At 52.6% G+C, this 244,857-nt stretch overlaps 5 protein-coding genes and 1 non-coding gene across 10 annotated transcripts; 2 read left to right on the top strand and 4 right to left on the bottom strand.

Moving 5' to 3' along the window:
- Positions 1-14,040: 14,040 nt before the first annotated feature.
- KIF26A (kinesin family member 26A) lies at positions 14,041-52,187 on the bottom strand. Its single transcript, XM_076003645.1, has 15 exons — positions 52,146-52,187; positions 51,592-51,837; positions 39,318-39,752; positions 33,431-33,621; positions 26,414-26,603; positions 22,614-22,826; positions 21,856-21,949; positions 21,255-21,517; positions 20,987-21,170; positions 20,663-20,825; positions 20,091-20,253; positions 16,795-19,603; positions 15,390-15,595; positions 14,747-14,897; positions 14,041-14,517 (listed from the first exon to the last, which is right to left on the bottom strand). The coding sequence occupies exons 1-15, from the start codon at positions 52,185-52,187 to the stop codon at positions 14,336-14,338; spliced, it is 5,532 nt and encodes a 1,843-aa protein (XP_075859760.1). The 3' UTR covers positions 14,041-14,335.
- Positions 52,188-74,126: 21,939 nt separating this feature from the next.
- On the bottom strand, positions 74,127-98,360 carry ASPG (asparaginase). 4 transcript variants are annotated; one of them, XM_012746509.3, is made up of 16 exons: positions 98,218-98,359; positions 93,115-93,223; positions 92,255-92,366; positions 89,675-89,800; positions 87,893-87,976; positions 86,999-87,125; positions 83,019-83,131; positions 82,130-82,312; positions 81,877-81,990; positions 81,187-81,309; positions 79,819-79,914; positions 79,377-79,540; positions 77,139-77,225; positions 75,167-75,266; positions 74,809-74,926; positions 74,291-74,395 (listed from the first exon to the last, which is right to left on the bottom strand). In XM_012746509.3, the coding sequence occupies exons 1-15, from the start codon at positions 98,297-98,299 to the stop codon at positions 74,843-74,845; spliced, it is 1,704 nt and encodes a 567-aa protein (XP_012601963.2). In that variant the 5' UTR covers positions 98,300-98,359; the 3' UTR covers positions 74,291-74,395; positions 74,809-74,842. The 4 variants fall into 4 exon arrangements, with proteins under 4 accessions (XP_075859776.1, XP_012601963.2, XP_012601961.2 ...); XM_012746507.3 differs by lacking the exon at positions 74,291-74,395 and adding an exon at positions 74,528-74,640; XM_076003661.1 differs by lacking the exon at positions 75,167-75,266 and having other exon boundaries at positions 74,127-74,391; positions 74,871-74,926; positions 98,218-98,360.
- Positions 98,361-105,849: 7,489 nt separating this feature from the next.
- On the bottom strand, positions 105,850-216,621 carry TDRD9 (tudor domain containing 9). The gene is made up of 36 exons (XM_012746467.3): positions 216,328-216,621; positions 197,144-197,250; positions 191,566-191,663; positions 189,388-189,609; positions 188,489-188,611; positions 184,700-184,780; positions 181,655-181,819; positions 173,090-173,193; positions 166,051-166,115; positions 163,833-163,887; positions 163,603-163,687; positions 162,672-162,729; positions 158,959-159,063; positions 150,369-150,466; positions 149,343-149,474; positions 148,340-148,505; positions 148,188-148,251; positions 148,050-148,113; positions 147,710-147,754; positions 146,676-146,729; positions 140,404-140,520; positions 139,202-139,309; positions 137,070-137,170; positions 133,611-133,784; positions 132,013-132,124; positions 130,910-131,122; positions 130,549-130,638; positions 129,831-130,091; positions 126,440-126,595; positions 125,303-125,373; positions 122,475-122,584; positions 121,857-121,953; positions 115,549-115,687; positions 113,452-113,570; positions 108,040-108,112; positions 105,850-106,588 (listed from the first exon to the last, which is right to left on the bottom strand). The coding sequence occupies exons 1-36, from the start codon at positions 216,540-216,542 to the stop codon at positions 106,487-106,489; spliced, it is 4,149 nt and encodes a 1,382-aa protein (XP_012601921.1). The 5' UTR covers positions 216,543-216,621; the 3' UTR covers positions 105,850-106,486.
- On the top strand, positions 205,100-207,330 carry RD3L (RD3 like). Its single transcript, XM_012746468.2, has 3 exons — positions 205,100-205,536; positions 205,967-206,272; positions 206,635-207,330. Exons 2-3 carry the CDS (start codon positions 205,974-205,976, stop codon positions 206,930-206,932), a joined length of 597 nt encoding a protein of 198 aa, XP_012601922.1. The 5' UTR covers positions 205,100-205,536; positions 205,967-205,973; the 3' UTR covers positions 206,933-207,330.
- A 2,610-nt stretch (positions 216,622-219,231) lies between the features above and the next one.
- On the bottom strand, positions 219,232-219,368 carry LOC142871709 (U8 small nucleolar RNA). Its single transcript, XR_012919923.1, has one exon. It is a non-coding gene; the product is annotated as a U8 small nucleolar RNA (small nucleolar RNA).
- Positions 219,369-222,834: 3,466 nt separating this feature from the next.
- Positions 222,835-226,982, top strand: ATP5MJ (ATP synthase membrane subunit j). 2 transcript variants are annotated; one of them, XM_020285644.2, is made up of 4 exons: positions 222,835-223,061; positions 224,966-225,089; positions 225,827-225,850; positions 226,568-226,982. In XM_020285644.2, exons 2-4 carry the CDS (start codon positions 224,966-224,968, stop codon positions 226,594-226,596), a joined length of 177 nt encoding a protein of 58 aa, XP_020141233.1. In that variant the 5' UTR covers positions 222,835-223,061; the 3' UTR covers positions 226,597-226,982. The 2 variants fall into 2 exon arrangements, with proteins under 2 accessions (XP_020141233.1, XP_020141234.1); XM_020285645.2 differs by lacking the exon at positions 222,835-223,061 and adding an exon at positions 223,062-223,127.
- The last annotated feature ends 17,875 nt before the right edge of the window (positions 226,983-244,857 follow it).

Here is a 244,857-nt window from a genome sequence, read left to right on the forward strand (position 1 = left end):
GGACACTGAGGCACAGAGAGGGGAAGTGGCTTGCCCCAGGCCTCACAGTGCGTCTGAGCAGGGCTGGAGCAAGCCAGGCCCCCACCTCCCTGCCAGGCCCCCGGCCCTGCCTCTCGGGCCTCCATGGCTGCAGCAAGCTCCAGGGGCCACCGAGGCAGTGAGCCGTCACCCACCCTCTCAGCATCCGGGTCCCCGGCTCCAGGCAGGCGAGGTCTGTCCAGTGTGGGAAGAACCTTGGCATGACGCCCCCCACATCCGTGTTCCAGCCCCACGGCAGCACTCAGGCCACACGCACCCCGGGACAGGTGCACGGCAGGGACACCTATCTACACGGGGACAGGCAGAGTCAGGACGAGGGACACAGACTGAAATGGCCTGAGGAAAGGGTTGGAACGCGCTTGGAGAGTGAGGAAAGGAAACGGAATCCCCGACCACGGTGGCCCACAGCCCAGGGCCTCCTGCACCCCCCAGGCATGACCAGAGCCGCCTCCACCCCCACGCCTTGTCCTGGCCCCTCCCTGGCAAGCTCTGTCCCTAATTTAGCCACCACCCTCCCCGTCCTTGCCTCCCTCTGCACCCGGACGCATCCCAGACGCCCTCTGACCCCACCACGTGCCACACGCCTGCGACGCTCCGGCTCTCTGAGAAAGCAGCATGTTCCCACACGCACACACGAGTCTCCCGTGACTGTCAGTGCCACGAGAGAGACGCACACACGACACACAGAGCAAGAACGCGCCGGCACCCTGCGCGGCGGCCCCGCCCAGCCTGACTCCCGCGGAAGCCGCCACCACCAGCCCAGGCTGCGTCCCTGTGACCTGACCATGAAGCCAGGTCTTCCCAACACGCTCATCGGCGTCATGTCTGACATGGGCCCCTGCATCCGCGATCTCTCGCCCTCGCGCAGATTTCATTCATTAGCAGAAGCCGCCGGCACGGCGGGCTGCAATTGGTGCAGGGACTGGCCACGACTGGGTTCTACGTTCTTTTTTTTTTTTTTTTTTTCTCTTTTTGACAGTCTCACTCTGTTGCCTGGGCTAGAGTGCCGTGGCGTCAGCCTAGCTCACAGCAACCTCAAACTCCTGGGCTCAAGCGATCCTCCTGCCTCAGCCTCCCGAGTAGCTGGACTACAGGCATGCGCCACCATGCCCGGCTAATTTTTTCTATATATATATATTAGTTGGCCAATTAATTTCTTTCTATTTATAGTAGAGACGGGGTCTCGCTCTTGCTCAGGCTGGTCCTGAACTCCTGAGCTCAAATGATCCGCCCGCCTCGGCCTCCCAGAGTGCTAGGATGACAGGCGTGAGCCACCGCGCCCGGCCTGGATTCTACGTTCTTTAATGGCAGACATGTTCGGCGAGTGGCTCGCACACGCCCTGGAGACGCAGAGCCGCTCGTGCCCGCCGGGCGGCTCCCGGCAGCGAGGGCCTGCGCACCTCCCCGGCGCTGATGAGCGCGAATGGGTGAGCTGTCTGGGGCGGCCTGCGGACACTCGGACCCTGGGAAGCTCTCAGACGAGACAGAGACAGGTGCCCCGGCCCCGAGCCCACCCGCCGGCTACGCCAGAGCTGGCTCTGCCACGCCTGACTCCCCCAGCCGCCTTCCCCTACACGCCCAGCCCGCGCTCGCACTCCCTCCCCTCTGCCCGGCTTCGCTCTGCCGTCTGGCAGGCGGTGGCTTCCGCTCCTTTCCATTCGTTTACGCATTCGTTCCTTCCGTGACTGCGCCTTCCTGAGGTCAGCTGGCCCCGAGAGTAGCTCTCTTTGCAGCCCGTCCCACCCACCCCAGAGCGAGCCGGGCGTCTGCTGTTTGTCTGGGTGGGAGCAGCCTGGCCGCCCGGGGCTGGCGCACTCAGGCACCGGGACGCCAGCCTCTTCTGGATTCAGGAGCCCGGCCGGGCACGGGGAACTGTCCCCGGGTGCAGGGCCTCAGCCCGCCCGGTCCCTCCCGACCCCACACCCCCAGGAGTCTCTGGTGCCGGGAACGGGAAATGGGGGAGGTGGGCCGGGGGCCCTGCAGGAGGGGTTTCCAAAATGTAAGGGACCCACCTGCAGGGCTGGGACACCAATGGCTCCTGCCTGAGCGGGGGAGACGCCCGCCAGGCAGGCTGCGATGGCCCTTGTGTCCTGGGCTGCATGCGGGAACGCTGCACGCTAATTCCGTGCTGGGTCCGTGTCCTCCCTGCTGGCCTGGCCACCGGCAGGAGAGTCCACATGTCCACTGCGTTGGCGGTGCCAGCGATGGGCACGGCCCCCGGGTGCCCATGGGAGCCGACACACCACCCATCCCTCGGCCCCACACGCGGCCCGGCAGGCCCTCCCCCCTGCGAGGCCCAGCTGCGCACACCTGTCCCCGCAGCCGACACCTTCTGTCCCTTTGCCCAGGCCGTCCCTCCGCCAGGAGGACCCTCACCCCTGCGTCTCTGCTTCTCTCTACCTTCCAGATCCCCTGAGTGCCTCCTCCTCCAGGAAGTCTCCCTTAGCCACCCGTGGCCCAGGTGGAAGGACTTCCCTTCCTCTGAGTCCCCCCACACTTCCTCTGCCCTCTCTCCTGGCCTAGGTCACCTGCCAGACCCTGGGTCACCCACCCGCCGGATGGCACACTGCCCGCTAGACCACGCTGCTGTTGAGAGCAAACTGCATGTCGGATCCTCCCTCGGCTCAGCCGGGACACACGGAGCGTGCCATACAGAGCGTGCCACACGGCTTGGCTCGGGTTGCGGGAATCACAGAAAAGCTGGAAAATCCCGGCCGATGCTGAGGACGCTTAGAGCCACCACACACACCGCCCGCCTCACCCTCCGAGAGGCAGGGACTTGCTGCCCACTTTACAGAAGAGGAAGCAGCAGCCCCGTGAGGACGAGAACCGAGCGGAGGGCCCCGCCCAGCCTCTCCGATCCAGAGCCCGGGGCTCCCAGCCAGGACACGCTCAGCAGCACCTGCTCCAGGACAGCGCAGCTCCCTACTGGAGCCATGGGGAGGGCCGGCCGAGTCTCTGCAGGGGCCCTTCCTCCACCCCCCACCATGCTGGCCTCGGCCCCACGGCTCAGAGCCGAACTGGGCAGTGGAGAGCCCTGCGCGAACGTCTGTCTCCTTACAGCAGAAGAAGACCTGGTGCCTCCAAGAGGGACTTAACCAGACCGGCCGTGACACCCCCAGGGTTCCGGGGCGGCCCGTGCCGGGCAGCAGCAAACGGCAACTTCCACGACAGACTCCCGCGAGCAGGAGCCGACTGCACGGCCAACAGACGCGCTTTGTCTGTGTGAGAGAAACGCTGCAGTGTCAGCCACGGGCCCTTTGGCCTGAGTGTGTCACTGGGAGATGCTCCCTGCCCCCGCCCACCGCCGCTGCACCCCTCCCCCAGCCCCCTTCCAGACCTGCCTGAGAGCCCGAGGGCCCGACCTCACCCTGGTGGGGGAGGGGAGCCCAAGTTCATGCCAGGTTGTGGGAAGAGGAGGGGCCGTGCCCCTGGGAGTGGGGTGCACAGGTGGAGGCAGGTCTGAGGTTTTCGGGGGGCTGAGGGACATAGGGGAAGATGCCCGGGGGGCTTGGGCAGAGGGGCCCAGAGGGGCTGTGAAGCCACAGGGCAGGGCAGGTGGCCTGGGGAGAGGGTGCAGGGGCTGAGGGTGCAGGGGCTGAGGGCCACCAAAGGGAAAGACCCCAGGGCTGACAGCAGGCAGAGGAGGGGAGGGGAGGAGAAGCGGAAGCCAGGTGCCAAGAGGAAGGGGCGTGGGGGCTGCTGCGGGCGCTGCTGAGAGATCTCCTCCGTCAGAGACCTCCGAGTTGGGGAGGGGAGGGCCGGGCAGCCGTGTGCACCGGACCCCTCGGTATCCCCAGCAGTGGACTGGGGTGACACCCCTGGGCGCAGGGCAGGGTCTCACACTAGGCCTCGTGGGGGCTGTGAGCTCATTTGCAAGTCTAATCGCCCCGCTCAGCTCTGGCTTCACACCCCATATATTGGCACGGAAGCAGCGATGCTGCCTGGGTGAGCTGCCATCGATGAGCTCATGAGTGTCGGGGGACCCCTCTCCTCCCCTGACTTACAGCAGAGGGCCTGGGAGGGAGGGCGGCTACCAGCCAGTCCCGCACAGGGCTTTCCAGCTGAGGCCTTCGGGAGACAGAACCGGGCAGCCCCTGGGGACTGGGCCGGACGGTGGGGGCAGAGGGCCCAGGCCCGGCTAGGCTGTGGCCAGGGCCCGTGCAAAACAGAGAGGCTGGAGCCCTGGCCCGGCGTCACTAGGAATTTCAGGGTGACATCTGGGCATTAACACCGTGCAGGGCCGGTGTTAACATCTGACTTGGGCCCCCTTGACTGCCCGGTCTCCACCATACCCCCATCCTGGCAACCCCACCCCATCCCACCCCTGGCTGCGCCACCCGTGAGCTCCAGGGTGCTGCCTCCGTGGGCCCGTGGGAGAGAGGCTGTCTGGGCATCAGGGCCAGTCTGCCGAGCCCTCCAGCCTGGGAGTCCCCAAGTGCAGCTGGCCGCAGGCCCGGAGGCCACCGTCCCTGTGCACGGACCGGCTGGTGCCAGCCCAGGAGACAATGGTGGCCCAGTAGGACTTTGCGGGAACAAATACTTGCACCTACTCTAGGCTCCTTCAAGGGGACTCCAAAGCATCCCAGGGCCCTGAGCGAGACCCTTCGATCTACAGACCACCAGGTTCCCAGATTCCTCCCCAGATGCTCAGACCCCGAGGCTCCCAGACCCCAAGCCCCCAGGCCTCAGGGTCCAGAGCCAGCTCCCTCCTCCTGACTCAGGAGACCCCAGGTGTCCGGCCGTGGCCAGTGTGGGACACACAGCCTGCCCAGCCTTTGCTCCCGTGCACACGCTTCCCGCACAGAAAGTGCACCAGCACCAGGGGGGGAGGAAGGAGGCCAAGAGCAGGCCGGCCTGCACCCAGCACGCCAGGGCAGCGTGCCAGAGGGACTCAGCGCTCCCTTCCGGCCCTCCCTTGGGCGAGGCTGGCCCTGGTGGACCCCTCTGTGTGGTGTGGCCCCCTCCCGTCCGGGCACCGGGCTCAGGGGCAGATTGCTCTGTGCCCCCAAGTCTGGGGAAACCAAGGCCAGGGTCCTCTCCTCTCCACAGACTCGCCAGGGAGACCTGAGGGGAGAGAGGCCCCACGCCAGAGTTTCCAGGACATAGACATGACAAGCACAGAGCACCAGGGCCCACAACCCCCACGTGTGCCTGGGCATGTGTGCACTTGTGCCTGTGTGTGCATGTATGTGTGTGCCCCTGTGCCTGTGTGTACATGCATGTGTGTATGTGTGTCTATGTGTGCATGTGTGTGTGCACATGCACCCATGTGCACATGCACCCATGTGTGCATGCATGTGTGTGCACATCTGTGCCCGTGTGTATGCATGTGTGCACATGTGCCTGTGTGTGCATGTATGTGTGTGTTCCTGTGCCTCTGTGTACATGCATGTGTGTGCATGTGCCATGTGTGCACGTGTGTGTGCACATGTGCCCGTGTGTGCATGCATGTGTGTGCACACACCAAGTGATAATCTGGCCACCTGGGGGAGGCATTTTTTTCTCCTCTGCAGCTTATTAATAAATCACATGGCCTGACATGCAACACCCAAGCTGAGTCTACCAGGTCAGTGTGAATCAGTGTAAGGGGAAGAAAGTGGAGGCTGCAGGAGCCGCCTCCCACGGACCCCGCGTCCCAGCCCCACCACAGGACTGGCTGGGCCTGGGCTCCCACCCACCAGGGCTCAGAGCAGCTGCGCCTCCAGCCCTTAGATCCCTGCATGGCCGTGGAGGGCCTGCAACCCCTGGGATTGCCCCCCGAACGGTGGCTGTCCTCACACAGCTGCCGGCCACCCGCTGGGGCTGTTTCTGAGGACGCGGTGCGCGCCCCTCGCTGGGGAGCCCAGGCAGAGACTGCTGTGGGTGGCGCCGTTGCCCTCGGGCCAGGACCCTTCTGCTGGTCCCAGGGCGTGTCTCCCTCTGCCGGCCCCCCAGGTCCTAGGTCCCAGGTCTGTCTGACAGTGGGGTTGGGGGCTTCTCCCCAAGGCCAGGGGCAAGCCAGCGAGCAGGGTGGCCCAGCCCAGCCACCCCGGGCCACTGGGGAGATGGGGACACTGTGCTGCTGCCAACACCTGAGACTGAGAAGGCTCTGCCTGCCCAGCACCTAGCTGCTCTGCTGCCCAGAGGCGCCAATGGCAGAGTCCAGGGACAGGGCCAATTCTGGGGCCTAGAAGGTCAGGAGCGGCCAACGGGCCTAGGGGCAGAGTGGGCCTGGTCAGGGGGTCTCAAAGCGTGGCCCAGTGGCCACACTGGGAACCGGGGAGGCTGCCGTTCCCGTGGGGCTGGGAGCCCCAGGAGACTCTGGGCACCACGTCTACTCCAAACGTGGCTGCCAGGTGGGTCATGCATCACAGTGAGCCCGAGGGACACAGTGCCAGAGAGGGCCCCGGGGCTAGCTGCCCATCTCCGAGGCCCAGCCCAGCACTGCCGGCCCCACGGGAGGCTTGTCCTCTGCCCCAAGGGCCTTGCACAAGGTGGTCCTCTTGAGGGACTACCGGCACCACCGGCCCTAGCACCCTCGAGGGGAGCGCAGGCCCCTCGGCCCCCTCCCTCCTCCACAGCTCAGAACTCACACCCAGACCAACTCCTTCTGGCAGAGCTTGGAGCTCGGTACTTCCTTCAGTTTGCACCCACATCTGGGGCAACCAAACCCCCGGGAGACAGCCCACCAGAAACCCAAGGCGGCAGTTCGCAGCTGGGAAGGAAGCAGCAGGTCTCCCCGGAGTGGGCACCCCCAAAGCCCACGCTGGGAGCCTCGCTCTGGGGGCCGCACTCACAGGGCAGGAGCAGGAGGAAGCCGGGGCTATGGCAACACAGGCCTCTGCTCCCATGATGCAAGATGCTCATGGGCGTGTGATTCTTGTAATCCTCGCTCCAGCCCCATCTGCCCATTTCACAGCCAGGGAAGCTGAGGCCGGGGCCAATGGAAGTGGCAGCCCAGGGGGCAGGCGGCAGAGCTGGGGCTGCACGGAGCCCGGGCAACTGGTGCCAACGCCCTGCGGCCGCTTCCGCACAGCACAGAACGCCCGTCTGGGTGGAAAGGCGTTATCTCCCGGCCAACAGGAGCCTGAGTCCCCTTCAGGCAGCACCTGGGTGTCCCTCCTCTGTGCCCCTCAGCCCAGCCCAGCCCAGAGCCAGGCCCTGGCACCCAGGCAGTCCCCACTGGGTGCCGGGTCCTGGGAAGCTCCTACCTGAGGACAGGTTTCAGGGCTCCCTGGGCAAGTAGCAAAGCGAGGCCATCCCCTCCCGCCCGCAGCCCAATCCCAGACCTCAGTGGAACTGGCCAGGCAGGGGGACACGGGCGTGCGCTGCGGGCGGCCGGCGGCGGGGGGCGGCTCAGGCTGTGCATCACGCACCCGGTCCTGGGTTCTCAGCCCTGGCTCACCCGGCCTCATAAAGATGCCTGAGCGCCTGTGCAGCGCGGCGCAGCCTGGCCCACAAATCAGCGCCGGCGCGGGATTTAGAGCGTGTCCCCCCTGCCAGGCGGGTCGGCTGCCTGCACAGCCGCTGAGGCCTGAGAAATACAGCCAGTCGCCCCGGCTGCCGGAGAGACAAGAGAGATTTACTCCCAACCACAGAGACCTGCCTCTGTCAGCTGGAGCCAGTGTAGGCGCAGCCGGGCAGCTGCTCCTGCCCGGGAAGGGAAACTGAGGCACGGGCAGGGGGTGCAGTGCAGGGCAGTGGCCATCTCGGGCCCACCCCTACGTGCCCCTAGAGCTATGCAGGGCCCTTCGGATGCCCATGTCACCAACAGCCCCTCCTGGGGTCTCCTCTATGGCCACACGGGCTCCCCACGCCAGGGCCGCAGGGCCGGCCACTAACCCAGACCACGTGTTCTCCCCACTGGCCCAGAAAACCAGGCGCCCGCAGAGGGGACAGCTGCCTCCCTCCTGGTTGGGGTCAGAACAAATGCCAGCCTCGATGTCCCTGGAGAATAGCCGGGAGGCGGGCTCGGCCCACCAGTCCCGGGAGGCCCAGGGAACAGCCTGGCGACGGGAGGCCTGGCACCGGGGGCAGTGCGTCGTCTGCCCTCACGCTCCCGGGTGGCAGTGACGACAGCGTGGAGCAGCTCTGGGGGGACGTCAGCCTTGGAGCCACCCCTGGACTCTCAGGGCTGTCGGGGCCCCAGGGCAGGGCGGGGCTGCCCAGGCCACACAAGCCATCAGCCGCATCACCCTGCCCCAGGACGGCGGTCAGCCTGCCCATGCGCTGGCTCACTCTGCGCCCCGAGTCCCCCCAGGGCCTGGCCCCAGCCTTGGCCTCCGAGGGCCGCACCTCCGCGGGCCGCACCTCTGCTCAAAGTCCCTGGGTGAGGGGCCTGGGCGGGGCCGGCATCGTCCTCACGCCGGGAGCTCCCTGCGCCCACGCCTCCTGCACGCTGGGACCTCAGCCCTCACGTCCCCCACGCCTGTCACCCTCATGTCCCCCACGCCTGTCGCGTCAGAGGGTTGCCGGTCCCAGTGCCACGACCAGGACCTGTGGGCTCAGGGAGCGCCCAGGGCAGCCTGCAGAGGACGGTGAGCCACTGCTGCAGAGCATCGTCAACGCAGGGCAGGGCCAGGACACTTGGGCCACATGGGGGTGGGCGGGCGGGCCAGCAGGGCCGGGGGCCAGGCAGCTGCGCCCTCCTTTGGGAGGCCGGTGGGGCTCGCAGCGGTCGCTGGCCGGCAGGACGGGCTCCCCAAGCAACTGCGAGGTGCGGGACCACAGCTGGAAGGCGGAGCAAACAGCCTCCCGTCTGGTCCCCGCTGGAGCAACCAGTAATGGGACCGTGCACAAGCAGGAGGGGAGAGGCCAATCTCCCGGGCGAGAGGGCTCCAGGCGGTGAGCCTGGCGGCTCTGGCGCAGGGCAGGGCTGCATCCCCGCGTGGTGCCTGGTGGGGTCCCGGGACAGGAAAAGCACACGGGGAAACTGAGGGCACGTGAACGGCGGCCGGCCTCAGTTGATGGCACCTGTCGACGGCGGCTGGCCACCCTAACAAGCGCCCTGCTAGCGTGGGACAGGGGACTCCGCGCTGTCTCCACGGCTCCCCCGCACGCCTAGAGTAAGTCCAGAATTTGAAAAGATGATTCTGGAACAAATCGATACAGTGTAGCAAAAAGGCGAGGGTTTGGTGCGGGCCGGGGCATGGAGCGTGGGTGGGAGGTGGAGGGAGGAGACTCGCCTTCATGAAAGCCTCAGTCAGAGGGCATATGGGGTCCGCACAGTGGCTCACGCCTGTAATCCTGGCAATGTGGGAGGCCGAGGCAGGAGGATCACTTGAGCTCAGGAGTTCGAGACCAGCCTGAGCAAGAGCGAGACCCCGTCTCACCAAAAAAAAAAAAAAAAAAAAAATTACCCGGGCGTGGTGGTGTGCACCTGCAGTCCCAGCCACTCGGGAGGCTGAGTCTCGAGGATCGCTTGAGCCCAGGAGTTGGAGGCTGCGGTGAGCTGTGATGACACCACAGCACTCTAGCCCATGTGACAGAGCAAGACTCAAAAGGAAGGCATTTTGGGGGGACCCTCTGGCTACCCAGGCCCTGGCTTGGAGGGGAGTATGTTTGGAGGACCTTGGACACACTCTTGGCTCCCACCCTCTTGGAACCCCCTCCCCTGAAATCACAAACGTCCTCCTGTGCCAGCCACACCGGCTTCTGCAGACAGACCCTGTGCCTCAGTGTCCCCATGACAACCTGAGCCTACACCTCTGCCCCACCCCCACACTTCTACCCCACCCCCACACCTCTATCCCACACACCTCTACCACACACCCCACATTTCCACCCCCACTCCCACCCCCCACTGCCCGCCCAACCTCCAGGAAGCCCGAACTTCTTGGCCTGCCCAGGGAATTCCTTCCCGGCCCCTCCCAGCCCCCGGGTTTCCTGTGTGGAAGCGGGGCCTGGATCCAAACACAATGGCGGGAGGAGAAGTCACCCTGGGCTTCCTGTTTGCTGGGAGCAGATCCCAGCCCGGCCCTGCCTCGGAGCTCCCCGGCTCTGTGGGGAGCAGAGCAGGCGTGGGGTCCCCCTCCCAGGGCACAGAGGGGCACTGGGGGTGCAGTCACAGAGCAGGGGCTCCTCCAGGTCCAGGGTGGGGGCACTGAGGCCCTGGCCCCTTCCAGAGAGCCCAGAGCACCTGCCCCCTAAGCAGCAGGGCTGGCCCTGAGGGACAGGCAGCAAGCGGTGACCACATGTAAACTGTGACCAGCGCAGAGGAAGAAACTGAGGCTCAGACACAGATGGGGGCTGGCAGAGCCTCCCCTCCCTTTCCTGACTCCACCCCCCAGCAGAAAGTGCAGGGGAAATCACTGCAGAAATCGCTGTTTCTTGAGGCGTCCCGTGGGGGGTCCCCAGCCGCAGGCCTTGGGGCCCAGCAAGAGCCCCACAGAAGCTGCCGGTGGGACCTGGCGCCATCTCGCAGGGACCCGGCTTCCAGCTGGCCTCTGGGGCCAGAGCCGGGGCAGGGCCCGGCTCACAGGAGGGAGGGGAGAAGGGCTGGGGTTTGGGTCCAGCACGCAGAGCACTGCCACCCCCACGGTCACCTCCCACGCCTCGGCCGTGGGTCACCTTTGCCGCCTCTGCCATGGGGACCACACGGGCGGTGCACAGGGCCCTCTGGGAGCCAAGCGCTCGCTCTGGACGCTCCAGGCCGCTCCCGGGGAGCTGAGACCCAGCGGGGTGACGTCGCCTCTCTGCCCAGACAGGGCGGGGGCTCTGCTCCCTTCCTCCCCCACTGGCCCAGCCCTTGGCAAAGGGAGGCCCCGCACCCCCAGAGTGGGCTCATGGGGGCAGCAGGCCTGGCCGGCACCAGGGACCCAGACCTCGACCCCCGACCTCTCCCCTCCCCGTGAGAACTGGGCGGGGCCTGCAGGCAGCTCGGCCTCCGCCCTCCCTGCACACGCCACATCCCCCTCCTTCTACGAGGAAGAACATGGAGTGCGGGCGTGAGCAGCCCTGTCCTCTTTGCGCCTCAGTTTCCCCAAATGTTCTAAGCAGGATGCACAGGCCCCGCGCAGGTGGCATCAGACGGGGCTGCCTGGGCTTTGGGTCCAGTCAGACGGCAGGGTCCCGGGCTGCTGCAGCTTTCTCATCCATAAAATGGGCGCACTCACACTCCAGCGGCTCCCGGCCAGGTTCCCAGCGGTAATGACAGGGCTGAGGGCTTTGATGTCCCAGATGAAAGGCCTCCAGCCCCCAGGCTGCCCCAGGACAGCGGATCCCAGTGCAGCAGAGCCTGGCTGGGGCAGGGGGAAGGAGGCGCCACCCGGCTGCACCAAAGCACCCCCCACCCCCCCACCCCCCCACCCAAGCCTGGCCCACAGGGCCCCGGCCAGCACGCGGCTGATGCAAGGCGAGGGTCAGGGCCAGAGGTGGCTCCTGGTAACAAGCAGGTTCTGGACCCCTCAGGTGACTGAGGGACGGGGAGGAAGCAGGGTGCTCTGTGCGTAAGGTGGGGACCCAGCCTGTCCTCACTGGGGGGTGGCCAGTGCAGTCCCTGCTCAGAGGAAGCCCCATCCCCCTATCCCTCACCGTGGCCAGGCTCTGGGCCGCCCCCGGCCTCCCTACTGCTCCACCGGGGCCAGCTCTGTCCCTGGCCCTGCAGCAGGGCGCCTGGCTGGTGCCTCTGTGCAGAAGGTCAGGGGTCACAGCCGACCGCAGCGAGTCCACAGGACCGTGGCCCAAGTGGGCAGCGTCCCAGCCTCTACCCTGAGAGCAGGGTCCTGGGAGGGGCTGCCTGTCCCACCCCAGGCTCCACCACCGCTGCCCTGCCTTGACCGGCGCTGAGTCCTCAGATCAGTGGAGAAGCCGCAGCCTGGTGTCCCTGGCTGGTCAGGGCTCCTGCTGGGGTCCTGCTCAGGCCTCAGAAAAGGAGGCAGCCGGGGGTTGGGCCCAAGCTGCCTCTCGCCTGGCCAGTTGCAGGAGCAGGTGGCCCAAGTGCCATCGGGGGGCCTGGGTGGGGACAGCGCTGTGGCCTGACCCACGGGGGCCACGCGGCCACGCGAAGGGCCGGATCCGGCACGCTGAGAAGGCGTCTATGCTGCGCCTGCTGAGCCCCGGCCGCAGCCCTCCTAGGACACGAATCACCCGTCTCTTCATTCGTTCCTTCCTCAGCCTTGCGCCCTGCAGGCTCAGGTGCTGGCTTGGCCTGCCCCACCCGAGGGCCCCACCGAGGCTGGGAAACACGGGGAGACCACACAGGTGTGCCGTGGGGGAGGGCCCGTGCGCGCCGCCTGCAGCCGGGGTGGAGGGAGGGGCAGGCCGCTCCGGCTGCGGAGGCCCGGCCTCTGGGTGGGGCCGAGGCTCCTGCTGGAGCCGGGAGGTGGCTGTGGCACAGTGGGGGCTCGGGGCCAGGACCCAGGTCTGAGTGTGGGGGGCCGCCTGAGGCCTGCCGAGGGGGTGACGCCCAGGCAGCCTCCACAGCCTGGCAGGTGGGGCCTGGCACAGGGACAGAGAAACAGGTTTGGGGGGAAGACGACTGGCTCAGCTGGGGAGGCGCCAAGTGTGAGGCCCACAGGAACCCCAGAGAGCGGGAGGCCACCAGAGCCACGGCACAAGGTGGCCCCGAGGGAGTGTGCAGGTCAGGTGGGACAGCACACTCAGAGCACCCGACGGGCAGGCCTCCTGAAGGGTCTAGGTCATCAGTCCCCACCTTTTTGACACCAGGGACCGGTGTCATGGAAGACAATTTTTCCATGGGCCAAGGGTGGGGGTGGGGTGATTTGGAGCTCAGGCCTGTTCCCCAGCGGACCAGCATTGGGCTGCAGCCCGAGGGTTGGGGACCACAGGTCTAGGGAGTGGGACCACGGGAGAGGCTAGCAAACTGAAGCCAGGACACAGCCAGGCCCAAGGCCGCCAGGGACTAGCCCCCATCTGCCCCCATGGGAGGGACTGGCCGTGCCGGGTGGGGGTCCTGAACCCGGTCTGTCGCCAGAAACGCAGACGGCGACAAGGTTCCCAGTGGGGGTGGGGGCTGCCACCACCCCTGCCTCAATTTCCCGATAGCATAACCCAGTGGAAAGGCAGCCGGGAGCCCACCAGCAAAGGCTGTCCCCACCAGCTCAGCCCCGCGCGGGCTGCCCACCCCAGCCTGGGCCGGAGCTGGGCAGAGCCAAGAAGAGGGGCCAGGGGCGGGGAGGAAACGTAGGCATGAGTCCCGATCTGCTTGACACCCTCCCTGAAGGCCGTGCCCAGAATCCCTCCCACAGGCCCCCAGAGGGCAGGAGGGGTCCAGAGAAGCCCAGTGAACTCGGCAACTGTGTGAACAATCGATGCATCTTTTATTCACAAATAAAAGCTGTAGCAAGATGTTATCTACACATTTGTACAAACACATGGATGCCCCCAAAAATGCACGACAGTCAGAAAGCAGGAACCTGTCGTGTGGGGGCGTCAGGAGCACTGGCAGGCTCACCCCTCGTCTGCATTTGGCGAGAAGCGCCTCCCAAGGAGCCCCGCCCAGCCCCCCAGGGCGCCCCCCCAGGGAGAGCCTGCCTGCTGCAGCTGGGGGAGCCCCACCCCAGGGGCAGCTTCCGTAGAAAACCATACAAACATAGATCATTTGTCTGCAAATTCCCACGGCAAATTCCGCACTTATAGACAAAATGATACAAAAATAGGAAACCTTACAGAACCTTTAGAAAACCCTCACCCCCGTCTTTGCTGGTGGTGGTGGTTGGTTTTGTTTTTTGCTTGTGGTTTTGGTAAAAATTCCTGCCGTGGAAGAGGCAGCGTGTGCCTGAGGCCCGGCCCATGTCAGCTGCCTCGACTCGGCACAGGGCCCTAGGGAAGGGAGGGAGCCGAGGTCCCCATGCCACCGCAAGGCCCCTGGCTGGGATCGGCACCGGGAACCGACAGACCCCAGACCCCAACCCGCGCTCCGCCCCAGGAAACTGCGGCAGAGGAAAGTCGCCCTGCGCCCCAAGAGCCCTGGTGGCGCAGGGCTGTCCTGCCACTCAGCTGCCCGGCCGCGAGGCAGGTGAGACCGGCAGACACGGCCCGGCCCGCGCCGGGCACACGGGCTGCTGGTGTCTCGAGTCCGTAGCACCAAATGCAAAAAGGAGAAAAGTCAAATCAAGGTCAAAGGCACTTGCGTTGCTGCTGGGTGGCAACAGTCTTCCGGTCTCCCGCACACGCGCTCTGTCCGCCAGGCCGGCCCTGCGCCCTGCTCGCCTCCTCTCGCGGCTCCGTCCGTCCGTCCGTCCGTCCGGCGTCCCGCGCAGCCCCATCCTCCCCCGCCACCGCGACACATCCGCGCTCCATCCCACGTCCTGCCCTCACACCCGCACGCCCCCTCCCGTGCCCGCTGCCGGCCTCAGACGTCCACCTCCTGCGGCCCCAGGACAGCCGCGGAGGCCGCGATGCTGATGTCGAAGCAGGTGACCATCATGACGTGCGCCTTGCACAGGTTCACGCACTGCTCCAGGGCCCCTGTGGCTCGCTCCAGGGCCACCAGGTACTCGGCCGACTCGGGGTCCAGCTCCGGGTCCACCTCGACTGGGCAGGGAGGACAGCGGGCACCGGGTCAGGCGCGGGGCCGGGCGGGAACGGCGTCCGGGCCCAGCCGACTCCACCCACCCGGCCCCTCCCACGGGACACGTGAGCGCGACCCCAGGGTCAGAGGGCAGAGGGCTGCCCCGGGGCACTCGGGAGTCAGGAGGGCCAGGGTGGGGCGCGGGCCGGGTCCCACAGGCCTGAACCCCCCGGGGCCAGGGGCGACACTCACACTGCTCCCGCCAGCGGCCGGGCTCCACCATCAGCCGGCCCTGGGTCTCGGCCAGCTCGGCACACAGGCGCGCATGCTTGGCCCGCACCTCCTGCAGCCGCTGCTGCCTGCGCTCCGCCTGCCGCAGTCTGGCGCCCACGCACACCGGGCCCTGCGCGGGGCGGTGGAGGGGCTCAGGCCGGAGCATGGGACCTGGCCTCAGGGACTCACAGCGCCCCGGCATGGCGCCCACTCCCTCCACCTGCCGGCCAGGCAGGACACAGCAGGGCCTCACGGTGGGCTGGGGTGGGGCTCCGGGCGCCCACAGGGAGGGCCCTGTGTGTATCGGTACGCGGTGCCCCTGAGGCAGCCTGCCGGTGCCCGCGGGATCCTAGCACAGCTCCAGACCCGAGCAGGCAGAACACCAGGGGACAGCAACGGTGGCCCCAGGACCCCTCCGGCCACCCACCCGCTGCCCACGGGGACACCGCAGGCTGGGCAGGGCTGGCTCCTACCTTCGTGTCCTGGAAGGGCTGTGGACGAGAGAAGGTGGGGTTGGTTAGGGACTGCCTGGCCACACCCCAGGGGCCTGGCGAGCCGTCACATGGCCACCCAGCCTCCCGCCAGGGCTCGGTCCACACCCCCAGCCCGCCCCGCGCCTGACCTCGGCCGGGTCCTCCCGCGGGGCCAGGCGCGGCCGCTGCAGCCGCTCCACGTCGTCGATTTCATACACCTTGATCTCGAAGGGCTCCTTGAGGGAGCTGGCCAGGGGCGGCGGCAGGTCCACCCACTGCCCGGGGAGGCCGGGCTTGCGGCCCAGGGCGGCGGCGTCTGGCAGCGGGGCCGGGATCAGCCGTCGCCTCTGCAGACCTGAAACAGAGCCGGGCGCCAGGCTGAGGAACCGGGCCGGGCCCGACTGGGGGCTCCAGGGCCCCAGCCCAGAACTTGGCCATGCTGGCCCGCCGGGTGGAACAGGCCGGAGGAGCACAGGGACACGGGGACGCCTCTCCCGGCCGGACAGCAGCCCCAGCTCGGACACTGCTCTCCTGTCCCCCAGGACTCTCGGTCCCCAGAGCCGTGCCAGGCCCTCCTCCCTGGACAGTGGCACCAGCAGCCCCCACAGCAGCGCCCCGAGGTCAGCCCCGTGGAGAGGGACCCCGGACAATCCCTAACTCACAGCACTGCCGGGATGGGGAGGGGCGACCCCGGGGCCAGACCCACAGGCTGCCTGGCTCCCCCGGCCCGCCTCTCCACTGCCCGCTGGGCGACCTCATGGGGCTGCCCGGGCATGCCTGCACACGGCAGAGGCCTGAGCCGCCCCACGCTGGGCAGCCGCACCCGGGCAGAGACCTGTGCCCCGGGCCCTGCGACGGTCGTGCCCGCCTGCCAAGCACCCCCCAGCCCTGCAAACCGTAGAGGGCTGTGCACACCGCAGGACTGGGACTGTGCACACTGCGGGGCTGGGACTGTGCACACCACGGGGACGGGACTGTGCACACCGCGGGGCCGGGACTGCATACCGCGGGGACGGGACTGTGCACACCACGGGGCCGGGACTGCACACCGCGGGGCCGGGACTGCACACCGCGGGGACGGAACTGTGCACACCGCGGGGCCGGGACTGCACACCGCGGGGACGGGACTGCACACCGCGGGGCTGGGACTGTGCGCACCACGGGGACGGGACTGTGCGCACCGCGGGGCTGGGACTGCACACCACAGGGACGGGACTGCACACCACAGGGACGGGACTGTGCACACCGCGGGGCCGGGACTGTGCGCACCACGAGGACGGGACTGTGCGCACCGCGGGGCTGGGACTGCACACCACAGGGACGGGACTGTGCACACCGCGGGGCCGGGACTGCACACCGCGGGGACGGGACTGCACACCGCGGGGACGGGACTGCACACCGCGGGGCCGGGACTGCACACCGCGGGGACGGCACTGCACACCGCGGGGATGGCACTGCACACCGCGGGGCCGGGACAGTGCACACCACGGGGCCGGGACAGTGCACACCACGGGGCCGGGACAGTGCGCACCACGGGGCTGGCGCTCCACCCACCTGTGGCCCTCTTCTTAGGAGACTTGAGGCTGCGGCAGCGGGCGCCTGGGGAGGCGGCCCCGCTCTCGCTCATGGAGTCGGGGGCGGAGGACGCGCTGCCGGTGGCCTCGCTGTCGCGCATCATGCTCTCGTAGCCGCTGCTGCCGCCGCTGTGGTAGAACAGGGCCGTGCGGCCCATGGCGGGCGGCAGCTCCCCGCTCAGCACGCTGCTGTTGTCGCTGCCGTGGCCGCTGCTGTAGCGCTGGGGCCTCCGCGGCGCCGTCACCTTGCTGTAGGGGGAGGGCAGCGCCGGGCCCCGGGGCGGCCGCTCCTCGCCCGCGTTGGCGCCGCTGTCGTTGCCGCTGTCCGAGTCGGCCGCGCCCCACGAGGGGCCGCCCCTGCCGGGGGCCCCGCTGGCCGCCAGCTCGTTCACGCGGGTGTGGGCAGCCCGGAGCGCCTGCTTGGTGCCCATGATGGTGCCACGGCCGGGCTTTGCCCCGACACCAGGCCCGGCCTTCGGGGACACCCTGGCTCCTGCCGCAGGGCCGCCGGGGGTCCTGCCCGCCACCGAGGCCAGAGGCTTCACCGGAGCACCCAGCCCCCGTGACCCGCCGGCCACTGGGCTGCGGCCCTTGGCCCCGCCGGGAGGGGGCCTAGGGGCCCCCACAGCTCTGGCCAGGCTGCTTCTGCAGGCAGCGGCCGGGGCCGGGCTCGGCGTGGGGCTGGCGGGCGGCACACCCAACCTGGGCACGGCCCGGGGCGGCCGCCCAGGGCCTTCCCTGACCTTGCCGCCGTGGGCCAGGCCCTCGTACCGCTCCAGAGACCCGTGGCCAGCGGGGCGGTGTCCGGCCTCCACCTTGCCGGCCCGGGCCCTCAGGCTGGACGTGGCCCTGGGGACCGAGTGGTCAGTCCGGCCGCCGGGCCGGGCCTCCTCCTCCCCTCGGAAAACAGTGGCAGCCCCGACGCGAGTCAGACCCACGGCCTGGGTGGGCGCCAGGGCCGCGCCGCTCCTGTGCTCCAAGCTGGACTTCCGCACGGGCGGGGCAGGGGGAGCCGCCCCACTGGGCCTCGGGAGGAAGCCCCCCTTGGGGGCCAGGCTCTTCTTGCCGGTGGGGGAGGCCTTCAGGCTGCCGGAGCAGGCCGCCACCTCGGCCGGGGCGTCCCCCCAGGACACAGCAGGCGTGGTCACGCCCAGCGTGGTGGCGCCCCTGCGCAGCGGCGGGATCCGAGCCACGGCTTCCGGCCTGCGGGCCGCCCTGGCCACCACCTCACACCCGTCCACCACCCTGTGTGCACAGGCCGGCGTTGCCTGGGCCTCGGGCAGCGGGGGGGAGCCGGGGGTGGGGCTGGGGGCTCTGCCGGCAGAGGCCGCGGGGAGCCCGTCACAGTCACCAGCCCGGAGCAGCCACGGGTCCTCGAACAGGCCTCGGCCAGGCGGGCCCTGGCCCGGGTGCACACAGCCCGCACGGCCGGACGCCGGGGTAGTCCTGGGCTTCCTGGGGAGGCTGGAGTGGATGGTCTGTGCCGCGGCCGCCCCCCGAGGGGACGCAGCCTGGGGCTCCCTGCCCAGTCGGGCTGTGGCTGCCGCGGCCGCCTCCCCAGCGTGGGGACTCCGGGCCCGGCCAGGCATGTCGGCCCCGTCCTGCTGCAGGGGGAAGCCGCGGCTGCTGCCCTCCAGCGGCCCGTGGGGCGCCGGGGTGTCGGGCCCCTCGGGCGAGTCGGGCTCGAGTGGGGGCTGGGCCGGGGGGCCGCCGGGGCCCTCGGGGGCGGGCGAGGTGTAGGCGTCGAACTCGTCGTTGATGCTGCTGATGATGCTGACAGGCCGCGAGCCCGAGGCCAGCGCCTGCAGCGAGCAGCTGCTGCCCAGGCTGGCCAGGCTGGGGGGCCGCGCCGCGCCCGCGAGCCCGCCCAGGGACAGCTCCTCCACCACCGTGAACACCAGCTCGTCCTCGCCGTTGAGCTCCACGGGCTGCTGCAGGGTCACGGTGGCGGTCAGCAGGCCCCGCTCCAGACGGCGGCCGCGAGCAGCCGGGCCGGGCAAGGCCGCGTCCGGCGCCAGGGGGGGCCCACTCGTGCCCACGGGGGGCGTCCGCACCACGCCGTCCGCGTCCCCTCCCCCGGGCTCCTCCGGGGCTCCGTGAGCTTCTGGCTGCAGGGGTGGAGGGGCTGGGCTGGGCAGCGGCCTCCGGCCTCCTCCCCCCGGGGCCTTGTCCGGGGCGGGCAACCCAGGCCGGGCGCTGCCGTCCTCCCTCTGGTCACCCCAGGCACCGGCCCTGGAGGCCTCAGGGGCAGCCCGGTGGGTGTCCGGGCCGGGGCTGCCTTGAGGGGTGCCGGCCGCCACCGGGGAGCCCGTGGCCTTCCTGGGGGCGGCGGCCTCAGGTGCCAGGGGCTTCCTGCCCCCTCGGGCAGGGCTGGCCCAGGCCCCGTCCCCGCAGCCGCCCAGGGTGCCCGGGGGCGCCTCGCTGCCGTCGATGCACTCCAGCCGCTCCTGCAGCTCGGCGAAGGTGCTGCAGCGGAAGTGGTCGGCGTCCCGGGGGCCGGCGGACGGCCAGCGGCGGCTCAGCGCGGGGATGATGGGCACCACGTCGGGCGGGCCCTCCTCGTCCGTGAGCTCCCGGTCCGACAGCGCCGCCCCGCCCGGCCCCACGTAGATGACGGTGTCGCAGGACTGCTCGCTGCTGGACGAGTAATCGGGGTCCCTGGGCGGCCCAGGGCCCGGGCGGTCGGGGTCCAGCGCCGCGGCGCGCGGGTGGAAGGGCCGCAGGTGCGGCGGGCGGCGGGCGCGGCCCTCCTCGCAGGAGCTCTCCCCGCCCGACGAGCTGGAGGCGTACTGGGCGGCAGAGGACGCCGGGTGAGCCCGGCCGCCCCTGCACCCTCTTCCCGGGACCCCCCACGACACCACGCCGAGGCCCCTGTGACGAGAGCCGTGGCAGCGGCCACCGAGCAAGTCCTGCCGGAGGCTGGAACCGCGCTAAAAGTCGTAGGCGAGACCCTACGTGACTCTCGGCAGCCACTTTGCGAGGAAAAGGGCGCCAACCAGCGTTCCCGGGAAGGACGGAAGCTCAGAAAGGCCAGGTGCCTGCTCACACCGCACGGCCCAGCGGGGACCCAGTACCGGGGCCCAGGGCCTCCGCGCCCCCGTGGGGGTGCCTGGGAAGCCCGGCGAGCCGGCCACGCAGCAATGCCGAGCGCCCCGGGCCCGGTGTGGGCGGCAGGCTGGGGAGGGGCCAGCCCCCGCCAGGGACGCACGGCAGGCCCACCCGCCCCTCCCCCACCGTGCCCGGCCTAGGACGGGGGTGGGCGGCAGACGGACCCACCTTGGCCTTCTTCCTGCGCAGGCGGTGGATGCGGGCGGCGAGCTGCACGGTGCTGAGCGTCTCGGCGTGGTGGGCCGGCGCGTCCGAGACGTGGGCGATCATGGTGGCGTGGCAGCCGGCGGTGGCCAGGGACTCCCGCAGCAGCATGGTGAGTCTGTGGTCCCTGGGGGCCGAGGGGGCTCAGGCCTCAGCGTGGGAGGCTGGGGAGGGGGACCCGGGGTCTGGTCTGGCCTCCACTCTGTCCTGCACCCTGGGAGCATGGTGAGTCTGTGGTCCCTGGGGGCCGAGGGGGCTCAGGCCTCAGCGTGGGAGGCTGGGGAGGGGGACCCGGGGTCTGGTCTGGCCTCCACTCTGCCCTGCACCCTGGGCTCCAGCACCTGCCACCCGCCCCGTGCCGGCCCGAGGCAGCCCCCGGCCAGCCAGGCCCCTCAGGCGGGGGACGAGCCAAGAACCCGGGAGCCTGAGGCCCCAGGAGTGTGGGCGCTCCAGACACGGGGGGCCTGGCCTCCCTCCGCCCGCTGCCCCGGCCCCCGACCGCGCCCACCCTGCAGCTGCCGCGGCGCCACACTCACCGGTAGGGCACGTGCTTGGCTCCGTTGACCAGGGCCAAGATGACGCTGCCCAGGGCCGACAGGGACAGACACAGGGGCCCCCCGGCAGCCTCCCCAGCCCTGCCAGGCGCCGCCTCACAGCTGCCCAGGTCGATGAGATGCAGGCGGCTTCGGCCTCCAGACACTGAAACCACAGGGCAGGCGAGTGACGGCGCGGCCCAGGGCCCCCGCCCGAGCAGGAGTCTTCAGGGGACGCCCCAGGGGGACAGAGGACGCCAGGGACCCGGGGCCCGGTCTCGGCCGGTGTGCACATCCCGTGTGCACACACGCTGGCTCGGCACCTACTTGCCCCCCGGCCGCACTTCTCCACGCGGTACTGGTAGACGTGCAGCGTGAACAGCAGGTGCGAGCTGCGCCGCGCACCCTCCCCGCAGCCCGCGCGGCTGGTGCTGCGGGCCGCCAGCGCCGCGTCCAGGTAGAAAGCCGCCTTCTCCGCCGTGGGCGCCCGCAGCTCGCTCTGGTTCAGGAGCTGCAGGAAGGGCAGGGGCAGCGGCAGCTTCAGCGGCCGGGCTGAGCGCAGCCCCCGCCCCGTGCCCCCCCCCACGGGACGCACCTGCGCCCCGCACACGGGGTCCTCCCTCAGGCACGCTCCTGGAGACTGGGCGTCCTGGAGGCTGCCGGGGGCCACCTCGGCCAGCAGATCCCGCAGGGTCTGGTCCCGGCCGCACACCTCCACGGCCGAGACGCGGACGGAGAAGTGGGCGCCCGTCCGCTCCTTGCGCTCCGCGACCAGCTTGAAGAGCCAGGAGATGGCGCAGGGCATGACGCCCAGGCTGCGGGGCGAGCTGTCCTTCCCAATCATGGTGTAGGACTTCCCTGCGGACAGCGCAGGCACGTCGGCCCCCACACGCCGCACGCAAGCCCTCGAGGCTGGGCCAGGCCCCCGCCAGCTCCCCGGCCCTGACACGGGTCCTCAGGGCCAACCTGGGGCCACTGAGACCTCGGGGGCCTCTTCCGACCCATCCCGAGGCCCCTGCCTTCCAGCGCCGCAGGGCTTCCGCTCCCTCTCCACGACCCCTGACCCCACTGCCCTCCCACTGCCCAGCTGGGGAGCCACCCTCCCTCCCCGCCCGAAGCGGAGCCGGCGACCGCAGCAGCGAAGACGGGCGTGGGGCCCGTTGGCGGCACCCACCCGGGCAGAACAGCGCACTCACCGAGGCTCACGTGGCCGAAGGAGAAGATGCAGCCGTCGGCGCCACTGACCACAGACTGCAGCACGTCAGCCACCGTCCCCGCGCAGACTTCCGCCTGGGGGGGCACAGGCGATCGGGGGGGGCACAGGCGATCGGGCGGGGCCAGGCCGGGGCCCGCAGCCACCTGCCCTCCACCACGCCTGCGCACCCGAACCCTGTCTGTCCCTGTGGCACACAGCCCATCAGCCCGCGAGGGGGCTCCTCTGCACACGCAGGACCACAGACACGTCTGCCACGTGCACAGGGGAAGCACGGAACACACATGAACAGGACACAGACTATACACAGCGAACACAGGATGCACCAGCCACACACGTGTGCACATGCAGACACACACCCCATGCAACACAGACGTTCTGCGGCCAACGCACACATGGCTGGGATGATCACGACACACGGTCTCACTGCACATGGCACACGCAGAGAGCCTTGGGTGCCCCTGTGCTCAGGGCAGAACACACCACTGCTCAGAAAGCTTCCAAGCAGGGTGGGCTCCGGAAAGCCGGGCGTTTCCCTAGCGACTGGGCCTGCACCAGCGGCAGGGACTGGGTGGAGCCCCCAAGGGCAGACTCAGTGGGCACAGGGCCAGCTGGGCCCTGCTCCCCGCCTTCCCCCTCACCCCACGCGGAGGGCCCAGCACAGATCTGTCCCTGGTCCTGAGCCAGCCTCTGCCCCTAGGCCCCCGGCTGGATGCCCACCCAGGGTGCCTGCCGCCGTACCTGCTCGGAGTCCTGGGGGAAGACGGCATCGAAGGCAAACAACCTGGGCACTGCAGCGGTGGCGGCCCGCCGGGGGCCCGCGCTGCCCGGGGGACCGGCGGCCGGATCGTAGAGGGTCACCTGCTTCTTCCGAGGGTCCACCTTCAGGAAGGACGTGGACTCGGCCGAGTGCTGGGCCCCCTGAGCCGGCCAGACCCGCAGCACGACCTTCACCTGGGGGAGGAGGCGGCACACCTGAGCTGATTACAGGGCAGAGGAGCCGTGAGTCGGGGGAGCCAACCAGGCCCGGCACTGGCGCCCGTGCAGCAGGGGTGCGGGAGTTCGCGGGGCAGGGAGAGGACGAGCCCAGGCCACGGGGGGTGGCCTGTGCACAGCCCAGGGGCCCAGGCCGGGGCACAGAGAGCAGGGGCCGCAGGCTGCAGACCCCTCAGTGCGCAGAGCGGCGCTCAGTGCTGCAAAGCAGCTCGCCCCAGGCCTGGGCGGGATGGAGCAGGACACCCCTTGCCCAGCCCCCCGAAGCTTCTCCCGTCCAGAGACCCTTGGGCCCCAGACCAAAGTCCTCCAGGAGCCCTTGTGGGCTGGGGGAACGGTGCCCACAGCAGGGTGAGGCCCTGGAGGCCTGGGGAGACTGTCGGGCGGCTGCCGCTCTGACCACGGCCGCTGGGAAAGCCAAACCCAACACCTCGCAAACCGCCAGGGCTCGGGTGAGCAGAAGCGGGAGAACGTCCTATGAGAACACCAAACCCGGAGGCAAAAGAAAAGGAGGACCCTTCCCCAGGAGCGACGTGACTTCTGCAGCCCTCGGCCTGGCGAGCCCTCCGTGCGGGCCGGCCACTGAGGCCGGGCAGTGCAGGGTGCACGGGTCGGGGGTCGGCGGCAGGAGGGTGGGCTGGGCGTCCGGCCTGAGCCCCCGAGGCAGGTGACGGGCAGCTCTGGCTCGGGCAGCGTCAACGGTGTCTCCAACGCACAGAAACAGACCCCAGCCCAGGCCAGTCTCGGGAGGCCCTGGACCACTGGCCCTGCACCCTCGGGGCATGCAGACGCTCGGCAGGAGCTACACAGCCAACGCCCCAGACCCGCGTGGAGATCGGTCACCCCAGAGGTGCATCGTGTGCGTAGGGACCGGGGGACGGGGGCAGGGCTCCGACTGCACACCTGCGAGCCACCCTGAGTCAGGGGTGCTCCCCGAGGACACCGCGGTCCACCCTGCGATGAAGTCTCCGATTTCTCCACTACAGCGTAAATCAAATTACCCGAGACTCATTTCAGAGCCAATATTTTTCACAGATTTAATTGTAAGTGACAGATACATAACGCCGGCAAAATTGGTTTACCGTGGGTAGTGCGGCGCTAGGCGCCATCGGCTCCCCTTGGGCGCGCGCAGATTGATATGCAAACCTGCTCGCTCTCCGGGGAGGAGCCGCGAGACGCTGTCTATTGTGCCACTCAGAGCCCAGCTCCATTAGGTGAGAATCGATTCTTTTATTCCCCGACGACACGACACGAACAAACCTATTTCACTTCCAAACGCTGCTGCGAAGCAGACGAAAACGTGCACTTCCCGGCAATTTTTGGCAATTTTTTGCAGCGTGAACTCCTCACCGCTTCGAGAGCACGTTTGAGAGAATTCCCGGTGGGCGGGGAGGCCCGGAGAAGCCTTCAGCCTGGCCCTGACACCTCCTCTTGGCCACCCGCCCGCTCGGTGGTGGCGGGATTACTCCCAGAGCCCGGCCTCCCGGGGAGGGGGGCTGAGCACAGCGGGGCACGGCCCGCCAGCCTGCCCCGGGCTGCCCTGTGCCAGCGCCAGGCCATTGTGTACGACAGAGAACCCTGTCATTACCGCGGGAAATGACAGGGTCTTTGCTGGAGACCGGCTTGTCAAGGCTCTCCCTAAATGTTCAGATATTACAAAGCCCTGGCTGAATAGCTGCTTGGTAGGGGGAAAAAAACACATTTTGCATAAAAAAAAAAAGGGCTTCTAGCTCCCAAGAGGTGGCCCAGGCAGGCGAGGGGGGAGGGGCGCTTCTCGGCACCCACCCAGAAAGGGATGTCTTTTTTAATACCACCATGTGATGAATTATCTTAAGTAGCACATTAATGTCAGAAATTGAGCGTAATCTCACTTCTTTTCAGCGACAATATTAAACGCCTTTCAGGCGGCATTTCTGACCATGTGACATTAGCGCTAATAACACCCAGGGAGCTGGGGAGGGGCCCGGTGGGGGGCTCAGAAGGCTGGTGGCCAAGGGCTCCTTGTCTCTGGGGAAGGGCTGAGCAGCGGGGGAGGGGAGTGGGGGCGGTTCTGCCACGGAGAGAGGGAGACGCCCCCCAGGGGTCCTTGTGTGGGGCGGAGGGGTAGCAGTTCTGTGCTGCGATGTGCAGAGGGGGGGCGGGAACCCCTCAACCTCCACCCCTCACCCCTGCTTGCAGATGGAGGGGCCCAGAGGGACGACAGGCTCAGTGGCCAGGCCAAGGTCAAAGCTGGGAGTCCAGTGCCCGGCGAGAAGCCCACACTTTGCCCGCCTTCCCTGGGGCCCCGACCTCACCGTCCCTCCCCGGTCTCGGCACACTCTCACCCCACCTGGCCAGCGGGACCCACCTGCCCTGTCCACGGGGCTGTCCGGAGGGGAGAGGACGCCGGGTGCACGTGTCGGCCACGCCTGGCCCAACCTCTCTCCTGGGCCGGAACACGGGGCTGACACCCCCGCCTCGCTCCCCAGGGCGGCCGTGGGAGAAACGGCCCCACGCAGGGCACGGGACACAGGGTGGGACCCTCTCTGTGCCCCGGGCCACTGGCAGTGCTGGGCACGGGGAGGTCCCAAGGCGCAGGGGACCTCTCCAGGCAGGCCCCACCCCTGGGCCGGGCAGAGCGGTGACAGTCGGCGGCGCCAGGACACAGAGCTCGCTGACTTCGGGTCGCCGACTCAGAACGTGCACGCCAGGGGGACGCAGAGGCGGCCCAGCCGGCACCCCCACACAGACGAGCAGGGCCGGGACAAAGGAGATTTATCCAGTTCCGGAAGGTGGGGGGACCCAGAGCTGGGGAGTTCTGGGGCACACCCCACAGATACATGCACAGCTCCACATGCTGCCAACAGCCACGGCCACGGCCACAAGGCAGCAAGAACTGCCAGGTCACCCCTCGGGCGCCCTGCCCACCGGCCACCCAGGGCCACCTGTGCCCTCAGGCCAACTCCTGGAGTCAGCCCTTCCTAGGGACCCCCCAGTGCGGGCACCACAACCAGCACTAGTGCAGGCCTGAGGAAGCCCTGGGGTGGGGGAGCCCACAGGAGACATGGGGGCTCCACGCTGGCAGGTGTTGCTACCTCCCCAGGCCTCTGGGGTGCAGCCAGGACAGCAACCCCAGCACTGGGGGACAGAGCTCTCCGAGGAGCCCAGACTGGCCAGCCTGACCCTCACCAGGCAAGGCCCTTGTCCCCTCCGGGCCTCAGTTTCCCCAGCTGCAGCGAGGCAGCCTAAATCAACCCATCACACATCCCACTTCCCTTGGCCGTGACCGGGACCTGCCGGATGTGGAGAGCTAAGGGTCCCAACCTGACCCTGGCCCAGGACTGGCAGTGTCCCACAGAGACCAGCACCTGGCCCTGGAACCCCTGTGGACGCACTACTCCTCACCCCAGCTCCCTGGGCCTCAGTCTCCCCATCTGCGCCCCATCAGCCATCCTTGGCCCGTCTGGGAGGAGAAAGAGGGAGTCACCCCATCTCCCGCAGCCCCACCCCGCAGCTCCTCAGACACCCTGGCCTCCCCTGCCCGGGCCCCAAACTCGGGGTGAGCCCACCTTTCCCACGCTGCCGCAGCTGTCCTTGGCCTTGGAGGTGGCCCTGAGTAGGCAGGGGGGTGCCGGGGGCGGCCACAGCTGCAGGACCCCGCTGAAGTCGGTGGGGTAGACGGAGGCGCCTCGGGCGGGCGGAGCCGGCGGCGGGTGGGTCTTCTTGCGCTTGGAGGCCAGACTGAGCTTCTGGGCGGCCCTGGGGAGGAGAGGCGCGGGGCACTCAGTTGGAGCCAGCAGCTGTCCCTGTCACCATCCCACACGAGGCACCAGGCAGTCCCACCCTCAGAACCCCACCAGCCACCACCAGGAGACACGTCCCAGGAGACACGGCCAGAACGGGGCGGGAGGCTGCTGTGCCACGCAGAAGGCGTCGCCCTCCCCCCTCCCCCCGCGCCTCGCCACCCGGCAGCCTCGGCGGCACAGGACAGCGACAGCTGCGCCGGCCACTGCCCAGGCTGTGACCCGGACCTGTCGACCCCGTCTCTCTGTGCCTCGGTTTCCCCTGCTTTAAAGTAGGATGGCGTGACCACTGGAGGCTTCTGTGTGGCCCTGGTGAGCCGATGCACTCAGGGCACCCGGCACAGTGCCGCATACAAAAGGAGCTCCATTAGCGCTGCTGCCATCATGACTACCCAGTCCCCCTCGACCCTCTGCATGCACCAAGGCCCTGGATCTGTCCTGGAGACGCTGCCTGGGCCCCGGGCCCGGCCACCCTGCCAGGAAGGGCTCTGGCTGCCACCCGCCCACTCCGCAGTCTCAGCAGACCCCAGTCCCCCCAAGGCCCTCTGGGGGTGAGGCTGACACCAGGGCTCTAACACCCTCAAGCGGGTGATGGGCGCATTTGGTAGCCACTGGTGTGGACTCCCAGGGGACCCCAACACATATATATATATATACACACACACACACAGAGAGACACACAAACTCACATGGGATGTGCACACACACAGAGACACACAGAGACACTCAGAGACACACAGAGACACTCACCCCTACGCTGCACCCTGTGGCCTTGCCCATGACAACCATGCTGCCAGGGACGCACCCCAGTGGGCTCACTGTGCCACCCCCTTTGTTCCCTGGGCGACGTCTCTACACCCACTGGCCCATCCATGGAGCCGCCACCAGCCTCCCCACACTCCCTGCGGCGTCCGCCCCAGGCCCCCGAGGCCAGCTGTGGGCCCCAGAGCACGGCGACAGCAGGCCACACAGATGTGAAGGGACTCCTCCCGAGCTGGAGGGCAGGAGCTGGGCTCGGCCAGGGCCGAGGGTTGGAAGGCTGCAGCCTCGAGCCTCCCGGCTCCCCCTGCTTCGGCACCCCCAGTGCCACCTGCCCCCCAAAGCACCCCGCCTCTCCAGTCCACTGTGTCCCAGCACGGAGGGGGCTGCACTGGGGGCCAGGGCCAGCCGCCCACCGCCTCCCGCCGCGGCGAGACCTACCGTCAGCGCTTTGGTTAACTCCTCTGTCTTTAATCAGAGCTGTCTTTTAAGAGACCCCGGGGACGGCTTTCCTCCTAGCGAGGTGTCATCGCAGAAAATAAAAGTAATCTACGACGCATGGAGGAGTCCTTAATGGAGCAGTGGTGGCAGCGCCGCGCCCACCCAGGCAGGGCCAGGGCGGGGTGCAGAGGGAGGGTCCCAGGGCTGCCCAGGAGGGGCCCACGCAGCTCTGGGCATGGGGAGGCCTCGGGGAGGGGGTCCTTTGGCCACAGCTGGCGGTGGCAATGCCACCTGCATCGGGGCGTTGCAGCCTGGTGTGTCCGAGACCCGCAGGCCTGACGCAGCCGCGCCAGCATCTGCCCGGTACCTCGCCCGGGTCACGCACGCGAGGGCCAGCAACAGCCTGCAAGTTGGCGCACCCATCCCCCACCGCCCAGAGACCACGCGGCAGAGTAGGGGCAGGACGGAGGCCAGCGCTGTCACCTGGGGCCTGACTGCATCTGTCCACAGGGAGGAGTCCGGCAAGACAGGCAGGGCAAAGCCACAGACCAGCCTGTGGAGGAGCCACCGTGCCGGGAGGCCACCAGGCTATGTCTGTCCGTTTGGATTTTGTCAGAGCTGTAGTCCACGGGGCTCTTCCTGCCCAGCCCCACCCCTCCACCCTGGGCCACGCCGTGGCTTCCCGCCAGGGCCCCCTTGGAAGAAGCTGCAGCCCCACCTGGGGAAACGTCAGCGTCTAGTAGGCAAGAGCTGGGCGGGGCAGCCCCTCCCCACCTGCCTGGCACTGCCCCAGGGCTGGGACCCACCAGGGAGGGCTGGGAGGGAGGGCGGGGCTCTGCAGGTGCAGGTGGGACCCCCCTCCACCGCCTACCTGGGTGGGGCAGGGCTGGGAAAGGAGGGTGCAGCCCAGGGACCCCTATAAAGGAGAAGGAGGCTCCCTGGACTCATGTCCTTGTGTCACCGGGGGCAGTGACACCTGGGTATGGCTCCTGCCAAGGCAGCCCCCACCCCAGCAGGCTCCGTGGCCCTCACTTGCTCCCCGCAGCCACGTCCTGCCCCAGGCCCCTTCCCAGGCTGGGCAGGCTCAGGGCTCCAGCAGCTCCCACGCAAGGCAGTGGGGACAGGGCATCCTGCACCCCCACACAGCCTGAAGGGGACACAGGCCAGGGGAGGACCTGTGACCAACTGGTGAAGGCTGGAGGAGATGGAGGCCGGTGTGGTCAGCAGAGGCCACATCGAGGAGGCCACGGAAGTCTCTGCCCCTCCGGTGCCTTCTCAGGAGGCAGTGCCTGCGGCACAGACGTCAGCGCACCTGGACCACAGCAGGTGCATCCCGGCCTGGGGACACCTGGACAGAGGCTGGGCCTGACCCCCTCTGAGGATCCGCCAGCCCCAGGGTCTGGAAGGTCACTGGCCATGTCTCCAGCCCAGGATGTGACCAACTCAGGACAGCCCCTCCTCCCTCTGCCCATCGCTGGCCCCGAGGGGCTGGGAGCCAGCAGGCCGCGCCCGCACGCCCGGCCCGGCCCCAGGCAGCCTGCTCTGCGGGCTCACCTCGCGGGTGTGGGCACAGGGCTGCGTTAACAGGCCCCAGGACGGCACTTCCTCCTCTGACGAAACTTAGGCCCCCTGAACCTGGGACACACTCCCGCCTGACGGGTCCACCCCAACCTGGCCACTGCACCTCTGTTCACACGGGCCTCGGGGGCCTGGGGGGCCAGGCCTGCCCCCAAGGGTTTCTGAGCAGTGGGGGTGCAGGTAGCAGGGCAGGGCCACACTGGGCCTCACCCAGGCCAGGAGAAGACAAGGCGCCTCGCTCAGGACCAGGAACACCCACTGCGTCGCCAGGCGGGGCAGGGTGCAGCGTGCAGGTCTCGGTGGGTCAGCTCTAAAGGGAAGACTCAGAGAAGCAGGAACGTCACCTACACACACAGCCCACCCCATCCTTGGACGACACCTCCTCCAGGCAGCCTGCCCTGATGCACCAAGCTGAGCCCCGCAGCCCGTGCCTCCTGCTGCTAAAGGAACCCTGAGATGCCAGTTTATACAGCTGTGTCCCCCAGCTGGGGGCCCGGGGACAGACATTCACTAAGCCAAGCCTAGCTCACAGGGAAGCTCAGAACGAGCCTGTAAGTGAATGAGTGAGTGAGTGAGTGAGTGAGTGAAGGAATAAGTGAATGAATGAGTGAGTGAGCGAGTGAGTGACAGAATGAGTGAATGAATGAGTGAGGGAGCGAGCGAGTGAATGAATCAATGAGTGAGTGAGCCAGTGAGTGAGCGAGTGAGTGAATGAGTAAATGAATAAATGAGTGAGTGAATGAGTAAGTGAATGAATGAGTGAGTGAGTGAATGAATGAGTGAATGAATGAGCAAGTGAGTGAGCAGGACCCGGAATGAGCCGACAGACTCGCTGTCTATCCTGAGCTCACTGGCCCTAGTCACGGATCCAAGTAAACAGAAATAGAAAAAGAAAGGGAAATATTTTGCCTTTTCACAAAAAAATCACCTGTTCCAGACAGGAAGGGAATTTCACAGCAGCTGGCGTCAACAGCGGACCCTAACTGCCCCGAGGAGACACGGGCGGGGACTTGTCGTGGCCAACGCAGGGCACCCGCTGGGCCGTGAGGAGGCCCAGCCCCACCCGGGGACCGGCCACCGCAGGGTCTGCTCCGCCAGGGACCCAGGGCAGGCACCGCCCGGCCCCACTGGGTCCTGCAGAGCTGTTAGGGAGCCTGGGCCCCGGCCGGGGGAAGCTGGGGCCTGAGGCCAGCACCCCACTCCGGGCCCTGCTGGGGCTGGCACTTTCCATGTCACCTGGGATTTTCACCTGGAGGCCAAGAGGCAGGTGAGGGACTCCCTGGCCCAGTCCCCGGCTAGAGCCTCTGGGAGCCTCCGGGCGGTGCCAGCCTGTCCTGCCCCTCTGGCGGGCGCCAGCCTGACCGTCCGGGGACCTGGGCACGGGCTCCGCGGAGGCTGCAATGGGGGGTCTCAGGGACTGCGAGTGCCGCCCTTTGCCCGAACCCGGCAGGGAGACTCCCCTCCCAGTGGCTCTTCACAAGACATCCAGACGCAGGGGTCTGGGAGGCGAACCCCGCAAGGGCAGAAGGGCGGGCTGGGGGGAGGAGCTGACGGAGGCCTCTCGGGGGAGGGGAGAGGCCAGAGAGGTGGGGTGGGGAGGAAGCAGGGGGCCCGGAAGCAGGGCATTGAGGTCACCAGAGCCTTTGGAGGAAATGCACTCGGAGGGCCTCTGGCCCACGCGGCCTCCTCAGACCCCACTGGGGTCAGCACGCCAAGCTCCATCACGGCGGTGGCATGGGCAGCCACCCAGGCCCAGCTGGGGGAGGGGCAGGGCGCCAGGCTCAGCCCTGCAGGCGACACCCCAGAGCACAGATGACTCCCTAGCGCCCGGGCCAGGGGCGTGCTCAGGAGCAGTGGCAGAGCCAAGACCCCCAGGACTACAGGATTGGAGAGCCCTAACTCCTGACCCCACATCCTGTCTCTGCTTGACAAATACCTACCAAACTCCTACTCAGCCCTCAAAGCCCACGCCCGTGGCCCACAGCACCACAGGGCCCTCTGCTGTAGCCCCTTCCTGGATCCCCGCTGCCACCAAAGGCCTCCACAGACCTGCCCCCCACCCCACACCCTGGAAACCTCCCGAGGGCAGGGTATGGGCTGGGGGCAGCTCTGCCTTCCAGGCCTCTCGTGGGCGGGGGTGGGAACGCAGAACACATGCCGGGCACCTGCCCCAGGCCCCCCGGGAAGGGGCCTGAAGTGCCATCGTCTCCCTCTGGGCGCTGAGCCTCACCCCCGACAGAGCCGGGCAGGGGACAGTCCTGGGCACCCTCTGAGCGCCCTGACGGCCAAGGGCAGGTCCCCCCTCCGACCGACCGGGCCCTAGCCAGCACCCCCCACTGGGACTCGGAGGTCCGACAGGGGGAGGTAACGGCAGCAGGCAGCAAGCGGCCCCCCCCTCCCCCCCCCCGCGTCCCGCCCCGGCGGCGTCTCTATGGAAACTGCCCAAGGTCAGCAGCACGGCCAGCTCCCAGACAAAAGGCTCTGCTGGGCTCTGTTGCTAAGGAGCCAGCCCGGGGCTGACCGGGCCCGCACTTCCCAGGGACAGGGTCCCTCCGCAGGCGCCAGAGGCCCCGGGGACACCGCCCCGGGAGCTGTCCTTTCTTTTCAGAAAGTCTCAGCCCTTCACCTCCTCCGCCAAGCGTGCCCGAGGAGGGTGGCCGCCGGGAATGCCCGGCGGCAGAGGCCTTTCAAAGCAGGACTGGGTGAGGACGTTTGTCCCGTTGGTCCCCTGCCCGGGCGCCGCCCTGACTGCCAGCTGGCACTCGGGAGACCCCCGCCCCCACCCGGAGGGTCCCAGCCGGGCTCTGGGCGCCTAATTGGGGTGGCGGCGAGGCCGGCTGAGGCCACATCAGTCACGCGCAGCGCCACTGTGCTCCGACAGGGGCCTGCTCATCAGCCGCGCTCCACAATGCCACAATCGCATGCGCCGTCACTCCCCAATCAGGCCGCAGGTCCCCCCGGACCGCGCTGATAAGGCGCCCTCCCCGCTGCGCCCGCCCGGGTGGTTGGTCCACAGGCTTATCAGCGCCCGAGGGGCTGCTAATGGGACAGTGACCCACGGCTGGTTCTGCCATTACCGCTCATTACCGAGATTACATCCTGTAATCCCGTCCCTCACCCGGCAGGAGGAGAGCAGGAGGGGCTGGGGGCTCCGGGGGAAGGCCTGGGCGCGCCCAGCCCCCACCCACCCCCTTCCCCAGCCCTCTGCGCGGCTCCCACTGCCTCCCCCTGCCCCGCCACATCCCAGGGCCCAGGGAGGCCTGCACAGGCCCCAGGCACCCCAGGCCCCCCGAGACATCACACACGGCCACCCCGACACAGGATGCTCCTGGCTCCTGGCGGGGCTGGAGCCACCAACGGTGAGCTCAGGGGGCCTGGTGCAGCCCGCCCTCCAGGACGCCCGCCCTCGCTCCCTCCGACCTCCCCCATCACTCAGGGACACCCCTCAAGCCCCTGCTGCACCCCCCCCGTGCTCCCCGACTTGGGGGCTGCCCCGCAGGCCGGCCTGGTGGCCTCTGCAGCCCCTCGTGCCCACGGCCGAGCCTCCCACTCCGGGCCAGCCCTGCTCTTGGCATCTCAGACACCAGCTGGCTGCAGCCCACAGTGACCCTACGAGGAAGAGCCCCAGGTGTCGGGGGAGGAAACTGAGGCACGCAGAGGGTAAAGGACTTGCCCACGATGGCACAGCCCAGCAGTGACAGTGACTGAGCTGGCGGGCCCTGGCCCTGGCCACCCAGCCCCTCCGCGGCAGCGACCCCCAGGCTGAGAAGCCCCCACTGGACATTTCCGTCAACACCCACGGGACCAGCGCCATCCTTGCAGGTGTCCTGGGAGGCCGGCCAGGCCTGCAGCTGACAGCTGCCCAGCGCCGCGGTCCCCCAACTCCCGCCGGCTCGGCTCCGTGGCAGGCAAGGCCGCGGGTCGCCCAGACAGCTGATTGGCCACAGGGGCGGGAGCCGAGGGCCCCTCCCCCCACCGTTCTCCCCCAGAAGCCCCGGGACCTACCGTATGAAGAAGGAGGCCGCGGCTGACGGGCCCGTGGAGCCCCCCGCCGAGGTGCCCAGCGCCGGGGTGACCAGGGCCGACGTGCAGGGCCCCCCACGGCCCCACGCCTTCCACACGCCATCGGGCCTCGCCCCGGGAAGGCCGTCCCGGACCGTGTCTGCCACCGCCACCGCAGCCACCGCCGCCTCGGCCTGGAGGGAAGGAGACAGTCGAGTGAGGGCGGACGGCGAGCACCCCGAGCCCAGCACACGCCCCGGGCCCCACACTCCCAGGACCCAGCTGCTGTTGCTGGGAAGACCCCAGAAACCGGGCTGGACACAGGGCCAGCGGGGGAGGGCCTCGCCTGGCCCCACGTCCCCCGCGGTGAGGCTGCTCCCCCCGGCGGGAAGTGGGGGCAGAGGCGGACGCAGATGGCACACAGGGGCCACTCTCCAGCCCCTCCCCCACCAGGCCCCCCTGGCGACCACGGTGCTGGGGACACATGGACACGGCCCCCCACACCCCCCACTCGGGGCCACGTGGGAGCCCCAGAGACACAGAGCCCACGGCAAGCCCTGGCGGGGTGCCAACTGCCCGCGCGGATGAGGGATGGCACCCCAGCGTCTGAAACACCACCCTGGCATTTCCGACTAATTAGCTAAAATAAATTCCGAAAAGGAAGACAGCCTCACAACGAAGCACACACGTGACTGAGTGCTCCTGGGACACGCCCCTTGCACTTCAGGTGTGGATTCTGCATGTTACGTTTCCGAGCACACGTCGGGCCCCGGACCCCAGACCGGCCCTGGCCCTGGGCGGCGTGGGAGTCGCAGCACCCGCAGGGCAGGGACGGGCAGCCCGCCTCAGCCCGGCCTCCGCCGGCCCCAGCCCCCTTCCCCAAGGGCCCACCGCTCCCAGCCTTGTAGGGACCCCGGGGCCCCCCAGCCTGGTCACTGGGGTGCAAAGCTGCGCACAGCCCCGAGTGTTCAGTCGGCAACCACTGCCCCAGGTGTCCATGCCCAGGCTGGGAAAGCCTCGGCCCCCACAATGAGACCCTGGTGACCCTGGGGTTAGGGAGCCCAGGGCGGCAGCCTTGCTATGGACAGCCCATGTCCTTAGGGTCCCCCAGGTGACATGGGCCAGAGGCCAAGCATTGCACTTCAGCAGGACAAGCCACCCTGGGCCGTAGGAGGAACATTCCAGAACCAGGCCCTGCCACCCCAAGGCAGCTTCCCTGCTCACCACAGTAGAGAGTCTCAGCCTGCCCAACCCCTTGGCCAGTGCCAGTTTCCAAACCCCTCTTGGGACACGGAACAGAACCATGTCTGCAAAAGGAGGTTCACAGAGAGCCCCAAGCCTGAGGCTGGATGGAAGCCCAGCGCCCTCCTGGCCCCTGGGGCACCGGCCACTCCTCCAGAGCTGCAGGAAGAACAGGTCGGCATCAGAAAAGTGCAAACCTGGGACCTGGAACACAAGGGTGAACCTGGAACTGCTCACCAGGCATTGTGCCAGCACGCCACACCCCACCACCTGCCTATAGGGTTAAGAACTCCTGCACAACCCTCAGAACCCAGCCTGGCCAGCCCTCTCCTTCTCCAAGCCCCTCCCTCACCTTGAATGTGTGTCCTTTCTTTTACCCCTGAGCACGCGTGTTTCCTGTGAAAGATCTAAACCCCCTCCCCGAGCAGGGTGGCGTAGGAAAGAACTAATTTGAAGTTACGGTGTTGACCACAGGGCCTGGGCTCCCCAGAGCAGAGCCGGCACCCGCTGGGCGTGACAGCCAGCAGCCGGGCCAGGGGCTCCTGGGGAGGCCAGGGCAGGGCGCACCCTCCACCGCCTGCCTGGCACCCACACCGTGGGGCCCACGACACCTGCCGCCCACCAGACGTGGGGCGGAGGCCGGAGGGGTCGCAGCAGGGACAGAGCTGCTGCACCCCGGCCCCCCACCCTCTCCCCGAGGGCCCCCAGCCACCCCGCCATCCCGTGCCAGCTCTGCGCCGCCGGCTGCCATGCTCCGGCCCCGGCAAGGCGCGCGCCTGCGGCCGGCCAGGCCCGCCCGCACTGACCTGTCTCGCGAGTCCTGCTCGTGCCTCGGCTCCGCCGTCCCGCGAGCTGCGGCGGCAGCTCCGTCCGCCGGGACGGCCTCGGCCAGCTCCTGCCGGAAGCAGAGCCCGGGCATGCCAAAAGAAGCCGTCTGGCAAAGCGAGAGCCGGAGGGGCGGGAAGAGGGGGTGGCAGGAGGGAAGACCACAACACGGGGAGAGAAGAAAGGGGGCGCAGGGAGGGGCGGGCGGCCAAACAGAAAATGCGATGGAGGCGCCACAGCAGCAACGAAAGGAAAAGCATGAAGAGAGCAGCACGTGAGCGGCGGCGCACCCCGGCGAGGGCCCCGACTGTCTGTCTCCACCCAGGGGCGTGGGGGGGTGTCTCCCACGGCGGCAGCAGACGCCTGCAAGGAGCACCTGCCAGCCCCAGGAACACCAGGGTTCCGCGGAACTCAGTTTAGGAAGCACCAAACTAGCCCATCTTAGGAGCCTCCAGGCCTGGGCTCTACATCTGTGAGGTCCAGCCCAGACACTCGCCCTGCCCCTTAGTGCTGAAAGGTGGGGAGACAGCGCGGGAGGGGCGTGCCCCTCTTCGGAGCTTCAGCGGGGCGGCTAGTCCCCTCCAAGCCCCAGGTGCATCCCTCGCAGGGCTCCAGGGCGCAGCCGCAAGCTGGGAAAGTTCTACCCCACGAGGGCCCGTCCCGCCCCAGGCCACAGACGCAGCTTGCTGCAGCCACGCGGGCAGCAGGCACTGTCCCATCCACCCCCCACCAGGCGGGCAGCCAGCGCGTCCTCAGAGAGCCAGTCCGGGGCCAGCCAGGGCTCCCTGCAGCCCCAGCCACGGCCCCGCGGATGCGGGCGCCCACCAAAGCCCCTCAGCCTGGCACAGGGCGGCAGGAGCCGCTAGGCCGAAGCCACTCAACTGCCATGGACAAGGCAGCCCCAGCTGCCACCCCAAATGTCAGAGCCACGGCAGCGCCGCCTCCACGAAGCCCGCCATCCTCCCCAGCGGCCCTGAGGCCACCCAGGAGCCCCAGGGCCACCAAGGCCCAGCCCGTGTCCAGGGACACAGGAAGGCAGTTTGCACAGCCCCTCCTGTCCCCAGCCTGCTCTCTGCTGCCCCTCCTGCCCCGCCCCGCCCCGCCCCGCCCTCTCTGCTGCCCCTCCTGTGCCGCCTGTGTCCCCCTCGCCACCCTCTGGGCTGCCATGTGTGGGTGTCCACTGCACCGCCTCTAGCTACCGTGGGGACAGCAGGTGGGAGTGAAGAGAGCCACTGCTCAGTGCTCCCGGCCCCGGTGGCCGAGGGGCAGCAGGCCGGGGCGGGGGAGCAGAAGTGGCCCCTGCAGCCACTGCCCGGTGCTCTGAGGGGAGGCAGGGTGGGACAGGCCAGAGCCCCCTCCCGCGGGTGGCCCCCCACCCCACAGTGGCAGAGTCGCCTCTGCCTGGTGGTCTGCAGCGAGCCCCCCCCTCGGGCAGCTCCCACAGCCCGGAAGCGTCTCTAAGGGACACTCAGGATGCGGGAAGACCCAGGAAGCGCGGCTCTGCGCTCCTGGACCCTGAAGTGGCTGTGGCTCGGTGACAGCCGTGGCCGGCCAGCGCTGCTCCGCCCAGACACAGGCCTCTCCAGGACAGCTGTGCCCAGGGCAAGACCCCGCAGGGACAGGCTCCTGGCCTCAGTATCCAGAATGTCCCAAGGCCCTGCCTATGGCTTCAGGGGTCCCTGGGAGCCCTGGGTCACCCGCGCCCCCCTCCAAGGACCAGCCTTCTGGCCAGGCCCAGCCACCCTTCTCCGGCCTCCCTGCCAGGCCTCGGCCGAGACGACAGTGCCCTCTGGGACCATCCGAGTCCCCTCCTCTGCACACCCTGGGACAGAGGGGGCCGCAGCAGCCCCCTCCCCTCCCACCCTCCAGCCTGGAACAGTCTCGCCCGGCCCGGGGTGGCAGAGACGCAGGGTGCGATCCCCCCAGAAGTATTTAATTCTAGAGTCTAACAGGCAACATCAACATTCTGGGGCCATCTCTGATGATCGATGCCCTGGTTCCGGGGAAATTACCTCGTCTGAGTCCTAAAGTTCTATTTATGGTTCTAATAATCTCCCTATTGACTGCCGGGGCTGTCGTCTAATTAGAAATCCATTCCCGCCACCCCGGACACGATCAATGCCCACGGAAAACTGGGAGAGGTGCCACATCTTATAGTGCGCCGGCCGCAGGCTGCGGACAGGCTAGTGGGGGCTGGGCAGGGGGAGGGGCCCCCCTGCCCTGCCACCTGGGTCTCGGCTGCCACCTCACCTTCCCTCCAGGTTCAGCTCAATGCCACCTCCTCCAGGAAGCCGCCCAGCTCACCTGCTGCCCTCCCTCAGGGCTGCCCCCGGCCCGCCCTCCCAGGGCACCCTGCTCTCAGGCCAGGAGGCACCAAGGGACACATGACAGCCCCCTCTTGGCCTCACCAGCACGTTAATAAACGGAAGGGTGCGGTGCCAAGCCACACAGGGCAGTCGTCACACCTGGGCAAGGCCAGGCAGGGTCCAGAAGCTCTTCCCGGGAGTCCCCGTGCACCCCGCCCCCAAGGACGAGTGGCCTCAGAAGGACGGGCCCGCAGCAGCCGGTCACAGGGACCAGCCCAGGTGGGGCAGGATGCTCAGCCTCGGCCACACTGGAGGAGGTGATGTGGGGACAGCACCATCCCCCCAGCCTCGGGGGCGGGGGGGGGCAAGCCTGGACGGTGGGGGGAGAGGTCCGCCCTGCGTCGAGATGTGCACACGACTCTGTCTCGGTGACCGTGGGGTCCTCCCTGCACCTCTGTCCACCCCGGAAACACCTCCAGGCACGGGGACCGAGGGAGGCCCCGACACTGGGAAGCTCTCGCAGGGTCCGAGGGACTGCAAAGTGTCCCTTTGTGTCCCGAGCGGAAGCACGGTTGCTCACAGGCTCTGGGGCGGGGGCGGGGTGATGCAGAGTCCCCTGGGTGACGGCCCTGCCCACCCCCAGCCCCCCGGCCTCAAAGGCCTCCAGGCCTCCAGTGGGCTGTCCCCCCTGCTGGGAGGGGGCTTTCTTGAGCCGGGAGACCGGGACCCGGTGCCAATGCGTGGCGGGGCCCTGTGCCCTCGGCCTCGGTCTCAACCCACTCGTGGGCTGCGAGGGTCACCGTGCCCCCGGGAGGAGGTGAGCCCGAACCAGGCAGGGCAGCCGGCTGTGCCCTTCTGGGGAGGGTCCCCAGAGCCCCACACAGTGAGCCCCACATGCCTCACACCCAGCCCACCCGGTCCTGGGCCCCATGCTGGGCCCCCCTCTCCCAGATGGAAGCGGGGCACAGAGGGTACTGGGCAGAGACAGCCCCGCCAGTGAAGCCCAGAGCCCCCGGAAAAGCGGCCCCGGCACTGGCCCCTGCCCAGGCCGCAGAGCGACACCAGCCCAGACCCAGACCCACCAAGAACCGGCGCCCAGAGCCGGCCCAGGGAGGCGGCGCCCATGCTGGGGAAAAATCGAGGACACACGTCGGCGGTCTGGGGGGCCCGTGGGGAGGGGAGGCTGGGGGGCTCCAATCAGTCAACTAAACAGAGGCGGCTCCTGGTCCACGCCCACGCCGGGCCTGGACGCCTGCCACCGCCAGTCCGCTTGGCAGGTCTGTCACCCGCGCCGTGGCCCTGGGGAGGCCTGGCCGGCAGGCTCCCGCGGGAGGTGCGCCCTGTGCCCAGGCCGGCACCCGCCAGCCGCCGCGTCACCACCGTCTCAGAGGCAAGGCTGGCCAGCACGGTCCCCGCCAGTGGCACCTGCCACCCAGCACCATCGGGGGCGGATCTGGTCCTCAGGAGAGTCGGGGACCCCGTCCCCCGTCCGACAGCCGCCCAGCCCCGGCACTCACCAGGCACGCGGGCGGGAGGAAGCTGTTGACCCTGGAGACGCTCCACATGCCCTCCAGGCACTGCTGGGCCTGGATGGTGACCGTGCTCAGGGCCCCCCCGAGGCCCGCAGGCGCCACCGACACCTGCACGCTGGGCCCCGGCGGCCAGGCCGGCGCCTTCGTCCTGTCGGGCCCTGCTCGCCCGGGCGGCTTCCCCGTGGGGCCCGTCGGTCCCGGAGCGTCCCTCGGGCCGGTCATGGTGCTGGGGCCGGCAGGTGGGGGGGCGTCGGGGCCCTCGTGGCTGGCGGGGGGCTGCAGCAGGCGCAGGGCCTCCCGAGCGAGCTGCTGCAGGTGCGTGGCGCAGACGTCACAGCGGCTCTCGGCCTCGGGGCGGCACGCCGGCAGGGCCCCAGGCGCTGGGAGCTTGTCAAGGAGCAGGGCAGAGAGGCAGGGCTCCTGGGGACAAAAGGGACAGAGGACAGTCAGCACCGGGACCCACCGCCACGCCCTGCGCTGCGAGCTCCCGCGAGGCCGCCGTGCCATCCATAACTGATTAATAAGCCCGAACAGTGTCGGCCCTGCGAGCCCAGCGGGAAAATAATTATCGGGGCTTAACGGTGAGGCTGGCGGGGCCCTTGATCACTGCCCACCGCCCGCCGTCAGGGACCGCCCTGCCGCCGCTAACAAGGCGGGTTTGCAACTCCCAGCGAAGGCCGCTGGGTCACGGGCGGGAGGCTGGGGAAGCCGGCCGTCAGTAGCAACACCGCCCCAGAGCAGGGCTGCCCTGCTGCGCACGTGCTCAGGCGGGCCGGGCGTGAGACCCCCGCCCTGCGACTCTGGGGGCTCCAGCCCGGCTGGGGCAGGAGGAAAATGAAATTTGCTACTACTGCAAATGCAAATGCACCAACAGAAGCCAGGCCTCGAGATGAGACCCCTCCCTCGGCCCCCGAGAAGAGCAAGCGCTCCAGGTGCGGGCACGGGCTCCCCAGGGCCTGAGCTGCACCGGGGCTGCCCCCTGCTACTCGGGGCCCCCTCCCCTGAAACACATGGGTCTTTGTAGGCATGAGACCGGTGTCCAGACACGGCTAAGAATGGGAGCTAGGCAAGCCCCAAGGATGACCCTTCCCCAGCCTCGAAGTCAGGGAGGACTTCCTGGAGGAAGCAATGCCTTCTAGAAGGAGAGGAGGAAGGAGCAGATCTGCAGACCGCCAAGAGGCTTGTTCCCACGGCCCATCCCCAGGACAACTCTACAGAGGTCGGGGTCGGAGCCAGGAGCAGCGTCTGTCCTGCCCTTGGAGGAGTGGGCCGGACGCTTGGCATCGCTCCCCTTCCCCAGGGGCGAGCCCCAGTCGCAGGGCCCTGGCCTGGGCAGCCCTCTGGACAGCACCAGCCTAGCCCTGCCTTGCTCCTGCCCCAGCCCAGGCAGGTCCCTGACTGCTGGCCAGACCACTCAAAGGGACTCCAGGCAAAGCCTGCCTCCAACTGGGCCACCCTGTTGTCCAAAAAAGGCACCATGGCCTCCTTGAGCACGCCCACGCCTCAGACGGGGAGCTGAGGCCATCACAGCAGGGGTGTCTCATGCACCCCTCGTGCCCTGGGCCTGCCCCGCAGCCGCCGCACCTGTGCACAGGGGCCCAGGAGGCTCGCCATGGTGACAGCTGTGGCCCAGGGTGGCCAGCGCTATAAGGGTCACGGCCCGCCCAGTGTGAGCAGGCGGTCCCCTCGCCTTGTCCCCAGGACCTTAGCACTCGCCCTGACTAGGTGGCACTGCCCCACCCACAGCCCCAGGCAGGCCAGGTCACGTGAACCAGTGACCCCGGCCGGCCCAGCTGCCTGCGCAGTGCGCCACTCCGGAAGGCCTGGATTTTCTCCAGCCTGGTCCCGGTTAGCCGAGGCCCCTCCCTGCCGCAGCCCTGCGGAAGCCAGAGGCCAGTCCGAGGGGCCCTGCAGAGGGGGAGGAAGGCACACCAGGGACCAGCACGCAGGAACACACTCCGCTCCCCTGGAGGCCAGACTCCCTCTCGGGGCCGCGGCCTCCCATCTGGGGCCAGCCTCAGCCCCCAGCCCCAGGCCGAGGGCAGACGGGCCTGTTCTCCAGTCCAGCTCTAACCACGCTGATTCTCCACGCAGCAGGAGGTGGCTGGGAAGGTGCAGGAAGTCCTCCCTGCTAGAGCCATTAACCCCACCTGGAAGGCAGCCCAGCCCCCAGCTCTAGCCCCCGTTCCAGAGCCTCTGGACAGGCCGGGCGGTCTCTGCCCGTCTCCTGGACCTCAGGCCTCTTGGGGGAGCCCACCCTGCCCCCCACACCCGCACAGCAGGGGGCAGGGGAGAAGCAGAGGGCAGAGCAAGGGAAGGGAGGAGAGGGGAGGAGAGGAGAGGGGAGGGGAGGGGAGGGGAGGGGAGGGGAGGGGAGGGGAGGGGAGGGGAGGGGAGGGAGCCCTAAGTGACCTGAGCACACATGGTCCCTGCCTGTGGCCAGGCAGAGGGCAGGAGGGCTGGGTGGCTGGGCTGTGCATCCCCTCCCCTCCCCCCACAGAGGAGCAAGGCCTGGGGTCTGGGCCCTCCGAGCTGCCTACCCCTGGGGTGGGAATGGTCCCAGGGTCCTGGCAGGCAGACCAGGGAGGGTCCGGGCCTTTCATGAGGGGCCCGACCGGGTGGGAGGGGCGCTGAGGTGGGACCGCCAGTTTCCAGGCTGGAAAATTGAGGCCCCTGCTCCTCGCCCCAACCCCCGCCTGGCTGGGCAACACAGGGGACAGTCCAGCCCAGTGCCCTGCCTGGCCCTGTGCAGCCGGGACATCAGGAAGGAGGGAAGCCACTGCCAGGGTGGCCCCTGCCCTATCCAGGCACCAGGCACCAGCATCGAAGCCCCAGGGGGAGCTCTGGGTGTCTGCACCGGGGAGGAGCCCAGCAAGCTCAGGCCCCCGCTGGGGAGACGGCCCAAGGCTGCCCATGAGCCCTCGTTGGGCCAAGCTTCCCTCCCAAGGACGGACACCAGGCCCACTCTGCTGGCCGGCTCCATGGGGGGTGCTGAGAGGCCCAGGACCCAGGCCCTCTGCCCCAGGACCAGCCCAGCACCGCGCAGGGCTGTCCCTCCAGCCAGGTCACACGCTCAGGACAGGCAGAGGCCAGCCCGGAGGAGACACCTGCCTGGGGCAACGCAGCAGCAACCTGAGTGGGCGAGACCCCATCCCCGGCCCTGGGCCTCTCACTCGGCCTGGCTGGGCTCAGCTGCTCGGGCAGAAACAGAACCGCTGAGAAGCCGGGACCACCTGTCTGCCAGACTGGCCTGGGGGGCCCAGCATGTTGCGGGGCTGAAACCGGAGGACAGCCCAGTGCCCCCACCCAGCCCTGGCCCAGCCCTTGTCCCCGAGGGCTGGTACCGGCCACTCCCAGGGAAGGCGAGGGCCAGGGTCTTCCAGACCACCAGACGCTCCCTGGGCTGCAGAGAGACAAAGCCACCAGCCTGCTGCCCTGCCCCCCACGCAGCGCCCTGCCCCCCACAGGACAGGACAACAGCCCCCTCCCACTTCCTGCGCCTGGGGAGGGGGAGGGGGGGCCTCGCCACCACCTCTCAGGGCTCTGGGCCCCACTTTCAGAAACCTGAAGCCCTGAAGGCCTCCGCCCCCAGGCCTGCCCGTTGTCACCCACCCCTCCGCAGCCCAGGGCCTTCAGGAAGACGGTAATTACCCCACTGCGAAATATGACTTTTAATTTCCTCTTTATGGTCTAATTAAACAGATATTTTACTTGCATTTGGAAAATATTTTTCTTCATTTGATTCAATTTAGCCGCACGCACAGCCCACCCATCACATGCCTGGGTTTTCCGGGACCTCCCCCCTACTTGAAAACGATGACTTCACGTTTTATTTTGTTTCTGGTGTCTCCGAGTTGCCGTAAGTGATCCTTGCATTTTCTTACCGGGACGACCGCTCCATCGTCACCGCCAGGAAAGAAGACTGGCAGCTCCAGAGCCAGCCAAGCCACCACCCCTGGGACAGAACCACAGTGCCCAGGCCACCCCCTGCTGGGGCCGCTGGGGGAGGGGCGAGGGGAGGGGTCCTGGCCCCAGTCCAGAGGAGCCACAGGCTCAGGCGCCCAGCCCCCAGCCGTGTGCGCCCCTCTCGAGCCCCAGCACCCACTCCTGGCCTCTGGGAGGGCAGACGAGGCCGGGGTCCCTACCTATCCCTCCACACGGTCAGGCACGAGCATGAGGCAGCCCCGCAGTGGGGACCCCGCCGGCCACAGCCCCATACCCACCCGCCCTTTCCTTCCCAACAAAGCGTGCTGGGCTGTGACCCCTGCAGCCACCGTTTCCGGAGTTGACAACAGGTCCAGGAAGGGACCCCAGCTGCTGGGCCAGGCGGCTACCCTCGCGGGCCCTGCTGTCGAGGACTGTCCCCTGTGTTGCACAGCCAGGCAGGGGTGGGGGCGAGGAGCAGGGGCCTCAATTTTCCAGCCTGGAAACCGGCGGCCCCACCTCAGCGCCCCTCCCACCCGTCCGGGCCCCTCTCGAAAGGCACGGAGTCTCCCTGGTCTGCCTGCCAGGACTCTGGGACCATTCCCACCCCAGGGGTCAGCAGCTCGGAGGGCCCAGCCCCCAGGCCTTGCTCCTCTGTGGGGGGAGGGGAGGGGATGCACAGCCCGGCCACCCAGCGCTGGCCAGCACGCCGTGCCCGGGCCTGTGCCAGGTACCAGCCCAGCTGGACGGCTCGGGCACAGACCAGCCCATTGAGACCCTGCTCCCCTCAATGGCCTCCCCTGTCCTCCACCCGACGCCACGGCCAGGGTGCTGAGGCCCCAGGGAGGTCAGGCCAGGGGGCCAAGGGTGACCCCAGCTCGGGGCGCAGGGGGCAGGCTCACTGGACCCCCACAGCTCACAGGAGGGTTCGGTGTGCTTGGGGTCACCCGGACGCTCAATCCAAATCTGGGTGCGGGATGTGGCCACTGGGCGAGGCACGGAGCCCCGTGGACCTCAGTTTCCCCATCTGAGCAACGGGGCAGCAGGCACCCTCCACGGCTGCAGCAGAGTCTCACTGCCAAGGTGAGGTGCACAGGCCCCGAATGCTGAGCCGCAGGGGGGCATGGTAGGGCCCTGAGCCCCAGGGGGCTGGACGCCGCCCTGGAGGCCGGGCTGCAAAGGGCAAGTGCAGATGGGATCAGGCCCCTCCCCCAGCTGGTCCCAGGTGCCCCTGGTGGAAGCCTGGAAACCTCGGCACACAGGGGTCACGGGGCTGTCCGGACCACCTGCCCCTCTGGCACAGAGGCCGAGAGCGCCCAGGGCCAGGGCGCAGGCGAGACCCTGGCCCGTGGCCCTTTCAGCAAAGGACCCCCGGGAGCAGCCTGGGCCCAGCCCCTGCTCCACTCCAAACCCACCCTCCAGCGCCCCTCCCCACGCCGACCCCTCGTCTCCACCCTGCTCCCCGACTGTCACCACGTGAGCTCCAGGCTGTCCAGCTTGGAGCTGCCGATGCTCCCACCCCTTGGAGACCCTGGCCCCGTCTCATCTCCGTGGGTTTAATTCTAAGGAAGATCAAATGCCGCCACCTCCAGGAGGCCCTCCTGGATGTCCCCTCGGCACCTTTCCAGAGCCCACTGGGCCAGGCCATGGCGCTCTGCTCAGGGCACGCGCTCTGGAGGAGGAGACGCCAGGCTGGGCCTGGCTCTGCAGCGCAGGACAAGCCACTCGCACCTGGTGCCCGCCGTCCTCCTGACACATGGCCACGGCCGAACGCAGTTCGCGGAGGGTCTGCCGACTGGCCGCCGGCCCCACGGCACCAAACCCGGGCCAGACGCTGGGGGCGGGAGGACCAGGCCAGCTCGCTCCCCATCTCCCATTGGAGGACAGAGCCAGGCAGGGGGGCCCCGCACCGCCCCAGGGCCCACTCCCCCTGCCAGGCGCCCAGGCCTCCCTGCAGAGCCCCAGGGCCACCCACCCCGCAGGTGGCCGCCTGCTCGCTGGCTACCACGAGAACGTCGCCTTTAACAGACTGCGGCTCAGAGAAGCTGAGACACTTGCTCAGGCCACACAGCTGGGGCAGCAGAGCTGGGGTTTGAAACTGGCCCAGTGACTCCAGGGTCCCCAAGCCTCACCCTTTGCCACCTCCTGGCTGGCCACCCTTTTAGGGAGCCCCACCCTCTGGAGAAGAAGGTGGAAGACAAGTCCTCCAGGATAAGAAAGCTTAGAGCCCGGTTGCCGACACTTCCCCAGCTGGAGGCAAGCGCGGGGCACAGGAGAGGGCCAGGGACCGGAGCAGGAGGGGCCTCGTGGCTGGGCGGGGGGCAGCCCCCAAGGCGGCCCAGCCGGGATGGCTTTGGGACCAGCCCTCAGGGCTTGCACAGGCCGGTAGGTGGCAGGTGTGGGAGTCCAGGGGCCACTGGGAGGCAGCGCTGGGCCGAGGCCCTGGGCCATGCTGCCAGGCGGTGAGGAAGGACAGGGACAGGACTGTTAGGGAGGGTCCCGGCGCAGGGCGCTGGGCCAGGGCCAGCACCACAAGCTCCACCCGGAAACAGAGGCCACGGCTCAGGCCAGCATCTGTCACGCGGGGTCAGAGGCTAACGCAGGAGGGGTGTAATGACAGCCACCCGAGGGCGGACACAGATAGCGCCGGCCGGGCATGACCACACGCCGCCAGCCCCGTCCACCGACAGCTGCAGCGTGGGGTGCCGCCGGAGGGCCAGGACCAGGGAGCCCTGCGGGCTGAAAGACACGCCCTGGAGGGCAGCTGAGGACAGAGCCTGCCCATCTACGAAACCATGGCAACGTGACGCGGAAGCGAAAGTAACAACCTTAACCCCGGGAGGGGCAAGAGTGGCAACCCGGCCCAATGGACGCTGTCCACAGGTGGGGAAACTGAGGCCCACAAAGGAGTGACCCGGCCATAGGAGGTGGTGGTGGCCTCTGGCTCCTGCCCAGGACAGGTGTGTCAGGCACAGCATTCACCCCAGTGGGAAGGGAGGACCCAGACCCAGTGGCCGACAAGGGAGTAGCCATTCCTCGGCCCCGGGCCTCCCGGAGACTAGATGGCCCCGCCTGGCCGCCACCAGGAACCCACAGGGGACAGCCCAACCTCAATGGCCACGTGAGCAGACTAAGGCCAGACAGGCTACGGCCACAATTAGTCCATTTTTATTCTACTTATTTACTCATAGCCAGCACTGACTTGCACAAAGATTGTGTGGTGGCTTCTAGGAACTACACATTATAAATGAAAAACAAAACCATGCAACCAGAGACAGTCACAACTAAAACAAAAAGGAATGATTAGTTCCCATAAGAGACATAAGAAAAGTCCCATGTGGTTGTCCAGAGCTGAACAGATTTTCTGTGAGCTTCCTAGCAGGCAAAGGAAAATGGGAACCAGACTTTCCTTGTTATTGGAGAAAAGAACCCATTCCTCTGACTCCCAGCTATGAGATCCTCCCAGGACACTCGAGGGACCCACTGCCTTAACCCACCCCAAATCACCACAAGCCCCTCAGCATGACTCTGAGCAGCTCGAGGTTTGGGGGTGACCTGTGGTCCCCTCCTTCCCTGTCCTCCACCTCTCAGCAGAGAGGAAGTGAGTCCCCCACAACTCCCGTCCCTGCCCAGCCCCAAGTCTGCCCACAGCCAGACTCCCCGGAGCGAGCCTGTCCCCTAAGACACAAAGCCTGTGCCCGGGACCGCTGCACCTGCACCCCTGCCGGTGGCCCGTGCTCCCTCTCTGCTCCTGTCGGGGGGGTCCAGGGCGGTGGTTCCCCTTGAGCTCAAATCCCACCCCCCGATCCTTGAAGCCCCAGACCAGCAAAAAGAGATGACACAGGCACAAGGACAGGGTCCCGTCACACGCTGAGACCGGGAGACCCTGGACACCACCGTTCACCCAGGGAGGGGGAGCCAGCACAGGTCTCAGGGCGGGACAGTGACGCTGGGCCTCACTGGGCCTCCTCCCCCCTGCCCAGGCTCTGTCCCCCAGAGCGACCTGGGGGCCCACGGACTCCAGCCGCAGAGCAGACCCCTTCCTGGCCGAGTCATGCTGTGCCCTGCCAGCTGGGAGCCTGCCCAGCCGCCCCTTGCAAAACTCCCCTGGCTGCCACCGAAGCCTGCTGCCACCTGCTCACCTGTCCCGTGGACGCCAGGCAGGTGCCACAGCCTACACAGCCCCAAGACAGACACCGCAGCCCTGGCATGGAAGTGGCCCCAGCCTTGGTAGAACCCAGGCCAGGCTCTGAAGACACTGTCGGGGTGGTGGCAGCCATGACCCTGAGGGTCTGACACTCTGACCCCAGGTGGCAAACTTCCACCATCAGACAAGTCGGGCCCAGCCCCTACCCTCCCACGACCACAGTCGATGTGGACCCAGGACCCCCAAATCACAGTGTGATCAGAGCTGGGGGCCGTGGGGACAGAGCACGCCCCCACCCATCCAGGGGGCTGAACCCCCCACCCACACTCCCGGTCAAGCGAGAGAGGAACACAGACACACCCGTGAGCAACAGGCACTCGCGGGCCACGGGGTCAATTCAGCCCCACTATTGACATTTCGGACGTCACGGGATCTCCGGAGGAGTCACCACTTCCAGTAACGCGTCTGGGCGGACGCGGCTGGAATGGACCCCCAGGCAGGATTGTGTCCCCGCTTGAAGTAGGGAAGGGTCCTTGGGGGGGTGTCTCCCCCCTTGGGGGCTGTCACTTTGGGGGGCAGAGAGCCGGAATCCAGGCCCAGCAGCCCTCGGTGACCACAGCGAGTGGGGTGTGAAGGAAAGCCCAGCCAGTCACCCTCAGCAAACATTTCCAGGGGACCCGGACCCCACGGCTGACCTGGCAGCACAGTCGCCAGGCAGTGGCACCCCAGGCTGGGGTGGGGACACAGGTCCACGGCACTGTGACCAGTCCATCACAGTGGGAGGACATGGGGCACGGAGGGACGTGGAGCCTCAGGTGTGGCAGAAAGAGGGAGGACCCAACTTTGGCGTCTTGGGCTGTGAGCCCTGCAGGGACGTCTCAAAGACGGGGGGGGGGGGGGGGGGGGGGGCAGCGGGGGGGGGGGGCTGGGAAGGGGGCAGGGCCAGAGCAGGGAAACCACAGGGCCTCCTGCCTGGGGGCCAGGCTGTGGGGACAAGGGCGTGGCTCCAGGCCACATAGAGTCCTGAAGGAGTCACCGGGAGACAAGGTCTGGAGACTTGGCGAGAGCAGAGAAGAGGGCACAGAGTAGGGCAAGGGGGCACGGCCCAGAGGCCCTAGCCTTGGGGTTCCTGTCCACACCCAGGGCTGACCGAATACCTAGGGCTAGAATTAAGGTTAGGGCTAGAGTTAGGGCTAGGGTTAGGGTTAGGTTAGGGCTAGAGTTAGTGCTAGAGTTAGAGTAGGGTTAGGGTTAGGTTAGGTCTAGAGTTAGTGATAGGATTAGGGCTAGAGTTAGGGCTAGGGTTAGAGTTATAGCTATGGTTTGGGTTCTTTCCAAGATCAGGAAGACAATCTCGCAGGGCTCCATCCTGGGTGGGAAGAGAACATTTCCTCCCCTAACCCCCTAGACAGGGCACTGTGGCCCAGGTGGGGTGGAGAGAACAGTCCTTTCCCCTCCACGGGGCCGGGCTCAGGGTCTCACCCTCACTGCCAGCACAAGCAACCAAAGCAGGTTCATGGTGATGCACACTGATGGCCAAAGCAAAAGCGGGCCGCAAACTGGGGCAGCTGGTGGTCAGTGGGGCTCCCTCTTCCTCATCCAACACCCTGACCAGGGCACTGTGTGACTCCCAAGCCCAGCTCAGCAAACAGCCAAAGCCGTAGCGGAGGTGACCCAGTGCCACCATCCCAGGTTGTGCTCCAGGAACCTGTGACATGGGTAGCCAAATAATCCCGTGTCACAGTGGAGGAATCCTGCCCAGGGTCTCACAGTGGAGAGCTGTCTGCTGGCCTTAGAGGGTGTAGGACCAGCTGGGAACGAGCCTTGGCAGGGATCCTGGGGCCAGAGTGATCATGGACTGGCTTAAGAAGCAACAAGTTCAAGGTGACCCCACCAGGCTGGCCCTTGGCCTTCCCAGCTGAGACAGGCAGGGAGCCCCGCGGCCAGGGCCCCTAATGGCCAGCAGGGCCGGCTCTGTCCCAGGCCCGGCCTCAGGAGCCCAGCAAGCGCCGCCCTTCTCTGAGCCTCTAAGGATCCAAGCATGAGCCAGGGAGATGCAGGTAGTTCTTTGTAAACTGTAAAGTGCTATCCTCCAGAAAGCTCGTCTCTCCATGATAAAAATTAAGGAACTAAGACCAACTGTAAAATCCCAGTGTCACACTGGCCTCGGAGAGCAGAGCCCAGAGCCCTTGGCCAGTGGGCAAGAGTCCCAGGATCCCCCGCGGGGACCCGCCTATAGCCGGTCACGCGCGAGGCCCCTCGGCCACCCCACAGAGATCTCCTGCCCAGCCAGGAGCAGAAACCCCCATGTCAGCCCCTCTCGACTGCCGCCCCCTCTCTGCCCTGAAAGAAGTTCCCGACAGGCCAGCTAGGGCTGCAGGCCACGCAGGTGACGGGACGATGGTGCCCAGCAAGGCCCCCAGGCCTCAGGGGCAGCGCCCGTGTCCTGTGGCTTTCCCTCCTCTCTGCAGAAACAGCGGACCCCGGGGCCTCCCCGCCCTCAGGCACAGCACCCCAGAACCTCCACAGCACCCCAGAACCAGCACAGCACCCCAGAACTGGCACAGCACCCCCAGAACTGGCACAGCACCCCAGAACTGGCACAGCACCCCCAGAACCAGTACAGTACCCGCAGAACCAGCACAGCACCCCAGAACCGGCACAGCACCCCCAGAACAGCCACCCCCATCTGACAAGGCAGGAGACGGGGCACCAGAGCAGAACTGAGCCCTGGCCCGCACCCCACACCCCAGACTGCTGCTCCCCAGGGCCGGCCAGGGAAGGGGTGAGCCCCACCTGGCACTGACGGAAGCACCTGGTGTCAAAGGTCAAACTCAGGGAGGCCAGATATGGGTGGTCAGGGACTTCCCTGATGAGCCATCTGCAGGAAGGGACAACTGAGTCCCCTAAATAAGGAACCCCGAATCGACCAGGGACTATGTGACCCGCAGCTCTCTCCACTGGGATCCCCGGCCCCCTGCCACCAGCCAGCCCCCTGCCCTCAGCCAGCCCAGCCCAGCACTGTGGCCTGGAGGCTGGCAGCGTCACCTGGCAAGGCCCCCCAGGACGGGCAGACCAACTCAGTCACAAACACTCCTCCTGGCTCTGGCCTGTTCCCGTTAGTGGGGCAGCAAGACGGCCCTCAGATCCGGCCCGAATCACCCTGTCTCGGGGGCCCGCACGGGTCCTCTGCCACCTTTTAAACTAGATACAGGCCGTCCGGGCACAGCGAGGCCAAGGCTGCAGCCCCAGCCCAGGACAGGCCACCGCGGGAGGCTGCAGCACCTCCACCCCTAGGGGAGGCCACCCAGGGCCGGGACAGGGGCCTGAGACAGAGACCAGACCCACCCCGCCCACCCTGCCAGCCGGGACAGGGAGCCCAGGGTCGCACCCCAACCCCCAGCCCTCACAGCCCTCCCTGGAGAACTATATTTAGATTCAATGGGATTATGTGGACTTCCCAGGAACTCTTTCAAAAAGACTGAAGGTCAGGCAGGCGGGCTTCCTCTGGGGACCCCCACCTCCCAGCCTTTGCGAACTTCCACGGCGCATTGTTCCCTGGAACAATGGTCCCTGCTCCTTCCAAGACTGGGGCAAGCCCATTGGCTCGGAAACCCAGTAGAGGCCTCTCCTTGGCAAGCACCTGCCGGCTGGGCTGGGCCGGGGGGCCTGGGGGCCCAGCAGCCCAGTTCCCAGATGTGCGGCCACTGCCCATGGTGGCCCCAGGACGTGCGGGACAATAGTTTTCACCCCTGACGCTGGCAGAGGGGAAGCTTCTGGGGGGCAGCCCAGACACCTGGCTGGGGCCCAGGTGCCCCAAGGGGGACACACACAACACACCAAGTAACCTCTTGCTGCTGGCAGGGCGCAAGCTGCCCCACCCTGGGTGGAGTCCCTGCCATCCCGCTCTCCCCCTCCCCCTCCCAAACGCAGATGTGCGGCTCCAGCTGCGGGACATCTGGGCTGGGGAGAAACGCCAGCCCAACCAGCCCCTTCAGATGAGCTGCCCGACTCTCACACACCCTGTTACAGACCGGGAAACTGAGGTCCACAGAGGGGAAGGGCCTGATTGAAAACAGGGGAACAGGCAGCAGGCAAGAGCGGAGCCCTGCCTCCCTCTCCGCCCCAGGTCTACCAAGTTCCAGCGTGGCCCTGCCGGAGGGGCCAGCCTGAGAAAGTGTCACTTACCCGGGTCGGCGTCCCGGGCCCGCTGACCAGCTTCCACGCCTGCCGCTTGAGCTCCACGAGCTTCGTGTGGCAGTGGCGGCACCAGCCGCCTCCACCGGCCGAGTGGCCCTGCTCCGCGCTGGCCCCCGCGCCCTCGGGCGTGGGGCGGCTGCCACATGGGTCCTGGTCCGGCCCGGCGGGCAACCTCTTGCGGGGGGGCACCTCCAGCAGAGGCAGCGGATCGCGGGCCAGGCCGCCCTCGGCCACCTGCGGGGAGTCGGGGCGGAAGGAAAGAGTGAGCCCGGGCCGCCTGGAGACTTCAGACCTCAGCGCACCTGGCCCCCAAGTGACGCTCTCACCAAAGTTAGGAGCGCTGGGCGCGAACCTGACTAGCACCCCTCCTCCGCCCCGGAGGTCCCGGGTGTGAGTCCCCCGCCACCAGAAGGCCCGGAGCCGCGTGAAGCTCTGCCCAAGGCCAGCGCACCGCGCGAGCATCTTCGCGTCCCGGGATCTGTCCCGGGAGTGCCCGCGGGCCCCCGCCGCCCACCTCCCTCTCCAGGCCGGGCCGCGCGTACCGCGGGCTGCGCTGCGCACAGGGGGGCGCCGCGGCCGCCCATGGCCCGGGCGCAGAGAGGGCCAGCCGGGCGCTCCAGGGTTACGCTGGCGCTCCCGGGGAGCCGCGGCTACGTGATTCGGCCCGGGGGCGCTCCATGGCCCGGCCCGCCGCTCGGAAGTTGCCAGCGCCCGCGAGTGGCGGACCGCGCGGTGGCCGCGGCGGGCGCGCTCTGGAGGCTGGGCGGGGCCGGGGCGGGGCCCGGGCGGGCGGGGGGCGGGGCCGGGAAGGCCGCCCCTGCCTGGCCCGGTGCCCGGCGCCGAGTGGAGCCAGGGGGCCCTGCTTCCCCGCGCGGCCCCTCTCACTCCAAGGACCCCAACCTGTTAGGTGAGTCCCTGCCTGGAGGAGGGGCTGGGGGCCGCGTGGAGACTCAAGTTAGCGCGCGCATGCGCCTCTGGCTCCGCTCCGGGACACCGGGTCTGCGCCTCTTGAGGGAGGACCAACTCCTCTTGTCACTTTACAGGCGGGAAGACCGAGGCCGCAGAGGGGAAGGTCTTGCCTAGTCCCACAGAGAGGTGGGACCAGGAGGCTGACCCCAGTCTCCAGGAGCTTTTGCCAGCTAATCCAGAGCACTCTGCGTGTCTCTGGCCACTCTTGGGTCTACCTGTCGCGCGTGGGTGAGTGTCGCTGCGGCCTGCGCCTCGGGACGCGCAGTGCTGCGCCGCGTCTGTGTCTTGGCGCGCGTGCCCCGAAGTGGGAAAGCGGGCACGCGGCGCGCCGCCGGGAGCGGGAGGCCCTGCGGGCGCGCGGGACCTGTTGTCGGCAGGCCTGGCAGATGGGGACTCAGCTCCGGAATTAATTGCCTGTTTGTCTCCGGCTGGGAGGTCGCCCCCCTTCCCCGGCGACCAGTTGCTCCCGCTCCAGCCGGGCCCCAAATGTCGCCGCCACACGGGGCCGCAGGCGGCTAGAGGGTCGGGCTCCTGCCCGAAACCCGAAGTCGAGCTCGCAGGGCGCGGGCCTGGGCTCCCCGCGACGCCAGCGCCCCCTGCGGGCCGCGCATACGGCTCGGAGGCTGCGGAGTCGCGGCGCCGCGCGTCCTAACCCGGACGCGCACCCGAGGTCTGGTGGCGCCAGCCAGAGCAGGGACCCACGGGCTCCCCGCGCGCGCGTGAGACCTCGGCGCAGACGAGAGTGCCTCGTCGCCTCCCGTGAGCCGTCGAAACGACCCTTAACGTTTTGCCCACCCCCGTTTCCCTTGGAGAGCCCCCCCCGCCCACGCACACTCCCCAAGAAAGTGGGGCGCACGGTCCCCTCCTGGCTCTCCGGATCTTTTATGACCTGAGGGGCTCGAAAACGTGGGTGGTAAGAAAGTCAGCAAGGGCCCCCCATTCTCACCCTGCTAACCCAAAGCCTCCAGCCCCTTTCTACCCGCCTGTGAGCCCAGAAGCTCTTCCCCCGCCTATCTCATCGCAGCCTGGTGAAAGCAAACACATCCGGATGTGGACATCCCCAAACGCCACTCCAAAGCCCCACCGTCCCCCCACTGCCACCCGCATTGCCCGCAGACAGCACCGGCCTTCGCCGCTCAACTGCTCTAGGACACACACCTCGGGCCGGGAAGCGCGGCTCCAACACCCTAAGTCCCCACACGCACACTCCCCACACGCACCCCCAGAAACACACGGCCGCCAGAGCCCTGGTCCTGCGCCCAGGGCCAGCCACGCCCGCAACTTCAGCTCTCCAGCTGCTTGGCGATCCGGGAAGCGCCAGCTCGCGCCCTGCACCCGGGTTCCCGGAGGGGCCGAGTCACACCCGGCACAGCCCAGAGGTGCACCAGGGGCCAGAGTCACCGCAGGGGCTCAGGATCAGCCAGGGGTCCCCTGAACCCGTCCTCGCCCTCGCCCAGCGTAGCAAGGCTCAAGGCGCGACCCGGAGTCCCAGCGCTGCGCTCTCCGCCCTGGCAGAGCGCCTTGGTCCGGATCGGTGCGGCCAGGTCGCAGGCTGAAGGGACAGTGAGATGGGGCAGCGCGAATGGGGGAAAGTGAGGCAGCGAGTGCCCGGCCTGGGCTGCGGGACTCGGCTCAGGACCTGCTGCCGCCTTCCCGGCGCCGCACCCCGAGCCGCGAGAGCCGCGCCGCAAAGTCGCGGGACAGCGCCTCCGCCGCCAGCGGGCCGCCGGCCCTCACCTTGCCTCGCCGCCGCAGGAGGTGGCTGGTGAAGCCCAGGATGATCTCCGAGTCTAGGCAGAGCGCCCCCATCTCCAGCAGGCTGGGAGCTTTGCGGGGCGCGCCGCGGGGCGGCTCGGGCGGCCCGGGCAGCGCCATGGAGGAGCGGAGCGCGGGGACCGGCCCCGAGCGCCTCCCGCCGCCGCCGCCGCCGCCGCCGCCGCCGCCCCGCCCGCGCGCTCACCGCCCGCGCGCCCGCCGCCGTCGCCGCCGCGCCCCGCACCGCGCAGGGCCGCCCACCAGGCCCCCAGTCCTCGGCGGCCCGCGCCCCCGGGCCCTGCGCCCGCGCCGCGCGCCCCCGCGCCCCGGCCCCGCCCGCCCGCGCCCACAGCGCCCCTCCGCCGGCGCAGCGAGCCAGAAGCCCAGACACGCGGACTCGAGGCGGGGGCGCGGCCCCGTGCGCCGTGGGGCGGAGGATGGGGGACTAGAATCGCTCCCCGTCCGTCCGCACGCACCTGCCTCGCGCGTCCCCGGACGTCGGCGCCTCCTGCGGGGTATCCTGGCAGAGAAGCGCGCGGAGGGGCGGCGGGGCTCCTTGAAACCCCTGCAGACAGGGACATAATCGCAGCCCCCTCCCCCTCCAGTCTGTCCTGGGAACCCCAACTTTGGAGTCCCGTTGCCGTGGAGACGCTGAGGGAGCCCAGTGACCTGTGCTCCCCAGCCCGCCCAAGCTCCAGGGCCGCTCCCTATCCCGGGCGGCTCTTCGGAAGCCCCCCATCAAATGCCCCAACCTTGGCCTACGGACCCCCACGGGACCCGCTCCTCTCGGGTCCCACAGCACGCAGCGAGACCTGCAGCCTCTGCGCCTCCGCTCCACGACCCCAATTCGGCCTTCCCCATCCCTAACCCCTACCCCTGGGCAGCTCCCGGACTCCCGCAGGCTGGAAGGTTCCGGCCGGCTTCTGGGCAGGACCACTTTACGTTCAGGGGGCAGGAGGGGGGCAGCGCTCTGCCAGGACAGACTCAAGCCTCGCGTGCCGCGGTGGGACGCCTGGCTTGGGGACGGGGCAAAGCTGGGAGAGGGTCGCCTAAATCACAGAGGCCCACGGGGAGGCCTTGGGGAGTTAAGGGGTGTTAGGGACACTGCCCGGGGAACCGGTGCGCACCTGACGGCCCGGGGCCGGGCCAGACGGTCCCGCTCTCTGACCCTGCGCCCCTCTGGCCTCGGAGAGGGACCCCAGACTCTCCTAGCCCCACGCCGCCGCGTGCCAGTTCCCTCCTCTGACTCCCCCCAGTGGCAGCGAGGAACCTTGTCGCAGCCGGACTCTAGCCGGGCCGTTGGTCTCCTGCAGACTCATCAACACGTTATTTTCGACCGCACGGCGCAATTACCACCTGCCCAGCCCCCACCCAGGCGTCCGGTCGGGAGAGAGGCCGCGGGGGCGGTCCCGTCTCTGGCCCCCGGCCACCCTGGCCAGGGATGAGGGCGGGATACAAAGGGGAGCAGAGTCTCCCTGCTTCTCCTTGTCCCCCCTCCCGCTCGCACTGGCAGGGGACTGGGGGGGAGCGTCCTGCCCCCTTCTGCCCCCATCCTGTCTCCTCCAGGCCCCTGAGCCCTGGGGGAGGGGACGCTCCCTCCCGCGGACCAAGGGCTTCTGGGAGGAGGCCGCCCGCCATCTCAGTGGATTGATTAAAGTCATTGTGGGTATTTTTTTAACATTTAATTTACCAGGCACGCAGCGGCCGGTCAGAGCTGTCCCAGGGGAAATCTAGACCAAGGGAGCAACACAGAAAACCTCCTGCCATTGAGCGGAGCTCCGCTGATGGGATTAATTGCTGGGCTCCGCTTCCAGCAGAGCCGCACGTGGCAATCTGTCAGGGAGGCAGCAGGACGGGGATGGAGGGGTCAGATCCCTGCTGTGTGCCTGCAGCCCTGGGCACTCCGTCCCGCCATCCCGCCCCCGCCTGCAGGTGGCGCTGAGGAGACCCCAGAGTGGAAGGCCCCTCTCCCTCCACACAAAGCAGACGTGCCCTCCTAAACCCAGGCCCGCCGCCTCCAGCCCACGCTGTCCCCACCCGCCTTCATAACAGGGGCCACGTCCCCTCAGCCAGGCACGCTACGCGGCGCACACAGGGGCGTGGCCACCTGCCAGGGACAGCTGTGGTGGTGGGGAGCTGGATTGGTAGGGAAATGGCCCATCCTGACACTTCATCCTTGGCGACAGGGGATGGGGCAGGTGGAAACGCCAGGGAGTGGGCAGGGGTGATGGTGGCTCAGGAGGGCAGCCAGGGGTGACAGTCCACAAGGGACGCCACCTGGGATCCGGGCAGGGCCCCCTGGCCAGGCGGGACCCTCCTCTTCCACAGCACTGAGGCAGGCTTCAGGGAGGTCATTGCGCCAGTTCTCCGGGGAACCCTGAGTGCCCCGGGGGGAGGGTGGCACATCTGCAGGGTCCAGCAAACACTGGCCTATCGGCCGGCCCGTTTGACCCAGTCGTCACCGGCTGACTCCGCACAGCAGTGCTAGGAGAGGGTGTTGTTAGGGCCCCCGCTTTACAGAGGAGCAAGCTGGCACAGAGTGGCGGGGTGACCTGCCAGAACTCGTCCCAGGTGGTCTGGATGGGGAGGCTGTGTCCCAAGCCCCGTGCCTTCCTGCACCCTCGCCCCTTCCACCCCCAGGGCCTGGCCTCAGGAGGGCAGCCGTGGAGGGGGAGGCCGGCCCCGGCCCAGGAGCTGCCCGCAGGTGGCAGAAGCAGGAGTGGAGGCAGGTCAGCTCCCGGTGGGCTGTGGGAGCCCAGGGCCATCCTGCAGCGGACACCATGCTCAGGGTTTGTCGGGCAGAGAGGGTTCGTCGTGCACGGTCAGGCCGCTGGCCGTGTAGAATGGGGACACTCGCCGGTCCCTGGGCCAGCCCCTTCACCCCATCCTCTGCTGGCCCCAACCCAGCGCCAGGACAGCACAGGCACCCGGGCTTCAGCCAGCGCCCGGACCAGGGCGAGGGCTGGAGGGGCAGGTGGGGACGGGCTGGTGAAGGGGACTGATGAGGACGTCTCCCCGGGTGTCACATTTTCCATCACTCAGCTGCTCATTCATTCTCTGGGTTCCATCGCCCTGGAGTCGTCCTTGACACCCGGCCGCTGTCACCACCTCCACGTCCCATCCACCAGACCCTCCTGGCCGCTGCGCCCCCTTCAGCCAGCCTGAGCCCGGCAGCCAGGGCGAGCCTGCGCAGGCAAGTCTGGCTGTCCCCTGCCGGCTGAACCCCACGCCCTGCAAGGCCCACGGACCCCTCTCCTCTCGCTCCAGCCCCCACGCTGGCTCCAGCCCCAGGCGCCTTCTCGCTGTCCCCACCGCCTGGGGGGCTCTTCCCCCGACATTCACGTGCCCCCCTTTCTCCAGGTCTTTTCTGGAACGTCCCCTTCCCAGCAAAGCCTTCCCTACGCTCCTGATCTACAGCGCCGTCCCCTCCGCGCCTTTGCGTTCCTGCTTAGCACGCACCTCCAGCTGCCGTGAATTTCTCTTGCCCTATTTGTTGTCTGTTGCCCCCATAGGAACATGAGCTCCATGAGGGCAGGAAATTCTGTGATTTCCGCAGTACCTGGCACAAAGCGTATTTGTTGAAGACATAGAGGGACGCATGAGTCCCAGGCTGCTCTCGGTGCTGTCCACCCTGCCAAGGGCCTCCTGCCCTCCCCTCCCGTCCCGCCCCAGCCTGGATCTCTGCTCTGGCCCCCTCGCCGGGCCCTGACTGGCTTCTCCTCCCACCCACCCAAGGCTGCAGTGCCGGACCCCGAGCTCGGGCTGCCTTTCCCAGGCCCAGGTGAGCCGGGTTGACCCCATCTGACTGGAAAGCCAGTGTGTGGCACCTGGCTGTCCCCATCTGAGGACACTTCCCTGGCCCAGGTGGAAACATTCCTGATCCACCTGCACCTTCCCAGTTCCTGGGAGGAAATGTGCGCAGCAGCGAGTGGCCCCCAAACCTCCCATCGGGTCCCCCCACTGCCTGCAAGGCCCTGGCCTGGGTCTCCTCCTCTCTGCCCTGCCCCCCCCCACCTCCTGGAGGGTCTGGCTGCCCGAACTTCTCTCCATGTCCCCAGTACCAAGCCCCAGCCAGGTCTGGAATGAGGACACTGCCACCTGTGGCCAGCAGATGGCACATCTTGGCCACAGTCAGAGGCAGACTGCTTAAGACATCGCTTGGCCCAGTTTCCCTGTTACTCAGATAGGGAAACTGAGGCCCTGAGAGGGGAGGGGCTTGCCCTAGACCCCTGAGAAAGTGAAGGGTGCACCAGGGCATGAAGCCTACCTGCCTCCATGGCCCAGGAGGCCACGCCAGCCTTGTGACCTCACCAGTGTCCCTTCCATGCACCTCCCTTTGTCCCCCCCACCACACCTAACAGGCCTTGGCTCACCCCACCCTACGCCTGACTTCCTTCTCCCCTCCCGTTCCTGCTACCTCTCCTCCCAACCCTTGCAGGCTGGGCCGGGCCTCCTGCTTGAGGACAGGCAGTGACCAAGACAGGCAGGAGTCCCGAGGGTGCAATCTGTAGAACTAGGGACACCCCTCAGCGCAGACCCATGACCTGGACAGCCCTGCCCCCACGCCACAAACGGCTCTGCTGCTTCCGGAAGGGCCTTCTGGGTGAGTCTCACATACAGCCCCTCCCCCTGCCTCCCCTACCTCGCACGTAGCTTCTCCAGCGCAAGGGTAGAGTCCAGCTGGGCGCTGGGTGCCCGGGGAACAGGGCTGAGCATGGAGGTGGCCTCGTGCGCACAGACTGTGCATGTGTGTGTCATGCGGCTTGCCAGTGTGCACGGCACTGAGAGAATGCAGCATGCAGAGAACTAGGACAGCACAGGGATGTACTGAGTGAAGACGGGCGGCCGAGGGAGCTGCTGTCCCCGTGAGCCCACGAGATACGGCATCTCCACAGCTGGTCCTGGGCACCGCTGTAGAGCTCCTCAGAGAATGAAGACATTCAGTAAGTGCAGATGCAATTGAGAGAGGAAAAAAGCACTTGGAGAAGAAATACATGACAGCAGAGATAAAATTCAAGAGAAGGATGGAAAGATAAAGTCAAAGGAATCTCCCAGGGAGTAAAGCAAAATGAAAAAGAGTTGGAAAATAAGAAGGGAGAAGAAAAAAATTACAGGATTCGAGTAGGAAGTTAGATGTCTAAATAATAGACAGGAAAAGGGAACATAAAAAATATGAGTGAAAGAATAACGCAAACAAGTTTTCCCGGAACCAAGGGCTACACATGAAATCTTCAATGCCCAGCTCAATAAAAGGTGGAGGGGGGGAGACCAACATCTTCAAGAAATTTCAAACACCTACAGGGAAGAAACAAGATACTGAAAGCCTCTGGGGGGAAGAGGAGAGGGAGGGAGGAGCTCACGTGTGAAGGATCGGAAGCAGATTGGCGTTGGACTTCTCAGCAACAGTGGAAGCTGACCAGTGACGGACGATTCCCCAGCTGGAATTCTATACCCAGCTAAACCATCTCTAAACCAGCATAAAAAGACGAAAAGCTTGGCTTTTGTCTCGTCCCTTTCTTGAAGCTCTTGAAAGATGGGCTCCCCCAAACAAGGAAGTAAACCAAGGAAAAGAGCACATAGATTCCAGGTGATGGGATCTAACCCAAGAAAGCGACAAAGGCATTTCAGGCTGGTGGCCTGCAGGGGTCAAGGGTGTCAGCGGAGTGGCGGTTCCCAGAGGTCTGTATCGGAGCAGCACTGAGAGCGCTCTGCAGGGAGGCCCGAAGGAAAACGGAAAGAAGGAAGGAAGGGAAGTGCTTGATGTATTTGAACACATCGAGAAGAGATTCAAACTTCTATCAAAGAGTGTGGGAATTATTTACAATACGTTAAAAAAAAAAACTATGTAAATTTTTAAACGAGACGATTATTATTTTTTTAAGCTATACCAGCAAAGAACTGTGGTCCTAGTATGCCGAGAGGCTCAGCTGTGAATTATCTTCACATAGCTCACAGCTAGTGTAAACTGTGAGTGCTGATCAAATAAAAAATGTGACCAAGTATAGGAAGGGTAGGAGTGGAGTCAGGAGGGAAAATGGTCAGAGAAAGAGAAAATCCTCAGCCTCCATAGCAGATCCCCGGGGAGCACATAAAACAGAAAAATAAAAATTGCAAGAAAAGCAGGTTCTCTGGAATAGCGAGGCACGCGGGAAGATTGGGAAGAGAGGTTGCCCTCGAGGACCGGGTGGGAGCATGTAGCTCGGGGAGCTTCTGTTTCTCCTTACAAGGCTTATGGGTTTAAATTTCATTTGTAAAGCAATAGTTTGACTTTTTAATTATGTATGTGTTTAAATTTCATTTTAAAGGAATGATTTGTTTAGTTTAAATGTGTCGATAAAAGTTAAAAAAGTAAGTCCTGGGAGAAATCCAACAGAAATTACAAAGAAAGCAAGTGAATGCTACAAATCACCATGTGTGATCTGAGAGTAAAGTGGTTCTCATAGGAAAATTAAACCCTTATGTGTGTATAGATTATAAAACAAGAAAGAGTGAAAACTAAATAAACCTCACTTTGCGAAAGGTGCTAGCACCGCTGCCTTAGCCTCGGGCGCGGGCGTGGCGGTAGCCTGTGTACCGGGGTGTCCTCCCAGGACAGTAGTTGGTGGGGGGTGGGGGTGGGGGTGGGTGAGAACTGGCCTCGAACCAAAGGAAGGTTGGTGGGGGAAGTGGGGAGGGGGGATGCCCAGAGAGTCCCCTTGGAAGAGACCGAGCTGGCTCTGCCACTCAGACACCACCAAGGAGCCACTTTTAGAGGCAGCCTCCCCTGCATGGCCCTTCTGCGGGCCGCAAGCCTGCAGGGAAGTGCTGTGTATGTGTGAAATGCCACACACACTCTCAGCTTGGCCACGGCGGGGAGAGCGTGTCCCGCCTCTGAGCCAGTCAGTACACCTGAGCCCCCGGGACAATCCGACATGAGGTCTGACCCCCAGTGAAGGCATGTCAGAGGGCATGACAGGGACCACCAGGGTGTACCTGTAACCACACTGGCCTGCCTTGGGGACAGCCAGCATGTCTCGGGAAAGGGCATGAGGTAGCAGAATGGTGGCAGTCTGCAGGTGGAAGCATGGCCAGTGGGAACAAGGAGAAGGGTGAGGGCTTTCACTTAGGGCCAAAGGACCGGGCTTATACTCCCACCAGAGTCGCTTAAAGACTGGACAAATTGCACGAGACAGCAGTTTGCAGACATCGGCTCTCGGGCAGGACCGGTGAGGCGAGCGCTGTGCCTGCCCCAGCCTCCTGCCTAGAGAGAGGTGACGGGCCTCAGCCCGGGCCCGGGGACCCAGGGGCGTTTGCAACGATCGCTAGCAGAGGAGACGCAGTTGGGGGTCTGCGCAGGCCGAGGCGGCAGGGACCCAGAGCAGAACTTCAGAAAAAAGGAAAACGCACGGAGACAGAGCCCTGGAGACCCGAGGAGGGTCCCCCTCGAGTCTTCAGCTGAGCGGGGATCAACGCATGATGGTGCGGAAACCGCCCAAGGCTCGGGGCGGAGCCACGTGGCGGGAGCTGGGGGAAAGCTGCCCACGTGTCCCACCAGGCTGGGAACTGAGACGCAGGCATCTGCACACGCGTGCTCACGGCAGCATCACTCACGGTAGCCAAAAGGTGGAAGCCGCCGAGTGTCCACTGAGAGATGGGTGGGTAAACAGTATGTGGTAGATACATGCGGTGGAATAGTACGCAGCCTTCAAAAGGAAGGAAACTCTGCCACAGGCTGCAACATGGATGGACTGTGAAGTTGTGATGCCACGTGAAATAAATGCCAGTCACAAAAAGACAAATATTGCACGATTCCGCTTATATGAGGCACCTGGAGTAGTCAAATGCACAAAAACAGAAAATAGAATGGTGGTTGCCAAGGGCTGGAGGGAAGGGGAAATGGGGAGTGTTGTTTAATAGGTAGAAAGTTTCAATCTGGGCAGATGAGAAAGTTCTGGAGACAGATGGCGGTGATGGTCACACAACAGGGGAAGGTACTTAACGCTACTGAGCTTTTATACTGAGAGACGGCCGAATGGTACATTTTATGTTATTTATTTCTCCATAATTTTTAAAAAAGTAGTGTTTTCTTAATTAAACCAAAAAAACATGCTTGGAAGGGTTCGTGCTCCCACCAACCAGAAGAAAAAGCCTTGTGGTTCGTGTGGCGTGGGGTACAGCACTCCAGAGGGCGTTGTTGGGGGGAAAATCGGTCCCACAGTGAAAGCTGAGCTGGTCCCACCTAACAAAGCTAACAGCAATCCTCAGAAGACTTGAACCATTTACACAGAACAGAGTTCACACATATTTATAGGAAACGAAACTATCCAACAGATAAACACATGATGAGAAGAAAACTCAACCGACAGAACCCAGAAATGAAGCAGATGATAAAATTCATAGACAAGAACATTAAATGTGTCTCTACGACTATATCTCAATATGTTCAAGAAGATACGGAAACTATAAAACAGACCCAGTCAAACCTCCATAGGTAGAAAATATAATGTCCAGGAAGAAAAATGACACTGAATGGAATGAATAACAGACTGGACACCACAGAAGCGACTATTTAGGTTAAAATAGGCACTATCGAGGATGAAGGGAAGACAACAAGAGGCTATAAAGTATCAACAGAGCTTCAGGTATCTATGGGACGACTTCAAGGCAGGAGGGGGAGGTATTAAATACAGAGGGACAAAGGGAAGTATGATGGCAGACTTCTTTGTGTTTGTTTGTTTTTTTGTTTTTTGGAGACAGGGTCTCACGCCGTCACCCAGGCTGGAGTGCGGTGGCATCCTCATAGCTCCCTGCAGCCTCGAACTCCCGGCCTCCTGCGAGCCCCACAGCAGACTTCTTATCAGAAATAATGCAAACCAGAAGACAATGGAACAGTAACTGTAATCAACCTAGAATTCTACAGCCAGTGAAAATACGCTTCAACTTGCACATGCCAAATAAAGCCTTTGTTGGATATTTAAAAGCTGAATAAATTTATCGCCAGCAGACCTGCACCACAGGAAACGTTAGCGAAGTCCTCCAGGCAAAAAGGAACTCATACCGAATGGAAATCTGGATCTACATAAAGGAATGAAGAGCACCAGGAAGGGTAAACATGTTGGTAAATATAAGGGCTTTTTTCTCTTATTGGTACAGGTCTTTAAAAGATAATTGACTAAAGCAAAAAAAAAAAAAAACCACTATATTGTGGGGTTTACAACATATGCAGAAATAAAATAAAAGATAACAGTAACACGCAGCCCGGGAGAGAGCAAGTGGAACTCTACTGTTGTGCACATAAGGCTATGAGGTTCTTAAACTGTGTTATACATAAGCTCTTCCACTGTACATAAATTGGTATGATGTTACCTGAAAATAGAATGTGGCAAATGAAAGATATATACTATAAATCCTAAAGCTACCAATGAAAAAGCACACTAAAAAGTTTTGGCTAATCAGACAACAAAGGAAATAAAACAGAATCATAAAATATTCAATCAGTCTGAAAGAATGCATAAAAAGGAAAAAAGGAAAGAGAGAACAAAGAATAGATGGGATAAAAAGAAAACAAAGAGGAAGATGAAGCTAGACACAGTGGCTCACGCCTGTAATCCCAGCACTCTGGGAGGCAGAGGCGGGAGGATTGCTTGAGCTCAGGAGTTTGAGACCAGCCTGAGCAAGAGCAAGACCCCGTCTCTACTAAAATTAGAAAAAATTATCCCTGAGTGGTGGCCTGCACCTGTAGTCCTAGATACTCGGGAGGCTGAGGCAGGAGGATGGCTTGAGGCCAGGAGTTCGAGCTTGCATTGAGTGATGATTGGACCATTGCACTCCAGCCTGGGAAACAGAGCAAGACTGTCTTTAAGAAAATAAAAATATCGACTTGCTGTTGGTAGTAAAAAAAAAAAAAAAAAAAAAAAAAGAAAAATAAAATATGTATATACACACATATACGTGCACACACACAATATGATTTCTGACAATGATGGAATTAAGTTAGAAATCAATATCAGAAAGATATTAAGAAAAGTTCCAAATATTTTTGAAACTAAATTATACACTTCTAGATAACCCAAATGTCAAAGAAAAATGCAAAGTGAAATTAGCAATTATTTTAAATAAAAACAAAGTGAAGCACACTATATCTAAACTTGTATAATGAAGCTAAAGGAGTGCTTAGAGGGAAATTTATAGCACTAAAATGCCTGTATTAGAAAAGATGAAAAGCCATATATCAATGACCTCAGCCCCACCTTAGAAAACTAGGAAGGGAAGTTGGGGAGATGTTGGGCAAAGGATTCGAAATTTCAGTTAAGGAGGAATAAGTTCAAGAGATCTATTATACAATATGGTGAGTATAGTTAATAACGATGTATTCTTGAAAATTGCTAAGAAAGTAGATTTTTAAGTGTTCTCACCACGAAAAAATGGTAGGTATGTAAAATAAAGCATATGTTAATTAGCTTGACATAGGCTTTCCATAATGTATACATATTGCCAAACATGTTGTATATAATAAACATACATAATTTTTTTCAATCATTTAAAACATTTTATTATAAGATAATTATAGATTTACAGGAATTTGCAAAACAGTGCAGAGGAGGTCCTGCTTCCTTTCATCCAGTTTCCACCAGGTAACCGTCTTGCAAAACCAGATACAATATCAAAACCTGCACATTGGCATTGATACAATCCACAGAGTTTATTTGGATTTCATCGGTTACAATTTTTATTTTTCAAATAAATAAATAAATGTTTAAAAAAAGAGAAACTAGAAAAACAGAGCAAATAAAACCCACAGTCAAGAGAAGAAAGGGAATAATAAAAATGATAGTGGAAATCACTGAAACAAAAAACAACAGAAAAAATGATAGAGAAAAATCAATAAAACCAAAAGCTGGTTCTTTAAGAAAATCAATAAAAATGATAAACCTCTAGCTAGACTGGTCAGGAAAAAAAAGAGGAAAAGCACAGGTCTTCAATATTAAGAAGGACAAGTGAGGCATCACCACAGACTCTACAGATACTAAATAATAGAACATTGGCCGGGCGAGGTGGCTCACGCCTATAATCCTAGCACTCTGGGAGGCCAAGGCGGGTGGATTGCTCAAGGTCAGGAGTTCAAAACCAGCCTGAGCAAGAGTGAGACCTCATCTCTACTAAAAATAGAAATAAATTAATTGGCCAACTAATATATATAGAAAAAATTAGCCAGGCATGGTGGTGCATGCCTGTCATCCCAGCTACTCGAGAGGCTGAGGCAGGAGGATCACTTGAGCCCAGGAGTTTAGGGTTGCTGTGAGCTAGGCTGATGCCATAGCACTCTAGCCTGGGCAACAAAGTGAGACTCTGTTTCAAAAAAAAAAAAAGAACATTATGCACATATTTATACCAATAAATTTGGTGCCTTAGATCAAAGAAATAAATCTCTTGAAAGATACAAACTACTAAAACTCACTCAAGAAGAAATAGGCACCCTGAATAGTCCTATATCCAGGAAATACACTGAATTTGCAGCTAAAATCTTTCCAACAAAGAAAACTCCGGGGGTGCAGGAGCCAGGGAAGGGAGGGGTCACAGAGAGCCAGGGGGAGCCCTCGGGGGCGTCACGGTGCATCTGCTCCTGACCCTGGCCGTGGCAATGCTTTCACGGTGTTCACATACATGTCAAAAGACATCAAATTGCACGCTGGAACCATGTGCACTCCACTGTGTGTCAATTGCAATTCAATAAACTGGAAAAATATAGAAAGGAGTGAACCCCCCAAGGCTGGAGGGCCCCAGGCAAGTCCGTGTGACCTCCCCACTCATCCCCGGCCCCGCAGCCCCAGCCCCACAAGCAGACTCCCGGAAAGCCGGTGCCAGCTGGCCCGGAGCCCTGCCAGCGTGGGCAGATCTGCCTTCCCGCGAGGGCCCGAGTCACCCAGGCTGCAGAGGAGGACAGAAACCGAATCCGCCCTCCTCTCCACGCAGCTCTTAACCGCAGATGCGTTGCTATGGCCGGGACGTTTGTGTCCCTCCAAAACTCAAGTGGAACGTCCTCCCCGCTGTGACAGAATCCAGAGGTGGGGCCTTTAGGAGGTTTGGGCCGCCAGGGCTCCAGCCTCATGGGTGGGGTCAGTGCCTGCTCACAGGGCCTGGGGGCGAGGCTGGCCCTCCCACCCTGCCTGCGTCCCTCTCGGCCACGCGAGGACGGCCGAGATTTTAGCTGCCTCCAGAGGACGCGGCAACAGGGCACTGTCTCGGGAGCAAAGAACGAGTCCTCACCAGACGGTGAACCTGCCAGCACCTTGATCTTGGCCTTGCAGCCTCCAGACTGTGAGAAATAAACCTCTGCTCTTCACGACTTACCCGGTCTCGGGTACTCTGTTACAGCAGCGCGCATGGGCTCATACGCATCCAGAATTGGACCCGCTGTGAGCCTGCGCAGGCCCTCTCCCATACCCGGCCTCAGTCTGGGTCCCTGGGCAGTGGGGGCTGGGGTCCCTGCCGCACTATGGGGCAGAGGGGCCGAGCGGCAGCTTCTGCTCTGGGCTCCCACCCCCCTGGGGACCAGAGGCCTGAACCACTCCCAAGGCCCCAGGTCGGGGGCCTGTCCCCCTCCTCTTCCCACCCTTTTGTCTTCCTGAGGCCGTGTCTTCCTGACCTAAGTGTCTTCCTGACCACCTAGGACAGTGGTTCCCAGCCTTGGCATTTGTCACCTGGGAGCTTGGGGAAGACACAGAGTCCCAGCCGCTCCTATTTCGCGGAGCCTGGGCCTCTGTGTCCCCCTCCCCGTGACTCAGAACCACGCACTGAGCATACTGGTTTAGCTACTTTAATAGAGAACGCAGTAACCACGACTTTAAAAACACAGGTTAATCTCTCTTATGGAAAAGACACGCTGCTAAGTGGCCCAAGTGGCCAGCGCAGCATGGCCCACCGGCTGGTCCAGGACAGGGTGACCGACTCTCCCAGAACACGAGACTGTCAGTGCTCAGCCCGGACAATCCCAGGCAGACCTGGCCCAGCTGGTCAGTGGCGCTGTGCCCGGCGTGGCCCTCCCTCTGCCCCGCCACCGCAAGTCGGCACCGTGGGGTCCAGGTTCCACCAGACAGGGAGAGGAAGTAGGCTCTGGACAGGCTCCAAGGGCAACCCAGAACGTGCACCCCCACCCGGGCGGAATCCAGCCATGCGCCCACACCAGCAGCCCAGGGAGGGGCTGGCAAGTGGCCTCTGGCAGAGGGGCTGTGCCCGGCTTCCTCTCGGAGGGGAACGGACACTGGGGACCCTTGGCATTCTCTGCCTGAGGGAGGGGGCAGACAGGAGGGGCTGGGGGTGCAGGGAAGCACAGGTAGGTCTGGTCTCTGCAAAGTAGGAGCCGTGGTGGCCCCAGGGACAGACGGGGCCTGTTGCAAGACCACACCCCATCGCCACCTGGGGCTGTCTGCCGATCCTCCAAGGCCCCTCCAGGGAGCCCCCTACAGACCCCCGACCATGAGGTACGACCAGTCCCTGTGGTGGCTCCAGCTTTGCCCCAGATGACACCCAGAGAGTTTGCTGCATCTTCTCTGAGGACCCCCAGCAAGCCCACTTCCTCTTGCAAGAGAAGACATAGGCGCTCGGAGAGGGTAAGGGACTTGCCAAGGTCACTTGCTTACAGGTGGCAGAGCCGACTCTCAGTCTCCCATGCCTGGGGCAGAGGGGAAGGGTGGGGGAAGGGTCCTCTGTCGCCTCCACCCCTCAGCCCTCCCGCCTTGCCCACTCCCATGGCCAGTCCCCACAGCAGGGCCCCACCCTTGCACCCGCTGGCTCCTGGGGAGCCGCCAGAGCCCCCCCACCCACACAAGCCGAGATCAAAGTGCCAGACGCAGGGGTGAGGCTGGGAGAGGGGCAGGGTGAGGACCGGGCCACCCCCTCTCCAACCATCCTCCTTTCCGCTTCTCCAGGGTCAGAAGGAAAAGCTGGTGTGTTTGGGAGGGAGAAACCACGCGAGGCTTCAGGGGACAGCGAGCCGCAAGGACACGGCACTGCTTGGAACAGGTTTATTGTACCAGTCCCTAACGCACATCTGCACCACCCAGATGATGCAGAGCTCTGAACAGAAACATCCCGCCACCTCTCCAACCCCGGCCCCAGCCCCTCTCAGAGCCGCTGAGGGCCCTGCCCACGGCACAGGGAGGACACGCTGTGAAACGGCATTGCCCCCACGTGGCCGTGGCCGTGGCTGTCAGTGGCAGCAGGGCGGTGTCACGGACGGACAAGAGCCTTGGGCCCCACAGACCTGGTGTGGCGCTGCCGATCCTGCTGGAGACCCCAAGCCCTCATGCCAGAGCCTGAAAGGTGGCCACAGTGGCGTCTGCTTAGCAGCAGGAGAAGGTGACGGCCAGGGGTGGACACTCCTGGGAACACCACTCCCTCCGCGTGGGTGGCAGGGAGCTGCCGTCCGGTGGCCGCCCCCCTCCCGGTACAGCCCCAGCTACCTCTTGCATCCTCATAGCAACGCCACCGCGTGTGCAGGCGGGGCTCAGAGAGGGCAGGTGACTGGTCCAAGGCCACCCTGCCAGGAAACGCCCGAGGAGGCCTCAACCTCAAGCCTCAAGCCCCACCCAGGATGCCCGGCAGCTCCCTGAACACTGGGCCAAGGAGGTGGGGACTGGAGGGGACCCTAGCATCCAGAGGGTGCGTCAGAGAGCGGCCGGGCAGGCTCCCAGCAGGGCCGCCCGTCTCCAGGCAGCCCAGGAGCAGAAGCCACCCAGGGAAGGGCCCTTTGCTGAGCCCCCCCAAGGCCACCTGGAGCCTGCCATGGACTCCCGCCCGGACCTCCCCAGCGGATGCTGCCAAGGCCCACTTGAGAGAGGAGGCTGAGGCCGCAAGAGGGAGGCTCTGGCCCAGGGTGGCAGACCCATCCGCCCACATCTGGGCCTGTCTCTACTACCTGGGGTGTGGTCTCCAGCCTTCCTGCCAACACCAGTCTGTTTCTCAGAGTCCTTCATTCATTCCAGATGCGCTCGCTGCCCCCCCCCACCACCCAGCTCCCCACAGGCCCAGGGAGCGGAGAGCAGGTACAACTCCCAGCTCTCCTGGGAAGGTGCGGCTGCCGTCACCAGCCCAGGGCAAGGAGGGCTGGTGAGCCCTGCGGGGCCTAGCGCCAGTCCTGGGTGGGAACTGGGCAGAGTTTTGAGAAGGGTGACGGCCCTGGGGCCTAGAGGGTGGCGTCTCCAGGCCGGCAAAGCGCCAGGAGCAGAGTGTGGGCGACCCAGCACGCCCCCACCCCGGCAGTTCCCAGAGCTCGGCCCAGCCCCGCCCCGCCACCTCCCTGCTGCTCTGAGTTCCCGGGCCGCGCCCAGGGCCAGGGTCGCCCCTTGCGGCAGACGGGGCCAGCCCTGAACCCCAGGGTGTGCTGGGCGCCGCGCCTGGGGCTCCAGCCCCGCTGGGGTGCGCAGAGCCAGGTCGGTGGGCTCCTCTCAGTTGGCCCCCGCGCACCCCTGCCCCTGACTCCGACCCTGACTCCCGACCCCGCGTGGGGCGTTCCGTTGCTGTCACCGCCGCCAGGCCCGCCGGGTCTAGTGGTCCTAAACATTTCACAATTGCGCTACAGAACTGTTGAACTGTTAAGAACCACTGGACCCAGCGCGCGAGTCCGCGACACCGTCGGCTCGCCCTGCTGCGGAGAGAAAAGCCCCCAGCGCCCTCGGGACCGCCGCGTCGCCCTGCGCCCCGTCGCCGTGCGGCCGCGCCCGCCGCCCAGCCGCAGCCCTCCGCGCTGTCCCCGACGCCCCGGCGGGCGCAGGGAGCGCGCAGCGCCCGGCCCGGCCCAGCCCCGCCGCGCGGCGTCCCCTCGTCCCGCGGGCCCGCGTGCCGGGCGGGCTGCGCTCCGTGCGGCGGCGGCCAGCGCGGCGGCGCCTTTTAAGCCGCGGGGCCGCCCTCCCCCGGCGCCGGAATGCGCCCGCGCCGCGCTGGCCCGACCGGTTCTTCCGGGCAGGGCGGCTCGGGCCGCGGGTCGCGCGGCGGGTCGGCCACGGCCCTGGGACCTGCTCGGCGCGCCCGCGCGGGGGTGGCCCTGACTCACCGCCGCCCGCCCCGCCCGGCGCCCCGCCTCCAGCGCCCAGCCTGGGCGCACCTGGCCACGCCCGAGCCGTCTCGCCTGGGACCCGGGGCGCCGGCCCACTAAGCGGGGCGGGGGTCCACGCTGGCCGAGCCGGCGCCCAGGCGGGCCGGGTAGGGAGGACCAGGGCCAGACGGGAGCCCAGGACCGGGTTCCCTGCCCCGGGGGAAGCCGGCCTGGCCTTGGGGCACACCCATCCCGCCCCTCTCACTTCAAAGGACTCTGTGGGAGGGGCAGGGAGGAGGGCAGAAAGGGAAAGTGAAACTGGAGGGGGGACCGTGCCTGGCCGGTTCTGGTTCTCAGACCCCTGCCTCTCTCAGCAGGTGGCGAGGGCCGGGCTGCCCCTTGTCCCCACACAGGCACACGGTGAGGTCCGCGCCCCACCCCGCCCAAGGCAGGAGCCTGAACTTTGCCCCCACCCGTCAACCCACGGGAGCCCCAGTGCTCTGGTGCGGCCCTGCCCACTTAGTCACCTGGAGGTGTCCGGGCCTGACCAACGCTGCCTCCCAGGGACTCAGCTGTGCTGCCCATGGGGGGGGCGGCACGCGAGCTAGTGGGGAGGGCTCCGGCTTTAGGAAGTAGAGTTCCGGAGGAGGTGACACCCTAAGGTCTTTGCCCCAGTCTTGAGCCACTGGTGTGACAGCACGGGGCTGGGCAGCAGGGGTGGCCAACATTCACTCCGGAGCAGAGTGGCCGCACGTGGCCACCAGCCGGCCTGAAGAGCCGGTGCTCAGTGCTCAGGAGTCACAGTTGGCCCTGGGCCAGGACGCAGCTTCCAAACTGTGACTGGCCCCTAGACGTTTTCACACGTGCTGTGTGTGCTGTGTGTCGTACACCCTAAAGGTTTTAGTATTTCCATTTGCAGTTGGGGAGACCGAGGCTCGGGGAAGCGTGTGCCTTCACAGAGGTTGCACGGTCCTGCTGGGGAAGGGACTGCACGCCTATGGGTCTCTGCTCAGTCCGGGGGGGTGAAGCAGAATGGGGGACACGAAGGCTTGTGACCCGCAAGAGGAGCTTGAGAGTTTGCCCCACCACACTCCACCACTGCGTGGGCTGAACCTCTCCTGTTCTCAGCTCGAAGCCATCCAGCCCAGCCCGGAGCGACCCCTCCCAACACCCCCGGCCTGGGTGGGCTCCCCCTCACCCAGCAAGCCAGCTCTTCATCTCCAGCATCAGGGGGACTGATGACAGGGGAGAAGGCGGTGACAAGCACCTGTGCCTCCCACTTGCAGCAGGAAATATTGAGGTGTGACCAGAAGGGGAACTTCCTGGCATGCAAGCCAGGTCAGGTTATCTTTACCCGGGGGGCACTCGACTGGGGAGTCTGATCTCAGGGTAGAAGACGCTGGGAAACAGATGGTGGCTGCGATGAGGGGGAGGAGGGGAGATGTTTCCCAGAGATAACCGTGCTGTGGGGCGATTCTGGATGGGCTGTGGGAGCTGAGGCCGCCCCCCGTGGGAAATTGCCAGGTGTGAGCCTGGTTGCTCCAGAACCGGCCTGGCCGTGCCGTGTTCCTGTGTCTCTCCAGCCTCCCGCTGTGGCAAGGGACAAGGGGCTGGCCCTGGTGCGAGGCAGGTTTATAGCCCAGCTCTGCTGGCACCAGGGCAACCCTGGGCACAGGACTGGACCATTTCGTGCCTTAGTTTCTTCAGCTGTAAAATGGGAGGGATGATGCCCCCGTGCCCTCCTCGGGGGCAGAGTGAGGATAAAAAGAGCCAACATGTGCAGAATGTGAGTGTCCAAAACTGTCATCTGTCCTGGCCGTACCCATCTCACACTAAAGAGTGGGAGGCCCAGGGAGGCAGGTCTCCCGGCCCGGTGCCGAGGGGGCCAGGGCTGCTTCTGGGACTCTCGGAGGAGCCCACTTCCCCAGGGCCAGGCTGGCCCCGGCCGGAGGGGCACAGAATGGCCCCAGAGGAGTTTCCAGAGCCGTGCCTGCGACTTTTCACAGCTGTCTGAGACGCTGGCCTAGGCCAGGAGCTGTCCTGGCGCTCTGCACCCCACAGGTGTGCGGAGGGGCCTGAGGATGGGGCCGGCGCCCCGCCTTGTGGGGAGCTGCCCTCTGCCCACCGCCAGGCGCTCCCGGCCCCCGTCGCCCGGGCTGGCTCCACCAGGCTCCATCAGTGACCCACTTGGGCGAGAGCCAGCTTGGCAAGTGCTCCCCATGGGACACTCGGGATCAGTAGGCGTTTCTACGCTGGCAGGTTGGCACCTGCTGGGGGAGGGTGCTGCCGTGTGGGGTGACGAGAGCCACACGCAGCTTTCACAATCTGGGGCTCCCAGGGCCTGAGAGAAGTGCTGAGTGTGTCGTGGCCGTGGGCAGTGGCTCTGCCCCGTCCCTCGGGAGTGCAGTGAGGGTGGGCACTTCCGAGAGCTGCTGAGTGTGAGAGCAGCCAGGACGTCGGGGCGGGGGGTGGCACGTCTGTGCCATCCCGGAGGTGGCCTCACCCCCGTGCCTCCAGCAGGCCCTCTGAGGGTGCCAGCCTGCCCGTGACAGTGGGGCTCCTGGCTCCCAGGCCCCGTGTGCCCCTCATGGGCCTTGGTCAGGGTGAAGCAAAGGCTTCCCGGGGCCGCCGTGCTCATGTGGTGCCGCCTGGTCGTGCGAGGCCTGGGCACGCCAGGTCTGGGCGAGGACGGGAGGCTGTGGCGGCAGTGCCGGCCGTGCCAGCCGGGCCTGGGAACAGGCTGAGGAGCCCAGCTGCACCCAGGGCCAGGGGCCAGCTCTGGGGTCACCCTTTTGCCCAGTGTCCACGGAGCACATGTGCTCAGGCTGGGCCGGTCCCCCCGAACCCCCACCCAGGAGCCCGAGAGACGGGCGACAGGCAGAAGTTCTCACGCGGGCAGTTAGGGAGGCACTGAGGCCAGGGGCTCCCAGAGGGAGGCCGCTGCCATGGATCCTCACGCCCAGCAAGGCGGTCAGGGCGGGGGCGGCGGGAGGGAGGCCCTGCGCACCCGGCCGTGCTCAGGAGCTGGGGCCTGGGCCTGGGCGTGCTGCCCTGCGGGAGTGCTTAAAGTTCAGGCCGGGAACCGGCTGGGGGTGCAGACACCTCATTTCAGCCCCAGCTGGGCCTCTAACCAGGCACAGAGCTGCCCACCGGCCTTGGAGAGCCACCCCACCAGCCCAGGCCTGCCCTGCCCATGGGCACACCTGCCCGCCGCAGGGCCCGCCCATACGCCCACTCACCAGGCTGGCACCCCGGGGTGGCGTGGGTCGCGCCCCCCTGCCTGGGCGGCCTGGCTCACGGCGGCGGGCGGTGGGGCAGGGACCATGGACGGGGAGCTCGAAGGGCCGTGCGAAGGGCTCACTGCCAGGAAGAGCATGGAGAGAGGGGACACTAAGGTGACGGAAAACCAGACAGCAACCAGGAAGAGCCGTGAGGACACAGTCATGCTGGAGCAGGTGCCACCCGGGGCAGAGGGCTGCCTGGAGGAGGTGAAGTGAGGAGAGCAGGACGAGGAGGGCAGAGGGCGTCTGGCGGAGGGAGCAGCCTGGGCAAATGCAGGGATGCCATCGGGGCAGTGGGAAAGGAAGGACAGCTTGTCCCGTGTCACCTCCCCACGCCACCACACCCTGCCCGGCCCACCCACACTCACACTGGGCTGTCTGAAGGACTGGCCAAGTGTCTCTCTCACCCCAGGGTGCTGAAGACAGGGCCCTCTGCCCCAGCCGGGGGCCCAGCACCCCCACGTTCCACAGTCCCGCGACCCAGACAGACCCTCTCAGAGCTGGGCTTGGGGGACCTGGGGAGCCAGCGGTCCCCAGAACGACTTTATTGCCACGCTGCCCAACAGAGACCTTTAGGTTTTGTCATGAGAACAGGTGGGAGCAGCCCCAGCAGTGGGGGCGCCTCTCAGTCCAAGAGCCAGCGGGGCAGGTGCCTGGCGTCCCCTGGCAGGTCACAACAGGAAGGAGAGGAATGGCTTGTGCTGCAGCAGGACGGCTTCAAGTTAGACGCCAGGCAGCACTTCCCGAAAATGTGAGGTCTCCCGAGACCTCCTTCCTGAGAACACGTGAGGTGCAGGTGGTGTATGAAGGCCGGGCAGACAGGAAAGCCCAGTGCCAGCCCGGAGACTGTGGGAGGGGTGTGGGTGCCCGCCGGGGCCGGCCTGGGAGCCCAGCCTGGGAGCAGGTGGAGGCACCCAACCCCGGGCCCCCTGGGGCGGTGGGCGGGGCGAGCCGTGGAAGCGTCTGGAGCGAGGCTGGGGCCCTCGGTGCTCAGGTCTGGTCCGTCATGGGGCAGCCTCTCTGGACAGGACGCCGGAGGTCTGAGGCCGGCCCATCCCCCAGGAAGCCCTGCACCCTGACACTGTGTTCTGCCCAGAGGCCCACAGAGGGGCTCCGCAGACCCGGGACAGACTTGGCCCCTCCCAGCCCCCTCGGACTGTCCCCAGGATCCGGCCACTGGGAACTCACTGGGGCAGGGTGGTGCCAGCCCCGCCCAGGTCCCTCACTGGACCTGGGGCCTCAGCGGTGACGCCCCTGCAAGGCTCTGTAGAAAGGCCACCACTTCCAGGTTCCCAGCTGCTTCTGCCTGTGGGGTGCACGTGGGGAGGGGCTGCCGAGGGCTGGTCGGGCACTGACCAGCCCCGGCCCCGCCGCCCCGCCCACCTGGGCGCCCCCCTCCCCTGCCCAGGCCAGGAGAGCTAGGCAGCTCCCGCTCCCCAGTCGGGCTTTGGGGAGGAGCAGAGGCAGGGGAGCTGGAGGGCCAGTCAGGGTGGCCTTCCTGGAGGTGGCAGCCTTCATCAGAGGCGCAGGGAGTGGGGGCACTCACCACACACAGGGCGCTGCGCCCATCATAGCCCGGCTGCCGCAGGTCGGCCCCTGCCTGCCACCATGCCCGCAGGCCGTCGCCGTCTGCCCGGGATGCCAGCCTGGGGAGGGCAGGGAGCTGCCAGGGCCTGCCGGGCACCCGTCCGCCGGCCCACCCTCGCCCCGGGCGCCCTGATGAAGCCAGCCCCAACGACTGACCCGGCGGTGGCCAGGCCCCGGGGCAGGAGTCGCTGGGGCCCACGGCAGCCTGGAGTCTGGTTTCACCCAGTGAGTGTGACCGTGACACAGGTCAAGGGCACCAGCTCACAGCACACACGCACACGTGAGCACACGCACACGTGAGCACACGCACACCCCCACTGCGAGTGCCCTCGCCAGTTTCACATTTCACAACAGCGCTCTCCCCGGGCGGGCCGGCAGCGGCAGCAGGAAAGTCTGAGCAGCCGGGTGGCTCAGAGACAGGGTTCACGGGAGGCGCCCAGGGCGGGGGTGCGCCTGGCCCCAGCAGGCGTGCGTGCGGGAGTCCATGCAGGGAGCGGTCCTGCCCACTGCCCCGGAGAAGGCCGCCTGGTCCTCCTGGGCCCGGGACACCTGCCGGGAAGCACCTGCTCCCTCCCTGGCTGGGTGGGGGGGCAGCCAGGGCGGGGCCGCACCTGCGTGGGCTGGGGGCTGGGGAGGGCAAGCCCCCCCAGAAGGCCCCAGTGGCTCCTCATCAGAAAACAGCGTGGCGCCCCCACAACGGCAGGGTGATTTCTGGGTGAATCCCGTAGGATAGCCCTACCCCACCCCGACCCGCCCTGAGCCCCTGCACAGCCTCGTGGGGGAGGGGGAGGCCAAGTTCCCACACGCTGGCCGAGGGCCCCCTCCCACACCTCGTCCAGCTGAGCCGCTCAGGCTGGCCAAGCCCACACCCAAGACACTCGCATGGAACCTGGCTACCGCCTCAGTTTCCTCCTCTGTCAGGACCAAGTCACCCCAGAAGTCCCTTCGAAGTCAAGACAAGTGGTTGTGCAGGTCCCAGAGGGTCAGCCCAAGCCCCTCCCTCTGGTCACCGCATCCCCTCGTCGCTGAGAAGGCAGGGCAGAGCTGGCCATGTTTGCCCCCGGGGACACCGAAGACCAGGGCAGGAGGGCTGAGCCCCGTGTCTAGGCAAGGTGGGCACGGGCCAGGGCTGGGGTCCTCTTCCCGCTGCGCGGGCAGCCCAGCCGCCCCCCAGCCAGTCCGCCTGGGTCCCCATCACCACCACTGCCCAGGCCCGACTCTCCTCCGACCTGCAGGGTCACGGAGCCCAGCCACCGGCAGCACCCCCACCCTGGCACCACCTGCTGCCACCTGCACCTGGCCCAGGTCTCCTTCCTCGGCCTCTCCCCTGCTTCCCTTCGCATCCCACCCGTGGGCAGCCCGGCTGGGCATGGAGGCCATGCCAGGCCCCAGGCTCTGGGGTGGAGGGAGGGGGAGGAGGGGGAGCCTAGTGTCTGTGTGGGGAGGGGTCCAGGCTCTGCAGCCCAGGCCTGGCGTCTGCCCAGGCCTGCCACCAACACCACGCTGGGCCCTCCCTGTTCCTCAGTCTCCCCAGCCTGCCTCAGGTCACTCAGGGCAGCAGGAGGTCAGAGGCACATTGGCAACTGGCTGCCGTGAGTCCAGGCAGGAGGGTCTCTGGTCAGTGTATCTCAGGACAGGCCCAGGCCCCGCCACCCTTAGGCCCAGCCCCTCTGCCCCCCACCTCCCCCACCTCCCCAAATGCAGCCCAGCCTCCGCCCACCCCTCCTCACGCCCAACACGGGTACACCCCGCTGTCCCGCTGTGGGACTGCTCTCAGCTGGGCGCAACCCCCACGTTGTGCCCAGGACAGAGAGACTCTTCCCTCCAGCCAGGCTGGTGCCACGTGCTGAGGGGCGCTCCCTCCTCTGAAGCCCCCCACCCACGTCCCTTCCTCAAGTCCTGTCCCCACGTCCCCGGAGCTGTGCTCTCACCTGCACAGCTCCGTCCCCGAGTCCTCCAGCTCCTGGGTGGACAGGCAGGCCCCGGCCACCCGCAGCAGGCCAATGACACCCTGGTGCCTGTCACGAGAAAAGCGCAGGGACCGTCTGCCCTGGCCAGGCCCAGGCCCAGCCCCCACCTCGCCCAGACACTGGCAAAGCCTGTGTCCTGTGGACAGGGACGAGGACCTGCCCGCCCAGGACCCCGCAGCCCTGGGCCCAGACGTGGCCGAGCCCCGACCCTGTGGCCAGGCCCAGGCGTGCGGTTCGCGCAGAGCCCCTTCCCAGGACAGCTCGGGCCTGCAGGGGGCTCCTCCTTCACCCCGGGTGCCCCCAGCGTAGTCTCCTGGCCCGTCCTCAGGGGACAGTCGCCCTAGAGGACAGTCCCAGGCCGCTATGCACCCCGAACACTGATCGCACATCATGGGGACCTGCCCAGCCAGGCCCAGGCTGGCTGTGGGGACCCTGGATCCAGGAGGCCCAACTCTGCCCTTGGGGGCAGGGCAGGATGTGGCCCAGGCAGACAACCCGACAGGTGTCAGCGGGCCCGGGGGCCAGGGCTGGGGCCAAGGTGCTTTCCAGAGGCCACTTCACCTGAGCCAGGCCTGGGCTGAGCTGTGTGTGGGGTGGGGACTTGGGTGGGGGGGGGGCTCCAGCAAAGCCAGGAACAGAAGGCTCGGGGTCCAGGCTGCCCCCCACAGTGCAGTGGGAGTGACGTGGTCATTGCACCCCAATCACAAACTATGCCCTGCAAAGTACCACAAATGATGGGGGCACCCCATTTTCAGGGAGTGTGAGGTGATGGGATGGGGGTCCCCAGGCCTCCGCCACCCCGGCAGACGCGTCAGTAGTGGACTGGCCCTCCATGCCACCCAGGCCTCAGCAGGGCCAGGCAGGCGACCTCAGGGAGCCTGCCAGGGGAGTGCAGCCCCAGACGGTATCGCGAGCAGGGAGGGGCGAGGGGCGGGCCCCTGTGAGCTCATCTCCGAGATACCTACCCACACCGAGGGTGCACAGTCCAGAATCCCGGCCCAGACCAGCCCAGCCTGGGCGCCGGGCTCCCACACATGGCCCCTCACCCCCTTGCTCTCCCACCCCCCGCCAGGCCCGTTCTAGAACTCCCTCAGTGCTCGAGCCTGGAAAGAACCTTCTACAAGCCCCGGCCCAGACTCTCAGCTGGGGAAGAGCACCCAGGATGGACACGCCAGTCTGGAGACTCCAGGCCCAGACACCCTGGGGCTCTCTCCAGGGACCCAGGAGAGAGCCCGGGTCCCGCAGGCCGAGCGCCCCTGGGCAGAAATCCCCGGGAGCAGCTGTTGGGTTCGGGCTGGGCTCAGGCAGGCAGGTCCCTCTGGCTCCTTCGGGGCTCTGAGCGGAGGCTGCAGTCGGGCACCAGGGACGCGGGGCAGCCCAAAGGCTGACCGGCCCCCGCCCTCGAGCACACTCACATGTTCCCTCAGCATGTGGCACTGTGTCGGGGTATGGATGGGGCAATGGAGAGGGACCCGCAGGGGCTGCGAGGGGAGCCCCACCCCACCCTCGAAGGCCCTGAGGACGTGAGTTCGGGGACGGGCCCTGCCAAGCCCTGCCCGCCTCGCCCCCACCTGCTCTGAGTTGACTGCCAGTCAGCAGCCGCCCGGCCCACGTGGAGGGACGCGGGGAGTGGCCCTGGGACAGCCCCGTGACCAGGCAGGGCCTCGCCAGTGAACAGAGATGGCCCCACCAGAGGACCTTCGGGCTGAGCACCTGCCGCTCTGGCCATGTGCTGGCGACGCGGCCCAGGGAGCGGGGTCGGGGCTGGGCTGGGAGGGGAAGACAAGGCCTCCCGGCCCCGGTCCGGTCTCCGCCCTGGGCGGGGAGCCCCGCTTGCGAGTGCTCTCCTTCACCATGGACCTCACTGCCGCCCCGCTCGGGGAGCCCCCACCCCGACACACACTCGAGCACACGCTACAGGCGGGGAAACCGAGGCTCAGGGTGGGGAAGCCCTCACAGAGGCCTCCGTGACCCCGGCTCTGCCCCACTGCAGGGCAGGGCAGCCCGACTACCAGTGTCCTGTGCCCCCGAAGTGCCTGCCAGGCAGGCATGGCTCTGGGAAGCAGGCGTCCTTGGCCTCACCCAGCTCTGCCCGGGGAAGCTGTGTGTCCCAGGCAGTCCGGCAGGCTCTCTGCGCCCCATCTGCGCCTGCTTGCCTGGGTGGCTCTGTCCAGCCCCTGCCCCGTACCTGCCCCGTACCTGCCCCGCACGGCCAGCAGCAGTGGGCTGAAGCCATCCTCGTCACGGGCATTCACGTCCACACCTCTCTGCAACAACATGCTGACCACCCTGGCATGGCCCCCCCGGGCGGCCGCATGCAGCGGGGTTTGGCCGCGGAAGTCTTCCAGGCTCAGGTCACTGCCCTGGGATGAAAACAAGGCCACGTGGCCCCTGAGGGAGGGCCGGGCAGAGCCAGGCAGGCCACGGAGGGTGGGGTGCACTCCCAAGGGGGCTCGGCTCAGCTACTGTGCCACCCCTCCGCTGCAGAGAGGCCCGACCTGCTGGCTGGACAGCACCACTGCCCCACCTGGCAGTCGCTTAGTGGGGTTGGTAGCCCAGGTGAGAGGCCGTTCTGTCCACAGGGGCCCGCGCCCCTCACCCCAGGCCCGCATGGCTGGGGCGGCCCCAGAGTGAGGCTCACCATCTCCTCGAGCACCTGCAGAGCCTCCAGGTCGCCGGCGTGGGCCGCGGCACAGGCCAGGCTGGGCGCCAGGGCATCGCGCACAGCATCTGCCTCCTGGTGGGGGAAGGTGGCACCTGGGACCCACGCCTCCCTCTGGGTCCTCGGCCCCCCAGGGGAAAAGGTGGCCAGAGCCAGCAGTCCCCGGTACTGTGTGTGCCTGCCACCCCCAGACGGTGAGTCCCCCAGCACGAAAGAGAAAGTGCCTGAAATGCCACATCCACAGGCCTGGGGCTGGAACCTCACCCCCTACCCAGAGGCCCACTAGGGCCCTGCCCGGGAGCAGAGGCCAGGACACCAGGACACTGTCCGGCCCCAGTGGTGTGACCAGGGCTGCCCTCCAAGGTTCATTTGTTCCTCTGTCTCCACCACTGTCGGGGATAGAATAAGTCACTAGCTGGGGGCACGCAGGAGGGGCGCCAGCCACCTGGAGAGCAGGGTCCTGCTCCGTGTTCCTGGAAGGGGTACCCATCTTAGCACCCCATCATCCAGGAGCTCCCCAACACGCCAGGAGGCCACTGCACCCAGCAGGCACGGCCTGGCCTGACCACAAGGCTGCTGCCACTGGCCTGCGTCCCAAGGGGCCCTGGGGCCCTAGGCAGCCACCCTAATGACAGGCCACACAAGCCAGGCCCCTTCACCCGACCGCTGCCCACGCCCAGCAAGTGGCAGTTAACACCACCACAGCTCACCAGGGCAGGGCCATTCCTGCAGGGGAGAAAGGCTCAGGAGGCCTGCGGCGGGCCCGGCAGCTCGGAGAAGCCCTGCTCCCTTCCATTCTGCCAGTGTCCCATGCCAGGCCCAGTGCTCCGCCCAGGTGGGGGGGCACGGTGCAGGGTGCAGGGGAGGCCCCAGTCACCCCTGCAGACCCCACCCTCCCAGGTCTGCACAGGGGTGGTGATGGGAGTGCTCAAGGCTGCCATGTCCCCGGGTGCAGGTGTGGGGCCTGGCCACCTCCCCCCTGCTCAGGCAGATTCCTGCAGCCCCTGCACCCAGGGCCAGCGCTGGTGGTCAGAGGGCAGCAGCCCAGCCAGGCAGCGGCCCCCAGCCACCCCACTGTGCGCCCCCGTCTACATGCTGGGAAGGCTCTGCTACGTGGCCTGGTCCCTTCCCGCTGCTGTCCGTGGATCCCCACAAATCCCCGCTGTGGACCCTAAACCCTCCTCCTGGGCCCTCGAACCAGGCCGTGCCTGGCTGGTTCCAGCTCACAGCTGGAATGACCGTGGTGGCTCATGCCTGGCAGGTCCCACAGGGACCGGGGGTGCAAGGGCCCATCCTGGCGCTCAGACACGCCCCCCACCCGTGCTGCCCCCACCCCGTCGGCAGTACCTGGCTGCCACTCAGACTGAGGAGCCAGGCGGCCCCTCTGCCCAACGTACTGCCCAGCAGCGGGGGCTGGCGCTCGTCAGCCGTGGGCACCGTCATCTCCCCGCGGAGGTCCTTGGCCAGCAGCTGGGGGAGAGAGCACAGGGCTGGGCAGACCCTGCCAGGGCCAGACACGCAGCCCAGACAGCCTGGAGGGCCAGGCTCCCCCGCTGGCCGAGGGCCTGCGCTGGGCCTGGAACTCGGCTGGGGTGTGATCCCCGCCAGGTTCCCGCACCAGCCAGCCCCACCTGCCAGCCGCTCCAGTTCAGGGTCTCTGAGGCCCCCACGGCCTCTCCCATCCCCAGGGGCTGCAGCCCAAGAGCCTGGGGCTGGCTGTGTCTAGCCTCCCCCAGGAAAGGGTGCAGCAGGGAGGGAGGCCATGCCAGGACCTGCTGCCCCCCAGAGCAGGTACAAGGCAGGCAGTGCCTGAGCTCGCAGTCGGGTAAGGGCTGGGGCCGGCCTGGGGCCCAGAGCTCCCCTTCCCCACCACGGAGCCCACCTGCTCCCCCACCCACGCACCCACCCAGGCACACGTGCCCGGACTGGACCCCCACTCTCTTCCTGCGGCCCCCCCGGCACACCCTCGGGAGCCAGCCAACACGTGTGCACACACGAGTGTGGCCCAGCCCGCACCCACAGCCCGAGTGGACGCACCTCCTTCCTGTCGTCCAGGCTCAGCCCCGGCTGGCCCAGCACATACGACAGCTTGGCCAGGGCGGCCTCCGATGTCATGTCGAGGCCTGAGATGATGCCAGCTCCTGCCATGGCCTGTGGGCGGGGGCTCGTGGCAGGGCTGCCCGCTCCCTCCCCAGCCTCCCAGACGTGTGCCCCAGCTGGAGGTCTGCGGATCAGAGCTGGGCCCACAGGCCAGCCCTTCCTCCTCCGGCCTCGGTTTCCCTGCCCCTACCATGCCAGTTGCGTAGTCCGAGGTCACTGCCCCCTGAAGGCAGTGGGTGCAGTTGACAATGACCAGGCCGCGCTCAGCCGCCGCCCTCAGCTCCCACAGCAGGTCCGGCTTGGTGGGCCCGTTCCCTGAGCCAAAGGTCTCCATGACCAGGCCCTTCATGGGGGGCTGCAGGAAGGCTCGAACCTGTAGGGTGGCAGGGCCAGGGCCGAGGTGAGGGCCTCCGCCTCCTGCCCCAGTGACTGGGCCAACACGCCTGCCCCACATAGGCCGCCCTGGCCATCCGAGGAGAGGGCCCCAGACCAGAAGCAGCCGGCCGCCTCCCGAGCTCCCGGGACAGCTGGGCTCGAGCAGGTGTGCACGGCTGTGGCACCTGGAGAGCCACCGGGGCTGCCCCCCGCCAGGCTCTCCCACGGGACACCTGTCTGCAGCGTCTAAGGCCTGGTGTAGCAGGACGCAGCACCACGCAACACGGCAGAGGACAGTGCGAGGGGGCTCACCAGAGACCCCAGCGCAGCTCTGCCTTGACTGAGACACGCCGAGGGCCCCTGGAGCTGCACCGGCCCCCCCACGCCCGAGAGGCCCGCAAGCTCCAGGGAGGGGCCCGGCCGTCAGCCTCTCAGCGGAGCAGGACAGAGGCGGGCGCTGCAGGGGCTCAGGGGCCGACGGCATTCCGTGGAGGACCAGGGAAAGGCAGCGACAAGAGAGCCATCAGCGTCCACGAGCACCCACACGGGTGGGCCCCAAAGCCTCAGCACATCCTGGCGACGCTCACGCAGGCCGGGGTGCCGGGAGCGGGCGCAGCAGGGCTGCAGCACAGAGGCCGAGTTCCCGGCACCCCGGGAGCTGCGAGGGTGCAGGGGCAGGGTGGGGGGTGGGGGGACGGCCCTACCAGGGCGGCAGGGATGCCGGGGTAGAGGCGCAGCAGGCCCACGTCCCGCTCCATGCTGTCGTGCACCACCAGCCGCGCCTTCCTGCCGACTTTCCGCACCAGCTCCCTGTTGACTGTGGGGACAGGGAAGGGCCCGGTGTGGGGCCTGCAGCCACCTGCCAGCCAAGACCCCAGCCCGCCTGGCCCTCCTGCCCCGTCCCCCTCCCCGGGGCAAATCCACCTGGGCCTCAGCTGGCCCAGGGCCAGGCTCCAAGGTGCGCTCGGGGCCCAGGGAGAAGGTGCTCTCAGTCCAGAGACCGATGGCCAAGCAAGGGGGACACGTGACCAGGGGGACGGGCCCCAGGAGGAATCTCGGCTGACCGGGCAAGGCGGCACGGAGGACCCCGCAGAGACAGAGGCCTGGCCGAGTCGTGCAGGCTGCCTGGGGGTACGCAGGGAGGCAGAGGTGGCCCAGCGGGGCAGCCCAGGAGCGGTCAGGCCAGCATTCTCCGGCCAGCCCTGCCCCTGGCCACTGCTGTGGGGTCGACGGGAGCATGAGTCTTGTGGGCCCCCCCCTCTGGGGAAAGAACGCCTCCATCCAACTCACCCCAAAATCCTAGAGTCCTAACACATGCCCATCGCCCGCTCCCCACACCCAGGGTGGGTGATGGTGGAGTCCCAGGCCCCAGGGAAAGGGGAAGGGGCAGATAATTGGGGTCAGCACCCTGAGAACCCGGCTGGGCGGAGGCGAGGCCAAGAGAGCCGCCCTGAGCTGCTGCGGTCCCCCAGCCTCCCGCCCGCAAACCCTCAGAGGCCCCATTCCCACGGCCCTGGGCACTTGGTGGCCTCCAGCAGAGCAGAGCTGGACACTGGTGGCCCCACTCACTGAGGGACGTGAGAGCCTGTCTGGGCAGCAGGGACCTGGGGACCCTCTGGTCCAGCCCTGGGAGTCTGAGGCCCAGAGTGGGAAGGGCCTGGACTAGGGCCCCAGAGAGTCAGGCAGAGTGAGGACTGGAATGGGGCAACAGGACCCCACCCCACTCCTCCCACCCCACAGGGGATGTCAGCCCTGGGCCTCCTGCTGTTTCTGCCACAGCAATTCACATGTGGCAATAAACAGAAGAATATTCAAGACACAAGACACTAGTCAGAGGGGGTGTGAGACGCAGGGGTGCTGGGGGTGGGGAATAGGGGCTCCTTCACAGGGAGGTCCCACCCCACGGGGCAGCAGTCAACCCCACCCCATGGCAGCACAAGAAGTCCTTTAATTCAGGGACGTGAGTCTCAGCTGGACAAGCAGATAAGGCATCAGCCAGGGGGCCGGGGGTGCCACCACCGGAGCTACAGCTGCAGAGGGGGTGCACACGGGGACAGCCTGCAGCCAGCCCATTGCCTCCTGAGGGCCTGCAGAAGCCACCCCTTGGGATCCCCAACACCTTCCCACCCAGGGCCTGCTGAAGGCCAGGGGTGTGGCTGTCACCACGCCTGGGGCAGAGAGAGGAGGGTCGTGGCCGGTGACCAGGCGAGTCCCAGCACCCAGTCCCAAACAGCCCCTGCGGAGGGACTATATTCTGGGAGCCAAAGGGTTGGGGAGTTCATGCCAGCAGGGCAGGGTGAGAATGTGGGTCTCCTGGAGACCCGGCCTGGACAGCACGTGTCCCAGACATACGGAAGACCCAGGCCGGCATGACCCAGCCTCTACGCGCCTGCCTTAGCGCCGGGCAGACTGTGGCCGGGTGCCTACTGAGCACCAAGCCCCGTCTGTGGCCCTGGGGTGGCTGGTGCAGCCCCTCTCGCCCCACAGGGAAAGTCCAAGGATGAGCCCGAGACAGGGAGCCCGAGTGGCAGTGCACCCGCCGGCTCCAGGAGAGAGGGGGCACACACTCTGCAGCTGGCTCTGCCCCGCGGCCCCCTCCCCAGGGCCCCAGCAGCCACACCCTGGGCAGAGGCTGGGGTTTCTCAACACCGGGTGCCAGAACCGGCCTGGCAGCCTGACATCAGGCGGCGGGGCGGGGCCGCGGGTTCCCACACCTGCCCAGGTGGAAAACCGGCCGGACCATGGCCCGGGGGTGGGGCAGCCTCCCGCTCGAGGCTGGCCTCGGCGCCGGCTGGGAAGCTGTGCTGCAGCCCTGCGCCCAAGGCCCACGCGGGCTTGGCACACGGTGCCAGCAGAGCCCCGGAACCCACAGCGAAGCCCTCCGCACTCGGCTGGGGCGGGGTTCCCACAGGCAGAAGCTCCACTCCTGAGCCCCAGATAAGGCATGACTCAGCCCCCGAGGGAGCCGGGCCTGCAGGGCAGCCGCCCACACCTCCACGCCGCCCCTCCTTCCTGGGCTGCAGGGGCCAAGTGCCACCACCCAGCACAGACAAGCCAGTCCAGCACCCGCTCCGGCATGGGCCGCCTCCTCCAAGAAGCCGCCACACTGCCTGGGCCCTCAGCGGGCACACAGCCCAGCCTGGCTCCTGGGGCTGGGGTGCCGCGCACACACGGACGCACTGACGCGTTCTGGGCCTCCACTCCCTGGAAGGTGCCCGAGTGAGTGTCAGGGCTTGGCAGGTCCAGGACGAGAGCCCCAGAAGAGGAGCCAGGGCTCAGGGGTGACCCAGCACCTCCCTGTGTGGCCCTGCCCCTCGCTGCCTCAGTTTCCCACCCGCAGAACCAGGCACTGGGGCTGTGACTTCTGTGGTTTCCTCCCATGCAGTCCTGCTGAAGGGGTCATGGGGCAACCAGCAAGTCCCACCTTCAGAGCCACCTGCTGTCATCTGTTTCCACGGACAGTGCTGCCAGCCAGATGTGCCCAGAACCCCTCCTCCCCTCCTCATGCCAGGCCCCAGAACTCCTCGGGGTCCCTGCCTGCATCTGGGGAATCTTCCGGGAAGCCGCAGGCCCTGGGAGGTCGAGGCCTGGCTGCCCGGCCTTCTCTGGGAGGGTCTGCTCCTCCCCGGAGCGGGGCAGGACAGCGCCTGCCGCACCAGGAGGCTCCCCAGGAGCTGCCTCTCCTGTGCCCGACCCACGGCCCCGCCGAGGCCCAGGCCCGAACAGCAGCACGCACGGGCGCGGCACTCCACCCGCCAGCGGGCTGGGACGCTGCACAGCCACCCAGTCAAACGGGAACAGCCGCGTCACTTCTGGACAAGCCACCGCACCCCATCATGCGCACGGTGAGCCCAGCGCCAGGCAAGCCGGCAAAAGGCCCCCAAAGGAACGCCAGCTCTGCAGGCCCTGGAGCCTCCGGGACGGGACCCCTGAGCCAGCGGGGTGAGGACAGAGGCCCCAGTGTCCTGGGCCCACACCTCAGTCAGGAAGCACGAGACACGGGGCAGGGTTGGAGCAGCCGCAGAAGCACCAGGGCCCAGGCAGGCCACTCTGAGAGCCTCCTGTCACAGGAGGAGAGACAGGCCTGGGGGCGGGGGCGGAGCTGGCCCAGAGCCCAGGAAGGCAGAGGCTCCCCAGGAGGGCTGGGAGCCTGGCCCTGAGTCTCGGGGGAGGCCTGGCCAGGGTACTGGTCTCTGACAGCAAGTTCTGAGGCCGCCCCTACGCCCAGGGCCTGCCCCACCCAGGGAAGCCTTAGCACACAGGACCAGCTGGGACACCACCGGCCCACAGGGACAGCTGGGCTGCCTGCCAGGCCCAGAGCACAGAACGACTCCCCTGAAATGCCCAGGGCCGAGGGTGCAGGGCAGGAGCACATGTCCCAGGAGGACAGGGGTGTGGCAGAGCCACAGACGGTCTGGCAGGAGCTCCCAGGCGTGCAGCCATGTGGCTGGGGCAGGACACAGGAGGGACGGGCCCCGGAACCTCCTCTCCAGGCCCCACCGCTGGGCCTGTGGCAACCTGCTGAGGCCCCAGCTGTGCAGCCACATGTGGCCCCCTCTCCACAGCCCAGGGCAGAACCAAGTGCTGGGCCCTGTCCCACTCAGGGGAACCCCCAAATCCCAGGCACGGTGTCCCTGCAGCAGCCCATGCACACATCTGGGGCCCTGCTTTTGGCGGGGCTTACTGGTGACATCGGCGCCCACAGTGGCCAGAGGGGGCAGGTTGGGGGAGCAGAAGGCCGCAAACCTCCGGGCGTCCACCTTGGTGGTCCGGTTGCCCCGAAACAGCTGATTCTGGAAGAACACGCAGACCTGCGGGAGGGGAGGGGCGGGGCTGGGGCTGAGCTGGCCTGCCCTGGACCCCTGTGTCCTCCCTGCCATCCACAGGGACACCCAGGCCCCGGCAGAGGGTGGCCTGTCACCCCACCCACCCTGAGCAGGGCCCCTCCTAGGAGGAGGCACTCGGACGGCCACTCAGCACAGGCCCCTTGTAGCCCCAGTCCCCCCATGGGCAAGCCAGAGCCTGCAGGGGCCTGGGGACACAGGGCCCTGGGTGGGCAGGTGGCTGGGGGGGGACCATGCTCCCCTCCAAGCAGAGACTCCACAGACGCCCCCCTGTGGTGGACGTGAGTTCCTGCAGGTGCCGCTTGGGAGCTGAGGACTCTTCCTGGCACTGAGCTGTGCGGGGGCTGTTCCCCAGGAGGGACCAGGCTGCGCCCTCCGCCCTCCTGCCCGGGGGCAGGGAGGGAAGCGCTAAAGATAAGAATGGGCTCCTGGTCCCTCCACTCAGGCATGGGGACGTCTCCCCGTGATGCCACAGGAACAGGAAAGATGCCGCAGCGGGTGCAGCCTGTTTCCGTGGAAACTCGCACACAAATCCACAATATAAGTATAAATGTCTACAACAACAAATGTGGGAGAAAATGCACTCTCTGGGGAGCGAGGTTTAGGGGCGACTCTGTTCCCTTCTGCTCTCACTTTCCTGAGGTTTGGGACAGTGACTGCATCGCTGACTAGGTGACAGACGAATCTTTAAAATCCGCGGAGCCCCCCACCCCCCACGCAGCCCCGGGCCGCACCTCGGGGATCACGTACTGGCCGGCCATGAGCAGCGCGCCCAGCAGGTTCTCACGGCCATCGCTCCACAGGGCATGGATGGGTACCTGGTGGGGAGACCAGAGAGGGGCTGAGGTGGGGCAGCATGGGAGGGTGCGGTCAGCGCGCCAGGCAAACCCTCAGCCAGCCGAGGAGCCTCCAGGCCGGGGCTGGGGGACAGGAGGGCCAGGGCAGGCCTGGGATGGTTGGTGGGGAGTGCAGAGGGAACAGGGCCACCCGGCAGGGGACAGTCAGCCCATTTTCAAGGCTGCCAACCACGGCTGATGCTGGGGCAATGCCAGCCTCTGTCTGGTGCCTCCCTCTGCTCCCTGGGGGTCCCGCGCCCAGGGCTAGCAGGAGGGGCCAGCCAGTCCCCACACTGGGAGCAATGCGTCATGGCCCTCCTGCCCAGGACCACCTGGCTATCCAGCCTGGCCACACCCCCCACCAAGGGCGCCACAGCTCGCCCTCACCCCCAGTGGAACTGTGGGCTGAGCCCGGGGTGGGGCCAATGGAAGGGGCCTCCACCGGAAGCCAGCACAGTCCAGCTCTGTCCCCCGCTGCCTGGTCTGCCACAGGGTGTGCAGACGCCAGGGAGGAGCTGGCCAGGGAGCGGTCAGTGTAGGGTCTTGGGAGAGAACGAGCCCTGGCCTCGGGGTGGCACTCTTTGGTGCACGGCTGGGGATGAGCCCCTGGCCTGTGAGCCTCAGTTTCCCCCTGGTGTAACAGGGATAAGGATGCTTCGTCACAAGCTGGGGTGAGGGTTAGAAGGACACTCGTGTGAACACTCCCGGGGCCCACAGTCGCCCTGGAGAAGCCTCATGGAGCTCTCCTCCCCAGGGCTTGGGAGGGTCTGGGAGGAGGAGAGTCGACCTGAGCCCCAGCCACCCCACAGGAGCTCCAGGATGGGCTGCGGGTGTGGACAGGAGGCAGCAAGAGCAGGAGGGGCTCCGCAGCCAAAGTGAGTGCAGTGGGCCTGGCCTGTCACCAGAGGGACCACCTCCAGACCCCTGGAGGACAAGGGGGGCCCAGCAGGCATGGCTGAACCAGGATGGTGCCGGCAGACCTGGCAAAAGGGCTTCCCTGGAGCTTTCCGGGGCTGCCAGCAGGTTCTGCTCAAAGGGACACAGGCCTCTGCCCTGTGGGGAAGGGTCCCCAAGGGCTCAGGTGGTAATGGCCCCTATGGCACTAGGGTTTGCTCTTGTGAAATCACCTGCAGGCAACAGGGACCCCAAGTCACTCTCTAGCAGGTACTAATGAGGGTCCAGATCTCCCCTGCTGCCTTCCCTAAAAATCTAGCAGTTTTCTGGAACATTCCACCAGCCCTGGCTTTGCAGAGTTGGGCTGGGTTAGGGCAAAAGAGGGAGGGCATCAGGTGCCAGGGTTCCCTGAGGATGGCCTTGGTGGGAAGCGCAGTGGGAAGAGGGAAGAGAGGGACAAAGGTAGCAGAGATGACCAGGACCTCCCCAGCCACTGTGCGAATGTCAGGTAGTCACAGGGGCAGCAGGAAACAGTCCGTTACTGGGGAGAGCAAAGGCTGCCTGGTGCCAGCAGGGCTGAGTGCAGGCGGGGCTCTGGGTGCTGGCAAGGCCACCAGCAGGCCATGACCCCCACCCCCAGGGGCAGCAGGACAGAGCCATGAGCCCTGGCCAGCACTCCGGGAGCTGCCAAACTGAGAAGCCCGGGTCCCGCCTCAGCCCCCAGCAGCACTGACTTGCCCTGTGGCCTCAGGATGCCCCAACCCCAGGCTCGGGCCCCTGGGGTACCTGGGCCCCGGTGAGGACCACGGTCTTCTGAAGGTTCTCCAGCAGGAAGGACAGCGCCGAGGCAGCGAAGGCCATGGTGTCTGTGCCGTGGATGACCACGAAACCATGGTACTGCTCGTAGTGTCTCTGTGGGAGGCCAGCGCTCAGGGCAGCAGGACAGCCCTTTCCCCACCGTCCCTCCCCCTGGGACAAGCACAGCGGGGCAGCAGGGCGGGGACCTGGATGCAGAGGGAGGGAGGCGGGGGCGGCGCGGGTGGGACCCTGTCCACTGCGACCTAGAAGACTCTCTGGAAGGCCAGCCCTGCCTGGAGTCCTGGACCATCTCTCCAGGCCTGGTGCCGGGGTCAGAGCACGCGGGGTGCGTGTGAGGGCCCCTGGACATCCCCAAGGGCAGGCATGGCACCCAAACTGCCCGCCAGTGTCTCCCCGGGGCCTCAGAACGGCGACCTGGCAGGGCCTGTCAGCCCCGGGGCTGCCCCGTGCTGGGCTCGGCGCTCGTGGAGGGCCTCGAGGAGGGTGCACCGCCTCCAGGCAGCGCGTGGGAGCCCAGGCGTCCACTCAGGTGCTGGGCACAGGGCCAAGGCCACAGGTGCTTGGGAGGCTGCTTGGGACACAGGGCAGTGCTGGGGCAGGGCCGTGCTGGGGCGGGGCTGTGACAGGGGAAGGGCTGTGACAGGGGAAGGGCCGTGCTGGGGCTGGGCTGTGACAGGGGAAGGGCCGTGCTGGGGCGGGGCTGTGACAGGGGAAGGGCCGTGCTGGGGCGGGGCTGTGACAGGGGAAGGGCCGTGCTGGGGCGGGGCTGTGATAGGGGAAGGGCCGTGCTGGTGCGGGGCTGTGACAGGGGAAGCGCTGTGCTGGTGCGGGGCTGTGACAGGGGAAGGGCCGTGCTGGGGCGGGGCTGTGATAGGGGAAGGGCTGTGCTGGGGCGGGGCTGTGACAGGGGAAGGGCTGTGACAGGGGAAGGGCTGTGACAGGGGAAGGGCTGTGATAGGGGAAGGGCCGTGCTGGGGCGGGGCTGTGATAGGGGAAGGGCCGTGCTGGGGGGGGGCTGTGACAGGGGAAGGGCTGTGACAGGGGAAGGGCTGTGACAGGGGAAGGGCTGTGACAGGGGAAGGGCTGTGACAGGGGAAGGGCTGTGACAGGGGAAGGGCCGTGCTGGGGCGGGGCTGTGACAGGGGAAGGGCCGTGCTGGGGCGGGGCTGTGACAGGGGAAGGGCTGTGCTGGGGCGGGGCTGTGACAGGGGAAGGGCTGTGACAGGGGAAGGGCTGTGACAGGGGAAGGGCCGTGCTGGGGCGGGGCTGTGACAGGGGAAGGGCCGTGCTGGGGCGGGGCTGTGACAGGGGAAGGGCCGTGCTGGGGCGGGGCTGTGACAGGGGAAGGGCCGTGCTGGGGCGGGGCTGTGACAGGGGAAGGGCCGTGCTGGGGCGGGGCTGTGACAGGGGAAGGGCCGTGCTGGGGCGGGGCTGTGACAGGGGAAGGGCTGTGCTGGGCGGGGCTGTGACAGGGGAAGGGCTTTGCTGGGGCGGGGCTGTGACAGGGGAAGGGCTGTGCTGGGGCGGGGCTGTGACAGGGGAAGGGCTGTGCTGGTGCGGGGCTGTGACAGGGGAAGGGCCGTGCTGGGCGGGGCTGTGACAGGGGAAGGGCTTTGCTGGGGCGGGGCTGTGACAGGGGAAGGGCTGTGCTGGGGCGGGGCTGTGACAGGGGAAGGGCCGTGCTGGGCGGGGCTGTGACAGGGGAAGGGCTTTGCTGGGGCGGGGCTGTGACAGGGGAAGGGCTGTGCTGGGGCGGGGCTGTGATAGGGGAAGGGCCGTGCTGGGGCGGGGCTGTGACAGGGGAAGGGCCGTGCTGGGCCGGGCTGTGACAGGGGAAGGGCCGTGCTGGGCGGGGCTGTGACAGGGGAAGGGCCGTGCTGGGGCTGGGCTGTGACAGGGGAAGGGCTGTGCTGGGGCGGGGCTGTGACAGGGGAAGGGCTGTGCTGGGGCGGGTTCGCCTCATCGAGCACACCAGACACCCTGTGGCCCTAAGTTCACTGAGACTCAACTGCCGAAGGTGAAGGTTATGGTTGGGTTGGGTGAGGGTGAACGTTAGGTTTAGGGTTACAGTTGGGTTAGGACTGGGTGAGGGCAAGGGTTAGCAGACCAGGGTCGGGCACGCGCAGCCTGTGTGCGTTCGAAGGTGCTTGCACAGTGCGCCCGGCACTCCTGGGACCGGAGAGCCACCCAACGTGCCTGGCGCTTCCGTTCCGCAATGGCAAACATGGCCCCCGCTGTCCACCCCCGCTTGCATCGGGCAAGGGGCTCAGAGACTCGGCCAGCAGCGGTGACCCGGGGACCTGGCCCGCCCTGAAGCTGCACTGCTCCATGACCCAGCTCTCAGGCGGGGCAGGCCTACGCACCTCCCGAGGACCCAGGGCTGCGTCCGCCCCGCCCCCACAAACAGCAGAGCCCCACCCACCGGCCACAGCCCTCCTTTACAGCCCGGCTCCACAGCCCCAGGCCCGCCCATGTCCCACAGCCCCGCCAGAACCCCGCCCAGCCCCATAGCCCCGCCCCAGCCCCACCCACGCCGCACAATCCCACCTCTATGGTCTGGGCAATCTGAACCCACTCGCTGATGGTCATGTCGCTGGAGTCGAAGAGGGGCTGGCACTCCAGCACGGTGTAGAAGACCCTCTGGTCTGGGCTGGCGCAGCTGCAGGAGATAGAGGGTGGGCTCCCACTCTGCCTTCCTGCTCGGAAGCCCCTGACCACTGCTCCCCCCTGGCCCAGCGGAGGACCCTGCACCTGCTAAGGTGCGCCAGTGGCTGCACATGGGCTATTTCCCAGAATTCTGAGCGCAGAGCCTAGCCTCCTTTCCACCTGGAGTCCCCAAGGCCAGGGGCTGTGGTCCCCAAGAGCGTGGAGGATGTGGGCCAGAAGGGGCTGTTCCTGAGCAGCGTTCCTGTCACCACCAGCTCTGAGAGGGAGGCTGGGACAGCCAGAGATGAGCCAGCAGAAGATGCTGGAAGGGCGCTGGCTTGCAGGGAGCGCAGCCTCCATCCGCGAGGGGCAGCGGGGAACTGGCCTAGAGCTGAGAAGTGGAGGGACCTCTACGCTGGAGGGGGACACCTGGGCCAGCCCAGCTGCTCCTGATGGGCACAGTCCCTAGACGGGGGCCCCTCATCGTGCTGAAGCAGCTTAGGGGGGCACGGGAGGAGGCACAGTTGCAGCTGCAGGCCCTGCCTTCCTCCGAGGCTCAGGCTCCAGTGGAAGACGCTGCCGGCCAGCCCTAAAGCCCGGCGGAGGTGAGAGGACGTTAGGGACAGGCTCCTGCCAGTGGCTCGAGGGAGCACTGGGAAATCGGAGCCTGGAGGCAGCTGCATGGCCCAGCTGGGACTGTGCAGCTCAGGATCTGTTCCCACCCCCGACTGCCCAGGGCCCCCAGAGGAGCCCACACTCACGGCAGCACCAAGGTGTCCTCGGAGAGGCCGCAGGCCCAGGCGTGCTCCTCGTCATGGAACATGGGCAGCGTCCTCAGGACAGCAGCCAGACCCCTCCCAGGGACGAGCACTGCAGGCAGAGTCCAGGGGAGTGTGTGGTCAGGGGCAGTCACTGGCAGCCAGGCCCTGCATAGGGGCGGGGGCCGAGGGGGGGCTCTGCCCCTTATGAAAGTCAGAGGCCAGGATTAGGGATGCAGCTACCACTGTGCCCGAGAGGTTGGGCAGCTGGGCCACACTTGGAAGCCACGGCAGCCACGGCTTCCTGCCTTAGAGCCGAGACTGAGTCCTCGTTTCATGCCCGGAGAGCCCCGGGAGCTCAGCCCGGTGTCTGGCCCTCCACCCCGGTCCTGCCTCTGCTTACACCCTGTCTCCAAATGAGCCCACACTCCCAACCAAGGCTCACAGGCCCTGCCCTCTCCCGCCTTGTCTCACAACCCGGCCATGTGCCCCCACTCTTCTACCTCCACCTCCCACTATGCCCACAGATGAGTCGCTGGCTCTGCCTGAAAGTCCTTCTGCCCCACCCCACTTCTCACCCAGCAGGTGCTTCAAGGCCCAGCTCAGGACACCACCTCCAGGAAGCCTTCCCAGATGCCTAGACCACAGTGCCATTCCTACATGCACCATTTGCTGACCCTTCAGCTCCTGGAGGGCATGGACTGTGTGTGACTCCACCAGGGCCCCTCGGCCCTAGACCCCCGAACCAGAGGGCCCAGCACACAGCAAGTGCCCAACCCCCACCAGCTCTGCCACCTGCCTGCAGCTCCGCATCTCAGAAGCCCCATGTGCCCATGCCCTGGTGTTCTCTCGTCCTTTGTAAAATGCTGTAACTCGCAACAGGGAAAGCAGCCGGCCAGCCAAGGGAGCACACACGAGCTGTGGGTCCACGCCTGGCCCATTCCCCTGGAGAAGCTTTGGAGCGTGCTGGCCTCCCCCACAAGGATGCATGAGCCAGGCTTGCTGGCCCCAGGTCTGCCTCCATCTGTCTCCCTGCCGCCATCAGAGTGGGACCCACACTAGGCCAGGGGCCGGTTCTCTGCCCACAGATCTGACCACACCACTCATTTCCTTGAGGTCAGCCGCTCAGCCCCGACCCCTAGCCCGCCACTCCAGAGCCCCCAGCCAGCCCCAAAGCCCTCCTGGGCCATCCTCCCCCACCCTCAGCAGCAACACCCCACCCAGGCCTGCTGTGCCCTTTTCCCACTGCCATATAACAAATTAGCCACACATGGCCAATTAAAACAGCGCTGCTCTGCTGTCCCACCCGCCATGCCTGCCAGGCCGTTCTCCGCATCCCTGCCCCAACACGACCCTGGCTCCAAACCCCTTCCCACCCTCCCCAGCCTTGTAGGACGCCCGACATTGCGGACTGTGGACATTTGCAGGAGGATTGGGTGATGCAGGCTGGCCGAGTGCCACCACACGACAGAGCTCTGTCAGCAGATGGGGACATGGGAGCCCATGCGTGCCTGTCGGCCTGTGCCCTCCCCAGATGCCCACAGCGTGGCCAGGACACAGGCCTGCACAGAGGTCTGCGTTTGCCAGCCTGTGAGCAGCGACCACCAAACTTCAGACCCTGGGCATTCAGGAGCCTCAGTGGCCACCCAGTGTTGGTGGCCGAGCGTCCCAGCCCCAAAAGATGTCCATGTCCTAATCCCCAGGGCCTGTGGGTGTCACCTTACATGACAAGGTCTTTGCAAATGTGGTATGTTAAGGATCTTGAGATGGAGGGGTCCTGGATTTGCAGCCGGGCCCGTGGCGCCATCTCATGTGTCCTTGCGAGAGGGGGTTGGACGGGGGTGACGGGACACAGAGGAGAGGGCGTGTGGGGACGGGGAGGAGACACTGGGAGAGACACTCGGGGGTGGGAGAGGGAAAGGCGTCTCCCCAGGGCCTCCGGAGGGAGCACAGCCTGCGACACTTGGTGCAGCCCCTGGAACGGACCCCATCGGACTGTGGCCTCCAGAGCTGGCCTCCAGAATAAATGCCTGTGCTTTTGAGCCTCCTGGTTTGTGGCAGTGGTTACGACGGTCACACCGACCCGGCCGCTCTCGGGCTCCTCCACGGCAGGTGAAGCCGGGGGGCCTGTGGAAACTTGAGGATCCACTTAGGGGGAGGGGAAGTGGGGTCCGCTGGGTCTGGGTTTCGTGGGACATGCTCACGTCCTGCAAGGCCACCTCTGCCCACAGCCATGCTGCTGCTCTCTGGCCCCTTGGGGCAATGGCTCCCAGGGACGGCCACGAGGCAGCGTGGCAGGAAGGGCATGGTGGAGGACGTGGATCCTGGTGTCCCTGCCCAGGACGTGTGTGGGCAGCACAGGGAAGCCAGCCACAGAAACGACTAAGCCTCCTGGTACCCTGTTCTCCGTGCAAAGTGTGGCAAACCCATCGTCACGTGGCAAGAACGCGGCAACTGTGCAGCTGAACCACGGGGACACAGGCCACGAAGGAGGATCAGGACCATTAACTCACAACTGTTTTTCTACATTTCATTCTATTCTTGGCTTTTTAGAAAGTTGTGATATCCTTTACCGTTCTAAATAAATATCAGCTTTCACACCTGACTCTGATTTTGTAAACTGTATTACTTTCCTTAATGAGGGTCCCCCAAAAACTCCAGGTCCTGCAAAACCTGAGCCCTCCACCCTGTCCGGGCCCCTTCCCTGGCCCAGACAGGCAGGGGATGAGTTGCTGGTGCCGGAACTTCTCAGCTCCCACCGAACACACCCACCTGGGGGGGAGAGTTTGCTCCCCCAAAACCACCGAAGCCAAACTTTAGACACGCAGGCTCGTGAAGGCACAGAGGGCTGCCCAGGCCGGGGCACCGTCGCCGCGCCGCAGGGAGCAGAAGCCATGGGCAGCGGCAACTGAATGGCTGGGGATGCTGCCCGGCCCACGGCTCTGCCCTCCTGCTGGCCTGCAAGGAACAGGGCTCACGAGGGACTTTGGGCAGCGTGGCAAGCAGGTGGGGGGCCCCAGTTTGACCCCACAAAGGGACCCAAAGGCTGAGAGGCCTTTGGGCCCCTCAGCAGCCTGGAACACGGCCATGGACACCAGCTTGGGCTCGGCCTTGGGGTTATCTGCCGTTTTTGGATACACGAAGCCCCTAGGCCTGTAATATCTTTGCTGAACTCGGAGAAGGGACAGGTCAAAGTGTGTCCCTGCTGCCATCACCCCTGCCCTCCCGAACTTTGGCAGGGCGTGTTCTGCCCGGCAGGCCACTGTTTACCAGCAGGTGCAGAAACTGTCCCAACAGCGACAATCCAAACAGCTTTGCTGCCCACGAAGCCATACTCCCCTCTGCAGGCCGCTGGGGGCCAGAGCCCACGTCAGCAGAGCCGTTAATCATTGATGCCCGTGTCTGCCTGGGCTCCGGGGCGGGGGCCTGCAGGGGGGCCCAGAGGGCTGGGGCTTGGGGCCTGTAGGCTGGGGCCTTGGCCGGAGAGCTGCCCTTGCTCCTGGAAGCCTTTTCAGCTCACACACATTTTTAGGCAAAAAAGCCAAGGTGCCGGGTCACAATCTGCATGTCCCTGAAGGACAGCTGACCGCCAGTCACAGAGGAGAGCAGCCTGAGGACCCCCGGCCTCTTGTGGCCCTGGCACCCGGTCCCTCGCGGCTCTGTATGTGCTGTCCACTCTTCTAGGGGACGGCAGTTACCACATCTTATGTCTTTCCCTCTTCGCCCTCTGGCCCCCACGCCCCACAAGCCTTGCCACAGGGGAGAGGGTGGGTAGCACCACTGTGATGCCGTGGCGTCTTTTGCGGGCCTGGGCTCAAGGAGCTGCTCCCCCCACCCAGCCCCGGCCACGCCTCCAGACAGGTCCTCGCAGAGAGACAGGCTGGCTGCCCTTTGCGATGCAAGGAAGGGGCACGGCCGCTGCCTGTGCCCTCCGTCCCTCGGGAGCCTGGAGACTCCAGCACCTGGAGCACAGCCCCTGCCCCTAGGGGTCTTCGAAGGCTTTTTTGCGTCTCAAAATCCACCCCCCAGCCCGACTTTCTAGCGTTAAAGTCTCTTTTCACCTTCCGGACACGTGACTGTGTCCCTTTCAGACACGCAGTGCGCAAGTGCGAGGGAGCCCACAGCGCCCTGCCACAAGCATGGAGCAGGCGGCACGATGCCCCTGCAGCAAGACCGTGGCCAGAGGCCACTTGCCAGAGGCCACAGTGCATCTGGGACCACTAGGAGCTGTGTGCGAGCTCCAGGGAATTGCAGCCGGACACATACCAAGCCCAGAGGGGCAGCATTGGAGAGTCAGACAGAGACCCCGGGCTGGTCCCAGCTCAGGGGAAGCTCTCAAAGACCCCTCTTCTTGGCCCCAGCCCCACCAGGCTCCCTCCTCCTCGCCCTTGCCCTTCACACTGCTGCTCCTGGCCAGGCCCACTCTCCCGCTAGCTTCATGTCCTCTGAGAAGCCCTCCGGGAGAGCCCCGACACCATGTGACATTCGTACACTGGGCCTCTGAGGACCAGCTCCTTGGCAGGTGCCATCACCTTCCACACCACCCTCCCCAGGCCTGTGGGGCCGAGCAGAGGGACCATGTCCTGCGTCCTGTCCCCAAAAGTGCAGGAAGTAGACGCTCTACTGCTGGGCCAGGCGGAGGTGACATCCACTCTCTGGGGGTCCCCAGGGAGGAGTCCTCACAGCCTCCCAACACCTTCCCACCAGCTTGTCTGTCCAGGGAACGGGTCAGACACATGCTCTGGGGGCTCTCCCCACCCCGAGGGTGCAGTTACTGCACGGGACAGGCTGCACCCAGAGTCCCCTGTGTGCTGACCATGGGGCAGCAGACAGGTGAAGTCCACAGCCTCTCCTCCTCTCCCCAGGTGTGGGCAAGCAGGCTCCGTGGGGGGCGCGGTAGCCTCAGAAGGGCAGAGACAGTGAGAGAACGACTCCCCACCCCTGCCCGGCAGGCAGCTGAGCCACTTCCAGACCCGCTTCTCACTGAGCCCTGCAGCGAGCCTCATCCGAGCAGGAGGGGACCTGCCTTTCAGGTGCGGCGCCCATGGCTCCCTGAGTCCGAGTCCAAGTCTGAGGCCAGCCCCGCCTGGGGCAGTCCCCACTCACCGCCGCGCTCGCTCTGCATGCCGATGGTGCCGCCTGTGTAAATGGCCAGCAGCCGCCGCTCAGGCTCCACTGCGCGCGCCATGCCCAGACTACAGAGACAGGGGGACTCCGGGGCTGCTGGTGCACGAGGGCGGCCCAGGAGGGCGGGGGCGGGTCCGCGGGGTTGGTTGGGGGGAGGCCAAGGCGGGGCCTGCAGGGTGGAGAGGGGCTGGGCAGGACCTGGGCGCAGGGGGCAGGACCTTGCAGGGGGGGAGCACCTGCCTGGGGCAGGGGGTGGGGAGGGCTGTCCTGGGTCTTGGGGCAGTGGGAAGGGCAGGGCCAGGGCAACAGGTCTCAGCAGCCCTGGGCGACTTGCCCTCCCTACTGCCAGTATGTTTGAGTAGCTGTGACTTGTGGTGCAAACACCACGTGCCTGGCAGAGCACAGGGAAAGAGGAACTGGGAGAGCAGAGCACAGGGTGGGGGCCGCCCTGCCACCAAGCCCTGGTGCCCCAGTGCAGCCAGTGCAGTTGGCCATGCTCCCACCTGACCTGCACATTCCTCCACCATCAGGGACAAGAGCCTGCGAGGACTCCCCAGGGCTGGAGCCCACCTCGCTTCACCCCCTTGAGAGCCCAGGGTGGCAGGGCCCCAGATGGCGCGACCCAGGGCGGCACACCCCGAGGTGCCGTGGAAAACTGCACAGTCCCTGCAAAGAGACTTTCCCTTGGCTCGATTCTGACTCCATGAGAACTCCTGATGATGGTGCACACGTGATCTCGTCTGGGGAGGAGCAAGTGAATTCTGTCTGTGCGGTCTGCATCAGCTTGCTGGGCAGCAGCAACACAACACCAGACGGGGCAATCTGTAATGGGCAGAAATTCATTCCCCGCAGTTCCAGAGGCTGGAAGTCTAAGACCCAGGCGTCGGCAGGGCCAGTGTTTCCGGAGGCCTGTCCCTTGGTACGCAGATGTGCCTTCCTGCTGCGTCCTCAGTGTCCCTCCTCTGTGCAGCCACCAGTGCCTGGCATCGCTCCAGGCACCCAAATTTCCTCTTAGGAAGACACCAGTCAGACTGGATTAGAGCCTCATTTTTAACTTAATCACCTCTTTAAAGACTCTACCTCCAATTGGAGTCACATTCTGAGGGGCTATGGGTTTAGGGGTTCAACCTATGAATTTGTGGGGACACAATTCAGCCCACAGCATGATAACCCACTTTGCCCCCACTGCCCATTCAACACTCCCAATTACACGTGTGCCTGTCCTTGTACGTCTCCTTCGAGCTGGTCCTGACACCTTCCCCGGCCCCCACTGTGGGCTAAAGAGGCTCCTTAACACAAACTCTGACAGCAGGGGTCGCGGGATGGCCACAGTGCCCTCCAGTGGGACCTTTGTCCTCTCTGCTGCAGCGACCTGGGGTCAGGTCACCGACACCTCCATCTTGCTCAAGCTCAGTCACCTGTCAACACGCCAAATCACTTCCTGCCTCTCCTCACTTCCTGGCCTCTAAGCCAGGGCCATGTCTCTGTGCTTACACTCCTAGGTGACCTCATTGTTCACATGACTTTAAATGTCACCTCCATGTTACCAACTCCAGAACACACAGCTGTGGTCTCCTCTGGGTGGTCCAGGTGCCACCTCACACACGACATATCCAGCACACCTTGCGTACCTCCTGCGCCCCAAACCCGATTCCCCCAAGTCCTCTCGACTCAGTAACCACACCCGTGCAGCATGCTGCTCCAGCCAGAGGCCTAGAGAGTCAGCCCCACCCACCCTTCCCCTTGCTCGTACCCCAGGCTCAGCATGTTTTCCCAAAATGCCCACCTCGCACCACCTCTTTGGCCAGCCCCAACCCTGCCCTGCCCACAATGGCCTCCCGTGACCTCCTCATCCCACTCCTGTGCCTGTCTCCTGAGCCAGAGGCTGCAACAACCCAGCCCGCCCCTCTGGGGGTTACTGAATCCAAAGTCCTCAGCAGCTCCAGGCCCTTAGCCTGCGTCCCCCCTCCCTCCCGTGCTCTCGCCCCGCTGACCCCCTGGGCCCTGTGCGGACTCGGCATGCCCGCTCGTGCCATGCCCTGGGCACCTGCCTGGCTCTGCCTGGATGGCAGCCCTTCAAAGACCCGCCCTGGCCACCCCATTGGAGACAGCGCATATGTCCCTGTGTGTTCCTTATTGCTCCTCACAGCACTGTCACTGTCACACCATCACGGCTTGTCTCCTCGGCCCTTAGAAGGTAAACCCAGGAGGACAGGTGCCTGGAGAAGCACCTGGCCCAGAGCAGACACTCGAACATACTTGGCACAAACAGCAGGGCACAGGATGGACGTAGGGAGAGTCGAGCAAAAACACAGAGTGGAACAGCTGAGCCGTCTAAAGACCAGCTGGCATCGTAGACAAAGCTGTCAGGTCAGCTCGTTCTTGCATAGTTTTGACAGCGGAAACTTGATGTGGCTCACACACCTGGGAGAAAGGCTACTCCAGGTCGGATGATCACCATGAAAGCCTGCCCTGGCCCCAGACATGGTTGCCCAGGATTTATGGTGGCCAGTGGTGATTCTCTTAGAAACACCAGATGACTGTGTGTTCATAGACGCTTTATTCATAACAGGTAAAAAGTGAAAACAGTCCAAATACTCATCAGTAGGAGAATAAGGAAATTGGTATATTTACATGATGGATAATGAAAACAAATTATTGACTTAGGGTGTTTTATTCCATTTTGTGCTGCTCTAACATCACAACCTCAAAAACATTATGTTGAGCAAAAGCAGCCTGAAACAAAAGAATATATACTACAGGATTCCATTTATATGAACTTCTACAACAACCACACTGCCTATTATGAAAACGACGAGAAGCTGTGTATGTGGGAACTTTCTGTGGTGCTAGAAATACTCTCTTTTCCTAATAGTTGCATGGGTGCATGAACTCCTCAGCATCACCTCACTACTTCAGACCTGTACGTTTCCCTGTAAATCATGCCTCAATTTCAAAGGGGATAAAAGAACTTCTGATTTACAACTGTATGAAAAAAGGAGGGAACATAGAAAGTCTATCAATGCCGAAGTTCTCATTCTTACCTTGGTGGTATCTTTTAGTTTCAAGCCCTCCAAAATCAAAAGTTATATTACAATGAGCCTAAACAAACAACATAACTCCAATAGCTCTCCAAATTCTTTATAAACATGCTCCGTGAAGCTGGAAGAAGTTGTTCTTTTGTAACTTGCCATTACTTCCCATAAATGTTTCCAATTGTTGGTTTTTTCCCCTATTCTGAGGTGTTCACTACTATTAACAGTTCACAGAGGCTGGGCACAGTGGCTCATGCTGGTAATCCTAGCACTCTGGGAGGCTGAGGCAGGTGGATTGTTTGAGCCCAGCCTGAGCAAGAGTGAGACCCCGTCTCTACCAAAAATAGCAAGAAGTTTAATTGGACAGCTAAAAATATATACAAAAAATTAGCCGGGCATGGTGGTGCACCTGTAGTCCCAGCTACTCGGGAGGCTGAGGCAGGAGTATTGCTTGAGCCCAGGAGTTTGAGGTTGCTGTGAGCTAGGCTGATGCCACAGCACTCTAGCCCGGGCAACAGAGTGAGACTCTGTCTCAAAAAAGAAAAAAAAAAAACAGTTCGCAGGCCAGTATTAGAAAAGCTTTTTCACATTTTGCCTGCACAGACTGACAGCTGCTGAGGCAAAGCCTGCAGTTCTAGGAGAAAAGGGCTAGGTGGCAGCACCATCCTCTCCCGCTGACACCTCTCGGTGAGTGGAGGGGGGCTGGGGGGGACGCTGCTCCAGGGTCTTGACTGGTTCACTGAGACCTCTGCTCTTCCTAGAACGCGGTTTCAGCAGAAAATACTATGTTACGAGATGATACGCCACTTTCTAAATACAGGTTTTCAAAGGCAGTCTAATTTAAAGATTCCCATAAAGTTCTGCCTGTGGGATTTCAACATTACTCTACAGTCGTGTGCCATATGACGACATTTCCGTCAATGACAGACCACACACGCAACAGCGCTTCCACACAACTAGAGCACCACATTTTTCTTGCCTTTTCTACGTTCAGGTGCACACATACTTACAGCTGTGCTCCCGCTGCCGACAGTGATCAGCACAGTGACACGCCGTGCAGGTGTGTCACCAGCCGTCCCATCCAGGTTTGTTTAACTCTATGGTGTTGGTGCGATGACAAACTCACCTGACACATTTCTCAGCATGTAGCCCATCAAGTGACACACTGTCATTCCGAGGTTATGATGGCATCTTTTGTTTAAAAATAGCCTTTTCAAGGTAATGCACTAGGATAACTGTGAGAGTACAGAAAAGAATCCAGGGCCTCACCCAAAACGCCTAGAAGCTGCGCTGCGTGCCCGCCGCGGTGGTCATCCCGAGTCTCGCTGCGGGCTCCGGCTCTGGTATCAACCTGCCGTCAGGGACTGAGCCACACACAGCTTCGCATTCCTCAGGGTGGCTACTCTACGGTGCAGAGAGGAAGCTCAATAACGGCTTGCTTGCTTGAATTCTGATGACTTGGATATTATCTGTACCTCTAAAAGTAAGTCAGCCTGGACTTTTCAGCGTAGTGAGTAGGTTTGGGTCAGAGCTACTTTGCATTTCAGCAAGTCTAAGAAACAGCCTGGAAGCAAATGTCCATGACCCACATCATCTAGGACATGCAGCCATTCGCTCTGGCCTCTGACTCTGACTTTTGATACTCCTCTGCAGCTTGGCAGTTTGTTGACTGAATGTGTATTCTTTTAATTTCTTGGGTTTTATTGTTTTTAGTATATACTGTATCAAACAGGAATTATGTCTGGCTGCTTGCAACACAGTCCAAGCATAACAGTGGCTTTACAAAGTAACTTCTTTCTCACATAAAAGCAGCCTCCAGGTTGGCAGTCCAGGACTGGTAGGATGGCTCCATAGTTGACAGGAACTAAGATTCTGCCTTCATTTGTGGGTGGCTTCCATTCTCAAGGTCCTCTCAACATTGAAGATGGCTGCTGAAGCTCCAGCCATCAGGTCAGCATTCCAGGAAGGAAGCAGGAAAAAAATCTAAAAAAACACCTGTCTGTCTCTCTCTTAAGCAGCTTTCCCAGAAGCTTTATTTAACAACTTCCCACTCTCCTCCCATGGACCAGAGCTGGTCACATGGCTGTATCTAGCTGCAAGAGACCCAGGGACACGTAATCTCTTAGCGAGGCACACTGCTGCCTCCTCAATAAAACCAGGCTCCGTTACTAAAGAAGAGAGGAAGAAATGCAGGATGGATTCTGCAACAGGTAAAGACTCAGGAATTTCAGTTCGTGTGACGGGTCGGTGTGGTCAGACGTGTGTGGCACTGGGAGCATCTCTCGCCCCATCTACCCAGCTCCCACTCTCCCGCCACTCAGTCCGACCTTCGCCCGTAGGATGACAGAGGACACTGTCTGTGACGTCCTCCACGCGCTGCTCTGCACTCTCAACCCAGACACACGCGTGGGGCTTCTGGTGACTGATTTTGTCCTGAGCTATGATGCACACTTCTGCATATTTCTTTTCTCATGGTGTCTTGTAGAAATCTCTCCAGGTTAACAGCTGTAGCTCTCAACCCGTTCTTCGTGTGGCTGCACAGCACTCCTTGGCGTGGACGCTGCGACTGGCTTGACGTTCCCTCCCAAGGGGCCATCACCGTCCCCGTATTGGGCCTGTCGCACGCACAGGTGTCCCCACATACCTGAGTCGAGGGCAGCTCTGCTTTCAACTCTCACGGCTGCTGCCAGATTGATTTCCAAAAGCAGCTAAAACGCTTCATATATTTACCAGCAGTAGATAAGTATTTTTCCCAACAGTTCCCCGTCAATAAGCCACATACTGGGGGAAAATACTTGCAAAACACATATCTAACAAAAGACATCCAAAATATACAAAACACTCTTAAAATTCAACAATAACAACCTAATTAAAAACGGGCAAAAGATCTGAACAGACACCTCACCGACGAAAACACACAGATGGCGAATAATCACGTGAAAGACGCTCCCCGGCGTATGTCACCAGGGAACTGCAAATGACAACAATGGAACTCCACTGCGCACGTGGGAGAACCGCAAACACCCAGCTGCCGACAACACTGAATGCTGACGAGGACGCAGAGCAATAGGCACTCCCATGCACTGTAGGCCGGGAAGCAAAATGCCACAGCCACTTTGGAAGAGCTAAACGTACTCTGACCATGTGATACAGCGATCAGATCCCCTGGTATTTTCCCAAATGAGCTGAAAACTCATATCCACACAAAAACTTGCACACAAAGGTTTGCAGCAGATTTACTCAAACTGCCAAAAACTGGAAGTAGCCAAGATGTCCCTCAATAGGTGAATGGGAAATGAGTTATGGTACACCCATACAAGGGAATATTATCTGGCAATAAAAATTAGTTAGCAAGCCTTGAAAAGACACAGAAGAACCTTAAACACATATTGCTTAGTTAAAGCAGCCAGTCTGAAAAGGTTACCTACTGTATGATTCTAAATATATGTCATTCTGGAAAAGGCAAAACTATGGAGACAGTAAAAAGATGGGGTGGTGGCCAGTGGGAAGAGGGAATTTATTACTGGCTTAAGGGCTGTGACTCTGAGAAGGACAGTGACACAGTGATAGGCGAGTGCTGCCTGTCCACTGCAGCTGCCTCAGCTCTCTTCCCTCTTGGCATCCAGCTGCCCCCAAGCCCCAGTACAGCTGCCTGGCACCAGGCTGGGCCCCCAGTTCTGCAGATGCTCCCCCAGAGTGATGGTTTCTGAGACCTCTACACAAGCTCCTGCATTTGATCCCGCTTTGATGCCCAAATACATGTGCTTCTCATATTTCCCCACATTCTTCCAATTGTCCCCCTGGTATAAATAGGCTTCAGCTGAGCACTTCTCTGATCCTTCAACTCACCCACTCACATTGGTGCACGAGCTCAGTCATGCACTGAATCTTCCACTGCCCATTGGTGCACAAGCTCAGTCATGCACTGAATCTTCCACTGCCCATTGGTGCACGAGCTCAGTCATGCACTGAATCTTCCACTGCCCATTGGTGCACAAGCTCAGTCATGCACTGAATCTTCCACTCACATTCATGCACGAGCTCAGTCATGCACTGAATCTTCCACTGCCCATTGGTGCACGAGCTCAGTCATGCACTGAATCTTCCACTGCCCATTGGTGCACGAGCTCAGTCATGCACTGAATCTTCCACTGCCCATTGGTGCACGAGCTCAGTCATGCACTGAATCTTCCACTGCCCATTGGTGCACGAGTTCAGTCATGCACTGAATCTTCCACTGCCCATTGGTGCACGAGCTCAGTCATGCACTGAATCTTCCACTCACATTCATGCACGAGCTCAGTCATGCACTGAATCTTCCACTCACATTCATGCACGAGCTCAGTCATGCACTGAATCTTCTACTCACATTCATGCACGAGCTCACAGTCATGCACTGAATCTTCCACTGCTGTATTTATAAGGGCTCTGCTTCCAGACCAACCTTGACTGATATAAGAGGTGACTTTTTAGAAGAGGCCTATATTCTTGTTTTATAAATTCAGTTTTATAAATTCAGGTATGCTGGAACAAAATACATTTTAATCTCTGACTAAAAACCATCAGAAACAGCAGCTTTGTTTAATGCTTTTATTGTTTTAACACAGATATACTATTGCCAGGTAATCTCTCTGATTTCCAAAACATGGACCAAGAACTGCAACTTCACTAAAAATCTTAAATATACAAAACTGAAGTTTTATCAAAATTAGATATTCTCCCTCATGGAAAAAAGAAAATCAGAAACCACCACATGGTTTTAAGGAAACCACAGTTTTCCCTTGTGGTAAACTGGAAGTCCGGTTTTTCCCGTACTCTGGGTCTAAATCTCTGTGACAGGATAGAATATACAAAAGGACATTTTGCAAACTTACATGTGGGATTAGCTACTTATATTTACCTTAACAAATTTAAGCAAAATGCAGCTCTTTTTCCAAATAAAGTCTTGTCAGAAAAAGTTTTCCCAAAATATTTAATATAGTGATTTTCTGTTTCTGGAAAAGACTAGAATTCCCAATCCTTCCCACCTGAGCAGAAACACCGCTCTCCAATAATCACCCAAAGCAAACAGGAACCTGGATGGAGAAGACCTTCTGGACGCTGTGGCATCATGGACTGCAGTGTTCCAACGCAGGCAGCAGCAGTCTGTGATGGAGCCTTCGATCCGCTTCCCGTGGCTCCTTCAGGCGGCCAGGACGCACCTGCCGGCACACTCAGGCGCTGAGCACGACCAGCTTGTGAAGCTGGTAGAGGAAGGTGTTCTTCCCTCTGCTGCCCTCCCGGTCAGCCTGCTCCATGACCAGCTTTGGGTCAACCTAATCGGGCAGAGAGAAGGCCCAATAAGGATCTGCGACATGGCTCTTCTAGACATTAAATAAAATCTCTCTCTCTCTCACACACACAAAGATAGCAGAAAGTACTTAAAGTTTTCCAAAAATATTTACAGAACACTTCTCTAGTCTCACATTTTATACTATGTATTTTTAAAGTCATGTTTAATAATACAGCAACCTTTACTAAGACACTCCCATATGTTCCCTATACAAATGTGAACAGTAACATCATTATACTTAAAACATGTAAGTTTCTAAAATATATCAACCTGGAAATGAAATTCTGCTTTCAAACTAAGTCCTGCTATTATACCAACTTCAAAGGCCCCTGACGGATTTGACAGTCACTGTGGCTGGTGCCACCTCTCTCTGGGTGCACAACGGAGCTGGCTCTAGTGGACCAGCCCTGAGGGCGCCATAAAGGGAACCCAGTGTAGGGGGGCAGGGGAATGCCACTCGACTGGCAGTGGAGGAGGACTTTAGATGCAGGAAGGAAAAACAATATCCAGAACAGAAGCATAATCTCACTTAAATTACCAAAGCAATGAGGAACTACTGCCCCAGCTGGCTTGCTTGTAAAGACGTGCCTGGCTCTAGAATTAAAGCTTCGAATTCCTCCCCGATTTCCTTTCCCTAAGGTCACATTTTATTCAATTTTCAGAGCCTTACAGATAAGAAATGTCAAGGAGCCTAACATGGCCCTGCTCTGTTTCACAACTGGTCTGCGTTCCCTGTAAGTCCCTATGGTGAGTCCCTAACCCCCCATGTGGTGGCATTTGGAGGTGGGGGGCGTGATTACCTCATTGGGAGGTGATTAGGAATAGATGAGGTCACCAGAGAGGGATGGGATTAGTGCCTTTGCAAGAACAGACACCAGAGAGCTTGGGCTCTCCCTGTGCCATGTGAGGACACACAAAAGGTGGCCGTTTACAAGCCCTCACCAAAACCAACCATGCTGGCTGCCACCCTGCTCCAGGACTTCAAGCTTCCATAACTGGGAGAGACCAAAGTCCGTTGTTTGTAAGCCACCCACTCACTCATCCACTGTGGCACTTTGTTCCAGCAGCCTGAGCAGACCAAGACAACAAGCAATGCCACCTAAAAGTGGATAAGCCAGGCAAGTGACAGGAATGGCCAAAGAGTGCTTCACATAGACCCCTACATGCTCAAGGGTCCAACGCAGACACTCCTACCCACCATTTTCTGCCAACTCACAGGGCAATCAGCCTGGTTTCTCACTTCTGCTAAGGCATTATTACGTAGAAGAAAATGCCCAGAAACAGCCCCTCTGGTGTGTGGCATCCACCGTTCGTTCACCACCAGAACCACCCACCTTACTCCTGTCTCTGCTCTCTCCCGCCCTCGGCCCACCCAGGGCCTGTGCCCTTCCCCACGTGGCCGGCTGTTCCCAGGGCGACCTGCTTCCTGCTTACCTGATTCCACTCGTAGGGCTTTTCATGCCACTTAGGAACAACCTTCTCTCTTGGTTTCGACTGACAAAACAAACTAAAAAATTTTTGAAAAAAATTAAATTATCTTAATTATACATTAGTAATTGAAAACACTGCTGTGAGTTTTTAAAAAAATCTTTAAACTCTATTTTTCTCAGAATTAGAACTATGATAATTTTTTAAAAGGTCAAAACGTACATAGTTATCATCAGAAAATCATTTTAATCTATTGCACATTCAAACACAAAAAGCAATGGAACGCGGCAGGTAAGGCCAACCCTGTCCTCTGTTCCCTTAGCAAACCAGTCGAGGTTGCTCCATGACCACAGATCACTGAGTCAAGTTTCTGTGAAATGTAACAGGACACTTCACATCCTCGCTCTTAAGCAGCCACAGGTTGGAAATATCAACAGCTTAGAAGGTAAAGAGATAGGGAATTCTAGCAATGAAGAGTAAAGAGCTCTGCAAATCCTCCCTCCCAAAAACAAAACAATATTATAAAACAAAAAAACAAACAAAAAACCACAACCATTTGAAGGCTCTGGAAATTAACCAAAGGCAAACTACAAGCTGAGAAGCATTCATTCAAGAAAAACTGCCAAACTCCAGGTGGGAACAGAGGAGCCTGCGGAGTCCTTGCCCAGAGCTGCTCCCACGCACCAAGCACCTGCCAGCTAATTCTGGTGCCATTGTGCTGCCAGGGCCAGGCTCGCCTTGAAAACCAGCACCTCTGCTGCCAGAGGAGCTTACTTTGATTTGGAGCAGAGGGTTGAAAGGCCTCATGCCTCAAGCATGTCAGTAAAAACAAGCAACTACAGGAAGTGAATGGAGAAAGCCGGTGGCTGGGCCAGCCCTAGGTCACAAGGCCACCTGGGGCCAGCAGCACAGCAACAAACTGTCCCGACACTGAAGAAACGAGAGTGCCACAGAGAGCCAGTGGGCTGGCTCTCTCCACATGTCCCTGGCCAACCAGGAGGGTGCACACATGCAGGAGAAAGACCTGAAGCCCTGGGAAAATACAAGCCAGGGAAAAGTTACAAAGTGCCTAAACTCTGAATGCACTCGCCAGCCCACACACAGATCTACTGGGGAGGGCAGACGCCTTCGGAGCTTAGGTTTTTAAGCACAACTTCTGGCTAGCACTGAGCGCTAAGCAGTACAGACACAAGCTAGGCTGAAAAATAAAAATGAGAATAAAACCAAAATAAAACCAAAAAATAGAACCCAGGTATCAGTGACCTCACAAATAGGTGGAGGGCAGACTTACAGATTAAATCTGGGCAAGTTTCTAAAGTCAAACAAAACTAATAACAAAAATCAAAGGCTCATTTTCAACAAAAACAGTTAGGAGACATGCAAAGACACAGGAATCTGTGACCCACACTCAGGAGAAAAAGGGCAGCCAACAGAAGCAGACTGAGTAGGCCCACGTGTGGGGTCAGCACACACAGACCTCAATGCAGCCACTGTGAAGATGTTCAAAGAAATAAAGCAAACCATGTTCAAAGAATTAAGGGAAAACATGATCATAATAACTCAAAGATAATCTCAATAAAAATTAAAAACTATACAAAAAAACAAATAGAAATTCTAGAGTTGAAAAGAGTACAGTAACTGAAGTAGAAAATTTCCTGTAGCAGATCAACATCTGCAAGGGTCTGAGATCACAAAGTAAAGAATCAACAAACTTACAGACAGATCAACAGAAATTAACTGATCTGAAGAAAAAAGAGGAAATAGACTTAAAAATGACCAGAGCCTCAGAGACCAGTGGGACAACATGCATTAGTGACACATTTAATGTTCGTATACTAATGTATATAATATATGCACCTGTGGTCTATGCACACTAATACATATGCAATGTATGCATACTAACATATGTGTAATGCAGTGTTTTCCAAAAGGAGAGGAGAGCAGGCATAGGGCAGAAAAAATACTTGATAAAGTTCAAAAATGCAAATAGGTCGTAAGTAAAAGGAAAGAAAAAGATGCTATGCCAATGGTAACTAAAGAAAGCTGGAGTGACTATATTAGTATCACACAAACCCTAAAACAAGAAATACTATCAGAGATAAAGAATGATATTTCATAATAATGGTAATGACCCTTGTATGCAGGAAATCCTAAACAATCTACAGAAAACTAGAACCAGCTTACAGGTTTGACAAGGTCACAGCATGAAAGACCAACACATATTAATAAAAAGTAATTGTTCATTTCTAGAAATAAGTAACTCAAATTTAAGAAAATAATTTCATTCGCAATATCATTAAAAGGATTAACATATTTAGAAATAATCTGACAAAAGCACAAGACGACACCAGCACACTGAGACCTACAAGGTGTTAAGAGAAATTAAAGAATGTCCAAGTAAGCACCATGCACGAGACGACACAATGTTGTTACGATGGCCATCCTCCCCAAGTTCAGCTATAGATTAAGGCAATTCCCATCACAATTCCAGCAAGGCTCTTAGTACAAATTGACAAGCGGATCCTCAAAGGTATATATGAAAGGAAAAGGATATAGAATAGTAAAAACAATTTTGAAAAAGAACAAAACAGGACAACTAACACTACCTAATTTCAAGACTGACTATAAAGCTGTAGCAGTCAAGACAGTATATAATTGGTGAAACTGCCCCAAAGGGTTAAATAAACTGGTGACTAACAGGAATTCTTGAGCTGGTCTTAGAGGATGGCAGATAAGGAAAACACAGCTTGTTGAAATTCTCTCTGCTTACAAGGTAACAAAACTGGTTGAAATTATTTGGAAACAATGTGGCCAAGAGTCTGCACAGAGCAACTTTGCTGATGTCACAGCCCAAATTTCTACCACGTTTCACACTGACTCCTCCTGAACTTGCACATGCAACCCACGCAGCAGCATGAAAAGACAACCGCACATACTCAGAGGACTTTCCAAACCTCCCCTGCCCTCTGTGACAGACTCCAAAACTCTTCCCCCCAAATCTCTCCCGTAAAGACACTGCCTTAAGGCTGGTCCAGGGAAACAGACTGGAGTGTCTCCTGTCTCCTTGCTTGGGCTGCTCAGCAATAAATATACCCCTCCCCCCTCCCTCTCTTTCTCTCCCCACTCCCCAAAAGTACTTGGCTCTCCGTTGCCCCTGGGCAAACGAACCTGGTTTGGTTCAGTAACACTGGTATAAAGAGAGACATATACCAACAGAACAAAACAGAAAGGCCAGAATGGATAAACCACATGCATAAACGTGGTATATGCAAACAGTGGACTATTGTTTAGGAAAAAGGAAACACATTAAAACATGGATAAACCTCAAAAATGCTAAGTGAAAGAAGCCAGATGAAAAGAAAACATCATTTTATGTATATAAAAATCTCAGAGAAGCCAAATCCTATAGAGACAAAAAGCAGATCAGTGGTTGCCTGGGGCTGGAGGTGGGAACAGGAATTATGTGCAAACGGACAGGAAGAACTTAGGTTTTTGGCCGGGCGGGGTGGCTCACGCCTGTAATCCTAGCTCTCTGGGAGGCTGAGGCGGGCAGATTGCTCGAGGTCAGGAGTTCGAAACCAGCCTGAGCAAGAGCGAGACCCTGTCTCTACTATAAATAGAAAGAAATTAATTGGCCAACTAATATATATAGAAAAAATTAGCCGGGCATGGTGGCGCATGCCTGTAGTCCCAGCTACTCGGGAGGCTGAGGCAGAAGGATCGCTTGAGCCCAGGAGTTTGAGGTTGCTGTGAGCTAGGCTAACGCCAGGGCACTCACTCTAGCCTAGGCAACAAAGCGAGACTCTGTCTCAAAAAAAAAAAAAAAAAAAAAAGAACTTAGGTTTTTAAAGACAGCTTTATTGAGGTATAACTTACCATAAAATTCATCAATTTTAAGTACACAATTTAACGGTTTTAGTAAATTCATGGAGTTGTACAAACACCACTGCCATCTTGTCTTAAAATATTTGTTGGGCAAGTGGCATCTGTTGGCTGTTATTAGGAGAAGTCTGAGTGCCTCTGCCCGTTGCATCCTGGTATCAGAGTTGACAAGAACACGCACAGTTGAGCACTGTGCGTGAGGCTTTGCTCACACAGAGAAGGGACAGAGCAAGACCAGCTTCCATGGTGGGCACTGGTCCCTGTGGCCAGTGGGTCCCTCCCCAACCAAGGCAGGCAGCAGGAGGACCCTGTCCCCTCCCCTGCAGTAGTGAGGTTGGCCAGGAGTCCTGTGACGTACATGCTTAAGCAAGACAAAGGAGGACACGCTGAGTCTGAACAGGGACTAGCCTTCCCACACATGGCAACACGCCCCACTCTGGCTATGCGACCCTTTATCTCACGGGAAGGAAGTATTCCAGGCCCACATCCATTCTTAGATAGCAAAAGGGGATTGACAGACTGCAGGCATGAGACTGTCTTTCTCTACAATATTTACAAGTGAACTTTTGGGGATGATAGAAATGGTTTTGCTGATGGATTGTACAACTATAAATTCACTAAAATCACTGAATTGTTTAAAAAAATCCTATTTATAGCATAACAAGTCAGGATATCGTTACTCTTGTTTGGAGGGTAGGGGAACACAGTGGCTACAAGCAGACACAAAGGAGAATGTTTCTGACCTGGGTGCTGGCCACATGCGCGTACACCTGTGTACTGCACGTAGGATAAACTTCAATACAAACTTTACGTTAAGATATTTTTATGTAAAAGAAAGAGAGAAAACTAAAGTTGGCCTTTCCTATAATTTCTAAGGCAGCTTTATATATTGAATACCTTTTTTAAAGTGCTTATTAACCTAAAAGAAATCCGCCCAAAATATGCGGGAAGGAAATTTACTCTGACAGCAGATGCCACCCGCTCTCACGACACAGCTCCAGATCACGCCAGCCCAGGACGGTCAGGCAAGGCGGGGTGGGCAGGGCGCCTCACTTCTCCCACATGACCCCAACCCGCCATCCTTGGCCTTCCCTGGCCTCGTGCTGACGTGGGCTCATGGGCCACCCTAACATTTGGGTGTGGCCCACAGAGAGTGCAGCAAGAGGTGACAGGCATAGGTGGGGAGGAGAGTGAGGTCAGCATGCTCCTTCCCTGCAGAGAGAGGGCCCGCTGCCCACTCAGCTCGCAGGTCCTGCTCCCTGGTCGCCGTGGGCACCGCCCTGCACACTGTGGGCTCCCCACGTCCTGCCCACACTGCCTGGAATAAGCCCTTCACCGCATCCTCTCCCAGGTGCCCGATTTCCACAGGACGTGGGTGCTGGCATCCTGACACCTCCCACAGGCTGCCTCTGGCACTGGCATTCCACTCCAGATGATCAATCTGCCACATCTACTGAACAGCTCAAAACGTCCACAATCGAGGCAGCTAAGAAAGTTAACTGGGAAGGAGAGAGCTCACATCATCACACGACTTACCCTAAGAGTTTCTGACGAGCATTATCCTGTAACTGTGCGATTCTTTCTGGCCCGAGATACTTAGATCCATTTGGCCCATCACATACTAGCTTGTTAACAGCAGCCCTGAGAATATTAATCTATAAATAAATGGCAAAAATAAGCACTCCTATGGCTCCACTATAATTGAATTTTATTAAATAATTCATAGCATTCAGAGTTAGTATTCTATAACTATCATTATTATGGCTTCTGGGGAAATTATTAAAACAACAGAAATAACATTAATAACCACAATAATAATTTAAGAAGTAGTACCAAAAGAAAAAAAATTAAAAACAAGCAAGAAAATTTCAGACCTTTCAGTATAAACACACTTTTAAAACTTTCTACATTAAAATTTAACACAGTTTAACCCGTAGGGTTACACAGCTATAACTCACAACATCTACATCCCTTTGACTTTGACAGTGTACGTATGAGAAGTATCCTGCCCTCAAAGGTACCACGTGCTATGTTTTGTAGCCAGTATTTGTCATAGTTTTAAAATAAACTTTATGATTTTGAGTAATTTTAGATGTATTTAAGAGTTGCAAAGCTAGGACAGATGCCGTACACCTGATCCAGTGCCCTCCTGCCAACATCTTACATTTGTACAACTGAGAAGCCAGCTCTGGGGCATTGCTATTAACTAAACTCCAGGCTGCATTTGGATTCAACCAATTTTTCCATTCATGTCCTATTTCTGCTCCAGGGTCCAACTCAGGGCACCGGATTCTACCTGTCCCATCTCCTCTGGTACAGGACAGTTTCTCAAGACCCTGATGGTTTTGAGGAGGTCTGGTCAAGTATTTGGTAAACAGTCCCCGATTTGGGTTTGTCCAATGTTTTTCTCATGATCAGACAGGGGAGAGGTGCCCTTCTCAAGCTGTCTGACATACCACGTGACGGTCACTCTGGCCACTCAGCAGAGGCCGGGTCTGCCGGGCTGTCCCCCTCCCTTTCTCCCTGGGTGGAAGCAGTCACAAAGTCCAGCCCGCCCTCCAGAAAAGGGGTGCCCACACGCTGCACTGGGAATTCTGAGCAGACTCGTCTCCTGTCCTCCACTCAGTTACTCATTTATTTACATCCATACGTACACACGGATGTTTTGCACTTGGGGATATAGTCCAACACTGTTATTTATTTTGTTGCTCCCGCTGTTCCAGCCTCAGTGGGAGCTCTCTGGGGGGAAGGGGGCGTGTCCCTTTGGCTTGCCCCCATCCCCTTGTTTTTAGAGAACATCCTCACTTTCTGGCACTACAAGAAGCTCCAGGCTTGGCTCATCTTGTATTTTCCCTGCCCTACCCTAGGATCAGCCATTTCTCCACTGAGCCCTGGCTCCTTTTAATGGAGAATCAATCCTATCAGAAATCATAACCTGGGTGTTTGTTCATTGCTACTGGGCTGTCACTGCTTCTAGGCCCTCACAGAGCTAGATGATCCAGGTATGCACATGAGCTCACGTGGACACACATACTTGTCACTGTTTCTGTATCTATCCATCAGTACATACTCAGCTGACCACTGATGTCTCCGACTCTAATCCAGGACCATGGGTTCATTCTCGCCTTCCTCTCCTGCTTATCTGTTAACTCGCCTCCCCAATATTACAAAAACCCGGCCCTTGCACCTACCGACTCATTTGTTCAACCCTGGTGACGTGTGAAGCGGTTTTGGAATTGTTAACTCGCACACCCGTGAGAACGGGCTGCATGAGAGCACGGTGAGCACACCAGCTCCTCAGTCTGCAGCCTTACTGTTTCCAGTCAAAATGCCATTTCCAACACTCCCTTTTCCTCACCCCTTCGGTGTGGGTGAGTCTGCATTTGTCACTGTGAGACTCCTCTGTCACTGTCTGCATTCCAACCCTGAAAGGGCACGGGGTGTGTTTTTAAATCCATAGATTACAGTTCCACTCTTTCACAGCGTGCAGTCTCGCATCGCCCGCCCAGGGCCACACAGACAGCGCCTGCACTCCCAAGCTCCCCTGAGTGTCGGACACCGCGCTGTCAATGGGCGTATGAGCAAAGCAGGAGAGGAATAACTACGATGCGGTCACAGGTACGCCGCCCTTACCTCCACAACGTCCTCCACGTTGAAACGAACATCAAACGCCAGCTCCATGTCATGCTCCGGCAGTATGGGCGCCCCTGTAGCTGGATTCCAGCCCAAGCCACAGAGGACTCCAGTATAGCATTTGCCATCTCGATCAACCCTAAGTCGAATGTTTGAAGAAGAGTTAATCATTTCAAAACTGTTAAACCACTGTATTAATGTTAAAAATTTGTATTAATGTTAAAAATTTGACCAATAAAATCATCCTAAATTTTGCCAGCCGTAGTAAAAATCTGTGCATTTTTTTCTTCCAGTTTTTATACTAGAAATATAGACATATAGGCAGAAGGACAGTAAGTTAAGTATTTCTACTAAGCGAAAATTAAGTTTCTAATTCTCACTTTGGCAGATAGACAATGAAAAGAATACTTTACCACAGAAAGGTTTTCTGCCCCCTACTGTTGAATTCTTTCTATGGGTTAAATTCTTATTAGGATGACTTCTGAGAAAAGGTTATGACTTTTTATGACATTTATGACTGTGAAACAAGTCTAGCACTTAGCAAAAGCCTAGAAAGTGTCTGTTCCACTTCCCCATCCTGCAACAACGTGTACACACACTTACGATACAAAGCTTCATATCCCAGTTTTACCAAAACTCGCCATTCCCCTGGACCACTGGCACATCCCGCCCGACCACAGCCTCCCTGTGCCCACCGCCCTCTCTAGAGCTGCTGCCCCGCCAGCCTGAGGCTCATGTGATGCCCTGCTGACCAGTTTCCCCTCACTCCTGCCTCTCCCAATCTTCCTTCCACGTAGCAAATAGCCGCAGCTTTTCAAAACAAATCCTGGGCTACCACTGCCTTGCCCAAAGGCTTTCAGCACTTCCCCACTGGAGCACAGTGGGGACCAACAAACCAGTCCCTGCTCAGGCCTCCACCTCATCTCAGTATCCCCAACTCCCTTCAGCCTTGGCCGTGCCAGATCCCCCACCCCGCCTCTGGCCTCCCCACGGCCTCTGTCCAGCCCAGAGGTGCAGCCCTGCCAGCCTCCCCCTGGGGCCTCCCTCCCGCACCGCCTCCCCTCACCATGCTGCCCAGAGACATCAACACCGAATGCCTTGTAAAACAGTTTGCTCACTTTCACACAATTCAGACTTTTTTCCATCATCTAGATCAGTTAGTTGTCTTCCAGCTCTGATGTATAACCGACAAAAATTATACATATTTAAAGCACATATATTTTTATATATGTATATATTGTGAAGTAATTCCCACATCCAAGTTAACCAGCACCTCCACCACCTCACAGCTGTGGTCTGTGTGTGGTGAGAACACTTGAGCCCTGCTCTCCCAGCAGAGACCGAGCACACGACGCAGCACTGTTAGCTACAGTCACCACGCTGCACAGAAGGGCCCAGAGCCTTTGCATCTCGTAACTGAGAGCTGCAGAACCAGTAAGTTCTGATGACAAAATCTAGGCAAAACAGTTTTCTCTGTAATGCAAAAATGTGTTAGTCCCAAATACAATCCTAAATATATATACAGACACAGACACACCCTCTTATCCCTCTCTTTCACTCTTTTCAGTTTATTGAAAAGGAAAGTGAATCCAACTTCAAGTAACTTCAAATAGAGAACCAGAATTCAAACTTACAAATTAGGTATCAAGTATTTGCTCTAAAAAACAGTCACAAAATGTTTCTTTAAATAGTATGTTCTTCTACAGTGTTTCAAAAACAGCCAGGGGTCATGGAATCAATTTTAATATAACACCCAGCACCACCACCTCCCTGCAGCTGCCATGAGACGAGGCTGGCTGCTCTCCTGCGGCAACACCTGTGCGGCGACACCTGTGCTCCTACGAAGGTGCTCTGTGGGATGCAGCCGCCACCTGGCCCGCCCAGGCTGCTAATTCTTTGCTCCTTAGCTCTAAATCCTAAGAGAGCAAAGGTAACTTAAGCACTGGGTTTACATCTCTTCTAGGAATCCTAAATATTTATGTAAACTTAAGAAACATCAATTAAGACCATAGAAATATGTTTAGTTCACTCATAATACATAGTTTAGACTAAAACTGAAAATTGCAAAACTCAGGAGAGAAACGAAAGCAGCAATCCATTTGGAGTACAGTAAGGTCACACTGTGGACATAACTCACTCTGAAGCGGCCTATGTAAAGGAGGTAAAGTCTGTACAAGCTGCCTGCTGCTATGTTTTAGAAGGCTCATTTCTCTAGACAATTATGTTTAAAATAAATGTAACAGAAGAGGAACTTCTATTGCAAGCTAATATCCTGGGACTCCCTACATGAGCCAAATAAAGGAAACATATTCCTCAAAAGTTAAATGTGAGTCAACCTCAAACACTGTATAAAAAAAGCTCTGTTAAATATTCTGTATTGTGCATTGTATTAATCTGCAAAGTGTTAATTAAATAGCAACATTTGTTAAAAGTCAAGCACATGTCCAAATCCCTGGGATGCACTTGACTTTGCCATGTCACCACCTGACCCCTCGGGGAGGGAGCTCCCTGCAGGGCCCACGCTGAACACACACATCTCATTCAATACTCTCAGAAGTCCCAAGACTGAAGACAGCCTCAGAGGCTGGAGGTCCTGCCTAAACTCAGCTGCCATATGGCAAGGCCAGGGTCCCCGCCCAGGCCTGTTTGCCATCATGGCTTCCCAAGAGACTTGAGGGTGTCCGGTTCTCAATATACCTTCTTATCACCTCTCACGTCCAATACTTAAAAGGCACCTTTGCGTTGTTCTTAAATTTTCTAAGGCTTTTTAAAAATATGGGGTGTAGATCAAGATTTTTTTGAATTACAAAACAGTACGGGAACACACTGTGAACGAGTCAAACAGGTTAGAAGACAGAGTGTGGACACCACACCACCCAGAGATGGCGCACCCCAGCTCCCGCCCACCTGCTGCTCCTACGGCGGAAAGCGCAGGGTTCTCAGTGACAAGTGAGGTCCCTGATCCTGCACCGTGAGCCTGGCTGGGACAGTGACCATGGCAAAGCTCATATTGTGTGACTTCCATGGCTCTTACAGGGTGACACATCTGCCACCTGTCTCTCGGGACACTGACCCTTGGCCCCAGCCACCATGCTGAGGAAGCCCAAGTTAGCCCCAACAGAGACACCCGGGGAGGCCCTCGCGGAGATGAACTGAAGCCTCCAGGCAGCATCGACCACCAGCCCGAACCTCGACATGATCCCCACCCATCAGCTTTTGAGTCTTCTGCAGCAGACCGACACCGCTGAGCACAGACAACTGTGCTCAGCTGTCCCACGTGTGTCCTCCCTCAACTCCTCACCCACAATAAAAAAAGGCTGCTCTACCCCACCAAGTTTCGGGGTTGTTCCCTGGCGTAGTGACTAGAACATCCAGTTAAACACTGACAGTCCCCTTTCAATCCACTCTCATTTAATGTTAAGTTTTAATTGATAGGACGTTTTGCTGTTCTTTTGAAAGAGGCGCCCTCCCTGCAGAACACGACTCGTCCTCTAAACCATGATCAGCACTTGGTGCCTTCTCAATAGCAAAATCTGGCTCCAAAAGCCAAGGGAAGGAAGTGAGCGAGGTGTTCTTGCCACGGCACTTGTTCTCAGATTTTTGCTTTCCGCCCTGGACACCCCAGGCTCCGGTACACGGCACACTGCGCGTGTGAGGACAGGAACGCCTCCCTTAGGCTCCCAGTAACGATCCCACTGAACCGAGGCTGACACCAACTACTCCAATTAATTATAAAAGCCTCTTCAAACAGGGCAGCAAGAGAAGTGACGCCCTCCTGGGTAGACACGCAGGGAAGAGGACGGGAAATCAGCACCTTCTTTACAGGCAGAGCTCAGTCAGCCTGACCCACTGAGGGGCCAGCTGGCAAGCAAAGGTCACATGGCAGGACACGCAGAGCAGGAGAGTCTGCCACAGTCAGGGCAGTCCCAGCCAGGTGCAGGAAGGGATAACACGTATCTCCCTTCCCTTCTTAAATTGAAACAAAAGGTAAAAATTAAGTTCATTTATCTTCCTTTCTTCCCACTATGGCACAAAGAATATGTTGTAGGCAGCAAAAAGTTACCATTTAGCCTTCAAGCTGCAATCAACTGTGACAGGACAGTGACAGACCTGGAGGAGGCACAGACTCCACCCAGACACCGCAGGCTGTTTCTAACAAGTGGCACCGTGACAGCTTCTAGCACAGCAGCCAGATGCCACACAGGAGACGAGTTCCGGTGCAGGGGGACGTGATACAGGTGGGCTCAGGCGGAAAGAAGGGCATGGGAGGACGGCACCGTAGCACTCTCGGGAGCTGTGGCTCACCAAGACGCCCCTCTGGGAGCGCACCCCAGCCACAGGGACAGGTGCCCAGACCAGTCTGCACTGATCCCAGCAGCTGCAGGAGACTAAACATTTGGGGTCAAAGGAACATGACAGATGTTTGATTTGGGATGAGCATTTTCCAAAGTTTCTCAAAAATGGTTGCTCTTGACTCAACAGATTGAAAAAAAAAATCATGTAACTATAATAATTAGAGGTAGAGATGGGACAAAAAATCCATCAGGCCCAATAATCACCTAGTTAGGCCTACAGATTCAAAGACAACCAGTCTTATTCATACTGTCACATAAACGGCCCTGACTCTGGCTCATTTAGGTTAAATTCAACAAAATGAACATGAACCACCAGCTATGTGTAAAGCACTGTGTACTGTTTATATATAACTTTTTCCTATTAAGCTTATTTTTTTCTAGAAAGATGGTGTTTCAAACACCAATTATTTCAATATTTCTTGAATATCTACAACATAACCACTTGTACTCTGAAGATTGAAACATAATACAATGGATTATTCAAATCCTCAAAAAGCTAATGTTTAAGAGAAGAGTTGAAGCAGGAGACAGACAAGAAGGGCACCGGAAGCAACTGAAGAGGAGTTTGTGTTCTTACTAATCACTCCCCTACCTGTACATGGCATGATCCTGTCTTAATAATCACACTGTAACACATTATTTTTACATGTCAATCCCCTACGAGGACTCGGAAGAAACCTTAATTCGCAGGATACTTATCGGATCGTTACTGAAGATCAGAGACGAGCCAAATCCCAGCGTTACAGGCACATCAGATCCTTCCCGCACAAGGGCAGGTCAGAAGCGACCGCGCACATGCACAGGGGACGTCTGCACGAGCCACCGCCCGCCCCCTTGTTGGCATATGCCGCAATTATCAAAATGGAGATTTGCAAAAATATCATAATACAAAAATGCCTACAATATTTGTGAAAAAGGATACAGTATGACAAAAATCTAAAATAAAAATATAATACACAAATTTAAAATACATTAACTATATTTAAATTGAAAAATATAAATAGATTTTAAAACAATTGTGTTCATTTTTTCCCATTCAGCTTTTTCTAAGTAGCATATATTTTAATGGGGAGAAAAAGAACATACACAATTATGTTTACAACTGAAAAAGAGCACTAAACATTCTGAGGCACTGGATTCTGAACAGGCACAAGGGCAGAGAGGACTGAGTAAATGGCGGGGCCTTTTCACCCACCCTGGCTGCGTGGTCTGTGACCATCCCCAGTGGCCCCAGCTGACCAGAAGAGGAGGGCGGCACCAGGCCTGTGTCAGTCCTGCCATGGCCATCTCTGTCCTGCCCCCAGAATGTGGCTCCTAAGGGCCTGATGTTGCCCCTCTTCTAGCCACCTTCCTCCACTAAGGCCTGGGCTAGTGCCTCCCCCAGAAACAATGCTCTGAGAAGCCCTGGCATTCAAACAAAACCAAAGTCGGCCCCAACTGCGAGGACGCTTTCAAGAGCTCTGCTCGCACCATCACACACTTTCTTTACTAAAAGAAATCCCTTCTCTCCACAGAAATCCTGTGTGATCTCGGCACCAAGAGGAGCTGTCGTCTGCAGAACAGTCTGTCTTCTGACCTCACGGATGCCACACAGTCACAGGGACTGACGAGGGATCCCGCTGACAGCGGGGCTCCAGGGAACTCAGAATCACACTCACAGCCCCCGTCGGCAGGATGCCGTCACCCAGCAGGCATCTGAGCCCCAAGCCCAGCTCCAGGCTTTGCTGCCCTTGCTCAGCTTTTAACTCCAGCTCCCATGGGATACTGTGTGTGCCTTTGTAAGCTCTGTAGCTTCTTTCAAAAATACGTCCAATCATAAATGTATCAAAATAATGAAGGCTCATCACAAGCAGCCAGAGGGGTGGCGGCTGGGTTTTCTGCACAGGCTCTCTCCCAAGGGGCGTGGGGAGGCACCATCCCCCCGACCCGGGTTCTCGGCTCACCAACGCCTACCTTAACTCCATGACAGGCGCGAAGAGCATGCTGAGCAGGGCAGGGAGGCCGGGGATGGGCGGCATCAGAGAGGTCTCTCTCAGCAGCATGGTGGAGCCTGTGGGCAGGCGAGGCAAGTCACGCGCAGGGTGGCGCTCCCTCCCGCCCACTCCACACATCTCAGGCAGCCCCTCTCCAGGTGAGTCTGCCCCCCGCAGGCCCACCCCAACAGCAACGAACTCCCCGTTCTGTTTCCACAGCACCCCACAGACAGATGCCCCGCTGTAACGCTTGCACGTCTATCCCACGTGGGGTTAGCTCCTGGTGACTCTTTTCTTCTTTCTCATTAGACTAGCAGGTTTTTCTCAGGGCCAAGAACTTGGGTTTATTCTCCTTTGCAGCCAACCATGGTGGAATAAATGAGTGAACAAGGAGTCCAGTGATTTCCACACCCTTGTATAAAAGGGACAGGGACAACGCCCCAGTTCTCGACCCTGCAGCAGCCAAAGCACTCAGAAGACAGCCTCAAAGCACCGCTCGTGGGCATGAGTTTGGTTCCTGGCAGAGGGTGGGCCTTCTAGTTACTGACGTCCAGGAAATGAAGAAAGGAGGGGGGAGCCAACAGACCCCTCAAGTTACCTGTTGCGTTGACTGACAGAGAAGCTGCAACCAGCATCCTCTGGTGCAGGTCTTCGGGGGCGTCACTGATGATGACAGAGTTGATGCTCTCCTTCTCGATCCAAACGCACCTAAAGGAAGGGGGTGCAGAGAAGGGGGTACTGACCCACCAAACAGGCAGTATGGCACGCCCGACCCACAACCAATACATTTTAAAATACAGTCAGACATGAAAATGCGGCGCTAGACAGGTGGAAACATATTTGACTTCCAAACCTCCTGCATGCCTCCTCTTACTAGAGGAGTCCTCCAGTTAGTCCTCCACCTTCTTCTCTTCTCCCTCCCTCCTGCAGGATCCTGACCACTCCTAAGCGGAAGTACCAGAAGTACCACATGCCGAGGACGAGGATGCCCAAACCTCCACCTCTACCTGAGACTCTCTGTGCTGCACTCCCAACCCGAGGCGGCCACACCTGCATGCCAGCAGAGGGAACTGAGTGTGGCCCACCCAAACCTCCGTCACCTCTCAGCACAATCTTGCAGCAGCCCTGGCAAAACATCCTTGTCCTTTCTTCCCTCTTCCCTGACTCCAATCAAACACCAGCCTGCCGGTTCCACCCTCGAAGGCGCTTGTAAAACTCTGTTTCTGCACCTCCTGCCACGGACTCAGTCCCCACTCTTCCCGCCCTGGACGGTACTACGGCCTCAGAAGTGCACTGCTGCCGGAGATGCCCCGGCTCTGAGGTCCAAAGCATTCTTCACACCACGGCTCCTCGAACTTCAGTGTGCATGCAGCACACGGGGGCCTTGTGAAAATGCAGACTCCCACACGGGCCTGAGCCTCTGCATTCCTGACAAGCTCCCAGGGGACACTGTGCTGCTGGTCCCCACAGGTATTTTGAGAAGCCAGGGCTTACCCAGTGATCATTTTAAAATACATGTAGTATCACTTCCCACTGTTTCAGGATGAGTCTGCAGAGCCTGCTCTCATCTGCCATGAGCTGCACAGTCCTCCACCCTCCTGCCCAATTCTCCAGACACACTAAATATGCTGACTCCTCACGAGGGCAAACTCTCAAAGTCAGGCCTGTGCACCCGACACCAGCCCCAGCCCCAGCCCCATCCACTTGCCCTTCCTTCCCCCAACACCTGCACCTCAGAATCTCCTTTTCTGGAAAACCCCCGTGCCCTCTGAGTGTGGCCTGGGCCCCAGATGCTCTCACAGTGTCCTGTAACCCCATCAAGACCTGCTCACCCTACGTTGTAATCACCAGTTTTTTCTCCCACATCCCCCCCTCCCCCGCCCCAGAAAAATTGAAGCCTCTGATTAAAGATATGCAAAAATATCTGACACAGAATGGTAACAGGCTTTGGGTGCTTGGCCCCTCCAAATCTCAGGGTGAAATCTGATCCGCAGTGTTGGAGGTGGGCCTGGTGGGAGGTGTTTTGGTCACAGGGGCAGATCCTTCATGGCTTGGTGCCCTCCCACAGTAGTGAGAACACTCTCAACTTCGTTAGTTCACCCAGCAGCTGGCTGTTAGCAAGAGCTGGGCACCCTCCTCTCTTGCGCCTTCTCTTACCACATGACACGCCTGCTGCCTTTCACCTTCTGTCAACCAGCTCCCTGAAGCCCTCAGCAGAAGCAGATATAGGTGCCATGCTCCCTGTACTGCCTGCAGAACTGAGCCAAAGAAACCTCTTTTCTTTATAAATTTCCCGCCTCAGGCATTCCTTTATAGCAACACAAAACTAAGACAGAAAACTGGTATCAAGGAGTCGGGTGCTGCTATAAAGATACCTGAAAACGTGGAAGTGGCTTTGGAATTGGCTAAGAGGCAGATGCACTCAGCAGACCCACAGGGGCTGGGCTGCCCAAGGCTCTGGGGACCACCCCTCCACCAGCTCCCATAATGCAGTACGTGGGGTCAAGTGAGAACATTTTGGAGCTTTAGGGTTTAATGTCTGCCCTGCTGGGTTTCAGCAGACTTGTGTGGAGCCTTCTGCCCCTTGCTCTCTGTGGATTTTTCCCTTTTGGAATGGGAGTGTCTGCCCGATGCCTGTACAACACTGTATCTAGGAAGTAAATAACTTGTTTTTGATTTTATAGGCTCACAGCTGTGAGGAACTTGCCCTGAGTCTCAGATGAAACTTTGGACTTTTGATGCTGAGATGAATTATGCCTTTTGGGGACTACTGGGAAGGAGTGACTATATTTTGCAAGTGTGATAGGAACACGAGATTTGGGCGCCAGGGGCAGAATGATATGGCATGGATATCTGTCCCCTTCAAATCTCATGCTGAAATTTGATTCTCAGTGTGGGAGGTAGGGTTGAGTGGGAGGTGTTTGGGACATGGCCACAGATCCCTCTCGAATGATGGTGCCCTCCCAGAGATGATGAGCAAGTTCTCACTTTGTCAGTTCATACGAGAGCTGGCTGTTAGAGAGAGCCTGGCATCCCCTCCTCTCTCTTGCTCCATTCTCTCACCATGTGACACACCTGTCCCCCTTTCACCTTCAGTCATGAGTGGAAGCTCCCTGAAGCCCTCACCAGAAGCAGATGCTGGTGGCAGGCTTCTTGTACCATCTGCAGAACTAAGAACCAAAGAAACCTCTTTTCTTTATAAATTACCCAGCCTCAGGTATTCCTTTATAGCAGCACAGAACTAAGGCAAGTGGCTTTCATGTAAGAGAGAAAGAGTACCTTAAATCTGGGGCTGAGAAATCAGAAGGAGTTAGAAAAGATAACACATTCCAACAGTTTAGATATAAAGAAAGATTAATTTCCAATAGGGGTCTATAAACAGAGAAGCAAAGAAAAAAATTCATGGGAAACTTAAATTAATCATACCTGAACTTGGATATTCTGGTCAAACTATGACACTTCAGTTCATAAGGGTTGAAAGGCCCATGGAGTATTGCCTATATGCACAAAATATAGGAAGTATTACCAATAATCAAGTTATCACTTAACATGAATTTTAAAAATCCCAAAGTCAGCTCATAATTTTTAAAAAGGCTATATCTCAAATCATAACACCTTCAAGATTCAGTGAGAAAAAGGTACCTTAAAGACGGTATTTTTCTGAGATGCAACGAAATCCCTTCAATGATTTCAACAGCATTTCTCAATATATACGTTTTAACACATTAACTGCCCTGTAAGTTGTATTTAACTCACGATAGTTTTGAGCCTAGGGCCTTGTGAAGCATATGCAACTCACATCTCTTCACCTTGGGAGCCCAGCGAACTATTTTTCAAGTCTCATATAACTCACGCACAGAAAGTAAAAATCAACTTGCATATAACTCATGCACAGGAAACAATACAAAGTAACAAATTTTTCATTACATTAGAAAGGACTGTTTTGTTTTCAAAAGTTTTTATTCTATTTTTGTAATAAAACACTGTGGCCCCAAGGAAAAACTTTTTTTTTCTAGTGGGGCAGGCAAAGTGTTAAAGTCTTTGGCAAAAAAGGGAAATATTTCCAAATAATTTAGTAAAAATATTATTCTTTCAATTGTAGTAGATGGACCCAGTTGAACAGGTGGGCCTGAGCTCACACAGGAAAAGGCTAGGGTAATAGAAGCAGAATCCCTGACAGGGAGGGACATGCCAGCCAACCCTCTTGTCCAAATAGGCAATACCTACTCCAATGGCCAGCCAGGGAAATCAAAGTCAACACCAGTTCTCAAAAGCCCACATGCCGTGTTTCTATCAATCTGATAAACAAGCACATGTGGCCTTTGAAAAGAAAGGTTAAAAAAAAAACAAAACTAGTCAAAGTTTATCTCATCTCTAAAACCCACTGAATATTAAAACCCAGGTATTTTTCTTATTAATAAAGGATCCACTGTGAGAAAAGTAACAGCATTAAAAACCAGGAAAGAAAAAACCACCATGACTACCAGCTACAATTTTTAGCATATAAACGTAGAATGATATTAAGCTTTTAAATTATGTTTGAAAACAACAACTACACATCACCTTACAATTTGGAGTACCCAGTTTATTGGAAGAAAAGCTCTCTAACAAAATCCGTATCAGATACTTCTCATCATCCTTCACGGAGGATGGCACAGACCCATCTGTCGTGTTTTCTACTGATTTGGAAAAGAGACCCTTGAGAACTTCATGGCTTTGCTGAACAAAACACAAAAAGTTTGTTTTGTTAAAAATATATATTAAAAGCACTTTATTCCAACCTAATGATAATATTTTATAGGCATAATCTTATTCTGATCTCTACGTCATTAAGGTATAGGGAAATACTTTTATCAAGTTCATTTTAAAATTCAAACAAAATAAATATGACAGTCTTTATTTACTACATTTCAGCCATCAGTGAACTTAGAAGAAAGAAACATTTTTAAAAGCTTTTTTATACACAAAATGTTGGTCTTACACTGGGAATACTAACATAATTCCCTGAAGAGTTTTTACATATGAACTACAGAACTGAATGAGTCCCTGCCAACATTTTGCTAGTTTGTCTGCCCTCTCCTGATCCCCAGCAGAAATTACACAAACAAAGACCTTCAATACCAGCCCCAAAAGTGGCATCTCAACAGATGCAGAAAAAGCATTTAATAAAGTTCAACATACCTGCATAATAGAAACTCTCAACAAACTACTGTGAGATTTCATATGCCACAATAGCTAAGACAAGAAATCACCTAAGCATAGAAGGAATATACCTCAACATATTAAATGCCATATATGACACACCCACAGCCAACATCATACTGAATGGGGAAAAGCTGAAAGCCTTTCCTCTAAGAACTGGAACAGGGCAAAGACATACACTCTCACCACTCCTATCCAACATAGTACTGGTCCTTGCCAGAGCAATCAGGCAAAACAAAGAAATAAAAGGTATCCAAATTGGAAAAGAAGAAGTCAAACTGTCCCTCTTTGCATACAACATAATCTTATATATAGAAAATCCTGAAGACTCCACCAAAATACTCCTAGAATTAATAAATGAATTCAGTAAAGTTACTGGATAAACAAATCAACATATGAAAATCAGTATTGTTTCCATATACCAATAACAAACTAGCTAAGAAAGAAATTAAGAAGCAATCCCATTTAAAATTTAAAATGCCCATTACAAAAAACCTAGGAATAATAATAACCAAGCATGTGAAAGATCTCTACAAGGAAAACTAAAAAATACTAATGAAAAAACTGGAGAGAACACACACAAATGAAAAGACATCCCATGTTCATGAATTGGAAGAATTTATATTGTTAAAATGGCCACACTACCCAAAGTAATCTACAGATTCAATGCAATTCCAATCAAAACACAAATGACATTATTCATGGAATAGAAAAAAATCCCTGAAATTCATATGGAACCACAAAAGACCCCAAATAACCAAAGCAATCCTATGCAAAAAGAAGAAAGTGGGAAGAAACACACTACCGGATTTCAAGATTTACTACAAAGTCATAGTAAACAAAACAGAATGGTATTAGCATAAAAACAGACACAAACACCAATAAAACAGAATAGAGAACATGAAAATAAATCCACATTTTTATAGTCAACTAATTTTCAACAAAGGTACCAAGAACATACATTGAGGAAAGGACATTATCTTCAATAAATGGTACTGGGAAAGGTGGATAACCACATGCATAAGAATAAAACTAGACCCCTATCTCTCATCATAAATAAAAATCAACTCAAAATGGATTAAAGACTTAAATGTAAGACCTTAAACTATAAAACTACTGGAATAAAACATAAGTAAAATGCTTCAGAAGATTGGTCTGGGCAAAGATTTTAATGGCTAAGACTTCAAAAGCATAGTCAACAAAAACAGACAAAGGGGACTATATTAAGCTAAAAATATTCACAGCAAAGGAAACAATCAACAGAGTGAACAGACAACCTGTAAAATGGAAGAAAATACTTGCAAACCATTAATCCAACAGAGGACTAATATCCAAAACATACAAGGAATTCCAACAGCAAAAAAATAAAAAGCAAACAATCCAATTAAAAAGTGAACAAATGATCTGAACAGACATTTCTCAACAGACGATATACAAATGGCGAATGTATGAAAAAATGCTCAACATCACTAATTATTAGGAAAATGCAAATCAAAACCACAATGAATTACCATCACAATTAGGAAAAGAAATAAAAAACCACAATGAACCTCACCCCAGTTAGAATGGCTACTATCAAAAAGACTAAAAATAAATGCTGGTTAGGATGCTGAGGAAAGGAAACTCTTATACTCTGTTGGTGGCAATATCAGTACAGCCTTTACGTCAAGTAATGTGAAGGTTTCTATAAAAACTGAAAATAGGACTACCGTATGATCCAACCATCCCAATACTGGGTACTTATCCAAAGGGAAGGAAATCAGAGTATCAAAGGGATATATGCACTATTCACAATAGCTGGGACATGCAATCAACCTTAATGTCCATCAACAGATGACTGGATAAAGAAAATGTGATATATACACAATGGAATACCATTCAGCCATAAAAAAGGAAATTCTGCCATTCTTGGCAACACAGATGAGCCTGGAAGATATCATGTTAAAGGAAAAAGACAGGCACAGAAAGATAAACACTGCATGTTCTCACTCATGTGGGAACTAAAAAAATTTGAATTTATGTAAGTAGAGAGTAGAGTTGTGGGTATTAAAGGCTGGGAAGGATGGGGAAAGGGAGAAGAGGAATAAGTTATATACCTTATATACTTAAGGGTGAATATGGTTAATTACAATTTAATGAATATTTTCAAAAAACTAGAAGTGAGGATTTTGAACGTTTGCAACACAAAATGATAAATGTTTGAGGTGATGGATTTGCTAATTATCCTGATTTGATCATTACAAATTGTATACACATATCAAAATGTCACTCTGTATCCCATAAATATGTACAACTCTTATGTATCAACTAAAAATAAAAGGAAAAAATAGTTCCCTCTCTAAAACCTTTAGGCCAAGAAAAATAACTTTAAATTGATTCTGCAATAGCTGAAATAAATTTTAAAATGCTTGAAATACTTGAAAGAAATATTAACTGCTTCCATTAAGGGAGATAAATCTTAGAATTCACTTTTAAAGCTCCCCAAATAGAGAAGATTTTCAAATCTAATTTTCATTGTAAGAAAGAAAAAGATGAATAAACAACAGCAATAAATATCCAGCCACCATAATTTAGTCTTGGAAAAATCTAGAAGACATTCAAAATGGCACCACAGGTCTTCACACAAGTACGGTACACCGAATGACAAAGAGAAACTCTGTCTATTCACCCCTCAATATGCTCGCAGAGGAAGAAAAGCCCCCGCACCGCCCCGTCCACCCCACACCCCAGCACCAAGAACAGAAGCACATACTTTCGACTCATAGGACTCTTCCATGAGCTCAGCATAGCCCTCCTCAATTAGGACGTCCCTTATGTTGATGGCGTCCTGGACTCTTGAGTAGCGATACACGTCCACATGCAGGACACTGTGCACGACAGAGAAGACCTTCACCAGGAGAGCGCAGCCGCTCACTAGGGAGGCAAACCGCCGGCTGGCCGAGCCACTCCAGTGCTCGCCACACACAAGAGATTTTGCTGATGGTCTCATTTTGCAAATCTTAAATTCCAAAGCCTACAGGACAGAAGGGCATGGCTGAAACAGTCTTATAAATGAGTTTTATAGAAACAGTTTTATAAACATTCATCCCAAATGCCACTGAAAAGTGGCCTTGTTCATGTGTCTTTATCAGTGTTCTCATAAAAACGTTACAAAAAGTAATTTTGGGGTAGTGAGCATTTTCTAGTTAAAGAAACTTGATTTTAATTTTTTAACAGAAAAAGAGTTTAGAATAATTTTTAGATTGTTTTCATACTGATGAAAAGGCTGTATGTGAACATGTCTCCAGCCCAACTAAGTTCTGTCTGGTTTCAACATAACCAGAAACCTTATAACCAGTATTAGAAAATACTACTGAATTAAAACTTTTTTTTTTTTTTTGCAAAGTTTGAAGCTGGGGTGGGGAGGGAATATGACCTCCAGAATCAGATCTAGTGTTCAACATTATTCCATGTAATCTTCTCTACCTTACCTGAAATGGAAGTTCAAGAAATTGACAGGGAATCTCCATTAAAAGATCCAGATCTACGTGAGACCTATTACCATAATCTACAAAGAACACCTGGAAAATAATGCAGGCATACACTTTAATACAGAGTTAAAAACAACATCCTGCCTGAGCACTAGCAATGCAATGGTCCCCTCTAATCCTGTAATTATGGAATTCTTAGAGTGACCTGAGCTTAAATCCACATATTAATGAGGGAAATAATTAAGACTACTTTTCTAATTATTTCAAATTTAATTTCCACTGATAATTACAAAAGATGTTCTGTAAACTGCTGTAAGTTTGTCTCATTTCTCTTTGAATGATTTGTTACAGTAAAACATACCTCAGCAGAATTTCCAGAAACATAAAGAATTTGAGCTCTGAAGTAGCTTTCTTTGTCAAAATCAACAAAAGGTGCCAGACAGACCAAGTCTGGATGTGGGTGAGTGGGCAAGGGTACCAATTTCAGCTGGTTTATTTCAGCAGTAAGATTTTTCAGAATCTCTGCATTTTTTTCATCAATCCTATATCCCCAAAAGTGTCCCACTTCAACCACCTGAAAAGGAAGAGGAAGAGCAGCAGAGATGAAACCTAGAAAGGATTACGTGGTATGACCACAAGCTTGAGCCCCCAGGGGGCTGGCACACCATACCACACAGCATTTCACAAGCTGCACTCCTTGGAACGCAGGCATTCTACAGGTTTTTAAACAGGTTCTTGAAGAAAAAAAGAGGGACTCACTGGTCAACACAAGTAAGGAAATGTGTGTTACACATCATTTTCTTGGCGGGACAAGACTCATTAGCATACAAGAGTGCAAAAGCTTCTGAGAGGCCACAAAGAAAAGAATCACTTCATTTGTGCTGAGCCCCAAGATGAAAGCCATTACCACAGGGTGGGCAGGTGCCCTCCAGGGTGGCACGGGCCGGCACAGCCCACTAGACAAGTGGTGCCAAGTGGGAGGAACGGGAGGGAGGACGTTCCATCCAAAAGGACACTGCTGAGCAGCTTCTGCCCTCTGCTGTCCCACAACCTTGAGGGCCAGCCCACAGTCACCAGAGTGTTCCAATCTGACTGGAATCCAGACTCTACAAGAAATTTCCCAATGAGTAGCTACAGATTTTCCAGAAAGCATACAATTATACAGGCATATATTATTATTTTAATTAGTATTTTTAACATGTATCTTGCTAAATTCGATTATTTTAGCATTGTAAATGCATCTGACATTTTAAAAATTAACTTTGATTCTAAAATTAGTATTTTTTTAGTTTTCCATTTTAGTTATTAGCCACATTTCAATTTAACAAGTACAGTAACTCAAACTCACCCACAATTACTAGATTATTAAGGTACACAGGTTGTGTGTGTGTGTACTTATTTCATGTATATAACATGACAATTTTGGATTAAGAAGAAGGAAAAGCTCACTCATATCATTCTTACCTCTGTGACATCAATCGTTAGAAGGAGATCTGTAACCGTCCGGGACCTGTCTGATGTGTTAAATGAGACTTGCATAGGATCTACTGTCTGCTTCTGGAAGTCCACATTCACCCTATATGATTTTTTTTTAAAAGACAGTAAAAATCAAGTGTAACAAAGAAAATATGTTTGCAAATGTGAAGTATTCACTTGAACTATTCTAATATTTATACAATTAAATAACATTTTAACAAAATAGCTAAAGCCAAAGATGACAAACTTGATTTCAATTCAAACATGAATTTCTGGTGGTTTCCTGAACTGTCCTGGAAGAGGTACACACCCCACTAGTGATACACTACCTCTCCAGGAATACACCCTAAAAGCCAAGACTCTTAAAGAAGATCCACGTTCACTTTGAAGGGTATAAATTCTAGATCTAGGACCTGCAATGTTCCCCAACTTGTGATTTCAGAAGTGAGTGGCTTTGACTTTTAGCAGTCTAACTGGCTCAGTGCTATGTTAGAAAACACACACATGATTGTCTAATAAGCCCAAGAAATATAATTCATTTCTTAAATAAGAGAGTAAATGCTGAAGTCCTAGGATACAAAAGACAAATTTGATAAAAATGAATTTTCCTTTCCTAATACTTTTATTCCAAAATGAAGGGAAAGAATTATAAGAGAGATCTTGGTCCAACTCTTTCCCCAATCTTCAGACCCATTTATTAATGAGCGTCTCAGGCAAAGGTACCCAGCCTGCAGGTGCAAATGCAAATCAGGTCCGGTTTTAACAAAGCAGGACAGGGCTGCTCTATGTGGAGGACTGAACCCACCACACTCCCAAATATACAGAAGCTAAAACATAGCACACTTGGTAAAACTAGATGGAACCTATTTCCCTTCTTTCACCAATTCTTCAGATTCCTGTCAAGTTCCTCCTGGCATTAAAAGGACTACAAATAACAAATGATATGGCCAAAAAGGCAAAGCAATTTGCCAGAAATACCAAAGGGTGATTTAATATGGTCCAAGAGAAAAAGAGCCATGAGCTCAATGGCAGGTGCCACTAACTCCTGGGCCAACCAGCCCCATACAGGTGGTCCTAGCCCTACCCGACCCAACCAGGCGGAGGGAGAAACACCACCAGGCAAGGGCAGTGCACTCTGGCAAGCAACTAGGTGCTCCCAACTGCAGCTCCATTTTGCCCCACTGTCTGCTCTGCTACAAACAAAGAACACTCCACTGTGCTTAATAAGAGAATTCTCAAAAGGAAATGGGTAACTGTAAGGAGGAAGAAAGGAAATTAACATTAGATTTCATACCTACTATTTACACTAAAAATTACATTAGTGATTTAACTCAATCCTTTCAACAACCTTGCACAATAGGTGTCACATCTATTAAACAGGTGAAAAAACCTGAGGTTCAGAGAGGTTAAGTAATGTGCTCAAGTACACACAGTGAGGACTTGATGAAAGCAGGACTCAAAGGCAGCGCCACCTGGCTATAAAGCTTTTAAAGTGAGCTAAAGCAAAGTCAGATCAACAGTCACTTTAAAATATTTGAAAACATGAAAGCAGGTGGAAAAAGTCTGCCCCTCCCTTCGGCAAATACCTCGTGCTCCTGAGCTTGGACACGCTCCCTCCTTGTACCTTCCCTTCAATCTCCTCTGCAGAGTGAACACTGAGCTCCAGCGAGACTTTCAGCTGCGACATCTTAATTGCCATATACACTGCAGGAAGCGTTTTAAATCTCTCCGTTGGATTACGCGAAAACTCCACAAAAGCTCTGTCCCACAAATGTAAATTAAAAGATAAACTTATCAGGCATCTGATAAAAAAGAACTGCATAGTCATTTCTCTTAAGATCAGACAGAAATTCTCACTGTCACATCTCTCCTCAAAATGCCAGTAACTCTTTAATCTATAATTACTCAATAACAAGTATTTATTGATTTCTTTAAAGGAAAATTATTCACTAAGAGAAATAAAAGTTACAATGGCATGCATTAAACTAAAACCAAATATATCCATTGTACAGCACAATGTAGAACAAACACTAAAGTCACATGAAATTTCCAGCTAAGAAATCTTAATTTTCATAATTATAACAGAATGACAGGTTTGCTTTTTTACTACTATAAAAGGCACAAGGAGACCCCCGAGTTTCCCTTGTCTGTGTGCAGGTGTCCTAACGTGCCTGGTCAAGACTTTAACCACAGCCACACAGACTTGTGACCCCTTGCGCTATTACAAAGCCACCTGGAAATGAGCTCTCTTGAGGAAACATGTCCTCCTGAGGAAACATGTCCTTTTGAGTGACGTGAAGGATGCCGAGCCCAGGAGCGTCAGGCGGGTGTGTCCTGAGCCGTCCTCTGCCCGCCGCTCCCCTGTGGCCCTCCTTTTCAGATGGCTCTTCCTCACTACCACAGGCAGGCATGTCTCCCACCCGCTGCCTGACTCACACACTTCCGTCTGAGGCTCGCTCTTGAGGAGGGCTCCTAAGTCTCTCCTTAGAAGTAATTTCTTTTAAACTCCAGACCTCAGCCCTCAGCACATGCCCCTTGCAGCCCTGTGCTCCTCAGCATCCAGGCCAGAAGACCTGACCCTCCTGGGCACCTCTCTCCTTTGTCCTCCACATGCAATCATCAGCCAGACCTAAGAGATCGTCCTTCCTGCCTGCTGCCTCCTTTCCACTTCAAATACTTCCAGGCTGGTCCACATTCTCGCTGCCTCTGCTGTGCCTGCTGCGAAGACTCCAGGCCTGGCCTCTTAGTCTCTTGTCTTGATCTAGTTCCACTTAACCCTGATTAAGGTCCAGGAAACCCAGTTCAGATCAGAACACTCGGGGCCTCCAAGTACCCACCTATTTCCATTCACACTCGTCAGTCTGCCACAGAAGACCACCCAAGAGACAGAGACTGGCCCTCCACAAAACAGGCTCCATCTGACACAAAGCAGCTCCCGCCCAGACACTGCCACATGCCCTGCATGGTCCTGCACTTTCCAGGTCCAGATCAGCTCACGCCCTCCTCTTGCCGGAGCACCAGCCCGACCCTGCTCCACCTGCCCTCCACCGCCAAGGCCTCGCATCCGACGTCCACCCCACAAGTCCAGAGTGGACATTACTGCACCCACACTGGGCCTCAGAGAGAACATCTTCTTGACTTTCTGGGTCTCTCTTTTGACCCTTCACAACAGGCAAATGTCTATGGAACCAATTTTATACTCTCCACCCCACCACTGAGCTGAAGCTTCTTATGGGATAAAACAGTGTGCTCAGGTCCCGCCTGTGCCCATGGGCCCAAAAGCCCTTTGCACCTCACACAAGTTCTGCATAAAGTAGGCCCGGCTGTATCCAAACCAGAATACAGTTCTTGTTCTTTAAATTACTCTTTTATATCTTTCTTTGCCTTTAAATACGTGAATACCAAGAACAGAATACCAGACAGAATACTATTACTTCCAAAAACATTGGCATGACATTTGTAATGTGACTAAAAAGCTGGAAACATGAGGAATGCAATAAAATACAAGTAAGTACCTATTAAGAGGTCCCAGACGGGAAGAATATGAAACAAATACAGAATCCAGGCCAGTAGCAAAGACAAGTGAACAAAGACATTGCAACCTTAGTGAGCACCCAGACCTCTGACCACTCAGTTAGTCAAAGGAACATCCACACACAACCGGAAACTCAACCAGGGTAAGTGGACTTTCAATATTCAAGAACTGTTCAGCTGTGATTCCAGGGTTTTTTCGTTTTTTGAGACAGAGTCTCACCCTGTTGCCTGGGCTAGAGTGCCGTGGCATCAGTCTAGCTCACAGCAACCTTAAACTCCTGAGCTCAAGCAATTCTTCTGCCTCAGCCTCCCGAGTAGCTGGGACTACAGGCATGCGCCACCATGCCCGGCTAATTTTTTCTATATATTTTTTGTTGTCCAGTCAATTTCTTTCTATTTTTAGTAGAGACAGGGTCTCGCTCTTGCTTAGGCTGGTCTTGAACTCCTGAGCTCAAACAATCCTCCTGCCTCGGCCTCCCAGAGTGCTAGGATTACAAGCGTGAGCCACCTCGCCTGGCCTGTGATTCCAGCTTTAAATATGTGATTTTTATACATGACTAAGAATATGACTGCTTATAATTTACATTAAAATATTTAAGAAAACTTCAGACATTATAAATTTAATTCATTAAATCTATAAGAGTGTTTGTAAGTATTTAGAAACGTTTTTCTTGTTAGGGTTATGAATCTGCTTTACGAGGGATGTATAGGCCTACAAAGAAAATGAATATAATTAATCATAGAAATTGGAACTTAAAATATTAGAGAGAATTAATACGAGCTGAAAATGAATTTGATGTGTTCCGTTTCAGTTAACTGGACATTAATCAAAGACAAAGTGAAAATATTCTTATTTACTAGACTGACAAAGCTTTTGTCAAGTTAAATAAAAATTTATAAAACATTTCTGTAACACTGGGAAACAATTTCTACCTTTAAAAATTAAAAATCAATTTTAAAACTATAAATAGTCTTTTTTGTGCATAAACATTTCTTGTTCAAAATAAAAATTTACATTGACACTCCAAAACATACCATTTGTTCCTTACCTGAAATTAAAACGGGGCCAAATGTAATTGAGTTTTTACAGTGTTTGTCTTCCAAACATATTTAGAACATATATGTTTTAATAATTATACACAGATACACTATTTGGGGGCATCCTCCTGGCCTACAACATAATGATTACTAGTGACTCACAAAGAAAATCCTGGGGACAAGTGTGTTGAAGCAAAGAGCACTTTCAGAGAATCAACCCCAGCACCACACTGACCACCCTGGCCACTGCCCACATAGCTCAGTTCCCCCCTTAGGAGCTCACTTAGTTGAAAGAAAAGATAAATTGCTACTAACAATAAGATAAACCAATGCTACATTTTAAGAGCTTCCTGCAGCAGCCTATGTGAAGACCCATTTACACATGCGTCCAGTTTTGAGAATTGCACCTGTAAACATTTAAAACTTTATGCCTCTTTCATAATTGCAGCTGATTACAAAAACATACTACTTACTTTGCACCATCAAATACAATGGATCTGACTTGCCCACATGGTCTAAAGAGAGACTGTAGCTGTTTGTGGTAGAGAAACCCGTAGGGAGGAATGTGCTTCAGCTGTCAAACATAACACAGCAACAATTACAGTGGGTGACAGGGAGCCAGCAAGGCAGTTATGACATTCATAAGTTCAAAGTGGCTGCACATTACTGTAGTTTACAAAAACTACAGTGGTTTTTGCAAACATAGTTTACAATCTTTAACCATAACATAGATACTCTATAGATCAGTGTCTTTAATGGCTTAATGACTTTTAAATTATAACTAAGGTTTAATAATAAAGGTTAAATAAACGCTAATTCTTACCCCATTAAAATAGTCTAGTAGTCTAATACAGCAAAATTAAGATTTCTGTTTTACTTTACCTTATAATAATCAAGCTGACTAAATATGTTTTAAAAATATAATATTTCCATATAAAGCACAATGAGAAAGTAAACTCTGAAGGACAAGGTACAGCTGAGCAGAGGAGTATTTCCTCACCACCAGAGCCAGAAGCAGCTCTCACCCTTGCAGCACGCGGGGCTGCTCACGCCTCCCAGCACATCCTGCTTCCTCCTGGACCAGAGTGACCTCTGTACTAGCTGCAGCTCTGCGTGGGGCCCCTGCCCAGTGAGCAGACCTGTCTGTCTCAGGGCCTGTGACAGTAGGTGAGGGCAGACATGGCTGGGACTCAGGTCCAAGCTCAAATCTTGTACTCCCTAAAGCTGTATGTCTCCTTAGCCAGGTTATGGAAGTGCTTTAAGACTCAACTGCCACATCATGAAATAAGGATGACAACGATAAATTCCCAATTCAAAGGGTTAGCGTGAGGCTCAGAAAAGAATAAGAAGTGCTTAACACACAGCCTCTCAAATAAGTGATGAACAGAGCCAGCTCTCATGTAGCTTCCATGACGCACAGGGTAGATAACTTCTGGCCCTGGGTGCACGGTGACTGGGCTTCATGTCACCAGGGTGAGTACAGCTCCATGTCTGAGGACGAGCCCCACAGGACCCTTCCCCTGTGCACGGCTAAAGGAAGAACATCACAAAGGGACCAAGGGATCAGAGAGGCGGCCAACGAAGGAGCTTAGTCCACCCTGAGGGCCAATAAGAATACCTGTCCCAGGCCAGCGAGCCGCAGCAGCTGTACAAAGCCAAAGACAGCCTTTTAAATTAAATCCCTTCCACAAGCATAAATTACATCTCAGCTGCCACTCTGGCCTCCAGTGTGAGCACCTGCCCCTCTCAGAGCTCATCAGAAAGCTCTGACTGGAACGCTCTGGTCACCTGTGACCCCCCCCCTTGTGAACTCATATTTCTTCAGTGACAGCAGTGGTGGTGGCATAAGCGGACGCCCGAGCGCTCTGATACTCCAGGCACTAACTTCAAGTGCTTTTCATATCCTTTGGTGGGTACAGGCAAGTACCACAACCAGACAGTTTGGGAACAGCCCGGTTCAGCTCCTGAAAGCTTTACTCCAGCTGTGAATCTCACTGCTGCCAATCACACGGCCTGCAGATGCTGGTCCAATGGTCAGTGCCTGAGGCTGGCCATGAGATTCAGTCAAGGCATTTACATGCTGATTTCCAGGCCATACCTCCTAGCTCAGATCTTGTGGGGCCCTCAAGTCTGAATGTATAAATCAGTAAATTAAATAAACACTCCCTTGGTGGTTCTGCTGGGCACCCAGGTTGGGGAAATCACTGGCTTAAACTAAGACCTAAGCTGCTGACAATAACATTTTATTTTGTGTAAAATGAAGTTGTCAAGCAACAAAATGTTTTTAAACTTATGGAGAAGTGCCTTAAATCCTTCAAAATGGCACACAATCAAATCAGCATTAGGCATGAACACAAATCCTCAAGGCTGTCCTCTAAGGCCAGGTCTGTAAAAAGGAAGCAAAAGACTGAGGGACAAGCGGGTGCATCTGAAAAGGCCAAACAAGCCCAACTTTCATTCCAGGGCAAGAGCCACCTGCCTTCGCAGAAATAGAGACAATCAGAGAAACGGAATATTCTGCACTTTCCACACTAAATTGAAGCTCCATGTGGAGACCACGGCTCAGCTACCACCCCAAGGAGGGCTGCCCACCCTTGGCACCTACCACGACAGTTGTCTTTGGGTCTTTGCCAGCCAGTTCCCGCACGGCCATCTCCTCATCAGGTTGTCCAAAAGTGAAGTAATTTGGATAAAAAGCACCTGCCAACACAACCTGGAAAAGAAGTTTATTTTCATGAAGTAACAGCATTATTTTATCAGTTATTCTCACCAACATCCTAACCTCATCCCAGCATGATATAACATCTATAAATGCAAGGGACAGGCATCTAGACCTTTCACTGACTAAGCAGAAAGTCACATTTCTGGTTATTTCGCCATAACAGAAACTCTTTATTCGCAGTCTTTCTTCAAAATAGCTTGAGTACTTCTCAGAATGAGGTTTAGGAAACAGCAGTAAGTTCAATGATGATACAAAGCCGCACGGGTTGGGCAAGTCTCTCCACCTTGTCTCTGGCACGCGTCTGCAGGTCTGGTACTCTAACGGATGTTCAAATAAAACTCCAACTGGGTAACTTAGACCCAGGGAAGCAGGCTGGCACCCAACATTCACCTCTGAAAAGCACTCTGCAAAGAGTCCCTTCTTCAATAAAAACATATCCTGTTTGAAACATACACCCATAGAAGACCCTCTCGCAGCCTTAGGCAATTGTATTGTACATCCAGAAAAACTCTCGTGTTCCAAGCACAGCCAGTTTACAAGCACCCACATTCACATGCAGTTCTGCACGTGTCAGCCAGCCCTCCTCCAAATCCTATAGCAGAAGCATCCTCCACCTGCCAGGACACATTTCCTTCCTCAAAACTCCTAAGCTTCCATCTAACTGCTAATGATCAGAATCCACGGCCTCCAAAGTTAAAATAATATATTCAGCGTAAAGAGATAGCTACATAAACTGAACAATATTAAGAGCATTTTCACTTTCTTAAAAGCTAAAACAGAATCTGAGCAATGATAACAGCTAGTGCTCTATACAAACACTCCCCTGGAAATCAGAAATGGGTCTGAATCCATCAAATAAATAAATAATAAACACTCTCTAAGTGGTTAATAAATAAAACAAACACTCTTTAGGTAGATCATCAACTTAATGACACAGAGAACAAAGGCAAGAATTTTTCTTGGTTCCCAAATACAGCGTAACACTGTGGATCTAAAATCAGAATGCAGGAGAAAGCACTTCCTCAACCATGAGACATGGGAAGCAGAAAGAATCAGTAAAGAAAAGCCAGGCGACTCCAGCACACCTGCAGGATGAATCGCTGCTTATATATGTACTCTTGGTCCATGACAGGTCGCCGCGAATCCACATACATGTTGAACTGTGAGACTCTATTCTTCAGTTCTTCATACAATTCAGCCACCTGAGAAAACATGTCAAAATCTGATATCTCAAAGCACATGTGTTATCAGAATAGTGAAAACTCTAGCAAGTAAGTGCACAATGGGGAAAGCATTAACACATTTATGGGATGAAATACTGCTATTAGAGCCATCTTATTAAAAATTAATAAGGAATGGAAAAGAATCAATATAATACTAACAGAAAATACCAAACACAAAGTCATGTATGTTTCATGATGCCAATTTACAAACACACCTCCCGCTGGACGCAGTGCCAAGGCGTAGCTGCAGTCCTCTGGGGGGCAGGACAGCGGATAACCGCTTCCCAGCTCTCTGCCGGGAACAGGCAATGCTTCTGTGATTGAAAACTGGGTAAGTGACCAATGGCAACAAAATAGTCCTTCCAAATGGAAAAGAATCAACATCCAGTTGTGATAAAGACTGTTTCATACAAACTGCCTAACTTTAAATGTACACACATCAAAATACATACCTGCAAATACCTCTGAGCTGATCATCAATTAAGTTACCACAAAATTATCTCAATATATTGCAAAAAGTGAAAAATGTGTAATCACAAGTATGAACATAAGTTGGGAGAAAACCACTAGAAAGAACTGAAAGGACAGAACTTAACAGCCATCATCTCCAAGGAAGGGAGAAGGCCTGGAGACTGGGAAGGCAGGGAGCACACTCAGATGCTTGCCTATGTACGCCTACATCACGGAATCTCCCATGAGACTGGGACCACAAGTAACTGTCCTAATTAAAAATCAAGCTACTAGCCAGGCGTGGTGGCTCACGCCTATAATCCTAGCTCTCTGGGAGGCCGAGGCGGGCGGATTGCTCGAGGTCATGAGTTCAAAACCAGCCTGAGCAAGACCCCGTCTCTACTATAAATAGAAAGAAATTCATTGGCCAACTGATATATCTATAAAAAATTAGCCAGGCATGGTGGCACATGCCTGTAGTCCCAGCTACTCGGGAGGCTGAGGCAGTAGGATCGCTTGAGCCTAGGAGTTTGAGGTTGCTGTGAGCTAGGCTGACGCCACGGCACTCACTCTAGCCTGGACAACAAAGTGAGACTCTGTCTCAAAAAAAAAAAAAATCAAGCTAAAGTTATGCCACTTTCTCTAAAATGCAAAAAAAAAATCAGAAATTAAAAATAAAAAGATTTAAAAACATTTCTTTCTACCTAGAAACTATCAAAACTCTTTTTAAAAACCCTTGAATGAAAGAGGAAACCATCACTAAAAGAATTACAGACAGGAACAAGATCCATACTTGTCGAAAATCAATGGGATGTGGACAAAACTGCTCACAATGAAATTCATAGCTTTAAATGCTTTTAATTAGAAAGACTAAAAATCTTAATGCATTAAATATTCATTTCAGGAAGACTGAAAAAGTAAACCAAGAGACAAAAGAAAACTAAATTAAAAGAAAAAGCAATCAATTATAACCCTCTATCCCTCCTATCCCCAAAAATCTACACAGTAAAACTGACAAAATCAAAAGTACATTGTCTGGGCCGGGCGCTGTGGCTCACGCCTGTAATCCTAGCTCTTGGGAGGCCGAGGCGGGCGGATTGCTCGAGGTCAGGAGTTCAAAACCAGCCTGAGCGAGACCCCGTCTCTACTATAAATAGAAAGAAATTAATTGGCCAACTGATATATATATATAAAAAAAAAATTAGCCGGGCATGGTGGCGCATGCCTGTAGTCCCAGCTACCCGGGAGGCTGAGGCAGGAGGATCACTCGAGCCCAGGAGTTTGAGGTTGCTGTGAGCTAGGCTGACGCCACGGCACTCACTCTAGCCTGGGCAACAAAGTGAGACTCTGTCTCAAAAAAAAAAAAAAAAAAAAAAAAAAAAAGTACATTGTCTGAAACTATAGTAAAACAGACTGAACATCTTGCAAACTGCACAGTGAAGTATTAATTCAGCAGGTCCAGGATGTCCAGTTCTAGCACATTCCAAAGACAGGTTTGGCCCTGGCCTAGCTCTTGAAAGGTAACAGCTAAGCCCTTGGAAATTACCCTGCCCAGTAAGAGTATCTTTGCCTACCTGTGCCTATCTTGTGTCTCACCAGATAGTTTATGCTAGAATGTGATTTATGAGATATCAGTTTAACCCCTGGAGGGGCTCAAGACTGAATAACTAAGGTCAGCCACACAGGCATTCCTGGCCTACAGGATCCTCAATAAAAACCCTGGACACCAAGCCACAGGTGAGCTTCCCTGGTTGGCAATACTTTACACTTGTTGTCACACATTGCTGGGAGAATTAATTGCTGTCCTTAAGACTCCAACAGGAGAGGACACTTAGAACCTGCACCTGGTCTCTCCCGGCTTCTCCCTAAGGGCCTTTCACCTTTGCTTAGTATAACAGCTTTTCTGAGTTCTGTAAGTCCTTCTAGAAAATCACTGAACCTGAAGGTGGCCTTGGGGACCCCTGAACACAAAAATATAATCAAGAAACAATGAGAGTACACAAATACCTGATATTCAGAAGGAGAAAGATGTTACTTGTTACCACTTGACTTGTTATGTGGTTGACATAACACTTGACTTGTTATGTCAAGTGGTAACTTGACATAGATCTGAATTAAATAAGAAATACTTAGAACTATACATCAATAAACTTAAAGATCTAGATAAAATGGATACTTGAATGAGAAATGTAACCCAACAAGAATGAAGCAAGAAGAGTTACAAACCAAAATGGATCAATGCTATGAGGGAAATTGAAAAAATTGTTTTTAAAAAATCTACCCCTCAAAAGTCACTGGTCTAGCCGGGCACGGTGGCTCACGTAATCCTAGCACTCTGGGAGGCCGAGGCAGGCCTCAAGGTCAGGAGTTCGAAACCAGCCTGAGCAAGAGCGAGACCCCGTCTCTACTATAAATAGAAAGAAATTAATTGGCCAACTAATATATAGAGGAAAAAATTAGCCAGGCATTGTGGTGCATGCCTGTAGTCCTAGTTACTTGGGAGGCTGAGGCAGGGGGATTGCTTGAGCCCAGGAGTTTGAGGTTGCTGTGAGCTAGGCTGACGCCATGGCACTCACTCTAGCCTGGGCAACAAAGTGAGACTCTGTCTCAAAAAAAAAAAAAAAAAAGTCACTGGTCCCAAATACTTTATGAATGGGTACTACAAAACATGTAAGAAACATATTTCCAGGCCGGGCGTGGTGGCTCACGCCTGTAATCCTAGCTCTCTGGGAGGCCGAGGCGGGCGGATTGCTCGAGGTCAGGAGTTCGAAACCAGCCTGAGCAAGAGCGAGACCCCGTCTCTACTATAAACAGAAACAAATTAATCAGCCAACTAATATATATAGAAAAAATTAGCCGGGCATGGTGGTGCATGCCTGTAGTCCCAGCTACTCGGGAGGCTGAGGCAGCAGAATCGCTTGAGCCCAGGAGTTTGAGGTTGCTGTGAGCTAGGCTGACGACGCCACGGCACTCACTCTAGCCTGGGTAACAAAGTGAGACTCTGTCTCAAAAAAAAAAAAAAAAAAAAAAGGAAACATATTTCCAGTTATTAAAATGCTAATTAAAAATATTCCTGGGCATAGAAAGAGGCTCACCCAAGGGTGGCATAAAGCTGACACTGAAATCTGATCGTGCTGTACATGCATGAGAGTGCACGCACACACACACACACACACACACACACATACACACACACAAACTGCAGGCCAATCTCACCTATGAATACAGAGGCAAAAATTCTAGAGAAAATATCGGTAATTAGAATCCAGCAATGTTTTGAGAGAAAATATTATAATCAAGCAGTTTACTCTAAGACACAGCTTGAATCAAAAGTAGGAAACCCACACTGCAGTTATTCATACAGTCATGCACCACACAGCTCAGTCAATGATAGACCACATAAGACTGGTGGTCCTGTAAGATTACAAGAAGCTGAAAAATCCCATTGCCAAGGTTGTTAGCAGTCACCACACAACATGTTACTCACATGTTTGTGATGATGCCAGTGTAAATAAACCTGCTGTGCTGCCAGTCATATAAAATTCCAACACGCAGGCCGGGCGCGGTGGCTCACGCCTGTAATCCTAGCTCTCTGGGAGGCCCAGGAGGGCGGATTGCTCAAGGTCAGGAGTTCGAAACCAGCCTGAGCAAGAGCGAGACCCCGTCTCTACTATAAATAGAAAGAAATTAATTGGCCAACTAATATATACAAAAAATTAGCCGGGCATGGTGGCGAATGCCTGTAGTCCCAGCTACTTGGGAGGCTGAGGCAGGAGGATTGCTTGAGCCAGGAGTTTGAGGTTGCTGTGAGCTAGGCTGACGCCACGGCACTCACTCTAGCCTGGGCAACAAAGCGAGACTCTGTCTCAAAAAAAAAAAAAAATTCCAACAAACAATATGCACAGTACATAATACAGTTGATCCTTTGAACTTCACAGGTCCACTTACACATGGAATTTTTCTAAGCAAACTCAGATAAAAAATACAGCATTCATGGGATGTGAAACCCAAGTATATGGAAGGTCTAATTTTTGTATACATGGGTTCCACAGGGCCAATGTGGGCCTTGAGCATGCATGCATTTTGTTATATTTAGGGGTCTTGGCACCAATCCCCCAAGTATACTAGGGCATGACTATACTTGATGATAATAAACAACTGTGTTACTGGTTTATATGTTTACTATACTATACTTATATCATTATTTTAGACTCTATTCCTTCTATTTATTGAAAAAAAAAATGCAGCTGGGAGCAGTGGCACATGTCTATAATCCCAGTACTTTGGGAAGCCAAGGCGGGAGTATCACTTGAGGCCAGGAGTTTGACACCAGCCTGAGCAACATAGTGAGATCCTGTCTGTACAAAAAATACAAAAATTAGTTGGGCATGGTGGTGCTCACCTGTATTCTTAGCTATTTGGGAGGTTGAGGCAGGAGGATTGCATGAGCCCAGGCATTTGAGGTTGTAGTAAGCTGTGATGGCACCACTGCACTCTAGCCCAGGTGACAAAGTGAGATCCTGACTCAAAAAAAAGGTAACTGTGAAACAGCCTCAGGCAGGTCCTTGGGGGGCATCCCTGTAACTGCCCCTGAAGACCTCCCAGCAGGACAAGACACAGAGGCAGAAGATAGGGATTTTGATGACCTTGACCCTAGGCTAGTATATGTGTTTGTGTCTTAGTTTTTTAACAAAAAAGTTTCAAAATTAAAAAATAAATTTAAAAATTTTTAAATAGAGAAAAACTTATGGAATAAGGATATAAAGAAAGAAAATATTTTTATATAACTATACAATGCATTTGTGTTTTAAGCTAAGTGTTATTATAAAATAGTCAACAAGTTAAAAACAATTTAAAAGTTTGTAACATAAAAGTTACAGTAAGCTAAGGTTAATTTGTTATTGAAGAAAAAATTTTTATCCATTCAGTGTAGGCTAAGTGTACAGTGTTTATAAAGTCTACAGTGGTATACAGTAATGTCCCAGGCCTTCATACTCACTTACCACCACTCACTGACACCCAGAGCAAACTCCAGTCCTGCAAGCTCCAGTCATCATAAGGGCCCTACATGGGTGTACCATTTTTTATCTTTTATATCATATTTCTGTTGTACCTTCTCCAGTTCAGATACACAAATACTGATCCTTGAGTTATGGTTGTCGACAGCAGTCAGCGCAGCAACACGCCGTACAGGTGCACAGCACGGGAGCAGCCGCACACAGCCCAGGTGTGTAGCAGGCTGCACTGCCTAGGTTTGCATTCAGGACACTCTGTGGTGTTTGCACAACAACAAAATCACCTAATGACTCGCTCCTCAGAATGTATCCTCATCAGTAAGTGATGAATGACTGTATTAATAGGTTAAAAATAAAAAGAACCTATATTTTTCTTGATATATAATGAAAAGACATGTAATGAGATTACACATCCATTCCTCATCAAACCATACATGGGGGGAAAAATTCCTTAACTCGAAAAAGAGTATCTATTAGAAACTCAAGTAATTACCATATTTAAAGATGAAAACACCACAGGCACTCCTACTAAAACACTGGAAGCAATCAGGAAATGTACTCTTACATTTATGTACTCTTTACAAGGCTCTTACTGCCCTGTATTATTGGTACTTAATAAACATTTGATAATTCAACTTCATTTGCATTCAGTCAAAATATTCAACTTACCTCTCTAATTCTCTTGATTTGAATGTAATTTAACCGTCCCCAGTCAAGCTCATCCTTTAAATACAGAAAAGCGTAATATTCAACATTAAGGTAGCAAATTGGAGTTTAATTTGGCTACTGTAATACATGTTTCATCTAAAACTTTAATGATGAATTTAAAGCACTGAGATGTTCAACAGTGTATTCAAGTTGACCACAGTAGTCTTTGTCCAGGTGTATCCAATTCTGCACTGACAGCATAAATGGAAGACCTCAACCATAAATGTTACACAGGAACTCTTCTTATGAGTTTTACTGTCTCAAAAATTACACACACCTTGATTATCTTGGGAACAGACTGCATACCAACAAGAAAAATAATACAGCTGAGTCTTTACTAGGCAGCTTTAAAGGGTAACTAACTCGTACACTTACTGGTAGAGACGTATCTAGGCACGGCAAATCTAAACACACAGACCTACAGTCATTTCAATCTAGTCATTTAGTAGAACAGAAGCTGACCCAAAAGAGAATAAAACAGAGGCTAACAGGGCAAGTTTCTTTGAAGCCCATTATGTAAAACTAAGCTGAAAACAGTAAAAGCAAAGTTTACAAGGCTCTTAATTTTGAACCAACATACCCCGCCCAATACCCACAGGCAGCCATCCCCAGCCTTTTTGGCAGCAGGGACTGGTTTCATGGAAGACAATTTTTCCACAGACCTTGGTAGGGTGGGGGCAGAGTGGCACAGCAGAGCTTTGCGGCCAGGGGTTGGGGACTGCAGCCCCCAGGTATGGAATACACATAGCCAGAGAAGCTACCAACACCACACAAAGATGTGAAGCAAGCAGCACCGCTTGCCCCCCAAGCCTGGAGCTGCCCCCTCCCTGCCCAGGGGTGACAGACACCAAAGGACCAGGCCACTGAGATCACCACCTGCCACCCTATGGACAGCCTCTGGCGCTGGGTGGTCACGTTCACATGCAGAAATCAAGCCGAGACAGTCCTCTGTCACGCACAGTCATCTACAAAGGAACCGGGAATCGGCGACCAACCTTTGGATGCCGCAGCTCTCCTCTCTGTCTGCAAGCCTGCCATGTCTGGAATACAGGATCCAGAGTCTCAAAATAACATATTAGCAAAGTCCACTTCCAACACATTGTGACCACAGAAAACTTAAAATTTAATTCTTTCAATCAACTTCATAAAACTGGACTCCCACCACAACCCACTTCCTCCAGCAGTTTGTTTATTTAATGTTGGACACCAACAACCCTAACAACACTTTCATGAGAGAAAGCACATTCTCTTTCTACCTCACAGGTTATGGTATGAAAATGTTACACTAACAACCTGTGGTAGCTGCTTTCGTAAGTGACACGACAGAAAACTTACTTTAAATGCCTCAACCAGTGCGATACAGTCACTCTTACTATTGCCAGAGAAATTCACTTTGCTCCTAAAACAGATAACAAAAAGTGTCATCCAATGCCACTGAAACAAAGCAGCACTTCAAATATGAATGTTAAATACCTATATCCATCAAGATGCTGCCGGAAAGGCATTGCAAAAAAATTCTTCAAAGAAAGAGCTGCCGCTAACAACAGAAAAAACATAGAGAATGTAAGATTATTAGAGTGGCATTATATAAACTTTCATTAGCATTTATTCACTCTCACACTTACCTATAATAAGACATTCATCTAGACATCCAAATACATGTCCAAGGACTATGAGTTTACCAAGGTGCTGGTTAACAGGAAGCTGGGCCAAAACTCTTCCTAAGAAGGTCAATTCACCGTCATGGGGGTTCTCCTCTTCTCTCTGCCCGCTGACCGCAAGTGCACCAACCTTTATAAAATACATGAGTGCCATAAGCAAGCAGTGACTCAGTCATACTTTTTCCTTAAGGCAAAGAGTCCAAAACAAGAAATAAAGACCAAATTTTGGTAAATAAGGTTCTAAAAGACATCTAAAATCAACTTATGAAAGGGTGATGCTACCAAAATAATTGTTTTTAATTTGCTCTTGAAACTTAAAACACATTTCACTATTTTTGAAAAAAGATACTTCCACAAAAATCTACTTAACTCACAATTTAACAAATATGGCATGCACAGTATTAAATGAAGAATCCCAACAACCATATCATGGTGGCCACTCATAACAAAAACTTACTACACTATGTATGGAAAAAAAAATTCCTTAATTTGACACAGTATATTTCATAGAAACCCAAGTAGGTATCATATATTCCCAGAGGAATATGAGATAATATATGATAACGCCAGAGGCGTCCTCAACTCCAAGGGTCAGAAGCGGAATGTCCACAGCTTCTGTCCACAGAAAACACTATTTGTATGTAGACCGAGATACATCCAGTGCCAGGGCCATGGCTGCAGTCTCAAGAGCAGAGTGAGAGTCAGGTGTGGTAGGAAGAGCAGGCTCTCCCAGCTCCAGAGGTGGGTGGGAGGGGAGGAGAGGAAAGAGCAGAGGTGGTGAGTTCCACCAAGATGGCTGACAAACCGGCTCTAACAGCACGGCACGCACAGAACCTACAGTCAACCACCACTTAGCACACACTTTTTCAAGCATATGCGGATCATTTACAACAGTTGAAATACCTTACAGACAAGCACATTATGAAACTCATGTTTTTCCAGCACTAACACAGTTTGGCAGTCCTACCTCCTTCAGCAGAAGTATCGTGCGCTCGATGTCACTCAGACGAGGAGGAGAAAGGGCAGTTGCCAGCAAAGCTCTTGGTTCACCCATGTCTAGTAATTTCACTTTCAAGATTGTGCTTCCCAATGGACAGCGCTGGAAAGAACAAAACAAACTTAGAAATAATAAAATAACTAAATCAATTAGTCTATTCACATGACTAGTGTGAGAGAGAAAGAGGAGAGAAAAAGAGAAGAAAAATAGGATCAAGAAAAAGAGGAGGCCGGGTGCTGTGGCTCACGCCTGTAATCCTAGCTCTTGGGAGGCCGAGGCGGGAGGATTGCTCAAGGTCAGGAGTTTGAAACCAGCCTGAGCAAGAGCGAGACCCCGTCTCTACTATAAATAGAAAGAAATTAATTGGCCAACTGATATATATATAAAAAATTAGCCGGGCATGGTGGCGCATGCCTGTAGTCCCAGCTACCCGGGAGGCTGAGGCAGAAGGATCACTCGAGCCCAGGAGTTTGAGGTTGCTGTGAGCTAGGCTGACGCCAGGGCACTCACTCTAGCCTGGGCAACAAAGCGAGACTCTGTCTCAAAAAAAAAAAAAAAAAAAAAAAGAAAAAAAAGAAAAAGAGGAGACAGGAGAGAGAAAAAAGAGGAGGAGAAAAAGGAAAAAGAGACAATGATGGGAGAGAAAGAGAAGAAAAAAGGAAGCAAAAAAGGGCAACAAAGTATAAAAAAAAGTAGATCCCATAATTAAGTATAAAAGGAAACAGAAAACAACAACATTTAAGGACAATCCTATTACAGAACCGGACACCAGGAAGCATTCCTGTCGTCAGTCAAGAAAGTAAAACTCGAGTGAAGGCCCCAGTCAGCAGCCTGAGGCTCGCTCACTGGTAAGAAGCTGGTGCTGTGACTGGATAGTATGGTCTAACAATGACTTCCTGGAATCAAAACTGTACAACACTCAGAATTATGTTACTTACACTGTTCAATAAAACTTTATATAAAAAATCAACTTCAACAATGATCGAAGTGAATTACCAGCATCTCTGGAACAACATGATCAGGGATGGAGTTGTCCCAGAAATCCTTGTGGATCAGTCTGTAACAGTATCCTCTAGACACTCGTCCGGCACGGCCTTCAGGGAGAGACGTGCAAACACCACTGGGCATTAATTACTTTAACATCAGCATGAAGATGTGTGTAAGAACAGCCATTAAATATTAATTAAGAAAAACCTTAATTATCTTCTATCAGACCTGGTCAGGTAAAACTTTAGAATAAGCTGGTGAATTCTTAAGTTATTCTTATTCTAAACAAGTTATTCTAAATAAGAATAGCTATGGCAAAAAGTTAGAATAAAGCTAGAGAAGACGAAGTACAGACTTCTCAGTGACTCCTATTATTGAATCCAACTCATACTTCTGAAGAAAACCACCTTGGCCCACATGCTGCAGAAACCAAACATTTCAAATAACACGCATTTCCTGCAAACGCACAGTCCATACTAGAAGGTCACAAGGGTGGCGACAGGCCCCGCTAGGAGATGCAGGAGGCCGTCAGGCAGCTGGGGCTTGCCTACTTCCACACCTGCTGTCCCAGCACTGCTGCAAAGCTCTCTCCAGCTGCAGGTGCTTCCCGTTAAACCACTGAGAGTGAGGATGCAAACCGTGAGTCTGTCACGTGTGGAGTAGCAACTCTTCCATCCTAACACAAAACGAAGTCAACTAAGGAGAGAGAGTGGAGGGAGGGCAGGAGATATCCTTAATATTAATAAATTCTCAGATTTAAAAGAAAAGGAGGCATCCAAGGAGCTTTCCTCCCCTGCCTCCAGGGTCAGGAAAGATTGAGGGGGAGTCTAGACTTCTGGCCCTGCCCCCCACCTGCCTTCTCCTGGTAGCCCCCCCTCACTGCCAGGAGACTGTGGGGGCCTGGACCTCCTCCTCCTCCACAACCACCTCCACACACCTTATTTGCAAATGACAGGATGGTCTAAGAAAATCCCAAAGAAATCACAAAAACAAACCGAAACAATCCTCCCACAACTAATTGGTGAATTCAGCTGGATACATTCATTGGTGAATTCAGTTGGATACCATGCAGGATACAAAATTAACACAAAAAGCAATCACGTTTCTAGATACTATTAGGTTGTTAAGTATGGAATGTCTGATTTCTTTAAGTACTAAGTTTGACAGTTATATCTCTGACATTTCACTTTTGACGCTTGTTTTTTGTTTTTTGGGTTTTTTTTAATTTCGGCATATTATGGGGGTACAAATTTTAAGGTTTCAAAAAAGTGCCCCTCCCTTCCTCCCCCCACAAGTCTGAGCTTCCAGCGTGACCATCTTCCTGACGGTGCACACCTCACTCATTATGTATGTATATACCTGCCCCACTCCCCACTCCCACCTCCTCGATACCCAATTACTGTAGTTCCTATGTGTCCATTTAGGTGCTGCTCAGTTAATACCAGTTTGCTGGTGAGTATATGTGGTGTTTGTTTTTCCATTCTTGGGATACTTCACTTAGTAGTATAGGTTCCAGCTCTAACCAGGAAAATATAAGATGTGCTATATCATCGTTGTTTCTTAGAGCTGAATAGTACTCCATGGTATACATATACCACATTTTATTAATCCATTGTTGGATTGATGGGCATTTGGGCTGTTTCCACAGCCTTGCAATTATGAATTGTGCTGCTATAAATATTCGGGTGCAGGTGTCTTTTTTGTAGAGTGTCATTGGGTCTTTTGGGTAGATGCCCAGTAATGGGATTGCTGGATCAAACAGTAGATTCACTTGTATCGCTTTAAGGTATCTCCATATTGATTTCCACAGAGGTTGAACTAGTTTGCAGTCCCACCAGCAGTGTAGCAGTGTTCCTCTCTCTCCGCATCCACGCCAGCATTTATTGTTTGGAGACTTTTTTATAAAGGCCATCTCACTGGAGTTAAGTGATATCTCATTGTGGTTTTGATTTGCATTTCTCTGATGATTAGAGATGTTGAGCATTTTTTCATATGTTTGTTGGCCATTCTTCTGTCTTCTTTAGAAAAGTTTCTGTTCAAGTCTTTTGCCCACTTTTCAATAGGGTTATTTGATTTTTTTCTTGCTGATTTTCATGAGTTCTAAGTAGATTCTAGTTATCAGCCCCTTATCAGATGCGTAGGATGCAAAAATTTTCTCCCATTCTGTAGGTTGTCTGTTTACTTTCACAACTATTTCTTTGGCTGTGCAGAAGCTTTTAGTTTGATCATGTCCCATTTATTTATTTTTGTTGCTGCTGTGATTGCCTTTGGGGACTTCTTCATAAACTCTTTGCCTAGGCCAATGTCTAGGAGAGTGTTTCCAACATTTTCCTCTAGAGTTCTAATAGTTTCATACCTTAGGTTTAAGTCTGTTATCCAGCGTGAGTTGATTTTTGTGAGAGGCGAAAGGTGTGGGTCCTGCTTCAGCTGGAAGTCCCGGCTACAGCAATCAGACAGGAAAGTGGAATTAAAGGTATCCAAATAGGGGCAGAAGAGATCAAACTTTCACTGTTTGCTGATGATATGATATTGTATCTAGAAAACCCCAAGGATTCAACCAAGAAACTCCTGGAACTGATAAATGAATTTAGTAAAGTCTCAGGATACAAAATCAACACACAGAAATCAGAGGCATTCATATACGCCAACAACAATCAAATTGAGAACCAAATCAAAGACTCAATTCCCTTCACCATAGCAACAAAGAAATTAAAGTACTTAGGAATATACTTGACCAAGGAGGTAAAAGACCTCTACAGGGAGAACTATGAAACACTGAGGAAGGAAATAGCAGAGGATGTAAACAGATGGAGATCCATACCATGCTCGTGGGTCAGCAGGCTCAACATCATTAAAATGTTTTTTGTTTTTTAATTGTGAAGATATATCCTCATTCTTTCAAATTCATGTTTTGACTTGTGATTACCTTTCAAAAAATTTTTAGAGTAATTTTTGTGAAACCATGGATAAGTCAAAAATTAGTGTTATTTTCTAATATGAGATCCATCATGGAACCAATGCAGTGTGGACAGCTCAAAATAGCAACGAAATGTATGGGAAGGGTGTGGCTGATGAACACACAGTATGTCGATGGTTTGAGAAGTTTCATTCTGGTGATTTTAATCTCAAAAATAAGCCATGTGTGTGACCTGAGACCAAGGTGGATAATGATGAGTTGAAAGCTGTAGTGGAAGTGAATCCATCTCAACCTACATGTGAATTAGCAGCAAGGTTTTACATCACTATTTCAACAATACTGGACTGTCTGAAACAAATATGCAAGGTAAAGAAGCTGGATAGATGGGTTCCACATGAATTAAACCAGCATCAGAAGAGAAATCATGGCCGGGCGCGGTGGCTCACGCCTGTAATCCTAGCTCTCTGGGAGGCCGAGGCGGGCGGATTGCTCAAGGTCAGGAGTTCAAAACCAGCCTGAGCGAGACCCCGTCTCTACTATAAATAGAAAGAAATTAATTGGCCAACTGATATATATATAAAAAATTAGCCGGGCATGGTGGCACATGCCTGTAGTCCCAGCTACTCGGGAGGCTGAGGCAGAAGGATCGCTGGAGCCCAGGAGTTTGAGGTTGCTGTGAGCTAGGCTGACGCCACGGCACTCACTCTAGCCTGGGCAACAAAGCGAGACTCTGTCTCAAAAAAAAAAAAAAAAAAAAAAAAAAAAAAAAAAAGAAGAGAAATCATCTAGAAGCTTGCCTTTCTTTGCTGTCACAACATAAAGGCAAACCATTTCTACACTGTATTGTTACATGTGATGAAAAATGGATTCTTTTTCACAATTGCAAGCATTTGGCATAGTGGTTGGATAATGATGAAGTGCCAAAACACAGTCCAAAACTGAATATTCATTAAAAAAAAAAAAAAACTACTGGTATCTATTAGGTGGTCCAGCGCTGGTATTATCCACTACAGTTTTCTGAACCCTGGTCATTTGATTACAGCTGATGTCTACTCAACCAACTGGACAAAATAATGAGGATGCTTGCAATTAAGGAGCCATGATTGGTCCACAGAGATAGGACAATCCTCGTACAAAACCACATGTCACACAAACAATGCTGCTCAAACTACAGAGGCTAGACTTGGAAACTCTCTGTCATCCACCATATTCACCAGACCTTGCACCACTGATTACTACTTCTTCCAGGCTTTGGACCACTTCTTGCAAGGAAAAATATCCAATTCTCAACAAGCTGTGGAAAACACCCTTTACAATTTCATCACCACTCACTCTCCAGGCTTCCTCACTGCTGGCATAAGCAATCTACCATTAAGATGGCAAAACTGTGTCAAGAGTTTAGGCACATACTTTAACTGTACTGCTTCTTGTTTGAGATAAACTACACGTTTGATTCCAATAGGATGTTTCATATTTAATGACCTAATAGTAATGAATGCATGGAAACTAAAACTTAAAATACAATGTTATTTACAATCACTCCAAATCAAATGAAATACTTAGGTGTAAATCTATAATAACACAGTATGTACAGGATCTGAACACTGAAAATTACACAATGTTGATGAAAGAAACCAAAGATGGACTGAAGAAACAGAAACACATGCCGTGTCCAGGGACTGGAAGACCCAATACAGGAAATATGTCGATTTTCCACAAATTGATCTATAAGTCCTATCAAAACTATAAGAAATTTTGAGAGACAGACAAGCTTATTCTAGGATCTAGAATAAGCAAAGGACTTAGAATAGTTAAAATATTTTCTTTGAAAATGAAGAATAAAGTAGGAGGAATCGCTTTATTTGATGCTACGACTGTTTCACACAGTAATCAGCAGGGTGTGGCGCTGGCGGAGGGAAAGGCACATATCAACAGAACAAAATCAAGAACCCAGAAGTAGACCCACACAAGTACACTCAATTCATTCTCACAAAAGCACAAATGCAATTTATATTGTAATTTTTAAAATTTTTTCTGTATAGTATGATGCTTTGTTATCTTTAAAACCCTTTCTGGCGGGGTGAGACTGCCCCTCCCAGGGCTAGCCAATTCTTAGAGTAAAGGGCCCAGCCAGGAGCATGACCGTGAGACGAAAACTATTAATAACTGATGTAGAGCCACAACTCCTCCATCTGGACTGTGCACCGGGTGGCAACCTTCCTCCGCCTGGACCATCTCAGGGCCAGGTGCCAGGCACTAGGGATCATCCCGATAGTCCACAGTCCACCAAAGTTATTCAAACTAGACAATCCTGAACTATTCACCTTGCCCTGCCTTGGAAACCAATAAAGGCTGTGGCCTAAGCCCTCCCTTGCCTTCTGCCTCCTGCCCACAATGGCATCTTCCCCATGCAGCCCTGCATGGTGGTTTGTGCCTCCTGTCTCTACCTGTAGGACAAACTTTGTTTTCCTGAGTCTCTCCTGGGTCTTCTTTTATGGATGCACATGACTGACCATCTCCTAAGAGAACACAAAGCAGAAGGCAACAAAAGGAGGATTCAGTGGTGCTGGAGCCATAAGGTATCCACAGGCAAAGAAACGAGCTGCAACCTAAACCTCACACCTTATACAAAAACTGATTCAAAATAGAAACTAATTCAAAATGGATCATGCATATAAATGTAAAACCATGAAACTTTCAGAAGAAAACACAAGAGCAAGGCTAGGTATGGTGGCTCAAACTTGTAATCTCAGCACTTTGGGAGGCTGAGGCAGGAGGATCACTCGAGCCCAAGAGTCCGAGGCTGCAGTGAGCTATGATCCCACCACTGCACTCAGCCTGGACAGCAGAGCAAGACCCTGTCAGAGGGGAGGGGAGGGACAGGCAGAGGGGAGGAAATTAGGAGGGGAAGGGGAAAAGAAGAAAGAAAAGAAGGAGAAAGGGAAAGGGAAAGGGAAAGGGAAAGGGAAAGGGAAAGGGAAAGGGAAAGGGAAAGGGAAAGGGAAAGGGAAAGGGAAAGGGAAAGGGAAAGGAAAGGAAAGGAAAGGAAAGGAAAGGAAAGGAAAGGAAAGGAAAGGAAGAAGAGAAAGAGAAAAAGAAAAGAAACCACAAGAGTAAAATCAATCTTTGGGCCTAGGGCTACATACAGAGTTCTTGTACATGACACCAAAAGCATGAACCATAAAAGGAAAAAAAACAGTAAAATTAGATCTCATCAAAATTTAAAGCTCTTCCTCTACAAAAGTTCCTGGTAGGAGGATGAAAAAACAAACTACAGACTGGGAGAAAATATTTTCAACCAGAAGTCTAACAAAGGACTGGTATCAGTTATATCAGGAACTCTCAAAACTCAACAGTAAAAATACAAACTCCTCAATTAACCGAACTAACATAAACAGACATTTCAATCAAAAGATACAGATGGCAAATAAACACAGAAAAAGATATTTAACCTCATCTGCCACTAACAAAATGCAAATTAAAATCACATCTGTTAGAATGGCTAAAATAAAAAACAGTAGTCATAATAAATGCTGCCAAGGATGTGGGAAAAATGGCTCTCATACACTGCTGGTGGGAATGTAAAATGGTGCAGCCACCACGCAAACAGTTTGGACAGCTCCTTATAAAACTAGGTATATTGTGGGGGGAGGAGGGGAAAGGGCATTTATTGAAACCTTAAAATCTGTACCCCCATAATATGCCGAAATAAAAAAAAATAATAAAAAAAAATAAAACTAGGCATATTCACCATGTGACCTGGCAATTGCAATCCTGGGCATTTATCCCTGAGAAATGAAAACTTATGGCCACACAAAAACCTGTACATGAATATTCACAGCTGCTTTATTCTTAATAACCAAGAACTAGAAAAATGTCAAATGTCCGTCAACAGGTGAATGTACAATGGAATGCTACTCAGTTAAAAACAAAACAAAGGAATGAACTACTGATACAAGAGCAACATGGATGACTCCTAAAGACATTATGATGAGTAAAAAAAAAAAAAAGCTAATCTCAAAAGGCTACACACTGCATGACTCCATTTAAGCAACACCGGAAATGATGCTACAGGGACAGGAGCAGGTTCGGTGGTGGCAGGGAGAGTGGCAGGGCAGGCACAGTTTAGAGAGGGCAGCCCCTGCACAACAGTGGGACACTTCTGTGTTCCAATCACAGTGGTGGTTGCACAAACCTACACATGGGATCAAACTGCGGAGAGCCCCCCACCCCCACCCCCGCCACACACACACACAGAGTAAGTGTAAAACTGTGAAACTAAACAAGGCATATGACTGAACAGTGTTGCACAATGTCAATTTCCTAGTGTTGATACTGTGCTGCACTTAGATGTCCCCACCAGGGGAAGCTGGGAGAAGGATTCACAGGATTCAATGTACTTATATTTTTGCAACTTCCTGTAGGGGAAAAATTTTGTAATAAACTTTTAAGTACAGAAGTTGTGAACATACAAAAAGGGAGACAAAGGATAAAACACCTATAATCCCAAAGTGCTGAGATTAAAGGCATGAGCCACCATGCCCAGTCTATGACCCTATTTTAATGGCTACTCAGTCATGCTCTCATAACCCCTCTCCAGGAAGTCATTTCAGAAGAGGTCCTACAGCAAAGTGGGTAGGAATGTAGACTGAAGCCACATTTCTGGGTTCAAGTCTCAGCACCACCACTTCATCATATGACCCTGAGCAAGTTGCTATCTCTCTGCATCTTAGTTGCTTCGTTAAGAGATGGGAATAACTGGCGCATGCCTGCAGTCCCAGCACTTTGGGAGGCTGAGGCAGGAGGATCCCTTGAGACCAGGAGTTCCAGGCTGCAGTGAGTTATGATGGCGTCACTGCACTCCAGCCTGGGCAACAGAGTGAGACCATGTCTCACAAAAAAGAGATGTGAATATTAATAAATACACTATGTACTTACCTCACAGGGTTGTTCTGAGGGTTACATGAACACATAAAATTCTTAGAATAGTGTCTGGCATGTGGTAAACATTCAGTAAGTGCTGCCTTTATTATTTTTTTGATTCAGTGGTTTTATTACCCAATGGGTATTCTTGGAAGGGCTTTCCAACCCTCCCAAGAAGGTTCTCTAATAAAAAAACAAGCCACTTCTCAGTCCACACCAAGTATGCTATCCCCTGAGCTAGTTCCCACCACAGGTGATCTTAACTTGCCCCAGGTGTACCATGAAAACACGTCCACTGTGGCCAAAGCAGCCCAGACCCCACAACCTGACTGCACACCTTCGTCTCTGCACAGTGACAAGTGTGGAAGACAGCAGACTCTGAACCCTCTGTGGAACCAATTTCAGAAAAATAACTCTGGAAAGATCAAAATTGGAGATGAATCACATGAAGTTTATCAAAAACTAACAAGTGATCCACTTGGCTTCCATGATTACTCACCAAAAATTTTTAAGTTTCACTGTGAAAAAATGACAGTGTTGAGATAATGGGGGCTTACCCACCATGTACAAAGACCTACGGCACTGAAGAGAGGAAAAGCGTGGTTAAGTGGAGACTCTGACAGTAGGAGATGCTATTGCTTAAACAACAGAGGAAGTATCTGAGTAAAGGGAAAAAGCAAAACACAGAGTTTACAAAGACGCCTGATTGTGCCACTGTATCACCCCATGCACCACTGTGCTTGGACACAAATGTCTTACCTTTTCTCTGGTTACAACTGGTTTTAGAGGCCCAACTCAATCGCAGACTCTGATAATTTGTGTCTTCATCACAAACCAGTGTTCTAGTCAAACAAAAATCTATAACTGCCATTTGAAAAAAAGGAATGTAAACACCATGCTAACAAGACATCAGCATATAATAAATGACAATGCATAAGGATAAAACAACATGAAGCAAACAGCCTTAAGAATTAGTGGACACGAAGAAACACTAGCAATGTGCTGACCACTCCTCACTGCTCAGGACAGGAAATCACCGTCACATGCTTTCCCACTAAGGACCCAGGCGTTAAGAATGCATAACCTGTGAGACCTAACGTGTCATAAAGAGGGCCTGCCTGGACTGCACCCTACATTACATTACAATAGCAGTTCAGAAGAACAGCTAGTGCACTGCACTGCCAGGATTCAAACCCTGTGTCTGTGTCTTTGTGTGTACCTACCTGTGTAACTGCATGCCTTTGTGTGTACCTATCTGTGTGTCTGTGTGTCCCTGTGTCCAGGTGGGTGGGAAGCGCGCAGCTGGACACATTGCTGAGTCTCCCTCAGTGTCCTCAACTGTGTCCTCCCTACACATCAGTGTCCTCACCTCATCAGTGTCCTCACACAGGTGACAGAGCCCTGCAGCTCTTCCAGTGAGTCTACAGGAAGGAGCTGTACCCCCACCCTCCCATGCTGAGTCTGAAGGGACAGCAGATGTCCTGTGTCCTCACTGTGACTTCCCTCCTCAGGCTGTACCCCTAATCCCCCCCCCACCCCAGTCCCTGGTCCCCCCAGTTCTCTCGCACTCTCCAATACCACCCTCACCATAGTTTGGGTGATTTCAATACCCTCTAAAACAATGCTGGCCACATCCAGCCTCTAGCTCTTGAACCCCTCCCCTCCAACAATCTTGTCTCCACCCTAATTTAGCGACTGCTTCCCACTGTGTATCCTTGGCTCTGTCACTCTGCAATGCAACTGCTCCTAGATCACAATCTGAAACATCTGTCTCTGGAACCTGAACTCCTGCCTTCCCTCGCCCTGCTCTCGGAAGCCTAGCCCAGCAACCCTCATCCCACAGGGGACCTGCACCCGTCCATCTCATGCCTGCTGCCCCATGGCCTACCTGCCTGCCTGACACCTGACCTCAAGTCCATTAGCCACCAGCACGGTCACCCCTGTGTAGCCCTGGGATCTCTGCCGCCTCCTCATTCTGTTCTACTGTCTAATTCAATCACAGCCCTGGCTAAGTACAACACTGCACCTACACTATGCAGCTAACACGCTGGGGAGGGAAGAGCGAAGGCAGGCCAGCGCTCAGGTGACCTCCTTAATTCCTGGTCACCACACACTTCTCATGCTTTCCCCCTAGGTGGCCAAAGAGGCAGCGGCAAGGAGCAGGACCTCCTCCAGCTCCCAGCCCACACTCCTTGCGTGCCAGCCTCATCCTCAGACACTCAGCCTTCTCTGTAATGGCAGGGGTGCCAATCACCCTCCCCTGCACCCTTCCCCTCACCCAGTGAGATCGCTGGCAGGTCTCCCACCGCCCCACCCCTCCCCACTGCCCTTTGCCTCCTGCTGTCCCCTCTGTTCCCGCACAGGGAATGCCTCCGGAGCATCGCGTGACCCCACTGGTGCTTGGTTCACCTCCTATGGTTCTTTCTCCAGCCCATCCCAAGCAGATTTTTGCCTCCACAAAATCTGCTCTTATCATGGTCACTGATGATGACCACGTTGCTAATTCCCACGGCCAGTCTTCAGTCTGGCTCTTAACTTGACCTGTCATCAGCATTTGACGTGCTCATCCTCTCCCTCTGCCTCAAAACCCTTCCCCCCCTCTTGGTTTCTGGCTTCCACACCCACTCATTTTCTTCCCGCTTCCCTGACTACCTGACTGCCTGACTTCCTGACTTCCCTGACTGCCCCTCTGCAGCACCTCTCCTGTCTCCACCTCTAAACCCTGGGGCTGCTTTCCCTCTGTGCACCTTCTAGAGAGCTCGGCCCGGCTCCTGGCCTCAAACACCGTCATCACTGACCACCCAGCGGCTCCTCTGCCCTGTCCCCAGGCTCACACAGCTGACTGCTTCTGTGACATCTACCTGAGCATCTAGCAGGTATCCCAGACCAAACCGGGGCTCTTCACCTACCCAGCCCACCCCTTCTAGCCTTTGCCCTCTTGGGGGAGACTCTATTCTCTTAGCTCCTCAGGCCACACGTCTTGAGAGTCACCCTGATATGCCCTCACAATCCTTGTGTGAAATCCACCAGCAAAGCCCCACAAGCTCTGCCTTCAGAATCCACCCAGAGTCTGCCCACTGCTGCCTTCCTAGTCTAACGACCATCGAATCTCACCCAGATTATCACGACATCCTCCTAATTCACCTCCTTTTCTCACCTTTGTCACCTTTTAGTCTGTGCCCAGGGTGATCTGCAAAATGAACTTTAGGTATGTTATTCCTAGTCCCAAAGCTCAACAACAGTTCTCCACTTCACTCAGGAAAGCCAAGACCTTGCCCTGCCCTGTTAGGTCACACACAACCCGGGACCCCAACTGCCCCAAGGCCTCTCCTCCAACTCCTCTCTCCTTTACTCTCACTGGTCCAGCTCTCCAGACCTCCCTGCTGTTTCATGACTGCGCCAGGCATGTTCCTGCCTCCTCTTCCTCCCCCCAGAACACTCTTCCTGGATGCCCAGGTGGCCCACCCTAACCTCCTCCAGGACAGGACTTCAATGCCACCCTCTGGGAGCGGCTTCCCTGCCACTCCACCTTCCCCAATACTCCCTACCCCGCACTCCTCTACCTTTTCTTCTTATACTCACCATCATTTAACTTACTACACATTTTTATTTACCTTGTTTATTGTTTACCTTTCTGATACCCACCCCAAATGTGTCAAGGGAACAAAGACTTTTGTCTGTTTTGCTTACTGTTACCTCCCTGGCATGGACACAAAACACCTGCCAACAATCTTCTGCCCTGGTTTATCCGTTCCAGCCACACTGGCCTTCCTGTGGCTCTTCAATCCTGTTCCCTGCACCTGAGCCACATTTTTGCATGGCTTGATCCTCATTAACCTGGGGTTTTTGCTCAAATGTCACTTCCTCAAGGAGGTATCCCCACATTACTCTTTCCAAAAAATCATTTTCCAATAACCGTAAATCCTTTCCCTGACTTCTTCTCCTATGTAATATTTCTCTCCACCTGAAATTATAAATACGTTTTTACCTGCTAATCCCTGGTCTCTCCTACCAGAGCAGTCACATGAGGACTTAGGCTGTGTCTTATTCACCACTATACTCCTAGCAACTGGATTTTCAAATATGAGTGAATGGATTCAGAACACTCGCTAGTGATGCCCACGTGGCTTGCTCCGGAGCTGGCATGGCATCCTTCTGCACTACCTTCAGGAACAGAAACTACCCCAGCTCCTCCCCCAGTCACAGAACTCTACCTGGGCAGCCCAAAGCTCTGTGTCCCACAGGCCCCTTGAAAAGCCCCCAAACACTTCCTGAGAGCAACCTTGTCTCAAAGCATGAAATGGCATGCTGAATTGAAAGGGTGGGAGACTGCGTGAAACTACTTTTCTAAATTCTCTCTTCCAAAATGGGAAGAGACGGGGAAGAAGAGGAGGAGTGATTCCTGAGGGGGCAGAGAAGCCTAAAATACAGCATTACAGCTCATGTCGGGAGGCAAAACAGAAGCATCTTACCATACTTGACATCTGGCACTGTGACGGAACTCTCTGCAATGTTGGTGGACAGAATGATCTGTCAAACGTCAAAGAAATGAGGATGATATTCTTACCATATTCTGGACATCATTAAGCAAAGTTTAAAGGAAAACAACTCTTAAGCTCAAAAGTTATTTAAGAGATTCTTAATGTAAATTCTGAACTCAAAGTTTAAAATTAGCTATTTTTCTATTTTATACAGGTCACAATTGATCAAGCCACCCCTGATGTATGGAAATCCAGCCACACACAACACAGTAGTACTTAAAAGCAAGCAGGCAAGACACAGGGCAAAGAGCCGCTTCTGATCCCCGACATGGGGGCTTTGGAGGGTGTCCCAGAATTGTCCAGGGGGCAAAACAGCAGAACCAGGTAAAAATTCAGAAGAAGGCCTACTAATGGCCCTGGAATACCATCCAAGGTCTAGGCTGCCCTAGAGATCCAAACATTCCACGGAAATCAAGGGAGCTGTCAAGTTCAGGGTCCCCTGTCATCTCAAGCAACTCTAGAAGGGTCATGTGAGAACAATTCCATCATTCACACATAACCTGAAATTACAGAAACCCTCCTAAAGCAAGACTAAGAATACAGCTTATTAACAAAGTCACCAAAGTGATAGCATAGACACCAGAACAGTTCCAAAGTTTAAGAAATGGCAAAAAATAATTCAAAAGCATCAAAATCTCTGAACTGAGGAAATAAAAAATATTAGCTTTTGAGCAAACTGATTTATAAAATAACACAAAAAATAAATAACATATCTGGCTCATCAGGCAAGTGTCTAAATGACAACTCACCAGCTATAGAACATACCACAGAAACAAGCTGATATGTTAACACTTTTCATTAGCATAGTCTCTAAGGAAAATTTACCTATAGTGCTTAGAATTTGTCTTCCAAGCTTTCTTACCTTTCTGTACCCAGGGACAGGACTTAAAAATACATTATTCTGTTCTTCTAAAGTCACACTTGAATGGAGTGGATAGACCTGTAATCTAAGAAATTACTAAAATATAATATCCACAAAGAATAGGTATACATGCGATACAAAAACAACTATGCATTGAGACAAAATTATTTGAGGCAGAAACAATGCAATGGTTTAAAAGTAAAAATACAGCTGTATCATTTTAAACATACCTTCTGTGAACCATATTTGTGAGAAGTTCATGCATATAGTTTATTTCACCCAGACCTAGGGAAGAAAAAAAGTGGAGGGGTAAACAGATTTGTATTTACTGCTAAAAACCAACCATTAAATTAAAGTCACTACATCTTTTTCAAAGAAGGCCCTACTAATTCATTTTATTTGATTTTTTTATTCTCTTCACCTAAGCATATAAGAATCACAAGTAAAAATGCTCAATGACATTAATGAGTAGTAACTCAGAAATACGGTGAAAAATACTCTTCCATTTTCCTTTCCACAGCAGTGACTCACTATAGTTGCTGGCTGAATAAAAATTTTATATCCCCCCTCAGGTTTTTCAAATTTCCTACAACAATCATGCAAAACCTTTACAATCAAAACATAGTATGTTTAAAGTCTTGGTCACAAAAATGCGCTAACTTTTTAAATTAGGCTTAAATAATGTTTGCTAACATATAAGGCCTGCATGGGCTTTTGCCTCAGCCTGAACTATCAGTGTTTAAGTCTGCTGTGGGTTGAATCCTGTCCCCCCAAAAGATAAGCTGAAGTCCTAACTAACCCCAGTAACTAAGAATGGGACCTTATTTGGAAATAGAGTTATTACAGATGTACTAAGATGATGTCATACTACAGGAGGGCAGGCCCTTAATCCAAAATGACTGGTGTCCTTCCCAGAAGAAGGGGAGAGACACAGGCAGACACAGAGAATGCCACATGACAAGAGAGACAGAGCAGTAACACGGCCATAAGTCAAGTAATGCCAAGGACTGATGGTCACCCCCAGAAGCTAGGAAGAGCCCAGGAAGGGTTCTAACCAGAATCTCAAAGAGAGCATGGCCCTGGGGACACCTTGATTCTGGACAATGAGAGAATAAACTACTGTTTTTTTAAGCCACCCAGTCTGTGGCACTTTGTTACAGCAGCCCCAGAAAACCAACACAGAACTGTTCACAAAACATCATTTAATATAATACATAAATACATACCAAACTTGGATTCACATAAACATTTTTGTTTTCATTTTCTTATTTTTTTCCAACAAAGCCTCCAGATACACACAAACATTTTTTTAAAAAAGACAATAAGCCTAAATGTAAAATACCCCTTAAGTATCTCATTTTGGTATTCTTTTTTTTTTTTAATTTTATTTCAGAATATTACTGGGGTACAAATATTCTGGTTACATAAATTGTTTTTATATCATTTGAGTCAGTTATAATGTGCCCATCACCCAGACAGTGTGCACTGTGCCCATTAAGTGTGAATTTACCCAGTCCTTCCCTCCCCACCGACCTGCTTGATTTTTTGATGAGTGTTATTTCCATGTGTGCACGTAAGTGTTGATCGATTAGTTCCACCATTTTGGTATTCTTAAGCTAGGATCAACATGCCTCTGCTTTGGTGATTTTTTGCCTCAATATTATACACACTGTAGTTATCTGATAAATATTTATTAGGCAAATGTAACACCACCCAACCATCACCTAATGGTTGTTTCCTGTATATAAAATGAATCCACACCAGTCTAAGCAAAAGTAACAGAAGTCTTAAACTTATATGTTGCTTTCCAAAATTAAATAAGCCACTTTCATTGCATGTTTTTGTTCTCCACTACTATAAGCACAAATACTTTTATGCTCTATATATTACCTTCCAAGAGAAAATATTTGAACTTTTGTTATAATGTTTCATCAAGCTATAGTACTTGTTAAAATTAATTAAATCATTTCAAAAAAGTACAATTTTACACAAATCCATCTTATCAGAAAGGTATTTTAAGAGCCTATTTTCTTAATACTGAGAAAGGAACTGAAAGACTTCCCTGATGATTCTCATGGTATTATAATATTAGCAATATGTTTTATTATCATATTAAATAAGCTTTCAATGCAGACTGAGGACAATTACCTCACATTTATAACCATATACATGAAATGCAAATTTAACAAAGCCAAATATTTTATTGGAAATTTTGAAGGTGGCAAGACTGTCTTCAAAAAGTAGAACTCTTCATTATCAGTAAGAAATCCTTTAGCAATACAAGGGTTATAAGAAGTCAAATCAAAAGCCACATTTGTCCACATTCTCAATGTTTATAAAGAATAAGCACATGTGGTGAATACCATTTTGCATAATATGTGCTAGGCACAAACTTAGCCTCTATCCAGAGTACTATAATTCCAGGTCACAAAATGATGACATTCACACCTGGTAAAAACACCAACACACTGCTTCGCTCCGATACAAACTGGGCACCTGACCAAGTCTTGTTCCTGTTAAAAACATGATGTGCACAAATATTTAATCAAGGCTATGATAGCTATTCTTTTCTAGAATCCTAATATTATAGGCTTTTGATCTTGGAAGACTCTTACAGATCATTGGTGTAATGTTCTTTATTTTATAAAGAAAACACAGGCCTGGCCGGGCACAATGGTTAACACCTATAATCCTCACACTTTGGGAGGCCACAGTAGGAAAAGTGCTTCAGGCCAGGACTTCAAGACCAACCTGAACAATTATAGCAAGATCTCATCTCTACAAAAAAATTACAAAAATTAGCTAGCTGTGATGGCACACACCTGCGGTCCCAGCTAAGGCAGGAGGATCGCCTGAGCCCAAGAGTTCTGCAGTGAACTACAAGGCTGCAGTGAACTACAAGCCATTCCACTCTAGCCTGGGTGACAGATCCAGACCCTGACGGAGGGAGGGATGGAGGGAGGGACAGAGGGAAGAAGGAAGGAAGGAAGAGTGGAGAGGGAAGGGGGAGGAGGGAGAGAGAAAACACAGAGGCCCCAAGATATGCAAAAGCAACCAAGGCTTCATGATCCTTAAGGGGACCCGCAGCCTCATTTTTTTTTATTTTAGCATATTATGGGGGTACAAATCCCCAGCCTCTTGATTGCCACTATTTTCTCCTTCAAAATCTCACTTCTGCAGAAGATTTCCTTGAAATTTAGTTATTGTAATCCAGAAATTCAAAATACAAAACGTTTAAAATAACTACAAGGAAAATTTAAACGTTAAGGAGTTCAATTAGAGAGGATTTTTAGAGACCAAGACCTTAAATCCTCCACTCACTATCCCACAACTGTCAATACATTTAACTTTTGTGTGAAACAGAACATTCATTCCTCCACAAACTTAGGAGCCCTTCTCTGTGCCAGGCCCTCCTCTGTGCAGTCAGGGTGTGACACAGACAAGATCCCTGCTTTCCTGGGCTTACATTCTAGCTGGGGAGACAGACAAGAAACAGATGACAAGCAAGGCACCTTCAGTTCACCAGTAAGACCGTGAAAGAAACAAACAAGGCAACATGATCTGGCGGAAGGGGCACCATACGGAGTGCTCATAGGAGGCTTGGGAAGGTCTCTCCAAGGAGGTAATGGGGGCTAAGGAGGCAGCCACTGGAAAAGCCAAGAAACAACTTGGGTACTCGACCAGGTTGTCCCCAGGATATGCCTGGCTATGTTAATGACAAAGGAGAGAGGCTATGAACCAGTAACTATAACACGGGTGGCCCAGTTCCCCGGTGACTGCCCTGCTGCTTAGTCACCTCTCTCTGAGCCACACCTATGGCCTGAGGCAGTGGCCACTGCGATAAAAAGCACAGACCTGGTTTGTAGATGGGCTTGCATGGGCTGGCAATGGCCAGGAGTGGACATTCCCTGCACTACGGCCCATCAGCAGAGGTTATTACAGACAGTGGGGACGGGAAATCCTCCCAGTGAGCAGAGGTCAGGCAGCAAAACTAGTGGTCCACCTTGTGTGGAAAGAGACATGGCCATAAGGTTGGGTTCACCCCAATCAACAGGCAGAAGCTAATAGTTTTTCCAGTTATTTAGGGACTTGGTAGTAACAAGACTGGAATTCTGATGATTAGGAGACCTGATGAAGAGACACCTGGGTGAGCCTCTTAGAGTGGGTGCCAAGAAAATACCCACCACAAGGCAGCCACAGTGGAGCAGACTTTCCATGACCAGATGGGCAGGAGGCCCTGCCTGTGGGTGTCTGTCAGCCTCTTCTCCAATCCCCCAGAGCTTGGTCAATGCACAAAGTGGCCACTGGAGCAAAGAGGAATGCTTATGTGCAGACTCAATAACATGCACGTTCCTTAACCAAGGCTGATCTGGCTACAGCCACTGCTGAGTACTAACCTGCCAGCAGCATGGGCCAATGCCAGGATTCCCTAGGAACCAGCGCAGCCAACTGATGGTAGATCGCTTCCACTGTGAAGGGGATAGTGATTTATCCTCACAGAAATAGATACATATCCTATTCTGGATCCAGATTTGCCTTCATGCATCTAAAGCTCTATCATACACTATCCATGGACCTACAGATGCCCTTCCCACTTCTGCAGTTTTCTACACAGCACAGCCTCTATCTAAAGAGCTCAGGCTGGTGGCCAATGGGCTCATGAAATCCACTGGTCTTACCATGTGTCCAAAGGCAGCTGGCTTAAAAGAGTGATAATAATGCCTACAGCTCACTTATTGTGTCAGTCCTACAGGAGGTGGTAAATGCTGTAAATAATGAAAGTCAGGCTGGGCGCAGTGATCCACACCTACAATCCCAACATTCTGGGAGTCCAAGGCAGGAGAATAGCTTGAGGCCAGGAATTTGCCTAGGCAACATAGTGAAACCCTGTCTCTACCAAAACAAACAAACAAAAAAATTAGCCAGGCATGATGGCACAATCCCTGGAGTCCTAGCTATTTGAGAGGCTGAGGCACAATTGCTTGAAGCCAAGAGTTTGCTGTGAGCTATGATTGTGCCACTGTACTCTAGAGCCTGGGCAACAGAGTAAAACTCCATCTCAAAAAAAACAAAAAGTAAAAATATCAGTAATGAAAGTAAAATACTATATTACAAAATATTTACTGAATGCAAAAGAAAGCCATCAAAGAGAAACAGAGGAAGAAAAAAGCCATAAGACATACAAAAAGCAAAAAGCAAGATGACCAACATAAGTTCATATTATCCATGATAAAAGTAAACATAAATGGATTAAGCAATCCAATCAAAAGACAGATTATTAGACTAATTTTAAAAATATGATCCCATTTATAATATGCTATATATGGGAGATACACTTTAGATTCAAAGATAAATAGATCGAAAGTAAAAGAATGGAAAATTTTGATCTGTTATGCAAATAGCAATCACAGGAAAGTAGAATGGCTAAGATCATACAAAATTGACTGTAAAATTAAAAGTGTTACTTTGAGATAAAGAGGGACATTTTAGGCAGGGCTCACATCTATAATCCTAGTATTCTGGGAGGCCAAGACAGGAGGATAGTTTTAGGCTAGGAGTTTGAGACTAGCCTACGCAAGAGACCCCATCTCTACGACAACAACAAAAAGAAATAGAAAAATTAGCCGGGCACGGTGGCGCACATCTACAGTCCCAGCTACTCAGGAAGCTGAGGCAGGAGGATCACCTGAGCTTAGGAGCTGGAGGTTGCAGTGAGCTATGACGACCACCAATGCACTCTGGCCCAGGCAAAAGAGCAAGACCCTATCTCAAAAAAAAAAAGGGTGGGGGGATTTTATAATGATAAACAGGTCAATAAATCAAGAAGATATAACAATTGTAAACATACATGTACCTAACAAAAGAGCACCAAAATACATGAAACAAAAGCTGACAGAACTGGAGAAATATGCATTTCGATAATATTATAGCTGAGAACTTCAATAGCTCACTTTCATTCACATATTGAATAAGCAGGCAGAAGATCAACAAGGAAATAGAAGACCTGACCAATGCCGTAAGCCAACTAGACCTATGAGACATCCACAGAACACTCCACCCAACAACAGAATATACATTCTTCTGAAGTGCACATGTAACTTTCTCCAGGATGGACAACATGCTAGGCCATAAAACAAACCTCAGTAAATTCAAAGGACTAGAAATAATTAAAAAATAGGTTCTCCAACCACAATGGAATAAAATCTGAAATCAGAAACAGAGAAAATTAGGGGAAATTCACAAATATGTTCAAATAAAACAACACACTCCTAAAAAACAAATGAGCCAAAGAAAAAAATCAAAAGGAAAGTCAGAAAATACTTGGAGATGAATGAAAACAAAGACACGATATACCCAAACTCAAAGTACACAGCTAAAACAGACTTAGGAGGAAACTCACTAGATAAATGGATAAATGAACTCTGGTAGATTCAGACAATGGACTATTACTCAGCACTAAAAAGAAATGAACTATCAATCCATGAAAAGACAGAGAGGAGAGCTGAATGCATATTATTAAGTAGAAGAAGCAAACTGGAAAGGTTACATACCGTATGATTCCAACCATAGTACATTTTGGAAAAGGCAAAACTATAGAAACAGTAAAAAGATTGGTGGTTTCCAGGGGTTGGGAAGACAGAAGGATGAATAGGTGGCACAGAGGAAACTATTCTGTATGATACTGCAGTAATGGGTAAATGTTGTTACACATTTATCAAAATCCACAGAATGTACAAAACCAAGAGTGAACCCCACTATAAACTACAGACTTTGTTGAGATCTGAGAGCTACAGTGGAAAAAAATAATAAAACTATATACTTTTGGTGATGATGTATCCACTGTAACAAATGCACCAGGCTAGTGAAGGATGTTTAGCGGTCTGGGGCTCTTCGTGTGTGCTAAGAGAAGGTATATAACTCTGTACTTACCTTCTGCTCAATCTTTGCTACCTAAAACTGCTCTAAAAAGTAAGTCTATTTAAAACAGAAAAATATCCATGAGTTCATTGTGATATTAAAAAAGAAAAAAGGGAGAAAAGAAGCAAAGTAATAAAAGAAAAATTTCTTTCTCTCCAGGACAATCTCAGAGAATGAATACAGAACAAAGGGTAAAATTAAAACATTACTAATGTAATAATGGGCTCAGGCAAGATCATCAGTGGGTACTAAAGCTATTAGATGAAATGTTGTTGAACAGCATCAAACATGCCAATGTTTAGGATGCAGTAAACCCACTAAATCACAAGCAAGAGAAATAAAAAAAATTCACACCTACTCATAGCAGTGAAAGGGTTGAACATGAAAGACAAAGAAAGCCAGAGCAAAAGGACAGATTTACCTACAAGGAACAATTAGATCAAAAGGTGACTTCTCACTGTAATAACAGAAGCCAGGCTGGACGCAATGGTCCATGCCTACAATCCTAGAACTTTGGGAGGCCAAAATGGGAGATCATTTGAGGCCAGGAGTTGGAGACCAGCCTGGGAAACACAACTAGGCCCCCATCTCTCCAAAATGTTTTTATTTTTTTTTTTTAGAGACGAGGTCTCGCTATGTTGCCCAGGCTGGAGTGCAGTGGCTATTCACAGGCGCGATCCCACTACTGATCAGCACGAGAGTTTTGACCTGCTCCGTTTCCGACCTGGGCCGGTTCACCCCTCCTTAGGCAACCTGGTGGTCCCCCGCTCCCGGGAGGTCACCATATTGATGCCGAACTTAGTGCGGACACCCGATCGGCATAGCGCACTACAGCCCAGAACTCCTGGGCTCAAACGATCCTCCCATCTCAGCCTCCCGAGTAGCTGGGACTACAGGCGCGCGCCACCGCGTCCGGCCCAAAATGTTTTTAAAAAAAATTAGCCAGGCATGGTGGCACGTGCTCATAATCCCAGCTACTTGAGAGGCTGAAGTAGGAGGATCATTTGAGTCCAGAAATTCAAGGTTACAGTGAGTTATGATTGCATCACTGTACTCCAGCCTGGTGACAGGGTGAAATGCTGTTTCTAAAAAAATAAAATAAAAATAACAGAAGCCAGAAGGTTATGGAAAAATATCATCAAAATATAGAAAGAACCAAAATAGGTACATTCTATTATATATAAATTATATGTCAACCAAGTTATTTAAATTAAAAAATTAGAAAAGGGAGAAGTAAAAAAAGAAGTACATAGCAAACTGGAAATTTTATACCTAACAAAACCCTATTTCAAGAATGAGAACATTTACAAACAGATTCTTAATAAAGATGCTTTTGAAGAACATACTTTAGAAAGAATGAAATGATCCAAAAACAAGTCTAAGATTCAAAATAGAATGATTAATAAATAAAATTATATATATTTGGGTAAATCTAAACACACTAACATAAAAAAAATCAAATTTGTGGGAGCTAAAAACAACATAGCTAAAACAGTGTACAATTTTGTCTGCACATATGCTGGAAGATGGACAGGACTAGAATATAGTTACCTCGCTCTAAGATATTGTTCAGCAGAAAATTAAGACAATTAGTAACTTTAGCCTTTACATATACTTAAATTTCACAACTAACAATCAACAGAGGGGAAATACAGTATGTGTCAGGGTGGGAAGCATCTAAGGTCTAGAAGAGAAAAGCTGCCCCAGTTCTCTAGACCAGGCTGCTATGAGGAGGTGGAATCCACATGCTCACTGTTTGCTGTTCCATAATATAAATGGTACATATGAGTGTAGTAAAATTAGCACAGTAACACTAGAGGTTCAATAATATGGTATAGAATGATATTTTTTAAATTACAGACTCCAGCCATCACTTATAACCTAGAACTGTTCCTAAGGAAAAACATGTTCCAATTTTCAAAGAACCAGCTAAATGAATGAATGTCTGGATTACAATAAGAGACTGCTTAGAGTCTGGAATATATTTTTAGACTAAGTGAAAACAAAGGCAAAGAAACGCTTTCAACAGTTTCTACTAATGAAGTAAAGTTTTACCTCAAGATTGTAAGTGATATGACTTCTGCATGTCTGGAAAAACTATTCTATGTTCAGGTTGTAAATCCTAGCTTTTAAAACTATAAGTCCTAAAACTGCACTTGGCATGGCTTTAACTATTTTAAAGTGGAAATTTCCAGTAAAAAAATTTCAACATACTAACTTGCTTTTAAAGGACATACATTGAATAAGCAATCAAAGCTAAGAAGTGCTGCCCAGATTCAAACCCAGAACAAAAACTCATTACACCCTTGTTCTAAATAACAAAATAAAAACTGAATACAACTCAAATGTTTATCAACAGTAGAATGGATTAATAAACCATGGTGCAATACCACAATGGAATACTATATAGCAATAAAAGTGAACAAGAAAAAATAAAATACATACAGTAACTACTGAAAAAGAACCTATAGCTATATCTTAATATTGTCAAAACACTAAAGTTTCCAAATTTTACATTTTTTAAATCACATATACACTAAAGTATATGACCAACCGGAGAGTCTCTTACCCACTCTCTTTCATGTCCAAGTCATCAAACATCTGAATCAGAGAGACAGCAACTTCATATATTTCCTTAGTGATCACCGGTTCCTCCAGGAGATGAGGAGAAAGCTAAACACAGTAAGAGAAAGGAGTCACAATGGCAAAAGGGGACTGCAGAGGAAATCCTGGGGTTGCATGAGTGGTTCTCTCCTTTAGAACATCACTGTAACAAATCTCCCAAATGAAAATATGAAAATTTTTACTTGCAGCCAATATTTGAGCACTTGCTGTGTGTCAAGCTGCGTGGGACACTTGACACATACAGTACCATGTTCATTAATCCCCTCACTGGAACAAGGATAGAATCAGGGAGCCAAAACAACACAAAGGCGAAATGTTAGGCAGGAAATCTATTTAATACTTTGCAGACATAGATTAAGCTGTACCACACATCTATAGAACCCAGAAGGAGTTTCTGATCTCAAAGCCAGGGCTCTTTCCTTGTGTAAACCCGCACCTCAAAGAGCCCCAAGATTTCAACATCATCACACATGGGAAGCAGCCCTGAAGATTAAAAGCACCAGGAAAAGGTGACATGACATCTATATCCGCAGTATTAATATACACGATAGACATCTGTCTACCAAGGTTTAGAGAGTTACTAGACTACCTTTAATTGTCTATTAAAACAAAGTCAAACTGAGTCCAAGCACTTAAAATTGTCCTTCAGGTGCCACTACAGGACACTGGAGCACCAACCACAAGCAGCAACTCCCCAGGTCAGGTTAGGATGACTGCTCTGCATGCACAGCTTCCATAAAGCTGAGGCCACAGCTATATAAGCATCTCTCTGTAACATCTCCCAGAGCAGCTCTATCATAATTGCCACAGAATCGGTTTTATAGACATACTGGGCTTTTTTCACCAAGAGTAAAAAGGTCTTTATATTAACAATTTTGCTTATCAATTCAATTACTATATGTAAGACACTGCATTTCATTTTGTGAAGGACACATCAAAAATCTCCAGGTGATCCCAATTCAGTCATAATTGCCAATTATTTTTTCCAATTTTTACTTAGAGTAAATTAAATCAGCTAGTAACTTATTTCTCATTATTATTACAATTCTAGTGATGTAAGTGTAAGTTAACTTTTATTAATAATTTTGAAGGATGGGTGCAGTGGCTCACTTGTAACCCCAGCACTTTGGGAGACCAAGGCAGGAGAATTACTTGTAGACAGGAGTTTGAGAACAGCCTGGGTAACATAGCAAGACCTCACCTCTACAAAAAATTTTAAAAAAATTAGCCAGGCATGGTGGCATTTGCCGGTTATCCCAGCTACTCAGGAGGCTGAGGTAGGAGTATGGCTTAAGCCCAGGAGTTTGAGCTTATAGTGAATTGTGACTATGACCTGCACTCCACCCTGGGTGGCAGAGCAAGACTGTGTCTCAAAAATTATAATTTTGAAGAAGTACGTCTAGTAAATCCATTCCTGATAGTCAACCTTTTCCTTCCTGATAGTCAACCTTTTCCTTAATAATCTTCTACTTTATCTAAATAATAACCAGTATTTGTCATTATACAATTGTACAAAAAAGAAATAGGAAAAAAGTGTATTTTTCACAAACTCCAACAGTGGCATCCAAATGTACCCAAAAGTCTTTTCCTACAAACAAATCAAGTCATTTTTCACAAGTAATTTCACTGAGTTCGAGAATCCAAGCCCAATGAATGTTTTTGTGTGTGTGTGATATAATGCCAACTTTATTGTTAAATTTAATATTCTAAATATTTCAATATGCTTGCAAACAATATGGAGGTTTAATTTGCTCACTTTATTAGAATTCCCAGGTAAGTAGGATCACTGCTGAATAATCACAACCCAATCATATGTTATATAAGATACTTATAGTAAACATGCATAAATAAAATTATTTTAAAATTTTCAAATATTTTATAATAAAATATCATATCCAATGGGAGTACATTTTACTATGTCTGACATGACATGGAGAGGTCCCTATGACAGTCTTAAAGTAGCCTTTTGGGACTCACTTCATTTTCAATCCCTGACAAACTACCCAGCAAGCTGCCTACTTAATTCCCTGTGCACAGTAGTCATACCGAATGAGGCAAAGGAGAAGGCATATACTTGTCTTACTTATGAGTTTCATAAGTAACCTATTTTTTTCCTATACTTTTTTCATTTAATTATATATCTTAGAGATCTTTGTATATCAGTACATGATCATTTTATGTTTCTTTTTTTTAAAGATGAATTAATTTTTAAAACATGAAATACATTCACATGATTCAAAAGAGAACTGAAAAGTATGCTATGAGAGGTCTCCACTACCTCTGTCTCTATCTATTCATATACCCTTACTCTTTTTTGTTTGTTTTTGTTTCTCTTGGACTTTATTTCATTAATACAGTCTAAGAAATATGGTGACTTTTTTAATTTCAGCATATTATAGGGGTACTAATGTTTAGGTTATTTGTGTTGCCTTTCCCCCCTCCACTACCCCCCCCCAGTCAGAGCTTCAAGCATGTCCATCCCCCAGATGGTGCACATTGCACTCATTATGTATGTATAAACCCATCCCCTCCTCCCCCTCCCATCTGCCCAATGCCCAATAAATGTTATTCCTATATGTTCACTTAGGTGTTGATCAGTTAATACCAATTTGCTAGTGAATACATGTGGTGCTTATTTTTCCATTCTTGGGATACTTCAATTAGTAGAATGGGTTCCAGCTCTATCCAGGAAAATATAACAGGTGCTATATCACCATTGTTTCTTATAGCTGAGTAGTACTTCATGGTATACATATACCACATTTTATTAATCCACTCATGTATTGATGGGCACTTGGGTTGTTTCCACATCTTTGCAATTGTGAATTGTGCTGTTATAAACATTTGAGTGCAGGTGTCTTTTTTATAGAGTGTCTTTTCTTCTTTTGGGTAGATGGCCATTAATGGGATTGCTGGATCAAATTGCAGATTTACTTGTATCGCTTTAAGGTATCTCCATATTGCTTTCCACAGAGGTTGAACTAGTTAGCAGTCCCACCAGCAGTGTAGGAGTGTTCCTATCTCTCCACATCCACACCAACATTTATTGTTTTGGGACTTTTTAATAAAGGCCATTCTCACTGGAGGTAAGTGATATCTCACTGTGGTTTTGATTTGTATTTCCTTGACGATTAGAGATTTTTTTCATATGTTTGTTTGGCCATTATTCTGTCTTCTTTTGGAGAGTTTTTGTTCATGTCCTTTGCCCACTATTTGATAGGGTTTTTAAAATTTTTTTCTTGCTGATTTTCCTGAGTTCTAAATAGATTCTAGTTATCAGCCCTTTATTGGATGTGTAGCTTGTAAAAATTTTTTCCCATTTTCAATGAATACTTTTTAAACACACTGATAAGATACCAAATATATGCATGCTTTCTCTAAACCAGGGGTGATACAGACAACAGAAACACACCATATAAGCTCACTGATCACTTGTTGAACTCACTGGTTGAACTCATCCCTTCTGTGTGCCCAGATCAGGAAGACACACAACAGATAACACCTCTGCATTCCTAGACCATATGGCATGGTCAAAGCAACAGGAAAGGAAGTCAAGGTCCATTAGGTCAGACACAATGCTCTGACAAAGTGAAGTAGAGGGAGAGGGACAGGAACACAGAGGAAGCACTGTTGTTTACACAGGCAGAGTAAGGGAAGGACTCTGAGTTCCTCTCCCTAAAGTGCTTGGCCAGTGGGACTCTGTCCACAGGACAAGACAAAGTAATATTGTTTCTGTCCTGAGATCTTACAGGCTAGGAGAGAATGGGGTGATATATTCAAAGTACTGAAAGAAGAAAAACTGCCAGCCAAAAATACTATATCCAGCAAAAGCTATCCTTCAGAAATGAAGACGAAATAAAGTCTTTCCCAGAGAAGCAAAAACTGAGGAATTCACTACTAGACGAGCCTTACAAGATATGCTTAAAAGAGTCTCACATTTGGAAGACGACAATAACTATCACCATGAAAACATGGAAAAGTATAAAATTTACTAGTAAAGCGGATACACAAATGAGAAAGAGAAAAGAAATCCTATCACTACAAAACACCACCACACCATAAAGATAAATAACAAGAGAGGAAGAACAAAGGATATACCAAACAACTAGAAAACAACTGACAAAATGGCAGGAGTAAGTCATCACTTATCAAAAATAACCTTAAATATAACAAATTTAATTTCCCAATTAAAAGATACAGACTGGCTAAATGGAGAGAAATAACAAGACCCAAAGTGTATGTTGCCTACAGGAAACTCACTCCATCTGTAAAGACACAGAGTCTGAAAGTGATGGGATGGAAAAACAATCTGCACAAATGGAAACCAAAAGCAAACAGGAGTAGCTACACCTAGACAAAACTGACTTTGAGTCAAAACTGTAAAAAGAGATCCAAAAAGGGTCACTGTGTAATGACATAGGGATCAATTCAGCAAATGAATATAACAATTGAAAATACACACGCACCTAACACCAGAGAACTCGGGTATATAAAGAAATTAGATCTAAAAGGAGAGGTAAATTCCAATACAGGGAGAGTTGGGGACATCAACACCCCACTCTCACCACTCAGCAGATCATCTAGACAAAAAAATCAAAGAAACATCACATTTAAACTGCACTATAGACCAAATGGACCTAACAGACATTTACAGAGCACTTAATCCAACAGCTACAGGACACACATTCATTAGAACATGAACATTTTCCAGGATTGACCATATTTTAAGCCATAAAACAAGTCTCAACAAATTTTTAAAAGCTGAAATTATATCAAGAGTCTTTTCTGACAGCAATGAAATAAAACTAAAAATCAATAACAAGGAAATTTCAAAACTGTACAAATACATGGGAAATAAAGAACATGTTCCTGAACAACCAATGGGTCAAGAAATTAAGAAGGAAACTTTAAAACTTCTTGAAACAAATGAAAACAGAAACACAACATACCAAAACCTATGGGATCCAACAAAAGCAGTATTAAGAGGGAAGTTAATAGCAATAAACACCTACATTAGAAAAGTAGAAATATTTTAAATAAATAACAGTGCACCTCAAGGAACTAGGAAAGAACCAACCAAACCCAAAATTAGTAGAAGAAATAATAAAGGTCTGAGATGAAATAAACAAAATTGAGATTAAAAAGCAATACAAAAGATTAACAAAAGTTGGATTTTTTTAAAAAAGATAAACAAAATCAACAAATCTTTAGCTATAGTAAGAAAAAAAGGAAAGGCCCAAAGAGAAAAAAATCAGAAACAAAAAAAGGAATCATTACAACTGATACCACAGAAATATAAATAGAGACTATTATGAACAACTACATATCAACAAATTGAAAAATCTACAGGAAACAAATTTCTGGATACATAAAATTTACCAAGAATGAATCAAGAAGAAAAGCTCAAAAGACCCTTAACACGTAACGAAACTGTATCAGTCATAGCTTCATAACGTAATTCTATTGAAATTTTAAAAGATTAATACCAATTCCTCTCAAGCTATACCAAAAAAATTTAAGGGAAGGTTCTTCTTCCAAACTCATTCAGTGAGGCCAGTATTACTGTGATACCGAAACCAAAGATACAACAAAAAAGAAAGCTGAGGCTAATATCCCTAATGGACACAGATGCAAAAAATCCTCAACAAAATACTAGCAAACCAAATCCCACAGCATATCAAAAAGATTATATAGGCTGGGCGTGGTGGCTCATGCCTGTAATCCTAGCACTCTGGAAGGCCAAGGCGGGCGGATTGCTCAAGGTCAGGAGCTCGAAACCAGCCTGAGCAAGAGCGAGATCCCCGTCTCTACTATAAATAGAAAGAAACTAATTGGCCAACTAATATATATAGAAAAAATTAGCCGGGCAGGGTAGCGCATGCCTGTAGTCCCAGCTACTCGGGAGGCTGAGGCAGCAGGATTGCTTGTGTCCAGGAGTTTGAGGTTGCCGTGAGCTAGGCTGATGCCACGGCACTCACTCTAGCCTGAGCAACAAAGCGAGATTCTGTCTCAAAAAAAAAAAAAAAAAGAAAGAAAGAAAGAAAGAAAAAGATTATATACCATGATCAAGTGGGATTTATCCCAGGGATGCAAAGATGGTTCAACATAGGTAAATCAATAAACATGATACATCACATCAACACAATGAATACCAAAACCATATGATCATCTCAGTAGACACAAAAAAAAAACATATGATAAAATTCAACATAGCTTCATAGAAAAAAACAACAACGACAACAAATTAGGCACAGAAGGAATACAGCCCAACATAATAAGGCCATATCTTAATGGCTTTAAATACCTTAAAATATCAATAACATTTTTCACAGAAATAGAAAAAAAACAACCCTAAATTTTTTATGAAATCACAAAAGACCCCAAATAGCCAAAGCAATCCTGAGCAAAAAGAACAAAGCAGGAAGCATCATACCACCTGACTTCAAATTTTACTACAAAGCTATAGTAATCAAAACAGCATGGTACTAGCATAAAAATAGACCCAAACCAGGGGAACAAAATTTTAAAATCCAGAAATAAATCCACATATTTATATCCAATTGATTTTCAACAAAGGCACCAAGAACATTCATTAGGGACAGGACAGTCTCTTCAATAAACGATGCTGGGAAAACCTTAAATCCATACGCAAAGAATGAAATTAGACACCTATCTCTCACAAAAATCAACTCAAAATGAATCAAAGACCTAAATATAAGACCTGACACTATAAAACTGCTAGAAGAAAACAGGAGGAATGCTTCGGGACATTGGTCTGGGCAAAGATTTCACAGATAAGACCTCAAAAGCACAGGCAACAAAAGCAAAAACAGACGAATTATATCAAACTATTAAATAAAAGCTTCACAGCAAAGGAGACAATCAACAGAGAGAAGAGACAACCTACAGGATGAGAGGAAATATTTGCAAACTGTGCATCTGACAAAGGATTAAATATCCGGAACACACAAGGAACTCAACTCATCAGCAAAAAAACCAAATAATTCAATTTTACAAATGGGCAAACAATTTGAATAGATATTTCTGAAAAGATGACATACCACTGGCCATCAAGTACATGAAAACATGCTAATCATCAGGGAAATGCAAATCAAAACCATACTGACATACCATCTTACACGTACCAGAACGACTATTAGCAAGAAGACAATAAATGCTGGTGAAGGTGCTGAGGAAAGGGAACTCTTACATACCGGTGCCAGGGAATGTGAATTAGTCCAGCCATATGGGAAACAGCACGGAGCAGCCTCAAAAAATATAATCAGAACTACCATAAAAGCTCAGCAATCCTACTACTGCGTCTCTATCCAAAGGAAAGGAAATCAGTATGAAGAGCTATCTGCATTCCCGTTTGCTACAGTATTATGCACAATAGCCAAGATATGCAATCAACCTAAGAGACATCAAGGATAACATGGATAAAGAATATGTGGTATATATACTATTCAGCCATAAAAAAAAGAAGGAAATCCCATCATTCTCAGCAACAAGGATGATCCTGGAGGATACTATGTTAAGTAAAATAAATCATATGAAGATAAATCCTGCATGTGGGAGCTAAGACAGTTGATCTCGTGGAAGTAGAGAGTTAGAATAGTGGTTACTAGAGGATGGAGGGGAAGGGAGAGAAAGAATAGGGAGAGGTTGGTTAAAGTATACAAAATTACAGCTGGATAAGAGGAATAATTTCTAGTGGTTTTTTTTTTTTAAGAGACAGGGTCTTGCTATGTTGTCCAGGATGGCCTTGAATTCCTGAGCTCAAGCAATCCTGCCTCAGCCTCCTAAGTAGTTGGGACTATAGTGTGCACCACTACACCCAGTGTTCTATAGCACTATAGGGTGACTATAGCTGACAACAGTTTATTATATATTTTCAAATAGCTAGAAGAGAAGATTTTAAATGTTCCCAACACAAAGAAATGATAAATGTTTGAGGTGATGGACTTGGTAATTACCGATTTGATCATTATACATCGTACACATGTATCAAAATATCACCCTAGGCCGGGCACAGTGGCTCATGCCTGTAATCCTAGCACTCTGGGAGGCCGAAGTGGGCCGATCGTTCGAGGTCTGGAGTTCAAAATCAGCCTGAGCAAGAGCAAGACCCCATCTCTACTATAAATAGAAAGAAATTAATTGGCCAACTAAGAACATATATATATTTAAAAAGTAGCCAGGCATGGTGGCGCATGCCTGTAGTCCCAGCTACTCAGGAGGTTGAGGCAGAAGGATCACTTGAGCCCAGGAGGCTGCTGTGAGCTAGGCTGACGCCACGGCATTCTAGCCCAGGCAACAAAGTGAGACTCTGTCTCAAAAAAAAAAAAAAAAAAAAAAAATTACCCTATACTCTATAAATATGTGAAATTATTATGTGTCGATTAAAAATAATTTTTAATAAAGAGGCCTTACAATCATAGGTGATGAACACAGGTTTGATCAAATACAAAAGTATATTCCCTATAAGAAACAATGCATTCCAACATACCCTGCTGTGATGAATGTGCCCCAAATCATTAAGATAATACTCTTCAATTGAATGGGGTTTGCCTTCCACTTCAAAAATATATGCAGGATTCATTTTGTTCTGAACAGGAACGGCAAAGTAGTCTGCAAACTCTTTACAGTTGATGGTAGCCGACATCAGGACAACCTATAGATTAAGAGGAATCATTAAAATAAAATGAGAATAATAATAACTGAAAATAAATACTTTTAAAATTCCAAGCTCTTCTGCTTCATTCCTGTACCTAATAACTCTTGAGATTTTAAATAGACTACCTTGATTTAAACCCTAGTGTAATATAAATTACTGCAATTTAAAGAATGTTCAGAGATACCAACTTACTATTTCCTCTTCAATTATTTTATCAAATAGAAATTACATAACTCCATTAAGGCTAAATTGTAACCATTTATCTAAAAGAAAATTTTGCATCAGAAAACTTTTTAAAAGAGTAAATTACTAGATGACATGTTCTAGAAAAATGAGTAAACAGCAAAGAGGAAGGCAAGGGATCCATAAAAACCTGGCTCCAACCCAAGAAACTAGAGCAGTCTCTCTGGGCCGAGAGAAAACAGGCCCAGACCAGAGCGAGACGACGGATGGCAGCTTTCAGTTTTGTCAAGAAACAAACCTATGATGGTCTCTTTAGGAAATGCAGCCATGAGCAGCAGTAGCAGCATGCACAGCCTATCAGGAGTGCCCGGAGAAGGGGGCCGTATTGCTGAGGACCCACACCATGTCTCCACAGCACTAAGCATAGGCGAGCACAGCTCTCCGGCTTGCACAGACTACCAACTGCCTGAAGCAATTAGAGTTCTGTAAGTGTAAATCCTAGCCAGAAAGTGAAAACCTTATATAGGCACTATCAGTTATTGGGTAAACAAAACATCTGCATTTTCCCCTTTGGTGTTAGATGCAAATGGTGAAAACCTATTGACCAGAACTCACTTTGAGAAGTGATGTCTGAGTCTGCAAGGAAAGCTCTGAGAAGCCAGCTGGGGTGGAAGAGTGGACACGCCCCAGTCACAGCAGATGATCTCTAAACTATCCTCTGAGGAAGGCGAGGCTAGTGAACCGCAGGCTTTTGTGGAGCTGAGTACAGCGTGAAAACTAGAGGCCAAACTGGACTGCTCGAGGCAAGGAAGCAGCAGCACAGCCCCCAGCCTCTCCTCACCTGCCCTGCCAGCAGCCCTCGCCTCTCCAGACAAGGCAGAAGCCTGCCCAAGCCTCCCCAAGACACCCGCTCGTCTAGGGTGGGCTTGGGCTCAGTCTGGTCAGCTAGAGGTGACGGCAGGGTCAGTGGCTGGAGGCCGGCACAGAAGGGGGACTGAGGGAAAGCCACATCAGGGGAAGCAGAGGGACCTCTAAAGGTCTGGGCAGGGAGAAGAAGGGAGACTTTAAAGCCCAGTCACCTCTGCTTTTGCATCTAAGTCTTCCAACAGCAGCACTCTCAAAAATGTAATAAAAAAGGATTTTTTGAGATTTTTTAAAAACCTTTTACAAAACCATCTAGAACATAATTTCTAATTTCTTAGGCCAACTACATGTATGATATAAGGTTCAATACTTAGAAAATACGCTACTTCACATATTTTCTAATAAATCACGAACATACTGACTTATTACTTATTATTTGTAAGTACCAAATTCCTTACAACATTCCCAGCAGTCTGGTAGAAATGTTTTTCTAAAATCCACTAACATTTTTAACTCTCTTTACAAAACTAAAAAACACACAATTAAGTCATTGTCTTGGCTTGAGTAACAAAGAAAAGTCTTAAAATGAAATTCAGAAAGGCCTCAATTTGTTAAACAATCTTCAATGCCATCTTTAAGAGTCCAAAAAAGGACTGAAATAGCCAAATTCTCACTGATTTCACAGTCATCTCAAGCAATAAGACGACCTATTGCAAATGTCAGGTTCCTTCATTTAGCATGCACCAGGTGAAAAAACGTGAATGTTCTTAGGGAGAAGTCCCCGCCTTGAAGGTGTGGGGGGGCGGGGGAGGGGGGAGAAATGTTTTCCTAAATAAATGCACACTTGACAAACACCTTAAGATTCAGAAAGCAACTGTTTTCCAATAGCAGCAAGTCCTTTAGCAGTCCCACTGTAGGTGTATCTCCATCACTGCCACATTTTACAAAGTTTTTTTTCCCAAAAAACCTCTGCTTAGCATAGCTGGGTTGAGGCTGACCCAGTTTAGACTTGTTTATATTGCACAATTATTCTAAACCCTTCGCTATTTTGGCCTAGTTCATGCTTTTCTCCTTTTTGTTCAAATAAGATGTAAATATTTACTGTTCCCATCAACCTTCAGTTAACCCAATTTACGTTTCTAAACTAGTAGTACATATTCTGTTCTCAAATTTCAATGTGCTTTGGTGATATTTCTAAAACAGGATTGCAGATTCACTCACACAACTCTAAACTGTGGCACTTATTCAACCAAAAGCAGGGTTTCAATATCCAGCATTCATTATAGCCTATTATTAGATCATTTCTGCAGCTTGGAGAAAATGTTAGTATATTTAAAGCAACATAATAGCCAAACAGTACCCATGTTCTGATCATAAAAACAATCCCTTTAGCCCGCTTCCTAGCAAGATCAGGCGTACCATACACGATCATGACTTGTAAGAGTCACTGGTTTCAGATGTCTCTGTTAACACAGAGCAGTCCCTCCACATCCACAGGTTACACATCTGTGGATTCAACCAACAGCAAATCAAAAATATTTGGGGGAAAAATTAAAAATACAGATTTTTAAAATACAGTGTAACTATTTACATTGTATTAAGTATTACAAGTAATCCAAAGAAGATTCAAAGGACGTGTGAGAATGTGTGGGCTATATGCAAATACTGTCCTATTAACACATCATCTTCTACCAAGGACTTGAGCATGCTCAGATGTTGCTGTCCTCTGGGTGTCCTGAAATCCCCCGCAGATGCTGAGGTACAACTATAAAGAAAAACTAAACAAACCTTAACCCTAAACATTTTTGTTACTCATGAAATAAAATTTACCTTCACAAAACGAGAATTTGTTCTTAAAAGTTTGCGAACGACCAACAGCAGGAAATCCATTTCTTCAGTTCGCTCGTGTACCTACAAAACAGAAAGGGGGCACCCCCACATGGCATCAAGCACATGTCACTGCTGAAAGACAGAGGGAAAGAGGCTTTGATGGCACCCTGGGAGAGTGGGAACTTAGCCAGCTCTCTCTGCTGAACACAGCGCTTAGGGCACATGCCACTCCTGGTAAGAGGAGCAAAGAACATCGGCCCACACCACAGGAGTCATCGTTCCCCTCGGTGTTTCTCTTTAGAGCCCACCTGACATTTGGGAAGAGTAACATTCAGTAATGTTCAGAATCCTTGGCCCTGCCCATCTAATGTCAATCATGCCCCAGGTCACTGTGAGAGTCATACACCTCCTCACCCACTCCCAAATACAGAGAACCACCAGACCAGCCTCCCCAAAGGCCTCTGCAGTGGTCTAAAAGGTACACTACTATTTGAGTAAGCAAGTACATGCAGGGTTGAAGACCTGCCAGTCTAGCGCTGACCGGGCAGCCACGTCCTGCCTGACAGGACATGTTCCATGATGACCAGAACTGCAGTTCACAAGGGCTGGGCCTGGAAATGCTGGGTCAGTCAAAAGCGGGAAAACCAGAGCAAGGTTAGGACCTGAGGTACCCGCACTGACACAGGAGAGCACTTGGGAAGCAGTGCCTTCACCTGTCCTTCCCAGACCTTGCAGTCACAGACAGCACAGTGCGGTGGTCAAAGCCACTCCACCCCCCACACCACACCCCATCACCAGCTAGTGCCTGTGGGGCTGCTTTTCCAAAAGAACCCAGTAATCTATAACTTGGATACCTCAACACACCAGGGGACTGTAAAATTCTATTCCAGGACATTTCTGCGCCCACATGGATAGATACTAAGTTTGAAAGCAGGAGTTCTCCTCTTCTCAGTATAAAAGGCCTGATGATTTATTCTACACCAAATTCTATCCCAGCTCCTGCTATCTTCCCGACCTCCCACTGAAGTAGACACACGGGGAAGTAGCATAAAGGAAAAAAATCAGTTGAAAGTTACTTAACACTATTATACATCTAATTCCTATCTTGTGCTCTCACCGAACTCCAGAACATTTCTTCAACACAAACATCCTGTCTCTTACCTGAGGGAAATAAATAACAACACTATCATCAGTGAAGAGCCCCCAAAGTGACCCTGCCTCAGCTTTTAGATCCCCACCACCTGCACTCACAGCAGAAGCCTCTCCTCTGGGTCCACAATGCCACCTTCTCCTTGGTTCTTGCTGCCAGCCCTCTGCCCTGAGGACGCTCTACCTCCAGGATGCTCACAGCCCTTTCCCTGCCCCTGGCCTTTCTCCACAGCATGGAAATACACAAGCACCAGCTGGACTGTGTCTCCAGTGGCAAGCAGAGTTACAACTTACTTGCCTTTATGATAACCTTAGCACTTGGGGCACCTTTTTCATAGTAGCACTCAAAAATTAGTTACTAAATGAATGATCTCCCCAAAACTAGTTTACTTTTTTTCAAGATCTGAGAAGTTAAAAATACTATTCCATTTTAAACTGCCTGGGCATCTTCAACTTTTGCTCTTACATTTCTTTTGAAATTCAAATCATCCCAGAGAATATGAACAATACTGTTTGTAAACCTAAAACTTCAGGTATATCCGATCCATTCATTCATTAAAGCAAATTATTAGCGCTCCTACTAGGTGCTGGTGATGCAGTGGTAGAGCAGGAAGCTGGCTTTAACAGGGACGTGACAGTTCTCTGTGACCACCATTCCCCCGCAGGGCAAGCTCTTGCAGAGAACAGCAGACTTTTGCTCGTTATCACAGCACAGCTTCAGGAAAGAAGGCAGTCAACAACACAGCATGGGTGGGTTTGTCCCTGTCACTCGCGTGTGTATGTGCACAGAAGGCTATTAGACACTCAGAAAGATGCCAGATACGTACAAAACAAATGCGGGAGTTAGCACTATGGTCTCTACACTACCCAGGGATGAGTAGGTTTAGTCTCTAAACCACCCAGGATGTGGCCTGAGCACTAACCTTTAAGCTTTAGTTTCCTTTCATGTAAAACAGGTTCAATTATAGTAAAAGGCTCAATAAATAACTAATGTGAACTTCTTAATGCTACCTTTTGGCATATTGCCTATTATATTTGAATCTGATCTCTAGCTAATCTAAAGACAATCAAAACTGCCAAAACTCACAAAGAAAAATTCTGAACCACATTGAACATCACACTATTTTGCAAGGAACAACAGATCATCTTCCACCTTCTCCTACTGTCCCAAACACCCTGCAGTGATTTAAAACCAAGTAAATATACACAAGATCATAACGCTCTGCTTTATCTGTATATTTTGGTATTATTAATTATCACACATATCAAAATGAAGTAGAGAGACCTTACCCTAAACAGTTGCCCAAATGGTTTGACTTCAGACTCCATTAAGCACAAGGACTCTAGCCCCATCTCACAACCTCCCAGAAACCCTATTTATTTGTTGATATTTCTAATTTCTCTAGAAGTAAGTCAAGCTTGTCAGGGGAGAATTACTGATAAGATTTAAAACACAAGAGAGCTTGAGAAGGAGCCATTACCAAAGCTCCTGGGAAAGTTGTTTGAATACAACATCCTCCCACCTCAAAAACCTCTTCTTTAAAATATTAAAAAAAAAAAAAAAAAAAGTCAGCCCAGGTACAATGCTTCATGGCTATCACCCCAGCACCTTGGGAGGACAAGGTGGGAGGACCACTTGAGGCAAGGAACCAGCTCAGGCTGGTTCAAGACCAGCCTGAGCAATACAGCAAGAGCCCCCTCCACAATATATTTTTTTTAATTAGTCAGCATGGTGGTGCGTGCCTGTATCCCAGCTACTGAAGAGGCTGAGGCAGGAGGATCACTTGAGCCCAGGAGTTCAAGGCTACAGTGAGTTATGATCACACCATTGCATTTCAGCCTGGGTGATGGAACAAGACCCTATATCTAAAAAAAAAAAAAAAGTGTGTGTGTGTGTGTGTGTGTGTGTGTGTGTATGCATGTAAAATCAATTAAATAGTCCATCCTTACTGAGAAAAGTCCAGAAAGTATAGAGGAAGGAAAGAATAAAGAAAGCTAAGACAGATACAAAGAGTACTTTATTAGTTTTCTCTTAGAAAGGTAAATAGATCAGTATCTTGTATTTATTTTATTGATTTTTTAAAGCTATTATTGTCCTTAATTTACTAGATGGAAAGTATCTGTGGTGTGGCTGAAACTATTTACATACAATTAAAATCCTTTTAACTATCTGATTATGGCTAACTCTCTAAGCCAGAGTTTGCCAGACTTTTCCCATAAAAGGCCAGGCAGTAAACATTTCCAGATTGGTGGGATATACAGTCTCTGTTACAACTACTCAACCCTGCTGCTGTAGGGCAGAAGCAACCATAAACAATACATAAATAAATGAGTAAAACTATGTTCCAATAAAACTTCATTTACAAAAACAGGTGCCAAATTTGACGCGAGGGCCATAGGCTGCCAATCTCTAAACAAGGAATTTTTTCATAGTTCTCAACATCACCATTCATATTTTGCAACCAAGAGCAAAAACTAAAAACAGAAAATTAACATTCATAAGTAAATTAAGCAGATATGAACCCGAACCACTTTATGATCCTTTATAAGTAGGCAACACTTATATTACCTTACACTGTGTTCTCTTGCAAAATAAGGACATGAACAACAGAGCAGAGCTATATGAAAATATGCACTTACTTCATCAATGAATATGTGCGTGAATTCCATCAAACTCTTGGCACTAACTATTTTCTGAAGCAGGACTCCAGTTGTCATATAAATTAACTTGGTGTCCTCCGTTGCTATTTTCTCTAGCCCTACCTACAATTAGGGAAAGAAAAGAGAAAGGAGAAAGAGTTCAGGTTTAAATGACTCCCACTTCACTACCAGAAAAGGATATGTCCATTTTATAATGGAGGTAAGAAAGGGAATAAAAAATTATTGTATTTTACAAGATATACGGAGTCCCAATTAAAAGTGAAGTTCTCAAGTTGATTTTTGTCTTCTTTTTGTGGGGAAAGTGGTTAGTTTATTTAATAACACTGCCTAGAACATTTTCACATGAAGACAATTGTGGGCAGGGTGTAGTGGCACTTTGGGAGGCCAAGGTGGAAGGCAACATAGTGAGACCTCATCTCTACTGAAAATAAAAAAATGAGTCAAGGATGGTGGTGCACACCTGTAGTCCTAGCTACTTGGAAGGCTGAGGCAGGAGATCACTTGAGGCCAAGAGTTAGAGGTGAGCTACGTAAGCTATGACCAACACCACTGCACTCCAGCCTGGCAACAGAGCAAGACCCTGTTTCTTCAAAAAAAAAAAAAAAAAAATTGTGTATGAAGACATCGCCTCGACTACAAAGATATAATTAAAAGGATAACATTATAAGAGCCATGAGCCTGAGAATTCTCACTTCTTTCCTATTCATTCAACTAGGAAAGAAATTACAAGTTATTTTCAAGAAATTTGGTTTCACTATTTTTAATTATGCCATAGTTCTGTTCTAAGCCAAGCAGAAAACAGTCACAGTCTATTATCAACTGAAAAAAATAACAAAGAGAGGGACAGATGGCTCTCCCCTCCCTCCCTCCAGTCTCACCTGATAGCCCACCATGCCCCCCAGAGTCCAAGCGCGCTCTTTGCTGATCCACCTGGCGATGCTGCTGGCGCCTATCTTCCGTGGCTGGGTGACCACGATGTTGCAGTAGGCAGAGCGCTGGATGCAATGATCCAGGATGTACTGTGGGAGTTGAGTGCTTTTGCCACTTCCCGTGGCACCGTGTATAATTACCACAGAATTACTTTCTATCAAAGAAATAACCTAGAATTTTTAAAAAATTATCTTTCAAAATTGGCACAAGACATTGATGTAAAGTACTATCTATCTTAGGAAGACTTTCAGGATTTATTTTTCTTTCATCTTTAAGTTAAATTATTAGTAAACCACTGTAAACATCGCAAAAGAGAGCAAGGCGGCTACAAACGAGGCCAAACAGACAACCATTCCACGCCCTAAGCAACAGTAACTGCCAATGGCTGTGGGAAACAGGCCAAGTTCACTTCAGCTCTCCAGGTCTCGATTTCTTTTATAAAAATGAAAATACCAAACTGGGTTTCTATGGCGCTTACTATGTTTAAGTTTCTATTCTTTTAAATTTTGTAACAAACTTGCATGTAATTCTACTGAAAAACATGAAAACAGAGCTGTTATTACATTCAAGTGGTTTTAAAATTTTATTTAAAATTCTTCATACACATTTTCAAACAATTAACTTGCACTTTGTCCATTTAAAGATCATATGAAGCATTTTTAAAAATTCTAATCCAGGCCGGGCGCGGTGGCTCACACCTGTAATCCTAGCACTCTGGGAGGCCGAGGTGGGTGGATTGCTCGAGGTCAGGAGTTCGAAACCCGCCTGAGCAAGAGCAAGACCCCATCTCTACTATAAATAGAAAGAAATTAATTGGCCAACTAATACATATAGAAAAAATTAGCTGGGCATGGTGGCACATGCCTGTAGCCCCACCTACTCGGGAGGCTGAGTTAGCAGGATTGCTTGAGCCCAGGAGATTGAGGTTGCTGTGAGCTAGGCTGACTCCACGGCACTCACTCTAGCCTGGGCAACAAAGTGAGACTCTGTCTCAAAAAAAAAAAAAAAAAAAAAAAACTCGAATCCATTCCTTCCACCCCCCACCATTCCTCCACTCCCACTCTAAACCTATTTAAACTTAGAAGCTCTTATTCCTTCTAACAATTGATACAGCTAAAAATACAAATCAGTTTGAATACTGGTCTCTAAAAATTATTTAGTAAAGTATATCTATTCTATAAAAGTGTATGACTCAATCTAAAGCACAATAAAAAATAAATTTGGGGTCGGGTACAGTGGCTCATGCCTGTAATCCTAGCACTCTGGGAGGCAGGAAGATCCCTTGAAGTCAGGAGTTCAAGATCAGCCTGAGCAAGAGCAAGACCCCATCTCTACTATAAAAATAGAAAAATTAGCCAGGCATCATGATGAATGCCTGTAATCCCAGCTACTCAGGAGGCTGAAGCAGGAAGATCACTTGAGCCCAGAAGTTTGAGGTTGCTTTGAGCTATGATGATAACACTATACTCTAGCCTGGGCAACAGAGCAAGACTCTGTCTTAAAAAAAAAAAAAAATTAAATTTGGAACATTTCCAGTTTTATCTGTGACTGCTTTTTTCACTAGTATAATTAAGGTTTCAATACACTTCCTTTCAAACATGCCTAACAACATGCAACTAATTAGAAACTTAATCATCCTATTGCTGTATCTGGCCTGGCATTGTTAATGTCAGTGATTGATCAAACCAATTAATAGGCAGAAAATAAGGGCAACACTGTAAAGAAACCCAATGGAAATGCTGGGGTGTATTATTCACTTCATAAAAAGATTTAGCAGTGAGTTTCTTTAAATTAGAGCTTCTGGGGAAGACAAAATGTTTACTTACAAATATTTCAGAGATAGGGAAGACTATCAATAGATACCAAACTCAATGTTAGAGGAGATGCACTCAGGTAAAGATTAAACAAATTAAAGCACAAGTCAAAAGAAAGATCATCAACATAGTTGTTACACGAAATTTCCTCCACACAGCCCTGAGCACGCCCTCCTTCCCCACCTGCCCCAGAGCCTTGCACACCATGGATGTGGTCGCCTTGTATGCAACTTTCAAATTATAAACCAAAAGTGCTGGGCCTCAGGCATTTATTCAAACAGCAAAATTACAGTCTAACAAAAATAATTTTACCTCTTCCTTACATCGATTTATAGGTAAATCAGGATATTTATAAGTTGTCTCTGGGATGCATGTCACATTGCTTAATTTAGCCAAAGGTGGCTTTGGACCTAGATTCAGACAAAACAAACAAATATAATGCTATTTCTTATCTCAAAAAAGACAATATAAATAATTCAATGTTAACACAATCTATATATACAGCATATATTATGTACACACACAGAGATCCAAAAATACATTTTCAACAGGCTAACACTGCCCGCATGGTAATTAGAAACTTCCTTAGTGGCCCAATATAAATAATGTATAGAAGTGAACTGACAACACTGATAACCTCCATCACAGCCACGGCACTGTAGGCTCCGCATTACCTGCTAAGACGATGCACCTGTAAAACACGGCACTCATCACTTGATCATGTGGTACTAAAACAGCTTAAAAAAAAAGTTTACTTGAAATTTCAAGAGAACACGTATTATGTTAGTCTGCTTGTGTTGCTATAAAGGAAATACCAGAGGGTAATTTATAAAGAAAAGAGGTTTATTTGGCTCATAGTCCTGCAGACTGAACATGCATGGCACCAGCATCTGCTTCTGGCGAGGGCTTCAGGGAGCTGCCAGTCAAGGTGGAAGATGAAGGGGCAGCAGGTGTTATGTGACAAGAGAATGAACAAGAAAGAAAGCAGGTGGTGCCAGTCTCCTTTAAGCAACCCACATGTTTTATCAAGCAGAAGGCAGAGGGAAGAAGTGTTGGCATGCAAACTAATAAAGTGAGATCTCACTATCTCTGGGAGGGCAGCAATCATTCATGCCGGATCTGTCCCCATGACCCAAACACCTCCCACCAGGCCCAATCTCCAGCACTGGGGATCAAATTTCAACATGAGATCTGGAGGGGCCAAACACCTAAACCAGGACAGGGACAACTTCATTCTGCTCAAGGTGCACGAGGCCGTGCTCTGCCTGGTGGTGCTTATCTATCCTCCCGCAAATGTCCACACTACCTTCTGGCTACACTGCAGATTCTAAACCTCTGGTCATTACTTGACAAACTGACAAATCATCAAAATTCACAGGACACAACTTTCACTGGGAGATAAGTTTTACTTCCAAAATAAATGAACTCTTAAGCCTTCCTGTCTCTCCCAAGTTTAGCAACATGCTCATTCCCCTCTCTGGGCCCCCCCTCCCGCCCCCACCACCCCTTACCCCCATCAGAGATTCTGTGCCAACACCTCCTCCCTCCACATCCCCCTCCCTCCACGTTCTGCCATCAGTCCCTCCTGCCTGATAAAACATGTGGCCAAGCTCTCCTTTTGCCCTCCTACATCTTTTTCTCTACATATATTCTCACTTTCATAATTGGCCTAGAAATGCATAATTAAAATACAGCCATTTTTCTATATTCGAATCAAGGTGTGTTGTACTTGTTCTTAATTTTACAGAGGAGCCAGGTCTGTCATAATCTCTCAAAGCAAAAATAGCTCCTCTGTGGGTAAAGATGTTCTTCCTAACGCATTAGGGGCCACTGACATGGGGGAAAGTTCTCCAAGTCCTGCCTGTATAGCTTTCTAATCTTCTAAATAACCTCCTTAATGATGGCCAAGCCCACCAAAACAGGGATTTTCTTTCCATTATCACACTCACTTTCCTTCCATTACTCTTCTCAGCCTTCACAACAACCACAGATGCCCTCTTGTTTTTCCCTCACTGTACCTGAGCCTGCTTAAATATAATCCCTGCCACCCCTATGAATGAGGAAAGATGGGAGGGAGGGTCCCTGAGCCTGGGGGCAGAGTGGAAGTGAGAAGTTGAGGAAAAGCTATTCAAAGGGGTGAGAAGGTGGCAAAAGAGTCTTTTAGAAAGACAAAAAACCCAGCCATAGGCTTTTTGCTGAAAGACTGCAAGTCCTGGTTCACTGTGATGCTAAACAAGCCCTGTTACTTATAACAACTTTAATGTGGCTTAATATTACTTGATTACAAGCATTTTGAAGGTTGCTACTTAAAGACAGAAATTTGGCCGGGCGCGGTGGCTCACGCCTGTAATCCTAGCTCTCTGGGAGGCCGAGGCGGGCGGATTGCTCAAGGTCAGGAGTTCAAAACCAGCCTGAGCAAGAGCGAGACCCCGTCTCTACTATAAATAGAAAGAAACTAATTGGCCAACTGATATATATAAAAAAAAAAATTAGCCGGGCATGGTGGCGCATGCCTGTAGTCCCAGCTACTCGGGAGGCTGAGACAGAAGGATCGCTCGAGCCCAGGAGTTTGAGGTTGCTGTGAGCTAGGCTGACGCCACGGCACTCACTCTAGCCTGGGTAACAAAGCGAGACTCTGTCTCAAAAAAAAAAAAAAAAAAAAAAGACAGAAATTTTATGAGAAAAAAGTGCCAAAAGTCCTAGTTGTGCTGTCTAAACTACAGTCCCTTCTCCACTTTACGCAAAGCATGAGCCGACATTTTTGGGTCACTGAAGCAGAGCCTACAACAATCAAGTCCTGCCTCTACATATACCACGGAAGGGTGAGTAGGAACCACGCAGCAGGAGTGCCCACAGCTGCGTGCCTCTTCATCTCACAATTGGCAACAAAATAAAAGGAAAACCATCATGGACAACATAAAGCAAATCAACAAACTACACATGACAAAGTAAAATCCAAAAATAGCATGAGAAATACCTCAACCTCAAAATTTGCCATTCTTGTTTTCCAGTTATCTCTTCATCCTAGGTTATCAATATTAAAATATTTCACATGAACTGGGAAAAACTGGAAACCATAAAAACTGATAGTTCTCTTTACCAAGCCACCCCACTCTATTATCATCAGCTAAATATAAAATCTAACCAAAAGTTCAACAATTAGAGGTTCCAAACAGTATACAATGGACTTTAACTGAGAAGCATTATGTCAGCTCATATGGAGAACATAACATTTCTCAACATCTAGACATTATACATTACAGAAAATAAGTTTAATTACTGCATTACTGATTTAACCATAAAATTAAATCTTCAAAATAGATAATTATATATCACTTTCTCCAAGTATGGGATGGTATTCTGAATATGAAATTAAACTTAACTTGAAGCGAGAGTAATGTTTCCCTTTTGGTTATCAGACATTCCTCATAGGCCCTTCCCTTAAAATCAGAAGAAAAGCTAAAAGTGGGATGAAAACAACTACTAAATATATCATCAAATTAAAAAGGTGGTAGCACTGTGGCATTTAGTCACAACCTAAAGACCCCATCCCAGGACACATTCAAATTGTCATGGGAAGACAAAAGAACCCTGCCAGAGTCTGCAATCTGTAACCAGACTCACACTGTTAGGGAAAATGTCATTTATCAATGCTATTAAATCTCAATTTTTTAAAAAGTGATTAATCTCTAACTAGATAAAATGATTCTAACCTAGCCTACAGAAATTCATTGTATGTGTGTCCCTGGATATCTAGAAACAATTTTTTTAAACACTTTTAAACACTTTAAAGTGAAGTAACACCTGCATCACACCAAAATCAAAAGTATTTTGAATCAATGTATTTTAACTGGATAAAATAAAATGTTCATATTGAATTCTGTGGTGCTGGACTGAAATTAGGCCATCAGTGTGATCTCCTGGTTTAAATACAGAGAAATAGCTTTGTGTCTACATGGCAGCAAACACATAAATACACATCTACACGTGTGTATACACACACATAACCTGATCACTTCTTTGGCGCTCCAGAGGCACTGAGCACTTCAAAGCATGGGCAGCACCTCCCTACATCCTGGGGCCCCTTCTCCTCCCTCAGCTTGGGCCCACCGCGTCGCCAAGGCCTGTCTGGTTCGCCTCAACTGGCTCTCCTCCTCACTACCATCACCCAGCCAAAGGCACCATCAGCCTCATCCTTGGAGCAATTCATCCTGTTCTCAGGTCCACTCTGGCCCCGCCAATACATTCTCAGAAGTGTGACCAGAGTGTTCTTTCCAAAACACAAATCGAATCACATGACACCCCCTGCATCCCTTCACACTCATCCCAAGAAAAACACAGAACCTTTTGCAGTTCCCAGTGTTCTGAGCACTAAAACCAAAAATCTTAGCTGTGGCCCAGAGGCCTGGCTGCTCTTGCCTACCTCGTCCAACTTCGTCCAATACTAACTAGTGCATGCTGCCATCCCTAGTACCACAAACTTAGTGGCTTAACACAGCAGTATGGTAAGTTCTCTTGTGTTAAGAGAACATGCGCACAGGTTCTAGGGAGGAGGACACAGACCTCTCTGGGAGGCTATTAGCTCTGCCAGCTGACCCTACCTGGCCCTCCCGCCCCCGCTCTCCATCCCCAGCAACACTGGCCTCTCTCAGGGCGGGACCACCAGGCTCTTCCCATCATGAGGCCTCTGCACACGTTCGTCCCTCACCACTCCCCGCACTGCCAAGGTGACACCGGCACACGTGGAACCGGATCAAAGGGCACACATACACTGAACTATCACCTCTGGTAATACTGTGCTGGTCGTTCAGACCAATTTCCCTCCAAGGGCCACTAAGATGCGAGATGAAACACACAAGCATCTCCTTAAAAACAACGAAGGGCTGACAAGACACCAGGCTGACGCTTGTAATGAGGCAAGACCACCCAGAGGATGGCAAAGAACTCAAGGCTGATATTGCCACAAGGTGAAAGATAAATGAGAAATGAACCAGAATACAACACAATGACCAAAAAATGAAAGCTACAAAACCAAATGAGGCAAAGATAATTGCACAGAATTTTCCAGAACTAAGGAAAGCATACCAACTGATATTGTCAAGAAGCCCAAATAAATCCCAAGGATAAAGATTATTACACTTTTATGTGTGGACTGCATTTCATAATTTTTTAAAAGGCTAAAAAAGAAAAGTGTCACTTAAACCATACTCCGGCTCCTGAGGCAAAATGAGTTCTTTGCCTTCCTGTCAGTGATCTTGCCTCACTGCAAGCCTCGGCCTGGTGTCTTGTCAGCCCTTCATTGTTTTTAAGGAACATGTACATAAGGATGAGAGGACAGGAGGCAGAACTTCTCAGCTCAGCTGGCAGAAGTTTGCAACAACGGAATACCTCTTATAAAGCAAAAAAACCAAAAGGCAACTTCTATCATATGAATAGGGCTTGATGCTAATAAGATAATTAGGAAAAGAAACGTCATACTCAGAAAGTAACTTACCCTTGGGGAGGCAGGATTTAAGAAGGAAATTTTTATTTGTACATTTCTACATTATTTAAAATTTAATTTTAATATGTTTATTGTAAAAAAAAGGCTCCTATAAGTTTTTAAATAAAAGTTTTCAGTAGCTTTAAGTTATAGTAAAGTAAGAGACAATTACTAGTCTTCCAAAGTAACAGACTACTTAGGAACTATATTTAAGATAGAAAAAAATTGAAAATGCACATTTTACAACTTAACATACACTCATTCTAAAACAATCCTTAATTAATAAGCAGTGTAGATTCCTTACTTTGACCAAAATACTTTATTTCTTAAAGACTATTAGGAACTTAATGTTTTAACATGTGAACCACTCACACATCACATTTGAGACATTTAAAGCTACCTGTTTACCTGGCCCACCAGTTGCTTGATCACCACCATATAAATCAAATTCTTGTGCTTCAAGTTGTCTGTATTTGTTAATATACTCCATTTCTGAGGTCCTTTGGCTGAGTGACCTGAAAAGATTAGTAAAAGTTAATACGCTATTTCCATAAAGCCAAGAAACTTCTACGTGCTAGAGGAGTTCCTGCATCATTATTTCACATTAATTCATGGAAAAATGCAAACAGTCAGTAAACAAATGAAAATAGGCTCAAACTCAGTTACCAGATAGACACAAATTAAAACAATGAGAAAGCATTTTTTTCGCCTGTCAAACTGACAAGAGAAAATATTCTCAGAATGTTTATAAGGGGAAGGGTGGTAAGTAGGTATGACCATTTATTCTAACAGACAATCTGCCACATCCATTAAAACTTAAAACACACATTCCTACAATCTGACATTTTCTTTCCTCAGACTCTTCCTAAGAGGGACTGACTGTAAACAAAGCAGCACATGCAAAGATGTGCATGAAAGCTTCCATTCATTCATCAAGTACCTGCTGAACACCTACCACATGAGAGGCAGGAGGCCCTGTGACAGACATTAGAGACAGAGCAGGAAACAAACTCCTTGCCCCCAGGAAACTGCCGCACTAGTCAAGGAGAAGCACTAGTTATGTAAGATTCTGATTAGTGATCCAGAGAAAAGTAACACTGGGTACCTTTTCATAATATCTGTAGTAATTAAAACCTGAAAAAACAAACAGAGGGACAAGCTAAAACTATGGCATACCCTTGATGTATCACTCTTAAAGAATGCCACAGCCAGGTGCAATGGCTCATGCCTGTAATGCCAGCACTTTGGAAGGCCAAGGTGGGAGGCATGCTTGAGGTCAAAAGTTCAAAACCGGCCGGGCGCGGTGGCTCACGCCTGTAATCCTAGCTCTCTGGGAGGCCGAGGCGGGTGGATTGCTCGAGGTCAGGAGTTCAAAACCAGCCTGAGCGAGACCCCGTCTCTACTATAAATAGAAAGAAACTAATTGGCCAACTAATATATATAGAAAAAATTAGCCGGGCATGGTGGCTCATGCCTGTAGTCCCAGCTACTTGGGAGGCTGAGACAGAAGGATCCCTTGAGCCCAGGAGATTGAGGTTGCTGTGAGCTAGGCTGACGCCATGGCACTCACTCTAGCCTAGGCAACAGAGCGAAACTCTGTCTCAAAAAAAAAAAAAAAAAAAAAAAAAAAAAAAGTTCAAAACCAATCTGGGCAACATAGTGAGACCCCCATCTCCACAAATATTTTTTTTAAAAATTAGCCAGGTATGGTAATGCACACCTGTAGTCCCAGATACTCGGAAGGCTGAGGCAGGAGAATGGCTTGAGCCAATGAGTTTGAAGTTACAGTGAGCTATAATCAGGCTACTGCACTCTAGCCTGGGCAACAGAGTGAGACCCCTCTCAAAAAAAAAAAAAAAAAAAAAAAAGCCATAGCTCTACTCATGCTAATATATAAAAATTTCAGAACATTAAGTGAAAAAAGACAACTGTAATGATATTAATGTAACATGTGTTTGTTATCAATATCTAATTTGAATGTACTGTTGTCAAAGAAGACACAATACTGATTTTTGAAGTCTGACTTACTTTAAATGATGATTAATTCTATGTGTCAACTTGACGGGGCTAAGGGATGCTGTAAAACATTTCCGAGTGTGTCTGTGAGGGTGTTTCCAGAAGACATTAGCACTGGAAGCAGTAGTCTGGGTGAAGGTCTGCCCTCCCCAGTGTGGGCAGGCATCACCAAACTCGTCAAGGGCCCGCCCAAGCAGAACATAAAGGATGAGGAAAGGTGAATTCTCTCTCTCAGCTGAGACATCCATCTTCAGCTTCCCTGGAACATGGGAGCTACTGGTTCTCAGACCTTCAGACTTCTGGACTTATACCAACAGCCCCACCCAGGTTCTCATGCCTTCAGCCTTGGGCCAGGAGTTATACCATCAGCTCCCCCGGACTCAGACTGAATTACACCACTGGCTTTCCTTGCTCTCCAGCCTGCGGAAGGTATTTAGTGGGACTTCTGAGCCTCCATAATCACATGAGCCAATTTTAATACATCTCCTCTTATAGATCCAAACCTATCCTATTGGTCCTATTTCTCTGGAGAACCCTGATTAATGCACTTTAATAAAACACTGTTTGCAATAAAGTCAACCTTTGCCTGACACTAATAGTTATATTAGCATTCCTTTGGTTACCATTTGCCTGATATTTACTCATTGATTCACTAAACAAGAGCCAGGAGTCCTGGGTGGCTCCCACAGCAGCCAGGAAGAAGCATGTAGGAGATGTGAGGGCAGGTGGGTACCAGGGGAGGGGCAGGGAGTAATTACAAAAATTTTGGCTTTTGTTCTGAGTAACATCGGTTTTGAACAGAGACATAAATATTAATAACAATATCTGACTTATTTTTAACAGGACGGTTCTGACGAGGTGAAGGGGAGCACGTGATATCTGCAACATACATAGCAAAGGAAAACGATAATTCCTATAGATCAGTAAGATATGAAAAAACCCACAGAAATGTGATTTTCAAACTTTAAAAAATGCATTAGTATTTTAATTCAAACATTTTAAAGAGGAAATAATTCTGAGGAATTTAATATCATAGCTCCTCCTCAAATATTAACTGCATTTTTTTCAGCTTTATTGTGGCAAATATATGTAGCATAAAACTTACCATCTTAACCTATACTTTCCCACTGTTGTGCAACCATCACCATAGTCCACCTGCAGAACCCTTTCATCTTCCCAAACTGAAACTCTATACCCGTAAAATACTAATTCCTCATTCTCTACCCCCAGCCCCTACAACCACCATTTTGTTTTATGTCCCTGTGATTTTGAGTGCTCTAGATATGTCTTATAAGTGGAACCACATAGTATTCGTCCCATTTGTGACTGGCTTATTTCACCTAGCATGTTTTCAAGGTTCATCCATGTTACTGCATGTGTCAGAAACTCCTTCCTTTTTAAGGCTAATACTCCATTGTATGGACAGACCACATTTTGCTCTTCCGTTTATCTGTCAATGGACACTTGGGTTGCTTCCACATTTTGATTATTGTGAATAATGTTGCTACGAACCTAGGTAGGCGAACCTCTCTTTAAGATCCTGCTTTCAATTCTTTCAGATATATCCAGGAGTGAAATTCCTGGATCATACCGTAATTCAGTTTAATTTTTGGAGGAATCATCATACTGTTTTCCACAGTGGCTATTCCATTTTACATTCCCACCAAGAGTTCCAATTTCTCCACATCCTTGCCAACACCTGTTATTTTGTTTTTTTTTTTTTATAGTAGCCATTCTAATGAGTGTGAGGCAGTATTCTAATTGTAATTTAGATTTGTATGTCCCTAATGATTAGTGATGAGCATCTTTTTATGTGATTATTGGCCATTTGTATATCTTCTTTGGAGAAATGTGTATTCAAGTCCTTCGCCCATTTTGAATCAAGTTGCTAGCCAGGCACAGTGCCTCACACCTGTTATCCTAGCAATCTGGAAGTCCAAGGCAGGAGGATCACTTCAGCTCAGGAGTTTGAGACCAGCCTGAGCAAGAGTGAGACCGTCTCTACTAAAAATAGCAAAAAAAATTAGCCAGGTGTAGTGGCGCATGCCTGTAGTCCCAGCTACTCAGGAGACTGAGGCAAGAGGATCACCTGACCCCAGGAATCTGAGGTTGCTTTGAGCTAGGCTGACTCCATGGCACCCTAGCCCAGGTGATAAAGTGAGATTCTGTCTCAAAAAAAAAAAAAAAGAATCTAGTTGCTATTGAGTTTTAGAAGTTCTCTATTCTATACATTAATTCCTTCTCCGATAAATGATTTGCAAATATTTTCTCCTGTGGGTTGCCTTTTTACTATGCCCTTTGATGTACAAATTTAATTTTCATGAAGTCCAATTTGTCTATCTTTTTTGTCACCTATGCCTTTAGTGTCATATCAAAGAAATCACTGCCAAATTCAATGTTGTAAAGATTCTGCCCTATGTTTTCTTCTAAGAGTTTTATTTAATTTTTGTATATGATGTAAAGCAGGGGTCTTTAAACTTTTTAAACAGGGGTCCAGTTCACTGTCCCTCAGACCGTTGGAGAGTGTGGCGCACATTCCACACATGCGCACTGTGGGCCTGGGATGAGTCGTCTACTAAGCAGGACAGGCAGCGGCAAAAACACCCAGTGGGCCACATGTGGCCCTCGGGCCGTAGTTTGAGGATGCCTGATATAAGGTAAAGGTTCAACTTCGTTCTTTTGCCCATGGACACCGAGTTTTCCCAGCACAACTGTTTAAAAGACTATCCTTTCCCCACTGAATGGTCTTGGCATTCTTACTAAGAATCATCTGACCATGTATGCAGGGTGTATTTCTGGGCTCTCTATTCCACTCCATTAGTCTACAGATCTGTCTTTATGCCAGTTCCATACTGTTTTGATTATTGTACCTTTGTAGTCATGTTTGAAATCAGAAGTATGACTCTTCCTCCTTTGTTCTTATTTTCAAGATTGTTTTGGCTATTCAGGGTCCCTTGATATTCCATAAGAATTTTAGGATAGATTTCTATTTCTGCAAAAAACATCACTGGGATTTTGGTAGAGATTTCACTGAATCTACAGATTGTGTGGGGTGGTAATGACATCTTAGTAATATTAAGTTTTACAATCCAGGAACATGGGCTATGTTTCCATTTATTTATGTGTTCTCAATTTCTTTCAGCAATGTTTTACACCCCTCATTGTATAAGTCTATCACTTCTTTAGTTAATTCCTAAGTATTTCATTCTTTTTAATGCTATTATAAATGGAATAGCTCTATAATTTCCTGTTCATTGCCAGTGTAAAGAAATGCAACTGATTTTTTTCAGTGTTGACTTTGTGTCCTGCTATTTTACTGAATTTATTTATCAGTTCTAACAGTATTTTGTGGACTCTTTATGGTTTTCTCTATATAAGATCATATCATCTACAAACAGAGATAATTTTACCTCTTCCTTTTTATTTTTCTTTCCTTATTGCTCTGGCTAGAATTTCTAGTATTAGATTGAATAAAAGTGGTGAAAGCAGTCATCCTTGCCTTGTTCCTGATTTTAGAGGAAAAGCTTTCAGTCTTTCACCACTGAGTATGATGTTACTTGTGGGCTTTTCATATATGGTTTTTATTATGTTGTTGGTTTGAATGTTGGTATATTCCTAGTTTGAGTGTTTTGATATGAACAACCCCCAAAAGTGTGATTTTTAACTTAAGAAAAATGAACAATAATCCAGAACTTTTAATTCAGTAGCAAATGAATTAAAACAGAAGGATATTAGTCTCACAATGAAAAAATCTTCCTTTAATTGCAATCAAATGCTGTTAAATACTATATAAGGTGGCCCTGACTGTAATATGTAAACTTTTATATATGCATGGCTCCTTAGCTTGTTCATCAAGGTTCCTGAATTTTGTTGTTCCAGACTTTTCTTTTTATGTACTTCTTTACGGATTGTAAAATTTTACATAGAAACACACATGAATATGGTCCTATTTCACTTTGAGTCTTATAAAATTTTATACTATTTAGCTAATAATATAAAGCCTAGAAACCAAAAAGAAAATTATTAAAGTTTAAACTAATTAATAGTTTAAGCTTTGTCTTCTACACAAAATATCCTAATCAAGTTAAAATTCATCAGAAACAATTCATTTATTCAATTAATATATTTGATAAATAAAATCCAATGTGCATCTGGTTATACCTTGATAAACAGGAAAGATTAATAAAAAGGAACATCCTTACCTTGACTTACAAATATTTATGTTCTCTACATGGCAGCAGGGGAAATAATATAATCAGAGAATGATATTTGGTCTCAACATCAATCTAATAATCTCACGAAACAGGATAAAAAAATACATAAAATTTCATTTTTTATTTGTTTTTCAGACAGTCTGACTCTGTCATCCGGCTAGAGTGCCATCAGCCTAGCCCACAGCAACCTCAAACTCCCAGACTCAAGCAATCCTCCTGTCTCAGCCTCCCAAGTAGCTGGGACTACAGACACATGTCACCATGCCCGGCTGACTGTTCAAAGTAGAGATGGAGTCTTGCTCTCGCTCAGGCTGGTCTCGAACTCCTGAGCTCAAGCAATCCTCCCTCCTCAGCCTCCCAGAGTGATAGGATTACAGGCATGAGCCACCGTACTCAGCAGAAGATAGATCATTGATCTTTAAATCTCTGCTGAAAGGAAATCCTCCACCAAGAAAGGCCTTCCCTGACCTCCAACTCTAATCAGGAAAAGTACTTCAAGTACATTAAATAACCCGAGATGATCTGTAATTACCTTACGAGATGATTTGTGTACTTAGATTTGTACTTAGCTCCATGTGGGTAGCAACTAGGTCTGTCTTGTTCACTGCTACACCTCAGCCCCTAACCATGCAGGCCACAGCAGACAATCAATAAATGTCTGTTGACCAAATGACAGCCAGCAATTACAGTGGAGGACAGAACATAAGCTAATCAAGAAGCATTAGGAAAAAAGGAGGCAAGAGAACAGGAACACAGACCAGTCTAACAGTAAAGATACATAAAACCAGAGTTCAAAGGAAAAACGGGCTTAGGGGAAAATGTTGATGTTTACCCTAAAACAGAAAAAGAGAGTTGGTATTCAAGCCGGTCACTGAAAAAGAGAATTACAATATGGATACATGGAAAAGAGAAAAGACTAAGCGTTTCAGAAGAGGGAGTCAGGTTAGCCAGAGCGAAGGGTCAGAAGTGAGCTTGGGCAGGAGACCTGGCTGAGACAGAAGACCTGCTCTGGGGTGGAGCGGACGGCAAGCCGTACCCAGAGGGATCAAGGGAGACCACCACAGGGAAATTTGATTTATGCTCCATAGCCAATACATCCTGATATTTTTGTTACCAAAAATAACAAAAAGAGGGAAAAGAACTTAAGCAGTAACAAGGTTACTCTAAGGAAGTAGTGGCAAGATTCATTATGATTCAGTATAAAATTTGGTGGGACATTGCTGTCATTATAAACTTGACTCCCTGCCTTCTCCTGGCACTACATGCAATGCAGTGTGAAAACCTTCTGCTTGAAGGTAACGAATCCTGACACGCGGCTTTTCTACCCTGTGTGTAACTGGAGCCGCAGGCTGACCACGAACATCACTCTGGATTAGGCAGGACATGCAGGGCTGATGTAAACGATGTCTATTCTTCACGGCTCATTTGAAAGGAAAAGAAACGAATATTATAAAAGGAAAAGCTACTATGTAGTGGTTTAACAGAGAAGTTGAAAGTAAAAGACCTTTTATACTCCGTCCACTTTTCAGCAAGACACACACTTGAACAGAAAATTAGCACAACAAAGACCATTATACACTAGTCTTCCCGAAACAGTGTTTCATCTTCAGTTGCAGAAGAAAACACTAAGATGATTGTCTATGATGAATTATAAGATTCTGTCTTGAACTCAGTATGTTCTGATACCTCCATTTTTTCCTGACAACACATTATTGCCTTATCACTGTATTTTCAAAGAGATTACAAAGTACATTTTAAAGTTATCTGTTTATAATGTCCTGTAGCATTTCAATTTGCTTAAATATACAAATTTAATTATTCTGCAAGAAAAATCAAAATGACTTCAAAATGTCACATTTGCTAAATATTTCACACATGATAATATCAGCATTCTTTGCCTATTTTGCTCAATTACAATGAGCTCTCTCAGAATTCATATTTTGCAAATAATCAAGTCTGATCTATTTTTCCTGCTTTCATTATAGGGGACAGTGACCTGGCTTTTAAATGGCCCTGGAAGTTAAGCAGAAGAGTAAGAGCAACATGGTTATTTTTAGAGCTCTACAGGCATAAAAATACAGCACTGAACTGTGACCTACAGCTATGCACAGCAAAGCATCACATCATGCGACAATCTTCACTTTAGCTAGGAGCGCATCTGTGGTGCTTCAGACAACTGTTCCTCGTTTCATTACCAAAGGACAAGTCGGGATGCATTAGGACCAGCATCCGTAGCTGCTGGCATCATTTTCAAACAAACTAAGCCATATTCAAAAGGTAGATCGTTACATAATTTGCAAATATTAAATAGTAAGTTATTTTTGTCATTTCTTCTAGCTTACTTACAAGGTGAATTAATGAGCATTCTCTCCAAAGGAAGACATCACAACCTCATTCCTAACATAGAAAGTTATTTATTTCAAATACAGTTTCAGTGGGTAAATAAGGAGGCTCATTCCTTCAACAGAGGACACAGCCAGGAGAACGAGATGTGCCCTAGTGAAACACGGCTTCTTCACCAGTTCAAGTAAACTCTTTGGAGACACCATATCACATTCATCCACTTAACAGGTAAGCTTTTAAACCTTTTCTATATAAAACATAAAGCAAAAGCGTGTCTGTAGATAGCACTTTCCCATACATTAATATTTAAAGCCTCCCAAGAACTTTTACTAGCAAGCATTCATGTTTTCACAAATTGTTCAGTCTGTATCTCTGACTTTGTACACTTAATTTCTGCTTAGCTACATAAAAATATTTTCAAAGCTTGATTTTTGCCACTGACCTAGTCAGAAATCAAAAGATTTTAATCCATGCTTTAATCTTTTTTTTTTTTTTGCTTTGTTATAATTACCATGTTCTAATCTTATTCTGGCCTGCATATCTCACCAGTGAAAAATTCATGCACTTTTCTGGCAAATTTATTGTAAAGCAACAAATATTTTCTCATCAGAACCATACTATTTTATGCAAATAAACAATTGAGAAAATATTTCCATAGGCTAAAAATGCCACTTTTTGGCTGGATGAAATGGCCAAAAAACGATTCCTACAAACCCACACACTGTCCTGGCTCAGATGTGGTGACCAAGACTCTGCTTCGGGAATTAAAATGGCACCTAAAGGAGCGAGAGAGATTAATACAAGAGATTGAAAATGAACAAAAAGTGAAAAAAACAGGTGTGGATTACAACTGGCTCAGATACTACCAGAACCCCCACACAACCATCCCAGTGACTGAACAAAGACAACTCGAAGTTCTCTGCTCACAAGTTCAACTTTGCCAAACTGGGACTATTCTCAGCAGGTAAAAAATACTATGTTCTCTTGTTATGATAATTTGCTACTGCTAAGTCTAAGTTCTTCATATATTTAGACTGGAAATTGTTTTCTATCATGTAAATTATTTAATCATGTGTATCAAATACCCAGCTACCAAAATACCTCAGGATAGGCTGAATAAAAATATTAAATCTGTTGAAATCTGTTAGGAAATTTTTTTATTACATTCAAAATTTCTTTACTAGAAGAATAATTTTAAAGCAATATGCAGAGTACTCAAAAGGTGGGTGACTAATATACCAGTACTTTAAGATATACAAGTACTTGAAGATAAAAGGATACAACAAAAGAAATTTTCTGATTTAAATGTTACCACATTCCCTCTAGATTTCGAGAAGTTTTGGCAGAAAATGATGTATTGCCATGGGAAATAGTCTACATCTTCAAGCAAGTTCTGAAAGACTTCCTGAGCAGTGCTGACCAGGGGCATGAGCAAGAGGACCCGGGCGCTTCACAGAGCACAGGCTGTCCTGCTCACTCCGCAAACCCAGGTGAAGGCTCCAGGAGTCCTGACAAAGATGAGATACCCACTATTTCAAGTTACGTAGACAAAAACACAAAGAACAGGCTCCCAACATTATCACACAGAATATGGAACCTACCATATTATTATCCATCAAGTTAAATTACTTATAAACAGAGGGGGTTTTATGACCATCTTAGAATCAGAGCTCTTAATACTAAGAGTAAGAAAAAGTGATGTGACTTCAAGTTTCTCTTTGTTACAAGGTCAGAATTTAAGATCCCTGTAGATGTAATCTATGTTTTAAACAGTATTCTTTTTTAACCATTCTAAACATGCAATGTTTTCATTGAGCAGTATGCTTTTAACTAAAATGTTTCCTAAATATTTTGAAAAAAATGTTTGAAGTATTTTTTTATACCTCAAACACATCTCACAGGAACTAAGGCAATATTATGTAGTATAAAGTTTAACAAATTCTGTATGAAACTCAGACATTAACCTTGACTTTCATTCTAAAAGGACACTATGTACAGAATAAAATAAATGATTAATGTGAATCTTAATCTTTACTATATAGCACTGAAAAGAAGCCGACATCCTATGATGCCATCATTATTTTCAGCAGGGGATGGGGAAAAGGGTCAGTGAGGGAGGAAACGTGCTGTTTAGAAACTAAGCAGTACTTTAACCCAACACTCAGGTTTGTTTCTAATCACAATACTTTTAATCTCAACATTAAGGAAAAGTATAATAAAACACAGCTCTATATTGTATCAGTAAAAATAAATGGACTGACTGAACAACATTACTAGTTGCTACTCTCCAAAAAAACAATCAGTGCTGGTGAATAATTTAAACCTATATTATACTCATGTAAAATGGCAAAATATTTAATATATAAAATTCAACATTTCATAACTTCATTAAAAGTAGGAAGCTATGCATAAGTCAGATTTATTTTTTTATAAGGTGCTAGAATCTTTACTAAGGTAAATCCAAAGAACCTAATGTTTATAACTTTATATTTGGAGATTAGTTTTCTTTTATCTAAAAAGAAAAAAATATATATCAAGATTAGAACTAAGACACTCAAGATTAGAACTTATCTGAACTTATCAGAACTTATTAGAACATATCAAGATTAGAACTAATACACTCAAAAAATAAAAAATAAAATAAAAACAAAAAAACCTTCTAACTCTATTCTCCCTGCCTTCTTGGCCAACTTCTGTAGTTTTCAATTGATCTCAATTGGGTCTTAAATCCCAACCATGTAATAAATGATGTCCACTTGACCAGGATTTAATAAGACAAGTAAATGGAAACACAGTCCTAGGTAGATCTAAAATAAAGACACCTCTCACTCCTGTTCCCTTTTTGTTCAGTTTTGATGATATACTACATTTGACTTCTTCAATCACTGTAAGACTTCTTAGAGTGTAAACTATTTGTGGGAGAGATTAATGCCCCAAAAAGTACACAATTGCTTATTGTGCAATGAATATAGAAAGTAGCAAACATGAGTTGTAAGAAAATATCATTGCCTTAATGGTGAGAATAAAATTTTCATTTTAAACAGAACCTGCAGTTTGTCTATGAAGTCCAGTACTAGAACCTGGTAACTTCACTATACACATCAGGAAATATACGCCAAGAGGCCCAAAACGTATCATTCTGTCTCCAAGGTACCTCAAACAGCAACAAAGCCACACCACTTTCAAGAAAGGGTCATCCTCCATACACAGGCAGAAAGAAGAGTTGTTTTATATAACTCCCATCACGAGTTTGCAGTCACTGAATAAACTATGGACAGTTATGCCATTCCACTAGCTCAGGATGAAATGAATCCATTGCCATGCAAGTCACCCATGTGCAATTATAGTTTATTTTACAACCTGGCTTTAGAAGGGAATGGAATGCAAACTAGTTCAACCTCTGTGGAAAGCAATATGGAGATATCTTAAAGCGATACAAGTAGATCTACCATTTGATGCAGCAATCCCACTACTGGGCATCTACCCAAAAGAAGAAAAGACAATCTATAAAAAAGATACCTGTACTCAAATGTTTATAACAGCACAATTCACAATTGCAAAGATGTGGAAACAACCCAAGTGTCTCAAAAAAAAAAAAAAAAAAGAAAGAAAAAATTAGCATTACTGAGCTGGACGTGGTGGCCCATGCCTGTAGTCCCAGATTCTCAGGACGCTGAGGCAGGAGGATCGCTTGAGCACATTAGTTCAAGGCTGCAGTGAGTTATGATTGTGCCACTGCACTCCAGCCTGGGCTACAGAGACCTCATCTCTAAAAACCAAACAAATCAATAAATAACAAACAAACCAAAGTCATAGAGGTTTGTTTTCTAAAAGGATAAATAAAATTCGACAAAGGAACCAGCTAGGACACACACACACACACACACACACACACACACACACACACACACACACACTAAAAGCACAACTCTTGGCCAGGCGCGGTGGCTCACGCCTGTAATCCTAGCACTCTGGGAGGCCGAGGCGGGCGGATTGCTCAAGGTCACGAGTTCAAAACCAGCCTGAGCGAGACCCCGTCTCTACCATAAAAATAGAAAGAAATTAATTGGCCAACTAATATCTATAATATAAAATCAGCCGGGCATGGTGGCTCATGCCTGTAGTCCCAGCTACTCGGGAGGCTGAGGCAGGAGGATTGCTTGAGCCCAGGAGTCTGAGGTTGCTGTGAGCGAGGCTGATGCCACGGCACTCACTCTAGCCTGGGCAAGAAAGTGAGACTCTGTCTCAAAAAAAAAAAAAAAAAAAAAAAAGCACAACTCTTCAGATACTTCATCACTGAGTACTCTGTATCTCAGTAAACAGCATTACCTGTCCACTCAATTCTACAAGCCCAGAAATCTCAGAACCATTCCAGTCCCCTTGGGATGGGGGATGGGGGAGGAGCCCAAAACACAATCACAATAAGCGCAAAGATAATTGGCAGAACTGGTCTTCAGTTATCACAAGCAAGACTTGGAAAAGAGGGGGGGAAGTTGAAATAGACTAAAGAGTGGAAAAGAAGGCAGGGGAGGATTTCTTTAGCTATAGAGGTCACAGGAAACTTCTCTAAGTAGCACACATTTGAACAGGGCCCCAAATGATGAAAGGAGCCTGTCTCAGGAAGAGATGAGGTGAGGGAAGCCCTCCATATGGAAAAGAATGCAGAAGCTGCAAGGTGAGAGTGGGCTTGGTATCTTCAAGACAGAGAAAGGCCAATGTGGCCAGAGCGCAGCAAAAGAGAGTGGCAGATTAAGTGCCAGACAGAGGACAGCTCGTTAAGCCACAACACAGTCTAAATTTTATTCTAACAGCAGTGTATAACACAGAAAGTTCCACATGTGCTCAAAGAATGTTAGGTGTGAATGTTTACTCAAGAATTTGTTTGTTCAACAAATATTAACGAGCATCTATCTCATGCCAGGCATTCTTTTAGGTGCTACAACAGATTACTGGGGGGCAAGGACAAGAAGCCAAGAGACCAAAAATAAAAGGCTTTTGTAATAATCCAGGCAAGAAATAATGGGTGGTTTGGTCTAGAGTGGCAAAAGTGTGAACAGTGAGAAGTACTCTTATTCTGGAACTATTTCATGGTGCAGTTGCCAGGATTTTGATTTTTAATGGATTGTTTGCTTGTGTACCTACAAACACATTCACACACACCACCCCCTTAAGGAAATCAGCTTTGCCAGAGGAGTAAGCCCAGGCTTGAGCCCTTGGGCCTCTTCTCTCTCTACACCCACCTACTCAGATCTAGTACCTAGAGTCTAAGTGGTCTCATCTCTTCGCCTCAAAGCCGTAACTCCCTCCCCAGCATCTAGCTCCACCACACTGCTTTCCTCAATTCCAGACTACCTATATTCACCGCTGGCTAACAGGCATTTCAAAGTCAACACATTCAAAATCAAATTCCTGGGATTAGGCCGGGCGTGGTGGCTCACGCCTGTAATCCTAGCACTCTGAGAGGCTGAGGCGAGTGGATTGCTCGAGATCAGGGAGGTCAGGAGTTCTAAGCCAGCCTGAGCAAGAGCAAGACCCCGTCTCTACTATAAATAGAAAGAAATTAATTGACCAACTAAAAATATATATAGAAAAAATTAGCTAGGCATGGTGGCGCATGCCTGTAGTCCCAGCTACTTGGCAGGCTGAGGTAGCAGCCTCAAGCCTTGCTTGAGCCCAGGAGATTGAGGTTGCTGTGAGCTAGGCTGACACCAAGGCACTTACTCTAGCCTGGGCAACAAAGTGAGACTCTGTCTCAAAAAAAAAAAAAAAAAAAAATTCCTGGGATTCTTCCACAAACCAATTTCTCCTACCGTCTCCCCTCCTTGGGTGATGGCAGCACCTTCCAGTTGCTTGCCCAGAACTGTGGTGTTACCATGACAGCTTCCCACTCACACCCTGGATCTGCTCCAGCTACAAAGTTCTTGCCTCTACCTTAAGAATATATCCCAAATGCCACCACTGCTTCCCACCCCACCCGCCACCTTCCTGGTCAAGCTACATCCCATCTCTCGCTTTCATAATGTATTAGTCAGAGTGTTCCACAGAAACAGAACCAACAGATGTGCTTAGAGAGACTTGTTTTAAGGAACTAGCTAATGCTATTGCAGAGGTGCAAACCCAAAATCTGCAGCGTAGGCCAGCAGCCTGAAGACCCAGGGAAGAGGTGCAGTCCAAGTCCAAAGGCAGTCTGCTGGCCGAATTGCTTCTGGCACAGGGGACCTGGTCAGTCTTTGTTGTATTCAGGTCTTCAACTGACTGAATGAGGCCCACCCACATCAAGGAGGGTAATCTGCTTTACTCAAAGTTTACCAATTTAAATATTAATCTCATCTAAAAACACCTCAGAAATATCCAGAGTAGTGTCTGACCAAATATCTGGACAGTGTCTCCCAGCCAAGCTGACCCATGAAATTAACCACCACAGAGGATATCAGACTCTTCCCTGACCCCCCAGTTTCTGCCATCAGCCCCCTTCAATCCATTCAACACAGCAGCGATCCTGTAAAAGCCAGAAGTCACATCATTTCACAGCTCTGCTTAAAACTCCAAAGCCTCCTCCAATGGCTCTCTCAGATAAGACAGCAAAGTCGGCCGGGCGCGGTGGCTCACGCCTGTAATCCTAGCTCTCTGGGAGGCCGAGGCGGGTGGATTGCTCGAGGTCGGGAGTTTGAAACCAGCCTGAGCAAGAGCGAGACCCGTCTCTACTATAAATAGAAAGAAACTAATTGGCCAACTAATATATATAGAAAAAATTAGCCGGGCATGGTGGCTCATGCCTGTAGTCCCAGCTACTTGGGAGGCTGAGGCAGCAGGATTGCTTGAGCCCAGGAGTTTGAGGTTGCTGTGAGCTAGGCTGACGCCATGGCACTCACTCTAGCCTAGGCAACAAAGCGAGACTCTGTCTCAAAAAAAAAAAAAGACAGCAAAGTCCTCTCCATGATTTAAGAGATGCCTCTTGATCTCCCTGTTATCTCTCACTTCATCTGCCATCTCCCATTCAATCACTCTTATTCCAGGGGCATACAGTATTAATAGACATAGAGGGCTGGGCACAGTGGCTCATGCCTGTAATCCTGGCACTCTGGGAGGCAGAGGTGGGAGGATCGCTTGAGCTCAGGAGTTCGAGACCAGCCTGAGCAAGAACAAGATCCCGTTTCTACTAAAAGTACAAAAATCAGCCAGGCATGGTGGCAAGCACCTGTAGTCCCAGCTACTTGGGAGGCTGAGGCAGGAGAATTGCTTGAGCCCAGGCTAGTTTGAGGTTGCTATGAGCTACGCTGATGCTACAGCACTCTACTCAGGGCAACGGAATAAGACTCTGTTTCAAAAAAAAAATAGATATAGAGATGCTCCAATACTTTATCAATTGGAAAATTACCTAATAAACTAAATCTGTTAAACAGACCAAAAGGTCTTTAAAAAGCACGGACTTTGTGAACAGAAACAAGGAATCCTTGGAGAGTAACAGAGGCATACACCAAATTTACGCAAGGCCTAAACACTGAAAAGCCAAGAGGCCTAAAGAAAAAAGGAATATGCTCTGAGGTCAAACACATCCCTCCCACAATGTAAAATATGTGGACTGGGACAAAGCAAGTTCCTTAACTTCTCTGAAACTCCCCATCTGTCAGGACTGAGACTGCTCATGGTGCCTGTGTCACCTGGCACAATGCCCAACGCAGTAGGCATTTGGCTTCAGAAAGACATAACAAGAGGGAAAACTGAAGTCAGACAAAAGGGAACAGGCTGAAAGTAATCACCAGATGCTGGAAATGTGAAAGCTTTCTTTAGTGAAGCCTCCTCAAGGACAGAGAACACTTTAAGGTGCTCAAGAGCCAAAGACACAAAAGTAAGAATTAAGCAAGAACATCATTAGCCAGGACTTGACGTGCACTGTGGAGACAGAGTCGAGTCCACCACAGAAATGACAGAGGCACCCCGGGCAGAAGAGCAAGGGGAGTGATGGTTCCCAGCCACCGCCTGAGGACCACAGGCTGCAATCCAGAGGAAAGCTGGCACCAACAACTCTGAAGAACACTCAAAATGGCATAACATGGCCACTAAGGTTTTCCTTTTCATACACCGAGGTAAACAAAAGGAATGTAAGGACAAGAGAGCATAATCCACAATGAGCACGAAAGAATAAAATACCATACCATGTGGATGAGGAGAAAGGGGGAAATCCATAAAATCAATGCAAGTATAATTTACAAAACTACTCACCCATTTCACCAGCACCTCCCCACTGGCGCCTGGCAAGGCTTTTTCAGGGAGAAACTCACACTGGGACCCCACAGGCGCCCGCACCCACTCACACACTCTTACCTATGACACACAATGGTATTTTGTATTTCTCCTTCTTTTTGTAATGCTGGTGGTCACTACTCATTAAGCTGAACAATGCTCTCCCAGACTTGACTCCAGGGATGGAATGCAAACCAACCTTTCCTGAGAGCCCTACCAAATATACCGCCCTGTGCAATATCCTATGCTTACAAAAGCCTGCCTTCCCCAACGGCAAATGCTTTCTTGCTGATATCAAAACCTCACTTAAACTCTCCTTTACTGGAAAGACATCATAAATTTATTACCTCACAAGTTCAGGTGGGCTCAACTGGGTACCCTGCTTAGGTCTAAGACTAAAAGCAAGTTGTTCCCTGCAGTTGTAGGAACAATCAGTTCCCTGCAGTTGTAGGACTGAGGTACCCATTTCTTTACCAGCTGTTACCCAGGATCCAGTCTTTGTTCCTTGCTACCCACATTCCTTTCCATGTGGCCCCGTACTCTAGTCTGAGAGAATTTTCTGCTCTTAAGGGCTCATGTGATTAGACTGGGCCCACTCTAGTAATCTAGGTAACCTCCCTATTTTAAGATCTGTAACCTTAACTACAACTGCAAAATCCCTTTTGTCATGTAACACTACATATTAACAGGTTCCAGTGGACATTTTGGTGGGGAGGTCATTCTATCACAACAATTTGCTACAGAAAGTTGGGTAAGTCACTTTATCCCCTCAAGCCTATTTCTTAATAATGCATCAACCTCAAAGGGTTGTTGTGCTGATTAAGTAACTTAGCTACATTTATTTGAGCACCTATTACATGCTAGAAACTTTGGCATTGGATCTACATGTGTGTAGAGCCCCAGAAGGCACTTGCAGAGGAAGGTGATCTAAGCTAGCACTTTTCACGGGCCAATGTTGTTTGCCTGCCTCACTAGTTAATTACTAAAGTTAAAATGTTTATGGCAATTTCACAGAGTAATTTTATAAATTTCAAATCTAATAATTCAAAAGAGGGGCTTATATTTTGTCTTTTTTCATTTCATTGCTCTGAAAATTCATTTTTATTGATTTTACAAAAGTTTTGAGTCCATGAAAGATTGGAAATTTTTAAAACTGATCCTTGGTAGCTACAATGACATTTAAATCTATACTTTTAGTTTCTGACAAGTTCAATAATAATTTACTTCCAATATCACAATGAGTTATTTAAAAGCAATGCCACCTGTTGCATTAAGTCTAAGAAGTAGCAGAGTATTAAGCAGGTGAGGTGGACTATAGGATCACTTACCAGAGTAATCCAAGGAAATATAGTGTGCAAAACTATAAACAAAACAGCCACTCTAAAGGTACACAAGGAGTCTCTTTGTCCCCTCTATATCTCCAAGAAACAACACAAATTTACCAAAGATCTCAAGGTTGCACCTGAAAGTACGATACAAAGACTTGATAAAACCCAGGAAAACCTGACCCATAGGCTGGGCCTATCCAGCAAATCAGATGTGATCAACAAACATGAGTAACTTGATTTTTTTTAAAAAAAACCACCCTCTCAAGTGTAAAGGGTGTTGAACTTGGGGGTTGGGCGGGAGTGGTGGAGATACTCCACGCTAGAGGTACTTCCCATAACTGGCCTGCTTTAAAGAGGGAGCAGGTGTTTCTACTCATCAAATCTAGGTCTTTCTTCTAAAGACAGAGGGTATCCTTTCGCCTTTTTACTTCCACCAAAATCACATGAACAGAATGACTGACAACAGCTACTTAAGTCAGACACTAGAGAAAGGAGGAGGGTTCATGAACCTGAACAAAGATCCAGCATTCACACTCTTTGGTATTTACCCCAATGAGTGGAAAACTTACGCCCACACAAAAACTGGCACACAAGTTTATTAATAACTGTCAGAACTTGGAAGCAACCAAGATGTGCTTCAGTAGGTGAATGGATAAACCGTGGTAGATCCACACAGTGGCATATTAGTGCTAAAAAGAAACATGCTAACTCCTCTTTTGACATGGAGGAACCGCCAATGCATGTTACTAAGTGTAAGCAGCCAATCTGAGAAGGCTGCCATACTGTATGATTCCAATGAGAGGGCAGTATGGAAAAGGCAAAATTATGGAGACGGTAATATTAATAAATAGACCAGTGGACATCTTGGGGGTTCCAAGTTTGGGGGGGGGGAGAACGAATAAGTGGAACATAAAGGATTTTTAGGGCCGTGCAACTGTTGTGTCTGGCACTGCAATGTAACGGCAGACACGCGTTACCATACAATGGCCCAACCCCACAGAAATACAACACCCAGAGTGAACCCTAACGTAAACTGGGGCCCGCGGGTAACCCTAATGTATCACAGCGGTTCACTGACTGTAGCGAAGGCACCAAACTTACGCAGATGGTAATAGGGAAAACTGCGGAGGGGAAGCAGGTATATGGGAACTCTTAACTCTGCTCAATTTTTCTGGAAACCTAAAAATGCTTCAAAAAATAGAGTCTGTTATTAAAAAAAAAAAAAGTTGAAAACTGAACAAAACTTTAGTTCAGCTTCTGGTAGGGAACGGCGGGACAAACACCCGAAAGGCTCACGCGCCCGGGTCTCGGGTCGGGCCGGTGGGGACCTGCTTCCCGGGGGGCAGCTGAGGAGCGCACAGGCTCCAGTCTGGACGGGCCCAGCCCTCGAGGTCCGCGCCCTGCTCGGCCGCACCTGCCGCCCGCGAGCCCGCCGCCCGCGGCCTACCTCCCGAACGCCGCTGCCGGCCGCGCCGGGGCCAGGGCCGGAGCTGGGGCCGGCGCTAGGGCCGGGGCTGCAGGGCCGGCGCCCGAGGCCGGCGCCTCCTCCCGGGCCGCCTCGGCCGGGAAGGCGGGCGGCGAGCCCAGCAGCTCCACATTCGTCACGGTCTTGCCGATGGTGAACCAGTCGTTGATCTGGTCGACGGTGAGTTTGCGAAGCATGCTGGAAGCCCGGCGGCCGCGCCGCCTCAACCGCCCGGCGCCACGGCGGGAACAGGCGACCGCCGGACGCCCGCGCAGCCCCGCCCCGCGTGAGGCCGTCCAATCGGAGCGCGCCACGCGCCGGGGGCGGTTCCATACGCACGTGCGAACCACGCAGCAGGCCTCGCGCCCTCGGCCCCGCGCCCTCGGCCCCGCCCAGTCGCGCGAGGCCTGCCAGGAGCTGCACCGCCCCGCCCCGCCCCGCCGCGCGAGGCCTGCCGGGAGCCGCTGCCGCCTAGCCATAGTGTGCTTGGGTCGGACCATTCCTTACAGTGGCCGAGCAGGAAAGTTTCAGCCACTGCGGCTGTCCTGGAAGTTGGCTTGATACGAGTCCCTCCCGTCGCTGCCTGCCCTCGCCGTCTGAGGGGTCCTACGTGTGAGGTTTGCGCACTTCAGGCGGGCCTGCTGTGTGCCTGGCCCAGTGCAGGGCCTCAGCGTGGGGCACGGAAGGCAGACCGAGAAGGGCTCTGTGCTTGTACTGGAGAGGCACACGGCTGCTGAGCTGGGGCTCCATGCACCTCATTTAGGAGGAGCAGGGCAAGGAGAACGCCAGGGAAGCCTTCTTGGAGAAAACGACGCCTAGGAGGACCCTTGAAGGGGAGCCAGGAATAAGCCGGGCAGGGATGACAGAGGAAGGTAGTCCATGATGAAGGCCTGAGGGTAGGCAGCCCGAATGGCTGAGTTGAGGACCTGGAAGGAGTTCTTTGGGGCCAGAACATAACTGAATTCATCTTCCTTTCTAAACCTTCTCAGATGGCAGTGTCTGACACACAGCTGCACCAAAACAGCTGTGGGCAGGGGGTGCAGATGTGGAAGTCATCAGCAAGTGGATGGTGGTAAAACGCCAAGAGCGCCTAAATCGGTCCATGCCAACCTCTAGAAGAGTGAGACCCAGGTGCAGTGGCTCACATCTGTAATCCCAGCACTTTGGGAGGCCAAGGTGGGAGGTTTGCTTGAGGCCAGGAGTTCAAGACCAGCCTGGGCAACATAGAGAGACTCCATGTCTACAAGAAATAATGGGAAAAAATGATCCGGCTGTGGGTGTAGTCCCAGCTACTCGGGAAGCTGAGACAGGAGGATCTCTTGAGCCCAGGAGTTTGAGGTTGCTGTGAGCTATGATGACACCACTGCACTACAGCCTGGATGACAGAGGAAGACCCTGTCTCTCCCCACACAGACACACACACAAAGTGAGGGTGGAAAACAGAACCCTAGCAAACACCATGAAAGGAATTTACAGCAAAGTTAACAAAGGTAAGCAACAGGGACAGTCAGAAGAGAGACATAACTGCCTGTCCTCAGTGACCAGGGCAGTCTTTGGTGTGTGTGGGCACTCAGGAAAGAGTCATGTGAATGAGTAAAGAAAAGGTGTCAAGAGCATGGTGCTCATCAACAACATGAAGCCCAAGCAGTTAAGGACTGGAAAATGCCCAAAAGAGTGGCAAATAAGAGGTCAGCTTGAGCACAGTGCAGACAGAAATCAGACTAGGTAGGGTTGAGCTCAAAATGGGGTCTCAAAAATGAACCCAGCAGGCCGGGCGCTGTGGCTCACGCCTGTAATCCTAGCTCTTGGGAGGCCGAGGCGGGCGGATTGCTCAAGGTCAGGAGTTCAAAACCAGCCTGAGCAAGAGCGAGACCCCGTCTCTACTATAAATAGAAAGAAATTAATTGGCCAACTGATATGTATATAAAAAATTAGCCGGGCATGGTGGCGCATGCCTGTAGTCCCAGCTACTCGGGAGGCTGAGGCAGAAGGATCACTCAAGCCCAGGAGTTTGAGGTTGCTGTGAGCTAGGCTGACGCCACGGCACTCACTCTAGCCTGGACAACAAAGCGAGACTCTGCCTCAAAAAAAAAAAAAAAAAAAAAATGAACCCAGCATGATACCAAGCCAAGAGTACTGGCTCCAAATCCTCACCCCACCCACTAACATATAATGAGCTCTGGGCCTCACAGTCTGACTTTTCCAAAACTACAGCCTCTAAAAAGTGTTCCCAATAGGCTGGGTATGGTGGCTTACACCTGTAATCCTAGCACTCTGGGAGGCTGAGGCAGGAGTATTACTTGAAGTCAGGAGTTCAAGACCAGCCTGAACAAGAGCAAGACCCTGGCTTTACTAAAAATAGAAAAAAATTAGCTGGGCGTGGTGGTGTGTGCCTGTAGTCCCAACTACTCGAGAGGCTGAGGCGAGAGGATCACTTGAGCCCAGGAGTTTGAGGTTGCAGTGAGCTATGATGATGACAACACTGCAGTCTAGCCAGAGCGACAAAGGGAGACTCTGTCTCAAAAAAAAAAAAAAAAAAAAGCGTCCCCAACACACTTTTTGGCAGGGGTAAAGAACTTGTTTTTCAATAAATAAAAAAGCTGATTGAGACTCATAGTATGTCACTCGGCATTGATGGAAAATATTGCAACTTCATACTATATATGAAGGCTAGAACGTAATTCTACATTTCACAAGATATATTGAAACCACCTGAAGCCACTCCAGAATTCACTGACATTTTTCCTAGTATGTCGCTGTTCCCACATGCTATCATCCTTTGTCAATATCACAATGATTATATTTTTAAGTGGAAGTTATCCTTCGTTTCACACAAACATTTTCTGGGGAGCATTTTCTTGTTCTTTTTTTTTTCCTTAGGAAAAAATCAGATAGGAGCAATCAGGGTGTCGCAAGTCCTGATTATGCAGAGACATATAATCATGTATCACGCAAACTCCAATCATCCTTTGCTAAACTGCCCTCCATAAGGAGGAACCGGTAAGGATTATCCCATCTGATGATGGGCGGGGGGTGCCATTTTCTATCTTCTTTGATCTTTTTGGACTACTATCTAATCCTTTTGAGTTGTGAGTTTTTAACTGCCATCTAAGGACACTGTCTTGATGCTTCTTCAGTTTGGAATTTGTTCTCATTTAATTGCCATTTTCCTGTCTAAACATTAGTTAGCATCCTGTGTCATCACAGACTGAATGGCTTTGGGACTCCTTCCTTTGATTCAGTAGTTCTTGGTGCTCATTACTCTGCCCAGCTCATCTTGCATTCCTGTCCACAAAGTTCAGAGTTAAAAGGGACAGCTTGACATTGGCAGCTCTTAATAGATGGATGCCATGAGCATACACCTATGCCAGAGCACATGGGGAGGCTGCTGAACCCCTAGTGGGCCTTGTCACTTTGGGGAAGTTTTCCATTTTCACATTCACCAAGCAGCTTGAGCTGCAGACCAAGGAGGAAAGAAACAGCTGAGAGCAATTACAAATGATGTTGGTGCTGGATGTGAGGGCGATCTGGCTGCAACATCTGTCACCCCATTGATCTGGCTGGCTAGGCAGGTGTCCCCTTCCTCTCTCACTGCTCCTTGTGCGTCCTTCCCAAAGCTGCAAGCTCATTCGAAGAGGACGACTTTCCCCAATAGATGAGGACCATTCTTCTAGTAGCTGCGTTCTTCGAGCAGCTGCATTCCCCTGCTACAATCTCCCAACAAGCTCACAAATGATGTTGGTGCCATTAAGCAGCACTCTCAATAAAGGTAGAAACAGCGCTCAAATTACCTTCATGTCTTCTCTGACCTTCCTAGCCACAAAATGCAGCTTTCTACAGTTTGAATAAATTTGCTGGGGTGGCCCTTTTCTTAAACATTTTGGGTTTTTTTTTTTTTTTTTTTTTGAGACAGAGTCTCACTTTGTTGCCCAGGCTAGAGTGAGTGCCGTGGCGTCAGCCTAGCTCACAGCAACCTCAATCTCCTGGGCTCGAATGATCCTTCTGCCTCAGCCTCCCGGGTAGCTGGGACTACAGGCATGCGCCACCATGCCCGGCTAATTTTTTATATATATATCAGTTGGCCAATTAATTTCTTTCTATTTATAGTAGAGACGGGGTCTCGCTCTTGCTCAGGCTGGTTTTGAACTCCTGACCTTGAGCAATCCGCCCGCCCCGGCCTCCCAAGAGCTAGGATTACAGGCGTGAGCCACAGCGCCCGGCCAACATTTTGGGTTTTTTAAGAGATGCTTTTTGTAGAATGTTTTGGGTTTTAAACTAAGACATTAAATGGCCATTGATCTCAAGTCTACCCAAAAGCTCTGTCTGGAATAGCTTGCAATGATGTTCTTCCTTAAGTTTTTCATAAGTGTTTGTTGTCCTCAACAGTTTTCTAAGTCATTATAAGTCTAAAACATTCTAAGACAGTGGTTCTCAACCCTGGTCTTAGTCTCAGGACCACTTTGTTTTTTTGTTTTGTTTTGTTTTGTTTTTGAGATAGAGTCTCACTTTGTTGCCCAGGCTAGAGTGAGTGCCGTGGCGTCAGTCTAGCTCACAGCAACATCAAACTCCTGGTCTCAAGAGATCCTACTGCCTCAGCCTCCCGAGTAGCTGGGACTACAGGTATGCACCACCATCCCCGGCTAATTTTTTCTATATATATTAGTTGGCCAATTAATTTCTTTCTATTTATAGTAGAGATGGGGTCTCGCTCTTGCTCAGGCTGGTTTCGAACTCCTGACCTCCAGCAATCCACCCGCCTCGGCCTCCCAGAGTGCTAGGATTACAGGCGTGAGCCACCGCACCCAGCCCTCAGGACCACTTTACACTCTTGAAATCCAGGTGCCAGTGGCTTGCACCTGTAGTCCCGGGGGCTGAGACACTAGGATAGATTGAGCCCAAGAGTTGAAGGCCAGCCTGGGCAACATAGCAAGACCCTTGACTCTAAAGAAAAAAAAAACTTTCTAAATATTGAAGACTCTAAAGAGCTTTTGTTTATATGGGTTATATCTACTTAATTAGAGATGACAACTAATAAATGTTTTATTTAATTATTCATTTTAAAATGACAGCAATAAACCTATTTGATGTTGAAGAGCTTATTTTCCTGAAAAGTCACTGTATTTTCCAAAAAAATTTGTGTGAGAAGAGTGACACTATCATTACATTTTTGAAAATTTCTTAATTTCTGGCTTAATGGAAGACAGCTGGATTCTTAAATCTGTTCCTGTATTCATTCTGTTGTGACATCACAAGACACATAGCTTCTGGAAAACTCCATTATACTCTCGTGAGATAATCCTAGTGAAAAAGACAAATAATATCTTAACATTCTGATAAAAATAATTTTGACCCCCCCCCAGGGGCCTTGGAAACCTCCAAACCACATTTGGAGAACTGCTATGCTAAGGTGGCGAGCTTTTCAAGTTTTGAATGCAGCTTCATCTGATCCGAAGCTTTCTTCCCTTTGAAGCAGGACCACGTTCATTGCTCTTCATTCCTTCCTGCATCCCTGTCTTTCCATCTGAGCTCCTTTTCCTTCTGTCTGAATAATGAACATATTTCTTTTTCTGTAGATTATTCCTTCATTCTTAGTTTGTCCAAAGTTGTCTTTATTTCACCTTCTTTACTTAATGACAATTTCCCTATGTATAGAATTCTCGATCGGCAGTTATTTTCTTTGAGATTTTCTCTGTCTTTAGTTTTCTGTGGTTTTATTGTGAGGTTTCAAGGTGTGGATTTATTTTCATTTATCTGCCTGTTTAGTTTCTATAAGGCTTTTTGAATCTTTGGGGGGGGTTTTTAATCACTTTATGAAAATTATTATCCAGCTATTATCTCTTCAAATATTTCTGCCACACCTCTCTGTCCTTTTTAAGACTCCATTACCAATTCGATGGACTTTCTTGCTATATCCTTCTATGCTTCTGAATGGTTTTTCTAAACTATCTTGCAATTTGTTAATTCTTTAACTGTCTATCTTCCGCCAAACCCATCTAGTTTTTATTTGGCTACTTTTAAATCAGCTAAGTGGTTTTGTTCTTTACGATTTCTACTTTTCTGCTGAAATTTTCAAACTTTTTTATTTCCTTAAACATAGTAAGCATGGTAATTTTTAAAGACTGTGTCTGTTAGGTCCATGTCTGGAGACCCTGTGAAGTTTTATATTGTCCGTCGAGAAGAATTAATATGCACAGAATAGACGCATAAAAATATGCAGAGCAAAAAGGTTGACAATACAAAGGGAAATGGCAAGACATAGAACTGAGAGGGGAGACTTGACTTCTCTGCTTTTAACATACTGAGGAAAGAGGGTCATCACTTCTTTTTTGACCAACCTGTTCGGTTTGCCTAGAACTTGCCGGGTTTCAGTTTTGGAAGTCCCAAATCCCGGAAAACCCTTCGGTCCGGCAACAATCTGGACCGGGAGGCGCCCTATTGTGACACACACACACACCCGGCCTCAGGGGCACCCCCAGCCCCTTCCCTGTGTTGCCCCGCCTTCAGCTCCTGGGCCAACATTGTTGCCTGCGGCACCAGGACGGTCGCCGGGGGCGCTGTGGCGCACAGGCGCAGCCTGGGAGGCTCTCTGGCCTTGGGGCGTCGCTGTTCCTTCCGCCTTCCCGGCAGGCCCCGCGCCGCGCCTGCGCACGCTGTGACCTTTCCGGACATTGGCCGTGGGTCTGTGCTACGGCCCGAGCCGTTGGTCCCGCGCCGAGGTAAGTGCGGGGACCCGTCCAGGTTGCGGGGATCCGGGCAGCCAGGACCGTAGAGGGAGAAGGACGGTGAGCGGCGGGGGCCGCGGGGCTTAGGCCTCCTTGACCCCCGCTGACCTTGGTCGGGGTCCAACCCCTCCGCCAGCACACGCCTGCTTTCTGCCTGGCCTCCGTGCTGCAAGGGGGAGGCGGTGCAGGGCCAGCTACTAGTGGGAAGTGTTGCCTAGGCCCACCTTACGCTTTTCTCCTTGGCTTTAACTCATCTAATGCACCTGTGTTACCTACCGTACGCTTTTGACTAGGGGGGGTACAGTGGCCTGGAGAGGTTACGCAGCTAGTGATGGAGCTAGAATCCAAGCCAAGAATTCTCATCCCTGGTGCCGTCTCTCCCTTACATGTTATGTTTCCTTGCAACGCTTACCCTCCAAGTTACACTGTACATATGACAAGGCCTTGCGGGAGGCGAAAGGGGAACAAAGCGGGATCAAATGGTGACGATCAAAATTGTATGGAACTCAGATTAAATCCCAGTTTGTGGCTTAATCGGTCAGACATTTCCCATTTCCAGTGTGAGTTTTGGTAGTGGTCTGTTGTTAATTTAATGTGCCAAAACCTTGAAAACTTAAAGGAATACATCACTCACCCATTTGACCTTCAGATAGGATGGGCTTTTAAAGGATCTGGTACTGTAAAACTGACACAGCTGGGAAATGTAGCTGGACAGGATGGACTCAGGTGGAAGAAGTAGGGGCCCTCATTTTGTTAAATATTGGGAACGTGTCACTTTCCAGCCAAATATGACAACTCTAGCCAAAAGGAAAGTCAAGGAAAAAGGGAGAGAAAGAAGTATTTGCAATATACTGTATAGCAGCCCCCTACTTTAGTGGGGACCAAAGGTAATTTTAGGTAAAGAGACAATCTCAGGGCACTGGGCCAGAAGCACAGTATCATGATAACTCATGTTTCTTTGGTCCCTTTTACGGCCTTTGCACCCTCGTGGTTTACTTCGCCCTTTTGAAGATCTCCTCATAGAATCCCAGTGGCTTAGTGTTATTATCAGCAGCTGGGCATTTGTAGCAGCAGTTCTTTTTGTTACTGCTGTGGTGGTTTAGCTGAATTCTTACTTGGCAGTGTTACTGCAGCCGAAGCATTTTCCAAGTAAAACAAGAGGTGCCTAGATCTAGTCATTTCTGTCAACTAGTTGAATAACTAGTTTAATGGACTACTTCAGACATAACAAAGCTTCTTGAAATAAAGATGAGGGCATCTAATTTGGGGTCTGTGTTAAATTGTAAAAATAACCAAAAGTGTTATTTTGAGACCTGCACATAAAAACAAACTAAGTTCACAATTTAATGGCCTTTCCCAGTCAAAACAGTAGTTCAATAATTATTTTTATTTATTAAAAAAGTTCTGTCATAATTGGCAGCTCTTATGAATTGACCACATCTTACGCCATCTGTTTTTGTATGTAGCAGTAGACGTCAAGACTGAGACACAGGTGATCAAAGTATGCCAACCGCAGAGGTTTGTTTCACAAGGAGATCACCATGTTCTTTTTTTCGGCTTTGAATGCCAACAGTTTTTAACGTGATGATGAGAACATACTATTGTTTCCAGTTAGAAGTTAAAATAGTGGTGTGCATTTGGGGGCAGAGCATTAGTGGAGGATAGCCTCAGGGAGGGAGAATAGGCTAGATGAACTCTGGGGCATTGGGGCTGAGCGAAGACTAGGACCCCCATGTTCTGAGTGGGGCTAGGTGTGCTCGAACAGGGGCTAGGTGGGCTAGCACAGGTGAGGCTCCCTGCTGGGTGATAAAGGAACATAAGATTGAACTTAAAAAATGAAAATCTTTCACCAGTTAAGTTTAGGTTGTCATAATTTTTATTACTGCATTCACTTTCAGATGCTTCAAAGCATTATTAAAAATGTGTGGATCCCCATGAAACCCTACTATACCCAAGTTTACCAGGAGATCTGGATCGGAATGGGCTTGATGGGCTTCATTGTTTATAAAATCAGGAGTGCAGGTGAGTTTCTTTATGTTTGATTCGTTTGTGGTCATGAAGAAAACATTTTCAAAAAGAATTGCAATTCACATTATAAAGGAGCTATGGTAACTAGCCATGAACTTCAGAACCATCTACAGTACTTTGTAAAAGTACAAGGAGCACATATCAGCCACAAAAGGCATTTGAGGACAGTTGGAGAAATTTGAACAAGAGTTTGGTATCAGGGAATTGTGAATTTTCTTTTAAATGTGATAGTTATATTACAAATACATAGAAGATGTCCTTAATTTTTTAAGAGATGATGGCTCAAATGTTTAGGAGTATAGTGGCATGGTATATGGTGTTTTATTGTACCTTTTCAACAGTTCTGAATATTTGAAATTTTTTCATAATAAAATTTGGAGGGGAAGATTGACAATTTAGTTCTCAGTAGAGCAGAGATAAGGCCCAGTTACATATTACTAAGCTATTGATTAAAAAGAGGAAAGAAAGAAGAAAACTTTAAACTGCAAGGCTAGAGTTTAGGATATAATAGGGAGTAATAAGCCCTGCGAATTTGGAAGCAGTCTTAGTTGTGCATACAGCATCTTGGGAGAAATGTTACCACTTCTTTGCTATGAGACTGCTGCCATAACTGTCCTGTTTTCTGAAAGCTTCCTGTAATTGCTTTACCTAAGCTATGAAGCCATCAGCCAGATGTTCATTTTGATAAAGCATTGTTATGACCAAATTTTTTCTTCTTTTTTTTTTTTTAGATAAAAGAAGTAAAGCTTTGAAAGGTAAGATTTTTGCTTCGTAAAATGGTTAGGGAATGAAAAACACCATCATATCTTTTTGGAACAAGGTATATCATTGTTCTGAATTGAAATTGATACATGGTTCAGTAAATATATAAGATGTAATGGAAATGCTTCAGAACATGAAGTTTGCTATGCCTACTGAAAAGAGAATTCTGAATTTCTGCTTTTTATAGTCTAAATGTTAAAAACTATTTCTCACCCTTTTGGGTCAAGTAAAACTTTCAAGAAAAATGGATTGATTAATCAGAGATAGCTTATGCCACCAGTAGGGAAGCACAAGTTAAGTGTGCAAACATGCTGTCCTATAAAATTCCCTAATGGCATATTCTTAATGTGTTTTGAAAGAAAGCACCTTGCAAATTTATGCCTTAGAGCTAGACACTTTATCACTTTGTTTCATCAGTAACAATGAAACTTTAGTCATGTGAGTCTTACACAAACGCAGGACTGGCTTCCTGAGCTTTGAAGAAGGCACATTGCCCTGCCGCTCTCACCTTTGCCCCTGCAGGTGAGCTGCTGCATTCATGCCGACGTTACACAAGCCCTTAAACATACTGGGTGATAGAAATAATCATCCTTGCTTTTTGATAGTATTGAAAAATGTCATTTATACCTTTTGACTTGTTAATACTTAATAAACTACACTCTCTTTGCTCCTTCCTAAAATGTATCTATATCATACATCTCTTTCAAAAGCTCCCGCACCTGCTCGTGGTCATCACTAACCAGCCTCACTGGGAGTGCACAAGAGCGGGGACGCCAGTCTGCCTGTGGATCTCAGCAAGCCGTGTTAGATGGGAACACGGAGCGTCCCTGCACACTTGTATAAGTGCCGTCTACTTTGGCATGAATAAATGTCTCTGAGATGCACCACACCCGGGACTGCGTTCAGTGTGCCCCCGCTCAGCTCCCTCCTGTGTGCCAGGCTTACTCTGAGTAGATCATTTGTAATGCAGGTGAATTTCAGATGAAATCAGAATCTTACTGAGCTGTTCATGGTTAGAAGCCCGAGGAACCGAAGGGTAAATATCTCAATTGTCACCAAAGTTGGTGATCAGGATCTAGAAGCTCACATTCTGCTGCTCAATAAATGTTAAGCATGATTCTGCTATTTGTGACCTGAGCCTCTGCTTTCTCACTTGGAAAATGGAGGTGTTAATTATGTAAGTTCCAATTTAGAGTGAGGATCAACAGAAGGGATGGGAAAGCATTTTATTTATTTCACTTTTTTCTTGTCCCATGAAATTCGCTTGTTGTTGGCTGTGGACTCACAATGAGGAGCACCAGGAGGGCGTCTGCCACTCCTCCATGCATGCAGGTAGATCCGGTTCACTCTGCTGCGTCCCCCACGTGAGTACTCACACTCACAGGCCATATCTGCTGCCCATTTCTCCCGCCCACTGAGATGTATATTCACAAAACTAAATATCCTGCTCACCAGCCCCATTAGTTTTTCAAATACTAAGGGAAAGACACTTCAGAACTCCCTCTCTAAAAAATGATCTTTTCCAAAGCATTATTAAGTACTCAGTACTAAAACTAGCTTAACATCAGCTTTCAGACTTTGGAACAGGGGTCCTCAAACTTTTTAAACAGGGGACCAGTTCACTGTCCCTCAGACCGTTGGAGGGCCGGACTATAGGTTAAAAAAAACTATGAGCAAATTCTTATGCACATCTCTTATTTTGAAGTAAAAAAACAAATGGGCAAAAACACCCACATGTGGCCCTCGGGGCCGTAGTTTGAGGACTTTAGAACTTCTCAATGTCTACTTGAGTCAAACATCCTTCTGGGTCATCACTACAGTTCCATGAGGTAAATATTAATATACCCCATGACCCACACGTTCCACAAATGAACTTTTCCCACCTCTCTGCCATGTCATTAGCTTCCAAACCTGTTATTGCCTCCTACCTCTGCTGTATATTCATCTTGGTCATGGAACGTATATATGGCCCATAAACAATTAGGTGTCAATACAAAAGAAACCTTGGTCAAAGGCCCTTATAGAATCCTAATCTCTAGATCGATGTTGAGGAAAAGCATTATTTAAACTGAAATGCTATAGGAATAAGGTAGCATTAGAGCATGTGGTAAGCGAAAATAAGCTCTACGAGAAAATTTTATCAGTAATCACTTCTAAGGCAAAGTGTATGTTGTAAAAAAAAAAAAAGCTTATTGATATTTCTTCTAGTTAAGCTAATATCAAATGAACACTAATATTTAGCTCCATCTAAGGCAATTACCAAAATCTCTAGAATTAGGTGCTAAAAAGACTAAAGCAGTAAGCAAGCATAGCGGTAAATCCGGTTTGAAACCTGGTGCTTGCAGTTTAGTGGGAGTCCAGCTATGGAACAGAATTATCAGCCCGATGCTGGGTATCCTGTCCTCTTACACGCAGAGACACCTGTTCTTCATCCATGTCTGCAGCAATTAGCGTGGAGTCTGGCCCATGGGAGGTGCCTGACAAACGACTGCTACTTGCTGTGAGGTCTGTCTGAGCTTCATTTCGTTTTGCAAGATGGAGATTAGCCCACTTTGTGTACCTCACCAGCAGCCTGGGGCCGTTGGACACAGTGGGAAGTTTGCATGAAAGCCTTAGCAGCGGTGGAAGTCATTGTTGGATCGTGTGAGATTCAGAGTGTTTAGTTCTGACACAGTAATCACTTTTTTTTTTTAAGAGAGAGGGTCTCACTGTATCACCCAAGCTGGGGTGCAGTGGTGTCATCATAGCTCACTGCAGCCTCAAATTCCTGAGCTCAAGCAATCCTCCCGCCTCTGCCTCTCAAGTAGCTGGGACTACAGGTATGCACCACCACACCCGGCTAGATTTTTTATTTTTTATAGAGACAGGGTCTCACTGTGTTGCTCAGGCTAGTCTCCCAAGTCATTGGGATTACAAGCGTCAGCCACCATCCCTGGCCACATTTATTTTCTCTGTTACACATTTTGTTCTGCCTGCGGAGGATGAATCAGCGCTGTGGTACAGAAAGGCTCAAAATCTTTAATCTGCACCAGCTGTTCTCAAGCTTGAGTGTACATTATAATCACCTGGAAGGCTGTTGGCACAGACTGTTGGGCCCCAGCGTTTCTGATTCCATTGGTCTGGGAAGGTGCCTGAGAACCTGTACATTTAACAAGCTCTCAAAACATGCTGATGCCCAGGAAAATTGCTGATAATACAAAAGGACAGGCACCCAACCTTGCCTTGACACCCACCGTAGCCCCTAGGTCCGCTGCATCAAAACTGCCATTCTGTGGGTACCGAAGCCTCCAGCCCTGTGCTAGCATCTCAGTGCGTTCTGTCCTTGGGACCCAATGAGGCAGCCATGCAGTCCCTGCTCTACAGAAGAGGAACTGAGGCTCGAAGTGGTGATGTGGCAGAGTTGTCACAGCTAGCAAGTGCTGGGGTCTGGACTTGGACTCTGGGAGTCTGAACTCATCCAGAGAGGGAGGTGAGGACAGAAGGGCACTGGCCGTGAAGCAGGTAGAAGGGTTGGTGTCTGCCCCAGGAGTGCTTGCCAACAGGGCAAGGCTGTTCCTCTTCTTCCACTACCTAGGGGTTCCTCCGACTAATATCATCAGAGTGAATAAAAATTCTCTCATAAAAAATGTGACCCCGCCATGGACCAGCTGCCCCTACCACATCTTGTGCAGCCAGATGAGAGACCATTAGAAGTGTATTTCCTGTCCCCAGCCCACTTCACATTCTGAATTCCTCAGGGTTTGGGAAACAACTGGGTCAGCTACTGAAGGCGGCCTGTAGGTGGAGTCAGAGTTTGCTGCCAGGAGATTGTCACCTGCGGCTTCCCTGTGGACAGGGAGCACTGGCAAGTACTGGCGGCAGGGGAGTTTGAAGGCACGGTCAGAGGGCAGTGCCAATGGGTAAAGGATAGGCACAGAGCTAAGGAAGCAGAGGGTACCTCAGCCTCACCCACTGAGGAAGGAACAGCCAGTTTCAGGAAGGAATTCCAAAGACGATTTTTGTCCTGAAACCCACACATTCATCCCACTCTTACTCAAGGCACTGCTTTTCAAAATGTGCCGCAGAGGAACCCTAAAGGTGGGGGGAAGAGGACATGCGTCCCAGGCATCTGATGATGAGTTTTAACCACTTCGGTACGAGCATCGACTATAGTCGACAGCCACAGATGAACGTGCACAGCAACTTTAGCCGACAGCCGTGGTACGACTTTTCTCATTTTTCATTTATCAAAATAAAATGGTGAACATTTAAAAATAACGTAATGAAAACATATATGTATATGTTACCTGTTCTGATTTTCATTACAAGTAAAGCTGCCTGTAAAGTAAAATGAGTTTTCAGTGCTTTCAAGCTTCCCTCATCACACAACAGCAAAACGGATTCGTCGTCAATGCGCAGCACACGCTGTCGTGCGGACTGAGTGCCAGCTGCGGGCAAGGCTTCGCGGCTGGTGAGCGCCGTACCGCTGTGGTTAAGCAGTGTGCTTTAACCCGGTCTCCAGCGAGCCTCTGGCCGGAGGCTTCATGTTCCTTCTGGATTGTCACTGTATGTTCCAGGGGCTCATGGACCCTATCAGAGACCCTGATGGGTGTGGCTCCTGCTGCCCTCGGGGGAATTGTGCCTCCAGAGCTAACAGCTACTGAGTACCTAAGGGCTGGACTGCCATCTCACTGTCATCCCGCCTTTAACTCATTCAAACCGCACAACGCCCTGTGAGCTCATACTGTCACCCCATTTGACAGCTAAAGAAATAGAGGCCCAGACAGTATAATTAGCTTGCCGTAGAGGATAACTACCTGGTTAATAAACCAGGTAATTAACTGATAGACCAGGATTCAAAATCTGACCATCTGGCTTTGGAATCAGGACGTGGACCACAGCCTGGCTTCAGATGGCTGCTTCAGGTATGCTGGGCCACCTGTGCCTGTTGAGGGCACAGTGACGATTAGCATGCAGTCCCTTTACTCTGGAAGCCTAGAGGCTAGAGAACAGCCATGTGAACACATGATGACAGTACTTTGCAGAACGCACAGCTGTGGCTGTCTGTGCCACTACAGACGGTCACAAGAGGGCAGAGTGTCAGGCCTCACCACACACGCGGCCATTAGTCAAAAGCCTGGCACCTGCTCCACAGCTGCTCTGCCGCGTGGGCCTGGCTTAGGTCCTTCAGACAAACCAGCCGGGAAAAGGCATTTCTGGTATATTTAGGGAAATGTGAACGTGGACTGGGTGTTAAGCGATATCAAAGAATTAATGTTACAGGGTTATTCATTACCATGACAGTGTGGTTATTGAAGAAAATGTCTTTGGTTTTAGAAACGCAGATGCGATTATGTAGGTGTGAAGTGATGTCTAGGATGCACTTTAAAATGCATCAACAGATACTACCGGTCAAAATAGATGGGGGGCTGCAGTGAATAGATGAGATTGGCCCTGTACACCATGGCCAGTCTCTTCCCTGAGGGGTGCATCACACGCTTCTTTCTTCCTTGGTGCATTCTAACTTCTCCCAATAAAGTTTTTTAAAATGCTGGCAAAAAATGCAAAAGACCAGCCATGCAGCTGAAGCCTTTGCCAGTATTATAACCCCTGATTGAGAAGCCGCCACTGTGCAGCCAGGAAATGGAGGTGACTGCAGACTTGCAGCCACCCTGCCAGACACCTCACCCCACTCTTCGCAGAAGCACATTGCCCAAGTGCTTCAAGAGTCATCTAATATGAGCCCAAGTTAACAAATGCCTAGGTCTAGAGGGCAAACAATGTCAGAAAACTCTCATTTTATTAGGAACAGAAACTTTTTTTTTGAGACAGTCTCTGTTGCCCAGGCTAGAGTGAGTGCCGTGGCATCAGCCTAGCTCACAGCAACCTCAAACTCCTGGGCTCAAGTGATCCTCCTGCCTCAGCCTCCTGAGTACCTGGGACTACAGGCATGCGCCACCATGCCCAGCTAATTTTTTTTTTATATTATATAAGCTGGCCAATTAATTTCTTTCTATTTCTAATAGAAATGGGGGTCTCACTCTTGCTCAGGCTGGTTTCAAACTCCTGACCTCAAGTGATCCGCCCGCCTCGGCCTCCCATAGAAACTTATTTTTTAAATTACTATACAACTGAATGGAAATGTTGATTATAAATGCTCCTATACTGTCGTTTTGGTCTGCTTTCTTCCTTTCAGGCACAATAACACATTTGGTCTTTTCCTGCCATTTTTATGTTTGAAAAATATATTCCACTCCATAATGAAAGGTCAAGTATTACAATCTGAAAATTTTTCCATGTACCATGTCAGATGAATACTGTTTGGCTGACAAAAAAAATTGAACTTATGTATCATTTTAAAGGAAACAGTCAAATATTTTAAATATTCAAGCATTTAGTCGTTGGGTGTCTTAGAAACCATTAAAAGAAGAGCCGAAGGCCGGGTGCGGTGGCTCATGCCTGTAATCCTAGCACTCTGGGAGGCCGAGGTGGGCGGATCGCTCAAGGTCAGGAGCTCGAAACCAGCCTGAGCAAGAGCGAGACCCCGTCTCTACTATAAATAGAAACAAATTAATTGGCCAACTAAAAATATATAGAAAAAATTAGCTGGGCATGGTGGCACATGCCTGTAGTCCCAGCTACTCGGGAGGCTGAGGCAGGAGGATTGCTTGAGCCCAGGAGTTTGAGGTTGCTGTGAGCTAGGCTGACGCCACGGCACTCACTCTAGCCTGGGCAACAGAGTGAGACTCTGTCTCAAAAAAAAGAGCCGAAGGTTTCCATAGCTCAGGAGCTGCAGGCGCGCACCTTGGCCCTGGCACTGCCATTCTCCTGAGCTGGGCTCACTGTGCTGTTGGCTCTTAAGGACTCCAAGACTGACTCAGGGACAGGAGGCAGCAGGCAGAGTGACGAGGCACCCAGCAAGATGACTCCCTCCTCGCTCCAGCATCCTGAGGCCTCCAGCGTCCTAGAGTAATATCCCTAGATGGAGCAAGCATACATTATAGGGAGAGAAGTGTCCACCAGCCGCCATTTCCACAACCCCGCACACTCAGGCACCCAAGACACCAGTGCCAGCCTGACAGCCGCACTCTAGGGACAGATTGCGAGGCAGACACAGGCTCCCACAGGCTTCACTTGCTGGCCTCTAGTGCTGCTCCCGCCACCACCACAGAAGGCCCGTGCGGGGAGACGGGTCGGGCCCGTGGTCTTCGGCCACACTCCCAAAGCCCTGGCGGGACCTGCTGTGCCAGGGACGTGGCGCTGAGCGAAGGAGGAGTGCTGTTCCAGCCCCCGTGAACACTGTTTGTTAGGTCAGGATGCGGGGTTGGGACGTTAGTTACGGGTGTTTGTAGAACTGATGGAAACTATGAATGGTAAAAGTGGAGTTCTGGAAGTTTTAAAATTTTAATAAACATCAAATGTGGCACACAAAATATTTTTATGCCATGTAAAAAGTTTTTCTACTAGTTGCAGTTTTGGGGGATAGCTTTAGTAAGGGTTTGATCTTGTAGCAATTTTTCTAAACTGGCAAAGTATGTGACAAAATGATTTTAAATCACAGACATATTTAAAGAAACAACCTCATAAACTGAAGCTTCTTTCAACACACTTTAATAAGCCCTTTGTATCTGCCATGCACCTGCGACACTTCGTATCGGGAATTCCGCCACAGGAAATAGCAGGTATTTTTAACAGTTTCTATTAAAAGGAGATTTCTGCAGATGCCTTATTAGTGCCCAGTTTGTGTCCCCTGTACCTGCTATCATTCAGACAAGTTGGATTCAGCATCCTGGAGCTACCACTTAGAATCTGTGTGGCCTCAGGCAAACTCCCTACATTTTCTGGTTTCCTGTCTCTGAAGTTGGATTGAATGAACCCCAGAGTCTCTCTTAGCTTTATAAATCTATAGCTAATGGATTTGTAATCATCCTAAATTCCATTACCCAAAAATAACCTCAACTGTAGGATGATAGATGGTAAGTTGCAGACTTATGTAAAGGACATGAATTCACCTCTTATAACCCTGATATCTCACACAGGACCAGGCAATGATAGTACACACTCGGGTTTTTTAATGGATTTAATTGAATAAGGATGCCAGTTAAAAAATAGTTTACTTGGAGCTCATGTCCAAAGTGACTTGGGTCTGAGTCTTCCAGTGAAAAATAATTTAAAAAGAAAAACAGTTTCCCAGCTTGGTGGAATAGAACGAGGGTTATCTAATGTGACTGTATTAACAATCACTCTGTTGCTAGTGACAGGAAATGAGAGCATGGTTTCTGACTCCACTGGCCAGGACAGGTAGGGGACCAGGCTCAGCAGCTTCCTGGCCCTTCCCACGCTGGGCAGAAACTCGATTCAGTCTGTCCTCCAGAGCGAGTCAGCCCGGAGGCGATGAGTCTCACATAACCGAAATCCAAGACACTGTTGCTAAACACGACTCCACTGGGTTAATCAACAGAAACAAAATAAAACTGCTGGGAGGACCAGATGTTGAGACTTAAGAAACTACAAAGAAAAGAGCAAATTATGCCCAAAGCAAGCAAAAGATAGGAAGTAGTAAAGATAAGAAATGAAATATTTTAATGAAATAGAAAACAGAAAATGGAAAAAGATCTATGAAACCAAAAGCTGGTTCTTTTAGATTAGTAAGATGGATAAGTCTCCAGCCAAACTGACGAGAAAAAATGAGGAGGCCCAAGGTCACAAATAAGAGAGGAGCCAACGCAACAGATCTAAAACGGTGAGAGGACAGCAGGAACAGCGTTATGCCAGAAAATTCTGCAAGGTATGTGAAATGTGCAAATTCCTTGCAAGACACAAACTACTGAAGTTCAATCAAGAAAAAATAGAGAACCTGAACAGCCCTGTATCTATTAAAGAAATTGCATCTGTAAGTTTAAAACTTTCCCACAAAGAAAATTCTAGGCCCAGATGGTTTACCATTGTGAATTCTACCAAATGTTTAAAAGCAAAATAATACCAATTGTACACAAAAATTCTTTCTTGATAAAATAGAAGGGGACATTCCCCTGCTTCTCCTCTGTGGCCAGCATTATCCTGACACAAAAGTAAACAGAAAAATGCCAAAGACTGTAAGCCAATATTCCTCATGAACACAGATGTATAAATCCTTAAAATTTTAGCAAATTAGCACAGATAGTACATTATGACCAAGTAGGCTTTAAACCAGGAATGCAGGGCTGGTTTTGCTAAATTCAAAAATCAATCTAGGCCAGGCGCGGTGGCTCACGCCTGTAATCCTAGCACTCTGGGAGGCCGAGGCGGGCGGATTGCTCAAGGTCAGGAGTTCAAAACCAGCCTAAGCAAGAGCAAGACCCCCGTCTCTACTATAAATAGAAAGAAACTAATTGGCCAACTAATATATATAGAAAAAATTAGCTGGGCATGGTGGCACATGCCTGTAGTCCCAGCTACTTGGGAGGCTGAGGCAGCAGGATTGCTTGAGCCCCCGAGTTTGAGGTTGCTGTGGGCTAGGCTAATGCCACGGCATTCACTCTAGCCTGGGCAACAAAGCGAGACTCTGTCTCAAAAAAAAAAAAAAAAAAAAAATCAATCTAGGTAATTCACCACGTTAATAGAATGAAAAGAACAAGACCATATAATCATCTCAATAGATGCAAAAATAAAGCATTGGGTAAAATTAAATATCCATTCATGTTCACAGCTCTTAAGCTGGGAATAGAGAGGAACTTCTGCAAAGTGAGTGCACCCATGAAAACCCTGCAACTAACATCCTACTTAATGGTGAGAGGCTGAATACTTTCCCTTTGTAGTCAGGAACAAGGCAAGGATATCCACTCTGTCCACTCAACGTTGTACTGGAAGTCCTAGCCATTGCAATAAAGCAAGAAAAATATATAAAAGGCACAGATACTGGAAAAGAGTAAAACTTTATTTACAATTACAATGTCATGGTAATCCCTATAGAAAATCTGTCACAAAGATACCAGACCTAGTAAGTGTGTTTAGCAAGACAGCATATACAAAATCAGTTGTATTTCTATATAATCGGAACAAACAAATAGAAACTTAAACTTTAAAAAATGCCATTCACGGTATTACCACTATAGAAATATGACACCCTTACAGATATAATAAATTTGACAAAAGATGTCCAAAACCTGAATACTGGAAACCATAAAACATCACTGAGAGAAATTAAAGACCTAAGTACGGCCGGGCGTGGTGGCTCACGCCTGTAATCCTAGCACTCTGGGAGGCCGAGGCGTGTGGATCACTCGAGGTCAGGAGTTCAAAACCTGCCTGAGCAAGAGCGAGACCCCGTCTCTACTATAAATAGAAAGAAATTAATTGGCCAACTAATATATATGGAAAAAATTAGCCAGGCATGGTGGCACATGCCTGTAGTCCCAGCTACTTGGGAGGCTGAGGCAGGAGGATCGCTTGAGCCCAGGAGTCTGAGGTTACTGTGAGCGAGGCTGATGCCACGGCACTCACTCTAGCCCAGGCAACAAAGCGAGACTCTGTCTCAAAAAAAAAGACCTAAGTAAATGGAGAGATATACAAAGCTTATGACTCAGAAGACTCAGTCTTGTTAATATGTCAGCCTTCCCCAAATTGATCTATAGATTCAAGACAACCCCAGTCAAAATCACAGTAGACTTTGTAAAGATGCCAGGTGATTCTAAAAATGCAAAGGATCCAGAATAGCCAAAACGGTTTTTAAAAAGTACAAATCAGGGTACCCGATTTCAAGATCTATTATAAAGCTACAGTAATCAAAACAGTGTGCGGGTAGTGCAAATATAGACATATCGGCCAATGGATTAGAGAGTCCAAAAAGAGACCCATACATATGTGCTAATTAATTTTCAATAAAGATACTAAGTGGAGAAAGTGATCATCTTTCCTACTCTCAACAAATGGTGCTATAATGTAGCTGACTATCCAAATAGGAAAAAGAACCATCAGATCATACATATAAATGTAAGACTTCCAGAAGAAAACCTTAGTAATCTTAAATTAGAAAAAAATATTTTTTGAGACAGTCTCGCTCTGTCGCCCTGGGTAGAGTGTCGTGGCATCAGCCTAGCTCAGAGCAACCTCCAACTAACTCCTGGGCTCAAGTGGTCCTCCTGCCTCAGCCTCCCAAGTAACTGGGACTACAGGCACTCGCCACCACTGCCAAGCTAAATTTTTTCTATTTTTGATAGAGATGGAGTCTCTTTCTTGCTCTGGCTGGAATCGAACTCCTGAGCTCAAGTGATCCTCCCACCTAAGCCTCCCAGTGTGCCAGGATTACAGGCATTTTAGATGCAAAAATAAAGCATCTAAAGGCATGAGCCACTGTGCCTGGCCAGATTTCTTAAACAGAATACCACAAGCACTTACTATAAATGCAAAAAAAAATGACAAATTGAAAAATGGGCAAAAGGTTTGAATAGACGCTTCACAAAAAATAAACAAATGGCAATTAAGCACCAAAAAGTTGCTGACTATCATTAGTCATTAGAGAATTACTAGTTGAACCACAAGTACATATCCTCTAGAATGGCTAAAATTGAAAAGACTGATCATTCCAAACATTGGTGAGAATATGGAGCTACAGAAGCTTTCAGACACTGCTGGGGAGGTGATAACAATGGTATAGGCACTTGGGGAAACAGTTTAGCCGTTTTGTAAAGACTTGGCTGGATGCTGTGGCTCACACCTGCAATCTCAGCACTTTGGGAGGCTGTGGTGGTAAGATCACTTGAGGCCAGGAGTTCCAGATGAGCCTGGGCAACATAGCAAGACCCCATCTCTAGAGAAAAAAAATGAAAAAAAAATTAGCTGTGTATGGTGGCAGGTGCCTGTAGCCTCAGCTACTGGGAAAGCTGAGGGGAGAGGATCACTTGAGCCCAGGAATTCAAGGCTGCAGTGAACCATGAGCGTGCTGCTGTACTCCAGCTGGGGTGACAGAGCTAGACCCTGTCTCAAAAAAAGAAAAAAAAAGAAAACTTAAATGTACACCGCCTACCATATGACCCAGCCATTCAACTTACTTTACCCAAAAGAAATGAAAGCATATGTTCACACAAAAACTTGTACATGAATGCTCATAGCAAATTTATTTGTAATTGCCAAAAACTAGAAATAAGCTGAATGTCCAACAGAGGAATGGATAAACGAACTGTGGCATATCCACGCAACACAATATTACTGGACATTAACAACTGTTACTGATACGACAACATGGGCGGATCTCAAAAATCGTTATGCTCAGTGAAAGAAGCCAGACAAAAATAGATACATGCTGTATGGTTCCATTTACATAAAATTCTAGAAAAGGTGCACTGATCCATAATGATCTAAAAGCAGAGGTTGCCTGGAGCCAGGGATGGAAGGGGAAGGATGGATTACAAAAGGGCAGGAGGAAACTTTTGGGGGTGATGAACGTGTTCATCTTCTTGATCATGGTGATGGTTTGACTAGTGGGCACCTAAGTCAGAACTCATCAAATTGTGTGATTATATGTGAAATTTATTTGTACCTTAATAACCTCAATATTATATGGATATAATAATATTAGTATTATGTGGAGATATTATTACATCTCAGTAAAGCTATAACATTTTTTTAAAACTTGAGATAAACTCTCAAAAAATGAAGACCTGGTTGTTCAATGAGTGAATTGAAGAGAACCCAACATGCACATTAAATCTTTTTTATTTTTGTATTCACCACTGTACAAACAAGGAAGCACAGTAAGTCTTACCGACTCAGCATTCACTATTTCAAAATCAGTGATAATTCTCACAGTGCTTGGGCTGACATTTACCTTTATTTGAGCAAATATTAATAGTTTCTTAGTAGATGGAGAAATTTAGTGCTATTTAAACAAATATGCAGGAGTAACATTAAAATACTTGAGGGGTCCTAAATGTAAGTACCCATGAGCATTTAGAAGTAACAACTTACACGGTGGCTCAAGCCTATAATCTCAGCAACTCAGGAGGCCAAGGTGGGGAAGATTACTTGAGGCCAGGAGTTCAAGACCAGCATGAGCAACATAGTGAGCCCCTGTCTCTGAAATAATTATTTTTGTTTTAAATGCTGGGCATGGTGGTGCGCTCCTGTAGTCCCAGCTATTTGGGAGGCTGAGGCAGGAGAATTGCTTGAGCCCAGGAGTTGGAGGCTGCAGTGCACTATGACGATGCCACTGCACTCCAGTCTGGGTGACAGAGCAAGGTCCTGTCTCTTTAAGAATAAAAGAAGTACCCACCTAAAAATAAATAGTGGGGTGGTAACTATACATAATTCCTTTCCAGTAATCCAAGCTCAAGATACTGCATGAACTTGTAAACAGCAAAAAGGGATAAAGAGGCTGTCTTCAAAAGGTTGAGGATTAAATGAGGCACCCGCAAGCCACACTTTAAAATAAACACTGGGTTTCAGTCCAGTGAATGAGGTTTCCTCATATGCGCGGATTGAATTCAAAACAGAACTCACTTAGAATTGATTTGGAAGCATAATACTCAGAACACAACGGAAAAGCACAGTTGTCACATTCGGAAAGTTTGGGGCTCTGAAGCAGGATTCCCTCGAGTGTGTTCAGGGACCATTGCTGCCCCCGTATGCAGTGGGGCGCTGCGGGACGGTGGCTTTGGATCGCGCCCTGGCAGGATCACGTGCGCATCAGCAGCTATAAATCCTGCCAGAGACGAAACAGTCTCAACCCAGAGGTCCCACATGCATGTCCCCATGTGGCCTGTCACTCCTAGAGCACACTGTGGGGTGCTGGTGTTCCAAGCCCAGGAGTCTCCGCTCTTCCTCAGCGCCATCCCCTGTGGGAAGGCCCCTCCCCCGCCGCCCTCCCCCCAACCCTTATTTTAAGGCCCCGCAGTCAGAACAGCTCCCTCTCTCGCCTAGGGCCAGGGTCGGCCCCAGGAGGCCCCGAGTCAAAATCCACTCCACACTCTGCACACGCCTTTCCAGTGTGACGAAGCTCATTCCACATCCTCCCAGCCTGAAAGAAGAACTGCAGGGATGTTTTCCTTCCTGGCTAAAAGGGCTTAGGGAGGGCCCAAATGGGGCAGATGCTGTCGCAGAATCTACTTTGGGCCCCTGAGTGGCCTCCTCTTGGCCAGCTTCCCCTAGGGCAGCCCCTGGCACGATGTTTCCAAGGACTGCCCCAGGGCAGAGCTGGGAGTGCTGGGGGCTCGTGTCCTCCGGTTTGGCCTGTGACCACGGACTGCCCAGGCTCCTGCTGGAGTCAGGGTGTGCTCCCCCGGCGGGACTTGGACTGAACCCACCCCCATGGGCTCCTTTTGCTTCCGTAAGTGTTCAGCCGCCCGCTCCCCTCCACGCTCCCCAGTAAGCACCTGTGCCTGAATTTCTACCTGGGAGCTGGCTTCTGACAGTCCCCCCAAGACTCCGGACACCTTTCAAATGAATGTGCCAGGAAACGCAGGGACATGTGGCCCACACAGGCAGCACGAGGGTATCACGGGGTGTCCACCCTGCCCACACCACCCACGTGCTCTCACCTGCCTCCAGGTGACTTAATACCCAAAACTGTGGCTTGGGAGCATCGCAGTGGACCTGCCAGTGTCCTGAAGTGTCCAGGAGACTCCCCCACCTCACAAAGGGACTACTGTGGGACAGTGAGGAGCCCCACTCGGGAGCTGCCTGTCCTGGCAGGCTCAGGTTCGCCAGGACTGAGAACAATAGTGGGACGAATGAAGACGCCCTGCTGCTGAAACCCAGGCTCTCCCTTTTGAAAAGGGTAGAGAGGGAGCCTTGTGTTTGCGTCTCTTCTCTGGCCTCGAAACCCAGTGGCTTTTCCAGCGAGACCAGCACCCGTGGCCGCCCATGCACCCATCCAGACAGCCGGAGTGGCCCTGCAGTCCACCCTGTGTGCCGAGGTGCTGCCAGCCACGGAACCTGTGCCAGCCACGTCTCATCACTGAGGTGGGCTCCCCGGGCCCACAGGACAGCTCTGCCCCGAGCCACGGGCACTGCCAGGACATCTCCCCACACCACCCAGAGCAATCGAGGGGCCGGCCCTGCCCTCCAGCCCAGGCAGCAGAACACCAGTGGGCGGCAAGTCATTGCACTGGTGCTCGAGAAGGCCCTTTCCCCTCTGAAAGGAGCTGCTGTGGAGAATGTTTGCAAACCAAGTCCTGTCTGAGGTGGGCCCAGGCACAGCCTCAGCAGTGGCTGGCACCAGGGGATCCTGGGGCCTCGGGGGCAGCAGCAGCAGCATCTGGAAACCCATCGGAAATGCAGATTCTCGGGCCCCACCCAGCCCGGCCACGCAGGCGCTTGGTGCTTCAAGGAGCTCTCCGGGAGACTGTGGTGCACACCCACGGCGGGGGCCCTGGAGAGTCTGCCTTTAAAGGAAGCCTGGAGCAAGGCCTCAGCCACCCGCAGTTCTGCCCGGTCAGCAAAGCGAGTGTCGGTCTGGCAGGTTTTCCTAACAGCACAGGGCGCACCTCCCATCAGAAGAGAAGGCCCCCGGTGGCCCACGCCTATAATCCCAGCACCGTGGGAGGCCCAACAGGAGGATCACTTGAGGCCAGGAATTGATGCCAACCTGAGCAACATGGAGACACCGCATCTCCACAAAAAGTAGAAAAATTAGCTGGCATGGGCACACACCTGTAGTCCCAGTTTCTTGAGCCCAGGAGTTGGAGGCTGCAGTGAGCTGTGATGATGCCACTGCACTCTAGCCCAAGCAACAGGGCGAAACTCTCTCAAAAAAATAAATAAATGAGGCTGGGCATGGTGGCTCACGCCTGTAATCAATCCTAGCACTCTGGGAGGCTGAGGCGGGTGGATCGCTCAAGGTCAGGAGTTCAAAACCAGCCTGAGTGAGACCCTGTCTCTACTAAAAATAGAAAGCAATTAATTGACCAACTAAAAATATATATACAAAAAAAAAAACAAAACATTAGTCGGGCATGGTGGCGCATGCCTGTGGTCCCAGCTACTCGGGAGGCTGAGGCAGGAGGATCGCTCAAGCCAAGGAATTTGAATTTGCTGTGAGCTAGGCTGACACCACTCCACTCACTCTAGCCTGGGCAACAAAGTGAGACTCTGTAAATAAACAAATAAATAATAAATAAATAAATAAAAGTATTATGTATACACACACACGGCAAAAATGTAGCCAGCGTCACCACTACTGACCAGAACACCCTTCCCGGGTCCCCTCCCACCTGTGCTGTCCCCACATTCACCAGGCCCTCGCGCAGGTTGCACTCTCTTTAGCAGCCGAGCTCACACCCGCCTCTCCCCACTTGACCCCCAACCAACCATCGCCAAGTCCCAGCATGCCTAGCGGTCGAGCCAACACAAGTCATCTGAGTTTACCGGAAGGTGGCGTCTGGTGCGTTCCAGACCCGCCGCATGGGCCCACCCCCGTCTTGTGCAAGCGACAGCAGGACGCCTCTCCTTTCCCTGCCTGTGAGCCGTGGCAGTGGAGGGGGCCCGGAGAAGCGCACTCCGGGGGCCACAGCCGTCAGTTCTGGCATGTTCTCCCTCGAACTCTCAAGAGGCTGAGATCCACCCACACTGGCCCCGTCGGGACACAGGACCCTGGGGGGACCCGAGGAACACACTGTGGGCTCCTGGGGCTCTGGACACAGACTGGGGCTAGGAGATGGTGTCTCACTGTGTCCCTCTGAGGCCTCTGGACCCTCCCTGGCTGCCCACACTCCCCTCACGCCGCTCCCTGCTGCAGTCCTCTGCTCCACCCAGCAAGGACGCTGCCATGCTGCGTGGGCCTCCAGCATGCAACCTCCCTCCTCCGTTTCTTGTCCAGATACCTGAATGGGGCATCTGGCAGGCCCAGCTCACCCCGTGCACCTGGCGGCAGGGCTCTGGCCAGCCTGTGGAGGAGCTGCCTTGGGTCTGGGGTCCACCCGTGGGCCAGCTGGGTGACTGGCCGGGGCTGCGGGGTCAACCTCTCCCACAGCTCTGCTCATCGCTCTCCACCGTGGAGAGACCCATCTGAGATTTTAAAATTTTGATTTGTAAAGCTCCCGTAGTTTTCACGTAGTTTTATTTAATCTTTAAAGGCTTACTCATCATGGTATGTCAGCCCAACGACCCTGATCTAGAAGTTCGGGTTTGGGTGGCAGTGGCAGTGGGCGTGGCTGATCCGCAGTGCCAGGGGCCAGCCTGGCTCCAGACAGCCCAGCCCTCCACACCAGGAGCCCAGGTCACTGAGTTCTCTCTAAGTGGCTGAGGGTGGAGGAAGAGGGGACTGAGCAGACAGGTTTCTCACTTCAGCAGAGGAAAACTACCCTTTGCTAAGCCTCTCGTGTCCCTGTCACCTCCCCGCTGGTTCTTGGGGAAGGCTGACGGGGTCAGCCCAACGCACTCTGAGAGCTCAGGGGGCGAGGCCCAGGTCCTGGCAGTGCCACCCACAGCTGCTCCTTGACTGGCAGGGGGGTGGTTTGTAAACACCTGGGCCCGCGGTGGTGACGCCTTTCTTCCAGGAAATTAGTTCAGAAGAGCTTGGTGGCCTGGATCGCACCACCTGTTAAAGAGTAACTTACACCCTGTATTACACCGAGTCCCAGGAGGAAGTATCCAGGGGAAGTGTTTATTTTAATGGATGAACAAAGCATCCTTTGTCTCTGCCAGCACCAGGCTCTGCTTTGATAGGAACTGGCTGGCTCAGTCCCCGGGGAATGTGCAGCCTTGTGGTTGCCCAGTTAACCCCTTTGAGGGAGGGTTTGGGCTGGTGGCACCCACTCCAGAAGGCCAGGAGGGACCCCGCCTTTCCCAGACTCCCGCAGGTCCACGTGGGGGTCGGGGGTCTATTTCCGTGTGGCGGCAGCTCCACCTCATGGTTTCTCCTCTCATCTAGAGTGCAGGTGGTGGCCACCCCTGCCTGTCCCATCTCCTCTGGGGTCTTGCCCCGTCTCCCAGATCCCCTGGAAGAGGGGCCTCAGGTCCCCAGAGCTTACCCCTGGCTGCACCCCCAAGTCTCCAGGGAGCTTTGCTGTATATACATACCTTTCCTGGGGCCACCTGGGATGAGTGAATTAAATTCCTGGGGGTGAGAGTCTAGCACTTATACTTTTTTGAAAAAAATCTCTTCGGATAGCTTCAGAAAAACAGGGAGATGGGAGCTGGGTAGAGTATAAACAGAGCAAGGTGGGCCATGAGTCAGTTCAAATGAGTGAATGCAGATTTATTGTAAACTCGACTTCTTTAAGGTTTGATGTGTAAAGTATCAACATTTGGCATCTTCCGTAATGAAAGTTTTTTTAAATGCTCCCCAAGAATTCTATGCTTTGAGAACTCGATGGTGAACCCCAAGAGGTCCGATGGGACCAGGGCTGCAGGGCAGGGACGCCGGCTCGGACAGCAGGGGGCGCCACCACACCCACATGCGCCTGTGGTCAGCACCTTGCGGTTCCTTTGAACACAGGTTCCCTCTGGTGCAGGTAACAGCGCAGAGAGGCAGGTCTTGGGGTTGCCACTTTACAGGTTAAGAAACCTATAGGACCACAGGTGGCCTGTCCAGGCTAACGGCCAGCAGTGCAGGAGGCTTTCAGACCAGCCTGGAGGCTCCGTAGGACAGGACACCTCCCTGGACAGCCCCTCTGCAAGTGTCCTGAGTGACTGGAGGCGGAGCCCGGTGGCAGCGGTGCCCTTTACCTGCTGAGCCTCCAAGGAGACTGGGACAAGAGACCAGGTGCGGCCCCGCTCCAGGGAAACCGGGCCAAGGACGCTGTGCCGGGCTTGGCACTGTGGACACACCCTCACCCCAGACACCCCAACAGTGCCTCCCCACCCACGCCCTGGGATCGCCCCGGCTCAGTCAGCCACACGCCCTGGGCTGGAGGTGGGCCAGCTGGGACAGCCCTGTGACCTGGCAGGTGCCCCTAAGTTTGGGGCCCTTGGGTGATTTCTGACCGGGTGGTGGGTGGGCCAGCCCTGAGTCAGAAGGAAACAGCACTGGGGAGGCTGAAGGCCACTTCCCGGTGTGCTTCCTTCTCCTCGGAGCCGGCACCGATGAGCACCTCGGCCACTGGGC

Source organism: Microcebus murinus, chromosome 6 (assembly GCF_040939455.1).
Source record: "Microcebus murinus isolate Inina chromosome 6, M.murinus_Inina_mat1.0, whole genome shotgun sequence".
Lineage (NCBI taxonomy): Eukaryota > Metazoa > Chordata > Mammalia > Primates > Cheirogaleidae > Microcebus > Microcebus murinus.

Excerpts from the sequence above, each read along its gene's own strand:
- ATP5MJ (XM_020285644.2), top strand. The coding sequence starts at position 224,966 with ATGCTTCAAAGCATTATTAAAAATGTGTGGATCCCCATGAAACCCTAC. Across the intron at positions 225,090-225,826 it reads TTATAAAATCAGGAGTGCAG|ATAAAAGAAGTAAAGCTTTG; the intron begins GTGAGTTTCTTT and ends TTTTTTTTTTAG. Across the intron at positions 225,851-226,567 it reads AAGAAGTAAAGCTTTGAAAG|CTCCCGCACCTGCTCGTGGT; the intron begins GTAAGATTTTTG and ends CTCTTTCAAAAG.
- TDRD9 (XM_012746467.3), bottom strand. The coding sequence starts at position 216,542 with ATGCTTCGCAAACTCACCGTCGACCAGATCAACGACTGGTTCACCATC. Across the intron at positions 121,954-122,474 it reads TCTGTCAGTCAACGCAACAG|GCTCCACCATGCTGCTGAGA; the intron begins GTAACTTGAGGG and ends GCCTGCCCACAG. Across the intron at positions 106,589-108,039 it reads AGCCCTACGAGTGGAATCAG|GTTGACCCAAAGCTGGTCAT; the intron begins GTAAGCAGGAAG and ends CTGCCCGATTAG.
- KIF26A (XM_076003645.1), bottom strand. The coding sequence starts at position 52,187 with ATGGGCGGCCGCGGCGCCCCCCTGTGCGCAGCGCAGCCCGCG. Across the intron at positions 21,518-21,855 it reads CTTCGGCCACGTGAGCCTCG|GGAAGTCCTACACCATGATT; the intron begins GTGAGTGCGCTG and ends CGCTGTCCGCAG. Across the intron at positions 21,171-21,254 it reads ACCCCGTGTGCGGGGCGCAG|CTCCTGAACCAGAGCGAGCT; the intron begins GTGCGTCCCGTG and ends CCCTTCCTGCAG.
- RD3L (XM_012746468.2), top strand. The coding sequence starts at position 205,974 with ATGCCACTTTTTGGCTGGATGAAATGGCCAAAAAACGATTCCTACAAA. Across the intron at positions 206,273-206,634 it reads ACTGGGACTATTCTCAGCAG|ATTTCGAGAAGTTTTGGCAG; the intron begins GTAAAAAATACT and ends CATTCCCTCTAG.
- ASPG (XM_076003661.1), bottom strand. The coding sequence starts at position 98,299 with ATGGCGCGCGCAGTGGAGCCTGAGCGGCGGCTGCTGGCCATTTACACA. Across the intron at positions 79,541-79,818 it reads TGCAGGTGCTCGAGGAGATG|GGCAGTGACCTGAGCCTGGA; the intron begins GTGAGCCTCACT and ends TTTTCATCCCAG. Across the intron at positions 74,927-77,138 it reads TCGGGGACGGAGCTGTGCAG|GCAGAAGCAGCTGGGAACCT; the intron begins GTGAGAGCACAG and ends TGCACCCCACAG.